Source organism: Pongo abelii, chromosome 19 (genome assembly GCF_028885655.2).
Source record: "Pongo abelii isolate AG06213 chromosome 19, NHGRI_mPonAbe1-v2.0_pri, whole genome shotgun sequence".
In the NCBI taxonomy this organism is placed as follows: domain Eukaryota; kingdom Metazoa; phylum Chordata; class Mammalia; order Primates; family Hominidae; genus Pongo; species Pongo abelii.
In genome coordinates this window covers 97,922,104-98,139,662 of record NC_072004.2, presented here as the reverse complement: position 1 = coordinate 98,139,662, position 217,559 = coordinate 97,922,104, and the positions used below count along the sequence as shown (strand labels likewise).

General features: G+C 50.8%; 3 protein-coding genes, 3 long non-coding RNA genes, 1 other non-coding gene and 1 pseudogene across 8 annotated transcripts; 4 read left to right on the top strand and 4 right to left on the bottom strand.

Annotated features, from left to right (window-relative positions):
- The first annotated feature begins 2,852 nt into the window (after nt 1–2,852).
- RAB40B (RAB40B, member RAS oncogene family) lies at nt 2,853–41,808 on the top strand. Its single transcript, XM_002827990.6, has 6 exons — nt 2,853–3,103; nt 34,574–34,634; nt 37,762–37,822; nt 39,213–39,290; nt 40,167–40,389; nt 40,744–41,808. Exons 1-6 carry the CDS (start codon nt 2,962–2,964, stop codon nt 41,013–41,015), a joined length of 837 nt encoding a protein of 278 aa, XP_002828036.2. The 5' UTR covers nt 2,853–2,961; the 3' UTR covers nt 41,016–41,808.
- Nucleotides 32,251–36,388, bottom strand: LOC129051445 (uncharacterized). The gene is made up of 3 exons (XR_008515727.2): nt 35,987–36,388; nt 33,969–35,062; nt 32,251–32,547 (listed from the first exon to the last, which is right to left on the bottom strand). It is a non-coding gene; the product is annotated as an uncharacterized LOC129051445 (long non-coding RNA).
- Nucleotides 41,446–50,104, bottom strand: LOC134760580 (uncharacterized). Of its 2 annotated transcripts, none has more exons than XR_010138357.1 (3): nt 48,446–50,104; nt 45,676–46,066; nt 41,446–43,685 (listed from the first exon to the last, which is right to left on the bottom strand). It is a non-coding gene; the product is annotated as an uncharacterized LOC134760580 (long non-coding RNA). The 2 variants fall into 2 exon arrangements; XR_010138356.1 differs by having other exon boundaries at nt 41,446–43,469; nt 48,446–50,097.
- A 576-nt stretch (nt 50,105–50,680) lies between these two features.
- On the top strand, nt 50,681–85,381 carry WDR45B (WD repeat domain 45B). The gene is given in 10 exon segments (NM_001134042.1): nt 50,681–50,830; nt 55,280–55,354; nt 68,776–68,877; nt 72,600–72,687; nt 74,398–74,492; nt 78,133–78,323; nt 80,790–80,875; nt 82,509–82,610; nt 83,296–83,417; nt 83,915–85,381. Coding segments are annotated over 10 exon segments (1,035 nt in total). The 5' UTR covers nt 50,681–50,763; the 3' UTR covers nt 84,022–85,381.
- Nucleotides 85,382–96,486: 11,105 nt separating this feature from the next.
- FOXK2 (forkhead box K2) lies at nt 96,487–187,655 on the bottom strand. Its single transcript, XM_024234562.3, has 9 exons — nt 187,077–187,655; nt 132,472–132,666; nt 127,822–127,969; nt 124,170–124,316; nt 115,875–116,068; nt 114,630–114,805; nt 112,627–112,923; nt 111,892–112,101; nt 96,487–98,348 (listed from the first exon to the last, which is right to left on the bottom strand). Exons 1-9 carry the CDS (start codon nt 187,496–187,498, stop codon nt 98,152–98,154), a joined length of 1,986 nt encoding a protein of 661 aa, XP_024090330.2. The 5' UTR covers nt 187,499–187,655; the 3' UTR covers nt 96,487–98,151.
- On the top strand, nt 116,023–117,311 carry LOC134760581 (uncharacterized). The gene is made up of 2 exons (XR_010138358.1): nt 116,023–116,362; nt 116,563–117,311. It is a non-coding gene; the product is annotated as an uncharacterized LOC134760581 (long non-coding RNA).
- LOC112129830 (small nucleolar RNA U13) lies at nt 116,210–116,305 on the bottom strand (annotated as a pseudogene).
- Nucleotides 187,656–213,420: 25,765 nt separating the features above from the next.
- TRNAM-CAU (transfer RNA methionine (anticodon CAU)) lies at nt 213,421–213,492 on the top strand. Its single transcript has one exon. It is a non-coding gene; the product is annotated as a tRNA-Met (tRNA).
- The last annotated feature ends 4,067 nt before the right edge of the window (nt 213,493–217,559 follow it).

Below are 217,559 nucleotides of genomic sequence, written 5' to 3'. Positions count from 1 at the left end.
CTGGAGTGCAGTGGTGTGACAGTGGCTCACTACAACCTCTGCTTCCTGGGTTCAAGTGATTCTCCTGCCTCAGCCTCCTGAGTAGCTGGGACTACAGGCTAGCGCCACCATGCTCAGCTAATTTTTGTATTTTTAGTAGAGATGGCGTTTTGCTACGTTGGCCAGGCTGGTCTCGAACTCCTGATCTCGAGTGATCCACCCACCTTGGCCTCCCAAAGTGCTGGGATTACAGGCATGAGCCACCACGCCCGGCCTCACCTCCACCTTCTGATGACATTTTACCCGTGGAGAAGCATCAGTAAATGTTCCTTTCATTCCTTCTGCCCACTGAGGCCTAGTCTCCAGAGCAGCTCCAGGCCATGGGTGGGTGGACGTTCAAGGAGATTTCAGCCTGGCCACAGGGAGGACTATTCCGATGATCCGAGATGGACAGGTCTGGAAGCCTGGCTCTGAGTTGGGCAGAAGGTGGGCTAGTGCTGTCCAGACACCTCCAGCCTCTGCCTGGACTTTACACATGTACTGAAACTGGGGAGGAGGGAGAGGTATCCCACCACAGGACTGTCCCTCAGGAAGCTGGGGGCCCTGGTGGGAGGAACACTTCTGCTTTGGCTTTAGAAATAAACATCTCCGTTTGGTGAAAGCAATGTTTGGGGCAAGAAGATGGATGCCATATCTGAATACAGCCCTCTTCTGATGTGGTTATTTTACCTGGCCCTCCAGGTGGGAGTGGCCATGTTCCAGCTCAGCCAAGGCCAGCTTGGAGGTGACAACTAGGAGGTGGTGAGGACCTTCTGTGGGGCAGGAGAAGAGCAGACAGGGGCTCCCCCATCACCTGTCCTCTTCAGGAAGTGGTCTGGCCACCCCTCTCCATGCCCCACTGTGAACACTGCTGGACTGCTGGGTGTGACCCCGAGGGTGGGCTGGGGGCCTCCTGACCCCTATTGTACAGTGAGTCTGGACGTGTAGGTGGGGAGCGAGCAAAAGAAGGTACCCTTTCCTTACTAGGTAATATCCATGTGACCCACAGCTGATTGGAACATGGAGACTGAGGGTTAGGGATGGGAAGCAAACTCCCCTGAATTCTTTTTGGCAGAGTGGTGGGGCTGGGGACTAAATGCCATCTTTCTCATAGTTTTCTAGCATCCATCTTCCATCCTCTTTTCTTCCTCTGACCTTCCTTCTAAAAAAAATAGTGCTGTAATCCCAGCATTTTGGGAGGCCGAAGTGGATCACTTGAGGTCAGGAGTTAAAGACCAACCAGCCTGGCCAACATGGCGAAATCCCATCTCTACTAAAAATGCAAAAATTAGCTGGGTGTGGTGGCACATGCCTGTAATCCTAGCTACTTGGGAGGCTTGAACCCAGGAGGTGGAAGTTGCAGTGAGCCAAGATTACGCCACTGCACTCCAGCCTGGGCAACAGAGCAAGACTCTGTCTCAAAAAAAAAAAAAAAAAGTGGCTGCATTAGTAACTAAAGCAACTAATCAACCAATGAACAACAGGTGTTGCAAACTAAATTGGCATTCCAAAGTAAACATTTTCTAGGTCCAAATGAATGCAAATGACAAATATAATAATCTTGACTTCAGTCTCTTTTGTAATTCTTCTTCCGCTCCCTCTTCTGTTCCTCCCCCACAAAAAAATTTCTAATGGGGTCTAGAGCAGTTCCCTACACAGCGCAGGGTGGAGGGGAGGAAGTAGTGCGGGCATTATCCTTCTTCTTGGACGGAGCTAGCCCTTTGCCTGCTGCCTGAATTCTGCACCAAATAAACCAATGTGCACCTGGTGAGACCCTCAGAGCGAAGGGCGGGACTCAGCCTGGCACCCCTTGCTCTCTAGAGCAGAGGAGAAGCGAAAAGGCTGGAGGGTCTCACCCAATGCTCTCCTTCAGCACTCACGCAAACACATGCGTGGATGCACAAACAGGCAAGTGCACGCACACATAGGAGCACATGCATAGACAGAAGCAGCACACGCAGACACACACATGCAAAGATGCCTGCAAAGGCACACATGCACACGCACATACATGTGCAGACACCTGCAGAGGCACACATGCATACGCAGACACACAGATGTGCAGACATCTGCAGAGGGACACATGCACACGCAGACACCTGCAAAGGCACACATACACACGCACATACATGTGCAAACACCTGCAGAGGCACACATGCACACGCAGACATGCACACACACGAACACATGCACACGTACACAGGCGCATGTGCACACACAGGCATTCAGGCACGCCGCGTAAATGGGGCAAGGACGAGGCCCTGGATGAACCGTCGGGAGAGACCGCGAGCCTGTATTCTACGGCGACAGGGACTCCTGCGGCGAGGCGGCCTGCGGGGGCCTTCCGGCCGCGTCCGCGAACTGGACCGACCCCGAGCCCCACCCGGCCCGGCGCCCGAGGTCTCCCTGGTGGGCAGGTGGGGAGGCCCCACGCTGGGACCCTGCACCGCCCCTCGCCCCTCCCGACTCGGGGCGTGCAGACCCGACGACCGTGGGAGCGAGTTGGTGGCGCTCACGGGCGCACGCGAGAGTGTAAACACCCGGCCCCACCCCCTGCTCGCCCCCACCCCGCCCCGCCATTGGCTGCGGAAGCAGAGTCCCCGCCTCCTGCTTGTTCTGGCTCCGCCCCTGCCCCGTCTCCGGGCCTCCATTGGCTGTGGCGACAGCGACCTTTCAGGAGGGGCGGGTGGGCGTCAGCCCGGAGGCGGTGACGAGAGTAAGATGGACGGACAACCACGCCAATGAAAGCGCGCAGCTGCCCTAGCAACTGCGGCCCACCAATGGCGGGGCCGGGCGGGGCTGCGCGCTGTCAGCGCTGGGCGGCGGGGCGGGGCCGGCGGCGAGCAAGGACTCGGGGCCCGCGCGGCGCCTCTCGGGGCCGGGCCGCCGCCTCTGCGCTCAGCCCCGCAGGCCGGGCATGGGTGGAGGCGCCGGGCCGGCACGATGAGCGCCCTGGGCAGCCCCGTCCGGGCCTACGACTTTCTGCTCAAGTTCTTGCTGGTGGGCGACAGCGACGTGGGCAAGGGCGAGATCCTGGCGAGCCTGCAGGACGGCGCGGCCGAGTCCCCGTACGGCCACCCGGCGGGTGAGCGCGGGCGGAGGGCGTGTCGGGGTGCGGACGCGGGGCCGGGGAGGGGCGCGGGGCTGGGGAGGGGGTGCGGATGGGGGTCCGGGTCCGGGGGCGCGAGACCGGGCGGGGGTCGGGAAGAGGCCGGGGCGCGTGGCCGGGGAGGGTAGGAGTCCGGGTCCGGGGGCGCGGGGCTGAGGCGGAGCGCGGTTCGCGGGCGGGCCTTTCTCCGCCCGGCCCTGGCCCTCGTGCGGCGGCGTCCCTGTTGCACCCCCGGTTCCGCTCGAGGCCCCCGCGGCGCAGTCTCCATCCTTCTCCGCAGTCTGCGCGCAGCGGGAGCCCGCGGCTGGGCCGGGCGCTGGGCTCCTCCCGACCTGGGGCCGCCGCTGTGGGGACCCGGGGAGGACTCGAGTCCGCACGTGCGCGTTCGGTCGCGGGAACAGGAGGGGCGGGAGGGGACGCGAGCTCCGGGGCGCCTGGGGCGGAGCGCGGCGAGCAGGTGCCCAGGGGCTGGGTCTGCGCGTGGGTCGGAGGGGAGGGGAGACCAGGGTCCGGTCCCGAGGCCAGGGGTCCCGCGTGTCCGGGGGAGAGGAAGGAACACAGGTGACTCGCGTGCGGAAGAGGGGACCCCCACGACAGCGGCCGGAGAGGGGGTTCCAGGGCGAGGGGAGGCCGGAGCGCCCAGAGCTCCCAGGCAGGCAGCCCGGGGATCCCCCAAGTTTGAGGCTTGAAAGCCGGCGCCCGGCGAGGGGGTGGACGGCTCCGGGGAAAGAAAGGCGGGGGCAGGAACCCAGGAGAAGGGGGAACGCGCAAAGGCGAACACCTCGGCTGGGAGTGAGGAGCAGGCGGGGCCTTCACCCACCCGCATCCCTGGAACAGCCTGGACAAGGCCGACCCTGAGGCTGTGGAAGGAGCCCCGCCTGTGCCCACCTTCCTGCCGCGCCTCGGGGCTGAACCCACACTTCCAACAGAGACCTGCTCTGGGTCCTGGGCGGAGGAGGGCAGCCGGGCGTGGAGATGGAGTCTTAGTGGGAAGGACCTGTCAGCTCTGGGGCCTGGGAAGGGTCTGGGAAGCCCCAGGTCCAGGGTCCTGCCAGAGATGAACTTTGCGGGAGAGGGTGGGAGGAAGCGGGATCTGAGGCTGCTCGGTAGAGGGTGCAGGCTATCCCCTAAGGGCAGCTCCAGGCAGGCGGCGTGGGCACTAAGGGAGTGTGGCACGGCTGGAGGGGGCGGCCTGAGACTGTGGAGCGTGGGGTGGGACTCAGGTGCCCGGCCACACCTCAGCTTAGGGGAGGGGGTGAGAAATGGGCAGAGTTTGGGGGAGCAGCTGAGATGGGCTTGGGCTCCCGACCAGCACCCGGAGGCCTCTTGAAACTGCAGCACGCGGGGGAGTCTCTGGCAGCCGGTGGGTGCAGAGTGTGCTCCGTGGGGCAGGAGGGGAGCCTGCGTCTCTACCTGTTCCCAGGCACTGCTGCCCCCGCATGTCCTACCCCCCTTCCCGCTTGGTGGCAGGTCTTTAGGACCGTGGTGTCCAGTAGGATGCCATGAGCCACGTGTGGCTGTGGAAGTGTAATTAGAAGGAAAGAGAACAAAAAGCTTCCATTAGTCACATTTCCAGATAGTTCGGATGTCGCTGTGGCAAAGTTCGCGGGCCAGCGCTGCCCTGGAGATTGAGCGCCTGGAGGACAGGGCTGGAGATTGAGCGCCTGGAGGACAGGGCTTTGTCCGCACGGTGCCCTCGGGGTCTGGGCTCAGTGAGGGATGAACCCTGCCAGAGCTACAGGAATAAAGCACCCAACAAAGTGTACTCCCAGACGAATGTGGCGCTTTAAGAGCTGTGCGTGTTTTGGGGGAGCAGACGGTTGACAGTGTTGAGTTTGATTGAAGGTGAGTGCCGTGGGGCGTGTCTGAGAAGGGCCACGCGCAGAATGTTTGTGAAACTTCCTTCTGGTTGGTTTGAACGGAGGCTCAGGGATGCTTCTGCTGCATGACTTTTGGTTGCTACATGCTGAACTGAGGACGACCCAAAACCATGGACCAATGCTTTGTAATAAAGGCTTTCCCTTGACACCGAGGGAGGATTTAGGCTAAAAATACACCTCGCACCCGGGCCGGGGGCAGTGGCTCACACCTGTAATCCCAACTTTGGGAGGCCAAGGCGGGCGGATCACCTGAGGTCAGGGGTTCGAGACCAGCCTAATCAACATGGAGAAACCCTGTCTCTACTATAAATACAAAATTAGCTGAGCGTGGTGTCACATGCCTGTAATCCCAGCTACTCGGGAGGCTGAGGCAGGAGAATTGCTTGAGCCCGGTAGGCGGAGGTTGCAGTGAGCCGAGATCGCACCATTGTACTCCAGCCTGGGCAATAAGAGCGAAACTCTGTCTTAAAAAAAAAAAAATCCTATCAAGAGCTTTGTTGTCTACTTGGCATGAGCTGCTGTAGAAAAAAACTGATATCATGGGTGAACCCTTGCAGGTTTTTGATTTACCAAATATTTGTTTTAGAGTTAAGAAAAGGTGTTCTGAAAAATAGTAAGAAGTTGAGATCATTATGTTTTGTTTTTGATTTTTTCAGAGACAGGGTCTTTTCTGTCGCCCAGGCTGGCGTGCAGTGGTGTGACTGCAGATCACTGCAGCCTTGACCCTCCTGGGTTCAAGCCATCCTCCTGTTTTGGCCTCCTCAAATGCTGAGATTATAGGCCTGAGCCACAGCACCTGGCCATGGTTTTTTTTTTTTTAATGACATGTTTCACTGAGAAACAGTACAGGTGCTTGTTATTGAAAAGTGAGGGCAGCCGGGCGCAGTGGCTCACAGCTGTAATCCCAGCACTTGGGGAGGCCGAGGTGGGCAGGTCATGAGGTCAGGAGTTTGAGACCAGCCTGGCCAACATGGCGAAACCCTATCTCTACTAAAAATACAAAAATTAGCTGGGCATGGTGCCACGTGCCTGTAATCCCAGCTACTCGGGAGACTGAGGCAGGAGAATCGCTGGAACCCAGGAAGTGGAGGGTGAAGTGAGCTGAGATCGCACCATTGCACTCCAGCCCAGCGACAGAGACTCCGTCTCAAAAAAAAAAAGAAAGAAAGAAAGATGAGGGCGTTCGTAACTCCACACTCCATTTGCCTCCACCCAATTCCTCCTGAGTTTTGTAGCCCAGGCTGTTATTTTTATATTGTCCAGGTTTATAGCCCTTGCTTCTGTATTGTGGCTGTAGTGCCCGCAAGAATTTAGTATCAATTCAACATTTAAATACAGTCAGTGCTCACCAAAGTCCTTTTACCATTTCTGTGTCTGTTCATTGTGCTGTCCCTCTTAATCAGCTAGATTTCATTATCAGTCATTTTTTCAGAAGGACTCGAGTATTTCCTGAGTGTTTTTTTTGTGTCTGAGAATGTCTGCCCGTGGTCTTTATCTTTGAACAATATAGAGATATCTTGGCTGGGTATAATACTCTTAGGTTTATTTTCTTCCCCAACACTTTGCAGCTGTCGTTCCACCATCCCCTGGCTCACATGTGCTGCGGGGAAGCCTGAGGTCGGCTGATTTTTCCCCTTGTGGAGGCGTGTCCTTCCCTTCATGAATTTCTGAGGAATTCTTTCTTTTTGTCTCATAGTTCTTCTGCTTAACCAGACCATGTCTCAGAGTTGAATGTTTTGTGTTAAACTTTTAGTGTGCATGTATTCTTTGAGTTTCCAGGTGTGTGTGTGTGTGTGTGTGTGTGTGTGTGTGTGTATATATATATATATATATTTTTTTTTTTTTTCTTAAATGTAGTCTCAATCTGTTGCCCAGGTTGGAGTGCAGTGGTGTGATCTCAGCTCACTGCAACCTCCACCTCCCAGGTTCAAGTGATTCTCCTGCTTCAACCTCCCAGGTAACTGGGATTACAGGTGCCTGCCACCACGCTGGGCTAATTTGTTTTTGTATTTTTAGTAGAGACGGAGTTTCACCATGTTGGCCAGGGTGGTCTCGAACTCCTAACCTCAGGTGATCTGCCCGGCTCAGCCTCCCAAAGTGCTGGGATTACAGGTGTGAGCCACAGTGCACGGCCTGAATTTTTCTGATTATCTTATGCCTTTCCTATTTGTTGGTAATTTTGATTTCAGTAAACTGTTCTAGCTGTTTCTAACTTATTGATTAGTTTAGTAAAGATATTATTTTCATCTCCTAATTTTCTCTTAGTTTTGGAGTTTTCCTTTTTTTTTTTTTTATTTTTGAGATGGAGTCTCGCTCTGTTGCCCAGGCTGGAATGCAGTGGTGCGATCTCAGCTCACTGCAACCTCTGCCTCCCAGGTTCAAGAAATTCTCCTGTCTCAGCCTCCCGAGTAGCTGGGACTACAGGTGTGTGCCACCATGCCTGGCTAATTTTTGTATTTTTAGTAGAGACGGGGTTTCACTTTGTTAGCCAGGATGGTCTGGAACTCCTGACCTCGGGTGATCCGCCTGCCTCGGCCTCCCAAAGTGCTGGGATTACAGGCGTGAGCCACCGCGCCTGGCCTATATGCACTTATGTGACTGTGTCTCTGGCCCCCGTTATGTGAATGAGACTCTCCCATGTTGTGTGAGTCTGTGGGGTGTTAATTCTCATGGTGTGTGACATCCCTTTTGTGACTCTACCATGATTTATTCTCCATCCTGCGGGTGACGGGCATTTGGGTGGTTTCAGTTTTCTGACTATTATGGCTTGTTCTGCCATGAACATTCCTGGTACATATCCTTTGCGTTTGTGTTGAAAGTTACCTATGCGTGTGAATCGCTGGGTATCAGGCATGCAAATGTCCGCACAGGTTTCCCTGTAGTAGATTCTCCCAAAGCATTTTTCACTTGGTGCTCCCACCAGCAAAGCCAGAGGCCCGGCTGTGTCACCTTCCCTCCCAGCACGGGGCTGTCTCTGTCCTTCTGTGGTGTGTAGTTTGCATTTCTCTGATGACTAATTGAGCACTTTGTCATACGTCTATGCAAAATTCCTCTTTTGAAAAATGCCCAAGTCGGCCTGGCCTGGTGGCTCACACCTGCAATCCCAGCACTTTCAGAGGCCGAGGCGAGTGGATCACCAGAGGTCAGGAGTTCGAGACCAGCCTGGCTAACTTGGTGAAACCCCGTCTCTACTAAAAATACAAAAAAAAATAGCCAGGTGTGGTGGCGGGCGCCTGTAGTCCCAGCTACTCGGGAGACTGAGGCAGGAGAAGCACTTGAACCCGGGAGGCGGAGGTTGCAGTGAGCTGAGATCACACACCAGCCTGGGCAACAGAGTGAGACTCTGTCTCCAAAAAAAAAAAAGAAAGAGAAAGAAGAAAAATGCCCATCTTGTGTCTGTTTTTTCATTTAGGTTGAATTTCTTTCAATGATTGCTAGGAGTGTTTAAAATATAGATTCTGGCTGTGAGTCCTTTGTCGGCTGTGTGATCCTGGATATCCACTCTCATCTGCACGTTACCTTTCCACTCCTTCAATAGTATTTTTGGATGAACAGAAGCTCTTAATTTTAACATAATCCAAATTATCAGTGTTTTGTGGTTAGGACTTTGGGTCCTGTTTAACAAAACTTTGCTGCTCCCAGATAAAAAAAAATGTTGTCTACAAGCATCGTTTTACCTTTGACATGAATGGCTGCCTCCAGCTGGGGTGAGGCCTGAGGCAGGGATCAAGACGCACTTTTTTCAGTTGGATGCCCCCCACCCCCACCCTGCATTGCACGGCCACCGTTGTCTCAGCCCGGAGCCCGCTTGTGGGTCTGGGTCTGCACCGTTGGCCCGCCTGTCTCTCGTGTGTGTGCCCCGGGGCAGACTCTGTCTTCTGTGGATGGACGTGCCCTGTGCTGGCCAGGGCAGTCAGGTGCATCTTGTCCTTGCTCAGGCAGCTGTGCCCAGGTGTTCCCTTTGCTCTGATACAGTCAGCGAGGCCTGGATTCTCCCTCCTGGGCATTTGTCTTCCTCTCAGTCTGTAGTTGGAGGGTGGAGTTCTTGGATCCTGGACCCTGTCGGCAACCTGAGTCCACGGACCGTGCGGACCCCACTGCTCTGCCTGTCACCTGAGTCCACAGACCGTGCGGACCCCACTGCTCTGCCTGTCACCTGAGTCCACAGACCGTGCGGACCCCCACTGCTCTGCCTGTCACCTGAGTCCACGGACCGTGCGGACCCCACTGCTCTGCCTGTCACCTGAGTCCACGGACCCTGCGGACCCCACTGCTCTGCCTGTCACCTGAGTCCACGGACCCTGCGGACCCCACTGCTCTGCCTGTCACCTGAGTCCACGGACCGTGCGGACCCCACTGCTCTGCCTGTCACCTGAGTCCACGGACCGTGCGGACCCCACTGCTCTGCCTGTCACCTGAGTCCACGGACCGTGCGGACCCCACTGCTCTGCCTGTTACCTGAGTCCACGGACCGTGTAGACCCCACTGCTCTGCCTGTCACCTGAGTTCACAGACCTTACAGACCCCACTGCTCTGCCTGTCACCTGAGTCCATGGACCATGCGGACCTCACTGCTCTGCCGGTTACCCAGGGAAATGTCTTCTGTTCTGCAGCACACTTCACACACGCTGGTACCCCTGTTTCCTGGTGGCCTGGACCCCGTTTCCGTCTGGCAGCTGGGTCCCCGGTTCAGGCTCTTTCCCCTTGGAAGTTCCATTTCTCTCCAGGCAGGGGTAGAAGGAAGGCGTCACCAGGCTGGCCCAGGATATGGTCGGGGCACAGCAGGGCCCTGCCTTTCTGCCATCCCAGCTGGTGTTTCCAACACCGGATTGTGTCCCTTCTCTGAGTGCTGAGTTTTCTGCCTTTTGCACATTTTTTTGTTTGTTTGTTTTTTGAGACAGAGTCTCACTCTGTCGCCCTGGCTGGAGTGCAATGTTGCCACATCGGCTCACTGCAATCTCTGCCTCCTGGGCTCAAGTGATTCTCCTGCCTCAGCCCCCCGAGTAGCTGGGATTACAGGTGTAATGTGCCCAGCTAATTTTTGTATTTTTAGTAGAGACAAGGGTTTCACCATGTTGGTCAGGCTGGTCTCAAACTCCTGACCTCAGGTGATCCGCCCGCCTTGGCCTCCCGAGTAGCTGGGATTACAGGCATGAGCCAGCATGCCCAGCCTTTTGCACATGTTTATTGGTGACAGGGAGGGGGGTGGATTAACTACACCAGATGCCACCAGCACATGTTTATTAGTGACAGGGAGGGAGGGGGATTAACTACACCAGATGCCACCACGTCTTGCCTCCCACCCTTTTCCCCAGCATGAGGCCCTCATTGTCTTCTCCAATCCTTTCTCCTGGCTGTTTCTTCAGTGTCCTTTTCCCAGCATGAAAGTCCCATTGTTCTTTCTTAGTTTCATTTTTGCTAAGAGCTAATAATAATAACCCTCACTTACTGAGAGGGGGAATCATCTTGAGAGAGGTTATGTTGTGAGGCCCAGAGAGGCTGAGCCACTCCCTCAAGACTACACAGTACGTGGACGCACCGGGGTGCAGGTGCAGGGCCTGGCCCTCCCCTCTGTTTCCAATGTTTAATGTTGGGAGAAGGCTCCACTGAGGGAGCTTTTCTTCCCGGAGAGGAGCATCAGAGCCTCCGTTACGGAAAGTGACACAGTTGCTGGGGTTTGCTCCTTCCTCTTTACCTTGGACAGATGTTCCCCTGGGACACGCGTGCCCACTCCATGCTCCTCTGGGGCACACGTGCATACTCCATCTCCCTCCGATTCTGCAGATCTTCCCCTGGACACACGTGCACACTCTGCTCCCCGGGAACACACGTGCACACTCCGTGCTTCCTCCAATTCTGCAGATCTTCCCCTGGACACACGTGCACACTCTCTGCTCCCCGGGGACACGTGTGCACACTCCGTGCTCCCTCCGATTCTGCAGGTCTTCCCCCGGGGACACATGTGCACACTCCATCTCCCTCCAATTCTGCAGATCTTCCCCTGGACACGTGTGCACACTCTCTGCTCCCCGGGAACATGTGTGCACACTCCATCTCCCTCCAATTCTGCAGATCTTCTGGATACATGTGCACACTCTCTGGTCCCCGGGGACACGTGTGCACACTCCGTGCTCCCTCCCATTCTGCAGATCTTCCCCTGGACACATGTGCACACTCTCTGCTCCCCTGGACACGCATGCACACTCCATGCTCCCTCTAATTCTGCAGACAGAGGTAGATATGCCGCTTGATACAGCTACTCTTCTGGTTTCCCTTGGCAACCACCTCGAGATTTAAAACACGGTTTTTAAAGTCATCACTTTCAAGTTTGAACTGAAAGTCAAATCATATTTTATCCTGCTTCTTTATAGTGCAATCCTTAAGGAGGAGATGGTTTTCTACTTCTTTTTTTTTTTTGAGATGAAGTTTTGCTCTGTCGCCCAGGCTGGAGTGCAGTGGCACGATCTCGGTTCACTGCAACCTCCACCTCCTGGGTTCAAGCGATTCTCCTGCCTCAGCCTCCTGAGTAGCTGGGATTACAGGCGCCCACCACCACATCCAGCTAGTTTTTTGTATTTTTAGTGGAGACGGGGTTTCACTGTCTTGCCCAGGCTGATCTTGAACTCCTGACCTCGTGATCCACCCGCCTTGGCCTCCAAAAGTGCTGGGATTACAGGTGTGAGCCACCGCATCCAGCCAGTTTTCTACTTCTTTATCTCCTGTGGTACCACTTGTGAGCAAATTAATTTTTAAAATACATTGCGTTTTAAAAATTGCGTCATAAATGTTTCTATGCGTTTGAAAATAACACCATTGCATTGTATCAAGTTTTCCCATTAGAAGCCCTCAATTCGGCCGCAACTCGCCTGTGTCCTGCAGGGTCCTCTCCCTGCCCTGATGACCCGTTACTTCTGGAACCCCAGCCCCAGGTGAACCTGATTTCCAGTGACGGGCTGGGAGAGGCTCAAAACAAGCCAGCCAGGTTTCTCCAGGCAGAGAGAGGGTCAGCTCTGGGGACTGGCAGCCTACCCATCGCCCCTGAGTCCCCTGTCACCAGGCTGTCCACCAGCCTGGCACCAGGCACCGCCGTGGTGCAGAGTGGACGCCGCTGGAGCAGGCAGACCCGCAGTCCTGCCTCATCCTGCCAGCCGCACCTGCTCACTGCTCCTCCTGCCCCAGGAGTGCAGGCTGCTCCGCGCTGGGTGCATTTGGAGTGAAGACAGCGGCAAGGGGCGTCAGAGGCAACAGTGGAATCAGCTGGTATGTGCTGGCTGTGGGTACTGTTCACATTCCGAGATGTTTTTAACCTTTATTTTAAACATTATTCCCAGGATTCTTCAGCTTAATTAGCTCTATACACACAAAACCTGAAAAGAGCAACAGCATCCAAAGGCCTTGGGCATAAAAATATTAGAGATCTAGACTTTATCAAACAAAACAATTTTTAAATTTTTTTTGAGACAGAGTCTCACTCTGTTGCTCAGGCTGGACTTGGCTCACTGCAACCTCTGCCTCCTGGGTTCAAGCAATTTTCCTGCCTCAGTGTCCTGAGTAGCTGGGATTACAGGCATGCACCACCATGCCCGGCTAATTTTTGTATTTTTAGTAAAGACGGGGTTTCACTATGTTGGCCAGGCTGGTCTCGAACTCCTGACCTCAGGTGATCCACCTGCCACGGCCTCCCAAAGTGCTGGGATTACAGGCGTGAGCCACCACACCCGGCCCAAACAAAACTGTTTGTTTATTTATTTATTTATTTTTGAGACGGAGTCTCGCTTTGTCACCCAGCTGGAGTGCTGTGGCGTGTTCTCAGCTCACTGCACCCTCCGCCTCCCAGCTTCAAGCACTTCTTCTGCCTCAGCCTCCTGAGTAGCTGGGATTACAGGCGCCTGCCACCATGCCTGGCTAATTTTTTGGTATTTTTAATGGAGATGGGGTTTCACCATGTTGGTCAGGCTGGTCTCGAACTCCTGACCTCGTGATCTACCCGCCTCGGCCTCCCAAAGTGCTGGGATCACAGGCGTGAGCCACCGCGCCCGGCCCAAAACAATTTTTAAAAGTGGTCATGAGGGCCAGGCATGGTGGCTCACGCCTATAATCCCAGCACTTTGGGATCGCTTGAGCTCAGGAGTTCAGACCAGCCTGGGAAACATAGGGAAACCTCATCTCTACAGAAAGTTTAAAAATTAGCTGGGCGTGATGGTGACTTAGTGTGTTTTGGGCCCCAGCTGGCAGAGAGAAGGATGGACTGATGGACGCTCAGCACCAGGAAACAAAAACTTTCAGGGATGTAAAGTCTTTTTTGAAAGCAGGTCTGGCTTATTGCCCAGGCTGGAGTGCAGTGGTGCGATCACAGCTTAATGGAGCTTTGACCTCCTGGGCTCAAGCAGTCCTCTCACCTCAGCCCCACAGTTGGCTGGGACTATAGGTGCATGCCACCATGCCCGGCTAATTATTTTATTTTTAGTAGAGAGAGGGTCTTGCTATGCCACCCAGGCTTGTCTTGAATTTCTGGGCTCAAGCGATCCTCCTGCCTTGGCTTCCCAAAGTGTTGAGATTACAGGCATGAGCCACCGCGCCTGGCTGGAGGCGTAAAGTCTTGAAGGCACCTGCCCTGCGTGATCGGCAGCCAGTCAGGAGAGCTGGTTATCCGGGAACCCTGTGCTTCACTTCTCAGTCTCTCCGAGGATGCCAGCACCTCTCACAGAAGCTGGCGGCCATGTCCTGGAGAGAGAGCCCCAGAAAGCTGTCAGTGGAGAACAACAAGGCCATTGTAACAGATCTTGGGGTTTTCTCAGCTAGGAATGAGCCTCAGGCTGTTTTTACTTTATGTGGGTTATGTATCCCGACCTCTTGCAGCTGATAATTAATTAATTACCCTCCCCGAAATGTGACTCAGCGAAGTTTGCTCATGAATTTGAATCAACTGGTGTGTTATTTATATTTGTGACTTGTGATAGAACTGGCATTTTGTTTGACTAAAAATAAAAGTAAAAACAAGTTTACAGAGGCGTAAATATACATATTAAACTCTAGTGACCCTAATACATAAGGCCAGAAGTTATTATCTTAATAAGAAAGAGTAAATAGATAAGTATGAAGAGTATGAAATTTTCTCTTAGATTAATAACATCCTTCTGGAAATAAAGTCTGTTTCTTCCAGCCCAGGATGCCATGTATGTTTGAGGAGAGAACGCTGTAGTACACTCGCGGGTTCAAATCCCGTCGTGTTGGTTTGACGTTGGAGAGACACAGAGGCCAGCATCATCAGATCTGGGCATCATTGGGGGTGTGGGAGGGGCCCACAAACAAGAGTCTTCCATGCCCTTGACCTCTGAGCACCCTTCCCCCCAGCACTGGACAGGAGAGTCTTCCACGCCCCTGAGCTCTGAGCATCCTTCCCCCCAGCACTGGACGGGAGGGTCTTCGACGCCCCTGAGCTCTGAGCATCCTTCCCCCCAGCACTGGACGGGAGGGTCTTCCACACCCCTGAGCTCTGAGCACCCTTCCCCCCGGCACTGGACGGGAGGGTCTTCCACGCCCCTGAGCTCTGAGCACCCTTCCCCCCAGCACTGGACGGGAGGAGCGTGGAGGAAGGTGGGGGGCTCCAGAGCTGCTGAGTGAAGTGGCTTTTGGATGGGCTGCTGTGACTAATGGAAAAGAGCTGCCGAGTGAAGGGGTTTTTGGACAAATTGAAACAGAGATTTACTCTCTCACAGTTCTAGAGACCAGAAGCCCAGAATGAAGGTGTTGCCTGGGCCATGCTCCCTCGGCAGGCTCTAAGCAGAGACCCTTCCTGACTCCCCCAACTTCTGGGGTGCTGCTGGCAGCCCTCAGCATTCCGTGGCAGCACCGTTGCAGTCCCTGCTGTCTGTCATCACAGAGCCTTCTCTCCTGGGTGTCTGTGTCCCCAAATCTCTCTGTGCTTATAAGAACACTAGCCATTGGATTTAGGGTCCACCTAACTCAGTATGACCTCATCTTAACTTGATTACATCTGAAAAGACCCTTGGCCAGGCACAGTGGCTCATGCCTATAATCCCATCACTTTCGGAGGCCGAGGCAGGTGGATCACTTGAGATCAGGAGTTCGAGACCAGCCTGGCCAACATGGTGAAATCCCATCTCTACTAAAAATACAAAAATTAGCTGGGTGTGATGGCAGGTGCCTGTAATCTCAGCTACTTAGGAGGCTGAGGCAGGAGAATCACTTGAACCCGGGAGGTGGAGGTTTCAGTGAGCTGAGATCGTGCCACTGCACTCCAGCCTCCAGCCTGGATGACAGAGTGAGACTTTGTCTCAAAAAACAAAAAAAAGAAGGCTGGGTGCGGTGGCTCATGCCTGTAATCCCAGCACTTTGGGAGTCTGAGGCAGGCAGATCACGAGGTTAGCAGTTCGAGACCAGCCTGGCCAACATGGTGAAACCCCGTCTCTACTAAAAATACAAAAATTGGCTGGGTGTGGTGGTGGGCGCCTGTAATCCCAGCTACTTGGGAGGCTGAGGTAGGAGAATCGTTTGAATCCAGGAGGCGGAGGTTGCAGTGAGCTGAGATTGCACCATCACACTCCAGCCTGGGTGACCGGGCGAGACTCCGTCTCAAAAAAAAAAAAGAGGAGAAGAGATCCTGTTTCCAAATCAGGTCACATTCTGAAGTTCTGGGTGAATGTGAGCCTTTGGGGGACACTTCAACCCAGTATAGATAGATGGTGAAACCTGAGAGGACAGTTTCATTCTCATGAAGGAAGAGCTGGGCACCCAGGGACCCTGTGGGTCCCCTCTTCTTGGAGTTTCAGCACTGGAGCCCCTGGCCCTGTTCGCTCCTGTTGGCTGGGGCCCTGGATGGGCCCCTAGGACCTGCCCCGGAGGCAGGCTGGGTGCCTGGGGCCCGCCCCATCTGAGTGTTTCACTGCTGGGCTGTCTCCGTGGGACCCTACGGGCTACATAGCTCATTCTGCCGGTCGTCCATGCTTGGCGTTGGAGCACTGAAGCTTTGTCCCTGTGTGCGGCGAAGGAGTTGGTGACTCTAAGGAGGCCCCAGGAATGTGCATTTAAGTGCACGGCCACATTTGAGAACCACTGCGTGTGCTGTCTCTTTCCACGGTGTTTCTCCTCCTCCTCCCTCCCCATCCTCCTTTTCCCTTCTGGCCCATTTCCCCCTCCCCCTCCCGCCCCCTCCCTCCTCCCGCCCCCCTCCCTCCCCCCTCCCCCTCCTTCCCCCTCCCTCCCCCTCCCTTCCCCTCCCTCCCCCTCCCTCCCCCTCCCTCCTCCCGCCCCCTCCCCATTCCTTTCCTCTCCCGCTTCCTCTCTGGTTTTATTGAGATATAGTTTGCTTACAGTAAAATTTCTGCCTTCTTGAGTTTTTTTTTTTTCCTTTTTTGAGACAGAGTTTCACTCTTGTCACCCAGGCTGGAGTGCAATGGCGTGATCTCGGCTCACTGCAACCCCTGCCTTTGGATTCAAGCAATTCTCCTGCCTCAGCCTCCTGAGTAGCTGGGATTATAGGTGCCCGCCACCACGCCCGGGTAATTTTTCTATTTTTAGTAGAGATGGGGTTTTGCCATATTGGCCAGGCTGGTCTCGAACTCCTGACCTCAGGTGATCCGCCCGCCTCGACCTCCCAGAGTTCTAGGATTACAGGCGTGGGCCACCATGCCTGGCCCCTTCTTGAGTTTTGACAAAGACAGTTGTGTGATCACCATCACAGTCAGGATGGAGAACACCTCCACCATGCAGAAGTTTCCGCAGCCTCTTTGTAGGCAACCCCTCCCCAGCCCCAGCTCCTCAGCCTCCGATGTGCCTGCATCCCAGAGGCCTTTGAGCCTGGCTCCCGTCACTCAGCAGCCCTGAGCCTCTGAGGCCATCTGACTTGTCAGGTGCGCCAAGAGCTCATTGCTTTTGATTGTGGGACAGTAGAGATGAACCACAGTCCGTCACCCACCCACCCTCTGAGGAGGGTTTGGGTGATTTCCAGCTTTTGGCGATCTATGAAGAAAGCCACTGTACACGTTTATGTACTCGTTTTTGTGCAAACTTGTTTTTATTTCACTTGGGTAAAATATCCAGGGGTGGAGTTGCTGGGTCATATGATAAATGAATGACTAACTTTACAAGAAACTGCCAAACCCTTTTCCACACTGACCACACCGTTTGCATCCCTGTCAGCAGTGTGTGAGTGTTTCAATTGTCAACATTCTTTGGTTTTGTTTTTTTAAATGTTAGCCACTCATAGGTGTGCAGTGGTATCTCATTGTAATTTTTTTTTTTTTTTTTTTTTTTTTTTGAGACAGAGTCTCTCTCTCTCACCCAGGCTAGAGTGCAAAGGCGCGATCTTGGCTCACTGCAACCCCTGCCTCCCGGGTTCAAGTGATTCTCCTGCCTCAGCCTCCCGAGTAGCTGGGATTACAGGTGCCTGCTACTACACCCAGCTAATTTTTGTATTTTTAGTAGAGACAGGGTTTCACCACGTTGGCCAGGGTGGTCTCGAACTCCTGACTTCAGGTGATCCACCTGCCTCGGCCTCCTAAAGTGCTGGGATTACAGGGGTTAGCTGCTGCGCCTGGCCAGTATTTTATTGTAATTTTAATTTGCATTTCCTGTGCTCATATACCATCCTCGTATTCTCTTTGGTGAAGTGTTTTTTTCAGATCTTTTGCCCAATTTTTCTTTTCTTTTCTTTTTTTTTGGAAACGGTGTCTTGCTCTGTTGCCCAGGCTGGAGTGCAGTGGTGCAGTCATAGCTCACTGCAGCCTCCACCTACTGGGCTCAAGTGATCCTCCCCCGTGTTTCCCCAGTAGCTGGACTCCAAGTGCACACCACCAGGCCTGGCTAATTGAACAAAGAAAAGTTTTGTAGAGATGAAGGTCTCACTATATTGTCCAGACTAGCCTTGAGAGATCCTCAAGAGATCCTGGGCTCAAGAGATCCTCCGACCTCGGCCTCCCAAAGTGGTGGGATTACAGTTGTGAGCCACTATGTCTGGCCTCTTTTGCTTATTTTGAAAAACCTGAATTGTTTATTTTTTTTATTGAATTTTGAGAATATTTAAATATGTTCTGGATGTAAGTCTTTACCCAGAAATGTGTTTTCAAGTATTTTCACCCAGTCTGTGCCTTTCCTTTCCATTTAGTATCTTTTAAAGAATAAGAGTTTTTACTTTTGAAGAAATCCAGTTGATCAATTTTTTTCTTTTATAGACCATCCTTTTAATGTCATATCTAAGAAATCTTTGCCTAAGCCAAAGTCACAAAGATTTTCTTCTAGAAATTTTATAATTTTAGATTTTACATTTATGACTATGGTCCAATTTGGGGTTTTTTTTGTTTTGTTTTTTGAGATGGAGTCTCACTCTAACCCAGGCTGGAGTGCAGTGGCACCATCTCGGCTCACTGCAAGCTCCACCTCCCAGATTCAAGCGATTCTCCTGCCTCAGCCTCCCGAGTACCTGGGATTACAGGCGTGTGCCACCACGCCCGGCTAATTTTTGTATTTTTAGTAGAGACGGGGTTTCACCTTGTTGGCCAGGATGGTCTTGATATCCTGACCTCGTGATCTGCCTGCCTCAGTCTCCCAAAGTGCTGGGATTACAGGCATGGGTCACCGTGCCCGGCCGGGTTCGTTTTTTAATATAGTGTGAGGTACAGATTGAGATTCGTTACTTTTGCACAGGGATGTCTAATTGTTCCAGCAGCATTTGTTGAAAAGACTATTCTTTATTGTATGGCCTTTGCACTTTGGTCAAACATCAATTGGCCATTTTTGTGTGGACCTATTTCTAGACTCAATTCTGTTCCATTTTTCTATTCATGTATTTTTTATACCAGTACCATACTGTGTTGATTAAATATATAGTAAGTCTTCAGTTTGAGGAGTCTGAGTCTTCCAGCTTTGCTCTTCTGACTTTCCTTTTAAATGTTGGCTTTGTTGATTTCTACCAAGAAAAGTCCTGCTAGGATTTTTGGTTGGGACTAAAACTATAGATCAATTGGGGAGACTTGTCATCTTAACAATACTGATTCTGTCAATCATGAACATGGTATGTCTCTCCATTTATTTAGGTCGTCTTTGATTCCTTTTATTAGTGGTTTGTAGCTTTTAATATATAGATCTTGCACTTTTTTTTAGATTTATACTCAAGTATTTCATGGTTTGGGGGCTACTGTACCTAGTGCTATTTAATTTCAATTTCTGATTGTTTACTGCTAGTATTTAAAAATACAACTGTTTTTTTCCATGTTGGCCTTGTATATTGTGATCTTACTAAATTCACTTATTAGTTCTAATAGCTTTCTTATTGGTTTTTGGAGAGGTGTATGTGCGTGCGTGCGTGCCTGTGTGTGCGTGCGTGCATGCGTGTGTGTGTGTACAGTAATGTCATCTGGTAATCGAGATGGTTTAATCTGCATGCCTTTTCTTTCTTTTTGTTGCCTTATTGCACTGGTTAGAACTTCCAAAATGACATTGAATTGGAGTGGTAAGAGTGGATATTTTCATGGGGAAAATATTTTCTCATTTTCATGGGGAAAGCGTTCTGTTTTTTACCATTAAGTAAAATGTTAGCTTTGAGGTTCTTTTTTTAAGATGGACTTTATCAGGTTAAGGGAGTTCTATTCCTAGTTTGCTGAGAGCTTTTATCATGAACAGGCGTTGGATTTTGTCAAATGCTGCCTCACTGAGATCACGTGGGTTTTTCTTTTTTGATTTATTGACGTGATAAATTGCACTGATAGATTTTCAAAGGTCGAACCAACTTTGCATTCCTACGATAACAGATTACTGAATTTCGTATATTTTTTATTGACGGATTCATCTCTTTTACTTTATATTTTTACTTTTAATTTATTGTATAGTAAGTTATTTTAATGATTGGAATCACAGTGCTAGAGAAATCCCCCATCTGAACCCAGTTCTGGTGGCTCCAAAGCCTCCACACAGAGCCTTGAGATGCTTTGCTGCAGGGTTGTTTGTCTCACACTCAGGGCCTGGGTCGCTGGGTGAGGCTGTGCTCATCCAAGCAGAGGGGCTTTTTTCCCTACACGGTGTCCGACTGCACTGGTTAACTACTGCTTCCTGTATTAGGAGACTTCTGCCACACGGCTGCTTCTAACTGTTCAGAGGTATTACTCTCGTTTGCCTTTTTGTCTAGAAATGTAATATTTCCTACCATAGGTAAGTTATGTTCCCTAGGAGAGCCAGCAATCTTTGAGTTATATAAATTGATTTTTAGCCAAATCTTCACTAAGGAGTTGGGGGTGGGGGAGCTCATTTACTGCTTACCTACCAAAAACTCATGTTTTTTGAGTTAATATATTATCACATGTAGTGTTTTGGCAACTGTGTTCAATGTATATGAAGCAGATATATTTGCCTTCATTTTTAGCTAATTTTCTCTCAAACATCATTTTCTTTTTTCTTTCTTTTTTTTTTTTTTTTGAGACAGAGTCTTGCTCTGTTGCCCAGGCTGGAGTGCAGTGGCACAATCTCAGCTCACTGCAGCCTCTGCCTCCCGGGTTGAAGTGATTCTCCTGCCTCAGCCTCCTGAGTAGCTGGGACTACAGGCACATGCCACCAAGCCCGGCTAATTTTTGTATTTTTAGTAGAGACGGGGTTTCACCATGTTGGCCAGGCTGGTCTCAAACCCCTGACCTTGTGATGTGCCTGCCTCGGCCTTCCAAAGTGCTGGGATTAAAGGCATGAGCCACCGTGCCTGGCCCAGAAATTATATTTTAGAATTAAAACATTTGTATCAATACTTCATATGAAAAATGTTAAAATTACATATATCATTGTATGTATTACTATTATGTAGAAAGAAAATCATATATATACATAAACAGTGAAATGAACTACACTGAAATATTAATTGTGGTTGTCCATGGGTGATAAGATTGTAGTGGTAAATATTTAGTGCCAAGCATGAATGACTTGATTTTAAATAAGCTTTTTCATATACAATATTTTTTTAACTTCAGAAGCAAAGAGTGTCAGGCAGCCTTGGTGGAGTGGCCTCCTGGAACCCTCCAGCCTCCAGCCAGGCCTTTGAGTTGAGAAGCTCACACATGTGGAGGAACTGCCATCCCATCCCCTGAGTGGCCCCGCCCAGAGCTCACACCCCTCTTTGGCAGGTGGTGGCCATGGCGGGTGGGGCTCCTGCCTGCGACCAAGGGCCAGGGCAAGACTGGATCCTATGGCCACTCCCCTGGGTGTATGGGAACTTAGGAGAGACCCAGGCCCTAGTGTGGGATCCAAGGCTGCATGAGACCTCCGTGAGAGAGGTCACCCCACCCTGAGAGCCCAGGCCTGCCTGAGTTGAGCCCTCGAACCCTGCCAGGCCTCCAGTCTGAGCAGGATGGGCCAGCCCGAGGACAGCTGCCCCCTTCTCAGGCCCTGGGAGTTATGGTCACAAGATGTCCAGCCCCACAACCATCCTCAGGGAATCCAGCACTCTGATGGGTTGTGAGGGGAGCTCTGGGATCTGGCCCCTCTGTCCCTCCCAGAGCCACTGTGGCTGCCTTGATCCCCCTTCCCCAAGACGATGTCCCTTTGTGAGCCTCCCACCACTGCGTTCACTCCGCAGCAGCTGCCACGCTCCAGGACACTGCTTCTGGGCCGTGTTCCTTCGTGTTTCCAGGTGTCCTGTGGTGGTGACAGCTCAATGGAGGCTGCCCCCTGCCCTGTGCTCAATGGAGGCTGCCCCCTGCCCTGTGCTCGGTGGAGGCTGCCCCCTGCCCTGTGCTCGGTGGAGGCTGCCCCCTGCCCTGTGCTTGGTGGAGGCTGGCCCATGCCCTGTGCTTGGTGGAGGCTGGCCCATGCCCTGTGCACTGTGACCTGCAGGTGCTTAGTGACCGGGTGGGGCAGTGGTGGCCGCACAGGGTTGGCGTGGCCTCTGCAGCACTTGTCCAGCCTGATGCTGGTCCCAGGCCTCACCTTTTGGGAGTTTAGTGTCCTAAGACAAAGGTGATTTAAAATAAATAAGGCTTGTGGCAGCCGGGCACGGTGGCTCACACCTGTAATCCCAGCACTTTGGGAGGCCAAGGCGGGCGGATCACGAGGTCAGGAGATCGAGACCATCCTGGCTAAGACGGTGAAACCCCGTCTCTACCAAAAATACAAAAAATTAGCCGGGCGTGGTGGCGGGCGCCTGTAGTCCCAGCTACTCCGGAGGCTGAGGCAGGAGAATGGCATGAACCCAGGAGGCGGAGCTTGCAGTGAGCCGAGATCGTGCCACTGCACTCCAGCCTGGGCGACAGAGTGAGACTCTGGCTCAAAACAAACAAACAAACCAAAAAACACAGAAAGGGAGCTGCTTTCACGAAAACCACACACGTAAAGTCAGATGTGAGCATTTTACAGTGCAGGTGTAAAGTGGCGTTTAATCACCACCACACTGCAGCATCAGCACCGGCCGCTTCCAGGAGCCCTGTGCTGTCCAGTGGCCATTTGCCCTGCCCCGCCCTCTGCGCCGGAGACCGCCAGTCTGCTTTCTGGCTTTCCGGTGTTACAGATTTCTCAAAAGCTGGGCTGAGAGATGAATACGTCTGTACATTGTATTGAATCAATATTTGCACCATCAACAGATCCTCGCTTGTGAAGGCAGAGTTATGCCACTTACTAAAATAGAATTAAGCAGGTGGTAGATGACTTAAAACGGATTCCTAAAATATTTACTCATTATGCAGCTACAAGTGTAGAGAATGGTGTGGCATTTGACTTCCCCCTTTTTTGTTCTTTTTTTTTAGAAGGTTAAAATTATCTTTTTGTCCCTGTTTTCTGACTCACTCAGTGAACATTCTGACGGGCTTTGTTCTAAAAGCTTTGTATATCTTTATTATATTTTGATGGACAGAGTACGTGGTAAGTTAATCAGCTAAGTGCAGTGAGCTTGAATTGTTTTATCCTAACGCTAACACTGCTGATGTCAAAAATGTTTGTTAGTTTCTTGTGGACCAAAATGTAAGGTAACACAGAGAAGGAGAAACGGTAAATAACGAAAGAGCAAACACACAGATGGGAGATAAGGTAAAAAAAAAAAAAAAAAAAGACACTGCAGAGAATGAAACAAAATGGCTCCATCAATGGGTTTATGAAAAGAAGAGTCTTCTCACAAATTGAATTTGAACATAGCTATGAAAGGATATGGTTTGAGGATTTCTCTAGGCAGACATGGCTGCGTTAGAGGGTTTATCTTTGGAACAGCATTGATTTTAGAGAAAAAAAGAGAGACTTGAAATGAGATTGGTCGTTGCTCGCTGGGCCCAGTGTCCAGACGTTGTGGGCCGTTGCTGAGGGGTGGAGAAGAGGCCCTGGGTCAGGTGCAGGGGTCGGGCAGGTGCCGCACCACAGCATCACTGACGCCCTCATCTGGGGTCAGAGGACCCCAAATCTGGGGGTTCCAGCAGACTTCAAGTGTCCTCCACAAAGAGGATGCGGGCTCTCTGTAGAGCCAGGCCACCTGTGCCTGGAAACCCCAAACGCTTGGGTGCTGGCCCTGGAGACGGGTGGTGGACGAGGATTGGAAGGTGGACACAGGAAGGCAGGTTCCCAGTGGGAAAGGCTGAGTCCACAGGGACAGAGACGCAGCATCAGGGCTGATGGAGAGCCACAACACGGGCCGCCTCTGGGCCTCGGACCTGTGGCAAGGGGGACGCATCAGGGAAGGGCCAGAGTGGGCTGAGCTGGCCACTGCAGAACGGGCCACCTCCTGGAAGCAGCTTGGCTTGTAATGCTTTCTGCCCTGTTGGGACAGGAGAAACCAGTCATTGGTTTTAGCTTTTTCTGTGGGGAATCTCATTGTAATTAGCTTTTACGACGGGCTGAGAACCTGGGACTTGGAAGAAATTCAACTTTTAGTTAAGGTATTAATTCAGAGATAGCTTGAACATTAATTGTTTAAATTAGTAGGCTGGCCGGGTGCGGTGGCTCACGCCTGTAATCCCAGCACTTTGGGAGGCCGAGGCGGGTGGATCACGAGGTCAGGGGTTCGAGACCAGCCTGACCAACATGGTGAAACCCCGTCTCTACTAAAAATACAAAAATTAGCTGGGCGTGCTGGCGGGCGCCTGTAGTCCCAGCTACTCGGGAGGCTGAGGCAGGAGAATTGCTTGAACCCGAGGAGGTGGAGCTTGCGGTGAGCCGAGATCACACCACTGCACTCCAGCCTGGGCGACAGAGTGAGACTCCATCTCAGAAAAAATAAAAAAATAAATAAATTAGTAGGCTGCCGGCCGGGCGCGGTAGCTCACGCCTGTAATCCCAGCACTTTGGGAGGCTGAGGCAGGTGGATCACCTGAGGTCAGGAGTTTGAGACCAGCCTGACCAATATGGTGAAATCTCATCTGTACTAAAATAAAAAATTATCCAGGTGTGATGGCAGGCACCTGTAATCCCAACTACTGGAGAGGCTGAGACAGGAGAATCGCTTGAATCCAGGAGGCAGAGGTTGCAATGAGTTGAGATCACGCCATTGCATTCCAGCCTGGGCGACAGAGCAAGACTCCATCTCGAAAAAGAAAAATCAGTAGGCCACTGAAGCAGAGATGTCAAACTGGCGGGGGTAAGCCTCAAAATAGGACCCAACCGAATGCAAAGGGAATGGTGCTTTGTGGGGGTGGCTGGGAAGAGCTGAGCGACTCGCCACGGAATTGGTGTGGGGTGGGGAGAGGCTGTTGAAGGTGAGGGGTGCTCTCACTGTGTGGGGGGGAGAAGCTGTTGAAGGTGAGGGGTGCCCTCACTGTGTGGGGGGGAGAGGCTGTTGAAGGTGAGGGGTGCCCTCACTGTGTGGGGGGGAGAGGCTGTTGAAGGTGAGGGGTGCCCTCACTGTGTGGGACCCCAGATGTTTGGGGAGGAGTTGGAGCCTTTGCTGAGCCGACGTGGACTGCTGGCAGCAGGTGCACAGACTTTGAGGAGCTGTGGTGAGTGCATCCCACGAGGCGGTCGGTTCCCCATTCGTAGCCAAGGAAACGGAGACCCAGGGGAGATGGAGGAAGACGCTGGTGTTGGGACTGGATTTTATCCCAGGCCTCAGGCTGCAGCGTCTGTGCTTTACCAGCCCTGTGGGGTCCTCACCGTCTCGTACCAGGAGACTCAGGGTACCAGGGGCTTCAGGTTGTCGCCGTTGCCGCCTCTCCCCGCCGGTGAGAAGGACCCACGTGTTTTCAAGGTTTTATCTCCCCACCTGTCTGCAAGAGAGTGAATGTTTGTGACCCCCCAAATTTGGGTGCTGAAACCTAATCCCAAGGTGATGGTGTTAGAAGATGGGGCTATTGGAAGGTGATTAGGTCACGTGGGGCTTTGTGGATGGGATGAGTGAAGCGTCTAAGAGCTCCCTCGCCCCTCCAGCTAGGGGAGGACATGGGGAAAAGACACCTCCATGAACCAGGAGCCCTCGTCAGACACTGGCTCTGCCTGGACCTTCATCTAGAACTTCCAGCCCCCAGAACTGTGATGACGAGTTTCTGTTGTTTAGGAGCTGCCTAGTTTATGGTATTTTCATTATGGCAACCCCACTGGCTAAGGCACTACCCCTGCCTTGCTCCACCCCCAGTTCTGAATTATGGGGTAAAGGGAGTGCCATCCGTGGGAGCAGAATAGATTCGGGAGAAGGGCCAAGTGCTGCTCTGATGGAAGCCAGCGCTTGGTGGAGACCACGTCAGACAGGCGGCTGTCATTGTCCTTTCAAAGCTGGTCACTTGCCAGGGCAGGTTGTGGGTGTGGGTTATGCATCCGGGCTGTGCTAATGGGAACTGCCAGCTGAAGAAGTCACTGAGTTCAGTTTTGGTCATGATGGTGAATAATGAAATCATTATCATTGAGTTCGATTTTATTTCCAGTTCTTGTTTATTGTTAGTGAAATTCCGGGATGTGGAGATCATTGTACTTTGCTTGGGGAAGATGTGAAAATGCATCCTTTGTAGCTTTTCCCAGTTTGGGGGGGTCAGATGTTCTCTGTCTCTCTCTCCAGTCATTGTGCTTTGTGGGTTTATCTATCAGACATTTTGGTGCAAACAAGAAAATGAACTCAAAATAGCTTAAGCACAGAGGAATGTGTTGCCTCACACAGCTGGCAGGTTGAGGGGCAGGTGTAGTTTCAGGCATGGCTGGATCCTGGTGCCTGAACGATGCCGTCAGGATTATCTCGTGTTGTTCTTTCTCCTCTGCCTACTCCCTGCACACACCCTGGCCCTGCTTTCTTCTGTGTTAGGTTCATTCTTGGGTTCGTTCTTCCCACCTGGGGAGGAAGCTGGCCGGCAGCAACTCCAAACTATACAACGTTGCCTGTGATGCCAGAGTGAGGCAGGTGACAAGGAGGCCCCCCCTCCCCCGTTCAGTCAGTCATTCCCCAAGTGTTTTAGGTTGTTGCTTTTTCTTTTCTTTTACTTTTTCTTTTTTTTTTTTTTTTTAAGACGAGTCTTGCTCTGTCGCCCAGGCTGGAGTGCAGTGGCGTGATCTCGGCTCACTGCAAGCTACGCCTCCTGGGTTCACGCCATTCTCCTGCCTCAGCCTCCCGAGTAGCTGGGACTACAGGCATCCGCCACCACACTCGGCTAATTATTTTTTTTTTTTTGTATTTTTAGTAGAGACGGGGTTTCACCGTGTTAGCCAGGATGGTCTCGATCTTCTGACCTCGTGATCCACCCGCCTTGGCCTCCCAAAGTGCTGGGGTTACAAGCATGAGCCACTGCACCCGGTCTTTTCTTCTGAGATGGAGTTTCGCTCTTTTTTGCCCAGGCTGGAGTGCAATGGTGTGATCTCGGCTCACTGCAACCTCTGCCTACTGGGTTCAAGCGATTTTTCTGCCTCAGCCTCCCAAGTAGCTGGGACTACAGGCACCCGCCACCACGCCTGTCTAGTTTTTGTATTTTTAGTAGAGGTGAGGTTTCACCATGTTGGTCAGGCTGGTCTCGAACTCCTGACCTCAGATGATCCACCTGCCTTGGCCTCCCAAAGTGCTGGGATTACCGGCATGAGCCACCACGCCTGGTACAATGAGGCAATTTTTAACTCCAGTAAAAACAAAAATTCGTACATGAAGGAAAAATAAACATTGTATACCATATCGTGGTTCAGCTGGGGATGGCGTCTACCTGGTGTCATTTTCTGTTGCTGTAACAGAATACCACAAACTGGGTAATTTATAAAGAAAATAAATGCATTTCTTACAGTTCTGGAGGCTGGGAAGTCCAAGGTTGAGGGGCTGCATCTGGGGAGGGCCTCCTGCTGCGTCATAACCTGGCAGAGGGCATTGCGCGAGCCCGTCAGGTCAGGTGTCTTCCTCTCCTTGTAACGCCACCAGTACCATCATCAGGGCCCCACCCCGCTGACCCTACCTAATCCTAATTACTTCGCAAAGGCCCCACCTCCAATCAACATACGAACTGGGGGTTTACGTTTCTAACGTGAAGTTTAGCGGACACATTCAAACCATAGCACCTGGTTATGACAGTGCAGAATTGAATACCCATCTAGCTTAAAAAGCAACAAAACTTTACAGGGAGTATGTGAGTGTGTGTGTGAGAGTTACAGGGGTGGGGTGTGTCAGTGAGTACCGGGATCGTGTGACTGTGTGTTGGAGTTACAGGGGTGGGGTGTGTCAGTGAGTACCGGGATCGTGTGACTGTGTGTTGGAGTTACAGGGGTGGGGTGTGTCAGTGAGTACCGGGATCGTGTGACTGTGTGTTGGAGTTACAGGGGTGGGGTGTGTCAGTGAGTACCGGGATCGTGTGACTGTGTGTGAGAGTTACAGGGGTGGGGTGTGTCAGTGAGTACCGGGATCGTGTGACTGTGTGTTGGAGTTACAGGGGTGGGGTGTGTCAGTGAGTACCGGGATCGTGTGACTGTGTGTTGGAGTTACAGGGGTGGGGTGTGTCAGTGAGTACCGGGATCGTGTGACTGTGTGTTGGAGTTACAGGGGTGCGGTGTGTCAGTGAGTACCGGGATCGTGTGACTGTGTGTTGGAGTTACAGGGGTGCGGTGTGTCAGTGAGTACCGGGATCGTGTGACTGTGTGTTGGAGTTACAGGGGTGCGGTGTGTCAGTGAGTACCGGGATCGTGTGACTGTGTGTTGGAGTTACAGGGGTGCGGTGTGTCAGTGACCGAGAGCTACATTTTCACCGTCTATAGTGGAAAGTCAGTGGATGCCTAAAACTGAAATGTCAGGAAGCAGGAATGTAAGTATGTTCTTTATCAATTTGGAGATGCATAGCAAAAGAAATTATTTTAAAGGATTAAAATGGGGAGGGGGAGACAGGGGTTCAGGTGGGCCTGGGTCCAACATCGTGGAGCGTGACAGCACTTCAGACTGTGAGCATCCATGACTCCATGAAAACAGAAACGAAAGATGGTTTTGAAACTCATAGGGCGCTTAAAAAGACCATCAGGAAGCCGGGGGCGGTACCTCACGCCTGTAATCCCAGCACTTTGGGAGGCCAAAGCGTGCAGATTACAAGGTCAGGAGTTCGAGACCAGCCTGGCCAATATGGTAAAACCCAGTCTCTACTAAAAATACAAAAATGAGCTGGGCGTGGTGGCGGGCGCCTATAATCCCAGCTACTCGGGAGGCTGAGACAGGAGAATCACTTGAACCCAGGAGGCGGAGGTTACAGTGAGCTGAGATCGCGCCACTGCACTCCAGCCTGGGCGACAGAGCAAGACTCCGCCTCAAAAAAAAAAAAAAAAAATCAGGAATTCTCTTACATTTATGAACACATTTTAAAGTTGTTTGGTCCTTGGCTGAGCGCGGCGGCTCATGCCTATAATCCTAGCACTTTGGGAGGCCAAGGCGGGTGGATCACCTGAGGTCAGGAGTTCGTGACCAACCTGGATAACATGGTGAAACCCCGTCTCTACTAAAAATACACAAATTAGCTGGGCTTGCTGGCATGTGCCTGTAATTCCAGCTACACGGGAGGCTGAGGCACGAGAATTGCTTAAACCCGGGAGGCGGACATTGCAGTGAGTGAGATCATGTCACTCACTCCAGCCTGAGCAAGAGAGCGAGACTCTCTCAAAAAAAAAAAAAAAAAAAAGATTGTTGGCCCTCAAGGACAGGACAAGAGGATACTACTTTCTGAGTCAGAGGACCCAGCCAAGCCCAGGCAGTGGATTAATCTCCGGAAGGACAAAAATGAGCCTCTCAGCCTGTGGGGGTGAGTGTCCCTTCGTCTGGAGACAGACATGTCAAGGCTGGAGTTATCTCCGCATTCAAAAATAGATTCCCAAGTGTATTCATTCATTGCCTCGTGCCTGCCAAGGGAAAATAAATATTTCCAAAATTCTCTTTGAGGATTGCTATTATGGAGCAAATATGTATGTTCTTTTTTAATTTATTGTGTGTATTTCACGCTCAGTGTGTTCAGTGCTGACGGCTGCAGGACTTGGCACGTGACGGTGCCTTCCGGAGAGCTTAGTAGGGTTTTAAAGGACTGTGGAGAGATTTTTGGTCGTCGCTCAAAGTGTAATTTCACAGGGCCTGAAGCTCCCGCGCTGGGGCTAGTAGAACTATCTATTTGGGAGGTTCCAGAAAAGTGTTTTTGTCTCTTTTATGTTTTTTTTTTTTTAGAGACAGATTCTCACTCTGTCACCCAGGCTGGAGCGCAGTGGCACGATCATAGTTGACTGTAGTCTCCGACTCCCGGGTTCAAGAGATCTTTCCACCTCAGCCTCCTGAGAAGCTGGAACGACAGGTGTGCACCACCATGATTGGCTAATTTTTTTATTTTTTATTTTTATTTTATTGAGACGGAGTTTCGCTCTTGTTGCCCAGGCTGGAGTGCAGTGGTGCGATCTCGGCTCACTGCAACCTCCGCCCCCTGGGTTCAAGCGATTCTCCTGCCTCAGCCTCCCGAGTAGCTGGGATTACAGGCACCCACCACCACGCCCAGCTAATTTTGTATTTGTAGTAGAGACAAGGTTTCTCCATGTTGGTCAGGCTGGTCTTGAACTCCTGACCTCAGGTGATCCACCCCGCTCGGCCTCCCAAAGTGCTGGGATTACAGGCGTCAGCCACCGCGCCCAGGCCCTAATTTTTAAATTTTTTGTAGAGATGAGGTCTCACCATGTTGCCCAGGCTGGTTTCGAATTCCTGGGCTCAAGCGATCCTCCCACCTTGCCCTCCTGGGATTACAGGCGGGAGCCACCGTGCCTGGCTGAGCATTTTCCTTTCTATAAAAGCACTATTTCCTGGACGCTCACTTGGTCACCTGGGAAAACGGCAGCAGTGTTGTTTTGGTCTGAGAGCAATGGAGGCTACACTGCGTACCCCACAGTGGTGAGGTAAAGCTCCTGGTGCCAGGATGCTGATGGTAGCAGTGGCCCATCTAGAGTGGCTGCTGCCAAGATGCCGGCTGCAGCGGGGAGGCATGGCTGGGCCTCGCACTCCATGGATCAGGCAGGAGCTCCGCCTTCCCTGTGTGCGGCCGCCCGCTGCCCTGGGGCAGCTCTAGATGCGGGCATCTCTGTGCTCTTGGAGGCCCGGGAAGGCCACCCCTGCCCCCTGCAGGCTTAGAAGTGCCTGCTCCAAATGCCTGGCCTCTCCTCACCCCCACGCCTGCTCCAGTCGTGGAGCACAGTTGGGGCTGAGCCCAGGTGCTGCTGCAGACCATCCGGGTGGGTCCACACTTGGGGCAGCACTGACACGCCAGCCCCCTGCCACCTCAGCCCCCTCGGGACTTTGGGCGCTGTTGAAGCTCGGGGGGGCTGAGGGTGGCTCCGTGCTGGCCTGCAGGCGCCCCTTGGCATGAACAAGCTGGTGCCATGAACAGCTGTGGGAGGCAGACAGGCTTCTGGGTGGAAGGGGGCAGGTCCCTGGTGAAGCCACACCTTGAAGCTTCAAGGGGGCCTGGGGCCCGGACTGCCAGTCCTGCGGACTGGAAGGAGGACTCATGGTGCTTTTGTGGGAGGGGGTTGTGCATGCTGGTTGGTGTGGGCTGCCTGTGGACCAGTCAGCATGCACTTCCCCACCCTGAAGACCACAGAAACCCCAGACTCAGAGCAACGCGGACGTCGGGATGACCAGCTGCGGAGAGCTACCCTGTCTGCTGAGAGCTGAACACTTGTCAGGACGACCTGCCTGCAGAGAGAAGCCACCCACTGTGGGTCTCCCCTGAGCTGTTCTAACACTCAGTAAAGCTCCTCCTCATCTCGCTCACCCTCCACTTGTCTGCATACCGGTTTCCAGCCAGTAGAGCAACATCCCAAAGGTCCCATAACAGTGCCCCATCAGTGCCCATGCCAAGGAGAGAGAGACAGATGGTGCACTCAGTGTGCCCACTGGGCTCGGTGGCAAACATTTGGCCAGCCCAGGAAAGCCTTGTACTGGGTGGGTCAGAGGCCTGCTTGGCCGCTCTGTGTGAGCCTCATCATGGGGCAAGTGGTGTCTGCAAAGCGGGTGCTTCAGGCGTTCTCAATGCTGCTGCATCTTTTGTCCTCTGAATCACTCTCCTCTGACGGGGGGAGTTTGCTCTGGTGTTGCTCGGTCTAATCTATCTGGTGGCGTGATGGGCAGTCTCTGTGGACAGAGTGTGCAGTTTAGCAGGAGACAGAGGAGGATGCGGGAAGCCTGGACTCCATGTCTCTGGGGCTCTGGTGGGGGCACGGCAGGAAGAGCCTCTGGAGTCCAGGAAGGGGGCAGGGCCCGGAGGAGGAAGCAGAGGGCAGGGGACAGGCTGGACACATCAGCTGCGGGAGGGAGGGGTGCTCGGGATCTCATGGAAGGCGCTGCACAGGTGTGCTCAGATCAGGCAGGTGTGCCATGCACGCGCTCACGGCTGCGTCAGTGGAAAGTGGAGGACAGAGGCCCAGAGCTGCTGCAACGCCCAGGCCTGCCTGAAGACGTGGGCGACCAGCTGTCCAAGCCGAGCGGGAGGCCACCGGCGGCACCGGCACCGCACACTTCGCTCTGCCCGACAGGAGACCAGGAACGTGGCACACTGCCTCCTGGGACGCGGGGGGCTTGTGGCCAAGTCGAAGGGTTCTAGACCCTTCGAGGGGGCAGAAGCTGCTTGAGAACCGTAGCCTGCGCAGCCTCACATTTTTAGAAGAGCCTGTTTCTGGGCGCTCACTGGCTACATCGCGGGCTTCTCTGGAAGGAGAGCTGCAGAGGCCGTGTGCTCCGCGATGGTCTCCAGGGCGAGGTCTGGTACGAGCCTCAGCGCTGCTTCTCCCCTGGGCCTCTCGGCAGCACGCTTCCCTTTAGAATTCTGATTCCCTATTCAGCCATCAGCCATACTTGTCAAAGCACTCAACGTCCAATCACAGCCAAGAGTGAGGCCGGGGCTTGTCTCTTCTAGGTTTAATGCTTTGAGAGATACTCTCAGGTAAATCCTATACATGAAATAAATCAAGCAAATTCCACAAAGGCTCGTCATGTCTTGTTACTAAGCAGTTTGGGCTCCTGTGATTGTACGTGTCATTGTACCTAGTTTTAGGAAGGCAGTGCTCCTACCCGGCCTTCTCCAGCCCCTTAACTCAAACCCCGTCTTTCCATGTTCTCAGTGACAGACCTTGCGCTCATCCAGAAGCACTAGAAGTGAACACAGGAGATGTTTCCTAAAGAAGCAAAACATTGGTGTCTGGGGGGACGGGGACAGAGAAACATATATTTCCCTTTTAAAAATATTTATTGGCCGGGCGCAGCGGCTCATGCCTGTAATCCCAGCACTTTAGGAGGCCGAGACAAGTGGATCGCCTGAAGTCAGGAGTTCAAGACCAGCCTGACCGATATGATGAAACCCCATCTCTACTAAAAATACAAAAATTAGCCGGGCATGGTGGTGTATGCCTGTAATTCCAGCTACTCAGGAGGCTGAGGCAGGAGAATTGCTTGAATTCAGGAGGCCGAGGTTGCAGTGAACCAAGATCGCGCCACTGCGTTCCAGCCTGGGCAACAAGAGCAAAATTCCATCTCAAAAAAAAAAATGTATTGTGGCCAGGCGTGGTGGCTCATGCCTGTAATCCCAGCACTTTGGGAGGCTGAAGTGGGAGGATCACTTGAATCCACGAGGTTGACCAGCCTGGGCAACACAGCAATGCCCTGTCAATTAGCCAGGTGTGGTGGCAGGTGCGGTGGCAGGTGCAGTGGCAGGTGTGGTGGCAGGTGCGGTGGCAGGTGTGGTGGCAGGTGCGGTGGCAGGTGTGGTGGTGTGCCTGTGAGCCCAGGAGGTAGAGACTGCAGTGAGCGGTGATCACGCTACTGTACTCCAGCCTGGGTGATGGGAGAGACCCTGTCTCAAAAAAAGATTTTTTTAAGGGTAGTTTTGTTTTGTTTTGATACAGAGTCTCACTCTGTCACCCAGGCTGAGTGCAGTGGCACAATCTCAGTTCACTGCAACCTCTACCTCCTGGGTTCAAGCAATTCTCTTGCCTCAGCCTCCCAAGTAGCTAGGATTACAGGAGCCCACCACCACACCCGGCTAATTTTTGAATTTTTAGTAGGGATGGGGTTTCATCATATTGGTCAGGCTGGTCTTGAACTCCTGACCTCAAGGGATCCACCTGCCTCGGCCTCCCAAAGTGCTGGGATGACAGGCGTGAGCCGCCACGTCTGGCCTTTAATTTTAGCTTTTTACTTTAGAAGAAGTGTTCCAGCATGGTGGCTCATGCCTGTCATGCCAGCACTTTGGGAGGCTGAGCTGGGCGGATTGTGTGAACTCAGGAGTTCGAGACCAGCCTGGGCAACATAGCGAAACCCCGTCTCTACAAAAAAATACAAAAATTTTCTGGCCATAGTGGCACACACCGGTAGTCCCGGCTACTCAGGGGGGCTGAGGTAGGAGGATCACTTGAGCCTGGGCTGTGGAGGCTGCAGTGAGCCTTGATGGCGCCACTGCACTCCAGCCGGGGCGACAGAGAGAAACCCTGTCTCAAAAAAAAAAAAAAAAAAAAAAAAGAAGAAGAAGAAACACATTCTCGTTTTTTGTTTTTTTTTTAACTTGAAAAAATAGAAATGTGGAAAGAAGGTTCCAGCCTACCTGTATGTAATCTGCGCCCCAGAGGTGGCTGGGATGGGCGTGCAGCCCCGTGTCCCTGCACATGCATAGTTCACATGCACACGTACACAGCTGAGAGCGGGCGTCCCACGCAGCGTCACGTCTGTCTTTACTGTACTTTCCTAGTGTGATACTGGGGGACGCAGTCTCAGCGTCTGCAGAGCCGCTGCCTTAGCCCCGTTCCCTTGGAAACAGCTGAGTCGGAGCTCTCAGGCCTGCAGGCTTGGGGAGGAGGTGGGGAGGAAAGGACCAGCCCAGACGGGGGCACACCCAGCGGCCACAGCCCCGCAGCAAACCACCGGCCTCCAGGTCACACGTGGGCCCTGCAGTGCCTGTCGGGGAGCCCCCTGGGCCAGGGCGATGCGAGCCTGACCCCCACAGAGGCCGAGGCGGCTGAGGACAGGAGGGGCCCGGGTGCGGGAGGCCGGGGCGGGAGCTCGGGCAGACACAGGGAGGGGGTCCCATCCGCCTGCCTTGTAAACCTGAAAGTTGCACTGATGAGAAACCCTTTTCTTCCCCAAACGTGAGACTTCCAGCGCCCTGTTAGCGGCAGCCTCAGGCCTAAGCCGTCTCTAACCTTTCCGCAGGCATCAACTACAAGACGACCACCATCCTGCTGGACGGGCGGCGGGTGAAGCTGCAGCTCTGGTGAGTCTGGAGGAGGTGCGAGCGTCCCGCACCCCCGGGGAGTAACCCCCCTGGCTGGCACAGCACCCCCTGTCAGCACAGCGCCCCGGGGAGCACCCCCAGCCCCACCACCGTCGGCACAGTGCCCCGGGGAGCAGCCCCAGCCCCAGCTGCACCGGGGCTCCTCTGAAGGAGGTGGTGGTCCGGTTGTCTGTGCCCTCGTCATCCAGAGTAGGGGACCCCAGAATGGACATAGCGCTGTGGCTGGGAATCGGCTTTTGGGGTCAGAACCTGTGGCCTGGTGTCTGCGGGAAGATGCCAAGAGGGGACCAATGCAGTGTGGTTGAGGCAGCCCGGGGCTCCTGGGTCCCCCACTGGGCTCAGTGATGCCACTGAGCGCCCAGCAGGGAGCTCAGAGCGTCTTGGTGCCAGCAGGGCTGTGGTCGGACCTGTGGGTGGAGGAGCCAGACGTGGGGAGGTGAGGACTTGCTGGCCAGCCTGGGGGTCCTGGCTCTGCTCTCTCAGCTGTGAGAATCCCAGCTCCTCACCTTGGGGCAAGCCCGGGGCACCTCTCCCTCCCCCAGCACCCCCACCTTGGGTCCAGCTTGGAACACCTCTCCCTCCACCAGCTCTTGGCTTGGGATGGGGGGCTCCTGCATTTCCAGCTCTGACGGGCAGTGGGGATGGGGGGCTCCTGCAGTTCCAGCTCTGTGGGGCAGTGGGGATGGGGGGCTCCTGCGGTTCCAGCTCTGGGGCGGTGGGGATGGGGGGCTCCTGCGGTGCCCCATCCTGGGGCTGCCTCCCTCTTGGGCATCCCTCCCACACTGCTGCCACTCCTGGGTGACCCTCGCCCGAGCCTCCTGGCCCTTCCTGCCTGCTGGGCCACTCCTGAGCCACGTGTGCCTCCAGCAACTGGAACCCCCTTCTCTTACCTGTCCCCTTCCTACCCCTGCCCCATCCAGTAGTGGCCAGTCCGGGGGAGCCTGTCTCCACAGTGTCCCCGAGCGCCCCGACCCTTCCTGCTGCACAGCTTCAGGCCTCCCGCCCGGTCTGCTCTCAGGTCCCCACTCCCCCGGGGCCATGCCCTCGCTAGGCTCGTGTTGCGGTTGCCGTCAGCCCCTATCCTGCTCCCCACCCTCCACCAGCTGGGCCTTTGCTGCCTCCTCCTGGCCCTGAGCCTTGCAGGTCCAGGGCCTTGTTCTCAAGTCTCTCCCTCCCTCCCCGAGACCACTCCTTCCTGAGGGGCCAAGACCACCCGAAGGCCGCACACGGCCCCACGCCTGCCCCTGAGCTCAGTGCCTTCCTAAAGATGTGCTTGGCATCAGGGCTGGCGCGTGCCCTCTCCCAGCTCCACCCCGGGTCTGGCTGCTCACCTTAGCGAACACCTCCCTGACTCCAGCTGCCCAGCGGGCCGAAGAGTCACCCTCACACTTTTCTCTCTCTCACCTCAGGAGTGAGATCCCAGGGGGCTTCTGCCAAGCTCAGAATCACCCCAGGCCCCAGCAGGACCCTGAGGCTGCTCGCATGTGGTGCCGGCGCCAGCTCTGTCCACGCTGTCGTCTGAGCAAGGTCACGCTCCCACCGTGGACCCCGGAGTGTGGACCCCAGAGTGTGGACCCCAGAATGTGGTCCTTTTTGGTGCCCACAGCTGGGTGTTCTGCCTGCCCCCACCTGCCCTCACCTCCCTCCCCACACCCACTGGGGCTGGGGTTGGGCTCTGCTCTGCTGCTTCAGAGTGGCGGCGGCCCAGGAGGCCGGCATGTTGTCCCACCTGAGGAGGGAGTGCTCCCACTTCACAATGGGGCACTCTGACAGCACGTGCTGGCCCTTTGGCCTCCCTGCGAAGCTGGCAGATAGACCTGGCCCGCTGCCTCCTCGACCATAGCTTTTGGGCAACTCCCACTGTGTGCAAAGCCTGAGCACCTGAGGTCCTGCTGAGGCTTGAATTCTAGATCAATTTGCTTCTCAGGAAATGAGGCACTCACTCCTAGGCTTTGGTAATGGCCAGTGTCTCTGGTCCCCTCTGGAGCCCCAGGCCCTTCTCTCTGGTGCTGAGGGTGGTCACCAACCACAGGTGCATGTAACACAAACAGCAAAACCATGCCATGTCCCACCGCTCATCCGTGAGGCTGTGTCTTGTGTGCGGGGCCAGCCCCCGGCCCACTGGGGAATCTCCCATTGATGTAGGTGTGTTAATTGCGCGTGCAGACTCCGGGAAACAGTGCTGGCTGTCCCAAGGCCGCCTCCTCTGGGAACTGATGCCTGGGGGGCACTCTTTCCACCCTCATTTGTTTCCTTTTTTTTTTTTTTGAGACAGAGTCTCACTCTGTTTCCCAGCCTGGAGTGAGGTGGCACGATATCAGCTCACTGCAACCTCCGCCTGCCGGGTTCAAACAATTCTCCTGCCTCAGCCTTCCGAGTAGCTGGGACTACAGGAGCACACCACCATGTCCAGCTAATCTTTGTATTTTTAGTAGAGACGGGGTTTCACCATGTTGGCCAGGCTGGTCTCCAACTCCTGACCTCGGGTGATCAGCCTGCCTTGGCCTCCCAAAGCGCTGGGATTACCGGCGTGAGCCGCCAAGCCCAGCCTTTCATTTGTTTCTTGGAGCTCCGTTCTGGTCTTTGTGGGTCCCAGTACCTGCTGTGTGTGCCATCATCTGAGAACTCAAGCCCTGCCTTCAGCTCACGCCACGCAGTTCCCTGTATCCCTCCCCTTCTAGGGGCACATTGGAAGGGCTGACTCCACATGAGCTCTTACAGTTGAACTGGAAGAGCGGGGATCCCACTGGCCTCTCTCCCCGGTGTAGACCCACACTCCTTACTGCATAGATTTATCTCCAGATTCAACAAGTTTTTTAAAGCCTACATTGAATGTATTTAAATATCTGAGAATTATGTTAAAACCGTCACTATTTTTTCTAATTTGAATTTTTAAATGACAGAGAAGAGCATGAGCCTGGGAGGACATCCCAACACCTGGATCCCGTCGGGGACATGGGACAGTTTTGTTGGGGTCTCATGCTGGCGGCGTGGTGGCCGCTGACTGGCGGGTGTGTGGTGCACTCGCTGTGGCTCTGAAGTCCCAGAACCTGTTGTCAGGAAGAAGCACTGGTTTCTTCTTAACGGTCTCCAACATCTTTTCCAGGGATACTTCGGGCCAGGGAAGATTTTGTACCATATTCCGCTCCTACTCCCGGGGTGCACAGGTAACACAGCATCCCCCGAGCTGGGAGATCAAACCGACTTGGAATAATAACATTTACAATGCCTAACTTACCATCCTTCAATGGGTGATTGGAGGACAAGGTGGTTAAGCTGACGTATAAATTGGTGCTGAGAGTCTAAAAACGTGCTGTAGAGTGGTTGGTTGTTTGAAAGACTTCATCAGTATTAGGGATGTAAGCATGCATTTACGGGAGTGTGTGTGCATGTACACATGTGTGCAGGTACGTGCACTGTGTATGCGTGCATCTGTGCATGAGTGCCTGTGCATGTGTGTGTGTGTGCACGTGTGTGCAGGTACGTGCACTGTGCATATGTCTGCATGAGTGCCTGTGTGTGTGTGTGTGTACACGTGTGCAGGTATGTGCAGCGTATGTGTGCATCTGTGCATGAGTGCCTGTGCGTGTGTGTACACGTGTGTAGGTACGTGCACTGTGTATGTGCATCTGTGCATGAGTGCCTGTGCATGTGTGTACATGTGTGTGCAGGTACGTGCACTGTGTATGCGTCTGTGCATGAGTGCCTGCACGTGCATGTGTACACATGTGTGCAGGTACTTGCACTGTGTATGCATCTGTGCGTGAGTGCCTGTGCATGTGTGTGTTTACACGTGAGTGAAGGTACATGCCCTGTGTATGCGTGCATCTGTGCATGAGTGCCTGTGCATGTGTGTGTACATGTGTGCAGGTATGTGCCGTGTATGAGTCTGTGCATGAGTGCCTGCTTGTGTGTAACGTGTACGTGTGTGCTTGCCTGTTTGTGCATGCATGTGCACACATGAACTGCGTGTGTGCACTGTGTGTGCGTGCATCTGTGCATGAGTGCCTACGTGTATGTGTATGCAACATGTGTGCAGGTATGCACTGTGTGCGTCTGTGCATGAGTACATGTGTGTACACTTGTGCAGGTATGTGCACTGTGTATGCGTCTGTGCATGAGTGCCTGCGTGTGTGTATGCAACGTGTGCAGGCACGTGCACTGTGTGTGCATGCATCTGTGCATGAGTGCCTGTGTGTGCGTGAGCTGTATGTGTATGTGCACGTGTATGCATGCAATCCATCCAGGTGAGTGGGCCACACTCCTCGAGAGGTGGCAATTACTGCAGTGCCCCTGCATCCTGTGTTCCTGGAGTGGCTCATGGGTGTGAGTTCTAGTCCCCAGCTCATCGTGACATTTGAGGGTTTATCATTGAGCTTATGAAATATCATTGGAAATGATCATAAAACTGCTACATTCAGTTGATAAATCAAAATTATGTACTTTGTGTTAAAATAAGGAAAGTGGTTATTGAGTTAGTTGTATGTCTCTGTGTGCATGGCCACAGCTGTGCCTGCATCTGTGTTCTGCGTGCTGAGCCTGTGACCTCTCCCCCAGGGTGTGATCCTGGTCTATGACATTGCGAACCGCTGGTCTTTCGACGGCATTGATCGATGGATTAAGGAGATCGATGAGGTATGTTGTAGAAATGCCACTGCCCAAGATCCCTGTGAGCTTGGGAGGACGTCAGGCCAGGAATTAGGGCCGGGCCCTCCAGGGCTCATGGGTACCCATGGATCACGGGCCAGGGCACTGGATGGGGCTCCGGCAGGAAGGAGGGTGCCTCACCTCGGCACAGCACTGGATAGGGCTGGGCTCACGAGTGTAGCTACAGAGAATCACCAAAGCTCAGGAAGCTGGTCCAGACGAAACGAGCGTCCACGGTGTACCTCGGCTGTGCGTGGGGTCAGGTTTGGCCTGCTTCACTCCCTGCTGTGGTCGGGCTGGGCTGACCAGCAGTGACCGGCACTTGTGCCTCCTGGCACGCAGACCAGCCCGCCTGGCAATGGCAACATGGCGTGGTCAACACTAAGCCCACTGTATGAGTGTCCCGGGGCTGCTAGAACCGACAACCACAACCTGGGCGTCCTGAACAACAGAAATGCATTCTCTCACAGTTCTGGAGGCCAGAGCCCAAAACCAAGGTGTTGGCAGGGCTGCTTCCCTACAGCCGCCTCTCCCAGCTCTCGGTGGTGCCGGAAACCCTGGGCCCCCCCTGCTTTGTGGCTGCACCGCTCCAGCCTCTGCCTTCACGTCATGTGGCCTCCTCCGAGTGTCTGTGTCTTCTCTTCTCCCAAGAACACCAGACATTAGATGAGGGCGCTAATTCAGCGCGGCCGCACCCTAAAGATTTACGTCTGCAAAGACTGTCTTTCCAAACGAGGTCCCGTGCTGAGGTTCTGGGTGGACATGAACTCGTGGGGTGTTCCTCGACCCAAAGCACCCACATTACGACGACAACAAAATCTCACTCAAGTAACCCATGCTCCTCGCCTTTCTCCTGCCCACTAGCATGCCCCCGGAGTCCCCAAGATCCTGGTGGGGAACCGCCTGCACCTGGCGTTCAAGCGGCAGGTGCCCACGGAGCAGGCCCAGGCCTACGCCGAGCGCCTGGGCGTGACCTTCTTTGAGGTCAGCCCTCTGTGCAATTTCAACATCACGGAGTCGTTCACGGAGCTGGCCAGGATCGTGCTGCTGCGGCATGGGATGGACCGGCTCTGGCGGCCGAGCAAGGGTAGGCCCAGGGGCTATTCCGGGCGCCACCTCTGCCCTCCGGATGCCGAGGTGGTTCAGCGGCCCCCTGGATAAGTGTCTGCCTCCCGGGACCCGTCTCAAGGCCACTGTGTCCGTTCTCAGAGCAAGGCATTTGAGAGAAGTAATTACTACAGCTTTGTCAGAAAGCTCATGAGGGAGCTCCTGGGATCTGTAGGGGCAGAGGGGACGTCGTGGCAGGGCTTGCTGCATGTACAAGCCAGGGCCACGGGTATCCAAGCCTTGGGAAGGCGGGAAAACAGGTGTGGGCACCACCCCTCATGGCCAGCCCAGGTGGGGACATCCACTAAGCATGGTTTATCTTTTCTCTCCCAAGTGCTGAGCTTGCAAGACCTCTGCTGCCGGGCGGTCGTGTCCTGCACGCCGGTGCACCTGGTGGACAAGCTCCCGCTCCCCATTGCCTTAAGAAGCCACCTCAAGTCCTTCTCGATGGCCAACGGCCTGAACGCCAGGATGATGCACGGCCGTTCCTACTCCCTCACCACCAGCTCCACCCACAAAAGGAGCAGCCTCCGTAAAGTGAAGCTCGTCCGCCCCCCCCAGAGCCCCCCCAAAAACTGCACCAGAAACAGCTGCAAAATTTCTTAAGGAAGGCACTGAAAGAAACAGGGTGGAATCTCTCCAGGAGAAACTCGGCGTTACCCCTGGCAGCTGGCGGATGCATCTCAGATTCCGGTTTCTCTCGGCGAATGCTGCTTGCAAATGTGTGCGACGCCTTCCGTGTGATGGAAACACACTACACCATCAGACTTCGAATTTCTACGTGGATGTGCATGAAGCTCTTGTTTTCGATGTGTTTATAAAGGGAAAATTAGTACTCTGCTCAACTCTTGGTAACATGAAATTCTGAATGTTACTTTATCATGATTGCACTGCAACTTTTTCCTTAAAATAACTGCTTTTGTAAGAACGGTGATATTGGAGTGATTAGTATAAATTCAGTGGAATTTGAGAAGCAATGGTAGTGGGATAATTTAGAGTCACTGATATTACGAGAGGGGTCTTTTTGTAAACCTCCTTTTTAATGTCAAAGCACCAATTTATAAAACGCTGCAGATGTAGAGGTTATGTGCAACTGATCTGTCCAGTTTGTGTATGAAATGGATTTGATAAAGTTTTTGCTAGTTATTTACTACACTTTGGGATTAATAAGTGATTTATATGCATATTTTTCTGTAAATCTACAGTTTTTTGTACAAGATATTCTACAAGTTATGAAGCTAAGGGAAGAAAATGCCAAAGATACCTCTAGTTATGTTGAACACAGACAACGCAGTTTTGACAGGTCAAGGAAGAGCTGTTTCAGTAAAGAATGAAGTGAAAACACTTACTAAGAAAATGTTTCTCAACAATAAAATGTATAGTTGTTTCTCTGTCGGTAGAGTTGGCGGCCGGTTCTTTCGAATTTTGTATTTATTTATTTTATTTATTTATTTTTGAGATAGAGTTTCGCTCTTGTTGCCCAGGGTGGAGTGCAATGGCACGATCTGGGCTCACCGCAACCTCTGCCTTCCGGGTTCAAGCGATTCTCCTGCCTCAGCCTCCCGAGTAGCTGGGATTACAGGGGTTTGCCACCACGCCCGGCTAATTTTTGTATTTTTAGTAGAGATGGGGTTTCACCATGTTGGTCAGGCTGGTCTTGAACTCCTAACCTCAGGTGATCCACCCACCTCGGCCTACCAAAATGCTGGGATTACAGGCATGAGCCACTGCGCCCGGCCAGATTGTGTGTATTTATTATAGCCCTTTACTTCACCGTGCCACTGCCTGGTGTAGACATCACATATCGGAGCTAATACACGACACTGGCAACAAGGCTGAATCCTTGAACTGTTGTCGCCTGTTGAGAAAGGATTCCTTTTCCGGAACAGAAGTGCAGAGGAGGAGAGAGCGAAGAGTTAAAAGCTGGCACCCAGGCATGTGCCTGTCTGAGAAATCAGAGCCGTGCTCCTGAGCCTCGGTAAGGAGCTCCGAGGGGCTGTTGGAGATTCCCCATGAAGATGCAGCCCCTGACACCGACTGCTTCAGAGCAGGGCTGACCCCAAAGACCTCCGGGGCCGCGCTCTTCCCTGGTCACGCTGTTGAACGTTTCTCTGTGGCTGGGGGTTGCAAATGAGGGACTAAACCAAAAAAACAAAGCGAGAAAATGCCCAGATGTTCCTAGTTCCTGCTGATGATCTGTAGATTCTTAGAAACTTAAGGGACCTGGCTGGGCGTGATGGCTCACACCTGTAATCCCAGCACTTCAGGAGGCCGAGGCGGCCGGATCAGAGGTCAGGAGTTCAAGACCAGCCTGGCCAACGTGATGCAACCCCGTCTCTAATAAAATTACAAAAATTGGCTTGGCATGGCAGCACACACCTGTAATGCCAGCTACTCAGGAGGCTGAAGCAGGAGAATCGCTTGAACCTGGGAGGCGGGGGTTGCAGTGAGCCGAGATCACACCACTGCACCCCAGCCCGGGCGACAAGTGAAACTCCGTCAAAAAAAAAAAAAAAAAAAAAAAGAAATTTAAGGGACCCTAGAATAGGGGCAAAGCCTGTATTCAGAGATGGTGGAACTGAGGCCCAGGCAGGAGAGAGGAGCACTGGTCCCTGCGGGTGGAGCCAGGCTGGGGGGTGTGTGGCCACCTGGGCACGGCAGCCACGGGGACAAAGTGCATGGGGAGGCAGGGGTGTGGTCTGTGAACAGAAGGTGAACCCTGAGGGGACAGTGTCTGGAGAGGGTGGCCAGCCTTGTGCAGACACACTGTGAAGACCTCTGCACCCTTCTCTCTGCTGTGCCACAGGTCGGGGTGAGGACGACAGGGCTGACCTCCCAGCTGCAAACACAAGGACACTGAGATGCAAAGAAAGGAGAGTCCACGTTGAAGAAACCCACGTTGAGGGGCCTCTTCTCCCTCTGTTCCCGGCTCGGTGATGGTGGAGGGTAAGGAAACGGATCCTCCCTTTGCAACATTAAACCAGGCCAAACCTGTATTTTTCTCTTCCTTCCTTTTTCTTGTTTTGTAATTGACGGCTCCTTAGGACTACCAAGAATGTCCTAGAAGGAATAAAATCAAGTTTCCCAAGGCTTTGTGACTCAGAGCCCTTTGGAGGTGTTCACGGAACACACGGGCCGCCCGGAGGCCTTGGCCCTCCAGGGAAACACCACCAGAAGTCCCCAGAAGCAGAACAGGCAGCAAGGAGGCTCCCCGAGATCTCCCAGAGGGAGCACAGCCCTGCCAAGGTATTGGTTTTGGACTTCCGGCTTCCAGAGCTACGAGAAAATAAGTATTTGTTATTTAAGCCATCAGGTTTGTGGCGATTGTTATGGCAGCCTCAGGAAACTCCTACAAGGAAGTGAGTTACGCTCACAGCAGAAAGTGCTACAGCAAACCAAGGCGGATCAAAAACAGAAGAAACCTAATACAGACCGGACTAAGTAGAAAACTGTGTGTTTGGGTGGTGAATATACACAAAACATAAATATAAATTAAATCTTAGAGAAACTTTGTCATTTTCTTGTCATGTTCAGAGGTGTGGCCTGTTGCTTTAGATCTACAGATTTTTACACACCTTTCTTCTCTTAAGAAAGGCTGGCACCTGCCTTTTGAAACCACTGTCCTGGCAGGGTGCGGTGCCTCATGTCTGTAATCCTAACACTTTGGGAGGCTGAGGTAGGTGGACTGCCTGAGCTTAGGAGTTCAAGACCAGCCTGGGCAACATGGCGAAACCCCGTCTCTACTAAAAATACAAAACACTAGCCGAGCATGGTGGTGCATGTCTATAGTCCCAGCTACTGAGGAGGCTGAGGCATGAAAATTGCTTGGACCTGGGAGGTGGAGGTTGCAGTGAGCTGAGATTGCACCACTGCACTCCAGCCTGAGTGACAGAGTGAGGCTCCATCTCAAATAAAAATAAAACCACTGTCCCTACCCTGCCGCAGTGCTGAACTCGAGCTGATACTGTTTCTTCTCCTCTACATTCCCATGAGGACAGCAAACCCTGCTGGAGCACAGGGGTCCCGAGCCACTGTGGAGAGGGATTCCAAACTCCACCTAGTCTCAAAGCAGTTCTGTTGCTCCAGCCTTCACCCTCTTCTAGGCGAGGTGACCGGCTGCTTCCCAGCAGCCCAGAGGTGCTGTCAAGGCTGTGAGCCAAAGGCCACCGTGAACGCCCCTGACTTGCTGTAGCACGGAGCCCCCGACCATCGAGAGGGTGCTGGGGAGTCGGGGAGGATGGGCGGGACTTGGGCAGCTTCATGGAGGTTTTGGGGAGCATTCACGGCAACTGCTACACCCTGTTTGAGGCTGTCAGGAAGCAGGGGTGACTCTGGGACTTACTATGTTAATAATTCTTATCTATAAGGTGAGAAAAGTGGAGCAAGGTGCAAGGTGTCATTGGTGAAAAGTGGCAGTCACTCACATCCAGCAGGATGGGGAGTGTTGGTCGTTGGGCAGGTGGGTACTGCTCCCACCTGTGTGCAGAGGGGACCCTGCTCTTGTCCTGCCTCCTCAGTCACAGGGCAGCCTTGTCCGCGGGGCCAGGTCCAACAGGAGCCTTCCAGGCCTCGCTGTGCCCAGGGGCTGCCTTGCTCTTCCTTGGTGCAGGCATACCGGTCTCCATGCCTTTGACCGGACAGACGCTGACCTTCCAATTCAGCTGGAGGAAGAATCCGTGTGTTGCTCAAAGCCAATCGCCACCATCTGCTGGTTTCTTGATTCCTTGCCTTGAATGTTTTTCTTTCTTTCTTTTAGAGACAGGGTCTCACTCTGTTGCTCAGGCTGGAGTGCAGCGGCGCAATCACAGTTTACTGCAGCCTTGAATCCTGGGCTCAGTGGTCCTCCCACCTCACCCTCCGGAGTAGCTGACTGCAGGTGTGCACCATTACACCAGGCCTTTTTTTTTTTTTTTTTTTTTTTTTTGGCGACAGGGTCTTCATAAGTTGCCCAGGCTGGTCTCAAATTCCTGGGCTCAAGTGATCCTCCCACCTCAGCCTCCCAAAGTGCTGAGATTACAGGCATGAGGATTAAAGGTTCCAGAGTGCCCAGGCTGAAATCTTAACATTGCTCCACATTCCACTACAGAAATGGGGATAAGGGAGATGGGTTTCTTAAAAGGTCCTCTAATGGTTCTATTTGTGAAATGGATCCTACATGTAACAGCTCATGTGTGTCTATCTGAATGAACAGTAGTACTGTTATGAATATCAACACCTGTGTGCCCAACACGCAGCAGCTGAAGCGGAAGGAGAAGTAGAGTCTTACCTGCCAAGCCCTCGGCGTGGGTTTCAAGGTCTGTTACTGTTGCTGTAATAAACTACCACAGCCCCGGGGGCCTGAAACAACAGAAGTGTGTTCCGTCACTGTTCTGGAGTCCAAGTCCAAAATCAGCATCACTGGGCTGAGATCAAGGCATGGCGCCCTCTGGAGGCTCTGGCAGGGTCCTTCCGGCCTCTTCCAGCTTCTGGGGGCCCTGGGCATTCCTGGGCTTGTGGCCACATCACTGCAGTCTCCACCTCCGTCCCCATGTGGTGTTTTCTGTTGGTCAATCCTTCCTCTGCCTGAAGAAGCATGTGATGGCACTTGGGGACGTCCAGACAATTCGGGACAGTCTTCCTGTCTCAGGGCTTCTCGCTTTATCACATCTGCAGAGACCCTTTTTCCAAAATAAGAGAATACCTTCTTTAAGTATTTATTTTATTAATTTTTTTTGAGACGGAGTCTCTCTCTTGCTGAGGCTGGAGTGCAATGGCCCGATCTCTGCTCACTGCAACCTCTGCCTTCCGGGTTCAAGCGATTCTCCTGCCTCAGCCTCCCAAGTAGCTGGGATTACAGGTGTCCGTCTGCCACCATGCCTGGCTAATTTTTGTATTTTTAGTAGACAGGTTTTTGCCATGTTGGTCAGGCTGGTCTTGAACTCCTGACCTCATGATCCACCCACCTCGGCCTCCCAAAGTGCTGGGATTACAGGTGTGAGTCACTGTGCCCAGCCAGGAATAACACATTTAAAGTTTCCAGAGATGACAACCTGGTATCTTTGAGGGCCATTCTTCAGTCTAATACAAACTATCACAAAGTAACACAAAGTTAGTGACTTAAAGGAACACACATTTATTCTCTTACAGTTCTGGAGGAATGGGCTAAAATAAAGGTATTCGTAGGGGTGGTTCCTTCTGGAATCTCCAGGAGGAGTCAATCTCTGGCCTCCTGAGCCTCTAGACAGCAGCATTCCTGGGCTCCTGGCTGCATCCCTCCAGTCTGCCTCTGTGGTCACACTACACCCCTCTCTCTCAACGACTCTCTTCCCTCTTTCCTGTAAGGACCCTCGTGATCCCACCTGGATCATCCAGGTTAACCTCCCCATCTCAAGGTCCTTGAGGTAGTCACATCTGCAAAGTCCCCGCTGCCATATACGGCAACACATGCACAAGCTCTGAGCACGGGGATGGGGTGTCGTTGGGGGCTGTTCTTCAGGGTCAACCACACGCCCTTCCCCTGTTGCAGATTCTTTTTTTGTTGTTGTTGAGACAGTCTCGCTCTTGTCACCCAGGCTGGAGTGCAGTGGTGCCATCTCAGCTCACAGCAGCCTCCGCCTCCTGGGTTCAAGCGATTCTCCTGGCTCAGCCTCCCAGGTAACTGAGACTGAGACTACAGAAGCCCGCCACCACACCCAGCTAATTTTTCTATTTTTAGTAGAGATGGGGTTTCACTGTGTTAGCCAGGCTGGTCTCAAACTGCTGACCTCAGGCAATCAGCCCGCCTTGGCCTCCCAAAGTGCTGGGATTACAGGAGTGAGCCGCCACGCCCGGCCGACTGTAGATTCTTCTCTTGCCCCGAGCAGTCACCACCATCTCCAATTCCGTGCAAACCATCCTCCTGGTTTTCTTTATATGTTTCTGTCCAAATATGTTGTATCTTTAAACACTACATCGTTAGGCCAGGTACAGCGGCTCACACCTGGAATCCCAGCACTTTGGGAGGCTGAGGCAGGCATATCCTTTGAGCCTAGGAGTTCAAGACCAGCCTGGGCAACATGATGAAACCCTGTCTCTACTAAAAATACAAAAATTAAGCTGGCATAGTGGTGTGGACCTGTAGTTCCAGCTACTCAGGAGGCTGAGGTGGGAGGATCACCTGAGCCCAGGAGATATATACATATATATATAAATACATATATATGTGTGTGTGTGTGTGTGTGTGTGTAATTTCTATTCTCTCCACCCCCAGAGGCGAGACTCTGCTTTCTGCCTGCCTTAGAGAAGGGTGGGCGAGATGAGCCGTGTCCCTCACTCTGAGTCGCACTTCAGGTCTTCCATGTGGAGACCTCTGAGCTATCAGTGGACGGCAGGATTCCTGGCGCTGCTGGAACAAAGCCCCACAGGCTGGTGGCTTGGACAACAGCCGGTGTTCCTTCCCAGGCTCGGAGGCTCTGGGGAAGAACCGTTCATGCCTCTCCTGGCTCCTGGTGGCCCCATGATTCCTGCACTTGCTGACTTAGGGCTGAGTACTCCAGTCCCACTGGCTGCCGCCGGTGGCCTTCCCCCTGTATCTCCTCCCTTCCTGTCTCTTCCAAGGGTGCCGGTCCTCAGCTTTAAGGCCCACCCCAAATCCAGGATGATCTTATCTCGAGATCCTTAATTACTTCTGCAATGAATCTTTACCTAAAGAAGCCCCTATTCTCAGGTTCTAGGTGGACCTATCTTTTTTTTTTTTTGAGACAGAGTCTCGCTGTGTTGCCCAGGCTGGAGTGTAGTGGCACAATCTCAGTTCAGTGCGGCCTCAGCCTCAACCTCCTGAGCTCAAGCCATCCTCCCTCCTCAGCCCCCCAGGACACATGTTTTGAGGCCACCATTTAACCCACTGTGGTGGGCAAGGCTGCTTTGAGTTTCCTGGTTAGGACACAACCAGCGCTGTGTGTGGATGTCCACACACGCCCCCGCCCCCGGCTGTACAGCCACTGGGAGACTGAGTAAAATGTGAACTGAGGGAGGCCCCAAGGGTGGCAAGCAGAAAAATGAAGGGAAATGTCCCTTACCCACGCCTCTCTCCTTCCCCCACGTGACACTTCTCACAGCAGGTACCGGTACGTGTGCAGAGAGGAGAACCCAGTGCCCTCCAGGGAAGACGGTGCTGAGCCCCTGGACCGCACTTAGGTCTCTCCCCAGCTCTGTGATTTGGACCCGGGCGGCCCAACTCGCTCCGCCATCGGAAGGCTCCTGGTCACTCTCAGGGAGGAGCCCCTCTTGTATGGGAATCGAGGTGTTCAATGCCCACGACGCAGGGACCGCCTGGCCCAAGTGGGCCAGTGATCTCAGCTTACAGTCCAGCTCCTTTCTCCCCATGGCTGAGAGGTCAGCACCAGCTCAGGCAAGTGGCGAGGGTGGAATGAGGATGACAGACAGGGGTGGAGGCAGGTGGCTGCGAGGGGACGGTGTCAGAACCTCCTAGGAGATCAGGTGTGCTGCAGGGAACAGGGAGAGCCCAGGAGGGGTCAGGAAAGTGAGGAGGGGGGGTGGAGAGGACTCCCTGGGCAGGAGACACGAAGGCCAGCACTCAGGCCTCCACAGCCATCCACTGCATGAGCCAAGCCCAGGGACAAAGCTCTGTGACCAAGATGCCCCCAGCAGCCTGACCCTAAGAGTGGAGGAGAACAGTGCCCTGTGAGCAACGTGACCTGAGGGGCCCGGAGTCCTGCGGGGGCTGTGCTGTGTGAGGGCCACCTTGTCCTTTAGGTGGGGTCCTAAGGGGCTGTGTGTCCTAGGGGGCCCCTATATCCGGGGGGGGGCCTTTATGACCTGGAGGGGGGCCTCTGTCCTGGGGGGAGGGGCACGTGTCCTCGGTGGTGCTTCTGTGTCCTGGAAGGCCACTGTGTCCTGGGGGTCTGTCTTGGGGGTGCGTGTCCTGGGGGTCCTGTGTCCTGGGAGGCCTCTGTGTCCTGGGGGTCTGCGTGTATTGGGGGGGGCTCTGTGTCCTGGGGAGGCTGCGTGTCTTGGGGGGGCTGTGTCTCATGGACAATGTGACCTGAGGACCCCGGAGTCCTGCGGGGACTGTGCTGTGTGAGGGCCACCTGTCCTTTAGGTGGGGTACTAAGGGGCTGTGTCCTCTATGGGCTGTGTGTCGTGGGGGGGCTGTGTCTTAGGGGGGGCCTCTGTGTCCTGAGGAGCTGTGTGTTCTCTGGGGGGCTATGTGTCCTGGAAAGGACTCTGTGTACTGGGGGAGGCTGTGTCCTGGGGGGGTTTCTGTGTCGCGGGGGGGCTGTGTGTCCTAGGAGTGCTGTGTCCTGGGGGACCTCTGTGTCCTGGGGGCACTGTGTGTCCTGGGGTGGGGGGCTCTGTGTCCTGGAGACTGTGTGTCTTGGGGGTCCTCTGTGTCCTGGGGGGTCTCTGTCCTGGGGACTGTGTGTCTTGGGCGCCCTCTGTGTCCTGCAGGAGCTGCGTGTCCTGGCGGGGGCTGAGTGACTTGGAGGGCCTCCGTGTCCTGGGGGGTCTCTGTCTCCTGAAGGGGGCAGTATTGTGGCGCTTCTGGGCTTGCCTCTCATGAGGGATGATGCACTGGGCCTCAGTTTTGGGTCAGCCTCCCTTACAGGCTCTCCCACCTTCCTCTGACCGTCAGGTATCCGTGCCAAGCCCTCAAGGAGCCATCCTCCTTCCCGCGGCGACCCCGTGCATGACAAAGCCAGGCCCTCCCGCGAACGTGCTCGGCGCTCCCGCCCCCCCCGCCCCCTCCCCGCCCCCCCGCCCCCTCCCCGCCCCCCCGCCCCCTCCCCGCCCCCCCGCCCCCTCCCCGCCCCCCCGCCCCCTCCCCGCCCCCCCGCCCCCTCCCCGCCCCCTCCCCGCCCCCCCCGCCCCCTCCCCGCCCCCCCTCCCCGCCCCCTCCCCGCCCCCCCGCCCCCTCCCCGCCCCCCCCGCCCCCTCCCCGCCCCTCCCCGCCCCCTCCCCGCCCCTCCGCGCCCCGCCCCGCCTCCGCCCCGCCTCCGCCCCGACCCTCCCCGCCTCGTCCCCACCCCCTCCCCGCCCCGCCTCGCTCCGCCTCGCCCCGCCTCATCCCGCCCCGCCCTCCCCGCCTCTCCCCGCCTTTCCTCGCCTCTCCCCGCCTTGCCTTGCCTCGCCCCGCCCTACCCTGCCTTGCCTCGCCTCGCTTCGGTTAGATGCGCTCGGCGCCCCATAGGCTCCCTGGTGGGGCGCGCGCGCACGCACGCACGGACGTCCAGCACGCACGCACGTCCAGCACGCACGCAGGTACGTCCGGCACTTCCGGCCGCGGCGGCCTCAGCGCCGGCCCGAAGGAACCAAACCGCAGGCCCCCGCGAGCGGCATGCAGCGCTGAGGAGCGGCGACCCAGCACGGCAGCGCCATGAACCTCCTGCCGTGTAACCCTCACGGCAACGGGCTGCTCTACGCCGGCTTCAACCAGGACCACGGTGAGGAGGCGCGAGGCGCGGCCCTGTCGCCCTGTTCGGCGGGGCCTTCCCGCAGCCCAGAGTCCCTGACTCTCAGGCCTCTCCTGGGCGCCCCTTTCCGGCCAGGCCTTCCACCCGGGACCCCAGCCCCGCCCGAGCTCCCCTCCGAAGCCCCCGGCCCCGGCCCTCGCCGCTGCTCCCAGCCCGAGCCGGGGTCCGGACCAGGCCCGAACCGGCTCCCACCCTCCCGGCCTTTCGCGCCCCCCCACCCCCCGGGTTGTGACCGCTCCCAGCCAGCGGTCCCGGGCCGAGGTCGAGGTCGGTGGGAGACGGCGCAGAACCCCAGCCTCCTGCGCGGCCGCCCCTCCCCGCGCGCCACGCCCACTCGGGTCCCCTGGCTCCTTGTGGGCTCCACGGTTATCGGATTTTCCTCGCAGCGTGATTGACGCCCTGCCCAGAACCCCGTTTTGCCCCCTATTCTTTTCAGGGTCTTTAGCAGGTAGCCCGTGGCTGAGCTGAATTCGTTTGGGTTCACTGGAGCCGCGGAGCCGGCGTCTCCGATGCCTCTGGTGGCGAGTGGCGCGGGTGGGGTGCGGGTCTCACCTTTCCCGTCGGTTTCCATCGGAAAATGTCACTCTTCCCACCCCCACTCCCCGGGATTTTTCTTCGTGTTTGGTGGAGTAAAGGACTTAAGGGAGGCCTTTGAGGGAAATCTTACTTCTTTTCCCACGTCGGAATCCAGGTGTAAGCACTGGATGATTTAAAGCGCCCAGGGAAGGTGACCTCCTTCCCCGCAGGTGCTTCAGAGCTGCCGGGGATGCGGCCGGGGCGGCGCGGTCGGATTCCCGCGGGAGGCGGGCGGGACCTGGATTCGGATAGTCGCCTCCTCACCTCCCGTTTGAAGGGCGCACTTGCCAAAAGTCATGATGGGGAAGAAAAGGAATGTTCGTTATTCCGAGACAGACTTCTGCGAGGCTTTACATGTTGGCTTTGGAAGTTTTGTTTTTGAAGAGAATCCAGGCAGGTGCTGTATGATCCCGTATTTGTGAAGACAATTTTATTTATTTATTTATTTCATTTTGAGACGGAGTCTCATTCTATCGCCCGGGCTATTGCGATCTCGACTCACTGCAACCTCCTCCTCCCGGGTTCAAGCCATTCTCCTGCCTCAGGCTCCCGAGTAGCTGGGATTACAGGTGCCTGCCTCCACGCCCGGCTACCATGCCCGGCTAATTTTTGTATTTTTAGTAGAGACGGGGTTTCACCATGTTGGCCAGGCTGGTCTCAATCTCCTGACCTCAGGTGATCCGCCCGCCTCGGCCTCCCAAAGTGCTGGGATTACAGGCGTGAGCCACTGTGCCCGGCCGGATTACACATATTTAAAAGAACTCCTTCTCAGTGATTCTGATGCCTGATGCCCTGGGGCCAGTCAGGCTTCCTGGGTGCTGCCAGCTTACCCAGGGTTGTGTGCTGGGGTTTCTCTGGAAGAAAGTTTTGCTGAGATGGTAAGGGAAATGCCTAGCCTTCTCAGAGGGTGGTTTCCAACCATCTGGTGTTTGTAATGCCTCCTTTTTAGTGAAGTGTGCTATACCTGTAGAAGGGTGGATATATCATAAGTGTTCAGGTGATGAATTTTCCAAACTGAACACACCTGTCACTAACAATTAAGAAATTGAATATACCTGGCCACCCTTGAGCCCAGTGAATGCTCCCTACTTGACTTGTGACGTCATAGATTAGTTTTGCCTACTTCTGTACTTTATTTTTGTACTTATTTTTGTTTCTAGCTTTTTTTTTTTTTTGAGACGGAGTTTCCCTCTTGTTGCCCAGGCTGGAGTGCAATGGCGCGTTATAGGCTCACTGCAAACTCTGCCTCTCAGGTTCAAGCAATTCTCCTGTTGCAGCCTCCCGAGTAGCTGGGATTACAGGCATGCACCACCATGCCTGGCTAATTTTGTATTTTTAGTAGAGACTGGGTTTCTCCATGTTGAGTCCGGTCTTGAACTCCTGACCTCAGGTGATCCGCCCACCTCGGCCTCCCAAAGTGCTGGGGTTACAGGCGTGAGCCACGACGCCAAGCTGTTTCTAGGTTTCTTACTCAACGTCATGTTTGTGATTTTTTTTCCGTATTGTTGAGTGTAGTTGTAGATCTTTTTTTTTTTTTTTTTCTTTTTCCGAGACGGAGTCTTGCTCTTGCCCAGGCTGGAGTGCTGTGGCAGGATCTCAGCTCACTGCAACCTCTGCGTCCTGGGTTCAAGCGATTCTCCTGCCTCAGGCTCCTGAGTAGCTGGGATTACAGGCGCCCGCCACCGCTCCCGGCTAAGTTTTGTATTTTAAGTAGAGACGGGGTTTCACCGTGTTAGCCAGGATGGTCTCGATCTCCTGACCCCGTGATCCGCCCACCTCGGCCACCCAAAATGCTGGGATTACAGGTGTGAGCCACCATGCCCGGCCAGATCATTCTTGATGTATAGTGTTCTTTTGTGCAGACATATAGCAACGCATATATCCATGCTGCCATGGTTGGGCATTTGGGCACGTTCCAGTTCTTGGCTACCATAAGCATAATATGAGTAATAAGAGTAATGCTTATGCTAGAAGATGTCTCTCAGTGACCGTATGTTCACATTTCCACAGGCATGTACTTCTGTATACCTAGGAGTAGAATTGAGAGTATGGTAGATAGTACCAATAGTGTTCCAAAGTGGTTGTACCACTTTGCCCTCAACTAGCAGGTCTGAGAGTTCCCGTGGCTCTACACCCAGCTCACATTTGATGTTTTCTCTTATTTTTGGTCATTTTGGTGGCTGTGTACATCTCTCTCTTGTTTATTTGCATTTTCCTGATTTTGTGTTTCTTGACTACTTGGATATCCTCTTGTGACATGTCTAAGTCTTTTGCCCATTTTTCTATTGAGGAGTTTGCCTTTTTCTTGTGGATTTCTAGGAGGTGGTTTGGGTATTTCTATTTTTATTTTTTATTTATTTATTTTTTTTTGAGAGGGAGTCTTGCTGTGTTGCCCAGGTTGGAGTGCAATGGCGTGATCTCAGCTCACTGCAGCCTCCCCCTACCGGGTTCAAGTGACTCTCCTGTCTCGGCCTCCTGAGTAGCTGGGATTACAGGTGCTCACCACCACGACTGGCTAATTTTTTGGTATTTCTAGTAGAGACGGGGTTTCATCATGTTGGTCAGGCTGGTCTCGAACTCCTGATCTCAGGTGATCCACCTGCCTTGGCCTCCCAGAGTGCTGGGATTACAGGCACACGCCACCATGCCTGGCTAATTTTTGTATTTTTAGTGGAGAGTAGGTTTCACCATGTTGGCCAGGGTGGTCTCGAACTTCTGACCTCAGGTGATCCGCCCACCTTGGCCTCCCAAAGTGCTGGGATTGCAGGCGTGAGCCGCCACCACGCCTTGCCTGTTTTGTCTTGTGTTTTGAACTGGGATTGCAGGCGTGAGCCACTGCTCCTGGCCTGTTTTGTCTTGTGTTTTGAGCTGGGTTTGCAGGCGTGAGCCGCTGCTCCTGGCCTGTTTTGTCTCGTGTTTTGTCTCGTGTTTGTCTCGTGTTTTGTCTCGTGTTTTGAGGCGTGAGCTGCTGCGCCCGGCCTCGAATGGGAGTTTTAGAGGCCTTTGTGCTGGGCTTTCACACCACTTGTGCAGTCATTGGAAGGATCCAGACTTGGCAACATTTCATGTGAAAAATAATTGGGTTTTTTTTTTTTTTTTTCTCTTTCCAGCCACAGCTTCATAGAGCCAACAGTTGGACATGGCATTTAAGGAGATGGATGTAGTCCTTGGGTCACACACAAGCATTAACACACTATCATCTGCGCACTTAAGTGCTTTGTTCAGTTTCTGACAGTGCTGTTTATTTGGACCATTAACAGCCTGCTGTGTGACTTGGTCACTGTCTAGTGACCAGGATGAGTGACCTGGGTAACTCATTGAGACTCTGACAGGGTTTTAAGGAGTTAGGATGATTTATAGGTGGGAGCAAAGTCACGGGAGACCACCCTGTAAATGGGAAAGAGCATCCTTTCCTCACCTTCCCGGTTCCGGGAGTCTAGGACTACCTCTTGTCTCCCCAGCACCCTGCCCTTCCCTTCACCTGGTGTCCACAGTGGGCGGGATGGCCTGCTTGGTGGCTTTCCTCTAGATGTGTCCTTCGCATTTGTTACTCATCGTCCTCCAAGCCTGGGCCACAGGGATGCCACAGAAGGACCCTGCAGTGGAGAAATTGCATGAACAACTCCAAGACTCCTTTGCTAAAGGACAAACAAAATGTCCCGCATGGATGTGCTTGTCACTTAGTAACATTTCTACAAGGACAGGAGTTGTGACTTAGCACCTGTCATGTCTGTGTGGTTTGAGCATCTGCAAGAGTTCTCAGTAGTTGTCATTTCTCCAGACCTCTTACTTTTACCTACTCCAGGCCTGGGGATTAATGTCTCTTTTACACTTCTGCTTTAGGATGCTTTGCGTGTGGGATGGAAAATGGATTCCGAGTCTATAACACTGATCCACTAAAAGAAAAAGAGAAACAAGGTAAGAATTAACGGACATTTCCTGGTTTCTCCCCTTTCCAACCCTCAGAGTCTAAATTTAACTTTGCAGGTGGAGCAGGGAGGGGATGGCTGTTTTCGAGAAGTAAGTAGGGTTCATGGCCCCTCATAAACTTGGAGGGAGCTGTCCTCTTTCTTTCGTTGAGCTTCTGCAGGTGCTGAGGGATACAGGAGTGTGTTGAGCAGGTTTGTTCACTGGCCTGATTTCTCTAGTGAATTATTGATCAGCATGAACTTCTTGTGCCTTTTCCCCCGTCACGTCAGGGATTTTTGGCAGCAGAAACCTCTTTTCAAGTAAAGTCTTACCTGTAACTCTGGGATGTAGAACAGTAAGTGGTGCTTTATGTCTGGGAGTTTATTTTGTAAGTCAGGGTGCATTTCCTCAGCCTGTGTCCATGCTGTGTACATTTGAGTCCTGGTTCTGCCCTTTACCAGGTTGCTGTGCGACCTTGGGCAAATTTCTCAGCCTCTTTGGGCCTCTATTTTTTTTTTTTTCTTCCGAGACGGAATCTTGCTCTGTCGCCCAGGCTGGAGTGCAATGGCCTGACCTCGGCTCATTGCAACCTCCGCCTCCCGGGTTCAAGCGGTTCTCCTGCCTCAGCCTCCCGAGTAGCTGGGATTACAGGCACCCACCACCACAACGGGCTAAATTTTGTATTTTTAGTAGAGACGGGGTTTCACCATTTTGGCCAGGCTGGTCTCGAACTCCTGACCTCATGATCCATGCGCCTCGGCCTTTCAAAGTGCTGGGATTACAGGCATGAGCCAACATGCCCGGCCACCTCACTTTCTTTATATGTGAAATAAGGTTGATAACAGTGCCTGCCTCAGAGTTATTGTAAAAATGAGTCAGGGTGCGTAAGACACGCAGATTAATGCCTGCACACACATTAGGTGCTGTGGAGTATATGATGCCACATACACTGTATGATGGGATTTATGCAGATAAATGTATGATGGGATAATGATGGGATTTATGCCGATAAGTAGTTGCAAAACATTTTAAAACAGCTGGACTTGCAAATCTCAGGATACTTTTTACTAAATTGACCCAGGAGCTTACAGAAGAGTTGTAGACTTTGGTGTCCAAGTTGAATCATTAGCAGCTGTGTGGGAAAAACCCCCCAACCATGTTTTCTCTCCACTCTTAACAGCACGACAGTCATCAGCACAGAAGACTTCTGTGACTGAATGTGGGGGATTTTTCCCCACACACCAAGCAGTGGACACCAGCTGGGTGTCCTTTCATTTCTGACGCCATCTACCTAGAGATAGAGTCAGATCCCACACGTTGAGGGCTCAGTCCCCAAGACTGCCCCAGTCCCCACCATGCATGAGTCTGGGCCTCCTAAACTTCAGACTGACTGGCTTCAAGTTGGGGTTCCCACAGCCCCCTCCTTGGATTCAATTAGTGTGCTGGAGCGGCTCCCAGAACTTGGGGAAGCACATTTACCAATTTATTATAAAGCAGCGGTCTGCAGCCTTTTTGGCACCGGGGACTGGTTTCATGGAAGACAGTTTTTTTCATGGGGGGGATAGTTTCCGGATGAAACTGTTCCCACTCAGATCATCAGGCATTAGAGTCTCAGGAGGAGCGTGCAGCCTCCATCCCTCGCGTGTGCTGTTCACAGTGGGGTTCATGCTTCTGTGAGAATCGTACGCTGCCGCTGATCTGACGGGGCAGAGCTCGGTGGGGAGCCTTGTTCGCCTGCTGCTTGCGTCCTGCTGTGCAGCCTGGTTCCCAACAGGCCACGGACCAGTACTGCCCCGGGGTTGCAGACCCATTGTAAAGGATATTGCCAAGAATATAGATGAGGGCAAGCACGGGACAAGGTGTAGGGGGATGGGCTGTGGAGTTTCCAAGCCCTCCCTGGGCTGCCACCCTCCAGGACCTTCCATGTGTTCAGCTGACCTCTTGGATTTTTATGTTTTTTATTTTTTTACTTCAAAATTCATTTTTCTTTTATTTTTTTCTCTTTTTTTCCACATGTGTTACAGAAAATACCTCTTGGAGATATATATATATAGATCTCTGACATTGTCTCTCTCTGTTGCCCAGGCTGGAGTGCAGTGGTATGATCTCGGCTCACTGCAAGCTCCGCCTCCCGGGTTCAGGCCTTTCTCCTGCTTCAGCCTCCCGAGTAGCTGGGACTACAGGTGCCTGCCGCCACGCTTGGCTAATTTTTTTTGTATTTTTGGTAGAGACGGGGTTTCACTGTGTTAGCCAGGATGGTCTTGATCTCCTGACCTCGTGATCCGCCCACCTCGGCCTCCCCAAAGTGCTGGGATTACAGGCATGAGCCACCGCGCCCCGGCCACCTCTTGGATTTTTAAGGAAGCTTCATAGTATCTGCATTGCTTCTCCCAGTGTGCAGGGTGGGACCGTCTCTATGGAGGGTCTTCAGACCCACAATCAGGTGGAGAAGATTTGAGTTCTTCCTTAGCAGGTGAAAGGAGGGCAGGAGAGAGATTCTGGTTCCTGAGGGCTAACACACCCAATATTATAACAAAAGATTGTAACAAGGTCTGGGAGTTACGAGCCAGGAACCGTGGGTGAAAACCTGTGTCTCTCTCATAACACCACAACAGCATATTAACAACTGCTTCCTAATTAATAAGGTGTTTACAGTAAATTCAACATTTCTTATAAAAATGAGTTTGACGGCCTGCACTGTGGCTCTCGCCTGTAATCCCAGCACTTTGGGAGGCTGAGGCGAGCAGATGGCCTGAGCTCAGAAGTTCGAGACCAGCCTGGGCAACATGGTGAAACCCCATCCCTACTACAAATACAAAAAGTTAGCCAGGCGTGGTGGCGCGTGCCTGTAATTCAAATTACTGGGGAGGTTGAGGCACGAGAATCACTTAAACCCGGGAGGCCAAGGTTGCAGTGAGCCGAGATTGCGCCACTGCACTCCATCCTGGGCAACAGAGCAAGACTCCGTCTCAAAAAAAAAAAAAAAAAAAAAGACGAGAAACATCTAAAACTTCTAAATTCCAGAAAAGTATACCATTGTCATGGTTTAGCGCATCACACACATACCCGGTCCTGTGCGTCTGCCAGCTCTGCAGTGTCTGGGGCAGGCTGTACCCGGTCCTGTGCGTCTGCCAGCTCGGCCGTGTCTGGGGCAGGCTGTCCCTGAGCTTAGCATGCAGTGAGTTCTCACATGTGCGTGTGTGGTGTGCTCCCGTTTCCAGCTTACGTGAGTAGATAGGCCCTAATGTGAAATGGGTACAGTAGGGCCACACTGTCTTTTTGATGGCACATTTAAACAGTTTGGCTCTGCACTTACAGACTCATCTGCTGCTCTGCGTCTGGCAGCTTACAGTTTAACAGTGAAGAGCAGGCCAGGCCTCTAATCCCAGCACTTTGGGAGGCCAAGGTGGGCAGACCACAAGGTCAGGAGATTGAGACCATCCTGGCCGGCATGGTGAAACCCCCTCTCTACTAAAAATACAAAAATTAGCTGGGCCTGGTGGTGCGTGCCTGTAATCCCAGCTACTCGGGAGGCTGAGGCAGGAGAATTGCTTGAACCAGGGAGTCGGAGGTTGCAGTGAGCCGAGATCTCGCCATTGCACTGCAGCCTGATGGCAGAGTGAGACTCTGTCTCAAAAAAAAAAAAAAAAGAAAAAAATCCCAGTGAAGAGCAGCAGCAGACTTGCCCTTGTTCTTTTTTAATTGTAGCAGTTTGCTTTCCTGAGTGATGGGGAAGGAAGCCTGCATTACAGTGTGTCCTGGATCTGGGCTTGTGGCATGGTTCTGTCCAGTGTGACTCTGGCATTGAATAAGGAGACTATGGGCTCTGAGCAGGCTGCCTCTTCCAGATACGCCTTCTGCCACTTGGCAGGAACAGGAAGCTGGTAGTTCAGGGAAGCCTTCTTGGGGATCCCTGCTCCTTCAGTCTTGGGGGCAGCGTTCTCCCACCCTGCTCCACGACATAGGTCCTGTATCCATTGTACACCCAGGTTTGTTCTTTCCACACACACAGCCCAGCAGCCCGCCCGACCCGACACACACACAGCCCAGCAGCCTCAGCACATCTGGCTTCACAACAGGTCTTGCAGGCTTGGTGCTGTGTGCTCATCTAGCGTGCCAGGTGAAGGTGCTAGAGAAATGGGAGGCCTGCAATGTGTAGGTAGCAGGTGGTCCCTGCAGGTGGGGAGGATACAGGGAGGATACAGAGGTGGTGGGTAGCTTTGGGAAGGAGGTGGAAAGGGGAAGTTTCGTAACCTGGTGGTAGAAGGTTAAATTGGTAGAGTCTTGTGGAGTAATTTGGCAAGCTGTGTTCATTATAGATGTACTGTTTGGTGCCGGCATACCAATATTACTTGCAACACTGTTTCCAAGAGTGGAAAATTGGAGAACCCGAATGACTGTCCTGAAGGGGTTGATTACTGTGGTTGTGGCACATCCTCAAAATGGTGCCTCATGCGGCAAGAATGCCGAGACCAATCTGAGTCCTCATGTGGAGAGATGGCCATTGCACTGTTAAAGGAAAAAGAACGTAGAGAATAGCATAGATGGTGTTATAGGAACAAGATATCTATGTGCAAAGTTTAGAACATACGTGGCCGGGCAGAGTGGCCCACGCCTGTAATCCCAGCACTTTGGGAGGCCGAGGCAGGTGGATCACGAGGTCAGGAGATCGAGACCATCCTGGCCAACGTGGTGAAACCCCATCTCTACTAAAAATACAAAAATTAGCCAGGCATGGTGGCGGGTGCCTGTAGTCCCAGCTACTTGGAAGGCTGAGGCAGGAGAATCACTTGAACCCGGGAGGCGGAAGTTACAGTGAGCCGAGATAGTGCCATTGCACTCCAGCCTGGGCAACAGAGCAAGACTCCGTCTCAAAAAAAGTACGTACATGATGTTGTTTCACAGTGTTTTCTACTTTATGCTTTTCTGTGTTGTTTTATAGAAATCATGCATAATTTTCATAATGGGAAATAAGGTTTTCTTTAAAAATAAAACTCCACAGAAATAGGAAGGAGAAACGGACTGCACGACAGGACAGAGGCAAAAATAAAAAGCTTATTAGCCTCAAGTGCTAGAATGGTTGATTTTCACTCATTTGTATAAAGTGATTCATTTTTCAGGCATCTCTTAATGGAATAGAAATTATGCCAGTATTCAGACATCCCCTTTCCCCATTTTCTTTTATTAGTTTCTTGTGTTTTGCAGCAGGCTCTGTTGGGAGAGTCTGGGCCTGTCAAGGTGTGGTGTAATTATATATTTTGGTTTTCACCCTGGCCAGTAACTCCCACAGACCTGGTTAGTCTTTTTGTTACAATATTGGCCCTCAGGGGAGGCCTCTGACCTCCTACCCCCCTTTCACCCTAACGTGTCCTGTCTCCCCACCGCCACCCCACCTTCCTTCCTTTTCTTTTTTCTTTCTTTTCCTCCTCCCCCCTCCCCTCCCCTCCCCTCCCCTCCCCTGCCCTGCCCTGTCCTGCCCTCCCCTCTTCTCCCTTCTTCTCCCCTCCCCTCTTCTTTGACAGAATCTCTCCCAGGCTGGAGTGCAGTGGCTCCATCTTGGCTCACTGCAACCTCCACCTCATGGATTCAAGCGATTCTCGTGCCTCAGCCTTCCAAGTAGCTGGGATTACAGGCGCATGCCACCACACCCGGCTACGTTTTTTTGTTTGTTTGTTTGTTTTGTATTTTTAGTAGAGATGGGGTTTCACCACGTTGGCCAGGCTGGTCTCGAACTCTTGGACTTCAAGTTATTTGTCTGCCTCGGCCTCCCAGAGTGCTGGGATTACAGACATTAACCACCACACCCCCACCCTTTCTAATTGTGGGTCTTAAGACCCTCCTCAGAGAAGGCCGCACCCTCTGCCCCTGGGGAAGGAATGCTGATGGTCATGAAGCTTCCCTAAAATCCCGAGGAGACAGGGTTCAGAGAGCTTCACAGAAGCTTTGCGTCCTTCCCCTAATGCCTTGCCCTATGCATCTTTTCATCTGTATCCTTTGTAATATTGTCTGTTATGAACTGGTAAACATAAGGAAGTGTTTCCCTGAGTTCAGTGAGCCGTGCCAGCAAATTGAACCCAAAGAAAGGGTCACGGGAACCCCAACTTGAAGCTGGTCAGTCAGAAGTTTTGAAGGTTCTCACTTGCGACTGGTGTGTGGTACGGTCAGTCTTGGGGACCGAGCCTTCAACCTGTGGGATCTGACACTGTCTCCAGGTAGATGGTGTCAGAACTGAGTTAGAGGAAGCCCAGCTGGGGTTTGCTGCGCGGTTTCTGCTTTAGTTACAGAAGTCTTCTGTGTTGGTGATTGTGTGAGTATAGAGACCATGATTCGAGGAGAGGGTTTTTCTCTGCACCACAGCAACTGGGGTGTACCTCAAGTTTTCCTCAGCTGATGTTTAGGAGGAGCCTGTTTTGTGTCCTACGCAACCTATTGCTGCAATTTTAGTTGCTGTTACAGACAAGTCCGACCGCCAGGGACCCTTAGAGATGTAGACGCTGACATCCTGGGCAGGCTTGGGCATTTCTTCTTTTTGTGGATATAAAATGTTCCAGGAATAAATGCTCGGTGCTGTGAAGTAAAACCAGCACTCAGGCGAAAGTTTAATTCTCTCAGTAAGGCAATTTACTTCTGCAGAAGGGTGCCACTCGTATCAGCCAAGGTGGCAAGAGCACAGAGAACAAGGGAGACCAGGGGGTTTTTGTCCTGAACGCAGTCCCTATCTCTGTGTCACTCCCCTATGGGCTGGGGTCGGACTGCACAATCTGAGCTGACCCAATTGGCTACTTGTACGAATTTTTCTAAATATAGAAGGGGAGGGGGACATGAGGTACAGAGGTGGAGCGTGTGAGATGTGCAGTTTCGGGGGAACAATGGGTACAGGTAACCAAGGGAACAGGTGTGAGTTATTGATTAGAGTTGACGGGAAGCGGGTAAGCTGTTTACAGTAACTAGGGGCAAGGAAGAACAAGAAAGTTGAGTTTGAGAACAAAGGATAAGGAAGTTAACAGGCTAAATAAACCCTTCGAAGAGAAACTCAGAAAGATGTATTGTGTCTTACATTTTTCTGTAACAAGGAATGTCCTTTGTAATATTTCAGTACCAGCCCTTGGGGTCTGGAACATAGAAGGCTCTGAATGTAACCCTGGTCTTTCTGTGGGGAGACCCTTTCCCCCTCTTCAGCTGCAGGAGGTGGGGGTCAGGTACTATGGGAGAATCTCTTTGGCGGGGTTTAGAAGTCCTCTCTAATTCCTGAAGTTTGGCTCTTATCTTTGATTACTTCTCATTCCAGGAAAGGCCTTAACTCTCCTTCTCTGCCTCTTCCCTTGATTCTGAAAAATCTGTTTTTCTTTTTTTTCTTTCCATGGTTAAAACCCAGAAACTGCATACCGCATAGCTAACTACTGTGCCTGTGAGTGACTGTGTTTGTCTTTTTTTTTTTTTTTTTTTTTTTTTGAGACGGAGTCTTGCTCTGTCACCCATGCTTGAGTGCAGTGGCGTGATCTCAGCTCACTGCAACCTCTGCCTGCCGGGTTCAAGTGATTCTCCTGCCTCAGCCTCCCAAGTAGCTGGGACTACACAGCTGGCTAATTTTTGTATTTTTATTTTTTATTTATGTATTTATTTGAGAGACGGAGTTTCACTCTTGTTGCCCAGGCTAGAGTGCAATGGCGTGATCTCGGCTCACCGCACCCTCTGCCTCCTGGGTTCAAGCGATTCTCCTGCCCCAACTTCTCGAGTAGCTGGGATAACAAGCATGCGCCACCACGCCTGGCAAATTTTGTATTTTTAGTAGAGACGGGGTTTTTCCATGTTGGTCACGCTGGTCTCGAACTCCCGACCTGAGGGATCCACCTGCCTCGGCCTGGCCTCCCAGAGTGCTGAGATTATAGGTATCAGCCCCTGCACCCAGCCAACATTTCTTTACTTAACCATTAGCTAGAATCACATCTTGCTAAGGGAATGACTTGTTGCTTTTAGAACTTGAAAAGATGGCTGCACACAGTGGTTAATGCCTGTGATCCCAGCACTTTGGGAGGCCAAGGTGGGTGGATCTCCTGAGGTCAGGAGTTCGAGACCAGCCTGGCCAACATGGTGAAACCCCATCTCTACTAAAAATACAAAAATTAGCTGGGTGTGATGGTGGGCACCTGTAATCCCAGCTACTTGGGAGGCTGAGGCAGGAGAATCACTTGAACCCAGGAGGTGGAGGTTGCAGTGAGCCGAGATCGCACCACTGCACTCCAGCCTGGGCGACAAGAGCAAAACTCCATCTCAAAAAAAAAAAAAAACCTGAAAAGACTTAAGACAGAACCAAGCATTAATAATTTTATTAATAAGGCAAGATCATGTAGTTTATAAAAGGGCTAAACATTGTCTCTCGGTTGAATAGTGTTTGAAGAATATGTTAGTGACCTTGATATAATTCTCAGGTCACTTAGATGTGTTTCTAAAACTTACTGAACCTACATTGAGGAAATAGTTACACTTCTAACACTTGGGGCAAAGAAGGTCTTCGGTGGCAGCATTTTTTTTTTTTTTTAATTATGGTAAAAAATTATGTAAAATAAAATTTACCATCTTAACCATTTTTAAGCGTATAGATCAGTAATGTTAAATATATTCACGTTGTTGTTAAACAGACCTCTAGAATTTCGTCTTGGGAAACCAAACTCTGCATCCATCAATTCTCTCTCCCCCGTTTCCTGGCAACCACCATTCCGCTTTTCTGTGTCCATGAACTTGACTGCTGCAGGGACTTCCTGTGAACGCCGTCATATGTGCCTGGCTGATTTCACTTAGCGTAGTGTCTTCTAGGTTGATCTCTGTTGTAGCCTGTGTCAGAGTTTCAGGCCGGGTACCGCAGCTCACCCCTGTAATCCCAGTGTTTTCAGAGTCTGAGGCAGGAGGATTGCTTGAGACCAGGAGTTTGAGACCAGTCTGGGCAGCATAGTGAGACCTTATCTTGAAAAAATAATAAATGAGAAATATTGTTTCTGTTTTAGGCTGAATAATAAATCATTGCACTTATGGAGCATGTGCTGTTTGTTTATTTCTCCATCTGTGGACACTCGGGTCCTTCTGCATCTTTGCTATTATGAATGATGCTGCTGTAAGCGTGGGTGTGCAGGTATCTCTTCCAGACCCTGTCTTGAGTTCTTTTGCTTATATGACTAGAAGTGGGATTGCTGGATCATATGGTAACTTTTTTTTTCTTTTTTCTTTTTTTTTTTTTTTGAGACAAAGTCTCGCTCTGTCGCCCAGGCTGGATGGAGTGCACTGGCGAGATCTCGGCTCACTGCAGCCTCCGCCTCCCGGGTTCAAGCAGTTCTCCTGCCTCAGCCTCCCGAGTAGCTGGGATTACAGATGTGCACTGCCACTCCTGGCTAAGTTTTGTATTTTTAGTAGAGACAGGGTTTCACCATGTTGGCCAGGATGGTCTTGATCTCCTGACCTCGTGATTCGCCTGCCTCGGCCTCCCAAGGTGCTGGGTTTATGGGTATGAGCCACTGCATCTGGTCATATGGTAACTTTTTTTTTTTTTAAAGTATTTATTGATCATCCTTGGGTGTTTCTCGGAGAGGGGGATATGGCAGGGTCATAGGATAATAGTGGAGAGAAAGTCAGCAGATAAACACATGAACAAAGGTCTCTGGTTTTCCTAGGCAGAGGTCCCTGCAGCCTGCAGTGTTTGTGTCCCTGGGTACTTGAGATTAGGGAGTGGTGATGACTCTTAGCGAGCATGCTGCCTTCAAGCATCTGTTTAACAAAGCACATCTTGCACCACCCTTAATCCATTTAACCCTGAGTTGACACAGCACATGTTTCAGAGAGCACGGGGCTGGGGGCAAGGCCATAGATCAACAGCATCCCAAGGCAGAAGAATTTCTCCTCCCAGACGGGACGGCCGGGCAGAGGCGCTCCTCACTTCCTCCCAGACAGGGCGGCCGGGCAGAGACGCTCCTCACTTTCTAGACGAGGCGGCCAGGCAGAGACGCTCCTCACTTCCCAGACGGGGCGGCCGGGCAGAGATGCTCCTCACCTCCCAGACGGGGGCAGCCCGGTAGACGCGCTCCTCACTTCCCAGACGGGGCGTCCACAGGGTGTCCGGGCAGAGGCGCTCCTCACTTCCTCCCAGACGGGGCAGCCAGGCAGAGGTGCTCCTCACCTCCCAGACGGGGGTAACTTTTTGATTTATAAAAATTAGGTGTTTTTTTTTTTTTTTTTTTTTTGAGATGGAGTCTCACTGTGTCACCCAGGCTGGAGTGCAGTGGCGCAATCTCGGCTCACTGCAACGTCCGCCTCCCGGGTTCAAGCAATTCTCCTGCCTCAGCCTCCCAAGTAGCTGGGATTACAGGCGCCTGCCACCACGCCTGGCTGATTTTTTTGAATTTTTAGTAGAGATGAGGTTTCACCATGTTGGCCAAGCTGATTTCAAACTCCTGACCTCAAGTGATCTACCTGCCTCGCCTCCCAAAGTGCTGGGATAACAGGCGTGAGCCACCACGCCTGGCCTTTTAATTATTTTTTAATTGAGGCAGCGTCTTACTGTGTTGCGCAGGCTGATCTTAAACTCTGGGCCTCAAGTCATCGTCCTGCCTTGGCCTCCTAGAGTGCTGGGATTATAGGTGTGAGTGAGCTGCTGTGCCCAGCCTCTTTTTAATTTTTTGAGGACCTGCCATACTTTTTTCCAGAACAGCTGCATCAGACAGTGCATGAGAGTTCCCATAGCTTCATATCTTGGCCAGAACTTGTTATTTCCTGGGTTAAAAAACAATATTAGCCATCCTCTGCAGTGAGCCCTGTTCCCATCACTGCACTTGCCTGAGCAACACTGTCTCAAAAAAAGAAAAAAAAATTAGTCATCCTGATGGGTATGAGGTGATGGGATCTCATTGTGGTTTTGGTTTGGATGTCTCTGATGCCTAATGATGTTGAGCATCTTTTCTTGTACTTGTTGGCCATTTGTAAATTATCTTTGGAGAAATACTACTCAAATCCTTTGCCAATTTTAAAATCAGATTATTAATTTTTTTATTGTTGAGTTGTAAAAGTCCTTCATATATTCTGGATATTATGCACTTATCAGATGTGTGGTTTGCAAATATGCTCTGCCGTTCCATAGGTTGTGTTTTCATTCTGTTGATTGTGTCCTTTGGTGCACAAAAGTTTGATGTCCCAAACGCACATTGCCCGTGCTGGGTTTTTTTTTTTTTTTTTTTTTGAGATGGAGTCTCCCTCCTTCGCCCAGGCTGGAGTGCAGTGGTGCAATCCCTGCTCACTGCAACCTCTGCCTCCCGGGCTCAAGTGATTCTCCTGCCACAGACTCCTATATAGCTGGGATTACAGGCGCCTGCCACCACAGCCGGCTAATTTTTATATTTTTAGTAGAGACGGGGTTTCACTATGTTGGCCAGGCTGGTCTTGAACTCCTGACCTCAAGTAATCCACCTGCCTCAGCCTCCCAAAGTGCTGAGATTACAGGCGTAAGCCACCGCGGCCGGCGAATTTTTTAATTTTTATTTTTGGTAGAGAAGAGAGCTCCTTATGTTGCCCAGGATGGCCTTGAACTCTTGGACTCAAGCAGTCCTCCCACCTCTGCCTGCCAAAGTGCTGGGATTACAGGTGTGAGCCACTGTGCCCGGCTGCCTTGAATTTTAAGTATCTCGAAGATCGAGCTGAGGCACTTTTGAGTCATTTTGTGCAGCTGTGACTGGAGAGGTAGCGCTCATGGTCATTGCAGACAGAGAAGTGGGTGGGTGGACGGTCCTCCTGAGTTACGTGAACCATACTGAACATGGGAGTCATTGCAGACAGAGAGCTGGGTGGACAGTCCTATGAACTGTCTGTACGTGAACCATACAGAACGTGGAAGTTTCTCATCAGTGTTCCCCTGTTGCTGCCCTCAGAGAGCATTGTTCATCCTTTTGTCATGGAAGACCTCTGAAAATCTGTGGACATTTTCCTCTTACATAATTCATGAACAGTTTGGAGCATTTCAGACTTTGGTGGCTCACACCTAGAATCCCAGCATTTTGGGAGGCTGAGATGGCAGGATTGTTTGAGACCAGGAGTTCAAGACCAGCCTGGGCAATACAGTATGACCTCGCCTCTACAAAAAGTTTTCTGAAAAAATTAACCAGGCGCGGTGACGTGCGCCTGTAGTCCCAGCTGCTCAGGAGGCTGAGGCAGGAGGAGTCCTTGAGCCCAAGAGTTTGAGGCTGTAGTGAGCTATGATCACTTCACTGCATTCCAGCCTGAGCAACACAGCAAGACCCTGTTTCTTTAAAAAAAAAAAAAAAAAAAAAAAGGAAATGATAAAAGTCACTCAGCTTTTGCATTAAAGTTTTTGGGGGTTTTTTTGTTTGTTTTTATTTATTTATTTTGAAATGGAGTCTCACTCTGTCGCCAGACTGGAGTGCAGTGGTGTGATCTCGGCTCGCTGCAACCTCAGCCGCCTGGGTTCAAGTGATTCTCCTGCCTCAGCTCCTGAGTAGCTGGGACTACAGGTGCCTGCCACCACACCGGCTGATTTTTGTATTTGTAGTAAAGACAGTGTTTCACCATGTTGGCCTGGATGGTCTCAACCTCTTGACCTCATCATCTGCCCGCCTCAGCCTCCCAAGCATTAAAGCTTTTAGTATACTTTCTTGGAGTTGACAGGTTTTGCCACCTCTTGAAATGTGAATTCAAGTATTTCATACATTTTGCTGAGTTAGCTTCCTAGGGTGTTGTGTGCTCAGCCTTTATGAAACAGTGAACATGATGACAGTAAACTGAGAGAAGTTGGAAACCGAGCACTCACTATTTTTTTAGCCAGTCACCTTTCTCATTTCTGATGACAGTTAGATATAAATTGCTGATTAAAAATGAGTCCCGTAGGCCGGGCACAGTGGCTTATGTCTGTAATCCCAGCATTTTGGGAGGCCGAGGCGGACTGATCGCTTGAGTTCAGGAGTTTGAGATCAGCCTGGCCAACATGGTGAAACCCCATCTCTACTAAAAATACAAAAATTAGCTGGGCATGGTGGCACATGCCTGTAGTCCCAGCTACCTGGGGAGGCTGAGGCAGTAGAGTGGCTTGAACCCAAGAGGTGGAGGTTGCAGTAAGCCGAGATCACGTGACTGCACTCTAGTCTGGGTGTCAGAGCAAGACTCCATCTCAAAAAAAAAAAAAAAGAGTCCTGTATTCCCAGCTACTTGGGAAGCTGAGGCAGGAGGATCATGTGAGCCCAGGAGTTCAAGGCTGCAGTGAGCTGTGATTGTACCTGTGAATAGCTACTGCACTCCAGCCTGGGCAACACAGTGAGATCTTGTCTCTTACAAAAAATAGAAAATTGCTGAGTTACCTGTCTTGACTTTCTCTTTTCTTTTTTATCGTAAAATATACATATTAACTTGTAACATTTGTCTTTTTAAAACTATCATTTCAGAATTTCTAGAAGGAGGAGTTGGCCATGTTGAAATGTTATTTCGCTGCAACTATTTAGCTTTAGTTGGTGGTGGAAAAAAGCCGAAATACCCTCCCAACAAAGGTACTGTAATTGTGTATTTAAGAATCATGCCTCACATGTCCCACCCAGTCTTTTTTTGAATGTGTTTGTTTGTGGCCATGTGTGATTTTCCCTGGTAGTTCTGTGAAATATCCAGGACTGGTCACTGGGGAGGAAGCAGGTGGAGAGGGCGCCAGGTCTCTGTCCCCATAAGGAGCACCTAAAGCGCATCACTTGCTTGCATTGTCATAGAACACGGGCTTTTCAGTCAGTAAACGGTTGACATTGTAAATGTCATGAATTCATTTTAAAGCAGGGTAGAAGGGTTTTTTTTCCTTACTGAGAGCCATTTACTTAAAGGAACGTTCGTTTCATCGCCACATAGAACAAAACACCAGTTTGGCTCTGGGTTTCGGGATATATTTGTCTGGGTGGGAGTACGTGCGTGTGGATGCAGATGACGCAGCATAAGAGCTCTGGCCCTTTTAAGTAGAGGGAGGAGTAGACAGCTTTCCTGACAGCCGTGTGCCTCGTGCCAGCTTAACCTCACTGTTGGTTGAGGAGAGAGGGCTCAAGGCGAAAGATCCAGGAATGGAGGGCAGAACACAGGGAAGAGGTGGGAGGCAGGAGGCTGGGGGCGGGAGGCGGGAGGTGGGAGGTGGGAGGTGGGAGGCAGGTCTGGGGGCGGGAGGCGGGAGGCAGGGCTGGGGGGGAGGCTTGAATGCCAGGTAACATGTGGCCAGGAAGGAGATGCCGTCGGATCTGCGTTTGGGGAAAGTTCTGGTCTAGACGCAGTGCATGAGGTGAGTGAAGAGACACCAGAGGATGAGGCAGGCGTGGGAAGCCCCCGTTTGTGGGGAGAGGCAGGAAAAATGGAGCAAGCATCCTCGTCTGAGCCCAGTGCCAGGCGGGAGGAGGCCTGAGAAAAGCTGTCTGGTTCTGGTGACATTGAAGGTGGCCGGTGGTCTCAGAGGGTGGCTGAGTAGGAGCCCAGTGGTGGGTGGGTAGGTGGGAGGAGGTGAGGAGGGAAGGAGAGGCTCAGTGAGGGAGGCAGTTCAGAATCAAGACCAGGATGGGGCTCTGGGGGTGCCGCATGCCAAGTGGGAAGTGAGTGGGTGAACTAGGATCTGGGTGAGATCACGTACGTACTTAGGAATAGAATAGCCCAGGCCAGATCAGGCACAAAGGGATTGTGTGGAAAGGCAGAAGGTTCTAGATGACTCGTGACAGGCTTTGGGGCCCAGCTCACAGTTCTCAGCAGAGCCCTGTGAACTGCATGAACATGAATGTGCGGAAGAGAGACCACACTCAGGTGAGGACTGGCCCTGCCTGATATTTATTTTTGTTTTGGAATTAGGAGCAGAGAAATGAAATGGGAAGAGATTATTGGTAGGAAAAAACAGTGGAAGACAGGGCTTGAGATCTTGGCCTTTGAGTGGTTCTGTAGTCTTACAAGGTTTGTCTGTGCCAGCTTTAAAGCAGAGTTGAGAGTGGCTGCTAGCACAGCCCAGAGGGTCAGAGGCCTGTGGCTTATGAGTCCTCTGGAGGAGCCCACCCAGAAGGGACAGCAGAGGTTCCACAGAGAGAGCAGGGCAGGCTTTGCAGGAGGATGACTTTGCCCTGGCTGATTGGGGATGGGCAGAAATCCTGCTGGTGAATTGGTCTGTGTCTTGTCATGGAGAACTTCATCGACCATTAAGGAGGAAAGGAAGCTTATAGATGGAAGTCAGGAGGCCTAGAGGGCCGCCTCCCTTGCCCTGCCTCTGGCACTGCTGGGGGACCCCAGGTGCTAACAAGGGAGCCATTTGTATGAGATAATCTCAGGTCTCATTCTCATTATAAAGTTTCTAGGAGGTGAAAAAGCCTTAGAAACTTCACAGACTTAGAAGAAAGCAGTATTCGGCAGGTTTTTGAGTAAATGTACTTTTTGTAGCGTCTAAAGGTACTTTTTTTTACTAGTAAACTTGATTTTTATTTATTTAGTTTTGAGACAGGGTCTCACTGTATTGTCCAGGCTGGAATGCAATTGTGCAATCCTGGCTCACTGCAGCTTCTACCTCCCCAGGCTCAGGTGATCCTTCCGCCTCAGCCTCCCAAGTAGCTGGGACTACAGGAGCACCCACCACACCCGGCTACTTTTTGTATTTTTAGTAGAGACAGTGTTTCGACATGTTGCCCATGCTGGTCTCAAACTCCTGAGCTCCATTGATCTGCCTGCCTCTGCCTCTCAAAGTGCTGGGATTACGGGTGTGAGCCATCACACCCAGCTGTGCTTTTTGTGTGTTTTTTTGAGACAGGGTCTCCCTCTGTTGCCCACATTGGAGTGCAGTGGGGTGATCATAGCTCACTGCAGCCTCAAACTCCTGGACTCAACCTGAGTGGCTGTGACTAATTTTTAATAACTTTTTTTTTTTCAGAAATGGGAGTCTCACTATGTTGCCCAGGCTGGTCTTGAACTCTTGGCCTCAAGCGATCTCACACCCCAGCCTCCCAAAGTGCTGGGATTACAGGCGTGAGCCACTGCACTCATCCCTCCTGTGGTTCTTCAGAAGCACGGTGCTGGTTGGCATTCTCATCCCTGAAGCTTGTCAGTACATTAGCCCTTAGAACACAAACTGCTAATTTATCCTAATAGAATGTTGCAATGTTAGCAGACAAACAAGACAGAAGAAATTTTAAACTTAAAAAGGAGTAGGGGCTGGGTGCAGTGGCTCACATGTGCAATCCTAGCACTTTGGGAAGTTGAGGTGGGCAGATCACTTCAGCCCAGAAGTTCGAGACCAGCCTGGGCAACATGGTAAAACCCCATCTCTACCAAAAATACAAAACTTAGCTGGGCATGGTAGTGCATGCCATTTGGGGAGCCCAGCCATTTGGGAAGCTGACGTGGGAGAATCTGTTGAGCCTGGGAGGTCAAGGCTGTAGTGAGCCAAGATTGCGCCACGGCACTCCAGTCTGGGCGAGAGAATAAGACCCTGTCTCAAAAAAACGAAAAAAGAGCAAAAACAACTCAGGATCTTCAGTGGAGTGAAGAACTCGTTGGCCCTGATTTGTGTCCCTCTGATTTCACTTTAAAACTGAAACCTCCCTTCCTGATGCGGGTTTATCTCCAGCACTTTTAACATCAGTACCTATGGTCAGGCTTGCCTGTGGTCAGGCTTGCCTATGGTCAGGCTTTGCCTGTGGTCAGGCTTGCCTATGGTCGGGCTTTGCCTATGGTCAGGCTTGCCTGTGGTCAGGCTTTGCCTGTGGTCAGGCTTGCCTATGGTCGGGCTTTGCCTATGGTCGGGCTTTGCCTGTGGTCGGGCTTTGCCTGTGGTCGGGCTTTGCCTGTGGGCTCAGTCGGGTGGAATCAAGGAAGGTCAGGGAGAGGAAGGTAACCAGGCAAGGGCAAGGGTTGGCAGAGAGAGATGAACGCGCTTAGCGTGCCTGTGTGCGAGGCCAGCGGGTCGCCTGAGACCGGGACCGGGCTGTGCACACTGAGAGAGGAACGGGCGGGGAGGGAGCAAGTGGGCAGCCAGCTACCAAGAAGGGGAGACGCTTTGAGTGGGGAAGGGGCCCGAGGGCGAATCCCCGGCACAGCTCACGGTTTGAGTTGGACCCCAAGGCCTCCTCCCAGGTGCGGGTGTGTGTCTGAGGCCTGAGGGTGGGTGCAGCTGTAACAGTGGAAAGAGAAAACACCTTAGGCGTCAAGCTGGCATCGCTGCATCCCAGCACCACGGCCTGTTTATGACTGCACTCATCTGTTCTTTCTGATATTTCAGTAATGATCTGGGATGACCTGAAGAAGAAGACTGTTATTGAAATAGAATTTTCTACAGAAGTCAAGGCAGTCAAACTGCGGCGAGATAGGTGGGTTTGGTGTCAGTAATTTTTTAAAGTGGTATTTCACTGTGTCTAAAGATGGCTGAAATACTTTCCTATTTTTGGCAGAAAAATGTTTAGGAAATGATGTATTAAAATGTTGGCCCTGGTTTTTATGACCATAAGGATATAAGGATTATTTATATTGCTGCAAGAAAGGCAGCGAATTGTATTTGTTTCCAGGGCTCCGCTGGAGGTAAGTAGGTGGTGGCGTGAATGACGTGCGCCACAGTGGACCAGCCAGTGGGTCTCACCATGGTGAGTTCTGTCCCATTCCGACATGTGCAGAGCTGAGGACATGAGTTTTGAGCCTTGAATTACCCTGGGCTTTTAGCCCATGCTTTGCCAAATGCTGCCTCTCAATAAAGGTTTTCGGTTTGAAAGTAAAGGAAAATTGAATTTTCTGTGTTGAAAGTAGCAGGTGGCTCTGTCAGCCATGGCCTCAGGGGCGTTTAGGGGGAATATGGAAGTTTGTCCTAGTACGTTGAGCAAGATAGCGCAGAGTTCGTTCATTTGGGTTTTTATTTAATACGATTTGCATATTTTACTCTAAGATTTCCATCTCTGTCAGCTGTGGGAGGACAGCAGTCGAGCAAGTTGGATGTAAACAGAGGTCATTTCACCTCCCTGCCTTTTTTTTGTTTTTGGAGATAGAGTCTTGCTCTGTTGCCAGACTGGAGTGCAGTGGCACAATCTCAGTTCACTGCAACCTCTGCCTCCCGGGTTCAAGCAATTCCTGCCTCAGCCTCCAGAGTAGCTGGGACTACAGGCGCATACCACCAAGCCCAGCTGATTTTTGTATCTTTAGTAGAGACAGAGTTTCACCATGTTGGCCAGAATGGTCTCCATCCCTTGACCTCATGATCCACCCGCCTCGGCCTCCCAAAGTGCTGGGATTACAGGTGTGAGCCACTGCGCCCGGCCAGCTTTCCTGCATTTTTGTGTGGGTTTGTCATTTTAATAACGTCAATATTTAAAGGCCCTTAGTAATGCAAATGCGGCCGGGCACTGTGGCTCATGCCTGTAATCCCAGCACTTTGGGAGGCCAAGGCAGGCGGATCACAAGGTCAGGAGTTAGAGACCAGCCTGGCCAACCTAGTGAAACCCCATCTCTACTAAAAATACAAAAATTAGCTGGGCATGGTGGTGCATGCCTGTAATGCCACCTACTCAGGAGGCTGAGGCAGGAGAATCGCTTGAACTCAAGAGGTGGAGGTTGCAGTGAGCCGAGGTTGTTCCACTGCACTCCAGCCTGAGCGACAGAGTGAGACTCCATCTATTAAAAAAAAAAAAAGTAATAATAATAATGCAAATGCTTGAGCCAGATCGAGGATCTTCTACTTTCAGACTTTTCTTATTTTTTCCAGACACAGTAGCATAAAAATATCACTTCTGTGTGTTTTGCTCGGTTCTGAACCTAGATGGAGTGTTTGATGATGTCTCTCTAAACCTCAGAGACGTCTCTTAGGCTGACCTTCACCCAGGCGAGAAACACTCCCTCGGCAGAGCCAGCGCACGTGCACTCGCCGAGCTCCAGGCCTGGCGCTGGCTACCTGCCTCCAGAGCTTTTTCTTCAGGAACGCTCCTTTTGTGTGTGGTATTTTCAGTGTTTCTCAGTTTCAGTATGATAAGAACAGGAGCATAAAATGTTTGGGTTTGACTTTTGAGGAAAGCAACTGATCATGTTTTTCTTTCCAGAATTGTGGTGGTTTTGGACTCCATGATTAAGGTGTTCACATTCACACACAATCCCCATCAGTTGCACGTCTTCGAAACCTGCTATAACCCCAAAGGTGAGAGATTGAGCAGATGGGTGGCGATGGGAAATGGGTCCACGTGGCGATGCCTGTCCTGGGCGCTCCCTTCTCTAGGCAGGTCTCTGTCTGAGCAGGGTGCCTTGGCGAGAGCAGTCCTGAGCACAGAGGGGCCTCCAGAGGAGATGCACCTTCCAGGACCCACAGCTCAGCATCCCAGGACCTTCCAGGACCCACAGCTCAGCATCCCAAAACTACCTTCTGACCAGAGTCACAGAGTGGGGCCCCTGTCCCCTCCCACCCAGTGATTGTGGCCTCTCAGAACCTCCACAGTGAACCAGGAACCTACGTTTTCACCACATTGGGAGCCACTGAGTTCTGGACTCAAGCATTTCCTTCCCTTGTCTTCTGAATTGGAGGATTGATTGTGTTTGACTTTGTCATTTATTGTACCATCTTCGTATCTTTTTAAATTTGGGGGTTTTGCTTCTGGCTTTGTTAGGGTAAAATTTACATAAAACTCACTCGTTTTAAGAATACCATTTGTGGCTGGGCGCGGTGGCTCACTCCTGTAATCCCAGCACTGTGGGAGGCCAAGGCGGGCGGATCACAAGGTCAAGAGATCGAGACCATCCTGGCTAACACGGTGAAACCCTGTCTCTACTAAAAATACAAAAAATTAGCCGGGCGTGGGGGCGGGCACCTGTAGTCCCAGCTACTAGGGAGGCTGAGGCAGGAGAATGGCATGAACCTGGGAGGTGGTGCTTGCAGTGGGCAGAGATCATGCCACTGCACTCCAGCCTGGGCGATAGAGCGAGACTCTGTCTCAAAAAAAAAAAAAAAAAAGAGAGAGAATACCATTTGTGGCCAGGCTTGGTGGCTCACGCCTGTAATCCCAGCACTTTGGGAGGCTGAGGCGGACGGATCACAAGGTCAGGAGTTTGAGACCAGCCTGGCCAACATAGTGAAACCCTGTCTTTACTAAAAATACAAAAAATTAGCCAGGGGTGGTGGCAGGTGCCTATAATCCTAGCTACTTGGGAGGCTGAGGCAGGAGAATCACTTGAACCCAGCAGGTGGAGGTTGCAGTGAGCCAAGATCACGCCATTGAACTCCAGCCTGGGCGATAGAGCAAGACTCTATCTCAAAAAAAAAAAAATTTGATAAATTTCAGTCATTGTAAACAGTTGTGTAACCACCGTCACAGTCAAGACAGAACAGTCGGCCGGGTGCGGTGGCTCACGCCTGTAATCCCAGCACTTTAGGAGGCCAAGGCGGGCGGATCACGAGGTCAGGAAATTGAGAGCATCCTGGTCAACATGGTGAAACCTCATTTCTACTAAACATACAAAACTTAGCTGGGTGTGGTGGTAGGTGCCCATAGTCCCAGCTACTTGGGAGGCTGAGGCAGGAGAATCGCTTGAACCCGGGAGGCGGAGCTTGCAGTGAGCCGAGATTGTGCCACTGCACTCCAGCCTGGGCGACAGAGTGAGACTCTAAAGAAAAAAAGAACAGTCTCATCTCCTGGAAAACTTTCTTGGGACAGTCCCCTCCCCACTCAACCCTCAGGTTGTTTTTTTTTTACATGTATTTGTCCTCTGTGTGTGTTTGTGTGTTACTTTGTTGGTCCCTTCGGCCATTTTTTGGCTATTATGAAGAAGGAGTGTCATGCATGTTCCCATAGCAGCCTTTGTGTGGGTAGTTTTATTTCTCTTGCATCGATACTGAGGGTTCGACTGCCCGGTCACAACCATGTTGTGGTTGTGTCTGACTCTATAAAATGCGGCCATTTATTTTCCAGAGTGACTGTGTCCTCTTGCGTCTCATCCATGATTTATGAGTGTTCCAGCATCGTCGGTCTTTCTAGCTGTAGCCGTTCCGTGCATGTGTGATGATATCTCACTGGTAACGGCATCTCCTTGTGGTTTTGGTTTGCATTTCTCTGAGGACTGGCAGTGGCGACATCTTTCCCTGTGGTTCTTCCCTTTCGAGATCTTTTGGGAAGTGCCCCAGATGTTTTGCCCATTTTTTAGCTGGTTGTTTATCTTAGAATGAGATGTAAGAATTCTTTTTTTTTTTTTTTTTTTATGAGACAGGGTCTTGCTCTGTTGCCCAGGCTGGAGTGCAGTGGCGTGATCTCGGCTCACTGTAGCCTCCGCCTCCCAGGTTCAAGCAATTCTCCCACCTCAGCCTCCTGAGTAGCTGGGACTACAGGCACCACCAGACCCGGCTAATTTTTCTATTTTTAGTAGAGACGGGGTTTCATTATGTTGGCCAGGCTGGTCTCAAACTCCTGACCTCAGGTGATCTGCCTTCCTTGGCCTCCCAAAGTGCTGGGATTACAGGCGTGAGCCACTGCGTCTGGCCGTAAGAATTCTTTATATGTTGCAGATTTAGCCTTTTCCCTGGCACGCTTTTGCAAGTATTGCTAAAAGATTTCTTTTATGTTTTCTTCTACACATTTAGTAGCTTTTCACCTAAAGTTAAGTCTTTGATCCATTTCAAGTACATTTTTGTATTCAGTGTGAGGCAGAAGCCTGGGTTCCTTTCTTTTCTATGTGGATATCTAAACTTGGTACCTTTGTTTTGATTAAATAAATACAAGGTTTTTTTCTGGACTTTCTGTTCTCTTCCATTGATCTGTGTTTCTATCTTTATCCCAGTACCTTCCTGCCTTGATGAGAGGTTTAAAGTAAATCTGAAATTAGGTAATATAAGTTTTGCAATCTTGTTCTTACTTTACAAAAAAAACCATATATATATCTGGTCACGCCTGTAATCTACCAGCACTTTGGGAGGCCGAGGCAGGTGGATCACAAGGTCAGGAGATTGAGACCATCCTGGCTAATACGGTGAAATCCCATCTCTACTAAAAATACAAAAAATTAGTTGGGCATGGTGGCAGGTGCCTGTAGTCCCAGCTACTTGGGAGGCTGAGGCAGGAGAATGGCGTGAACCCGGGAGGCGGAGCTTGCAGTGAGCGGAGATCGTGCCACTGCACTCCAGCCTGGGTGACAGAGCCAGACTCCGTCTCAAAAAAATAAAAAATTTGGGCTGTTCTAGTGCCTTTATTTTTCCTTATAATTCTTAGTATCAGCTTGTCTTTCTTCAAGAACCCTTTCTGAGAGGTTAGCTGTGATCACTGACTGTAGATGAGTTAGAGAGTAATAGCCAATCTTCCGGCCCACGATCACAGACCAGCTCTGTCTCAGATCTTCTGTGGTCTTCCTTTGCAAGATGTTATAGTCCATGGATAGGTCTTGTACATCTGTTAACTTATTCCTCAGTTTTTTAATATTTTTACGCTGTTGCTGATGGAGCTGCTTTTAAATTTTATAATTTTGCATTGCATTTTCGGTGGCGCGTACCCTGACGGACGGACAGTTGGTAAAGTCGTTAATTTTGCATTGTATTTTCGGTAGCGCGTACCTTGATGGATGGACAGTTGGTAAAGTTATTCAGCACATGTCTTGATTATGAGGAGGTCTCATGTGAGGTAGCTTTGCTTAGCCCTCTCATACTCTTTCTTTACAATGAAAAGTCTTTAAATTGAATTTGTGGTTCTCATATTTATAAATGATATACATCTATTTTTTCGGAGAACTTGGGGGCAGAAAGTGGACTTTGGCTGTGAGAAATCAAAGGTAGTTCTTGATTGGTGTCCTCTGTCTCCACGCAGGCCTCTGTGTCCTTTGTCCCAATAGTAACAACTCCCTCCTGGCCTTTCCGGGCACGCACACGGGCCATGTGCAGCTTGTGGACCTGGCCAGCACGGAGAAGCCACCCGTGGACATTCCTGCACACGAGGGTGTCCTGAGCTGCATTGCACTCAACCTGCAGGGAACAAGAATTGCAACTGCATCCGAGAAAGTAAGTGTGCCCCTCACCTTGTTGGCGTCGTGCCTCCTGGAGCAGCAGGTTCAGCAAAATGGCCATTCCCTGTATCAAGACTCAAAAGGCAGTGGGCCTGCCCCAACCTGGAGCCCCTCAGGGGCCTGTGGACCTGGCTGGTCATGTCACCAGAGAGGCTGAAGTCTTCACAGGTCGTCTTGTGCCCAGGGACTGGTTTTATTTCCAGTTATTTACAAAGCGGTGTCTTGTAAAATATGATAAGCCAAAGAAACAGGGCCAGGGGCAGTGGCTCAACCTGTAATCCCAGCAATTTGGGAGGCCAAGGCAGGCGGATCACTTGAGGTCAGGAGTTAGAAACCAGCCTGGCCAAGATGGTGAAACCCCGTCTCTACTAAAAATACAAAAATTAGCCAGGCATGGTGGTGTGTGCCTGTAATCCCAGCTACTCGGAAGGCTAAGGCAGGAGAATCACTTGAACCCAGGAGGTGGAGGTTTCAGTGAGCCGAGATCATGCCACTACACTCCAGCCCGGTGACAGAGTGAGACTCCGTCTCAAAAAAAAAAAACAAAAATACATACACACCCAAGTTTATTACAGTAATCAGATATGACAGCTTTGTCATATTGTCATAGATTTTGCAGAACCACTCAATTTCTGTGCTCCTGTCTTCACAGCCTGATAACAAACAGCTCAAAACCCTTTTTTACCTGCTTAGTTACATGTCTTCATTGAATTACCACCAGATTGTAACTGAAAATATTGACATATTGGACACATTGTCCTTTAATTTGCGAGGTCAGAAGAACTGTTAATTTTTTAAAATAATTTTAAATCTGGGGTTCTTTATACTTCCTTTTGCCTGAATTCAGATTTTTACAAAGAAAATTGGTATCTTTTACTATAGTTTTCATTGAAGACTGCAAACCCAGTGTTACTTTGTGGGAAATTATAAATTGTTAAGGAGGTGAGACCAGAAGCCAGTGATGGTATCCTTTTGTGGGCACAGTGCACTGAGGTTCAGTGCGGCGGCCCTGCTCCTGCCCTTTCACACGGTGCCAGTGCCAGGGTCACTCCTCAGCACGTGGGGACACGCGGCTTGGGGCGTGTCCTGCTCACTCCTGGGACTCAGGTGAGAACAGCTTTAGTTATTTCTAGGTAGTTTTTGTTTTGTTTTGGTTTTTGAGATTGAGTTTTGCTCTGTCACCCAGACTGGAGTGCAGTGGCGTGATCTCGGCTCACTGCCACCTCCGCCTCCTGGGTGCCAGCGATTCTCCTGCCTCCACCTCCCAAGTAGCTGGGTGACAGGCACCCACCGCCATGCCTGGCTAATTTTTGTATTTTTAGTAGAGACGAGGTTTCACCATGTTGGTCAGTCTGGTTTCGAACTCCTGACCTCAGGTGATCCGCCCGCCTCGGCCTCCCAGAGTGCTGGGATTACAGGCGTGAGCCACCGCACCCAGCCCTTTGGGTAGTATTTTTTAGAATGGTATTATATTAGCAACAAAACAGATATAATTTTGTATGAATTGGAAATATGGTTCTTCTGTATTTTTGGTACATTTTTTCTTATCCTTTTTATCTTCAGATTCTCCATCCCCACCTCCCTGCAACTTTTCTTCTTTAGATAGAATCCCCATTACGAATGTGGATGCTTCTCTGCTTCCCGCTTTCTTAGCTCAGCAGTGCCCTCCGGGTTAGCCAGGTAGATGGGATTACGCAGAGCCTTGCAACACCTGCGACCCATCCCGTGCTGTCGGCGGTCACCCCGTGAGGCTGCTCCTGCCTTGTCCCCCACAAGCTAGCTCCTTACTGCACCCCTAGGAGTAGGGGCTGCTGGGTTGAAGGATATAAAGATTTTTTGCTGGATGTTGTCAGAGTGTTTGACAAAAGATGCAGCAGTTCTCGTTTTCCCAGCTGTCAGAATCAGCTGAAGAGTCCTCCTCGTTCTGGAGGAGATGTTAAAAACTTCCCCTGGGGTCTTGGGCGCCTCTTTCTTGGGAAAGCCAGCATAGCTGACATGGATGGTTTTCAGTCCTTTCACTTTTTTTTTTTTTGCCTCACCTTTTTGATGGCCGGATTCCCGTGCTGCTTTTCCTAGCTGTCTGAGGGAGTTAGGGTTTGGACAATGCTTCTCAGATGAGCTCCCTGTGTAGCAGGAGCAGGGAGCCTGGGCCTGGGTGTTCCTCCTGGGTCTCAGCCAGGGATGCAGGCGTCCAGGGTCAGTCCACCCTGCCCGGTCAGGAGGTTGTCTCTGGAAGCCTCTCTTGTGCCCAGTGCCATGGGACCAGGAGCCACCAACCAAGTCGTTCTCAGGGGCACGGCTGTGTGCTGGCAGTTGGAGGAGAAAGTTAAGTATTAAATGATGTGGGTGAGTTTGAGAAAGGCTTGTGTGGACTAATAGATTTGTGAATGTAAATCATTTCAAAAAACTAACGAAAAAGTTTTGAATCTTTGATAATGAAACACTTCACTGTTTTTCAAAGGGGACCCTTATAAGAATATTTGATACTTCATCAGGGCATTTAATCCAGGAACTGCGAAGAGGATCTCAAGCAGCCAATATTTACTGGTAAGGGCACCTCCAACTTCACCGGAGAAGAGCTTTGGGCTGACGGCACGGAAGTGGGCCTTTGGGATTTGGGAGAGGGGGTAGGAGCAGCCACCCTCCTCCCCCCTGTAAGGCCAGAGGAGGGAGAGGTTGGGCTGCTAGGGAGTTGGGTTTCCACTTTTTAAATTGTGATTAATTTTAAGTTTTTATCGTGGGAAATTACACAGAAGTAGAAAGAATATCATAATTAACCCTGCTTCAGCATGTATCAGTATTTGATGGTTTTTGTTGTTGGTGGGTTTTTTTTGTTGTTTTTTGGGGATTTTTATTTTGAGGGACGGTCTTGCTCTGTCGCCCAGGCTGGAGTGCAGTGACGCTATCTCAGTTCGCTACAGCCTTAACCTCCTGGGCTCAAGCGATTCTCCTGCCTCAGCCTCCTGAGTAGCTGGGACCACAGTTGTGCACCACCACGCCCGGCTAATTGTTGTGTTTTTGTAGAGGGGTCTCGCTGCTGGCCCTGGCTGGCAGGCTTGGGTTCATCCCTGTTTATTTTTAGTCTTTCTGGTGTTTTTGCCAGTTTCATCTCGTCACCAGCGCTCTGGCGTGTGTTTAAGGCAATGCTGGAGACCATGTTGGTTTGTCTGATTCCAGCCTGTTATACAGTCTGAGAGGCCACACTGCCACCCCACAGTGGTGTCCCTACAGCCCCCAGGTGCCTAGTGCTGAAGCCCTACTTGGGTAGGATCTCATGCCCTGTGGCCAAGGCCAGGAGGCCTGGTGCCTCCTCCTTGGCTAGTGTTGAGCAGCATTTGGGTCTTTGAGGTGAAAATGTAATTAATATAGCCGGGCGCAGTGGCTCCTGCCTGTAATTCCAGCACTTTGGGAGGCTGAGGAGTTCGAGACCAGCCTGGCCAACATGGCGAAACCCCGTCTCTACTAAAAATACAAAAATTAGCTGGGCGTGGTGGCGCATGCCTGTAATCCCAGCTACTAGGGAGGGCTGAGGCAGGAGGATCGCTTGAACCCGGGAGGTGGAGGTTGCAGTGAGCCAAGGTCATGCTACTGCACTCCAGCCTGGGCAACAGAGCAAGACTCTATCTCAAAAAAAAAAAAAAAAAAAGAAAGAAAATGTAATTAATTTATAAATACGGCAGCTTTACCCGTGAGGTCCTGGGCCTTGTGGTGTGCATAGCACACCCCTGTCTGCTCCTAGAACAGACAGCACGCGGCCAATGGCTGCCACAGCCCAGCTGACCTCCAGAGGGGCAGCCTGCACCTCCTGAGGCCAGGATCGTTGGAGAGAATGTGTGTTTCTCACCCGAGTCTTGTGAGAGCAGCCCTGAGTGGCATGTAGGGGGTGGTCTGCAGGAAGCCCCTTCCCTCTCCCAGACACACAGCTCATCAGCTGCATTTGTGGTGCACCCGAGGAAGACTCTTGCCGTGATACACTGGATTGTGGCTGTGGCTTTGTGGCTTCAACCTGTGGTGCTGTGGGGATGGCTGTCAGCTTGTTAAAGAAAGGGCAGTATTCAGGATTGGCACCTCCAGAGTGGGAATGTTGAGGTCTTCCACAGTGTTGACAAGTGCTGTGGGTTAAGTCTCTGAACTTCTCCACATCCACACAAGGCCTGAGCTGTGCTGGTTTTCTCTGCAGCATTAACTTCAATCAGGATGCGTCCCTCATCTGCGTATCCAGCGACCACGGCACAGTGCATATTTTTGCAGCTGAAGATCCAAAAAGGAATAAACAGTCCAGGTAGGTGTTAGGATGCCTGCTGGGGAAAAGCTGAGGGATGAGAGGAGTCCCCAGTGTTTCAGTGTGGACAGGACAGACCCCCCACGCCAGCAGGGCGGTGTGGATGGACCCAGGACGGACCCCCCCATGCCATCAGGGCGGTGTGGACAGACCTCATATGCTATCAGTGCTGAAATCTTTTTCATTTAATTTGATATTTGTTGGGGTTTAAAAATCAGTGCAGGCTGGGCACAGTGGCTCATGCCTGTAATCCCAGCACTTTAGGAGGCCGAGGTGGGCAGATCACCTGAGGTCAGGAGTTCGAGACTATCCTGGCTAACATGGTGAAACCCCATCTCTACTAAAAATACAAAAACTGGCCAGGCGTGGTGGTGGGCGCCTGTAGTCCCAGCTACTCGGGAGGCTGAGGCAGGAGAATCGCTTGAACCTGGGAGGTGGAGGCTGCAGTGAGCTGAGATTGCACCACTGCACTCCATCCTGGGCTACAGAGTGAGACTCCGTCTCAAAAAAAAATAAAAAAATAAAATCGTACAAGAGGCTTTGTCATGCATGGCAAAAAAAAATTCATTAAAGCTCAAACCATATGAAGGAGCATTTTAGTATTTTCAGCAGCATATTCTGAGCTTACGCAGGTGATTTTTTTTTCCTGTAAACTTTGAACCACTTTCTTTTCTTGTCTTCACAGTTTGGCCTCAGCCAGTTTCCTTCCAAAATACTTCAGTTCCAAGTGGAGTTTCTCCAAGTTTCAGGTTCCCTCAGGCTCTCCGTGCATTTGTGCCTTTGGAACAGAGCCAAACGCCGTCATTGGTGAGTGGTCCTTCCTGGAGAGAACGTCCCCACCCACCCCACCTGGGCTCCATCCACTGAGCGTCGGACCCAACTTCCCATAGACGTCCCACCACCATGCTGTGGCACCGATGGCCGCCCAGTTCCCCGTATTTCTCCTGTGGACTCAGTGTGTCCCGCTTATGGTCTGCACGGCCATTTGGGATGTCTTCAGCCCCCATCCCTCCAGTTTCCCCCAGGAAATCACTGGGACAGGTCTTCCAGTGTTTGTATAGATGACCAAGAATGTTTCTTAACCCTGTAGCCAACACTGGGTGATTAGATGTTCACCCCAAGACAGTCAGGATTCCCGGCTACGGTGCCGACCGAGTGCACTCAGTGGGGACCTGGGGCCTTTCAGGGCTTTCAGAGCAGCTGCCTGGCTCCAAGAGGCCCTTTGCAGTTCAGCTCAGTGGGACTCATTGCTTTTAACTTGAGGGAAAGAAACACACAGGTAAAATGGTCTCCTTCTACCCTAGCAATTTGTGCAGACGGCAGCTACTACAAATTCCTGTTCAACCCCAAGGGGGAGTGCATCCGAGATGTCTACGCGCAGTTTCTAGAGATGACCGATGACAAGCTGTGACTCCAGCTGGGGGCGCCACAGCACCCACCACCTGCCGCCTTCAGGCTCTCGGGGCTGGTGCCAGTGCCCCAGGGGCCTCCTGGGCCACGGGCTGGAGGGGCTGCCCAGGGACCTTGGTCTCGAAGCCATACGTGGTTGTCTGCTTTCCTAAGGACTCCCATTTCCAGTATTAAAGAGAGAATCATCATCAAGGCACCGTAGGTACTCAGTGGCTGTGACCAGCTCGAGTGGCCACTGGCTGTTCCCTTGAGTTCAGCTGTGACGTTAGCTTCAGTGGCTCCACTGCATCTTCACACTGACGGGGGCTCCATACAGACCTGGGGACTGGGCTGACAGGGTGGACGAGTTCAAGTTTGTTTTTGCAACAGATTCCATCGTTCTTACTGAGTCTGCACCGGAGAAGTGAACAAGTGTGCAAATGTAAGTTCTTAACATGATAAGCAGATTTAATAGAACACCAGCAGCCTGCCTTAGAAAAGGAGAAAGGAATTCCTTCTCCCACCCGAACATGAAGAAAAACGACCTGACCCTGTAGAGAGAACAAAGCGTGAATGTTTCCCCTCGTGTGAGCCCAGCCTGTGGTCTTCTCCATACCCGCAACGTGGTCATCTGTGCCCATAACGTCACCTGTGCCCGTGCGTGGCGTCCCCATCTCTGTTGGGGCCATTAGAATGAGGCAGACACCAGGCCACTCTAGAAGCCGAGCCGTCACACCTCAGGCGTGTGCGGGACAGGGACGGGGGGTCTCCTGGTTACGTTCTGGGTTAAATCTGTTTCCCGGTTATGTGTAGGGAACAGCAGAGCGATGCACGAACTTTGAACATTCGTTATGGGGGAAAACATCCTTTAACTTCGGGGTCGTCTGCCAGAGCAGGGTCTGGGAGGGGCCATGCAGTTCCCGCTGGTGTGGAGGGAAATGCCTTGGTCTGGCCTCCAAGCCCCCAAGTGCACCGTCTCCCCTCCCCTCGCCTCATTTATAAGAATAGCTACACACTAACATTTTGGGAAGGAAAGGCACATAACTTTTTTTAACATTTGGTAACTAAAATAGGTTATGGGCTCTACATTGTCAGCTACTTGGGGTATATATTTAATTTTCTTAAATTCCCGTTAAAGAAACTCTATTTTATGGTTTTGATTTCAGATCGCAAACATATAAAACCTGCGTAGCAGCAAGTTCTTGGTTTTTCCGGTTCCTTCAGTTCCTTTACTGTCACTGTCATGTAATCAACTAACTTTGTATGTGGATTTTGATGTAAAGTATGCATGTTCCTTTTATGTGTATTTAATCATGTTTAATTTTGCACACTTATTTGTAATGTTTCTTTTAAATAAAAGTGACTGATTTTGTTGTACTCTGGACCTGTAATGGGAAGTAGAATTGTGTCTTATGAAGCCAAACACTCTTCCCCCCTTGTTGTGAGAATCTGGTTGGACTGTAGGCTTCAGAGCAGTCTGTGAGACTGAAGGGGGGCCGGCCTGTGACAGGACAAGGTGGAAGCCAGGGCCACTGGGTGCGGAGCCTGGAGCTTCACTCCCTGTGTCGGGGACGGGGCGGCCTGCCCTCCTCACTCCCTGTGCCCCAAGGGCACTTCTGGAGGAGGGAGGGAGGAAATGCATCTGTAGGAAGCCTGTGTGGCTCTGGGAGGTCTGAGGCTCCTGTTGGCCTGCAGAGGTGGAGAGTGGCTGTCAGCAGCAATGTCCCTGCATGTTGAAGTGGCAGCTTCAAGTGAGCCGGGGTCACCTTGGCTTGTCTAACACTTGAGATCTGACTCTGGGTGGGGGAGTAGGAGCGTAATTACCAGTTGATAAACGTGCCTGGCGGCACCGGCCCTCCCCGGGCATGTGCTTTTTAAAAATCACTGTAGAGCGGCAAGGACGCGGTGTCCCTAGCACCGGCGGACTGTCGGGAGCGCAGCTGCTTTTCAAATGGAACTGATGGGACGCGCAGTGTGTGGGAAACAAGGCCGGGCTGCTGCCTCCCCCACGAACCTCCTGCGCCCTGGACGTGGGTGTGAAGGGACTCCAGAGCGACTGCCTCAGACGGTGCCTACTCAGCAGCTTTCCTGTCTGATCTTACAGGTGCGTGGGCACGGATGACTCCGGCTGCGTTTCTGGTCTGCCTGCCCTCGCCCGTGGCCCTGGGATGTCTTGTGGGGACAGGCAGCTTGTGCCCTGTGGAACGCAGCCCTGACCCATACCCATACCCACCCTGTGTTTGGCGGTGATGCCTGTGTGAACCCCTGGCCCCCTCCCCCTCCCACCACTGTAGTCGGTGGCGCTGGCCATCTGCAGCCTTCTGTGATCAGAGTTTTATATTTGTGTTTTCTTTCTGCAACCAAACCAAGCCCCTGAATGCCAGAGCTCTTTCACGTGACTTAGTCCTCACCTGTCTTGTGTTGTGTCAGAGGCATTTGGTTGATGACATTGTTGAACTTGAACCAAAATTTTTATCTTCCAGATGGATCAGAGAATACAATGAAAAAAAATGTTCCTTGTAAAATAACATAATAGAAAAATATAAATTTGTAAGCAGAATTGCCCCATGTTTCCACCTCCAGAGAAGATCACTCCTGGATAACCCCACACCTGAATTAACATCTATTTTTATTTAAAAAATTGTTTTGGTAGAGACAGCGTTTCTCGTCCCCGCTGGGCTCAAGCGATCTTCCCACTTTGGCCTCCCAAAGTGCTGGATTGCAGCCGCCACACCTGGCCACTTTTATTTCAGATACATTTGTCAGTTCTGAAGTTGGTTTCTAATTCGTGGCTGATGACTTGTGTCTGCCCATTTGTACGCACTCTACGCTTTGAAATCCTCGTCTGCTGATTTTCCTTTATTCTGAGTGGGGACACACTTGCCTCACTGTCTACTAACTATGGGTTCTACAGGGAACACTGCAGATGGTATGTTGTCGATACGGATTCTGTACATCTGAGGAATATGGGCTTTTTGTTTTAGGCAGGTGCTGAGACTGAACTCTGCATTCCGAGTCTCCCCTGGGGCAGGGATGGGTGGGGCCGGGACTTGGGGGTGACCCTGCCTGCCTCTAGGAATGGCTGTTTAATTTTGTTAAGTGACTTTTCTGCATCTGTTGTGATGATCACACGTATCTTTTTCTCTGTTAACGTGGAGCATCACGTTGATTTTTGAATGTTCAGCCAACCTTGCTGTCCTGCGGGAAAGCCCACTTGGTCATAGTGTGTTATCCTTAAATACTGCTGAATTCGCCAGACGCAGTGGCCCACGCCTGTAATCCCAGCACGTTGGGAGGCTGAGGTGGGTGGATCACCTGAGGTCAGGAGCTCGAGGCCAGCCTGGCCAACGTGGCAAAACCCTGTCTCTAGTAAAAATACAAAAATTAACCAGGCGTGGTGGCGCGTGCCTGTAATCCCAGCTACTCGGGAGGGTGAGGCAGGAGAATCACTTGAACCGGGCAGATGGAGGCTGCAGTGAGCCGAGATTGCAGCACTGCACGCCCGCCTGGGTGACAGAAACTCTATCTCAGGAAAAAAAAAAAAAAAAAAGAATTCTACTAATACTTGGGGATTGTTTTTGGATGTATATGTATAGAGGATTTTTGGACGTATATGTATAGAGGATTCTTATTTCTAATTTTGCTTGTAATATTCTTGCCGCATTCTGGAATTTCGGATCAGGTTAGTGATTTTGTGGTTTTGGCATTAATTTTAAAATGATTTGTCTTACGCAACATCCACCAAAATGTAGACATACAATGGGTTTTAACAAAAGCAAATGTAGACTTGAGACTGAGGCGGCACCTAGTGAAATGTCATTTCTTTTATAGCTCTGTTCAAGAGAAACGCCACCATCTGTAGAGGCCGTGAATTCCCCGACATTTGCTCTGAGCCTCCCACAGACACCTGCGGCCCCATCTTGAGTTGTCCATGCTGGCTGCCAGCCAGAATCCTGTCATCTGTGTAAGATGTTTCAGATGGTGAGTCTGACGACGCTTCTGGGGCATGCGAGCTGAGGGCTAATTATCTCGTAGTCTCTCATGGGTATGTGGAAAAAAACAGGCAAGGATCTGGCCAGATACTGTGGAAAAGGGTCTTCCTGACCTTGATAGCAGAGTGTAACTCCAGAAAATCAGCATTTTTCTATCTCAGTTTCAGTATTTGCACAAGGGACTTGAACTTCATGTCTCACATTATTTTTACCATTATCAGCATATACGACAGTTGCCTATCCTTTTTTATTTTTTGAGACAGGTTCTCACTCCAGGCTGGAGTGCGGTGATGCGATCTCAGGTCACTGCACCCTCTGTCTCCTGGATTCAAGTGATCCTCCCACCTCAGCCTCCTGAGTAGCCGGGACTACAGGTGTGCACCACCACGCCCGGCTAATTTTTGTTACTGTTTTGTAGAGACGGTGTCTATGTTCTCCAGGCTGGTCTTGAACACCTGGCCTGAAGCAGTCCTCCCACCTCAGCCTCCCAAAGTATCGGGATTACAGGCGTGAGCCACCATGCCCAGCCATGCTTCTTTTTCTTTTTTGGCTCTGTCACCCAGGCTGGAGTGCCGGGGTGCAATCAAGGCTCACTGCAGCCTCGACCTCCTGGGCTCAAGTGATCCTTCTGCTTTAGTTTCCCAAATAGCTAGGACCATAGGCATGCACCACCATGCCTGGCTAATTTCTTTATGGTTTTTTTTGTTTGTTTTTGAATTGGAGTCTCACTTTGTCTCCCAGGCTGGAGTGCAGTGGCTCAACCTCGGCTCACTGCAACTTCTGCCTCCCGGGTTCAAGAAATTCTCCTGCCTCTGCCTCTCGAGTAGCTAGGATTACAGGTGTGCACCAGGCCTGGCTAATTTTTTGTATTTTTAGTAGAGATGGGGTTTCACCATGTTGGCCAGGCTGGTCTCAAACTCTTGACCTCAGGTGATCCGCCTGCCTCTGTCTTCCAAAGTGCTAGGATTACAGGTGTGGGCTACTGCACTCAGCCTACCTGGCTAATTCTTAATTTTATAATTTTGTTTTAGAGGTGGGGGTCACCCTATGTTGCCCAGCTTCGTCTCAAACTCCTGGGTGGGGCTGGGCGTGGTGGCTCACACCTGTAATCCCAGCACCGTGGGAGGCCGAGGTGGGCGGGTGACCTGAGGTCAGGAGTTCGGGACTAGCCTGACCGACATGGAGAAACCCCGTCTCTACTAAAAAAATACAAAATAAGCCGGGCGTGGTGGTGCATGACTGTAATCCCAGCTACTTGGGAGGCTGAGGCAGGAGAATCGCTTGAACCCAGGGGGCGGAGGTTGCAGTGAGCCGAGATCGCGCCACTGCACTCCAGCCTGGGCAACAAGAGCGAAACTCCGTCTCAAAAAAAAAAACAAAAACAAAAACACACACACACACAAAAACTCCTGGGCAGAAGCGATCCTCCTGCCTTGCCCTCCCAAACTGTTACAGGCGTGAGTCACCACGCCCGGCCTTAATTTCCTTTTTGATTGTTCATTGCTGGTGCATATAAATACAACTTATTTTTGTCTTGATCTCGTACACTACCACACTGCTGAATTCATGTGTCAGGCTCTAGTAGGTTGAGTGTGTGTATATTCTGTGCAAGTTTCTATACATAATCATTCCATCTGCAAGTAGCGTTTTCACCCCTTCCAATTTACATGCCTGCCTTTCTTGCTGAATGGCTCTGGCTAAGACTTCCAGTACAGTGCTGAGCAGCAGTAGTGAAGGCAGGTATTCTTGTTCCTGATCTGAAAGGAAAAGCTTTCAGTCTTTTACTGTTGAGTATGTATACAGTTAGCTCTGGGTCTCTTTGCATTTTTCCTGCTTGGATTTTGTTGAGCTTATTGGATGTGCAGATTCATGTCTTTATCAGATCAGGGAAGTTTTCATTGATTATTTCCTGAAGTGTTTCTTCTTCTCTTTCTCTACTTCTGGAATTTCATAATGCCTGTGTTGTTCTGCTCGATGGTATCCCATAGACCCCTTATTGTTCACTTTCCCTGCGTTTTTCTTCTCTGCTGCTTAGACTGGGTAATTTCACTGACCTGCCTTCAGGTTCACGGCTGCTTTCTGATGCCTGCTGAAATCCACATTCCTCTAGTGAATTTCTTATTTTAGCTATTTTACTTTTCAGGCCTAGACTTTCTTTTTAGTTAATTTCTATTTTCTGCTATTTCCACATTTTTCACACATCATTCATATTTCTTTCTTTTTGGGGCGGGGGGAGGGGCAGTGTCTGGCTCTGTTGTTCAGGCTGAACTGCAGTGGTGTGATCACGGTGTACCGAGGCCTTAACTTTCCAGGTTCAAGCAATCTTCCCACCTGAACCTTTGGAGTAGCTGGGACCTCAGACACATGCCACCATGCCTAGCTAATTTTTTTTTTTTTTTTTTTTTTTTTGGTAGAGACAGAGTCCCACTATGTTGCCCAGCCTGGTCTTGAGCTCTTCAGCTCAAGCTGTCTCCCCACTTTAGCCTCCCAAAGTGCTGAGACTATAGGCGTGAGCCACCACACCTGGCTTTATTCTTATTTTACTTCTTTGTCCCTGGTTCCCTTCAGCTCCTTGAGCATATTTAAGACAAAGGGTTTGTCTAGTAATTCCAATTTCCAGGCTTCTTCAAGGATGGTTTCTGTCACTATGTCCCCTGCCCCAACCTCATGAATGGCTCATTGTTCCTATTCCTTTGTGTGTTTCGTTTTGTTCTGTTTTGAGACAGGGTTTTGCTCTTATCACCCAGGCTGGAGTGCAATGGTGAGGTCTCAGCTCACTGCAACCTCTGCCTCCTGGCTTCAAAGCGGTTCTCCCGCCTCAGCCTCCTGAGTAGCTGGGATCACAGATGCGTGCCATCACACCTGGCTAGTTTTTGTATTTTTGGTAGAGATGGGGTTTCACCATCTTGGTCAGGCTGGTCTTCAACTCCTGACCTCAGGTGATCCACCCACCTTGGCCTCCCAAAGTGCTGGGATTTCAGGTGTGAGTCACCACACCCAGCCTGTTTTCTATTTTTTTTTTTTTTTTTAATTAGAACTGGCCAACCATGGTGGCTCATGCTTGTAATCCCAGTACTTTGGGAGGCCAAGGCAGGAGAATAGCTTGAGTCCAGGAGTTCGAGACCATCCTGGGCAACATAGCAAGACTCGTCTCTACAAATAAAAAAAAGTTTTATTTTTTCCCCTCAATTTTGATTTTTTTCAATTTGTTGCCTGCTTGCCTTACATTTACTTTGTTGTTGTTCTTTTTGAGACGGAGTCTCGCTCTGTCACCCAGGCTGGAGTGCAGTGGCGTGATCTCGGCTCACTTCAAGCTCCGCCTCCCAAGTTCACGCCATTCTCCTGCCTCAGCCTCCCGAGTAGCTGGGACTACAGGCGCCCGCCACCACACTAATTTTTTTGTATTTTTAGTAGAGACGGGGTTTCACCGTGTTAGCCAGGATGGTCTCGATCTCCTGACCTCGTGATTCGCCCACCTTGGCCTCCCCAAGTGCTGGGATTACAGGCGTGAGCCACTGTGCCCGGCCTCAGAATGCAATTTTTTTTTTATTTTTGAATATTTGCAATGTACTTTCCATTTCAGCATCCTTGTTTGTCTGTTTTTTGAGACAAGGTCTCACTCCTATTGCCCAAGCTGGAGTGTGGTGGTGCAGTCACGGCTCAGTCCAGTTTCAGCTTCCTGGGTTCAGGTGATCCTCCCACCTGGGCCTCCTGAGTAGCTGGGACTACAGGTGCACACCACCACACTTGGTTTATTTTTAGTAGAGACAGGATTTTGCCAAGTTGCCTAGGCTGGTCTCCAACTCCTGGGCTCAAGTGATCCTCCCACTTCGGCCCCCCAAACTGTTGGGATGGGACACCGTGCCCCGACCTGCATTCCTAATTCAAAAACTTGAAGTCCAAAATGCTCCAATGAATATTTCCTTTGAGCATCGTGTCAACACTCAGAAAGTTTTGCATTTTAGATTACTGAATTTTCAGATTAGGAATACTCAACCTGGATAAGTCAGTTTTCTTTGGCTGCTTTCCAGGTAAAAAAAAAAAATGTGTTTTCTTTAGTTTATTGCCTCAACATGGTTTTCCTTGAGATGATCTTACTGGAATTCACTGACCTTCATGAATCTTTAAAGTATTTATTTAAATATATATATATATATATATACACACATACATATATATACACACACACACACACAGGCCAGGCGCGGTGGCTCACGCCTGTAATCACAGCACTTTGGGAGGCCAAGACAGGCGGATCATGAGGTCAGGAGATCAAGACCATCCTGGCTAACACGGTGAAACCCCGTCTCTACTAAAAATACGAAAAATTAGCCGGGCGTGGTGGTGGGCGCCTGTAGTCCCAGCTACTCAGGAGGCTGAGGCAGGAGAATGGCGGGAACCCGGGAGGCAGAGCTTGCAGTGAGCCAAGATCGCGCCACTGTACTCCAGCCTGGGCGACAGAGCAAGACTCCCGTCTCAAAAAATAAATAAATTTAATTTAATTTAAAAAAATATATATATATGTAGTTTTTTTTTTTTAATGAGACAGTCTCTCTGTCGCCCAGGCTGGAGTGCAGTGGTGCAGTCTGGGCTCACTGCAACCTCCGCCTCCTGGGCTCAAGCGATTCTCCTGCCTCAGTCTCCCGAGTAGCTGGGATTACAGGTGCCCGCCACCACGCCCGGCTAATTTTTGTATTTTTAGTAGAGATGGGGTTTCACCATGTCGGCCGGGCTGGTTTTGATCTCCTGACCTCGTGATCCACCCGCCTTGGCCTCCCAAAGTGCTGGGATTAGTCATGAGCCACCACGCCCGCCCAGACTAAAATATTTCTTTAAAAAAAATTGTATAGGCTGTTTCTGTTTTCTAGGAATCTAGTGACATACACAGTAGACCCTTCAATCTTGTCCTACAAGTCCCAGTTCATTTTTGTTTCCAAATGTTTTTCTGTTCATTCACAGAATTTTTTCATTTCTTTGATTCAAGAGCATTTGCCCCTATTTCACAGAGCATGGTTATAATAACTGTTCTTTATCTGATATTTCCAATATTCGGGTCATGTGAGAGTTGGCATTCGGTCTTTTCATTTTAGGGCTGGGATTTTTCTGGCTCTTTTTACGTGTAGTAATCTTGTATTCTAGACATTTGGCATACCTTGAGACTCCAAGTCCATGAAAACCCTCTGCAGGATGCTGAGTTTTGTCTCAGCAGGCAAGTAACCCAGCTATGTTCTGACTGCATGTACCAACCTGCCTCCTGGAGCTGTGACTCTGGTGTCAGGCTAGTTTTCCAAGTCTGTGTTGTGCTGTTCACCCAGGGGCCAGTGTACACAGGAGTTGAGCTCACACAGCCTTTGCTGTTTTCCCCACATCAGTGCCAGTCATGTGGAGCTTTAGAGGGTCTCTAACTCCTCTGCTGTGTCCTTTGATTTAAAAGCCCAGGTTTTAGCCTCTCTGTGCTGTTCCCATTCCTATGACTAGGTCCAGCTTGGGGCCAAAGTGGAGCAGGGATTTCCCTCATGCTCTTTGGACTACAGGGGCCTGTTTTCCAATTCCTCTCGTCAGAGTGAAGGGTTCTGTCGGAGTCGCCAGAGTGAAGGGTTCTGTGGGAGTCGCCAGTGTCTGCAGGGCTGCTGCTTGCAGGAGTTTCCCATGACCATCTCTGCCCAGGATGAGAGGGAAGGGGGCTTCTCTTGGAGATTTTAATGTTCATCCCTAATGTGCGGTTCGGATAGACTGCCCCTGACTAGGCCCAGCAATGGGAGGGGAAAACCCAGGAAAAACCCATCACACCGGTCCTTGTTCTGGCTCTAGTCTGCCTGGTGTTCTGTATTATATACGACTGACTTTCCGTAGGACTGAGATAGTTGCTCTGTTTGTTAGGTCCACAGTTATAACCCCTAGGAGACCCAGGGTGGGGGAGCCCACTGGGACCTCTGTAGCCAGTTCAGTCATCAGAGGTCACTTGAGACCCACTTTGAATTCTAATTTTGTGTTGCTGTGGACATAGCTCAGAAAGGGGGCAACAAACAGTGACAATTTCCCAGCACCCATCAACGCAGCCCGGGTGCACTGCAGGCGCAGACCTGGCGGAAACAAATTACAAATGACGGCTTCACTTTGCTGGAAGAGGCAGTCTCGCAGGGTGTGATAAACGGTTCTTTTATCCCAATATGAACTGTTTTAAATTAGGGAATCAGTGTAAGGAACAAAACACTCCATTATGAACTCTCTGTCCGTGAACATCATTTAGCTCCCAAAGACCTATGTGTCATTTTCAGCACGATTTCCTCCCTCTGCTACCCTGGGGTGAGCACTGATAATGTTGTCACGATTCCAGACATTAGCAATCCACACCAGGTTTTCAGGGGCTTAAAGATCAGTGTTTCTGTGTGGGAACTTAAATACCCAAGCACCTCTTCAGAAGAGCTGCTTTTTCTTTTTTTCTGAGATGTAGTCTCGCTCTGTCGCCCAGGCTGGAGTGCAGTGGCGCAATCTCGGCTCACTACAAGCTCCACCTCCCAGGTTCACGCCATTCTCCTGCCTCAGCCTCCCGAGTAGCTGGGACCACAGGCACCGCCACCACACCCGGCTAATTTTTTTTGTATTTTTAGTAGAGATGGGTTTTCACCGTGTTAGCCAGGATGGTCTCGATCTCCCAACCTCATGATCTGCCCGTCTCGGCCTCCCAAAGTGCTGGGATTACAGGCGTGAGCACCGCCGGCCAAGAGCTGCTTTTTCATTTCCTGAGAAAATGTACCTCAAGGTGCTTTGCAGTGATCTTCATCCTCAGGTTGGAGAGGAATTCCGCAGAAGAAACAGTGGCAGCCACAATCTCCAAGTAACTTTAAAACTCCGACATCATAGATAAATCAAGACCCTGTCACCACTGCCTGTGACACGGCACCTTTTCTGCCTGCACGCTCAACCCGCTGTCCCGCTGGTAGGGCCTACAGTGCTGGTCCTCAGTGCAGCTCCCTGGTAAGTTCTTGCCAATGCGCTAGGCCTCCGGTGTGCTCAGAAGAGAGCATGAAGTTAAAAAGTCTATCACCATGAAAATGATACTCTGCATTCCATTAAAATTAATAAAAATATTTTATTGAATTTCAGGAACTTGGTACTTTTTTAAAATTTCAAATCTTTGCACACAAATCACCACTATACTTTCTAGAATAGTGGAAGTTAGGACTTCAAGATTGTCACTTATCTCCTTGTGTCACACAGCACAGAAACCCCAAGTCCTCACACTGCCCCCACCCCCCTTCTGGCCATGACTACCGACTACTTGTTATTCTAGCGGAGGACAATGACGGAAGTGGGCAGACGGCTGAAGGAATCAGCTGTCCACCGCGTACTCTACTAAAGTGAGAGGAGGAGCAACTGAGGATCATGCCGCACACACTCCGAGTGCACCACGTGACGTGGGTCATACGGGAGTTCCCTTTTGTTTTCTTGTTTGGTTCTGGGCAAAGCTACTGAAATTGTTTCTAGTCCCTGAGGAGCTCAGAAGCTGGGCAAAGGTCACAGCAGAGACTTCCTGAAAATCAGACACTGAGGAACACAGTGGAGAGCGGGAGTTCACAGCGACGCAGCTGAGGATGACGCAGGACCTCTCCCAAAGGTGCTGCAGCTCCAGCACCAGGGGCCAGGGCTGCGGCGATAGCAGCTCAGCAACCCTTGCTGTGCTCAAGTTCTTGGGGATTCAGAGCTAAGTAAGTTCAAAATTCAGAAACAGTGCCTGAAAGACTGGCAAGAAAACCCGGGGTGTGGGGGTCTGCTCATCTATGGTTTGTTACTGCTCTCGCTTCAATATTCTTAAATTCCTAGGTACCAATGAAGAAGCCAAGTAAACGTGGCAGAGTGAGGAGGAGACAGGAGCGTGTGCACCTTCCATCCGTGAGAGGCACACTTCAGCCTGGGTTCAAGATGCAGAATGGTGCCTACAGCAAAAACAAAAAACAAAACAAAAAACCCTCCTCCCTTCTTTACCATTTGAATGGGCATTTTCCTTACCTGTGATCCCAACAGAAACAGATCCAGACGTATCATGTAAAGCCCACGTTCCAGGATCAGAAGTAACCAGTTTATGGACTGAGCTTACACGGGAAGGTCTACCCCGACTCCTTCTGGATAGTAACATACACAGCTGCATAAAAACGTCTCCAAGGGGACATACGATGCATGTGCTTGGTGTCCAAGCCAAGCTCCCCACCGGTGACCTCGCTGTTCCTTCACTCAGAGCTCGAGAGCTCATCTCCTATCAGAGAACCCCATCAGCTGTGACCAACAGAGCTGGAGCCCTCTGTGGAGGGAGCTGACCCCACACACAGGACACAGCAGAATCCTGATTATTTTACAAACTGCAAACCTTCTGAGTAAGAAGACAAAAATATACATTCCAAGGTATCTGTAAAGTGCTTGGAAGATGCAGACAGCTGCACCGAGGGGCTCTGATCCAGCCACACGCTGCGATTTCCTGCGGCCACACACACGGTCAGTCACATGATGGTTTCGCTTTTATTTCTTAAATGGCTGTTATAATCCAGCTAGTGTGCAGTGATTTCATACCTTCCAGCGTGCGCCACCGCAGTGACGCTGCCCCAGCCCCATGCTGAGGGCCGACACAATTCACGGAACAGATTCATCATATTTGGTCTTTACGTAAATATTAAATGTTTTAAAATTGCCTAAATATACCATTCTGAGCCATTTCATCCCACCAGGAAAATACAGGTTTTTTCCTCTCTAAAAAAAAATTAAATACCAAAATAACTACATTTAAATAAATAATGTTATGATGTTGACATTAAAAAGCTCAGCATCAGGCTGATGCCCTCTCCACGTGCACTGCCCGTGGCCCTCGGCTGGCACACTCGGGAAGGGCGAGCGGTTTTCTTCCTGAGGAGCCGGGCAAGGAGGTGCGGGGACCTCCCACTCTCATTCCCTCACCCCCGTCCTGTCCTCATTTTCCGTAGAGGAGTCAGCCTCAGGATTGGGTTCGGTTCTGAAAGGTCAGGGACATTTCCTACCACAAAACAGGAACTGCCCAGACGTCCCCTGCAGGACGTGGCTCGGACCCCGCTCCACCACGGCGGCCGCCCACCGAAGGCGGGGAGTAGACAGCGGGTCAGAGGCCGCCCAGAGCCGGAGGGACACCCCAAATACAAACATACCACGGAGAGACCTGGGATCTGAGTTTCAAAAGGGCCTGTGATAAAAGACTGAATCTTTTTTTCCAAATGAAGTAGAAATGGTTCTGTTGTTTTTAAACATACACAATACTTAGGAGACTTGTTTTACTCAGAGTGGAAAATTTTGCCAGGGACAAAGTCAACACAAAGAAACAACAAAAAATAGCCAGAAAGAGAACAGTTAAGTGCAGCTCGGTGAGTCCCGGCAGTTCCTTCCTGGCACCGGCTCCTCCCTGGGTTCTCAAGGTTCCATGCGGCCACAGTGTCCGTCCACCTGTCCACGCGAGCCACACGCTGAAATGGAGGTGGATAAAATTCATCAGGCAGCTGCTGTAACACGGAAATGTGCAGATGCCAGAGTAGCTTCATCTGAACTTTAACAAGACAGACGAAATCATTCCATAGGCTGAAAACAAAAACAAAACTACGTTGTTTCTTGTCCCCAGATGAAATCCACGGAAAGGGCCTGTGTGATTCCGAAAGTCTGAGTAGAAATGGAGTGATGTGAAATGCCCAAGACCCCATTATTTTGTAAAGAAAGGACACCTCAAAATACTCTAATTCCACGTCTCCGCTGCCTGGTGGGTCCTGTGAGGGCGGCGGGGACGGCTCCCCCCGCGTCCTGAGGCCTAGTCCTGGGAGACCCACTCACGGCAGGCGCTGGCTGTGCCGTCCTCACACAGCGATGCCTGGTCCTCGCGGGAGGACAGTTTCACGTGTAGGTAAAAGCTCAGCCCAGCAGGTGCTCAGTGGAGACACTGTCTCCCAAATCAGGTTTTGTTGTGTGTGGGTTTTGTTCAAGTGTGACTTCTGTCTTTAAACTAAGGAGTGTTAAGGCCACCTGGGTTTTCTGTTTTCAGTGCTGAGAGGTGAAGTCCAACCACAGGGCCCTGCACCCCCGAGTGCTGGCGGGAGGCCACGTCTCCTTTTGGCACCACAGTTGATATTGTTAAAGAAAAGCTCTCCCAGTCGCTAGTTCTGGACACCCTTTTCCCTTACGGCTGCCGGTGGCGTGTCCACACTCAGGGCAATGACAATGCTCTCGCCGTCTTCTGTCTTGATCCGCTTCAGCTCCGGCTGCTCCGGCTGGTCACCATTGTGGCGCTTTGTGGGCAGGGAGGCCGATGCGGACGCGTGTGTTGCCAACATGTGCAAAGGACTCGCCGCAGCTGAAATGACACGAGGGAGTCAGAACCCCACGCTCTCACATGAACCCTCGCCCTCTAAGGGTCCTGCCACTCCCGGGCCCGCGGAGGCTCCCACAAGACCCCAGGGACTGGCCCACAGTGGCCAAGGGCACAGGAGCCTGGGCTGATTAGCAGACATTTTTATTAACAGCTGGCATCATCTTTGTTATGTCCTATAAATAGGCTATTTTGATGTCACTGCTGGGGGAGAAAGGCTGAGTCCAGTAATGGTTGAGGCAGACAGGAGATGGCCCTGCTGGCTCCTCGAAGGATTGGCTGCTGCTCGCTGCTCTCCCTCATGCGGAGGCCCTGCCCTCGCCCCCCCACCCACACAAGATGCTCCTGGACCATTTCCACACAGAAGGGAGCAGGGCTCCACCTGTCCCATAGGAGAGAAGCACCGCAGTTTCCCATGGATGCTGCTCACCTGTGTCCTGGGTCAGTCCACAGAGGTGTGTGGGCAGAACAGAGACTGCTGGCTGCTAATGGGTGACCAGGCTGAGTTAATTCCAAAGGCCAAGCTTCCAACTAACATGCGATGGGTAATGTTATGTGCCAGCCTGGCTGAGCCACAGTGCCCAGATTTTGGTCAACCATTACTCTGGATGTTTCTGTATAGTTACTTCTTTAGATGAGATTAACATTTAAATCAGTCAGCTCTGAGTAAATCAGTTGATCGCCATGAGTGGGTGGGCCTCATCCAATCAGGTGAAGGACTAAGAAAAGACTGAGGTCCTCTGAGGGGAGCACTCTGCCCTGGATGGCCTCTGGACTCTTGAGAATCCAGCACTGACTCTTTCCCTGGGGCTCGGTCCACCCTGCAGATGCTGAGCTTGGCAGGCCCCACAACAGAGTGGGCAGATTCCACAGAATCTCTCCAGGCTGCCGCCTTGGCTCTGTTTCTCTGGGGCACCCTCACCCCCCAGGTGCCAATCGAACCCCACCATCTCCAGCTTCCGGCACAGGCCAGTCCTCTTTGTGGGCGGCGGCATTTCTGGAAGACGCCGTTACCTCCCCAGGGGGCACTTCTTGGTGGGCCCCGTGATGCTCTGAGAAGCAGGCCCTAGGCCCCTAGGCTGCGCACACACCAGCCACTGCACTTCTCTAACCTCAGACCAACTCAGAGCACCCCAGGGCGGAAGCAGGCACACACCCCCAGGGAGGCCCCAACCCAGCTGTGCAGCAACCCCTTCAGGCTGTCCCGGGAGGCTCAGAGCAGACACGCCTACAGGACAGTACCTGAACCCAACCACAAACACAGCACACATGGTACGCTCCGCCCTGGTGCCTAGAGATGTGGGAGGGGGACTTGCTCACCTGTCCGTCAAGGGCCCTCTCAGACCACAGGCCCTGGCGTGGGCAATACCCGCCTCCTACTCGCAGTCCCCTCAGGGACGCTGGCTGGTCAGGGACCGACCTCCGCCCCCAGCTCTTCCCCAGGGGAGCAGATGTGAGTTCGGCCAGATGCGTGGTCAACTCCTCATGGCCAGATAGCTGGGGCAGCCACGAAGAGTGGGAGCCAACACTGGGCTCCGAAGAGACTCAAGCAGCAAACAGGGACCCAGTGACATCGGGTCGGCCGTGAGAGCCCCGTTTTGGAATTCAGGACACGGCCCTGAGGCCACAGAGGTGTGTTCCCTGGAAGCCAAACCCCTGTCAACAGTGTGGATGTGTGACTTCATCGTGTTCCCTTCTCCTTTCCACCTCTGAGCAACAGAAATAGCAGAGGATGAATTTACACATAAAACATGAACAAGAGGCCAGGTGCGGTGGCTCACGCCTGTAATCCCAGCACTTTGGAAGGCTGAGGCGGGAGGATCACCTCAGGTTACGAGTTCAAGACCAGCCTCGAACTGGCCAGCATGGTGAAACACCATCTCTACTAAAAATACAAAAACATTAGCCGGGCGAGGTGGTGGGGGCCTACAGTCCCAACTACTCGGGAGGCTGAGGCAGGAGAATCACTTGAACCCAGGAGGCGGAGGTTGCAGTGAACTGAGATCGTGGGTGACAAAGAAACTCCGTCTCAAAAAAAAAAAAAAAAGAAGCTGCTCAGCTTCCAGAAAGCACAGCTGCCACAAAGCAGGAAGCTGGGCTGAGGAAGAGGCTTGGAGCCCAACGAGAGGGCAGGGGAGACTCCAGGCCTAGGGGAGGCACAGGAGGCCGCTGAGCCCACCCACGTGACCCGGAGGAGCTGTGTTAGGTCGGCACCCTCTCAGGGAGACCCCCACGTTCCCTGATGTCGGTTTCCTGGCACCTGACGGCAGGGTGGCCCCCACAGAGAGAGGCACCCAGACGCGAGTCACAGCCAATGTCTGACAAGCACCATACCCTGAAGGAGACGAGGTCGCTGCTGCGGTGTGGACACTGGTCTCTTGAAATGCTGAAACTCACTTGCCACGCAGCCTAATGAAGAGGTGGCATCTTCAGAAGGTGACCTGACCATGAAGGCTTTGCCCTCACTAATAGCTTAATGCTGTCACCAAGGGACAGGTTCATGATTCCAGGAGTGAGTTCATTATAAAAGGGTGAATATGCCTTCGCCCCATCACCACATGAGCACACGGGAAGAAGGCCCTTGCCAGCCTCCGGAACTGCAAGCCAATCCGTTTCTGTTCATGATAAAGTACTCCATCTTGGGTGTTCTGTTACGGCAGCACAACATGGCTGAGTCACCCAACAGAAGAGCCTCACCCTCACCAGGACTCAAGTTGACCAGATGACCCAGAGAATACAAGTGGTGTAGGCCAGGCACAGTGGCCCACGCCTGCAATCCCAAGGGAGGCTGAGGCAGGTGGGTCCCTTGAGGCCAGGAGGCTGAGACCAGCCTGGACAACATAGCAAGACCCCGTCTCTATAAAAAATAAATAATTTTTAAAAAGACATAAAACTAGAAACGACAACTAGACAGGAGGAACAAGTTCAGTGTTCTGCAGCACTGCAAGATGATGACAGTCAATGATACGGTTTCAAACAGCCAGAAGGTCCCACACTTAGAAATGGTGAATGAGACGACAGATGTGCCCATCACAAGCCACATGCTTCCCACATCACTGTGCGCCCCACACACATGCACAATTATTCTGTGTCAATTAGAGAACAGCAGTGAGAAGCCTGGAGTGAAAAGAAACTGGGAGGCCAGGCACGGTGGCTCACACCTGTAATCCCAGCACTTTGGGAGGCCGAGGTGGGCAGATCACCTGAGGTCAGGAGTTTGAGACCAGCCTGGCCAACGTGGTGCAACCCTGTCTCTACTAAAAATACAAAATTAAGCCAGGTGTGGTGGCAGGTGCCTGTAATCTTAGCTACTCAGGAGGCTGAGGCAGGAGAATTGCTTGAACCCAGGAGGCAGAGGTTGCGGTGAGCCAAGGTCATGCCACTGCATTCCAGCCTGGGCAACAAAAGCAAAACTCTGTCTCAAAAAAAAAAAAAAAAAGAAAAAGAAATGGTGACACTTAAATACTCTCATCCATCCAGCCCTGCCCTCACAGAGCCTCTGTCGCGAGGCACCCCACCACGTGGAGACCCCACATGGACCCCTGTAACAGCAGAGGGGCTGTGCTAACACGCCCGGCCCTGAAGACAGAGGTCTCAGCAGAGGCGCTGAGGGAGGTGGAGAGCACACAAGGAAGGCTAAAGGCAGCAGAGCCCTGGAGGCGCCAGAGCTGGGGAGGGAGCAGCCATCAGCCCTGCAGCCCCGGGGTGGGCCACAAGAGAGGGCGACCCCTCTGCTCCAGGGCAGAGAAGGAACACGCACACGAGTTGGGCAGATGCTCCCAATGAGGCCCACATGTGCTCTCTTGGGAAGGCACTGAGCTCTGTTAATCTAAAAATGCTAAATAACGCAGAAGGGTCCATCCAGCGAGCACTGCAAACTCTGGTTTGCGCTGAGGACCACATGGTGCCAGGAAGGACCATCCTGGACAAGGAGTGTGATGTATGAGCACCTCGGGCCCACGTGAGCTGCGTGGACACGGGCGTGGCACAGGGAGTCACGGCTTAGCGCATGGGGCCTGGAGGCGACCCTGCCTCTGAGCACACGCAGAAGCGCAGCCGTCTTCACCAGCCCCTGCACCTCACCGGCTGAACTCGTAGACAGGCTTGCTCTGTGTTCTGCTGGGACTACAGGTGCCGCCACCACAGCCACTTTTGTGATTTTTTGTGATTTTTTGTAGACACAGAGATTCACCATGTTGCCCAGGCTGGTCTTGAACTCCTGGGCACAAGCAATCCGCCCACCCTGGTCTCCCAAAGTGCTGGGATTACAGGCGTGAGCCACAGTGCCCAACTGTTTCTATTCCTTTAGGGGAAGAACTAAGTTCCTCTGCAAGTCTATCTACAGAGACGTTCAGGATTTGTGGCAAAGCAGCCAGCGGGCTCAGCTGCTGCCTACTCCAATCTCCAGATGCTCACAAGGGGACGTTCCCCACCCTGAGGGTCCTCACTGATTCAGAGGGTGGCTTTTGGAAAGAAGATTGCGGAGATGCATTCACATTTTTGGCCTTCCATGCACACGAATCCTCCCCACATAAATTCCAATATTTTCAAACTGAAGTGTCCGGAGCATTTTTTTTTTTCTTTTTTTTTTTTTTTTGAGACAGTCTCACTCTGTCGCCCAGGCTGGAGTGCAGTGGCGAGATCTCAGTTCACTGCAAGCTCCGCCTCCCGGGTTCACACCATTCTCCTGCCTCAGCCTCCTGAGTAGCTGGGACTACAGGCGCCCGCCACCACGCCTAGCTAATTTTTTGTATTTTTAGTGAGACGGGGTTTCACCATGTTAGCCAGGATGGTCTCGATCTCCTGACCTCATGACCCACCTCGGCCTCCCAAAGTCCTGGGATTATAGGCATGAGCCACTGTGCCCGGCCTGTCTAGAGCATTTCTTAGCAGCCAACTTTTACCCCACAGGCAGCCTATGTCATAACACTTGACAACACCTCAGTTGTGGGCTGTGTGGATACTACAGGTAGCAAGCCCCTCCAAGACCTCCAGGAAGCATCAGAAGACCCTATACTGTGGACAGAGACGCCGAAGCAGCTCAGACACGAGGGCAGCTGCTCCACTGCCACCGCCACGGTGATGATGGGTGTGGCTCCCGCAGAACACAGGCCCTGACCCGAGGCCTCGCACCTCCTCGTCCTCATGGCCTGATCCCGCTGCTCTGGGGCTGTCAATCCAGTGGCGGCAGCTGCTGCTCTGCCTGGAAAGGCTCCGCTTTGAGACTGGGTGTGAAAGACGTCCAGGGACCCTCAGACGTCACTGCTGTTTTACATGCTCACAACGCAACACCCATCGTCACTGTGGGACCAGCTAGGGATACCCACATCATCAAATCTTCACCCCAAATCTGGCTGCCAGATCCCCACCGAGGCACGTGTGAGCACCTGGCGGCCACAAAGGACCCGCAGCCTCAGCCCGGCTCCCCTGTGTCCTGCTCTGTGCCGATGCACTGCTCCCACTGCAAGGGTCCTTGTGAGGGACACGGGACCGTAATTCCTCTGTGGGGCCGGGAGCCAGAAGGCTCTGAAGGCCCACACTCTCCCAGGTACGTGGCCTGCAGGTGTGGGGCCATAGCCGTCCAGCCAGCTGATCCTGGCACAGGCACCCACACAGCACGCGGTGACCAGGGCTGGGCTCTGGGGAGCGCGGGGCTTCATCTACCTTCCTCTGTGCCTATCGCTCTCCTTTCCTTCCTTCCTCTTTCCCTCCCTCCCTCCTTCATTCCTTCCTTCCAGAAACTGCTGCATACCCTTTCAGAATAAGAGCCTGTGCCTGGCACAGGGAGACCTTCACGGGGTCTGCCTCTGCCAGCGCGAACTGGGCATTTCACTCTCACTGCAAAGTGTGCGCCCTCACACCAGGGGCCACCGCTGAGATGCAGACAACCCCGGCCAGCTTGAGGAGATGCCCCAGGGAACACTGGAGTCAACAAATGATATTTGAGGACCACGTAACTGCTACACAACGAAGAAGAGCAGAGTTAGGCAGGAGGGAGCAAACGATCAAGGCGGGAACAATGTTAACCAAAGAAGCGAAAGGCAAGGCCTGAGGAGAACGTCGCAGGGTGAAGCAGCAGCAGCCGGGCTGGTCAGGCAGGCCTGGCCAGACAGGGAGTGGCCCCGTGAAGGGCCTCATGAGGTTCCTCCACTGTGTGAGGCTTGAGCTGTGGCAACACCTTCCACTGACAGTGATCTGTGAACCCTTAAGAAGGTGACAGAAAGAAAACAAGAGGACACACATGTGAGCCCCACGAAGGACCAGGACGGTAGAGAGGCCGGAGGAGTCAATGTGTGAGCCAAGACATGCTCCAGAACCGCAGCTCAGCCCAGGCCACACTGAGCAGGCGAGGCCCCGGCCAAACACAAACACAGCTCAGCCCAGGACCACACTGAGCAGGCGAGGCCCTGGCCAAACACAGTTCAGCCCTGAACTCCCAAATCAAAACGACAACACTGGCCGGGCATGGTGGCTCGCGCCTGTAATCCCAGCACTTTGGGAGGCCAAGGCTAGAGGATCACCGGAGTCCAGGAGTTTGAAACCAGCCTGGGCAACATAGTGAGACCCCCGTCTCTACAAAAAATTAGCTGGATGTGGTGTTGCACACCTGTAGTCCCAGCTACTTGGGAGGCTGAGGCAGGAGGATAGCTCGAGACCAGTAGGTCGGGGCTGCAGTGAGTTGAGATCTCGGCACTGCCCTCCAGCCTGGGTGACAGAGCAAGACAATATCTCAAAACAGCAGCAGCAAAGATGAAGTCATTAACAAAAACACAACCACAGTTGTGCCAGTAAACCAGAAACAGCGCCTGCAGCCCAGAGACAGGAGGTGAGCCTTGGAAACAAGAAGCAGAAGGGCCTGTGGTGTGGACAGTGGCACCGCAGCCCTGAGGCAGGGGTCCCCCAAAGCGAGCTCTGAGGGTGCTTGTACGCAGCACATGTGATGGGAGGAAGTGAATATGCATGAGCTTGGGTGCCTGGACTCTTCCCACATCTCCCTGCCAGGGTGACTTGGGAGCGTTTCCAGAAAATGCCAGGCTTTCCTTTCCATGTACTCAAAAAGGGGAGGCCTCAAGCCCTCCCCACACTCTGGAACAAGCTTGGAGCAGTTTCTGGGTGCCAGGCACATTTCTGGGGCTTCCCTTCCTGTTAGTAAGAGGAAGCCTCCCGGCTTCCATCTTCTCCAGGCCTTCTCCATGGGGCGGCAGCATGATGCACCCCAGCTCTGCACAGGGTTTGAGGCCCTGGAGCAGAGCAGGGGACACCAGAGCACTGGCAGGTGGGCAGGGTGTGGACGACGGTGACAACGGGACCAGGGGCCGCCCTGGTGAACCTGACAGGCCAGGGATGGGCTCGCCTGTGTTTGAATGAGGCCTCCGTGGAGACCCCTATGGAAGCAGGAATGAGGGCACACTCCAGCTGGAGCGACAACCCCAGAGTCACCTTCCAGGAAGACACTGGCAGCTCATGCCCTGCGCCTGCCCACGGAACTCACCTATCATCCCACCAAGTCACCTGCTGTCCTGCAAGGCCAGGGCTACAGTGCATAGCCGGAACATCCTGACCCCTCGTCCTGTCAGCCCCACCTCCCATCTGTCAGCACTGTCTTCACGACATACGCAGAGGCCAAGTCCTGAGCCCCGGGTCCCATAGCAGCTGGTGGCAGAGGCAGAACCGGGCCAGGGTGAGGACGGAACCCCCTTAGGGCAGGCAGCCCAGCCTCGGCCTCTCTGCCCGTGGTGCTGAGCCCTCTGGTGCCCCTGGGGGAGTCTCAGGCAGCCTGTGCAGTCCCTCCCTGCACACAACATTCTAACCCCATGCTTGGGCCAGAAAACTCGGCCACATCCACATAATTCCTCAGTAAAAATACTAAATTTACCTTGGGGTAATATACTACACTACAATATAGTATAAACATAATTGCTTAATATAGTAGGAACCCAAAAATTTCATGTGACTGGCAGCTCTACTGCAATATTCATTTTTTTGCAGTGGTCTGGAACCAACGCTGCAATGTCTCTGAGGTACACCTACATGTCTGAAAAGGCCTGAAATCTCTACATATGAATAAAGAACTACAAATTTCACAACAAAAAGACAACCCAATTAAATGATGGGCAAAGGACTTAAAAAAATTTTCTTCAAACAAGATATACAAATAACTATAAAGTACACGAAAAGACGTGCTGGCCAGAGGCAGTGGCTCATCCTGTAATCTCAGCGCTTTGGGAGGCTGAGGTGGGCAGACTGCTTGAGCCCCGGAGCTTGAGCCCAGCATGGGCAACATGGTGAGACACTACCTCTTAAAAAAAAAAAAAAAAAAAAGACTGCAAGAGGCCAAAGTTATGAGCACCTGTGCAGTGGTTCTCATCCTAGGTGTTCAGCATCCAGGCTGTAGCCGACACTGTTTTAAGGAAAATCATTTCCAGAATCTCCTCTTGGTCCTGAAGTCTTTCTTAAAGCCCATCTGCCACCTCCTCTCTCTCAACAGCCTCTCTCATCTGCTCAATTGGGCACTGGCTTTGGGGATGAAAACTATGGGATGGAGCATGAAAGCAATAATAGAAAATACTGGTGCTGACAAGACTTTTTTTTTTTTTTTTTTTTTTTGAGATGGAGTCTCGCTCTGTTGCCCAGGCTGGAGTGCGGTGGTGTGACCTCGGCTCACTGCAACCTTCATCTCCCAGGTTCAAGCGATTCTCCTGCCTCAGCTTCCAGAGTAGCAGGGATTACAGGAATGCGCCACCACACCTGGCTAATCTTTGTAGTTTTAGTAGAGACAGAGTTTCACCATGTTGGCCAGGCTGGTCTCCAACTCCTGATCTCAAGTGATCCTCCCGCCTCAGCCTCCCAAAGTGCTGGGATTACAGGCGTGAGCCACCACACCCAGCCAAGATGACTGACAGACTTTCAGGTTCATCTGGAAACAGGCCCTCAGCGCTGACACTGCCCTCTTCTTCCTGAGTGGAAACAGGCCCTCAGTGCTGACACTGTCCTCTCCCTTCCTGAGTGGAAGCAGGTCCTCAGTGCTGACACTGTCCTCTCCTTCCTGAGTGGAAGCAGGTCCTCAGTGCTGACACTGTCCTCTCCTTCCTGAGTGGAAGCAGGTCCTCAGTGCTGACACTGTCCTCTCCTTCCTGAGTGGAAGCAGGTCCTCAGTGCTGACACTGTCCTCTCCTTCCTGAGTGGAAACAGGCCCTCAGTGCTGACACTGTCCTCTCCTTCCTGAGTGGAAGCAGGTCCTCAGTGCTGACACTGTCCTCTCCTTCCTGAGTGGAAGCAGGTCCTCAGTGCTGACACTGTCCTCTCCTTCCTGAGTGGAAGCAGGTCCTCAGTGCTGACACTGTCCTCTCCTTCCTGAGTGGAAGCAGGTCCTCAGTGCTGACACTGTCCTCTCCCTTCCTGAGTGGAAGCAGGTCCTCAGTGCTGATACTGTCCTCTCCTTCCTGAGTGGAAGCAGGTCCTCAGTGCTGACACTGTCCTCTCCTTCCTGAGTGGAAGCAGGTCCTCAGTGCTGACACTGTCCTCTCCCTTCCTGAGTGGAAGCAGGTCCTCAGTGCTGACACTGTCCTCTCCTTCCTGAGTGGAAGCAGGTCCTCAGTGCTGACACTGTCCTCTCCTTCCTGAATGGAAACAGGCCCTCAGTGCTGACACTGTCCTCTCCCTTCCTGAGTGGAAACAGGCCCTCAGTGCTGACACTGTCCTCTCCTTCCTGAGTGGAAGCAGGTCCTCAGTGCTGACACTGTCCTCTCCTTCCTGAGTGGAAACAGGCCCTCAGTGCTGACACTGTCCTCTCCTTCCTGAGTGGAAACAGGTCCTCAGTGCTGACACTGTCCTCTCCCTTCCTGAGTGGAAACAGGTCCTCAGTGCTGACACTGTCCTCTCCCTTCCTGAGTGGAAGCAGGTCCTCAGTGCTGACACTGTCCTCTCCTTCCTGAGTGGAAGCAGGTCCTCAGTGCTGACACTGTCCTCTCCTTCCTGAGTGGAAGCAGGTCCTCAGTGCTGACACTGTCCTCTCCTTCCTGAGTGGAAGCAGGTCCTCAGTGCTGACACTGTCCTCTCCTTCCTGAGTGGAAGCAGGTCCTCAGTGCTGACACTGTCCTCTTCTTCCTGAGTGGAAGCAGGTCCTCAGTGCTGACACTGTCCTCTCCTTCCTGAGTGGAAGCAGGTCCTCAGTGCTGACACTGTCCTCTCCTTCCTGAGTGGAAGCAGGTCCTCAGTGCTGACACTGTCCTCTCCTTCCTGAGTGGAAGCAGGTCCTCAGTGCTGACACTGTCCTCTCCTTCCTGAGTGGAAGCAGGTCCTCAGTGCTGACACTGTCCTCTCCTTCCTGAGTGGAAGCAGGTCCTCAGTGCTGACACTGTCCTCTCCTTCCTGAGTGGAAGCAGGCCCTCAGTGCTGACACTGTCCTCTCCTTCCTGAGTGGAAGCAGGTCCTCAGTGCTGACACTGTCCTCTCCTTCCTGAGTGGAAGCAGGTCCTCAGTGCTGACACTGTCCTCTCCTTCCTGAGTGGAAGCAGGTCCTCAGTGCTGACACTGTCCTCTCCCTTCCTGAGTGGAAGCAGGTCCTCAGTGCTGACACTGTCCTCTCCTTCCTGAGTGGAAGCAGGTCCTCAGTGCTGACACTGTCCTCTCCTTCCTGAGTGGAAGCAGGTCCTCAGTGCTGACACTGTCCTCTCCTTCCTGAGTGGAAGCAGGTCCTCAGTGCTGACACTGTCCTCTCCTTCCTGAGTGGAAGCAGGTCCTCAGTGCTGACACTGTCCTCTCCTTCCTGAGTGGAAGCAGGTCCTCAGTGCTGACACTGTCCTCTCCTTCCTGAGTGGAAGCAGGTCCTCAGTGCTGACACTGTCCTCTCCTTCCTGAGTGGAAGCAGGTCCTCAGTGCTGACACTGTCCTCTCCTTCCTGAATGGAAACAGGTCCTCAGTGCTGACACTGTCCTCTCCTTCCTGAGTGGAAACAGGCCCTCAGTGCTGACACTGTCCTCTCCTTCCTGAGTGGAAACAGGCCCTCAGTGCTGACACTGTCCTCTCCTTCCTGAGTGGAAGCAGGTCCTCAGTGCTGACACTGTCCTCTCCTTCCTGAGTGGAAGCAGGTCCTCAGTGCTGACACTGTCCTCTCCTTCCTGAATGGAAACAGGTCCTCAGTGCTGACACTGTCCTCTCCTTCCTGAGTGGAAACAGGCCCTCAGTGCTGACACTGTCCTCTCCTTCCTGAGTGGAAACAGGCCCTCAGTGCTGACACTGTCCTCTCCTTCCTGAGTGGAAGCAGGTCCTCAGTGCTGACACTGTCCTCTCCTTCCTGAGTGGAAGCAGGTCCTCAGTGCTGACACTAGGACTGTGCAACCATCAGTGAATACAGAACGAATCAGGTGGTTTCCTTTAAAGCTAAATACACTAAGAAAGGCATCTTCAGTAATATTTTAATTTTTGGTTTTATAAGAATTTGTTATATTTTTGGGTTTTATCAATTTTGTTATTCATAGACAAATTAAACTTTAATATTTATATCTATATTTTATTGCTGCAGAGAAAAGATATGACTAATAAATGACATTTAAGCCTAAAGTATGTGACTCATACAAAACCTGTTGGGGAATGTGAGATGGAAAGACGAGGGAGGATCTGGGCCACTCCTGCCTGTGTGTCCACACGTGGGCAAGTGGACATCTCATGATGTCAGTATTTGGAGTCCAGCAGTACACTGAAAATAATCCCGTAAAAGCTTTATTTTAAAACATCAATATTTTCAATAGTGAAAAATTAAAACACTAGCTTAAATTTATAACGAAAAATTCCAGATAACTTAAATACATAAAAAGGATACAGTTTTTCTTTTTTTGTTGAGACGGAGTCTCGCACGGTCGGCCAGGCTGGAGGGCAGTGGCGTGATCTCGTCTCACCGGAACCTCCACCCTTGGGTTCAAGCGATTCTCCTGCCTCAGCCTCCCGAGAAGCTACAACTACAGGCAACCGCCACCACACCCGGCTAATTTGTATTTTTTTTTTAGTAGAGATGGTGTTTCACCATGTTGGCCAGGCTGGTCTTGAACTCCTGACCTCGTGATCCGCCTACCTCGACCTCCCAAAGTGCTGGGATTACAGGCGTGAGCCACTATACCAGGCCGGGATACGGTTTTTCAAACTGCTTCTAAGAGAGGTGGATCCAGAAAGCCTCTGACCTGCACCGGTGGCTCTTGGCAGATCTGGAATGTTTCAGAAATGCATTCTTGGGCACCACACCAGACATGCCTAGTCAGGAACTCTGGGGAACGCAGCACTCTGGCCTCTAACAGCCAAGCCTTCTGGGTGATTCTGACACATATCGAGTCTGGGAATCACTAGGCCTCCACCCTGTCTTCAGACCGGGAATGACTAAGACCAGAAAGCCAACCGCCTGCCCTCCAACCACCGGCCCTCCCGGCTTCCATCTCCTCCCAGCTACCTGCAGTGCCACCAGGTTTATCACCTTAGAGCATCCAGAGCCACAGTTACCCAGAGAGAAGAGAAGGAGGAGACACAGGGCTTGGGGACGAAGGCATTCAAACAGGTAACTGATGACTGCAAACTCTGCGATCTATCTACAGGCAGCACATGTTGCTATTACTCAAAAACCAAAAAACCCTCAGGTAGTTAGTCTTCCCTAGAAAAGGTTCCAGACCTTGTTCTTCCATAAATTTGGGGAGAGGCAGGGTGGTGCTGAGTCAGAGTAGGAGGTACCTGCAGGTTTCAAGGTCTCTGTTCGTAGCGTTCGGTAAGGATTCAAGCGTCGTGATCAAGCCTTCTGACCTGGACCCTCTTTCAAAGAAAGCGTGTGGTTGGCACAGAGACGGTTTTAGTTGGTAGCTTCGGATCTGCCTGCTTGAGATCCTGCAAGCGCCAGGATCAGCCACGCGGCCTCCAACAGCCCGCACGGACCCAACCCAGAGCAGCGGGAGCCCACACCTGAGCCAGGCCCCAACAGCAGCGTTGACTCGGCAGCCGGCAGGGACTCCCACCCGTTCCACACTCCCCAGGGCAGGGCGAAGGCAGATAACCTGGTGTCGGCGTGGAGGTTCTGGTGTCTCCGCTTGTCAATGTCAGAACATCCGTGCGGTTTTCTGTGCACGGCCTCCGACGGACTTCGAGAGCAAAGCGCACATAAAAGCAGCCCCTCTCCCACCCTCAGCGCACGGCACCGCCACAGGGCGCGCGACCCAAGTGAAAAGACAGGTGGCGGCTCCACAGCGGAGCTCGGCGGGCTCGGCCTACAGCCATTTCAGGCCCACCCAGGCAATCTACAGGAGGCGAGAGTATTTTTCTCTCTCAACGTATTAGAAACTCTCATCTCTTTTCAGGCAGGTCTCCAACGGGAATCCCCTGACGGCCGCTACACGACCATTCCTACAGCATTACTAGATTTCCTGCAGCTTCGAAATGCAAACATTTCCTCAGACGAAAGTTAAAATCGTCACTCAGAACCAAACCCCGAGTGAGAAGGGTCTCTGCTCCCAGTGCCCACACCCGCGGGGAGCCACCGACCCGCACGACTTACCATTGTTCACCTGGCCGTGGACCGCGGTGGGGACTGATGCCACGTGAGTGCCGTTTTGTGTTACAGTTTTTATTGGTAGCTGGTGTTGACCTAGAGGTGCCTGTTGTACTATGGTCACCGTCTGGACCGGGGTAGTCTGTGCCGTCTGAATGATCCGGCTGGCAGTGCCGAGCGTGGCGTGGCCAATGGCGGGAATAGGCTCTACTTTCACTGAAATTAAAAGGAAAAGAAACGACATTAGTATTACTGGAAAGCAAATAAAAATCTTGCCAGTTTAAAACATAATAACCAGATGGCTATCACACCTGCTAGAAAACGCCTCTAAAACAAACAGCAAATTAGAAAAAGAGGAGCAAATCTTTTTTTGTTTTTTTTTGAGACGGAGTTTTGCTCTTGTTACCCAAGCTGGAGTCCAATGGCGCAATCTCAGCTCACTGCAACCTCCACCTTCTGGGTTCAAGTGATTCTCCTGCCTCAGCCTCCGGAGTAGCTGGGATTTACAGGCACCCGCCACCATGCCCAGCTGATTCTGTATTTTTAGTAGAGACGAGGTTTCTCCATGTTGGTCAGGCTGGTCTCAAACTCCTGACCTCAGGTGATCCCACCGTTGCAGCCCCCCAAAGTGCTGGGATTACAGGTGTGAGCCACCGCACCTGGCCAAGGATGAGCAAATCTTACGGACTTCCAAGAGTGTGAGGCTGATAGGGCAGCCTCTCCTCCTTTCCCCCCACCTACCTCTGACCTCCCTGTGTTCTCCGTTCTCCTGGAGCTCTGCCTTAGGGGGGGCCGGCACGGCTGCCGGGGTGACCACAGCTTGTCCAGAGACAGTGCACGTGTTCGCTGGGGCCAGTCCGGCCACACTGCTGACCGACACCGCTGGGATCTGGTGGACGACGTGAACCGTCTGCACGACAGGTGGCTGGGCGGTCGAGGCAGTCACTGGGGTGGCCACAGTGTAGGTGACAGGCTTGATGGCCTGTGGTAGCTGCCGCTGGACGGTGATTAAGACTGGCTGGCTGGACAGAGGTGACCCTGGTGAAAGACACAGCAGGACTGACACTCACAGATCCTGACTTCTACAAAGGTTCTCACACTCAGCACTGACAAGCAACATACAAACTTTAATTTAAAATACAGGATATGGCCCTATTTCACCTCACAATAGTAAAGTTACTAATAATGAGGGAGGTGTAGTATTTTAATAGGGGTATTTAATTCCTATCTCTAACTGCTAAAAATGCAATTTTGGCTCTATTTAGATATCTGGTAACCCCTCTTCCCACAGTTCTTTCTTTATAAAAAAGAAAATGTCAATACTCAATATAAGAGGAAACTGGGCCGGGCACAGTGGCTCACGCCTGTAATCCCAGCACTTTGGGAGGCTGAGGTGGGAGGAGTTTGAGATCAGCCTGGGCATAGGGAGACCCTGCCTCTACGACAAGTATTAACTGGGCATGTTAGTGTGCGCCTGCAGCCCCAGCTATTTGGGAGACTGAGGAGGGAGGATTGCTTGAGCCTGGAAGGTGGAGACTGCACTGAGCCAAGAACACGTCACTGTACTCCAGCATGAGTGACAGAGCAAGACCTTGTCTCAAGACAAACGAACAAAAAAAAAAATAAAAAAGAAGAAGAAACTGCCCCTGTAGGCCAGAAAGACGAGGGCCACACTCACCTAGGATCAACATCTTCCTCCTATAACGAGTGGAAGGGAAGCAGAAAGTTCAAAAACAGAGTGGGGCTGTCATAGAGCCTCTGGCACTCACCCTTTGTGGTTTGGGGGCTTAGAGCAGAGGGAGAGACATGGCTGTCAGGGGCCTCTGCCATGGTTTGGGGGCTTAGAGCAAAGAGAGGGAGACATGGCTGTCAGGGGCCACCGCCAGTGGGCAGGGGAGGGCTGTTCTCTGGCCCAGGAGGGCCAGGAATCCTAATTGATCCAATTCACTGTCTGTCAACTGTAACAGACTTAGTTTGGACACATTTCCACACTATGTTTGTTTAATTCCCCAGGGCACACATTTTTACTCCACATTATGACTTTCTAAGTAAACTGCAAACTGTTTTGCCTATTCCTTAAAATGGACATGTTAGGCTGGGCGTGGTGGCTCATGCCTGTAATCCCAGCACTTTGGGAGGCCAAGGCGGGTGGATCACGAGGTCACGAGGTCAAGAGATCGAGACCATCCTGGCCATCATGGTGAAACCCTGTCTCTACTAAAAATACAAAAATTAGCTGAGCGTGGTGGTGTGTGCCTGTAGTCCCAGCTACTCGAGAAGCTGAGGCAGGAGAATTCTTTGAACCTGGAAGGCAGAGGTTGCAACGAGCCAAGATCACGCCACTGCATTCCAGCCTGGTGACAAAGTGAGACTCTGTCTCAAAAAAAAAAAAAAGGACATGTTTTTGCCTCCAGTGTCTAGTTTGTCTACTTCGTGTTTTTTTGTTTGTTTGTTTTTTTGCAGGGGGTGTTTCATGGATTTTTGAATGACAAACTAAGAAACAGGTTAATTCTAAGTTATTTCAGGCATCTACTCACAGTGTCGTTTAAAGAACGTTCATTGATTTTTAAAAAACACTCCCAGTGCTATTAGTTTTCCAAGGCCTATAAAATCACACTCAGGTACTAGTATAAGGTACAGAGGGACAGGCAGGCCTCCAGTCCGGCTATTTCTTCTCTGTGGAGCCCAGGCGTCCGCGTCTGGCTCACGCTGTCTGGCCCTCGCTTCCTCTCCCGCTGTCTCACCTGGGGCGCTCTGGGCAAACCGGGCTTCCTGGATGACAGCGAGTTTGGGCTGTGCGGCGCCAGGCTCAGGCTCCAGGGGGGCTGGCGAACCTTCCCTCGACAGGCTCTCAGGGGTCTGGGCGCCACTAGAGTGAGCAGACAGCACTCCAGCGTGATTGGGAGAGGCTGGGGCACTCCTGTGTCACCGAGAAGAAGACATTGCATTTTTACAGGTGACGCACTCAGAAAGCACTTGCTGTTTTAATAAGTGCACTTTGCAAAGGGGGTGTAATTTGTCTCCTGACAACCAAGTACTGTTGTGTAAGTTCTACTTCTCTGTACGCCTGTGAACTGAGCGGGACACTCGGGGAGACAGGCTGAGCCTGTGTGTGACAGGGCGATCACGGGCCCCTCGCCCACATACACGGCATGGCTGCGGGGCAGAGCTGGCTGCCCTCTCTAAGCAGCTTCTGTGCACAGACAGGAGGAGCCAGCAGCGGGCAAGTCCGTGGGCATTTAAGACTTACATTACGCTCATTTTTTTTTGGTTAAAAACAGTATTTGTGAAGCTAAAAATAAGTATTTAAACTCAGGCAAATTAACACTGTATAAGTCAACTCGAGCTTAAGCAGCTAAAAAGTAGTGTGTTTTTGTTTTGAGACGGAGTTTCGCTGTTTTGCCCAGGCTAGAATGAAGTGGCGTGATCTCGGCTCACTGCAATCTCTGCCTTCCCGGGTTCAAGCGATTCTCCTGCCTCAGGCTCCCGAGTAGCTGGGATTACAGGCGCGCGCCACAGCGCCCGGCTAATTTTTTTTTATTTTTAGTAGAGACGGGGTTTGACCATATTGGCCAGGCCGATCTCGACCTCCTGACCTCAGGTGATCCGCCCGCCTCGGCCTCCCAAAGTGCTGGGATTACAGGCGTGAGCCACCGCGCCCGGCCTAAAAAGTAGTTTTAAGAACTTTTCCTGTGCCAAAGGAAAGGACACACGTCGACGTGGCACTGGTATGAATAACATGCAATGAGCCCCATGAAGCAACAATCACTGCATCGAGTGCAGTTTAAACTTTGCAAATCGTCTCAAATGTTTCAACCACTAGAACCAGAAACACCTGGGCAGCACCCAACACTTTTGCTCAAATCCCCATCCCAACATTTAATCATAATGCATTTGGTAGTTCCTTCATTTTCAAAAGGAAATTCTCCCAATACACTGAAGGTAAGTTAAGTTAGCATGAAGTGAGGCCTTTTGTTCTTTTTCCTTACCTAGAAGAGAGCGGTCCCAGAGGGGTTCTAAAGCAGGGCACGCCCCTAGGCCGTCGTTTCCTAAAAGCCTGTTCTATTAATTTGCTTTCAGAGGCTGGGTCTATCCTCCAGAATGAGCCTTTGCCTGGTTCTTCCTGGGAACGCGGCACTTTGATGAAATAACGATTCAGAGAGAGATTGTGGCGAATTGAATTCTATGAAACATAAAAAAAATACGTAGAATTCATATATTTATTTGCTGAGAAATAAAAATGTGTCCTCGTTTTAGTGCCCTGCAAAGCAGAAACCTGCAGGTTAGGCCTGGCAGACCGCAAGAATGAATATTTTTTCTTTTGCGTCACACAAGTAATGTGCTGACAACATAACAAGGTCTGAGGAAGGCCCATCCTATGGAGGAGCGTGAAAACCCAGTCATCATGCTTACAAACGATGACAGAGAGTGACGTTTACGGGCTGTGCTGTGTGGAAGGAGCAGCCCTCCCGCCTTGGTGAGCAATTCTCAAGGGAAGTAGCAGCCTGGGGTTTGAGCCCTTCAGCCCAAGACTGCTATGGGCTTCCAAAGAGGAAGGGACACCGCACTCTGTGGCAGAACGGGCCCCGGGAGGCAGGGTGGGGAGCTGGGAACAGGAGGGATGGGCAATCCGCACAGCGCGGACAGAGGCCATTTCTGACTCCATCTCCTTTCAAGGTGGGAAACCCAGGACTGCAACAGTCAGCACAGAGCATTCCAGGTGGAGGCAATGACTTAGCTGCCAACCTCTCCCTGCTTGGAGACAAACAGAGCTGATGTGAGCCATTCTGTTAAAATACTTTTTTGCACAGAATTAGCTTACAGAATCTGTCATGCCATTAAAAGTAAATTAATCCAGTATAAAGTATTTGGCAAACCCGCAAAAAAGAAAAACGAGCAGGAGGCTGAAAATCAGGATGGACACCATCTTCCAGGAAGAGAGGACTTGGCAAAGTGCCTCTGTTTTTTTATTTGATCTTTGAAATAATTTCGTAAGGTACACAGGAAAGATTTCCCTCCCACCTCCTCATCAGTGCATCATTCTTTCTATTACAAAAAGCCAGACGGGCGCGAGGGCTCAGTTGAGGTCAGGAGTTTGAGACCAGCCTGGCCAACATGGTGAAACCCCATCTCTACTGAACATATAAAAATCGGCCGGGCACGGTGGCTCACGCCTGTAATCCCAGCACTTTGGGAGGCCGAGGCGGGCGGATCACAAGGTCAGGAGATCCAGACCATCCTGGCCAACACGGAGAAACCCCGTCTCTACTAAAAATACAAAAAAAATTAACCGGGCGTGGTGGCAGGCGCCTGTAGTCCCAGCTACTCAGTAGGCTGAGGCAGGAGAATGGCATGAACCCGGGAGGCGGAGCTTGCAGTGAGCTGAGATTGTGGCATTGCGCTCCAGCCTGGGTGACAGAGTGAGACTCTGTCTCAAAAACAAACAAAAAAACCGTACAAAAATCATCCGGGCACAGTGGCCCACACCTGTAGTCCCAGCTACTCAGGATGCTGAAGCTGAAGAATCGCTTGAACCCAAGAGGAGGAGGTTGCAGTGAGCCCAGATCGCACCACTGCACTCCAGCCTGGGCAATAGAAGCAAGACTCCATCTCAAAAAAAAGCCCAGCTAAGGGTTTACAGACAACCTGAAGAAAGCCCCCGCTGTGACCTGATTCAGGCTGCACCATCACAGCCAAAGCCGGACGAAAGTCATGGGTTCACAGAAACATTTCGTGAATTTACATTAATGTGTAGATTTAAAATTAAGCTATTAAAGTGTTAAAATGGTGATCACTCAAAACAAAATCTGGAGCTATCCAAAAAATCATTTCTAAATTCCCCAATTAACCTTATTAGAATTGCAAGCCTCAGCCTGAATTTCCAAATTGTCAAAGGTGACTAAGAAATCCAACATATAAAATAACACTTTATAACCAATCTCGGGGGCTGTTCAAGTGCCATCCTAACGCCTTTGGGCCCTGTGGATGTGAGCTACTTCATGGGCGACATGGAGAGGTGGGCTAGGCCGTGTGTGGGATTTGTGAAACTGTTTACAGGTAAGGGCATCAGATGAGATTTCAAGTATTCTAATAACTACAGATACCTGCTATAATGTTTTATTTGGCTTTAGCTGATGCCCAATCTTTCTATCAATTCCTCCAGAAAATCAAACGTGACTGTTATTGGTGCCCCGACAAAGACAGAGAAGGCAAAGCTTTGCCAACTGCTCTCAGAATTTTAAGTGTGAAGTAGAAGGTAGATTCTGAGACTATGGCTGAAGAAAAGCAAACCCAGACGATGGTAATATAAAACCCTCAAGCAGTGCAAACGGCAATCCCAGCCACTGCCTGAGAAGGACAACTTCCCCTCTCGCTGTTCTACCAGGACCAGTCCTCCTAAGTGGGGACTCAGAAAGAGCTGCCCCACACAGCGTCCGAGGCTGAAGAGCAGACAACAGTCAACAAGCCCGGAAGTGAAGGCTGTGGCTGTACTGACTGATGTGGAGTCATTTAATTTGCATGCTGTTAGGAGAAAAGGTTAGCACAGTGGGAATCTGGAAGCAGAAAAGGTGACTTCGGGGCCAGACTCCAGCCATGTGAGCAGAAGAACGCGACACGGGCCAGAAGCCCTGCCCCTGCGTCACCACCACCACTTACGAGACGCAAAGTAAGTCTGTGGAATTGGGGAGCTGCTATTTTCTGTCCCGAAAACGTAAAAGAACCCAGTCCGCAGCATCAGAATAGATTCTAACCTATTTTATTCTCCAATCCATCTCCCTGACAACAACTCCAAGGGCAAATGAGGAAAGATTACTTGTGATTTGCCAGCCAACAAGACTCCAGAAAATATGAGGAATTAATGAGACATTTAATGTAGACACAAATGGAATAAAGTAACTATGTTTCTAAGGTAATTTAAGGCCGTTGTAATTTGATCAAACCCAGGATGGATGTTCCTTCATTCTGTTGCTACATGTATTAAAACCACATTGACTGGACTCTAATGATTCAGAAATTTTAAAGCTTTCAGAGAAAACGTGGGCTGTTATTCTTTAATGCTAAACATGAAGAAAAGGATTTGCAATTTTGGGCAAATTATCTTTCCCTCAAAGGTTTTCCAAATTGAGCATCTGCTGAAAATCAGCCCTCCCTGAGCACTAGGTCCCTCCCTTCCAGGGCTCCCCTCTGTGCCTTCCTGCAGCCTTCCTAAGCAGACCTCACGTTTCTCAAGGACAGTTTGTCTGTTTAACCTCACCCAGCCCTGAGTGCCCTCCAGTGTGCATTCTGCACAGTAAGGACGTGTACAGAAACTGAGGAGAAGGAACAGGCCAAGTTCCTTTCAGAGGATGGGTCTAATGTCCAGGAACGCTTCCAAAAGTGCAAGGGTGAGGGTGAGTCCAGAGCACAGTCCTCCCTTTAAAAGAGATCAAGTGATGGGCGCAGTGGCTCATACCTATAATCCCAGCACTTTGGGAGGCCGAGGCGGGTGGATCACTTGAGGTCAGGAGTTCCAGACCAGCCTGGCCAACATGGCAAAATCCCATCTCTAGTAAAAACACAAAAATTAGCCGGGCATGGTGGCATGCACCTGTAGTCCCAGCTACTCAGGAGGTTGAGGATGGAGAATCACTTGAACCCAGGAGGCAAAGGTTGCAGTGAGCTGAGATCGCGCCACTGCACTCCAGCCTGGGTGACAGAGTAAGACTCTGTCCCAAAAAAATAAAATAAAAATAAATAAAAGGAACCAGCTCTAGTCCCTTTGGAAGCTGAGAGACCCGTCCTTTCAAACTTTTCATAGTCACAACAATTATCTCAATTCTGGGTTAAGTAAAATTATAAAACCATAAAAAATCATTTTGCAATCACCGAGGCCTTGACCCGCGGTGTCAGCGGAACGCACAGAGGGCCCGGCGGGCCCCTAACCCAGGGCTGGGCCTGGCACGCAGGTGCTGCCTTGGCTTCGAGACCTTAACCTGGCCGCCCGCCGCGCCGAGCATGCAGGTCAGGCCGCAGACAGGGCAGGAGCCTATTCGGGGCTGCAGTGACGGACACCTTAGAAGAAGAGAGCTTTGTGCTGTCTTTCTCCTCCACCTCTGATGAATTTGCTGTTGTGGTTGGATATTTAGAGGACATTATCATGGATAACGAGTTCCAGTTATTACAGAGAAATTTCATGGACAAGTACTACCTGGAGTTTGAAGACATGGAAGAGAATAAACTCACCTATACACCTATTTTTAATGAATACATTTCTTTTTTTCTTTTTCTTTTTTTTTGAGACGGAGTTTTGCTCTTGTTGCCCAGGCTGGAGTGCAATGACGCGATATCAGCTCACCGCAATCTCTGCCACGTGGGTTCAAACCATTCTCCTGCTTCAGCCTCCTGAGTAACTGGGATTACAGGCACGCCACCACCATGCCCCGCTAATAATATTGTATTTTTAGTAGAGATGTGGTTTCTCCATGTTGGTCATCTGGTCTCGAACCCCCGACCACAGGTGATCCGCCGGCCACAGCCTCCCAAAGTGCTGGGATTACAGGCGTGAGCCACCGCGCCCAGCCTGAATACATTTTTTTGGTACAAAAATATATTGAAGAACAGCTGCTGGAGCGGATTTCTGGATTCAACATGGCAGTTTTCACCACCACATTACAGCACCAAAAAAATGAAGCAACTGGTGACATATTCAACATGCTGCTACCTTCACAGTTTTGGACTACAGAGCAGAAAAAGAAGGCCAAGGACTAGACTTAAGCAGTGGCTTAGTGGTGACTTCGTTGTGTCAACCAACTTCTGTGCCAGCTTCCCAGAACAATCTGCAGCACTGGGTCCTCCCTCCAGCCAATGAATTGGAACATTCTGGATGTCACCAGCCCAACAGGCTCAGCTCACGATGACAGAATACATCTTGGAAAAAGACTGACTCTTGTTTTGTAATTCTTCATTTATGTTAAGTATTGACAGGTCAAAACCAAAATGACCTAACCCTCCTAGACCTATTTCTCCTGTGAGAAACACCTTCTTGTATTCATTAACCGTAGTACTCCTCCCCTCCTCAAGGAGACACTTCTCTCAGGAGCTTCTGCGTCAGACGCCTCTGGAGCGAGCCCATGTCCAGCACTCCACTTGGGGGGTCCTTCCCCGAGCACACATGCTGGTGTGTACGTGTGGACGAACCCGCCACTGCCACCCCAGCACACACCAGCCTGACCAACATGGAGAAACCCCGTCTCTACTAAAAATACAAAATCAGCCAGGCGTGGTGGCTCAAGCCTGTAGTCCCAGCTACTCATGAGGCTGAGGCAGGAGAATCGCTTGAACCTGGGAGGTGGAGGTTGCAGTGAGCCGAGATCAGGCCATTGCACTCCAGCCTGGGCAACAAAAGCAAAACTCCGTCTCAAAAAAAAAGAGAGAGTACATGTCCATGAACTAGGGGGAATCTGGAGAAACTAATCCCTCTCCCGCTTAATTAGCTGGAGCCACGAGGCGTGAAATGACACAGGAGCAGCCTTACTGGGGAAACAGATGCAGCTGTAGACTTACAGACCTTGATCTAGGATCTAGACAGGAAAGAAAATGTTTCAACAAAACAAGTTTAATAGCAGTTCAGCAGAGAAGGGTGCCTGACGTGTGCTCGTCTGTCATTCCCTGCCGACACAGCTGTGCAGGCACCTGCAACAGACAACAGAAAGCAGTGCCTGCATGAGGGGTCCCGTGGGGTCCTCGCCACTTCACCACTGTGGTCCAGGAGAGTCTTGCTCCAAGGGCTCTGCTCCCCAAAAGGCCTGTCCTGACTTGGGCCCCCCCAAAACTGAGGCCAGGCCTTTATCCACCACCCTCTTTAGCAAGAAAGCCTTGTCCTGCTCATAGGTAGTTCTCAAATAAACGGATGTTAGAAAAAACACACAGAAATACCACTTAAGAGAAACACATTAAAGTCTAATAAAGCTTCTTAGAAACACACTCATAAAGCCCCAGGTAAGTGGTATCTCAAACCATCAGAATAAGCTGTCAACTCTGAGGGACCCTCACACACTCCCACAGAGCAAGCTGGACCCCATGTGGAGTTTCTCTCCTTGACAAAGCCATAGAGCCACGGTCACTGGAACATGGGTACAAGTTATTGTGTGTGTGTGTGTGTGTGTGTGTGTGTGTGTGTGTGTGTGTGTGTGTGTGTGTGTGTGTGTGTGTGTGTGTGTGTGTGTGTGTGTGTGTGTGTGTGTGTGTGTGTGTGTGTGTGTGTGTGTGTGTGTGTGTGTGTGTGTGTGTGTGTGTGTGTGTGTGTGTGTGTGTGTGTGTGTGTGTGTGTGTAGATAGTTTGAAGCACAGCCTCAGTTTTATAGAGTAAATACGGCCAGAATTTAGCATGCAGTATGTTAAGAGACCCTGACGTGTAACTGAATATGGAACTACTCTCCAAATCCAGCATTTTCCTAATGGTCAATTAAGAAGTGCCCCCTTGCTGTAAACAGGCAGGCAGGACAGGGTGTAGACACTCCAGGTATGGGGGGTTGGCACAAGGTGAGCCAGAGGGGAGGCTGGGTCTCATTCTGTACCTTCCGTGATTAAAGACCCCCAAGCCCCTCCACAAAGGAAATATGGAAGACGTGGCTGGTAGGCTTTTTTTTTCTTTTTGAGACGGGGTCTTGCTCTGTTGCCCAGGCTGGAGTGCAGTGGTGTGATTACAGCTATCTGGAACCTCTGCTTCCTGGGCTCAGGTGATCCTCCCACCTCAGCCTCTGGAGTAGCTGGGACTACAAGCGTGAGCCACCACACTCAGCTAATTTTTTTTTATTTTTTGTAGAGACAGGGTCTCACCATGTTGCCCAGGCTGCTCTCGAAATCCTAGAGTCACGCAATCCACCTGCCTCAGCTCTCAAAGTGCTAGAATTATAGGTATGAGTTACTGTGCCCGGCCGGTAGGCTATTTTTTAATACAACATGTTTATACATCTGCGGGTAAAAGAAAAAAGGTTTTTTCCCTTCAATAGATAGAAAACGGTTGCCCCTGCACCACCCTCACCACTAAGCCATGTAATTTAGAGGTTTTTTTTTTTTTTTTTTTTGAGACGGAGTCTTGCTCTGTCGCCCAGGCTGGAGTGCAGTGGCGCTATCTTGGCTCACTGCAAGCTCCGCCTCCCGGGTTCACGCCATTCTCCTGCCTCAGCCTCCCGAGTAGCTGGGACTACAAGCGCCCGCCACTGCGCCCGGCTAATTTTTTGTATTTTTAGTAGAGACGGGGTTTCACCATGTTAGCCAGGATGGTCTGCATCTCCTGACCTCGTGACCCGCCCGCCTCGGCCTCCGAAAGTGCTGGGATTACAGGCGTGAGCCACCGCGCCTGGCAGTTTAGATGTTTTTTTAAGGATCATTTACTCATTAAATGAAAGCCTCAAAGAAATTCTATAGATGTTCCTGGTTACTTAATGAATTAAAAACCTATAAGCATACATACATTTCTTCTCTTGCTATGTTTTTAATATTCTATATTTCAAACCTACCCAGTGCCAAATTATTTCAAATAGCAAGATTCTCGTATACATCCAGTAAACAGCCAACACAACACAGATACACAGAGAAAAAACCTACATAGTCTAAAGGGTTAAAATTACTGGTATAACAGAGCGAGACTCTGACTCAAAAAAAAAAAAAAAAAAAAAATTATTGGTGTGTGACCTGACCAAAGGGAATATTTTGCAGATTTCAAAGTGTCTTTTGGGGGTAGCCCCGGGGTTCCACGACCAGGTGGGCTCCCCGGCTGAGACAGGGCACACCACGTTCATCTGTTTTTTACCCCGGCCAACTGGTTAAGATGTCTTCTAGGTGTTCCTTGGTAAAACGTGGTTTGAAAACTGTCTCTGCAAACTTCAAAACTTCTGTCCATTAGCAGGACTAGATGAAGAAGACAGGAAAATGCCAAAGGGAAGGATAGGCTGGGTTTTAAATTTCTCCTACATTTCAAATATGAACTGCATTGGTCAAAGGGAAATATCTCAAACAATCCACACTTCACGAATCCTATGAAGACACATGAATTTCCACAACAGTAAAGCACGCAGGCCTAGACGCTCTTCCAGAACCGTGCTTCCTTCTGCTCCACACGAAGAAGGTGAGGCAGAGCATGGCAGCACCGGCCCCCAACTCCTCCTCCTCTCAGCACGGGAGGCTCCAACCCCACCCCCTTCTACCTTCCTAACCTGTGCCTGCGTTAAATACAGCAGCCGCTCCACTTTCTTCTCGGTATCCATCAGCCTCTATTTAACAACAAACTGAAAGGCATTTACCTGCCAGCCCTTGTCCGCAGTCCTATAGTAGGGATAATTTTTAGTGATGTGTGTATAAATTCCGTTCAGGGTGAGCTGTTTGTCAGGAGCCATTGTAATTGCTTGGACTATCAGTTGTGCATAGGAGTAAGGTGGCTTTGAATCATCCTGTATTTAAAAAAACAAAAAAAAAAGAGTATTGAAGTTACCATATTTTGTATTAAATTTACTAGATTTAAAGATTCTCAGTGCTTTTAAGTGCTCCTCTGATACCTCATTTTTCTTTTTTTTTGAGACAGAGTCTCACTGTGTCGCCCAGGCTGGAGTGCAGTGGCACGATCTTGGCTCACTGCAATCTCCGCCCTCTGAGTTCAAGCGGTTCTCCTGCCTCAGCCTCCCAAATAGCTGGGATTACAGGCGCCCACCATCACACCCAGCTAATTTTTGTGGTTTTAGTAGAGATGGAGTTTCACCATGTTGGCCAGGCTGGTCTCAAACTCCTGACCTCAGGTGATCCGCCTGTCTCGGCCTCCCAAAGTGCTGGGATTACAGGTGTGAGCCACCGTGCCCAGCCTGATACCTCATTTTTCTTACTATAAAAGTAATACAATTCGAAAACATGGAGGAAACAAATGGAAAACTATAAAGAATATTAAAAATTACATAACGAAAAAATCCAAATGTCAAAAATGAAGAAATAAAGGCTGCTTGACCTCAGTGGGGTCCAAGGCAAAGCACCTCAACCATGACCAGATCCTGTCAGCTACCCCAGGGGTACAGGCGAGGGGTGGGTAAGGCTGGCTGAGGGCTCAGAGCCAGCAGCACCCCTCCCCAGGCATAAGCACCAGGGGTGGCCAGGGTTGCTCAGAGCCCCTGGACTCACCAAATACCCATCCACAAGGAGCGCCTGCTGCCCACGAGGAGGAGCCCCCTGGCCCACGAAGAGCCCCATGGAGGCTTCACCTTGGGGTCGGAGACATCCTGGCTGCCGTGTACCCCGCTGACAGGCCGGCATCCCTGGTCCTGGCTCTTTCAAGGCCACTGGTGGCTCCCTGTCATAGTGACAACTTGAAACCCACACTTATAGGCACAAGCCCACTGGGAAAGGGAATCACCCCTGGTTGTGAACTTCTGGGCAACACACTTGTCAACATGGATGAAGAGCAACAGATAATGTTGGATGAAAAAATCCATTCAAGATGATACTATATACATGGAGTTTTACAATGAACAATTACAGATACTGTTCAAGGATAAACACAAATGGAATGGGAAACAGGCAGGCTGACAGACAGGAGGCAAGGACATCAGATGCACCCAGATGCCGCGTTCAGCGCTGACAGCTCAGAGTGGGCAGAGGGACGTTTGTCTTTTCTTTCTTTTTTGGGGACAGGGTCTCACTCTGTCACCCAGGCCAGAGTGCAGTGGTGTGATCACGGCTCACTGAAGCCTGAACTCCCAGGGTTCAGGTGATCCTCCCACCTCAGCCTCCCCAGCAGCTGGGACTCCAAGCGCATGCCACTATGCCTGGCTAATTTTTGGTATTTTTGTAGAGACAGGATCTTGCTTTTTTGTCCAATCTGATCTCAAACTCCTGAGCTCAAGTGATATGCCCACTTTGGCCTCCCAAAGTCAAGTTTGTCTTTTTTTTTTTTTTTTTTTTTTTGAGACAGAGTCTCGCTCTATCACCCAGGCTGGAGTGCAGTGGCGCGATTTCAGCTCACTGCAAGCTCCACCTCCCGGGTTCATGCCATTCTCCTGCCTCAGCCTCCCGAGTAGCTGGGACTACAGGCGCCTGCCAACACACCCGGCTAATTTTTATATTTTTAGTAGAGACGGAATTTCACCGTGTTAGCCTGGATGGTCTCGATCTCCTGACCTCGTGATCCGCCCACCTCAGTCTCCCAATTACAAGCGTGAGCCACTGCGCCCAGCCTATCGCTTTTTTTTCTAAACAGAAAAATGTAATCACAAGAAGACCCTCCACATACCTAGTGCTTTCTTTTTAGACAGGGTCTTGCTATGTTGCCCAGGCTAGAGTACAGAGGCTATTCAAGGATTGATCATAGCTTACCACAGCTTTGAACTCAAGTGATTCTCCTGCCTCGGCCTCCCGAGCAGCTGTGACTACAAGTGCATGCCACACTGCCCGCTATGTCTCTTCCTTTAAACAGCTAACAAAGCCTTCGTCACTGTGCCTGTGCTGTTGTTGTACTTCCCTGTGATCTTTTTTCTATGTTTCTAAAAACTTTTTAAATTGAAAAACATAAAAAACAGACAGAAAAGCTCATGATACATTTATGTCAGCTGAACAAATTTTTGCAAAGTGAACATGAGTATACTAGGTCAAGAGACAGGGCACCACCAGCATCCCCAACATGCTCGTATGGGCCCTCTCAGCCCACTACCTCTACTTCTCAAAGAGGCCACCATTACTACTGACTTCTTAGAGTGAACACAATTTTGCTGGGATTTACTAAGTTTTACCACTTGGCTGCATCCTTAAACAATACAACTTAGATTTGTCCGATTTTAAGCCTGACAGAAATGGCACCACACACGATGCGCCCTCCTTGCCTAGCACCGTGTTAGATGCCGCAGTCGGCCGCAGGTGGGGGATGCATGGCTGTGGCTTATTCTCATGGCTGTGCTGCGTTCCGCTGGGAGAGATCACATTGCCTCGATATGTCAGTAACACCACGCATGGTTCTTACTCTCTTTCTTCCACTCAGCATTACATCCGGAATACTTCCATATCAGCAAATACTTTGCATGCTATTCCCTAAGTGGAACCACAATATCCTAATCACCATTCCCTAGGGACACTGAGGTTGCGTTTTTATTTTTTATTTTATTTTTTTGAAACAGGAGCTCACTCTCTCACCCAGGCTGGAGTTCAATGGCGTGATCTCAGCTCACTGCAACCTCCGCCTCCCGGGGTTCAAGTGATTCTCCCGCCTCAGCCTCCAGAGCAGCTGAGATTACAGCTGCGTGCCACCACGCCTGGCTTTTTGTATTTTTTTGGTAGAAGCAGGGTTTAACCATGTTGACCAGGCTGGTCTCCAACTCCTGACCTCAAGTGATCCCCCCGCCTCGGCCTCCCAAAGTGCTGGGATTACAGGCATGGGCCACCGCACCCAGCCGCATTCCATTGTTTTATACAAACTTTCATCCATTTCCTTTGGTCAAACTCCTAAAAGGAAAATTACTGGGTCAAAGAATACAAACGTGCCGGGTCATAGTGTGACTCTCAACAACTGCTGTCCAAACAAGGGACAAACGTGCCCTATACAAACATGAGTGGCAGGGTGTGCGTTTGCATAACCTTCAGAGTTTGGGACAAGGGGCTAAACTCCGGCACAAACGCACATGAGCTCCACAAAGACCAAAGCACTCCTCTATCTTCCGCTGTCTGCCCAGCCCTCAGCACCTGGGCCTACAGCTGCTATTAGGGAGACCCTACGATGTGTGTTGAATGACTAAACGAGTACACTTGCAAAGCCCCAATACCAAGAACACAGTCAGCAGCAACACCAGAATCAAGCCCACATCCCCACCAACGCCCTGGCACGGCTGTCACTGGACAGGCAGGTGAGTGACAGACAGGTGACACTGCGGGCCCTGTGGCTACACACTGCCCCCGGGGGCTGCTTCAAGGCTACAAAGCCTTTACCTTCGGGCTGTCTCCACCTGAAGCTTCCTTTTCATTTTCAGGCTGTGAGTTGTCAGCCATTAAATTGAGGTCAGATGGCATCACTCGGCCCACCTTGTACCCTGAAGACCCCGCTCCCCGGGGGCTGGAGGGGCAGGAGTTTGCAGCGCTGTGGAAGAGAAAAGTTTGTTCCTATTAGTCTATCACAGTGCACACATCCTACTGTGCTTCAGCAACTGGCTCTAATTACAGGGAAAACAAATACAGAAATGCTAAAACAAAAAAAAAAGGAAGATATCAGCATTTCCTATGGAAACACAGATTCTTATAAATTATCTGTGAAATTTAAGATCGTCCCAAGAAGCAATGTGGAAATAGGGTATTTGCTTCTATAAACGTCAGCTCAGGAAATGTGAAACAAGCTCTCAGGGGAGGCAGTGGCCCACTCATTTCACCAGTGAGGAAACTGAGGCTCCGGATGGTTCCAGAACTTATTAAAGACACAAAGTGACACAAGACAGGCACAGAGGTCCTCACTGAGGAGCTGTGACAGGGGGCACAGAAAAGACAGGGAAAGTCGGGGCAGTGGGGGAGGGGAGGGGTCTGCCAGCCAAGGCCCCTGGAGCTGAAGTGGAGCAAGCGGTTCCACTGAAGATGAAGCCGTGGACACGGACACCTGCTGAAGGCACAGCAGCAGGTCAGCTAGGGGCGCCCGGGACGCAGCAGCAGGTCAGCTAGGGGCGCCCGGGACGCAGCAGCAGGTCAGCTAGGGGCGCCCGGGACGCAGAATCAGGCCCGTTTTCAAACAGGCACTTTTTCCCACCGGGATGGACTGGGGCACAGGGAGTGTTCTGATTCTTGATCTCTGTGCCGATTAAAGGGCACGTGCATTTCTGGTAAGTCAAGGAGCTGCAGATTCTCTCGATGCCTAATTTTCTGCACTTCAATAAAAAGAACGAGCCATTGAAATGCAACAATATCAAGATAAGATTATTTTATAAGTTATAGAGGTGTTTTGGGGGAAAAACATTGCAAATGCATAGAAAAGGTCTAGAAAAAATAACCAAGAAACCTAAAGGCATGACCTCTGAGAAACAATTCAAAAGGAGGGCCAGGGAGATGGAGAAGTGGGGAGGAGGAGGGAAAGGGCAACACACCAGTGGCCTTGTACCCTCCGCAGTGCTTCTTAGACTTTCCGCCATAAATATGAACCACTGGTATACTCACTCACCCATTCAACAAGTATTTACTCAATGCCAGCAACCATCCTTAAAGCACTGGAGAAAAAGCAGGAATGACAAAGACTCATGGCATCTACAATTTATGAGTTTAAAGAGCCAACTTTTAACAAGTGGAGGATGCAGCCAGTGTGGCCTGAGGAAGGCAAGTGACCTGCTGGCTGGATGGCAGGTTTGGAAAGTCAGGTCGCTCAGGCTCGCTCCACCTGGAGGCCCCGGGGACCTGGGTTCCCCCGGACAAAGGTCTGTGCAGGTGTGGGGAGGGGCAGGCAAGGAAACACAGAATGAAGAGAAAGCAGCAGGTGGGAGGAGAGGCAGAGTCGGGAGCTGACTCAACCTCAGGGCTGCAGCTGCGACCCTTCCCCTGCGCCCACCGCTGCTGTCAGTCACACTTGGGAGTGGGGTCTTCAAGGCTGCTGCTCGGTGGTGAGCTGTATGTGACTCAGGTAAACTCGGGCGCATTCTACTCCAGTGAATTCTGTGTCCTTTTTATGTAGTGCTTAATAAGCACCGGGTGGCAGGACTTGACTTCTGCCTACCCACTCGTACATTTACTATTTGGCCCACTCAGTTATGTTCAGCCAAATTCAACCAAAGTGGGAAAGAGAGAGGGCAGCCTCTCGGCAAAAGAGGAATGGGAGAGAGGGCAGCGACGAGAAGGCCCTGATGCCAGCCGGGGCGACTCTCGGACAGCACCAGGCACAGGATGGTGGTCAGAGTCCACTGGCCACGCCTCTATTTCACAAACACATTCACAACAGATGCTTTTCCAGGGGGCCTATTTTTTTTTTCCTTTTGTGGTAAAATACACACAACATAAAATTTACCATTTTAACCATTTTAAACTGCACACTTCAGCAGCATGAAGCACATTCACACAGAGGTGCAGCCATCACACCATCCCGCTCCAGAATGTTCTCATTTCCCAAACTGAAGCTCTGTCCCCAAGAAACACCGGCTCCCCCTCCCCGCCCCCAGCCCCTGGCCACCTCTCCATTCTGCCTGCTGTCTCTGCGAATGTGATACTCTAGGAATCTCAATGACTGGCTTATTTCACTGAGCATAACGTCCTCAGGGTTAATTCATGTTTCAGCATATGTCAGGATTTCCTTCCTTTTTAAGGCTGAATAATATTCCATTGTATCTTCTATTCTCTGGAAATTATGCATAAGGCTGCTATGAAAACGGGCATACAAATATTTCTTCAAGACCCTGCCTTCAGGGGTTGCTGGATCACATGGTAATTCTATTTTTAGTTTTTTGAGGAACTGCTAGTCTGTTTCCACAGCAGCTGCACGGTTTGGCATTCCTTGCAACAGCACACAATAGTTCCAATTTCTCCACATCCTCACGAACACTATTTTCTGGGTTTTTTGTTTTTAATAGCAGCCAATCCAATGGGTGTGAGGTGGGATCTCACTGTGTTTTGATTGGCATTTCCCTAATAACTACTGATGCTGAATATCTTTTCATGTCCTTATTGGCCATTTCTATATCTTCTTTGAAACAATGTCTTCCACGTTTTTGAACTGGGTCTTTTGTTTCTTTGTTGTTGAGTTTTAGGAGTTCTCTCTATAATCTGGATATTAATCCCTTGTCAGATGTATGATTTGCAAATACTTACTCCCATTCTGTAGAACACCTTTTTACTACTGATGTTGTCTTTTGATGCAGAAATTTTTTAAATTTTCAAGAAGTTCAATTTGTCTTTTTCTTTTGTTGCCTGTGCCTTTGGTATCAAATCCAAGAAATCAATACCAAATCCAATGTCATAGGTTTTGCCTGTGTTTTCTTCTAAGAATTTCAGTTTCAGGCCTTACATTTAGGTCTTTGATCCATTTTCAGTTAATTTTTGCACATGGTATAAGGGCCCAAATTCATTATTTTCCATGTGGACATACTGTTTACCTAGTACCACTTGTTGGGAAGTCTGAATGAATGGTGTGGGCACCCTCGTCAAAAACCATTTGATGAGGCCAGGGCACGGTGGCTCACACGTGTAATCCCAGCACTTTGGGAGGCCGAGGCAGGCGGATCACCTGAGGTTGGGATTTCAAGACTACCCTGACCAACATGGTGAAACCCCGTCTCTACTAAAAATACAAAATTAGCCAGGCGTGGTGGCGCATGCCTATAGCTCCAGCTACTCAGGAGACTGAGGCAGGAGAATCACTTGAACCGGGAGGCGGAGGGTGCAGTGAGCCGAGACCGCGCATTGCACTCCAGCCTGGGCAAAAAGGGTGAAACTCCGTCTCAAAAAAAAAAAAAAAAAAAAGCCATTTGACTATATTATGTGAGGGTTTATTTCTGGGCTCTCTACTCTTCTTTAAAAAAAAAAAAAAGAAAAAATGTTTAATTGGCTCATGGTTCCTCAGGCTGTGGGCTCTCTAAAAAAATTCAAAATTCAAAATAAAATCTATCTCAGACTTTAGACCACTGTCTGCCCTTTCATTTATACTCCAATAAAAAGAATACAGGACAGGCACAGTGGAGCACGTCTGTTGTCCTAGCTACTCAGGAGGTCAAGGCGGGAGGATCACTTAAGCCCAGGAGTTTGAGTTCATCCTGGGCAACACAGCCAGAATCCATCTCTTAAAAACAAAAAACAAACAAACAAAAACAGCCAGCTGTGGTAGCTCATGCCTGTAATCCCAGCACTTTGGGAGGAGGATCACGAGGTCAGGAGTTTGAGACAGTGAAATCCCGTCTCTACTAAAAGTACAAAAAATTAGCTGAGTATGGTGGCACATGTCTGTAGCCCCAGCTACTCAGGAGGCTGAGGCAGGAGAATCACTTGAACCTGGGAAGCAGAGGTTGCAGTGAACCGAGATCACACCACTGCACTCCAGCCTGGGCAACAGGGCAAAACTCCATCTCAAAAAAAAAAAAAAAAAAAAAAACAACACTTTAAAAACATCTTTTAGTAAACAGGCCAGGCGCAGTGGCCCAGCCTGTAATCCCAACACTTGGAGAGGCTGAGGTGGGCGGATCACTTGAGGTCAGGAGTTCGAGACCAGCCTGACCAATATGGTGAAACCCTGTCTCTACTAAAAATGCAAAAATTAGCTGGGCGTGGTGGTGGGCGCCTGTAGTCCCAGTTACTCAGGAGGCTAAGGCAGGAGAGTCGCTTGAACCTGGGAGGCGGAGGTTGCAGTGAGCCAAGATAGCGCCATTGCACTCCAGCCTGGGCAACAGACAGAGACGCCTTCTCAAAAAAAAAAAAAAAAAAAGGAATGAGTAAATAAAAAAAACCAGGAACCTTTGGGAACTGCATTTCATAATGCAGGAAATTCAGAGCAGAAATCCAATGATGTTTTAAACACCACCTCACATCTCTCTCTCCACATAAGTCAGCACTAGGGAAGGAGAAGGCGTTACTTGGGGCTGCCACTGTGACTAAGGATGCTCCCGTCTCCCATCCCCGTGGCCGCACCTGATGGTTCCCGTGGGGGAGGGCAGAGGGCTGATGAGGTGGGCCATGGTGTCTGGAATGTTGATGGTCAGGGGCGAGATGTGTGGCTGTACGGCCTTCACCGGAGACTCAGACGCCTCCTGCTTCTCTCTCTTCTCGCTGGACAGGGCAGTGAACGTTATCTTGATGTTTGTGCTCGGGAACCTGAACGTGCACCTGGAAAAGAAAAGCCCACCATCAGCACCTTTTGCTGTCCCAGCCGGGACAGGGCAGAGTCCCCACGTGTCCCCCACAACACTGGAGCAGCTGAGGACATGGATGCAACACTTCCAAGCTCAGCTCACCGTGATATTACAAGTCGCCTAATAAACAAAACCACAACTAAGGTACTTCATGACTTTAAAAACACCAGTAAGAAAACGCCACTTAGACCAGCCATACAGGAAAATTAAAAGCACAGACAAGGTCAGGTATCGTAGCTCATGCTTGTAATCCCAGCACTTTGGGAGGCTGAGGCAGGCAGATCACTTGGGTCCAGCAGGTCAAGACCAGCCTGGGCAACACAGTGAGACCCCATCTCTACAAAAACTACAAAAAATTAGCCAGGCGTGATGGTGCATGCCTGTGGTCCCAGATACTCAGGAGGCTGAGGCAGGAGGATTGCTTGAGCCCAGAAGGTCGAGGCTGCAGTGAGCTATGATAGCGCCACTGCACTTCAGTCGTAGCAAGAGACCCTGTCTCCCCTGACCAAAAAAAAAAAAAAAAAAAGCATAGACTCAAAAAGACTCAAATACTACTTAGTCTACATGACTCCTTTTAAACTAAGTACCTGAATATGTTTTGGGTCTTATAGTAGACTTAAAACAAAACTCAAATACCACCCAGTGTCTATTTTTCCTTTCAAAATAAACATACAAATGTATCTGGGTCACAAAGCAATAACTTTGTGGTAGTTTTCTTATTTAAGAAAAATAGGCCGGGCACGGTGGCTCACGCCTGTAATCCCAGCACTTTGGGAGGCCGAGACGGGCGGATCACGAGGTCAGGAGATCGAGACCATCCTGGCTAACACGGTGAAACCCCGTCTCTACTAAAAATACAAAAAATTAGCTGGGCGTGGTGGCGGGCGCCTGTAGTCCCAGCTACTAGGGAGGCTGAGGCAGGAGAATGGCGTGAACCTGGGAGGCGGAGTTTGCAGTGAGCCGAGATCGTGCCACTGCAGTCCAGCCTGGGCAACAGTGTGAGACTCCGTCTCAAAAAAAAAAAAAAAAAAAAAAGAAAAAAAAGAAAAATAATTCCTTTCCTTTTTTTTTTAGAAATGGAGTTTTGTTCTTGTCACCCAGAATGGAGTGCAATGGCGCTATCTCTGCTCACTGCAACCTCCACCTTCCAGGTTCAAGCGATTCTCCTGCCTCAGCCTCCCGCGTAGCTGGCAGATTACAGGCATGCACTACCACGCCTGGCTAATTTCGTATTTTCAGCAGAGACAGGGTTTCTCCATGTTGGTCAGGCTGGTCTCGAACTCCCAACCTCACGTGATCCGCCCACCTCGGCTTCCCAAAGTGCTGGGATTACAGGCGTGAGCCATGGCGCCTGGCCTCCTCTTCTTTAAATAAAAAATCCTATCACTCTTTTCACTGTTGGCTCTGGCAAACAAAGAGCCAGGGACATTAAGCTACAGGGGAGAAGGTTTGCAGTGAACACTCTGGTTCACATTTCACGTAGCTTCCTTGACATGACTCAAGCAAAACATAACCAAAGATCATGCAATCCAAATACCTTCAAAGAATAAAATTTAAAAATAGTCCATAGACTCTGAGAGTCTCTAAGTCCCCACCACGAACCCAGTTCAACAACAGCCTATTTGTCTGTCTACAAACAACGCAAACAAGTGGCCGGCCACACTCAGCCCGGCTCACATCTGCACACCCGGCGCAGGACTCAGCCCGGCTCACATCTGTGCGCCCAGTGCGGGCACCCCCCCTACAGAGAAAGGCTCCGTCCACCACCCTGCCCTAGGGGCACCTCCAGCCTGTGGAGGTCGGACGCTACGCCATGGCCCTCCGGCTTCAGGCACCTGCCCAAGAAGGGTCCAGCCTGTGGAAGTCGGAAGCTACGCCATGGCCCTCCCACTTCAGGGACGTCTCCGAGGAGACACTTCCCAACCCTCTAGCTGGGGTTGGGAAGGGCAGCACCCAAGGGTTTCCACACTCGCTTCTTTGCCGCGCTGCCACTGCCTCCCCTGCCCTTCTCCTTTCCCTGTGAGGCACACGCAGGATGGCCAGTCCTCCCCACGGTCTTGGTGGACAAAGCAGAACCTCACAGAGTGACCACCTCCTGGGTGTCCAGGACACCAGACTCTCTGGTTCCCGCTTTGCAGCACTCCTTTTCAATCCCTTACCGGAGCCTCCTCCCTTTACCGCCCGATGTTCAATGTTCAATGCTCCACTCCAGTTTCTCCCTCTATCCTCACTCCTGGCTCATCCAGGCCTCAGACCTTAAACTACACATACCCACATGGCTCCAAAATCCCCACTTCCAGCTCCAGGGCCTCCCTACACTCTGGCCCCTCATATGAGTCAACACTGAGGGTCTCAAACAAGACTCCCAGCCCACGCTCCTCTCCCAGGACTCCCCTCAGCAGTGACAGGCAGCACTCAGGTGCTGCCGCCAGAAATACAGGAGTCCATCCACCAGTGCCATCAGCTCTGGCCTTCGAAACACGCCCATCATGAAAACTGAAAAAGCTTCTCTGCCAAAACCCCTGTTAAGACACTGAAAAAGTAAGCCACCTTCTTTTCTTGTTCACCTTCAGGAGGAAACGTTTGAAGGCTGGGCAGAGTGACTCACATCTGTAATCCTAGCACTTTGGGAGGCTGGGGAGGGAGGATTGCTTGAGTGCAGGAATTTGAGACTAGCCTGGCCAACAAAGACCCCTATGACCCAGGCTGGAGAGCAGTGGCACGATCACTGACCCACTGCAGCCTTGAACTCGCAGGCTCAAGCAATCCTCCGCATCAACTTCCTGAGTAGCTGGGACTAGAGGCACATGCCACCATGCCAGGCTGTTTCCCAGGCTGGTCTCAAACTCCTGGGCTCAAGTGATCCGCCCACCTCAGTCTCCCAAAGTGCTGAAATTACAGGTGTGAACCACCGTGCCTGACCTCATCTATAAATGATATATTTAAGACAACGATCTTTTGGTCTATAAACCTCTATTTTGTTTTACATCCTTGCAAATTATTAACTGAATCAACTAAGACCAAGAGAGAAACAGACCACTGGTATCAAAACCAAAGGAAACAAAGGAAAAAGAAAAGAATCAGTAAAACAAAAGATAGTAAAATGCTTCCAGCTGCATCACAAAGCCAGGGGTGGAATCGCTTGAGCCCAGAAGCTCAAAGCCAGCCTGTGCCACACAGTGAGACCGCTTCCCTTAAATAACGGGGAGAAAGGCCAGGCATGGTGGCTCACTCCTGTAATCCTAGCACTTTGGGAAGCCAAAACAGGAGGACAGTTTGAGACCAGCCTGGGCAACACAGTGAGACCGCTTCCCTTAAATAACAGCGAGAAGGGCCGGGCATGGTGGCTCACTCCTGTAATCCTAGCACTTTGGGAAGCCAAAACAGGAGGATAGTTTGAGACCAGCCTGGGCCACACAGTGAGACCGCTTCCCTTAAATAACAGGGAGAAGGGCCGGGCACGGTGGCTCACTCCTGTAATCCTAGCACTTTGGGAAGCCAAAACAGGAGGATAGTTTGAGACCAGCCTGGGCAACATAGTGAGACCACTTCCCTTAAATAACAGCGAGAAGGGCCGGGCGCAGTGGTTCATGCCTGTAATTCCAGGACTTTGGGAGGCCGAGGCAGGCAGATCATGAGGTCAGGAGATTGAGACCATCCTGGCTAACACACTGAAACCCCATCTCTACAAAAAATACAAAAAAATTAGCCAGGCATGGTGGCACACACGTGTAATCCCAGCTACTCAGGAGGCTGAGGCAGGAGAATCTCCTGAACCCGGGAGGCAGAGGCTGCAGCGAGCCGAGATCCCACCACTGCACTCCAGCCAGGGTGACAGAGCGAGACTCCATTAAAAAAAAAAAAAAAAAAAAAAAAAAAGTCTACCTAGAGCAAAGATCTGCAACACTTCACATTTAGTGGCATTCACTGCTGGCATTAGACTTTCCAAATTCAAACACCTGTTTATCACTACATTTTAAAAGAAAACTGGCACTTAATCTCTCAAGTCACCCGCTTGGCCCTCTTCCAGGTGTACTTTACCTCTTCTCCTTCCTGCTCTAAAGCTTTTTAATAAGCTTTCAGTACTGCTCTAAATAAATACATAATAAATAATAAAACTGATCACCTGCCATGTATCTGAGATCCGACCGAGCTCAGCTCTCTTTACACAGACATTACTTCTAGATTCTGCAAACAAGGGTGGGTGGGTGGGTGGGTGGGGGGTGGTGTGTGTGTATAGCTGTCACCTCTGAGGACAACAAGGAAGACCAGCCTGGCACGTGGTTCCAGCAGGATCCGAAAGCCACCCTAGACTCCCATCCACCATCTCCTGAGTCCTCCTCACTGCTAATGAGCAGCCCATCCCACGTAGGGGCGTGTTCCCAGGACCAGCCACCCTCTCATACCAGCCTAACAGCTTACAACCCAGGCAGAACCACGAGGACACAAACAGGGCAAGGTGCTTGGATGCCAAGCGGCTCCGCTATCCCTGCTGGGCTCCACACACGACGCTGGCTCTGAGCTGAGTGCAGCTGTGGACTCCACACGGTCGCCAGCCAGTAGTGGAGATGGGAAGAACAGTGAGCACCAACCGCGCAACCTGACTGAGGCTCAGTGGAAAACCTCACTCCACACCCATATACAGACACTCAGGACACCAAATCAAACACTGTACTACTAGGCCAGGCTCAGTAGCTCACTCCTGTCATCCCAGCACTTTGGGAGGCCGACACAGGAGGATCACCTGAGGTCAGGAGTTCGAGACCAGCCTGACCAACATGGTGAAACCCCATTGCTATGAAAAACATAAAAATTAGCTGGCGTGGGCCAGGCACAGTGGCTCACACCTGTAATCCCAGCACTTTGGGAGACCGAGGTGGGCGGATCACGAGGTCAGGAGATCGAGACCATTCTGGCTAACACGGTGAAACCCCGTCTCTACTAAAAAAAATACAAAAAACTAGCCAGGCGTGGTGGCGGGCACCTGTAGTCCTAGCTACTATGGAGGCTGAGGCAGGAGAATGGCGTGAACCTGGGAGGCAGAGCTTGCAGTGAGCCAAGATCGCGCCACTGCACTCCAGCCGGGCGACAGAGCGAGACTCCGTCTCAAAAAAAAAAAAAAAAAAAAAAAAAAAGATGTAAAGATGTGAACAGTGACTTCTTCCCACAGACGCATCTGGTGTCCACTGTGCTATATTTATTCCATGTCCACCCTGAACTTCTGCAGAAGGCCCAGCCTTGACCAGCAGAACAGACTCCCTGCCAGTCCTCCCAGGACAGGGCTCCAGCAGTGTGCACAGTTCCGACAGGGAAAGAGGCGAGCTCTTCCTCCCCTGTGGGGGCAGTAGCCCTGGAACGATGGGGAACCCAATGTCCTGTCCTCTTAGTGTTTTGTTTGCTTTTCACGCAACAGAACCACACTTCTCCCAGAGTCATGCACAGCTCGTCCAGGCCTGGCTGAGTGCTCTCCGCGGACAGGGCACTGCCACACTGAGCCATCCTTCCTTTGCATCCGGCTCCTGAGTGCTCTCTGCGGACAGGGCACTGCCACACCGAGCCATCCTTCCCTTGCATCGGTTCTGTTTCCTTTTTGTTTTGAGGCAAGGTCTCGCTCTGTAGCCCAGGTTGGAGTGCAGCGACGCAATCACAGCTCACTGCAGCCTTAACTTCCCAGGCTCAAGGGATCCTCCTGTCTCAGCCTCGAGTAGCTAGGACTACAGGCACACGCCACCATGTTCACTTAATTTTTATTATTATCATTTTTTGTAGACACAAGGTCTCCCAATGTCACCCAGGCTGGTCACAAACTCCTGGGCTCAAGTGATCCTCCTGTCTTGGCCTCCCAAAGTACTGGGAGCACAGGCATGGGCCACTGTACCCAACCCCAATGTTTCCAATTAAAGACAACAGACAATCAGTGCTGTGACGACATTCCACTGCAGAGGATCCTCAGGAGCACAGGGCATTTAAAATGAGGAAAGGGGCCAGGCGCGGTGGCTCACACCTGTAATCCCAGCATTTAGGGAGGCCGAAGCAGGAAGATCACTTGAGCCCAGGAATTCAAGACCAGCATCAGGAACATAGCAAGACCCCTACATATCTACAAAAAATGTTTAAAAACTTACCCAGGATGGTGGTGCATACCTGTAATTCCAGTGACTCAGAGGCTGAGGCAGGAGGATTGCTTGAGCCTGGGAGTTTGAGGCTGCAGTGAGCTGTGATCATACCACTGCACTCTAGCCTGGGCAACAGAGCAAGATCCCATTTCTGGTTTTTTAAAAAAAGGCAGAGGCCGGGCATGGTGGCTCACACCTGTAACCCTCAGCACTTTTGGAGGCCAAGGCAGGTGGATCACCTGAGGTCAGGAGTTCAAGACCAGCCTGGCCAACATGGTGCAACACCATGTCTACTAAAAATACAAAAATTAGCCAGGCATGTTGGCATGCGCATGTAATCTCAGCTACTTGGGAGGCTGAGGCACGAGAATCGCTTGAACCTGGGAGGCAGAGGTTGCAGTGAACTGAGATTGTGCCACTGCACTCCAGCCTGGGCGACAGTGTGAGACTCTGTCTCAAAAATATATAAAAAAAATAAAAATAGGCTGGGCGTGGTGGCTCACGCCCGTAATCCCAGCACTTTGGGAGGCTGAGGCGGGAGGATCACTTGAGGTCAGGAGTTTGAGACCAGCCTGACCAACATGGAGAAACCCCATCTCTACTAAAAATACAAAATTAGCTGGACGTGGTGGTACATGCCTGTAATCCCAGCTACTTGGGAGACTGAGGCAGGAGAATCGCTTGAACCTGGGAGGTGGAGGTTGCAGTGAGCTGAGATCATCACGCCATTGCACTCCAGCCTGGGCAACAAGAGCAAAACTCTGTCTCAAAAAATAAATAAATAATAAAAAATAATAATAATAAAATAAAAATAAAAGAGAGGCCGGACACACAGGCTCACGCCTGTCATCCCAGCACTTTGGGAGGCCGAAGCAGGTGGATCACCTGAGGTCAGGAGTTCAAGACTAGCCTGGCCAACATGGTGAGACCCTGACTCTACTAAAAATACAAAAATTAGCCAGGTGTGGTGACACGTGCCTGTAATCCCAATTACTCAGGAGGCTGAGGCTGAAGAATCGCTTGAACCCGCGAGGTGGAGGCTGCAGTGAACCAAGATCCTGCCACTGCACTCTAGCCTGGGTGACAAAGAAAGACTCCATCTCAAAAAAAATAAAAATAAATAAAAGAGAGAGACAGGAAGGTGCTGCTGGCTATCTGCTCACAGCCTTTGACCAAAAGCATGGGGATGTGCTGTTCGTCCTCCATCCTGGCCGCCACAGAACAAGCCCAGCCCCAGCCCCAGCCCCAGCAAGGTAAGGGAGGTGCTCTGTGTTTTAATCTAAGTGTGAGCCTCTCCACGTTGATGAGCCATGAAATACATTTAAAAGCTATCCAGATGTCCTGGTAACTTGCTTTTTTTTTTAGACGGAGTCTCACTCTGTTGCCCAGGCTGGAGTACAATGGTGCAATGTTGGCTCACTGCAACCTTCGACTCGCTGGTTCAAGCAATCCTCCTGCCTCAGTCTCCTGAGTAGCTGGGATTACAGGTACCCACCACCACGCCCTGCTAATTTTTGTATTTTTAGTAGAGACGGGGTTTCACCATGTTGGCCAGGATGGTCTCAATCTCCTGACCTCATGATCCACCCACCTAGGCCTCCCAAAGTGCTGGGATTATAGGCGTGAGCCACCGCACCCAGCCAACTTGCTTTTTCTTAATCTAGATTCTGACTGCATGGGTGAGAGTTCCTGTCTGTAAAAATTCATCAGTTGCATACGCATGATACACACACTCTTCTGTATAGACGGTATACTTCAACAGTTTAAAAAAAAAAAAAAAAAAAAGCCGTCCATGCAGATGGATGTAGAAATGAGCAAAACATGGATCATATGACAGGTGTGGGGGGTTCACTGTGCCATTTTCTACGCTTTTGTGCTGACAATGACCTATTTCTTTTCTTTTTTTTTTTTTTGAGACAGAGTCTTGCTCTCACCCAGGCTGGAGTGCAGTGGCGCAATCTCGGCTCACTTCAAGCTCCGCCTCTCGGGTTCACCCCATTCTCCTGCCTCAGCCTCCCGAGTAGCTGGGAATACAGGTGCCCGCCACCACGCCCAGCTAATTTTTTTTTTGTATTTTTAGTAGAGACGGGGTTTCACCATGTTAGCCAGGATGGTCTCGATCTCCTGACCTTGTGATCCGCCCGCCTCGTCCTCCCAAAGTGCAGGGATTACAGGCGTGAGCCGCCGCGTCCAGTGACAGTGACCTATTTCTTTTACCTGGGTTGTGACTGCATGGATACCCACACTATAATTATAATTTATTTGAATGTAGGTTACATTCGAAACAAGATACATTAAAACTGTTTTCAGGTTCTCTATGGAGTTCAGTTACCTTGGAAATCCTTGTTCCCCTTTTCAAAACTAGAAATTAAAAACTGTGGAATAATTTTGGATGAGTTGCCTCATGACACTAAAAAGAGCAGTAAAATATCACAACAGAACGGAGGTGGGGGCGAAACCAGATGCCGGGGGTTAGATCCTCCTGGGACCTGTGTCTTCCCCACATGGCTGCAGGGCAGTGAGCTCAGTGCAGGTCCACATGCAGCTGGTGTCTTGGCTAGAAGGGCCCCTGGCTTCCCCAAGGCCTGAGGTGCCTCTTCCCTGGCCCTGCAACTTTCCTCCAGAGAAGCACTTGGGGTCAATGACAGAGTTTAAGTGTCTGGAAGACACTAGGCTGATGAGGCGGCTGTCTCACACAGTCAGCCCATCCCAATTCCTGGCACTGTGTGTTCCTAAAAGTACTTTATTTGGGGCTGGGAGCGGTGGCTCACGCCTGTAAATCCCAGCACTTTGGGAGGCCGAGGCGGGCAGATCACCTGAGGTCAGGAGTTCGAAACCAGCCTGGCCAATATGGTGAAACACTGCCTCTACTAAAAATAAAAAAAAATTAGCTGGGCATGGTGGCCCACACCTGTAATCCCAGCTACTCGGGAGGCTGAGGCAGGAAGAATTGCTTGACCCCGGGAGGCAGAGGTTGCAGTGAGCCCAGATTGAGCCACTGCACTCCAGCCTGGGCGACAGAGTGAGACTCTGTCTTGGCAAAAAAGAAAAAAAAAAAACCTTACTGGATTCTGCAAGATTTGTAATAAAGCTCAGTATAGACTAGGAATCTGTTTACAAGCCTGAGACGTCTGACCAAAAATGGAAGGAAGGGACAGGTTAAGAGATGCACTACATGAAAGGAACGCCAGGTGGCAGAAAGCAGAATGGCAAATCCCTAAGTAAAAACTGACCAGAAACGTCAATCCCCGAAGAGGACACAGAGCACCTAGGAGGGGGTGTGCACCTCAAACCACAAATCAGAACTGACCTGGAAGCAACGCAGCAGCTGACAGTTTCAAACCTATTCGGAGGGCCCTGATAAAAATTCAATTTCCTTCACTTGAACAAACCAACAACTTAAACTGGATTCAGTGTTGCAAACATCCTTCTCCCAGCCTGGCTCGCTCATTCTCCTGTTCCAGTTTCTTGTGGGAATGGAAATTATTACAAATGCAACGTGTATGCCAATGGTCTGGAGTTTATGAATTAACAGACTCATGAAGAAGCTCTACGGACTCCAAAGACGAGTTCCTTAGGAACAAAGCCAGACTTTGTTGCAAGACTGCAGTATTATCCAACATCATATAGCCCCACAGAAACGAATCAGATTTAAATAAGTCTCCAACTTTAAGGAGAGTTAAATTTAGTGATGTCTCTTTATGCAAAGCAAGTTCAACCAACTAGCCGATTTGTCAAACTATTCCCTACAACCAGTTTCAAAAAAGTACTCGAGGCCACGTCCAGTGGCTCACGCCTGTAATCCCAGCACTTTGGGAGGCCGAGGCAGGCGGATCATGAGGTCAGGAGTTCGAGACCATCCTGGCTAACATGGTGAAACCCTATCTCTACTAAAAATACAAAAATTAGCCAGGCGTGGTGGTGCGCGCCTGTAGTCTCAAATACTCGGGAGGCTGAGGCAGGAGAATGGCAGGAACCCAGGAGGCGGAGATTGCAGTGAGCCGAGATCACACCACTGCCCTCTAGCCTGGCAACAGAGCGAGACTCCGTCTCGGGAAATAAAAAAAAAAAGTACTTGAAAGCAGCCCCACAGCCCATCCACCATCTGCGTCACAGCAACGGGACAAACGTCCCTCTGGGACAATCTCCACAACAGGCACAACTGCTGTGTCCCTGGACCTTAGCTGATTCCAATGGTGTTTCATGTCTTAAGGGCTCATCACACATCCCAAGGTCTAGGGGCCTCTTCGCAGCCACACCTGTGAATGTGGATCTCATGAACACAGACCCAGAGTCAGACCCCTCCAGAAACATCCAAAGTCCCCGAAAACCATGTTTGTGCTTCTGTGGAGTGACAGCATGGCTGGGAACCTGCATAACAAAAGCCCCTGCCGTTCGAGCAGGCCATGCGTCCTTGACGTGCAGAGGAGATAAGGCCAGGGCCAACACAGCTCAGGAGCAGCAGGTCTGGTCCCAGGCAGTCCCACTCTGAGAGACAAGCACAGAAGAGCTGCCTTTGGCCTTGGCACCTGCCTGGGCTGTGGCCTCCAGGATGGCCCTGCTTCCCCCAGACTCCTGACGTCCTTTTCTGCCGTGACACAGATAACTCAGACCACTCAGAAAAAATGCTCCATGGGTGAGCTCCTTTCTGCCTATTTGAAAAACAAGTCTGGCTGGGCACAGTGGCTCACTCCTGTAATCCCAGCACTTTGGGAGGCCATGGCGGGCAGATCACCTGAGGTCAGGAGTTCGAGATCAGTCTGGCCAACATGGTGAAACCCCATCTCTACTGAAAATACAAAAATTAGCCAGGTGTGGTGGCGCGTGACTGTAATCCCAGCTACTTGGGAGGCTGAGGCAGGAGAATCGCTTGAACTCAGGAGGCAGAGGTTGCAGTGAGCCGAGATCATGCCACTGCACTGCAGCCTCGGCAACAGAGAGAGACTGTCTCCAAAAATCAAAAAGAAAGAAAATTTAACAAACTCTTTCCAATTTGTGATTTTACAAAACGGGGTGACCCACAGAGCACCTGTCAGGTTTGGAGCCTTGCAGAGCACGCAGAGACGCTTGACCAGAGTGGCTGCAGAGGTCACTCTGCACTCCAGAGCCCTGTTCGGGATGCTGCTCTTCAACCACCTCAGCCAAGCGCTCACAGCCAGCATCACTGTCCACGGCACAAAATGACACCAGGGTGACACGGCCGTGGTGCCCTGAGAGGACACAACTTCACCTCTAGAGTTCCTGCCAAAGGTAACTAACCTAGATCTAATCAAGAGGAAACATCCAACAAATCCTAATTGAGGGACATTCAACGAAATCACTAATGCTGTGCTCTTCAAAAACATCAATGTCACAGAAGACAAAGGCTGAGGATGGCCACACACAGAAGGGGATTAGAGCGACGGGAGGGTTCAGCGTGACACAGGGCCTATCAGTGAAGGGCAGGAGCGATGGTGGGTGAAGCCTGGAGAAGGTCGGCCGTTAGGTAGCAGTGCTCACCGGGGCTGGCACAGAAGAGGATGCCTGCAGGAAAAGCGTCACCTTTGCAACTGCCCCTCGAATGTTTCAGGAGAGGGAGAGAGACTGAACACGCGGGTTTGGTGAAACAGTAACAGAGTGGGAATCTGGGAAAATTGAAGTTCTCTGTACTATTTTTGCAATTTTGCTTTAATTCTCAAGTAATTTCAAAAGAAAAAGAAAAACATTTGTAAGCCTTCAAAATGTCCAACGCAAACCTCAACGCTAGTCTAGGCCTGTGGCCAGGCTGGGAGCGTGTGCCTTGGTCCACCGCGAGGGGAGTGCGGACATGGAGAGTGTTTGGAAGCCACTTCATTTTTTGAATCGTTTTACGGTGCCTCACACCCTGAGGACTCCGCAAGGGGGAGCCCAGGGCCCAAGGCTGCCACCACCCAGAGTGCAGCGGGTGCTTCCCCACAGTCCAAGGACTCGCCCCAGAAAGGGGTGTGCAGGAGGTGGAGCACCGTGCCAGGCCCAGGAATGGGCTCCCCTTCCCCTCCTTGGAGGAGGTCTGAGTGGCAAGTGTCATCTTAAAGCACAAAAATTACAAATAGACAGCTTGACAAAGCTGAAGACCGTTTAAGACAATGAGAAGTACACTAGAAACCCTAAACAGCCCATACTTTGTCATCAGCAATAAACCTCAAGCAGCAACTATCACCTCAGCCTCAAATATTTTTTTTTTTTAGATAGACTCACTCTGTTGCCCAGGCTGGAGTGCAGCGGCGTGATCTCAGCTCATTGCAACCTCCATCTCTCAAGTTCAAGCGAGTCTCCTGCCTCAGTTTCCCAAGTAGCTAAGACTACAAGCACATGTCCCCACACCTGGCTAATTTTTTGTAATTTTTTTTAGTACAGACAGGGTTTCACCATGATGGCCAGGCTGGTCTCAAACTCCTGACCTCAAGTGATCCACCCGCCTTGACCTCCCAAAGTGCTGGGATTGCAGGCGTGAGCCACCGTGCCCGGCCAGCTTTAACTTCTTATCCTTCAAAACTCACGACATGCCATCATGTTTATTTTTATTTTTTATTATTTTTTTTGAGATGGAGTCTTGCTCTATCGCCCAGGCTGGAGTGCAGAGGTGCAATCTAAGCTCACTGCAAGCTCCACCTCCTGGGTTCACGCCATTCTCCTGCCTCAGCCTCCCGAGCAGCTGGGACTACAGGCACCCGCCACCACACCCAGCTAATTTTTTGTGTTTTTAGTAGAGATGGGGTTTCACCGTGTTAGCCAGGATGGTCTCAATCTCCTGAGCTCGTGATCCGCCCTCATCAGCCTCCCAAAGTGCTGGGATTACAGGCGTGAACCGCTGCGTCCAGCCTTTCAGCACAAATCTTCTAACCTAAGCCTCCGAAGCTTAAAACAGGCTTTGACACCTAACGACCCAGCTCAGTACTGGCTGGCAAGTGTAATCTTTCAGTGAAGCACACTTTCTGCATGCAATGCTTCAAAGTGACTTAGAAACCACCTAGTTTTGACACAAAACTTTTCCATACAGACAAGGCCAGCTTCAGGCTTGTGTGGCCAGCACAGCTGCACAAAACCCGCCTCAGGGCCGGGCGCGGTGGCTCACACCTGTAATCCCAGCACTTTGGGAGGCCGATGAGGGTGGATCACGAGCTCAGGAGATCGAGACCATCCTGGCTAACATGGTGAAACCCTGTCTCTATTAAAAAATACAACAAAAATTAGCCGGGGTAGCCGGGCGTGGTGGCAGGCGCCTGTAGTCTCAGCTACTCGGGAGGCTGAGGCAGGAGAATGGCGTGAACCCAGGAGGGGAAGCTTGTAGTGAACAGAGATTGCACCAATGCGCTCCAGTCTGGGGGACAGAGCAAGACTCCGTCTCAAAAAAAAAAAAAAAAAAAAAAAGGCCCGCCTCAGAAGGGCCAGGCATGGAGTTTAATGCCTTACTGCCAACATCTTGAAATTCCTAATCATTTATCTTTAAATTGGTGTTCTGTAGTGAAAGTTCAATGGGACACAGCCCATCTTGCCCCTGCACCCCCTTCTTCCCCCACAACTGTCCAATGTCCCTGGTGGGGTGTGAACAGGGGTGCCTTGCTTCAGACACGTATTCCTGGGAAAGCTTGAAGTCAAGTGGCAAATTAAAAACACTATGGCAGGCCAGGAGTCCACGGAAGACATGAAGAAGCTCTTTTCTTGTTTTTTTTTTTGTGTGTTTGTTTGTTTAGAGACAAAGTCTTGCTCTGTCGCCCGGGCTGGAAGGCAGTGGTGCAATCATGGTTCACTGCAAGCCCAGGCTGAAGTGATCCTCCCGCCTCAGCCTCCTGAATAGCTGGGACTACAGGCACGTACCACCACACCTGGCTGTTTTGTTTTTGTAGAGATGGGGGTCTCACTATATTTCTGAAACTGGTCTCAAATTCCTGGGCTCAAGTGATGCACCCACCTCCATTTCCCGAAGTGCTAGGATTACAGGCATGAGCCACTGGGCCTGGCCTTTTCCTGCTTTCTCAACTACAGGTCCCACGTTTTCATTCTGCACTGGACCCCACATGTTATGAAGATGGCCCTATATTCTAAGGTATAAATATTAGGAAATGGTGCATGTCCTCAGGCAGATCCGCTTCTGTAGGCACATATCAGGGAGCGTCGATTCCAGAAACATTCATAACCAGGAGGTTGGTGTTGGGTGTTCCAACAACGCATGTGATGAGCAGCTCTGTAAGTGGCTGTCGAGCACTCCAGAGTTTTTCTTTGGCTTGGAGAGTAATTTGGGGGATCTTGCCCCCCATCTCCCATTTGCTGCACTGTAACTGTAATAAGGAGAATAATTTTGGGGGTTTTGGCCCCCTCTCCCGTTTGCTACACTGTACCTGTAATAAGGAGAATGATTTTGGGGGTTTTGGCCCCCCTCTCCCATTTGCTGCACTGTACCTGTAATAAGGAGAATAATTTTGGGGGTTTTGACCCCCCTCTTCCATTTGCTGCACTGTAACTGTGATAAGGAAGGTGCTGGAAAGGGCTGCCAGGTCTGCAGTTCGGTGTGGCAACTTGCTGTTGGGGTAAAGGCTGGCTCAGCAGCACACACCCACTTAAGATCCTCACACTCAGAGCTACAGGCAAGGGCCACACCCAGAAGAGGAGGGAGGTTGACTTCAAGTGGCCTTGTAAAACAGAGACACATTCTCCTACAATGTTCAGTCATTCGGGATGTGTTTTACACTAAGGAAGATTTCCACTCCAGGTCCTGCCAGAGGCTGCTGTGAGAAACTATCACGCTGGTCCTCTCATCTGGATCACCAGACAACAGCTGGGGATCTTGGTGTGGATGGCGGGGTCAGGCTCTCTGGAGGTCTCGCGGGTGGTGGCAGTGGAAGGTGCACCGAGCACACAACAGCACAGCCCTCCTGTGCTGATGCATCGAGACGCAGCCACACCTCGGAGGTGAGACGCTCTTGAGATCATTCTACCCCACAACTGCCCAAGTGACATCCACGTAAAACCAAAAAGGGGGCCCACCGAGCGCCCACGCCCCCCCCGAGCGCCCACGCCCCCCCCGAGCGCCCACGCCCCCCCCGAGCGCCCACGCCCCCCCCGAGCGCCCACGCCCCCCCCGAGCGCCCACTCCCCCCCCGAGCGCCCACGCCCCCCCCGAGCGCCCACGCCCCCCCCCCGAGCGCCCACGCCTCCCCCAGGGCGAGGCCACGGACACCCCCCCCAGGGCGAGGCCACGGACGCCCCCCCCAGGGCGAGGCCACGGACACCCCCCCCAGGGCGAGGCCACGGACACCCCCCCAGGGCGAGGCCACGGACACCCCCCCCCAGGGCGAGGCCACGGACACCCCCCCCAGGGCGAGGCCACGGGAGAGGCTGTGGGACAGCGCCTGGGTCCTTTCCTTCCTCTATTCAGTCCACAGCAATTCCTTCTGTTAATTCAGCCGAGCAGTAGCCTCCAAATGGTTTTGACTGTACATCTCCAAGTGAAAAATTAAGTAGAAATCAATATTTGAATATATGAAATACAGTATCAAGAAACAGGGCAAAGGATGGAATGGGAGAAAATATTCACAATACACCTATCTCACAAAGGACTTCTGTTCAGGGTATATAAACAAAGCTTAATATTCAGTGAGAAGGTAAACAACCCATTAAAAATGGTCATTCACTACAGATGACATAGAAATGGCCAAAAGCACATGCAGAGATGCTCAACACCACTGATCATCAGTAAAAGGCAAATTAAACCACAGTTGATGTAAATGATCCAAAGTATTAACAACAACAACAAAAAAACACATACCAACATACCACTACACACCCAGAGAATGGCTAATATAAGAAGACTGACAAAACCAAGTGCTGACAAGGATATGGAGCAACTAGCTGTCACATACTGCCAGCAAGAATACAAACTGATCCAACTGCTCTGGAAAAGTGGGTCAGCTTTTCTGTCAAATAAATGCACACTGACCACCTGGCCCCACCACTCTACTTGTAGTTATCTGCCAAGAGAAGTGAGAGCACCAGCTCACACAAATGTGACTCCTACACAGACGTGCACAGCAGCACGATGCACAGCAGCCCAGACTGGACACTGTCTAGACAGTCAGCTGTAGGTGAATGGATTCACAAATGGGGGTACATCCATAGAAGAGAATCCACTCAGCTGCCACCCAGCAATCGCAAAGGAAAACTGCCCACACAAGTCACATGGATGAACCTCAAATATACCATGTGAATAAAAGCGAGCCAAACACCAGTATATTCTACATGATTCCATGTCTATGAAACCCTGGAAGAAAACACTTCTACAGGAGGAGAGGCACAGAGGTGACTGTCTGGGACTCTCCAGGGGGATGAGGCTGACTGCCAAGGGGCAAGAGGAAGGTTTGGGGTGAGGGGTAATATCTGGATCTATTATTTTGATAGGGATTTCGGTTACATGGATGTATACAGCTGTCAAAACTCTTTGAAAGGTACCCTTAAGTTTGTTTTATGTGAAATATTCCTCAAAAAAAAGTTTAAAGTAAAAATAAGCTGGCAACAATGTATTAATATATGTATAAATTGTATTACAGTATTGCACACTGTAAAACAGAAAAACAGCAACTAAGCAGAATAAAAAAATAACCAGAAGTATTATTTTTCTTCCTAAACTCTTAAAACAAGCTTGTCCAACCCATGGCCCATGGGCTGCATGCAGCTCAGGATGGCTTTGAATGTGGCCCAATACAAATTCATAAACTTTCTTAAAACATTATGATTTTTGTGATTTTTTTCAGCTCACCAGCTCGTTAGCGTAGACAATACTTTTTCCAATGTGGCCCAGGAAAGCCAAAAGACTGGACACCCTGAGTGTAAAGTATCACCTTGATCACTTCCGGGGAACCACAATGGAGACTAATACTACACCCTGAATATTCTAAACACAGGGAGTATGATGCTTAAGGTTGTACCTTTAAAATCAGTAGTAATAGACAGTATGCAGTATAAGAGAGATCAGTGTATTCTTTCTTTCTTTCTCCTTCCTTTTTTTTTTTTTTTTTTGACGGAGTTTTTGCTCTTGTCGCCCAGGTTGGAGTACAGTGGCGCTATCTTGGCTCACTGTAACCTCTGCCTCCTGGGTTCAAGTGATTCTCCCGCCTCAGCCTCCAGAGTAGCTGGGATTTCAAGGCACCCACCACCACGCCCGGCTAATTTTTGTATTTTTAGTAGAGACGGGGTTTCACCATGTTGGGCGGGATGGTCTCGATCCCCTGACCTCAGGTGATCCATCTGCCTCGGCCTCCCAAAGTTCTGGGATTACAGGTGTGAGCCACCGCGCCCGGCCTGAGTTCTTTATTTAAAAGTGAGTTTTAGGTTGGGCTCAGTGGCTTACACCTATTATCCCTGAACTTGAGAGTCTGAGGTGGGAGGAACACTTGAGCCCAGGAGTTCAAGACCAGCCTGGGCAACATGGTGAGACCCCCGTCACTGTTTAAAAAAAAGGAAAAGAAAATCGAGCTGTTACCTCTGTTTGACACTGGGACGCAGCACTTCACCCTTGGGGCACTCTACAGATTACCTCTCCCTCCACTCGGGACCTGCAGCAAAGAGCTCCTGCATGTGCACTCAGACTCCTAGCTTCCCCACCACACTCACAAGGCGAGCTGCACCGAGAGGTGAACATTTGCTAATGTGCAGGAAAGTATTTTTAATAAACCACGCTGGCCGGGTGCAGTGGCTCACGCCTGCAATCCCAGCACTCTGGGAGGCTGAGGCAGGTGGATCACCTGAGGTCAGGAGTTTGAGACCAGCCTGGCCAACATGGCGAAATTCCGTCTCTACTAAAAATACAAAAATTAGGCGGGAGTGGTGGCAGGCACCTGTAATCCCAGCTCCTCAAGAGGCTGAGGCAGGAGAATCGCTTGAACCCAGGAGGCAGAGGTTGCTGTGAGCCAAGATGGCACCACCGCACTCCAGCATGGGCGACCAAGCGAGACTCCATCTCAAAAAAAAAAAAAAAAAAAAAAAAAAAACCAGGCTTGGTAGCAAATAAGCACATGGAAGGATCTTCAACATCATTAGTCACTAGGGAAATGCAAATTAAAACCACAATACCTGCTAAAATACCTAAAATTTAAAAAAAAGAGAAAATGTCAAAAGTTGAGGCAGCTGTGAGGCACCCTGAACTGGATCTCACACAATGTAAATGGCTATAAACTGCACAAAGCACTTTTCAACATGTTGGTAAGAAAGCTGAACACATCGGTCAGGCGCGGTGGCTCACGCCTGTAATCCCAACACTTTGGGAGGCCGAGGCAAGTGGATCACCTGAGGTCAGGAGTTCCAGACCAGCCTGGCCAACATGGTGAAACCCTGTCTCTACTAAAAGTACAGAAATTATCCAGGCATGCTGGTGCACACCTATAATCCCAGCTACTCAGGAGACTGAGGTAGGAGAATCGCTTGAACCCAGGAGGCAGAGGTTGCACTGAGCAGAGATCGTGCCACTGTACTACAGCCTGGGAGACAGAGCAAGACTCTGTCTCAAAAAAAAAAAAAAAGCCTTCCAGCATCAAAAAAAAAAACTATAAGAATATTCACAGCAGCATTATTCATAATAGCCCCAAATAAAATTACTTTAAATGTCCACGTATAGCAGAATATTGAATCGTCATATATCCACGTTACTACTTTCCAGTAATGAGAATGGCCAATAGCTACGTGCAAAAATATGGACTAACCTCAGAAACACAGTATTCAATAAAAAACAAACACCGTCTCCTACAAAGGACTCTGTACAATTTCAGGTATATGAAGTTCAAAAGCAAATAAAACTAATTTATGGTTTAGAATTCAGGATAGGGATTCCAAGCTGAGGAGTGGGAGGCCCTGGCTGGCAGAGGTGGATGCTGATGACGTCACGTCTTCACTAGAACAGACCATGCCAGTGGTTCTTACTGAGCTGTACTTAGAATCTGTGCACTTTTCTGTGTCTGGATGATACTTTTACAAAGTGGAGAGTAATGGAGACCAACTAAGAAACCACTCCAGAAGTCCAAGTGAGAAACCACCAGGTCAACAGCGATGGGCAAGAAGGAAGAGCAGGTGACAGATCTGAGAAATGCTCAAGTAGGACAGACGGGGCAGATCAACAATTCTTTTTTTTTTTTTTTAATTCTTTTTTTTCCATCTCTGTAAACGCAGAGCAGCAGAGCACACCACGGAGAGGGTGCGCCCCCGGGACCTGGGTGGGCAGCACTGGCTCCCAAGAGGAAAGGAGGACAGACAGTAGCACTGCAGACACAGAGCTGGATGGAAGCCAGGTCCCAAAGCCACTGAGGACGGCCACCCGCCAGCACTTCACTCCACACACCCCTCCCACAGCGACTTGCCTGGAGTAGCTCTATGCCCCATAAAGGTCCACAATCCCTTTTCCACAATTCCAAAAAGCAAAAAGCTCCAAAAAATCTGACCTGAAATCATCTGGCAGCCAATTCTGACCTAAACTGAGAAAGAGCTAATTATACCCTTCAATTAGCCCACTTAGAATATTCATGAGTTCAGCAACAGAAATGCTCACATGTTGGATGACGCAGTGCTGGGAATAAGAAATCATACCCAGTACACACACTGCGCTACTGTTGTAAAATCCAGTCTGCTCTGATTCCAAAGCGTCTCTGGGCCCACGGTTTTGGGTGGCGTGTGTGTGTGTACTGTACCAGCACAGTGCCATTTCCCTAGGACTTTATCCACAAATATTCTAATTTAAGGGGAAAACTAGGTGGCCTACATAAAAAAAAGAATAAATCCATTTAACTACTGTCCAGAGAAGACGATCAATTAGTATTTTTGTCACTAATAGATGATAAATGCACACGGCATAAAATGTAAAAGCAAAAGAATTTTCAAAGTAAAAGCTTGGCCAGGCGCAGCGGCTCACGCCTGTAATCCCAGAACTTTGGAAAGCCGAAGTGGGAGGATTGACTGAGCCCAGGAGTTCGAGACCAGCTTGTGCAACATAGTGAGACCTCATCTCTATAAAAAAAACAAAAAGTTTGGCCGGGCATGGTGGCTCACGCTTGTAATCCCAGCACTTTGGGAGGCCGAGGCGGGTGAATCACGAGGTCAGGAGATCGAGACCATCCTGGCTAACATGGTGAAACCCCGTCTCTACTAAAAATACAAAAAATTAGCCAGGCGTGGTGGCGGGTGCCTGTAGTCCCAGTTACTCGGGAGGCTGAGGCAGGAGAATGGCGTGAACCCGGGAGGCGGAGCTTGCAATGAGCCAAGATTGCGCCACTGCACTCCAGCCTGGGCGACAGAGCAAGACTCCGTCTCAAACAAAAAAAAAAGCTAAGCATGGTGGCGTGTAGTCCCAGATACTTAGGAGGCTGCAGCAGGAGGATCACTTGAGGCCAGGAGTTCAAGGCTGCAGTGAGCCATGATCACGCCACTGCACTCTAACAAGACCCTGTCTCACTAAAAAATAAAAATGAAAGACTCTTCCCTATCATGACCTTCCTGCTGCCTGCTGCTCCTGTTTCTCACGACCATTCTCCGAGCAGAGCCCAGAACTACTCAAACAAGCAAAGAGAAGCTGCCAGAAGAGGCACAAGCTCTGGGCTCCAAGTGGGCAGCTGTGGTGGGCCTCTGCTCAGCTCCTGGGTGTGGCACCCCCACAGCAGGTGCTCACACAGCACTGAGCGATCAGTCTGCCCGTTAAAAGAAGTCTTCATTTAGATGCCAAAAGTTCTCACCTATGGCCTCCCGGATAACATGAGCCCGGGAGTTCCAGGCTGCAGTGAGCTATGACTGCACCACTGTCACTTCCAGCCTGGGTACCAGAGCAAGACGCTATGCTATCTCTAAAACAACAAAACACAACAAAAAAGGTATCTCAAAATATTATTCTGATAGCACATCCGGTTTTATTTACTAAGCATTTACAAATAGTTGTGAAGTGGATTTAGAAAACAGTTTTAAGACAAAAATCACAGTATCCAACGAAACCCCCACGTGGGAAATGTCCTCTGCTGGGGACCCACTGGCCACTCTGGCAACAGCACTCAAGAAGTTTAAACTTATTCTACTTTTCCTTTCCAGGTAAATAACCTGTTAAGTGCCAGGGACCATTCATTCGTTTATTCATTTATACAGGGTTTCACTCTGCAATCGCGGCTTGCTGCAGCCTCAACCTCCTGGGCTCAAGCGACTCTCCCCCATCAGCCTCCTGAGTACCTGGGACTACAGGTGCACACCACCACACCCAGCTAATTTTTTTTATTTTTTGTACAGACAGGGTCCTACTATGTTCCTTAGACTGGTCTCGAACTCCTGTCCTCAACTGATCCTCCTGCCTCAGTCTCCCAAAGTACTGGGCATGAGCCACTGCACCCGGCCCAGAGACCACTTTTAAAGCTGACCAAGCCCTTGGTAATACTGCTCTGGCCGCACTCTGCACCTGTCCTCTCCTGCCAGCAGGGTCCTTTGCCGTTTCTCCTATCAACATCAAAACTGCCCTTCTGCAGGGTGTGGCAGCTCACACCTGTAATCCCAATAATTCAAGGTTGGGAGGCCAAGGCAGGAAGATTGCTTGAGCCCAGGAGTACTACACCAACCTGAGCAGGACGGTGAGACCCTGTCTGTATAAAATAAAATAAAATAAAAAATTGGGGAAGGGCATGGTGGCTCACACCTGTAATCCCAGCACTTTGGGAGGCCAGAGATGGGCAGGTCACCTGAGTTCAGGAGTTCGAGACCAGCCTGGCCAACATGGTGAAATCCCGTCTCTACTAACAATACAAAAAGAATTAGCTGGGCCTGGTAGTGCACACCTGTAATCCCAGCTACTCGGGAGGCTGAAGCAGGAGAATTGCCTGAACCCAGGAGGCGGAGGTTGCAGTGAGCCGAGATCGCACCATTGCACTCCAGCCTGGGTGACAAGAACGAAACTGTCTCAAAAAAAAAAAAAAAGAAAGAAGAAAAAAAAAATTGGGGAGGGAGGCCGAGGCAAGTGGATCATTTGAGGCCAGGAGTTCAAGACCACACTGGCCAACGTGGCGAAACCCTGTCTCTACCAAAAAATACAAACATAGCCAGGCGTAGTGGCCCACACCTGTAATCCCAGCTACTACGGTGGCTGAGGCAAGAGAATCACTTGAACCGGGAAGGTGGAGGTTGCAGTGAGCTGAGATTGTGTCACTGCACTCCAGCCTGGGCAACCGAATGAGACTCCATCTCAAAAAAAAAAAAAAAAAAAAAAAAAAAAAATTTAATTAGCTGGATGCAGTGATTTGTGCCTCTAGTCCCTACTACTCAGGAGGCTGAGGTAAAGAGGATCCCTTGAGCCCAGAAATTCGAGGCAGCAGTGAGCCATGATCGCACCACTGCACTGCAGCCTGGGCAACAAAATAAGATTCCATCTATTAAAAAAAAAAAAAAATCACTCTTCCTACCTCTTGAAACAGGTACAATGCAGTTCATAGTGTGTTAAATATGAAAAAAACATTTATCAGTTTTCCTTTGAGTGTCATATCTGATTGTCACACAAGTAGCAATTTGTAATACACAGATACAAGTTAATACATTTAAAAATTTGGCCAGGCGTGGTGACTCACACCTGTAATCCCAGCACTTTGGGAGGCTGAGGCGGGAGGTCAGGAGTTTGAGACCAGCCTTGGCCAACATGGTTAAACCCCGTCTCTACTAAAAATACAAAAGTTAGCCAGGCGTGATGGCGGGTGCCTGTAATCCCAGCTACTTGGGAGGCTGAGGCACAAGAATCACTTGAACCCGGGAGACGGAGGTTACAGTGAGCCAAGATCGTGCCACTGCACTCCAGCCTGGGTGATATGGCGCGACTCTGTCTCAAAAAAAAAAAAAAAAGTAAAGCATTAGTTATTTAGAATCTATAACTATTTTAAAATTCTAACTCCAAAAACCTGTCTATTTCAGGCCTACTTGTGCTGATACCACACCCTTTATCCCTGGTCCCTGCACGCCCCTGAGGTGGGCCCACTGACACCTATGCTAAAAATTGAATCCATCAGCAGAACCAGAGAAGAGGGAGCTGCCCACACAGTAATGTGCTTGGTCTCAAGCACCCTCCAACGCTGGGAGGGCCTACTTCAAGGACAACGAAGAAGAAGCCACACACCACACACACCCACTGTGGACCCCTCTGTCTGAGAAAGATCACACTCCAAGCTATGCCACTGTCAGCCCCTGAAGGTGCCACTCCATTTCAAGCCAACACAGTATTAACACATAAAAAGGCTGTTCTGTTCAACAAGCCCAGGTGTGAAGCGCTGGGAAAAAAAAAAAAATGCTCACTTACTGATATGGGACCTCAGCTCAAGCCCAGGTGTGAAGCGCTGGGGAAAAAAAAAATGCTCACTTACTGATATGGGACCTCAGCTCAAGCCCAGGTGTGAAGCGCTGGGGAAAAAAAAAATGCTCACTTACTGATATGGGACCTCAGCTCAAGCCCAGGTGTGAAGCGCTGGGGAAAAAAAATGCTCACTTACTGATATGGGACCTCAGCTCAAGCCCAGGTGTGAAGCGCTGGGGAAAAAAAATGCTCACTTACTGATATGGGACCTCAGCTCAAGCCCAGGTGTGAAGCGCTGGGGAAAAAAAATGCTCACTTACTGATATGGGACCTCAGCTCAAGCCCAGGTGTGAAGCGCTGGGGAAAAAAAATGCTCACTTACTGATATGGGACCTCAGCTCAAGCCCAGGTGTGAAGCGCTGGGGAAAAAAAATGCTCACTTACTGATATGGGACCTCAGCTCAAGCCCAGGTGTGAAGCGCTGGGAAAAAAAAAATGCTCACTTACTGATATGGGACCTCAGCTCAAGCCCAGGTGTGAAGCGCTGGGGAAAAAAAATGCTCACTTACTGATATGGGACCTCAGCTCAAGCCCAGGTGTGAAGCGCTGGGGAAAAAAAATGCTCACTTACTGATATGGGACCTCAGCTCAAGCCCAGGTGTGAAGCGCTGGGGAAAAAAAATGCTCACTTACTGATATGGGACCTCAGCTCAAGCCCAGGTGTGAAGCGCTGGGGAAAAAAAATGCTCACTTACTGATATGGGACCTCAGCTCAAGCCCAGGTGTGAAGCGCTGGGGAAAAAAAATGCTCACTTACTGATATGGGACCTCAGCTCAAGCCCAGGTGTGAAGCGCTGGGGAAAAAAAATGCTCACTTACTGATATGGGACCTCAGCTCAAGCCCAGGTGTGAAGCGCTGGGGAAAAAAAATGCTCACTTACTGATATGGGACCTCAGCTCAAGCCCAGGTGTGAAGCGCTGGGGAAAAAAAATGCTCACTTACTGATATGGGACCTCAGCTCAAGCCCAGGTGTGAAGCGCTGGGGAAAAAAAATGCTCACTTACTGATATGGGACCTCAGCTCAAGCCCAGGTGTGAAGCGCTGGGGAAAAAAAATGCTCACTTACTGATATGGGACCTCAGCTCAAGCCCAGGTGTGAAGCGCTGGGGAAAAAAAATGCTCACTTACTGATATGGGACCTCAGCTCAAGCCCAGGTGTGAAGCGCTGGGGAAAAAAAATGCTCACTTACTGATATGGGACCTCAGCTCAAGCCCAGGTGTGAAGCGCTGGGGAAAAAAAATGCTCACTTACTGATATGGGACCTCAGCTCAAGCCCAGGTGTGAAGCGCTGGGGAAAAAAAATGCTCACTTACTGATATGGGACCTCAGCTCAAGCCCAGGTGTGAAGCGCTGGGGAAAAAAAATGCTCACTTACTGATATGGGACCTCAGCTCAAGCCCAGGTGTGAAGCGCTGGGGAAAAAAAATACTCACTTACTGATATGGGACCTCAGCTCAAGCCCAGGTGTGAAGCGCTGGGGAAAAAAAATGCTCACTTACTGATATGGGACCTCAGCTCAAGCCCAGGTGTGAAGCGCTGGGGAAAAAAAATGCTCACTTACTGATATGGGACCTCAGCTCAAGCCCAGGTGTGAAGCGCTGGGGAAAAAAAATGCTCACTTACTGATATGGGACCTCAGCTCAAGCCCAGGTGTGAAGCGCTGGGGAAAAAAAATGCTCACTTACTGATATGGGACCTCAGCTCAAGCCCAGGTGTGAAGCGCTGGGGAAAAAAAATGCTCACTTACTGATATGGGACCTCAGCTCAAGCCCAGGTGTGAAGCGCTGGGAAAAAAAATGCTCACTTACTGATATGGGACCTCAGCTCAAGCCCAGGTGTGAAGCGCTGGGGAAAAAAAATGCTCACTTACTGATATGGGACCTCAGCTCAAGCCCAGGTGTGAAGCGCTGGGGAAAAAAAATGCTCACTTACTGATATGGGACCTCAGCTCAAGCCCAGGTGTGAAGCGCTGGGGAAAAAAAATGCTCACTTACTGATATGGGACCTCAGCTCAAGCCCAGGTGTGAAGCGCTGGGAAAAAAAATGCTCACTTACTGATATGGGACCTCAGCTCAAGCCCAGGTGTGAAGCGCTGGGGAAAAAAAATGCTCACTTACTGATATGGGACCTCAGCTCAAGCCCAGGTGTGAAGCGCTGGGGAAAAAAAATGCTCACTTACTGATATGGGACCTCAGCTCAAGCCCAGGTGTGAAGCGCTGGGGAAAAAAAATGCTCACTTACTGATATGGGACCTCAGCTCAAGCCCAGGTGTGAAGCGCTGGGGAAAAAAAATGCTCACTTACTGATATGGGACCTCAGCTCAAGCCCAGGTGTGAAGCGCTGGGGAAAAAAAATGCTCACTTACTGATATGGGACCTCAGCTCAAGCCCAGGTGTGAAGCGCTGGGAAAAAAAATGCTCACTTACTGATATGGGACCTCAGCTCAAGCCCAGGTGTGAAGCGCTGGGAAAAAAAAATGCTCACTTACTGATATGGGACCTCAGCTCAAGCCCAGGTGTGAAGCGCTGGGAAAAAAAAAATGCTCACTTACTGATATGGGACCTCAGCTCAAGCCCAGGTGTGAAGCGCTGGGGAAAAAAAAATGCTCACTTACTGATATGGGACCTCAGCTCAAGCCCAGGTGTGAAGCGCTGGGGAAAAAAAATGCTCACTTACTGATATGGGACCTCAGCTCAAGCCCAGGTGTGAAGCGCTGGGGAAAAAAAATGCTCACTTACTGATATGGGACCTCAGCTCAAGCCCAGGTGTGAAGCGCTGGGGAAAAAAAATGCTCACTTACTGATATGGGACCTCAGCTCAAGCCCAGGTGTGAAGCGCTGGGGAAAAAAAATGCTCACTTACTGATATGGGACCTCAGCTCAAGCCCAGGTGTGAAGCGCTGGGAAAAAAAATGCTCACTTACTGATATGGGACCTCAGCTCAAGCCCAGGTGTGAAGCGCTGGGAAAAAAAAATGCTCACTTACTGATATGGGACCTCAGCTCAAGCCCAGGTGTGAAGCGCTGGGGAAAAAAAAATGCTCACTTACTGATATGGGACCTCAGCTCAAGCCCAGGTGTGAAGCGCTGGGGAAAAAAAAATGCTCACTTACTGATATGGGACCTCAGCTCAAGCCCAGGTGTGAAGCGCTGGGGAAAAAAAATGCTCACTTACTGATATGGGACCTCAGCTCAAGCCCAGGTGTGAAGCGCTGGGGAAAAAAAATGCTCACTTACTGATATGGGACCTCAGCTCAAGCCCAGGTGTGAAGCGCTGGGGAAAAAAAATGCTCACTTACTGATATGGGACCTCAGCTCAAGCCCAGGTGTGAAGCGCTGGGGAAAAAAAATGCTCACTTACTGATATGGGACCTCAGCTCAAGCCCAGGTGTGAAGCGCTGGGAAAAAAAATGCTCACTTACTGATATAGGACCTCAGCTCAAGCCCAGGTGTGAAGCGCTGGGAAAAAAAAATGCTCACTTACTGATATGGGACCTCAGCTCAAGCCCAGGTGTGAAGCGCTGGGGAAAAAAAAATGCTCACTTACTGATATGGGACCTCAGCTCAAGCCCAGGTGTGAAGCGCTGGGGAAAAAAAAATGCTCACTTACTGATATGGGACCTCAGCTCAAGCCCAGGTGTGAAGCGCTGGGAAAAAAAAATGCTCACTTACTGATATGGGACCTCAGCTCAAGCCCAGGTGTGAAGCGCTGGGAAAAAAAAATGCTCACTTACTGATATGGGACCTCAGCTCAAGCCCAGGTGTGAAGCGCTGGGGAAAAAAAATGCTCACTTACTGATATGGGACCTCAGCTCAAGCCCAGGTGTGAAGCGCTGGGAAAAAAAATGCTCACTTACTGATATGGGACCTCAGCTCAAGCCCAGGTGTGAAGCGCTGGGGAAAAAAAATGCTCACTTACTGATATGGGACCTCAGCTCAAGCCCAGGTGTGAAGCGCTGGGGAAAAAAAATGCTCACTTACTGATATGGGACCTCAGCTCAAGCCCAGGTGTGAAGCGCTGGGGAAAAAAAATGCTCACTTACTGATATGGGACCTCAGCTCAAGCCCAGGTGTGAAGCGCTGGGGAAAAAAAATGCTCACTTACTGATATAGGACCTCAGCTCAAGCCCAGGTGTGAAGCGCTGGGGAAAAAAAATGCTCACTTACTGATATGGGACCTCAGCTCAAGCCCAGGTGTGAAGCGCTGGGAAAAAAAATGCTCACTTACTGATATAGGACCTCAGCTCAAGCCCAGGTGTGAAGCGCTGGGAAAAAAAAATGCTCACTTACTGATATGGGACCTCAGCTCAAGCCCAGGTGTGAAGCGCTGGGAAAAAAAAATGCTCACTTACTGATATGGGACCTCAGCTCAAGCCCAGGTGTGAAGCGCTGGGGAAAAAAAAATGCTCACTTACTGATATGGGACCTCAGCTCAAGCCCAGGTGTGAAGCGCTGGGGAAAAAAAATGCTCACTTACTGATATGGGACCTCAGCTCAAGCCCAGGTGTGAAGCGCTGGGGAAAAAAAATGCTCACTTACTGATATAGGACCTCAGCTCAAGCCCAGGTGTGAAGCGCTGGGGAAAAAAAATGCTCACTTACTGATATGGGACCTCAGCTCAAGCCCAGGTGTGAAGCGCTGGGAAAAAAAAATGCTCACTTACTGATATGGGACCTCAGCTCAAGCCCAGGTGTGAAGCGCTGGGGAAAAAAAATGCTCACTTACTGATATGGGACCTCAGCTCAAGCCCAGGTGTGAAGCGCTGGGAAAAAAAAATGCTCACTTACTGATATGGGACCTCAGCTCAAGCCCAGGTGTGAAGCGCTGGGAAAAAAAAATGCTCACTTACTGATATGGGACCTCAGCTCAAGCCCAGGTGTGAAGCGCTGGGAAAAAAAAAATGCTCACTTACTGATATGGGACCTCAGCTGAAGCCCAGGTGTGAAGCGCTGGGGAAAAAAAAATGCTCACTTACTGATATGGGACCTCAGCTCAAGCCCAGGTGTGAAGCGCTGGGAAAAAAAATGCTCACTTACTGATATGGGACCTCAGCTCAAGCCCAGGTGTGAAGCGCTGGGAAAAAAAAATGCTCACTTACTGATATGGGACCTCAGCTCAAGCCCAGGTGTGAAGCGCTGGGGAAAAAAAATGCTCACTTACTGATATGGGACCTCAGCTCAAGCCCAGGTGTGAAGCGCTGGGAAAAAAAAATGCTCACTTACTGATATGGGACCTCAGCTCAAGCCCAGGTGTGAAGCGCTGGGGAAAAAAAAAATGCTCACTTACTGATATGGGACCTCAGCTCAAGCCCAGGTGTGAAGCGCTGGGGAAAAAAATGCTCACTTACTGATATGGGACCTCAGCTCAAGCCCAGGTGTGAAGCGCTGGGGAAAAAAAATGCTCACTTACTGATATAGGACCTCAGCTCAAGCCCAGGTGTGAAGCGCTGGGGAAAAAAAATGCTCACTTACTGATATGGGACCTCAGCTCAAGCCCAGGTGTGAAGCGCTGGGAAAAAAAAATGCTCACTTACTGATATGGGACCTCAGCTCAAGCCCAGGTGTGAAGCGCTGGGGAAAAAAAATGCTCACTTACTGATATGGGACCTCAGCTCAAGCCCAGGTGTGAAGCGCTGGGAAAAAAAAAATGCTCACTTACTGATATGGGACCTCAGCTCAAGCCCAGGTGTGAAGCGCTGGGAAAAAAAAATGCTCACTTACTGATATGGGACCTCAGCTCAAGCCCAGGTGTGAAGCGCTGGGAAAAAAAAAATGCTCACTTACTGATATGGGACCTCAGCTCAAGCCCAGGTGTGAAGCGCTGGGGAAAAAAAAATGCTCACTTACTGATATGGGACCTCAGCTCAAGCCCAGGTGTGAAGCGCTGGGAAAAAAAATGCTCACTTACTGATATGGGACCTCAGCTCAAGCCCAGGTGTGAAGCGCTGGGAAAAAAAAATGCTCACTTACTGATATGGGACCTCAGCTCAAGCCCAGGTGTGAAGCGCTGGGGAAAAAAAATGCTCACTTACTGATATGGGACCTCAGCTCAAGCCCAGGTGTGAAGCGCTGGGAAAAAAAAAATGCTCACTTACTGATATGGGACCTCAGCTCAAGCCCAGGTGTGAAGCGCTGGGGAAAAAAAAAATGCTCACTTACTGATATGGGACCTCAGCTCAAGCCCAGGTGTGAAGCGCTGGGGAAAAAAATGCTCACTTACTGATATGGGACCTCAGCTCAAGCCCAGGTGTGAAGCGCTGGGAAAAAAAATGCTCACTTACTGATATGGGACCTCAGCTCAAGCCCAGGTGTGAAGCGCTGGGAAAAAAAAATGCTCACTTACTGATATGGGACCTCAGCTCAAGCCCAGGTGTGAAGCGCTGGGGAAAAAAAATGCTCACTTACTGATATGGGACCTCAGCTCAAGCCCAGGTGTGAAGCGCTGGGAAAAAAAAAATGCTCACTTACTGATATGGGACCTCAGCTCAAGCCCAGGTGTGAAGCGCTGGGGAAAAAAAAAATGCTCACTTACTGATATGGGACCTCAGCTCAAGCCCAGGTGTGAAGCGCTGGGAAAAAAAAAATGCTCACTTACTGATATGGGACCTCAGCTCAAGCCCAGGTGTGAAGCGCTGGGGAAAAAAATGCTCACTTACTGATATGGGACCTCAGCTCAAGCCCAGGTGTGAAGCGCTGGGAAAAAAAAAATGCTCACTTACTGATATGGGACCTCAGCTCAAGCCCAGGTGTGAAGCGCTGGGGAAAAAAATGCTCACTTACTGATATGGGACCTCAGCTCAAGCCCAGGTGTGAAGCGCTGGGAAAAAAAAATGCTCACTTACTGATATGGGACCTCAGCTCAAGCCCAGGTGTGAAGCGCTGGGAAAAAAAAAATGCTCACTTACTGATATGGGACCTCAGCTCAAGCCCAGGTGTGAAGCGCTGGGGAAAAAAAAATGCTCACTTACTGATATGGGACCTCAGCTCAAGCCCAGGTGTGAAGCGCTGGGAAAAAAAATGCTCACTTACTGATATGGGACCTCAGCTCAAGCCCAGGTGTGAAGCGCTGGGAAAAAAAAATGCTCACTTACTGATATGGGACCTCAGCTCAAGCCCAGGTGTGAAGCGCTGGGGAAAAAAAATGCTCACTTACTGATATGGGACCTCAGCTCAAGCCCAGGTGTGAAGCGCTGGGAAAAAAAAAATGCTCACTTACTGATATGGGACCTCAGCTCAAGCCCAGGTGTGAAGCGCTGGGGAAAAAAAAAATGCTCACTTACTGATATGGGACCTCAGCTCAAGCCCAGGTGTGAAGCGCTGGGGAAAAAAATGCTCACTTACTGATACGGGACCTCAGCTCAAGCCCAGGTGTGAAGCGCTGGGAAAAAAAATGCTCACTTACTGATATGGGACCTCAGCTCAAGCCCAGGTGTGAAGCGCTGGGGAAAAAAAATGCTCACTTACTGATATGGGACCTCAGCTCAAGCCCAGGTGTGAAGCGCTGGGGAAAAAAAATGCTCACTTACTGATATGGGACCTCAGCTCAAGCCCAGGTGTGAAGCGCTGGGAAAAAAAATGCTCACTTACTGATATGGGACCTCAGCTCAAGCCCAGGTGTGAAGCGCTGGGGAAAAAAAATGCTCACTTACTGATATGGGACCTCAGCTCAAGCCCAGGTGTGAAGCGCTGGGAAAAAAAAATGCTCACTTACTGATATGGGACCTCAGCTCAAGCCCAGGTGTGAAGCGCTGGGAAAAAAAAAATGCTCACTTACTGATATGGGACCTCAGCTCAAGCCCAGGTGTGAAGCGCTGGGGAAAAAAAATGCTCACTTACTGATATGGGACCTCAGCTCAAGCCCAGGTGTGAAGCGCTGGGAAAAAAAAAATGCTCACTTACTGATATGGGACCTCAGCTCAAGCCCAGGTGTGAAGCGCTGGGGAAAAAAATGCTCACTTACTGATATGGGACCTCAGCTCAAGCCCAGGTGTGAAGCGCTGGGGAAAAAAAATGCTCACTTACTGATATGGGACCTCAGCTCAAGCCCAGGTGTGAAGCGCTGGGGAAAAAAAATGCTCACTTACTGATATGGGACCTCAGCTCAAGCCCAGGTGTGAAGCGCTGGGGAAAAAAAAAATGCTCACTTACTGATATGGGACCTCAGCTCAAGCCCAGGTGTGAAGCGCTGGGAAAAAAAAAATGCTCACTTACTGATATGGGACCTCAGCTCAAGCCCAGGTGTGAAGCGCTGGGGAAAAAAATGCTCACTTACTGATATGGGACCTCAGCTCAAGCCCAGGTGTGAAGCGCTGGGGAAAAAAAATGCTCACTTACTGATATGGGACCTCAGCTCAAGCCCAGGTGTGAAGCGCTGGGGAAAAAAAAAATGCTCACTTACTGATATGGGACCTCAGCTCAAGCCCAGGTGTGAAGCGCTGGGAAAAAAAAAATGCTCACTTACTGATATGGGACCTCAGCTCAAGCCCAGGTGTGAAGCGCTGGGGAAAAAAATGCTCACTTACTGATATGGGACCTCAGCTCAAGCCCAGGTGTGAAGCGCTGGGGAAAAAAAATGCTCACTTACTGATATGGGACCTCAGCTCAAGCCCAGGTGTGAAGCGCTGGGGAAAAAAAATGCTCACTTACTGATATGGGACCTCAGCTCAAGCCCAGGTGTGAAGCGCTGGGAAAAAAAAATGCTCACTTACTGATATGGGACCTCAGCTCAAGCCCAGGTGTGAAGCGCTGGGAAAAAAAAAATGCTCACTTACTGATATGGGACCTCAGCTCAAGCCCAGGTGTGAAGCGCTGGGAAAAAAAAAATGCTCACTTACTGATATGGGACCTCAGCTCAAGCCCAGGTGTGAAGCGCTGGGGAAAAAAATGCTCACTTACTGATATGGGACCTCAGCTCAAGCCCAGGTGTGAAGCGCTGGGGAAAAAAAATGCTCACTTACTGATATGGGACCTCAGCTCAAGCCCAGGTGTGAAGCGCTGGGGAAAAAAATGCTCACTTACTGATATGGGACCTCAGCTCAAGCCCAGGTGTGAAGCGCTGGGAAAAAAAATGCTCACTTACTGATATGGGACCTCAGCTCAAGCCCAGGTGTGAAGCGCTGGGGAAAAAAAATGCTCACTTACTGATATGGGACCTCAGCTCAAGCCCAGGTGTGAAGCGCTGGGGAAAAAAAATGCTCACTTACTGATATGGGACCTCAGCTCAAGCCCAGGTGTGAAGCGCTGGGGAAAAAAAATGCTCACTTACTGATATGGGACCTCAGCTCAAGCCCAGGTGTGAAGCGCTGGGAAAAAAAAATGCTCACTTACTGATATGGGACCTCAGCTCAAGCCCAGGTGTGAAGCGCTGGGAAAAAAAAAATGCTCACTTACTGATATGGGACCTCAGCTCAAGCCCAGGTGTGAAGCGCTGGGAAAAAAAAAATGCTCACTTACTGATATGGGACCTCAGCTCAAGCCCAGGTGTGAAGCGCTGGGGAAAAAAATGCTCACTTACTGATATGGGACCTCAGCTCAAGCCCAGGTGTGAAGCGCTGGGGAAAAAAAATGCTCACTTACTGATATGGGACCTCAGCTCAAGCCCAGGTGTGAAGCGCTGGGGAAAAAAATGCTCACTTACTGATATGGGACCTCAGCTCAAGCCCAGGTGTGAAGCGCTGGGAAAAAAAATGCTCACTTACTGATATGGGACCTCAGCTCAAGCCCAGGTGTGAAGCGCTGGGGAAAAAAAATGCTCACTTACTGATATGGGACCTCAGCTCAAGCCCAGGTGTGAAGCGCTGGGGAAAAAAAATGCTCACTTACTGATATGGGACCTCAGCTCAAGCCCAGGTGTGAAGCGCTGGGGAAAAAAAATGCTCACTTACTGATATGGGACCTCAGCTCAAGCCCAGGTGTGAAGCGCTGGGGAAAAAATGCTCACTTACTGATATGGGACCTCAGCTCAAGCCCAGGTGTGAAGCGCTGGGGAAAAAATGCTCACTTACTGATATGGGACCTCAGCTCAAGCCCAGGTGTGAAGCGCTGGGGAAAAAATGCTCACTTACTGATATGGGACCTCAGCTGTCAACCTTGTTAGTAGGCATAAAACAATTAGAGAATTCAAGACAGAATAAAGTGCTAACTTGATAACTATCTGCTCCCTCCCTAGATGGCACTGAGAGACAGACAAAGGGAAACGATCTGAGCAGGAACCTTCACGGCTGGTCTTACAGGAGAGGCAGCTGCAGAGCAGCATCCGGTGGGCAGGCGTGTGGGAGGAAGGAAAGGGTTACGCCCGAGGGTGGGTGCTGGACTAGAGTGTGCCAACTCCAGGAGAAAAGACAGGGGTGTGAGCAGACAAACCATCCCCACGCATCCAGGCCAATGGGATGGCTACACTGGGGAAAGGGGGTATAGACATGGGATCACTGGAAAGGTTTCAAACAGATTACGTGCAGAAGGACACATACCCACAAACAACAATCGTGCAGAAAGAATGGACATAAGACAGGGAAGTTAAAGTCATTAACACCAAAATCTCTTACCTCCAATTCTCCAGATCATTCAAGCGGTTGAGCCCATTCTGAAAGGTAACTTTTTCTTTCTTTTTTTTTTTGAGACAGAGTTTCGCTCTTATTGCCCAGGCTGGACTGCAATGGTACGATCTCGGCTCACCACAACCTCCACCTCCCAGGTTCAAGCAATTCTCCTGCCTCAGCCTCCAAGTAGCCGGGATTACAGGCATCCGCCACCACACTCGGCTAATTTTTGTATTTTTAGTAGACAGGTTTTCACCATATTGGCCAGGCTGGTCTTGAACTCCCGACCTCAAGTGATCTGCCTGCCTCGGCCTCCCAAAGGGCTGAGATTACAGGCGTTAGCCACCACGTCCAACAAGCTCTTTCAATTATCGATATATTTTTTTTTTTTAGATGGAGTCTTGCTGTGTCACCCAGGCTGGAGTGCAGTGGCATGATCCCAGCTCACTGCAACCTCCACCTCCCAGGTTTAAGAGATTCTCCTGCCTCTGCCTCTTGAGTAGCTGGGATTACAGGTGCCTGCCACCATGCCCAGCTAATTTTTTGTATTTTTAACGGTGACAGGGTTTCACCATGTTGGCCACCCTGGTCTCGAACTCCTGACCTCAGGTGATCCAGTCACCTCAGCCTCCCAAAGTGTTGAGATTACAGGCATGAGCCACCATGCCCAGCCCATTTACATATATTTTTTAATTAATTTTTTTTTTTTAAACAAGGTCTCACTCTGTTACCCAGACTGGAGTGCAGTGGTATGATCATGGCTCACTACAGCCTTGACCTCCTGGGTTCAAGCAATCCTCCCACCTCAGCCTCCAAAGTAGCTGGAATCACAGGGATGTGCCACCATACAGAGCTAATTGTTTCATTTTTTTTTGGTAGAGACAGGGTCCATCTATGTTGTCCAGGCTGGTCTCAAACTCCTGTCCTCAACTGATGCTCCCGCATCAGCTTCCCAAAGTGTTGAGACTACAAACCTGAGCCACCACGCCCGGCCACCTTACAGTGCTGAGATTACAGGCCTGAGCCACCAAGCCCGGCCACCTTACAGTGCTGAGATTACGGGCCTGAACCACCACGCCCGGCCACCTTACAGTGCTGAGATTACGGGCCTGAACCACCACGCCCGGCCACCTTACAGTGCTGAGATTACGGGCCTGAACCACCACGCCCGGCCACCTTACAGTGCTGAGATTACGGGCCTGAACCACCACGCCCGGCCACCTTACAGTGCTGAGATTATGGGCCTGAACCACCACGCCCGGCCACCTTACAGTGCTGAGATTACGGGCCTGAACCACCACGCCCGGCCACCTTACAGTTTTAAAAGCTTCAATACTTTTCTATTTCTCCCTCCCATTCTCATACCACATTTTCTACCTCAAAAAGAAATCCCATCACCTCTCAGTCTTAAACATTCCAAAAGTGTTTTCTCTTTCCACCAGAAGATAAACCAGGAGAGGAAGAAGAATCAAAATTCTGAAGGACTCTTCATCATTACTCTTCTAACTGCTTTGGAAGGAGATCTGGCTGGGGCAACCCACACTGGACTGAGTGGCTGTGAGCTGTGGGTATGGTGTGGGGTACAAGTCCCTTCCCTGGGCTGGGCCTCAGTGTTGTCCAAGGGGTGAGCCCCAGGCCTGCCCCGGGGCCAGAGGTGACAGTGAGGGGCTTGAGAAGAAGGGTCCAGCTGGAAAGATGCATCCTAAATTTGGTGGGGTTCTTTTTCACTCCCTATAAAACACAGTGCAGAGTATTTTGCTCTTCTACACCATACATGATACACAGAAAAACCCCATGCGGCTCCTGTGGGGACTGTGTCCACCAGCAGAGGACAAGGGCATTCTTCTGTCTGCAACAACGAAGGCAACTGCGAGGATGTAATTTTTCCTTTGACAAAATGAGCTTAATGTTGTTTTAATTGGAGACAGGATCTTGGTCTGTCACCCAGGTTGGAGCGCAGCGGCACGAGCATGGCTCACTACGGCCTCAACTTCCCAGGCTCAAGTGATCCTCCCATCTTAGCCTCCCAAGTGGCTAGGACTGGAGGAATGCACGACCACACCTAATTTTTAAATTTTTTGTAGAGACAGAGGTCTCACTTGTTGGCCAGGCTGGTCTCGACCTCCTGGCCTCCAGCAATTCTCTCACCTCCCACCGGGCCTACGTCTTTTTTTTCTTTTTTCAGACGGAGTCTCGCTCAGTCGCCCAGGCTGCAGTGCAATGGCGTGATCTCGGCTCACTGCAACCTCTGCCTCCTGGGTTCAAACGATTCTCCTGTCTCAGTCTCCCAAGTAGCTGGGATTACAGGCACCGACCATCATGCCCAGCTAATTTTTCTATTTTTGTAGAGACAGGATTTCACCATGTTGGCCGAGCTAGTCTCAAACTCCTGACCTCAAGCAATCCACCTGCCTCAGCCTCCAGAAGTGCTGAGATTACAGGCGAGAGCCACCATGCCCGGCCACGGATAATCTTTTTTTTTTTTTTTTTGAGACAGAGTCTCCATCACCAGGCTGGACTGCAGTGGTGCAATCTCAGCTCACTACAACCTCCATCTCCCAGGTTCAAGGGGTTCTCTTGCCTCAGCCTCCAGAGTAGCTGGGATTACAGACGTGTGCCACCACGCCTGGCTAATTTTTTTATTTTCAGTAGAGATGGGGTTTCACCATGTTGGCCAGGATGGTCTCAATCTCTTGACCTCGTGACCTGCCCGCCTCAGCCTCCGAAAGTGTTGGCAAACAGGCATCAGCCACCGTGTGCCCGGCCTGTTTTTTTTTTTTTTTTCTTTGAGACGGAGTCTCACTCTTGTTGCCCAGGCCAGAGTGCAGTGGAATGATCTCAGCTCACTGCAACTTCCACTTCCCAGGTTCAGGCAATTCTCCTGCCTTAGCCTCCTGAATAGCTGCTTACAGGCACACACCACCATGCCCGGTTAATTTTTTGTATGCTGGCCAGGCTGGTCTCGAACTCCTGACCTCATGATCCGCCCGCCTCGGCCTCCCAAAGTGCTGTGATTTCAGGCGTGAGCCACCGTGCCCGCCCAGCAATAGATAATTTTTCACATCCACTTTTATGGTCTAAATGTTCTACAAGAAGTATTATTTCACAATATTTTTAAATTTAATAATATGTTTAAGTAAACTTTAATCATTTAAGACAGACTATAAGCATCATACCAATTCAGTCAACAAGTATCTGAATTTCTCAGGAATAACTTTCCTAACATAATACCAGCAGCTCCAGACCAGCGTGCCACTCACTGGTCAGCTGGAAGCTGGCCCCCACCAACTGCCCAGTAGCTGAGTGGATCCAGCAGCAAGAACCTTCTACAACCAACCGCTAAGCTCTATATTCCATTCTTTTCCTAAACAATGTTTTCGAACCTTAAGTGCCTACCAGAAGCTGCTGGAGACCTCCTTCAAAATTTATTGTGTGTGTCTGTTCTAACCTGTCTGGAGTTTGACTGACACAAGGCACTCCTCTTCTGTTTTGCCTAAGTCAGACCCAAGGCCAAAAAAAGCTTAAAAATATTTCAAACCCATTTAACTCTCAGATGCCTGGGGCAAAAGATTACAGTCCCAACATACAACAGACTGCCTAAGGCAAAAATCTGGGTGTGTTTCTGGGAAATCAGGACATTCAGAGGCCTCAGTGTGTGCTGGAAAATTCAGAAAGCTACACACATGCCCAGGGCAAAATGCCCACTCTGCGAAGATCTCCTTGGGCCTCGAGCTTGCTTTCACTCTGGGCTGATCCCTAGGCCAAGGGCAAGCCGATGAAGAGTTCAAGGAGGGCTCAGGCACAGAGCCAGTTTGTAAAGACTGGAAGAGTTCCTGGCATTCAAGGAAATCTTTGTCAAAACACCAACTCAACACAAGCTGAGGAACAAGGACTTCAGTGACTACATAACGAAGGAAGATAGTCTGCAATAATAATAGCTTGGAAAAGTCGTTAAATAAAAGGGCTCCCATATCCTTCGGCAAGCAAAAAACCCCACCAAATCCAAGGAAAGAAGAATCTGATTTCCAGAGCTACTGCGTTCTAATCATCACAGGTCCAGTTTGCAACAACAACAAAAATCACAAGGCACACAAAGAAACAGGAAAGTATGACTCAGTCAAAGAAATAAAAACTGACAAACTATTCTGGGGAAGGCCAGATGCTGGATTTACTAGACAAACACTTTGAAACAACTGCCTTAAATATGCTCAAAAACTTAAATAAAAACACAGGCCGGGCACCGTAGCTCACACCTGTAATCCCAGCACTTGGGGAGGCCGAGATGGGCAGATCACCTGAGGTTAGGAGTTTGAGACCAGCCTGGCCAACATGGTGAAACCCCATCTCTACTAAAAATACAAAAAAATTCCAGGCACAGTGGTTCACACCTATAATCCCAGCACTTTGGGAGGCTGAGACGGGCGATCACCTGAGGTTGGGAGTTCGAGACCCGCCTGACCAACATGGAGAAACCCCGTCTCCACTAAAAATACAAAATTACCTGGGCATGGTGGTGCATGCCTGTAATCCCAGCTACTCGGGAGGCTGAGGCAGGAGAATCACTTGAACCAGCAGAGGTTTCAGTGAGCCCAGATCGCACCACTGCACTCCAGCCTGGGCAACAACAGTGAAACTCCATCTCAAAAAAAAAAAACAAAAACACACAACTAAAAGAAATAAGGAAAACAACATGTGTGTGAACCAAACAGGACTATCAACAGAGACAGCATAAAAAGGAACAACACAGAAATCCTGGAGCTTGTAAAAGGTACAATGACAAACGTGAAAAGCTCATGCTAGCAGTTCAATAGCACATCTGGGCAGGCACAAGAACGAATCAGGAAACTTGAAGATGGGAAGACTGAGATTCTGCTCCAGCAAGTCTCCTCAGAAAGGAGAAAGAACAAGAAGACGAGCAGAGACTAAAGGACCTGTGAGATGTCAGCTCACCAACCAACACACACAGTATGGGAGTTTGAAATGGGCAGAAAAGAATGTCTGAAAAAATAATGGCCAAAACATTTTCGAGTTTAATGAAAGACAAGAATTTTACAAATCCAAGAAGCTCAACAAACTCCAAGTAGGATAAACTCACAGGACCCAAAATAAACACATTTTCATCAAAGTGTTGAAAGACAAAAGACAAAAAAGAGAGAATCTTGACGGCAACAAGAGATAAGCGACTGGATAACTGCTAACAGCTGACTTCTCATCAGAAATCACGAAAGCCAAGGCCGGGCACAGTGGCTCACGCCTGTAATCCCAGCACTTTAGGAGGCTGAGGCGGGTGGATAAGCTGACGTCAGGAGTTCGAGACCAGCCTAACCAACATGTGGAAACCCTATCTGTACAAAAAATACAAAAATCAGCCAGGTGTGGTGGCAGGCACGCCTGTAATCCCAGCTACTCCGAAGGCTGAGGCAGGAGAATTGCTTAAACCTGGGAGGTGGAGGTTGCAGTGAGCCAAGATGGTGCCACTGCCCTCCAGCTGGGCGATAGAGCAAGAATCTGCCTCAAAAAAATGTGTGTTTTTCAGCACTCAATAATTAACAGGTAGATTTGTGTCAACAAGAAAATGCATAGCCTGAAAAACAGCTTTTAAGAGAGAACAAGATAAAAGATCCATGGAAAATAAAATATTACTTTTGGGGACATGTTTCAACGAGTTTGTTACCATCTGTAAGAGGAGACAGGAACAGGAGTGAATGCTGAGCCACCCAGTCACTAAAGTCAAATCTGGATGGGCTGAAGTGTGTGGTGAGAAGGATTAGAGCTAGAGACCATCTCATCTGCGATAAGGATGTGCTCCAGGAGCGCAATCCCAGGAGGGTCTCCTCCAGAGCTCTGCTGAAGTTCTCAGCAAGAAGGCGCCCGGCCCCTCCTCTAGCCCCAGGCATGAAGACCCAAGAGCCAGGTCTGTGCACATGCTCTACAGGAGAAGCAGAAGAGCAGCACCCGGTGCAAAGACTCGGGAGCAACAAGCCACCAACTTCATGGTCTGACTTGTTCCTATATTAGAGCCGCAACAATTACCAAGCAGTATGACAAGTCATGTGCCCTGACACACATTATTAGAACATTTTTATTCAATTACAAGAAATTTTGTCCATGTGCAGCCAGGCTTCCACAGGTTACCCCTCTACCTATCAGCCATCTTTTCTTTTTTTTCAAGACGAGGTTTTGCTCTGCTGCCCAGACTCGAGTGTAATAGTGCAATCACAGTTCACAGCAGCCTCAACCTCCGAGGGTCAAGCGATCCTCCTACCTCGGCCTCCCAAGTAGCTAGGACTAGAGGCCCTCGCCACAACATCTGGCTATTTTTCTTTTTCTTTTTTTTTTTTTTTGAGACAGGGTCTTACTCAGTTGGGACTACAAGTGTGTGCCACCATGCCCGGCTATCTTATCTACCTATCCACCTGAGACAGGGTCTCCCCTTCTGTTGCCTGGGCTGGAGTGCACTGGTGTGATCTCGGCTCCCTGTAGCCTCCACCTCTTGGGCGCAAGTGATCCTCCAACCTCAGTGTCCCGAATAGCTGGGATTACAGCTGCGCACCACCACACCCAGCTAACCTACAGCTGCGCCAGGCCCAGCTAACCTACAGCTGCGCGCCACCATGCCCGGCTAACAAAATTCATGTCGTTTCAAGTCAATGATGGGCCGCATATATGAGGGTCCCGTTAAGATTATGATGGAGCTGAAAAATTCCTATTCCTAGCCATCGTGATGTCATAGTGCAATGAATTACTCATGAGTCTGGGGTGATGCTGGTGTCAACGAACCTACTACGCGAACAGCTGTATGAAAGTACAGCACATACGATCACGTACAATATGTAATACTTGATAATAATAAATGACTGTTACTGGTTATGTATTTACTGCACTATACTTTTTTTTTGAGACAAAGTCTCACTCCATCACCCAGGCTGGAGCACAGTGGCGCGGTCTCGGCTCACTACAACCTCTGCCTCCCGGGTTCAAGCGATTATCCTGCCTCAGCCTCCCCAGTAGCTGGGATTACAGGAGTGTGCTACCACGCCTGGCTAATTTTTTGCATTTTTAGTAGAGACGGGGTTTCACCATGTTGGTCAGGCTGGTCTCGAACTCCTGACCTCAGGTGATCCACCCGCCTCGGCCTCCCAAAGTGCTGGGATTACAGGCGTGAGCCACCACGCCCGGCAGCACTATACTTTTTATTGTTAATTTAGAGTATACTGCTTCTACTTATTTTTAAAAAGTTAACTATACAATAGCCCCAGGTAGGTCCTTCAGGAAGTATCCAGAAGAAGGCGTTATTATCACCGGAGGTGACAGCTCCATGCACGTTACTGCCCCTAAGAACTTTGGAGTGGGACAAGATGTGGAGGTAGAAGACAGTGATACTGCTGGTCCTGATCCTATGTAGGGCTAGGCTAGTGTGTGTTTCAGTCTTAGTTTTTAAACAAAAAAAGTTTAAAAAGAAAAAAAATAATCTTACAAACAGAAAAAAGCTTATCAAATAAGCATATAAAAATAGTTTTGTGGTCAGGCGTGGTGGCTCACACCTGTAATCCCAGCACTTTGGGAGGCCAAAGCAGGCGGATCACCTGAGGTCAGGAGTTCGAGACCAGCCTGGTCAACATGGCAAAACCCCATCTCTACTAAAAATACAAAAATTAGCCAGGCGAGGTGGCTACTTGGGAGGCTGATGCAGGAGAATCACTCGAACCCGGGAGGCAGAGGTTGCAGTGAGCCGCAATCACACCACTGCACTCCAGCTTGGGCCACACAGTGAGATGCGGTCTCAGAAAAAAGCAAAAAATATTTTTTATGTCTGTACAATATGTGTTTTAAACTAAGTATTAGTTTATAAAGTAAAAAAAGTTATAGTATGTGAAGGCTAATAAATTATTTAAAATTTTTTTCTTTTACCTGACAAGAAAACTCTTTTTAAATATATTTAGGAGAGGCGCAGTGGCTCACACCTGTAATTTCAGCACTTTGGGAGGCCAAGGCGGACGGATCACCTGAGGTCAGGAGTTCAAGACCAGCCTAGCCAACATGGTGAAATCCCGTCTCTACTAAAAATGCAAAAATTAGCTGGGCATGGTCTCGGGTGCTGGTAATCCCAGCTACTCGGAAAGCTGAGGCAGAAGAATTGCTTGAACCCAGGAGGCAGAGGCTGCAGTGAGCCAAGATCGTGCCATTGCTCTGCAGCCTAGGCGACAAGAGCGAAACTCCATCTCAAAAAATAAATAAGCCGGGCGCAGTGGCTCACGCCTATAATCCCAGCACGTAGGGAGGCCAAGGCAGGCATTTGCCTGAGCTCAGGAGTTCGAGACCAGCCTGGACAACATGGTGAAACCCCATCTCTATTAAAATAAAATAAAATTAAATTAAATTAAAATAAATAAAATAAAATAAAATAACATAACATAACATAAAATAAAATAAACAAAACAAAACAAAATAATTAGCCAGGCGTGGCAGCGTGCGCCTGTAATCCCAGCTACTCGGGAAGCTGAGGCAGGAGAACTGCTTGGACCTGGGAGGCAGAGGTTGTGGTGAGCCAAGATCACGCCATTGCACTGCAGCCTGGGCAACAAGAGCGAAGCTCCTTCTCAAATAAAGTATAGCCTAAACGTCCAGTGTTTATGAAGTTGACAGTGGTGTACAGTCATGTCCCAGACCTTCACATTCACTCACCATTTACTCACTGACTCACCCAGTCCCGCAAGCTCTGCTGACACTAAGTGCTCTAGACTGTACCTTTATCTTTTGTACCTTATTTTTACTGTGCCTTTTCTGTTTTAATATGTTTAGATACACAAACACCATGTTACAGCATTCAGTACAGTCACATGTTGCTTAAGTTTGTGCAGCACGTGGCTGTAGGAGCAACGGGATATACATACAGCCTGGGTGTGTAGCAGGCTGTGTCATCTAGGTTTGTACAAGTATGCTCTATGATGTTCGCACAACAATGAAATCACCTAACAATGCATTTCTCAGAATGATTTCCACCGTTAAGTGATGCATGAACTGTACAAGGCCAAAAAAGTCACTTTAGGGAGTCTACCATCAACAAAAACAAAAAAAGGTGGGAGCAACTGTAGAATCAGAAGTGAATTTAATCTGACTTACATTTATAACTGTTTTACATGGTTTCCTATGGTACAGTATTCACCCAATCCAAACTCAGAAGCCCATATCCAACCAATTCAGCAATAAACATTTGAGTCCTATTGAGTACCCAGAATTCCTGGAGGAGGTCACCCAGGGGTCAAAGGCTACAACCCCAGGAAGTGTACAGCGTAAAGATGAATCAGCCCAACCCACAGAACACTTACATGCAGTTCACGCAAGTGTACAGGATTTGAGTTGTGTTAATTACGTGTGGACTAGTCCAGGGGGAAGCTTGGCAAACTGGGAACAGGTCCTCAAGGAGGACCCAGAACAGACAGTTTATATTTAAACCACATCTTCTTCCACCCAGCTCAAATAGCTATAAAAATGATGTTCATTATCCTAACATCCTCCAACAGCTCAGAAATGGCAAAAACACAGAATTTTTAAAACATTCTCTATACACTCAAAATGCTATTGCATTCTGAAAAATACAAGACCAAAAAAGCCACTTTGAAAACACAACAGTAGACCGGGCACAGTGACTCACGCCTGTGATCCCAGCACTCTGGGAGGCCGAAGCAGGCGTATCGCCTGAGGTCAGGAGTTCGAGACCAGCCTGGCCCACGTGGTGAAACCCCGTCTCTACTAAAAATACAAAAATTAGCAGGGCGTGGTGGTGGGCGCCTGTAATCCCAGCTACTTGGGAGACTGAGGCAGGAGAATTGCTTGAACCCGGGAGGAGGAGGTTGCAGTGAGCTGAGATGGCGCCATTGCACTCCAGCCTGGGTGACAGAGTGAGACTCCATCTCAAAAAAAAAAAAAAAAAAAAAAACACAACAGTAGTTTTAAATTTCCTTATTTCGGCTTTTCTCTTTTTTTTTTTTGAGATGGAGTTTTGCTCTTGTTGCCCAGGCTGGAGTTCAAGTGATTCTCCTGCCTTAGCCTCCCGAGTAGCTGGGATTACAGGCACGCGCCACCACACCCGGCTAATTTTGTATTTTTAGTAGACATGGGGTTTCTCCATGTTGGTCAGGCTGGCCTCGAACTCCCAACCTCAGGAGATCCGCCTGCCTTGGCCACCCAAAGTGCTGGGATGACAGGCATGACCCAACATGCCTGACCTATTTCACGTTTTCTATATTCCATCTGTTCAAATAAAAGTCAAAAGATGAGTTTTCTTACTGCCGATTATTAACGACTGAACACCATTAAAAACAGCACCTTAAGAGCCGTCTTTCCCAGCGTGGCTGTGCTAACAATGACGTCACATCATCAGTTCATTCCCCAGTGGAACCAGCAACACAAAAAACTGGAACAATTCAGCTACAGCTCATTGTCTTTTTTCCCACTAAAGATAAATGTTCTCAGAATATCTGTATCAATGTAACCAAGGTATTCCTAGTTCTCAGAATATTTGTATCAGCCTAATTAAGTCAATAAATACGACTAAAAGAATACATTACAAACGTTAACAATGTTAGGCTACTACTGCCTTAAGGGACCTAGTTGGATCTTCTTACAACAAGGGATAGCAAGACAGAACTGCATTCCGAGAGTGTCCTTTCAAAGCTGCAAAGGGAGGAGTTATCTAGTGACTCTGCAACGAGTCTCAACCCCCAGGCTCTGTTTTAGAAAAGGCACTTTCAGGTGGGGCGCCATGGCTCACGCCTGTAATCCCAGCACTTTGGGAGGCCGAGGCGAGCGGATCACCTGAGGTCAGAAGTTCGAGATCAGCCTGGCCAACATGGTGAAACCCTGTCTACTAAAAATACAAAAATTAGCCGGGCGTGGTGACACGCGCCTGTAATCCCAGGTACTCAGGAGGCTAAGGCAGGAGAATCACTTGAACCTGGGAGGCGGACGTTGCAGTGAGCCGAGATCGTGCCACTGCATTCCAGCCTGGATGACAGAGCAGGACTCCATCTTCAAAAACAAACAAACAAAAAATTAGCCGGCGTGGTGGCACGTGCCTGTAATTCCAGCTACTCAGGAGGCTGAGGCAGGAGAATCGCTTGAACCCGGGAGGTGGACACTGCAATGAGCCGAGATCACACCACTGCACTTCAGCCTGGGCAACAGAGCAAGACCCTGTTTCAAAAAAAAAAAAAAAGGCGCTTTCAAGTATAATTTGAACAGATGCTTTGGTAGCATAAAGGTTTTAAGCAGGAATCATCTGTAAAAAAAATTATCAAAACTTACCACCAGTAGGACCAAGAGTCATAATCAACTTTTATTATATTATCAACTGATAGGTTGCTATGCAACAGGCGGCTCTCCCCTCCTGTGTCCTGTGCATTGTAAGATTTTTTAGCGGCATCCCTGGCCTCTGTCCACTAGATGCCAGTAGCACCAGTCCTCCCAGTCTATGCCAATCAAATGTGTCTCCAGACACTGTCATACGTCCCAGGGAGGGGAAGGAGGCAGACTCACCCTGGTGTCGTGCTCCAATGCCCTTCACAGGACAAAGAACACAAGCATTCCATCTCAAATGACAAACTGCAGCAAAAACCAAATACTGTCTAGAAATCTATGGAATTCTCAGCAGAGCACTTTCTCTGTTCCTAACAAATCAGCAGAGATGTTTGAAGCCCAACGTGCCCTCTAAACTGATGTGCATGAGGAAAGCAGGGCCGCAGGGGCTGTGGCTCTGGCACGAGGTACTTCCTGGTCTCCCTGCCACCACTTCCTAGGTGCAGCTGTAACATCTTGTTCCGTGCTCAAAGCCCGCTTCACATTGTAGAGATGGTAATGTGTGCCTTAAACATGCCCTCCTGTACTGCATTTTAGCAGCAAATTCAAGAATTCCTCATGAAAAAGTGTGGAGGTTGATTTACTATGACTGTCATTATTCAAGATATTATAAATTGCTCCAAAAACCAAACATAAAAGAAAACAAGAGCCCCACAAAAATGTTAAACAGATAAGACTACCCAAATGCCAACTGCTTTCATTAAAAGCTTCCTTAATTTAGAAACCCTCTTTTCTTCATTTTCCAAAAAAACCTTTCTCTTCAACAAAGCAAGAATAGTTACATTTTCACAATGGAAAAATCTGCTGTTACTATAACAGCCTCATCTCCTGGAATATTTCCACCAATCATGCATGGAGCTGTGCTGTACTTCTGCAACCGCAGGTCTAAATGGGACCTGCCAGTAAATGGGGGAGCCACGCCTGACTACAATCACCTCACTATTAATAAATGATCAGCACTTGAAAACATGTATAAGCCAGGTGGGATGGCTCACGCCTGCAATCCCAGCACTTTGGCAGACTGAGGTGGGGGGACCGCTTGAGGACAGGAATTTGCGACCAGCCTGGGCAACACAGCGAGACCCCAGGTCCAAAAAAAATAAATTAGCCCTGAATGGCCATGCAGGCCTGTACTCTCAGCTACACGGGAGACTGAGGTGGGAGGATCGCTTGAGTCCAGGAGCTCAAGGCTGCAGTGAGCTATGATGGCGCCACTGTACTCCAGCCTGGGTAACAGAGTGAGACTCTAAATAATAAAATAAAAGGAACACAGAGTTTTACCACTGGAAGAAGTACTAAACACTAGGTGAGACAGAAGTAAGTTGGTTACTGGGTTTTTAACTTAAAGTAACAATTATGCTAAAATAGCTGCACTGTGTTCTGTGCCTACAAATCAGTGATAACAATGTATCTCAATTTGCCAAATGAATATTTTGGGTTTTGAGACACAGTCTTGCTATGTCACCCAAGCTGGAATACAGTGGCGCCATCTCGGCTCACCACAACCTTCACCCTATGGGTTCAAGTGATTATCCTGCCCCAGCCTCCTGAGTTGCTGGGATTACAGGCACCCGCCACCACGCCCAGTTAATTTTTATATTTTTAGTAGAGTCGGAGTTTCACCATGTTGGCCAGGCTGATCTCGAACTCCTGACCTCAGGAGATCCACCTGTCTTGGCTTCCCAAAGTGCTGGGATTACAGGCAAGAGCCACCGGGCCCAGCCAAAATTTCTTTAAAAGCTATCTCTACTAAAAATACAAAAATTAGCTGGCATAGTGGTGCACGCCTGTAATCCCAGATCCTCGGGAGGCTGAGGCAGGAGAATCGCTTGAACCCGGGAGGAGGAGCTTAAATACACAGTAGTTATTAAAGGCAACTGATTTGTACACTGAACACTTTCCAAAGTGCAAAGCGGCATTTGCCCTCTGCTATGAACCTCCCTTTATTTATGCCAACACATGCCAACTCCTGTGTCCCAGGCTCAGCTCCACTTACAAGCTTGTCAGGAGTGTCAGGTCGCAAAACGAAGGCATTTCAGCCACCCTTGCAGCCCTTCAATACGGAAACACACCAGACTTTCCTAGTAGCTCTGTTCCGACCTGCTCTGCTCAGCTCTTCAAACAAGACAATCTCGTTTTCTTTCCCACTGGGAGCTGTCCTCCTTCACACATCGTCTGCTGTCTACTCTGCCAAAGAGCTGACCAGGCCTCAAATCCATTTCTTTCTTTCTTTTTTTTTTTTTTTTTTTTTGTTTGAGACGGAGTCTCGCTCTGTCGCCCAGGCTGGAGTGCAGTGGCGCGATCTCGGCTCACTGCAAGCTCCACCTCCCGGGTTCCCGCCATTCTCCTGCCTCAGCCTCCCGAGTAGCTGGGACTACAGGCACCCGCCACCACACCTGGCTAATTTTTTAATTTATTGTATTTTTAGTAGAGATGAGGTTTCACCGTGTTAACCAGGATGGTCTCAATCTCCCGACCTCATTGTCCGCCCGCCTCGGCCTCCCAAAGTGCTGGGATCACAGGCGGGAGCCACCGCGCCTGGCCTCAACTCCAATTTCTTGGTGGTTCCTTCAGCCACTTCACCTTAGTGATGAGGTTTCCACTCTTCCTAACCCTAATCTCAACTCTGCTCTCCTTGCAAGGCCCCCACTTTACATGCACTCCTTCTGCCTCCACTCCCTCCTCACTCTCCAGCCCTATGTCCAGCCTCCTTCCTTATCCTGGAGACAACAGCCCTCTCAAAGGCTGCCCAAGACTTCCTGATTGCCAAGCCATGTCCCTTGGCCATCTCCTTCCCAGGACGCCCTCCTTCTTACTTCTTCTTTCTGGTACTGGGATTCTCTGGGAAGCTCAGTTCTGCCCATCCACATTCTGAGTAGGACAGAATCACTGTGAGTTCCCTCAATTCATTTATTGGAGTCTCCACCTGGAAAGCTCCAGAAGCCACTGACTGTCGGCTCACCTCTCTCCAGTCTTCACCTTGGAAGATACCGTCTCTGATTTAATGAGCAAGTCTTCAAATGTGACATTACCAAACACCATCTGCCACATAAGGAAGTGTGGAATTCATGCCACATAAAGTGTGGGATTCATGCCACGTAAGAAAGAAAAAGTATGGGATTCATGCCACATAAGAAAGTGTGGAATTTATGCCACATAAGAAAGAAAGTGCGGGATTCATGCCACATAAGAAAGAAAGTGCGGGATTCATGCCACGTAAGAAAGAAAGTGCGGGATTCATGCCACATAAGAAAGTGCGGGATTCATGCCACATAAGAAAGTGCGGGATTCATGCCACGTAAGAAAGTAAGTGCGGGATTCATGCCACATAAGAAAGAAAGTGCGGGATTCATGCCACATAAGAAAGAAAGTGCGGGATTCATGCCACATAAGAAAGAAAGTGTGGGATTCATGCCATGTAAAAAAGAAAGTGTGGGATTCATGCCACGTAAGAAAGAAAGTGTGGAATTCATGCCACATAAGAAAGAAAGTGTGGAACTACCACTAGGTAGAACTGATAGAGTTTATTTGGCATAGGACAGGGGTCACTTTTCTAAATAAACAGAGTTTTAGTTTAGCACGTTAAATAGCTGTAGGCAATAGTAAATTCAACTTGTTCTATTTATATTTGACTATTAGATATTCTGGGATCTTAATATTCTGGGATCTTACTGATCAGAATGTGTCAAATTCATTTGACATTTTCAAAGTATAAACAACTGTTAAAGAGTTGCCTATTTTTATTCATAAATTATACTTAGTTTGTTACCATGGCAACAAAAATAGCAACAACAAACCCAAACTGTCCTGTCCAATTGATCTTCCTAAAAAACACTTTACTAATCATAGGCTCCAGACCAGGCCCTTGGACAAATAAGAACCTTGTCCTCGACCGGGCGCAGTAGCTCACACCTGTAATCCCAGCACTTTGGGAGGCCGAGGCGGGCAGATGACCTGAGGTCAGGAGTTCTGACCAGCCTGGCCAACATGGTGAAACCCCGTCTCTACTAAAAATACAAAAAAAATTAGCCGGGCGTGGTGGCACGTACCTGTAGTCTCAGCTACTTGGGAGGCTGAGACACAAGAATTGCTTGAATCCAAGAGGCGGAGGCTGCAGTGAGCCAAGATTGCGCCACTGCACTCCCTCCTGGGCAACAAAGCGAGATTCCGTCTCAAAAAATAGATAAATAAATAAATAAAATACAAATACAAAAATTAGCTGGGGTAGTGGCGGGCATCTATAATCCCAGCTACTCGGGAGGCTGAGCCAGGATAATCACTTGAACCCAGGAGGCGGAGGTTGCAGTGAGCCGAGATCGTGCCACTGCACCCCAGCCTAGGTGACAGAGCAAGACTGATAAAAAAAAAAAAAAAAGTCACCTTGTCCTCAAAGAGGGCATTTCAGTCTATCACTGGCAAAGTAAAAACACTCCCCACCAGACCCAGGCAGACCTCACGCTCCAGCTGCTCCAAAGTCTCTTCCAGCCTGAATTGCAGGTTCTCCAGAGCCAGGCTACAGGGCCAGCCACACGTGGGAGGCAACCTCCACCGGCTCACCGCCAAGAGCCCTGCCAGGTGGGGCCCAGACACCCCCATGGAGCCCACCCTCCAGTCTCCCAGGAACACCTGTGCCTCCAGTCAGTCAAAGGCTCTGAGAGAGGAAAACGCTGCCTTTCTTTACACACAGCCCTGCGTCCTGTGTATCCAAAAATCAAGGACTTGAAGAAGCCATTTGTTTTCCGGAAAACCACACACTCTGACAATCTTGTACACACTGAGCCCCCACCCAACCACACCGGGCTCGAGGCTCCCCAGCCACTGTGGAAACAGTACTTGGATCCACATCTTAGTCAAATTATTAAAATACAGCAGACAAGAACAGGATCATAGTCCTCATCTTTCTCTCTTCCCCCACATTAATACATTATTTAGTATTTCAATGAAATGAGCCAAATTTTAAACCTAAACTACTTATGTACTCTTGCAAATTTTCTGATAATTTTTTATATAAATTCAAAACACAAATTCATTTTGAAGTTGGAATTGGAATAAAATCATTGTGGTTCAAATAAGAGACCAACGACGCGTTGTTACATTATTTTCTAACTCTACAGTGATGTTGAATTTAGTAGACAAATCTGAAATCAGCATTAATAATATTTCAGCCTTAGGATGGGCGCAGTGGCTCACGCCTGCAATCCCAGCACTTTGGGAGGCGGAGGAGGGATGGATCACCTGAGCTCAGGAGTTTGAGACCAGCCTGGCCAACACGGTGAAATCCTGTTGCTACAAAAAACACAAAGCCAGGCACGGTGGTGGGCTCCTGTAATCCCAGTTACTCGGGAGGCTGAGGCAGGAGAATGGCTTGAATCCAAGAGGCCAAGGTTGCAGTGAGCCAAGATCACGCCACTGCACTCCAGCCTGGGCAACAGAGTGAGACTGGTAATAATACTTTGGCCTTTACATAATTACGCTAAGTTACGTGTGCTTTTAAGCTTATACATTTAATTTTATTTTTAAACTTAAAAAGAACTTGTATCATCAACCTGAACACTGAGTTTAAATTCAGAAAAAAAGATTTTAGGGCCAGGTGTGGTGGCTCACATCTGTAATCCCAGCACTTTGGGAGGCAGAGGCGAGCAGATCACCTGAGGTCAGGAGTTCAAGCCCAGCCTGACCAACATGGATTAACCCTGTCTCTACTAAAAATACAAAATTAACTGGGTGTGGTGGTGTAGTGCACACCTGTAATCCCAGGTACTCAGGAGGCTGAAGCAGGAGACTCGCTGGAGCCCAGGAGGCGGAGGTCGCAGTGAGCCGAGATCATACCATTGCACTCCAGCCTGGGCAACAAGAGCGAAAAACTGTCTTAAAAAAAAAAAAAAGATTTTAAACAATTTATCTGCATTTCACTGGTACCAATTCCTTATGATTTATTCCATTAACCTGTGTCACTGCCCTACACCACAAATTTGGAAATGATCCCTTACAAAAAAGGAAGTGCTGAAATATCCTCTAGGTTAATAACTTAATCCACACTGTACAAATGCTGAACTCCCCTCTGTGAGAAAAGCCCCTCATCCCCTTGTGTGCTCAGTACCGGGAGAGGTTCCCAGGCCCAGGAGAAGTCCAGGATACATGTTCGCCTCGGTGGCCACAAGACTCTTCCCTGAGCACAAGTGGGAGGCCCAGCCTCCATCTCACTGCCCTTCTTACTCATCTCTACTGCAAGACTCATTCCTACTGTTCAAAAGGTCCGAATTTGGCCAGGCATGGTGGCTCACAGCTGTAATCCCCGCACTTTGGAAGGCCGAGGCAGGTGGATCACGAGGTCAGGAGATCAAGACCATCCTGGCCAACACGGTAAAACCCCGTCTCTACTAAAAATACAAAAATTAGCTGGGTGTGGTGGCATGTGCCTGTAATCCCAGCTACTCGGGAGGCGGAGGTTGCAGCAAGCCAAGATCGCGCCATTGTACTCCAGCCTGGCAACAGAGCAAGACTCCGTCTCACAAAAACAAGGTCTGAATTCTGGCTCTCACTGAAAGGTCAACTTATCTCCATGTTTATCATGTTAGCATGTGCAGAATTCAATTCAATACAAATGGTTCTGGCTGAATGGTGAGGAGAATTTTCTTTAAAAACTCAAAATCGGGCCAGGCGCGGTGGCTCACGCCTGTAATCCCAGCACTTTGGGAGGCCGAGGCGGGCAGATCATGAGGTCAGGAGATGGAGACCATCCTGGCTAGCATGCTGAAACCCCGTCTTTACTAAAAATACAAAAAAAAATTAGCTAGTAGTAGTGGCAGGCGCCTGTAGTCCCAGCTACTCGGGAGGCTGAGGCAGGAGAATGGTGTGAACCCTGGAGGCATAGCTTACAGTGAGCCGAGATTGCGCCACTGCACTCCAGCCTGGGGGACAGAGCAAGACTCCGTCTCCGGGGAAAAAAAAAAAAAAAAAAATTCCAAAAAACTCAAAATCTTGGCCAGGTGTCTGGGAGTGGTGAGATCATAGCTCACACCTGTAATCCCAGCCTGGAATGCAGTGGTGCAATCATAGCTCACAGCAACTTCAAAATCCTGAGCACTGGGGCAGGAGGATCGCTTGTGCCCGGGAGTTTGAGGCTGCAGTGAGCTGTCATCATACCAGTACACTCCAGGCTAGGTAACAGACACCGTGTCTCAAAATCAAAAACAAACAAAAACTGAAGATCCCCACAGTAGACGCATAACTTCCTTTGTTGTGACACAGTATTTTGTAAAAAAAAAAATGTCAGATTAAAGCGTAGCCATTAGGACCCTACCATTGATTTCATACCGTCTACAGTATAAACACACATAAATAGCATTTTCACTTGAAAATTTCTTTTTTTTTTTTTTTTTTTGAGACGGAGTCTTCCTCTGTCCCCCAGGCTGGAGTGCAGTGGTGCGATCTCGGCTGGCTGCAAGCTCCACCTCCAGGGTTCACATTCTCCTGCCTCAGCCTCCCGAGTAGCTGGGACTACAGGCGCCTGCCACCACGCCGGGCTATTTTTTTTTTTTTTTTTTTTTTGTATTTTTAGTAGAGACGGGGTTTCACCGTGTTAGCCAGAATGGTCTCAACCTCCTGACCTCGTGATCCGCCCGCCTCGGCCTCCCAAAGTGCTGGGATTACAGGCGTGAGCCACCGTGCCCGGCCTGAAAATAACATTCTTTAAAATGCTACTACCAAAGTTTAAGGAATATGCTGGTGCACCTTTCCATGCTAAGAAACACAACAGCGCATGCGCACACACACAACACGCAAGTCAAGAAGAAAAGCAACAGCTCTTACCAGCATCTCCAACAACTGAAAGCGTTAAAAATTCCAATTTGTAGGCCAGGCGCGGTGGCTCACGCCTGTAATCCCAGCACTTTGGGAGGCCGAGGCGGGTGGATCACGAGGTCAGGAGTTCCATACCAGCCTGGCCAAGATGGTGAAACCCCGTCTCTACTAAAAATACAAAAAATTAGCCGGGCGCGGTGGCAGGCGCCTGTAATCCCAGCTACTCGGGAGGCTGAGGCAGGAGAACCGCTTGAACTCAGAGGGCGGAGATTGCAGTGAGCCGAGATCGCGCCACTGCACTCCGGCCTGAGCGACAGAGTGAGACTCCGTCTCAAAAAACAAAAAAATTCCAGTTTGTGTGGACAAAGGCTGTACTTGCAATGATCTAGAAGCGAGCCCCTGAGGAATAATTAGCATTTCCTAGACAGCAAGTTTGTGTTTCAAGCAGAGTAAATGATAACTTCATAAAACCACAGGACCAAGCTAAATTGTTTTGTAGCAGGATAGACAGTTCCCTATGAGGCTGACTTAACACTTTACATGACCTTATAATAATTCCTAATCAACTGTCTTTTTGTAGAAGTTATGTGAAAAGCATCTAGTTTTCCCTAAATTTTAAGGTTGAGAGCACAGATTGAAAATCCATCATGCTTGAAGCGTCTTCCAATTTGGGCTACTGAAAACACGGCAGGGAAAAAGGAGTCCTTCCTGCTTAAAACACGGCACTCTTGAAACAGCTCACTACTGAAAACGAGTGAACAACAACAACAAAAAAAGACAACAGACAACCCTTCATCGGTTAAGAGACACAGATTTCAGTTCGCGGCAGTTCCTCCCACCGCACACCGTTTTAACATTTCTGTTCAGCGCGACCTCGCTGCGGGTTAGGGACAGCACGCGCGAATTCCCCGCACGCACAGAACCCAGAAACCTTGACCCGCGCGCGCAGCCGCCCGCAGCCCCGGCTCCAGGAAGGGGGAAAGACGGGGGGCTGCACCTGCCAGGAGGGGGACCGGGAGGACGGGGGTCGGGGCCAGGGACCGTCGAGGGTTGGGATCCAGCCGGGGCCTGGGTCCCACTGGTGGTCCCGGCCGCGGGACGGAGTCGGGCCCCCGCTCGTGGGTGGTCCCGGGCCTGGGCGCGGGTCCCGTCCCGTCCTGCCGGGCGCTGCAGGCCGCAGATCCCGCCCGCCCCGCCCCGAGGCCACTCACACGCGCGGCAGCTGCAGCGGCGGCGCCCCGCGCCTCTGGAACACGCCGTCCACGAATACGCCGTTCTTGCCCAGGCAGCGCAGGTAGAAATCGCCGCCGGCGTCGGGCCTGGGCTGCGCGGGCGGCAGCTCCGGAGCGGCCCCGCCATGGCCGCCGCCGCCGCCCGGGGGCGTGAAGATCTCGAGGTGGCGCCGGGAGATGAAGCTCGAGTGGCCCATGCTCACGTCCACCGAGCCCTGCGACGAGTTGCGGCCGATGGTCACCGAGCGCTTCTTCATCAGATACTCGAACTCGCGGCCCTCCAGGCGCGCCACGGCCCAGCCGCCCGGCGGGGACCCGCCGCCCCCGGCCCCGCCGCCCCCGGCCCCGCCGCCCGCGGGTGGCGTGCCCGCGCCCGAGAGCGCCGCCGCGGCCGCCGCCATGGGCCTGCGTGAGGGCCCCCGGGCCGCTCCGCGCGGGCGCCGGTGGCGCGGGCCGAGGCCCAGGCCGCGCGGATCGTCGGCCGCCGCGCACCGGAGCTGAGGGAGGGGGCCGAGCCGAGGCCGCCGGCCGGCGAGCGAGCGAGCGGCGGCGAGGGGCGGGAGCACGCGCGGCCGCGCCACCGAGCCGGCACGCCGGGCCCGCCCCTCGCTGACGGACGGCTACGCCGGCCAATGGGGGCGGCGCACGGCAGTGGGGCTACCGAGGCAGGCCAATGGCAAGACACGTCGCACCAAGCTGCCGGCACGTCAGGCGGCGACGCCCGACGCAGTCCCGACTCCGGGCGCCGCGGAAAACCCGGGGCGGACGACCGGGAGCCCGCGCGGGATCGGGGCTGGCGCGGGGTCGGCGCGGGCGCGGGAGCTCGGGGGTCTGAGCCCGGCCTGGTAGTGCCTTAGACGCGGCGGGCGGGACCAGGCCCAAGGTCACAGCGGGCGCCAGGCACGCGGCGGCCCCCAACCCGGCGTGAACGCCTGGGTGCGGATAGGCGGCCGCCCGTGCGCCCAGGCCCGGCCGCCAAGCGGCCTTTTCCCCGCAAGGTGCGGGAACATCGCGGAGGGGCCGCAGGCCGCGTGGCCTCAGACCCAGGGGACCCGGTGACACGTTCGTTTTTAACCAGCAGCTCCAGGACTGGATGTCGTTATCATTCCTGGCTAGCGGGTCATGTCAATGTGTCAAAACTGTCCTGCAAAATACGCAGAAGTTCTGAATCACATTTACTTAACTGTCGTCAGCACACAGTTTAAAAATATACACGAGGCCAGGCGCGGTGGCTCACGCCTGTAATCCCAGCGCTTTGGGAGGCCGAGGCGAGCGGATCACCTGAGGTCAGGAATTCGAGACCAGCCTAGCCCAACATGGTGAAATCCCAGCTCTACTAAAAATAAAAAATAAAAAATAAAAAATAGCCGGGCGTGGTGGTGCACACCTGCAGTCCTAGCTACTCAGGAGGCTGAGGCAGGAGAATTGCTTAAACCTGGGAGGCGGAGGCAGGAGAATTGCTTCAACCTGGGAGGTGGAGGTTGCAGTGAGCCGAGATCACGTCACTGCACTTCAGTCTGGGCAACAAGAGTGAAACTACGTCTCATATGTACATATATGAACTATATATATATATATATATATATATATATATATGAACTCTCATGAACGAATAGTTAATATCTTAACCAATCTGATACTAAGTTTTTAAAACAGAATTTCGCCACCGTTTAAAAAATTACAAGATCTCATCTAAATCAAGATGTTTACTAACCAATGAAACTCCTTCCATTAAAAAGACAAAATCCTGTGGCCGGGCGCGGTGGCTCATACCTGTAATCCCAGCGCTTTGGGAAGCCGAGGCGGGTGGATCACAAGGTCAGGAGTTCAAGACCATCCTGACCAACATAGTAAAAGCCCGTCTCTACTAAAAATACAAAAATTAGCCAGGCATGGTGGGGCATGCCTGCAGTCCCACCTACTTGGGAGGCTGAGGCAGGAGAATCGCTTGAACCCGGGAGGCGGAGGTTGTGGTGAGCAGACATCACGCCACTGCACTCCAGCCTGGGTGACAGAGGAGACTCCGTCTCAAAAAAAAAAAAAAAATAGGGAAAAGAAAGAAAAAATCCTGTAAATGTATCTCACGGGTACTTAACCAGTTGTGGAGACGTTCAAGGTTCAGGATCCTGAAAAGTCTACAACCTCTTAAAGAGGAAGAATTCCGTGGGAAGTCAGTGTCAGCCCTAGAAACCATGGCTTAGGCTCCAAGCGTACAGCTTCTCAAAACTGAAATAGCAACAAATGTTACCAATTTAGTCTCTGCTGGGGAGGGACTGCCCCCTGAATTGTCTTACTTCTTTCAGCATGGTGGTTCCTGCAGGGTGTGTGAGGAGATCCTGTTATAGCCTATATATACAGGTTATAGCAAACACCCCAGGGTTCCTCTATTTGCTGCTTGTTAAATAGCAAAGAACAATTAGAAGAGACAAATGATACAATGTAGGTACAGAGGCCTGGCACGGTGGCTCATGCCTGAATCCCAACACTTTGGGAGGCCGAGGTGGTCGGATCACTTGAGGTTAGAAGTTCGAGACCAGCCTGGCCAACATGGTGAATCCACATATCTACTAAAAATACAAATATTAGCTGGGTGTGGTGGCGCGTGCCTATAATCCCAGCTACTTGAGAGGCTGAGGCAGGAGAATCGCTTAAACGCGGGAGACAGAAGTTGCAGTAAGCAAGCGGAGATTGCACCACTGCATTCCAGCCTGGGTGACAAAGCCAGACTCTGTCTTGAAAATAATAATAATCATCATAATGTAGGTACAAAAGGAGTTTAGTGTGAGTAGAAAGACTTGAGACTGGACTTAAACGGAGCAGGATAAAGTGGAGATCCTGAACAGGAACCACCAAGTGGGGGCCCCAGGTAGGAGACATTAGGGTCAGTTCATGCATTTTTACTCATTCAGTGTGTAAAAACTTTTTCTAAAAGAAATGGAAATTAATTTGTCCCTCTGAATGTAACATTTACATGTCTTTTTTTTTTTTTTTGAGTGGAGTTTTGCCCTTGTTGCCCAGGCTGGAGTGCAATGGCGCAACCTCGGCACACGGCAACCTCCACCTCCCGGGTTCAAGTGATTCTCCTGCCTCAGCCTCCCAAGTAGCTGGGATTACAGGCGCTCACCACCACGCCTGGCTAATTTTGTATTTTTAGTAGACGAGGTTTCACCATGTTGGCCAGGATTGTCTCAATCTATTGACCTCGTGATCTGCTCGCCTGGGCCTCACAAAGTGCTGGGATTACAAGCGTGAGCCACCATGCCCGGCCTACATTTACCTGTCTTAAATTGCCATATATGTGTTTGTAATTATAGTACAACTTCCTACAGGTGCAAAGTGTTCTGGCAGGATTTCCTAGACAGAAAAAAAAATTGCTTCATTAAATATTCACTTATATATTAGAGGGATTTTTTTTTTCCTTTTTTTTTTTTTTTTTTGAGGCAGTCTCACCCTGTTGCCCAGGCTGGAGTGCAGTGGCCCAATCTCTGCTCACTGTAACCTCCGCCTCCTGGGTTCAAGCGATTCTCCTGCCTCAGCCTCCCGAGTAGCTGGGATTACAGGCGTGTGCCACCACACCCAGCTAATTTTTATATTTTTAGTAGAGACCGGTTTTCACCATATTGGCCAGGCTGGCCTCGAACTCCTGACCTCCAGTGATCCGCCCGCCTCGGCCTCCCAAAGTGCGGGGATTACAGGTGTGAGCCACCGCGCCCGGCCATATGAGAGGGATTTTAGGGGACATTGAGATAACTATGGAAATGATAAATAGGAAGCGTATCATTTAACAACAACAACAAAAAAACACAGGCCGGGTGTGGTGGCTCACACATGTAATCCCAGCACTTTGGGAGGCCAAGGCAGGCGGATCACTAAAGGTCAGGAGTTCAAGACCAGCCTGGCCAACATGGTGAAACCCTGTCTCTACTAAAAATACAAAAAATTTTAGCTGGGTGTGGTGGCGCATGCTTATAATCCCAGCTACTCAGGAGGCCGAGGCAGGAGAATTGCTTTAACCTAGGAGGCGGTGGTTGTTGTGAGCCGAGATCGTGCCACCGCACTCCAGCCTGGGTGACAGAGCGAGACTTTGTCTCAAAAAAAAAGAAAAGAAGAAAAGAACAACAAAAAAAGATGGGCAGGCCAGGCACGGTGGCTCACACCTGTAATCCCAGCACTGTGGGAGGCCCAGGTGGGCAGATCACAAGGTCAATAGATGGAGACCATCCTGGCCAATATGGTGAAACCCCATCTCCACTAAAAATACAAAAATTGGCCAGGCACAGTGGTTCACGCCTGTAATTCCAGCACTTTGGGAGGCCAAGGAGGGCGGATCATGAGGTCAGGAGATCGAGGCCATCCTGGCTAACACGGTGAAACTCCGTCTCTTTTAAAAATACAAAAAATTAGCCGGGCATGGTGGTGGGCGCCTGTAGTCCCAGCCACTTGGGAGGCTGAGGCAGGAGAATGGCGTGAACCTGGGCGGCGGAGCTTGCAGTGAGCTGAGATCTCACCACTGCACTCCAGCCTGGGCAACAGAGCAAGACTCTGTCTCAAACAAAAACAAAAACAAAAATTAGGGCCCGGTGAGGTGGCTCACGCCTATAATTCCAGCACTTTGGGAGGCCGAGGTGGGCGGATCACCTGAGGTTGGGAGTTCGAGACCAGCCTGACCAACACAGAGAAACCCTGTCTCTACTAAAAATACACCGGGCGTGGTGGTGGGATTACAGGTGTGCACCACTACGCCCGGCTAATTTTTGAATTTTTTCAGAGACAGGGTTTTGCAATATTGCCTATGCTGGTCTCGAAGTCCTGAGCTCAGGCGATCCGTCCGCCTCAGCCTCCTCAAGTGCTGGGATAACGGGGGTGAGCCACCGTGCCCAGGCTGTAAATTTTTATTAAGACCAAAAAATTGAATTACATTGGAGATATAGCTTTCAATAACATGTCTGGGGCTTTCCCCCCTGACAATTCACTCACGTATCCACTGATGAAAAGTGCTTATTGCTATAATGAGGCAGGTGTATATAAATATTATCCCTGTTATTTCATTAATGTATACATAGAAATAAATAGAATGAGAGGAAGTTTTATTACAACAACCTAACTCTGATTTTTGAACCTCTTTTGATTGCTGGTGTTACAAGGGAGCTGAAAAGCGATCGCAGAGGACTCAGGACTGGGAGACATGGCAGCAAAAAAGCATCTTGGTCCAACCTGGGCACTCAGTTGAGACCCCAGAAAGGGAACACCTTAGGAGTAAGGGCTTTAGGATTAGGGGTGTGTAAACTTTACTAGTGTTAAGTTCACCAGTATAAAGAAAAAGCTAAAATATATGAAATGGAGAATTTATTGAATTATCTAAACACCAAACTGGAAACAGCTGAAGACAAGATTTTTCAACTCAAAGTTACATCAGTTGAAATAATCTGAATCAAAATTCCAAGATTAAAAAAAAAGAAGGAAAATGAGAAAAAAAGAAAACAGAAATGAATATTAGAGACCTGTGGGACAAGATCAAATGGTTGAATAAATGTAAAATTTGACTGCCAAGAGATAGGGAGAAAGAAAATAGAGCAGAGGAAATATTTAAAGAGATAATATGTAAGAAGTTTATAAATTGGTGAAAATATACCAACCCACGGATCCAAACAGCTCAGCAAACTCCCAAAAAGATACAGTCAAAGAAAAATACATAAAAGCATATCATAGTCCAACTGCTGAAAACCAATGATAACGAGAAAAGTCCTAAAAAGAGGCAGACTTTAAAAGGTACGTTATATTTGGCCAGGCGCAGTGGCTCACGCCTGTAATCCCAGCACTTTGGGAGGCTGAGGCGGGCGGATCACCTGAGGTCAGGAGTTCAAGACCAGCCTGACCAACATGGAAAAACCCCGTCTCTACTAAAAATACAAAATTAGCCGGGCCTGGTGGCGGGTACCTGTAATCCCAGCTACTCGGGAGGCTGAGGCAGGAGAATCGCTTGAACCTGGGAGGCAGAGGCTGTGGTGAGCCAAGATCACGCCATTGCACTCCAGTCTGGGCAAAAAGAGCAAAACTCCGTCTGAAAAAAAAAAAAAGGTACATTGCATTCATGGAGGCATCAATAAGAATGACAGCTGACTTCTCATCGAAAACCATGGTAGCCAGAAAACAAAGAAATGACATCCGTAAAATGCTAAGAGTAAAGCAGTCATTGAGATCAGAATTGAATATCTAACAAAAATGTCCTTCAAAAATTGGCTGGGCGCGGCCGGGCACGGTGGTCACACCTGTAATCCCAGTACTTTGGAAGGCCGAGGCGGGTGGATCAGGAGGTCAGGAGATAGAGACCATCCTGGCTAACACAGTGAAACCCCATCTCTACTAAAAATAAAAAAATTAGCCGAGCGTGGTGGTGGGTGCTTGTAGTCCCAGCTACTTGGGAGGCTGAGGCAGGAGAATGGTGTGAACCCAGGAGGCGGAGCTTGCAGTGGGCTGAGATTGTGCCACTGCACTCCAGCCTGGGTGACAGAGCAAGACTCTGTCTCAAAAAAAAAAAAAAAAAAAAAAAAAAAATTGGCTAGGCCCAGTGGCCTTTAATCCCAGCACTTTGGGAGGCCGAGGTGGGTGGATCACCTGAGGTCAGGAGTTCAAGACCAGCTTGCCCAACATGGTGAAACTCCGTCTCTACTAAAAATACAAAAATTAGCCAGGCATGGTGGCACACACCTGTAATCCCAGCTATTTGGGAGGCTGAGGCAGGAGAATCACTTGAACCTGGGAGGCGGAGGTTGCAATGAGCAGAGATTATGCCACTGCACTCCAGTCTGGGTGACAAGAGCAAAACTCTGCCTCAACAAAAATAAAAATTAAGGAAAGGTGGCCAGGTGCAGTGGCTCACTCCTGTAATCCTAGCAGTTTGGGAGGCTGAGGTGGGAGGATCACCTAAGCTCAGGAGTTGGAGACCAGCCTGGGCAACATAGTGAGACCCCGTCTCTATTAAAAAGAAAAAAGAAAAAAACTAAGGAACGGTAATGAAAGAAATTTTCAGATCAACAAAAGCTGAAAATTATCACCAGAAGACTCAGCCTTCAAAAAAATACTAACAGAAATTATTACATATTTCATTCCTTTTTTTTTTTTTAATTTATTTTTTGTGACGGAGTCTCGCTCTTGTCACCCAGGCTGGAGTGCAATGGCATGATCTCGACTCACTGCAACCTCTGCTCCCCAGGTTCAAGCGATTCTCCTGCCTCAGCCTCCTGAGTAGCTGGGATTACAGGCACCTGCCACCACGTCCGGCTAATTTTTGTGTTTTTAGTAGAGACAGGGTTTCACCGTGTTGGTCAGGCTGGTCTCAAACTCCTGACCCCGTGATCTGCCCACCTCGGCCTCCCAAAGTGCTGGGAGTACAGGCATGAGCCACCGTACCTAGACTTTTTATTTTTTTTGACACAAGAGTCTCGCTCTGTTGCCCAGGCTGGAATGCAGTGGCTCACTCGGCTCACTGCGAGCTCTGCCTCCTGGGTTCATGCCATTCTCCTGCCTCAGCCTCCCAAGTAGCTGGGACTACAGGCGCCTGCCACCACGCCCGGCTTATTTTTTTTTGTATTTTTAGTAGAGACAGGGTTTCACCGTGTTAGCCAGGATGGTCTCGATCTCCTGACCTTGTGATCCGCCCGCCTCGGCCTCCCAAAGTGCTGGGATTACAGACGTGAGCCACCGCACTCGGCCTATTTTTTATTTTTTATAGGGATGAAGTCTCACTATGTTGCCCAAGCTGGCCTAGAGTGATCCTCCCACCTTAGCCTCCCAAAGTGCTGAGATTACAGGCATGAGCCACCATGGCCAGCCAACTATCAGAAATGCTTCAGACCATAGGAAAATGATCTCCAGTGGAATCCCAGTTCTGCACCAAGAAATAAAGAACGCCTGGGAAAGTGGCTATGTGGGTAACTATAAAAGAGTTTTGTTGTTGTTATTGTTGTTTTTGAGATGGCGTCTCACTCTGTTGCCCAGGCTGGAGTGCAGTGGTGCGATCTCAGCTCACTGCAACCTCTGCCTCCCGAGTTCAAGCAATTCTCCTGCCTCAGCCTCCCGAGTAGCTGGGACCGCAGGCGCACGCCACTGTGCCTAGGTAATTTTTGTATTTTTAGTAGAGACGGGGTTTCACCATGTTGTCCAGGATGGTCTGGATCTCTTGACCTTGTGATCTGCCCACCTTGGCCTCCCAAAGCGCTGGGATTACAGGTGTGAGCCACCGTGACTGGCCAAAAGACATTTTATTTTATTATTTATTTATTTATTTTTATTATTATTATTTTTTTTGAGACGGAGTCTCGCTCTGTCGCCCAGGCTGGAGTGCAGTGGTGTGATCTCAGCTCACTGCAAGCTCCACCTCCCGGGTTCATGCCATTCTCCTGCCTCAGCCTCCCGAGTAGCTGGGACTACAGGCACCCGCCACCACACCCGGCTAATTTTTGTATTTTTAGTAGAGACAGGGTTTCACTGTGTTAGCCAGGAAGGTCTCGATCTCCTGACCTCATGATCCACCTGCCTCGGCCTCCCAAAGTGCTGGGATTACAGGCGTGAGCCACCGCGCCCAGCCTGACATTTTAAATAATTTATTTAGACCAGGCACAGTGGCTCATGCCTATAATCTTGGCACTTTGGTAGGCCGAGGCGGGAGGATTGCTTGAGCCCAGGACTTTGAGACCAGCCTGGGCAACATAGTGAGATCCCATTTCTAAAAGAATAGAAAGCCAGGTGTGGTGGCATGTGCCTATGAGGCAGGAGAATAGGGTACGGAGGCAGGCAACCTAAGGCTGATTCATGCTGACTTTCTAGAACTAAATCAAAAGGAAAACCTCAACTTCCCTCACCTGAATAACAAAAGGACCGGAGGCTACTCCCTTTGCAAACCCTTCCCCGCTTTCTGCGTGGCAGATGGAAAATTGAAAGTCCTTCTGATTCGCTGCTTTCCGAAACAGATCAACCTGATCACAGGCTGCTACTTCATTTGCATGGAGTGTACACCAAGTGGCCAATGGAGAACCTCTAAGGGGTACTGGACCCCAGAAGATTCTGTAACCACAGCCCTTGAGCTGCTGCTTGGGCACCCCCACCCTGTGGAGTGTACTTTCATTTTCAATCAATGTCTGCTTCATTCTTTCCTTGCTTTGCTGTGTGTTTTGTCCAATTCTTTGTTCAAAACACCAAGAACCTGGACAACTACAGGTAACACCTGTAATCCCAGCTACTCAGGAGGCTGAGGCAGGAGGATCACTTGAGCCTGAGAGGTGGAGACTGCAGTGAACAGTGATCACACCACTGCACTCTAGCCTGGGTGACAAAGCAACACTGTCTCAAATAATAATAATAATAATAGGCTGGGCACAGTGGCTCACACCTGTAATCCCAGCACTTTGGGAGGCCAAGGCAGGTGGGTCATTTGAGGTCAGGAGTTCAAGACCAGCCTGCCCAACGTGGTGAAACCCCACCTCTACTAAAAATACAAACATTAGCTGGGTGTGATGGCGGGCACTGTAATCCCAGCTACTCGGGAGGCTCAGGCAGGAGAATCACTTGAACCTCAGAGGCGGAGGCTGCAGTGAACCCAGTTCGTGCCACTGCACTCCAGCCTGGGTGACAGAGTGAGACTCCATCTCAAAAATAATAATAATAATAATTGGCCATATGGCGCCCCATGCCTGTAATCTCAGTACTTTGGGAGGCCAAGGTGGGTGGATTGCTTGAGTTTAGGAGTTTGAGACCAGCCTGGGTAGCATGGCAAAATGCCATCTCTACTAAAAAAAAAAAATTGCTGGGCATGGTGGCAGCGCCTGCGGTCCCAGCTACTTGGGAGGCTGAGGTGGGAGGATTGCTGGAATGTGGGAAGTGAAGGCTGCACTGAGCTGAGATCTCACCACTACACTCCAGCCTGGTCACAGAGCAAGATCTTGTCTCAAAAAATAAAAAATAAAATAAAAATAATTATTTTAAAGACTACTGAATGAATGCTTCAAGCAAAAAACAAAACTTTTTTTTTGAGACAGAGTCTCACTCTGTTGCCCAGGCTGGAGCACAGTGGCACGACCTGGGCTCACTGCAACCTCTGCCTCCTAGGTTCAAGTGATTCTCCTGCCTCAGCGTCCTGAGTAGCTGGGACTACAGGCGCGCGCCACCACACCCAGCTAATTTTTTTGTATTTTTAGTAAAGACGGGGTTTCACCCAGTTAGCCAGAATGATCTCAATCTCCTGACCTCATGATCCGCCCACCTTGGCCTCCCAAAGTGCTGGGATTACAGGCGCGAGCCACCGCGCCCGGCCCATTATTATTATTATTTTAGATAGAGTCTCACTCTGTCATCCAGGCTGGAGTGCAATGGTGCAATCATGGCTCACTGCAGCCTGCACGTCCTGGGCTCGAGTGATCCTCCTACCTCAGCTTCCTGAATAGCTGGACTATAGGAGCACACCACCATACCCAGCTAATTTTTGTATTTTTTTTTTGTAGAGACAGGATCTTGCCATGTTGCCCAGGCTGGTCTTGAACTCCTAGGCTCAAGTGATCTACCTGCTTCAGCCTCCCAAAGTGCCAGGATTATAGGCATAAGCCATGGTGCCTGGCCTTATTATTATTTTTTAGCAGTAGGGTCTCTCTGTCTTACCAAGGCTGGAATGCAGTGGCATGATAATAGCTCACCGTATCCTAGAACTCCTGGGCTCAAGCCTGCCGAGTAGCTGGGACCACAAGTGCCCACCACCATATGCCCAGCTGTTTTTAAAATTTTTTGTAGAGGCCAGCAACGGCAGCCCACGCCTGTAATCCCAGCACTTTGGGAGGCCAAGGCGGGAAGATCACGAGGTCAGGAGATTGAGACCATCCTGGCTAACACGGTGAAACCTCGTGTCTACTAAAAAATACAAAAATATTAGCTGGGTGTGGTGGCGGGTGCCTGTAGTCCCAGCTACTCGGGAGGCTGAGGCAGGAGAATGGCGTGAACCTGGGAGGCAGAGCTTGCAGTGAGCCGAGATCACGCCACTGCACTCCAGTCTGGGTGACAGAGCCAGACTTCCTCTCAAAAAAAAAAAAAAAAAAAAAAAAAAAAAAAAATTGGTAGAGATGAGGTCTCACTGTATTGCCCAGGCTGGTCTTGAACTCCTGTGCTCAAGCAATCCTCCCGCCTCAGTCTCCCAAAGTAATGCTGGGATTACAGGTATGAGCCACCACACCTGGCCTTTTTTTTTTTTTTTTTTAAATTGAGACAGAGTCTCGCTCTGTCACCCAGGCTAGAGTGCAGTGGCACAAAATCGGCTCACTGCAAGCTCCGCCTCCCGGGTTCACGCCATTCTCCTGCCTCATCCTCCCGAGCAGCTGGGACTACAGGTGCCCTCCACCATGCCCAGCTAATTTTTTTTATTTTTAGTAGAGACGGGGTTTCACCATGTTAGCCAGGATGGTCTCGATCTCCTGACCTCATGATCCACTCACCTCGGCCTCCCAAAGTGCTGAGATTACAGGCGTGAGCCACCGCGCCCAGCCATTTTTTTGTATTTTTAGTAGAGATGGAGTTTCACCGTATTAGCCAGGATGGTCTTGATCTCCTGACCTTGTGATCCCCCCGCCTCAGTCTCCCAAAGTACAGCACCCAATTTTAAGAGTTAATGTAAAGCTATAGTAATTAAAATTGTGGAATACTGGTATAAGAATGGTATAATACTGGTATAAGAACTAGCTCAGTGAGGCCAGGCACAGGGGCTCATGCCTGTAATCCCAGCACTTTGGTAGGCTGAGGCAGGTGGATCACAAGGTCAGGAGTTCAAGACCAGCCTGACGAACATGGTGAAACCCCGTCTCTACTAAAAATACAAAAATTAGCCAGGCGTGGTGGCGCACGCTGGTAATCCCAGCTACTGAGGTGGCTGAAACAGGAGAATTGCTTGAACCTGGAAGGGGGAGGTCGCAGTGAGCCGAGATTGCACCATTGCACTCTAGCCTGGGCGACAGAGTGGGACTCTGTCTCAAAAAAAAAAAAAAAAAAAGAAAAGAAAAAAGAACTAGATCAGTGGAACAGCATGAAAAATCCAGAAATAGACCCCCACATACAGAGTCAATTGATTTTTGACAATAGTGCCAAGGTTGTTCAATAGGGAAAGCAAAGTCTGTTGAATAAACAGTACAGGGTATCTGATTAACAATGTTGCCCAATTGCAGGGGTTCGGCCAAGTCCAGTTGCTCACCAGATGGAAAGCCAATCACTGAGACAACGAGTATTGCCAGGAAAGAAGGCTTTATTGCAAGTGATGTCGTGATGTCAGCAGGTGACAGGAGACCAGTCTTAAATCTACTTCCCCAACCCACTGAAGTTAGGGTTTTAGATAGCAGGGAAGGAAGGTAACTATGGGTGGGAAATTAGGAAGTAGGGAGGGGTAAGGAAGAGGAGGTGGTCAACAGGCAGCTGGGAGTGGTTGGATTTAGTGTTCTGGAAAGTTTCAACTCCCTGATACTATCTGGAAGGCCTGAGGATTGGATTCCTAAAAAAGGAACTCAGATAAAACAAATGTTAATTTTCTCAAGCTTCAAGACCAGGAGGGTCAATGTCTATGCTTAGCCAAACAAAACAAAACAAAACACTGTAAACAGTTCTATGGGAAAATTGGGCTTGTTTTAACAATAATAATAACAACAAAAGCACTAATCCCTGCCTTATGCCATACATAAAAATAAAATTCAGATGGACCTATATGCAAAGGCTAAAATTATCAAGCTCCCAAAAATAAAACATAGGCGACTGTTGGTTGGGCATGGTGGCTCACACCTGTAATCCCAGCACTTTGGGGAGGCCAAGGTGGGCGGATCACCTGAGGTCAAGAATTCAAGACCAGCCTGGCCAACATGGTGAAACCTCATCTCTATAAAAATATAAAAATTAGCTGGGCATGATGGCGGGTGCCTGTAATTCCAGCTACTTGGGAGGCTGAGGCAGGAGATCGCTTGAACCTGGGAGGTGAAGTTAGCAGTGAGCTGAAATCACGCCATTGCAATCCAGCTTGGGTGACAGGGAGAGACTCCATCTCTAAAAAAGTAAAAAGTTTTTTAAAAATTAAAAAAAAACATAGGAGACTGTCTTTGTTCCTTTGGGATAGGAAAAATTTTCTTAAGACCTAAAAAGTGATAACTATAAAAGAAAAAAAATGATTAATTTTATAAGAAAAAATACATTTTGCTCATCAAAACAATGAAAAATATGAAAACATGAGCCACACATTGAGAAAATATTCACAGTACATGTATCTGACGAAAGTATCTAAGCAGAATTTTTAAAAACTCCTGTAACTCCGTAATAAAAAGACAACCTAATTTTCAAAATAGGCAAGAGACTTACTTGAAAAGCTACCTCACAAGAGAATATATATAAATAGCCAATAAACACATGAGAAGATGTTCAATGTCATTAGTCATCAGGCAAATGCAAATTAAAACCACAGGAAGGCCAGGTGCAGTGGAGCCAGTCAGTAGTTCCAACTACTCAGGAGGATGAGGTGGGAAGATCACTGAGGCCAGTTCAAGCCTGCAGTGAGCTATGATTGTGCCTCTGCACTCTAGCCTGGGCAGCAGAGTGAGACCTTGTCTCTTAGAAAGCAAAACAAACAATAAGATAGGCCGGGAACGGTGGCTCACATATGTAATCCCAGCACTTTGGGAGGCCAAGGTGGGTGGATCACGAAGTCAGGAGTTTGAAACCAGCCTGACCAACACAGTGAAACCCTGTCTCTACTAAAAATACAAAAATTAGCTGGTCGTGGTGGTGCGTGCCTGTAGTCCCAGCTACTCAGGAGGCTGAGGGAGAAGAATTGCTTGAACCCGGGAGGTGGAGGTTGTGGTAAGCTGAGATCGTGCCACTGCACTCCAGCCTGGGCGACAGAGCAAGACTCTATCTCAAAAAAAAATAATAATAATAATAATAGGGCCAGGCGCAGTAGCTCACGCCTGTAATCCCAACACTTTGGGAGGCCGAGGCAGGCGGATCCTGAGGTCAGGAGATTGAGACCCTCTTGGCTAATACGGTGAAACCCCATCGCTACTAAAAATACAAAAAATTAGCTGGCTGTGTTGTCACACGCCTGTAGTCCCAGCTACCCCAGAGGCTGAGGCAGGAGAATCGCTTGAACCTGGGAGGCGGAGTTTGCAGTAAGCCGAGATGGCACCACTGCACTCCAGCCTGGGCGACAGAGTGAGACTCTGTCTCAAAATAATAATAATAAATAATAAATTAAATAAAATATAAAATAGGCTGGGCATGGTGGTTCATGCCTGTAATTCCAGCACTTTGGGAGGCCGAGGTGGGTGGATCATGAGGTCAGGAGATCGAGACCATGCTGGCTAATATGGTGAAACCCCATCTCTACTAAAAATACAAAAAATTAGCCGGGCGTGGTGGCAGGCACCTGTAGTCCCAGCTACTTGGGAGGCTGAGGCAGGAGAATGGCATGAACCCAGGAGGCGGAGCTTGTGGTGAGCTGAGATCGCGCCACTGCACTCCAGCCTGGGTGACAGAGCGAGACTCCATCTCAAAAATAAATAAATAAGTAAAATGTGATCCCAAACTCATGTTAAAATTTGATCTCCCAAAGTGTTGTAAGGATTGCTTAGCCCAGGAGTTGAAGACCAACCAGGGCAACGTAGGGAGACCCTGCCTCTATAAAAAACAGAAAAAAAACTGATCCCCGGTGTGGTGGTGCTGGGAGGTGGGATTTAGTGGTGTTCGTTTAAGCCATGGGGGTGGATCCGTCATGAATGGCTTGGTGCCATTCTTTTTTTTTTTTTAGATGGAGTCTCACTCTGTCACCCAGGCTGGAGTGCAATGGTGCGATCTCGACTCACTGCAACCTCCTTCTCTTGGGTTCAAGCGATTCTCTGGCCTCAGCCTCCCAAGGAGCAGGGATTACAGGTGTGCATCACCACACCCGGCTAATTTTTTTGTATTTTTAGTAGAGATGGGGTTTTGCTGGTTCTGCACCTGGCTTGGTGCCATTCTTATGGTGGTGAGTGAGTTCTCAGTCTCAAGAGCCTGGATTAGTTCTCCCAGGAGTGGATCCGTTCCTGGGAGGTTGGGTTGTTACAAGGATAGGACATCCCTGAGGTCCCTTCTCTGTCAGTATGACCACTTCCGCTTTGACCACTCTTACCATGTCGTGATGCAGCATGAAAGCCTTCGCCAGAGGCCGGGCGCAGTGGCTCACGCCTGTAATCCCAGCACTTTGGGAGGCCGAGGCGGGTCAAACTCCTGAGGTCAGGAGTTTAAGACCAGCCTACCCAACATGGCAAAACCTCATCTCTACTAAAAATACAAAAATGAACCGGGCATGGTGGCAGGCACCTGTAATCCCAGTTACTTGGGAGGCCAAGGCAAGAGAATCACTTGAACCCGGGAGGCAGGGGTTGCAGTGAGTCGAGATCGCACCACTGCACTCCAGCCTGGGTGGTGACAGAGCAAGACATCGTCCAAAAAAAAAAAAAGAACAAAAAGCCCTCACCAGAAACCAGGGCCATGCCTTGAACTTCCCAGCCTGCAGAACCATGAGTTACATCAACCTATTTTCTTTATAAACTACCCAGTCTCCAGTATTGTTATAGCAACACAAAATGGACTGAGTCAGCCATCCATCTCAAAAAAATAAATAAAAATTAAAAAGTTAAAAATTGGTAAATGTTTTATTTTTATTTATTTATTTGAGATGGAGTTTTGCTCTTGTTGCCCTGGCTGGAGTGCAAGGACATGACCTTGGCTCACTGCAACCTCCGCTTCCCAGGATCAAGCGACTCTCCTGCCTCAGCCTCCGATTACAGGTGCCGCCACCACAGCCAGCTAATTTTTTTTTTGTATTTTTAGTAGAGACAGGGTTTTACCATGTTGGCCAGGCTGCTCTCAAACTCCTGAGCTAAAATGATCCTCCTGCCTTGGCCTCCCAAAGTGCTGGGATTACAGGCGTGAGCCACCACAACTGGCCAGTGAAATCTTTTAAATCTCACCAGATTTCAGGAACAAGTGAGATTTATAGATGAATAACACATATATTTCTTTTTCTTTTTCTTTTTTGAGACAGAGTCTCGCTCTGTCACCCAGGCTGGAGTGCAGTGGTACTATCTCGGCTCACTGCAAGCTCCGCCACCCGGGTTCACGCCATTCTCCTGCCTCGGCCTCCCGAGTAGCTGGGACTATACAGGTGCCCGCCACTGTGCCTGGCTAATTTTTTGTATCTTTAGTAGAGACGGGGTTTCACCATGTTAGCCAGGGTGGTCTCAATCTTCTGACCTCGTGATCCACCCGCCTCAGCCTCCCAAAGTGCTCGGATTACAGGCGTGAGCCACCGCGCCCAGCCGAATAATACATATATTTGTAGTTGAATTTCACTTTAAACAAATGAGAGATTCAGCGATAAATCTCATAATACCTATTTTTAAAAGAACATACTAAGACAATGTTGTTTATTTTTATTATTTGTAGAGATGCGTTCTCACTGTGTTGCATAGGCTAGACTTGAACTCCTGGGCTGAAGTGATCTGCTTGCCTCAGCCTCCCAAAGTGCTGGGATTACAGGCATTAGGCATCTTGCGTGGAAAAGAAAATGTTTAAATTTATTGGCATTAACTGGACCTGAAAGGAACTATGGTTCTGAGGCCTCCTGCACCTGAACTTCTCCGCAGACCTTCAGGAGCTCCTGGAGCTGGAGAGCCTGTTCGTAACGTGTGCCCTCCAAGGGACCAGGAGGAGGCCGACCCCAGTGTCCCAATTTTAGCTGTGTCCTAGGAGGCACACAGATGAACTCCAGTCATATTCAGGTTACACAAATTGACCTTCTAAGTGAATGCACCGTGTCTGGAAGAGCCTCCTCAGGATGTGTCCTGGAGTGCAGGCAGGCCCAGCAGGAGCTCCCCTGCAACCTCTGTGTTCTGAGCCACGTGCATCTGAGTGTGCAAAGAGCCTCAAGGACAGCCGGGGAGGGGAGCTGAAGCTTCACGGGGGCACGAGGCTCGGGGCCTCCCTCGCAGCGCCAGGCGTCCCTGGTGACCATCTACAGAGTTCTCTAGCTGCTTCAGCCTGGTGGTCTGGGCTGCCCTTCTGAATCTCTGTGCTGAAACTGGTGTTCCCCAAAGCTCACACGGAAAAACAGATCCACATGCAGCGCACAGACAGTCGGACAGACTCTAGCTTGACAGCGAAAGGCTGTCTTTAAACGGAGCGGCCCGTGTCACCTCAGCTCGGGGCCTCCGCTCCCCAGAACCTGCACCCCTGGGTGCTCCCGTGGATGCTTCGCGTCTGTGGTGGCGTCCCTGTTCCTCCCACCTCCTAGGCTGCCATGTACTCGTTTGCTCGTCCAGGACACTTCCCTCCTCCATTCTCATGCTGGGCACTGGGCCGGATTCCAGGGCCCACTTGAGCAGAGGGGCACAGACCCCACCTTCATGAGGCCAGGGGGGAAGCAGCCGTGACTTGGGTCATGATCACCCGGGACCTGCCCCCAAATTCCTCCCACACTGCCAGCCCCATTCCCCAGGCCCCCGGCCCACCTGTGCGCCCCAGCTCGTGACCCCGCTCACCAGCCTGCAAGACCTGCTCCCACAGCCCCTCCGTCAGCCACCCGCCCACCTACTACTGCATAGTGAGGGTTACTGCTTCTCCTGAGTGGCTGCCCTGCCTAGCGTCACCTCTACAGCTCAGAGTCTGGGACAGTCATTTATTTACACACACGTTCTCCCCAACAGACTCTGAGCCCTGAGTGGGGCTTGGGATCAGGGTCAGCACTTGTCACATGCAGAATCAGGCTGGAGAAATTTCACAAAAAATTAACGTTCCAAGCAGTTACTATTTACTGACTCGTGCAAAAACCTATTCTGAGCTTCTGTGAAGCACAGAGAATCGATAATCCCTCTGCCGGGCGCGGTGGCTCACGCCTGTAATCCCAGCACTTTGAGAGGCCGAGGTGGAGGATCACTTCAGCCCAGGAGTTTGAGACCAGCCGACAAAGTAAGACGCTGTCTTTTTTTTTTTTTTTGAGATGGCGTCTCGCTCTGTCGCCCAGGCTGGAGTGCAGTGGCGCGATCTCAGCTCACTGCATGCTCCGCCTCCCGGGTTCACGCCATTCTCCTGCCTCAGCCTCCCGAGTAGCCGGGACTACAGATGCCCGACACCACGCCCGGCTAATTTTTTGTATTTTTAGTAGAGATAGGGTTTCACCGTGTTAGCCAGGATGGTCTCCATCTCCTGACCTCATGATCCACCCACCTTGGCCTCCCAAAGTGCTGGGATTACAGGTGTGAGCCACCACCCCCGGCCAGACACTGTCTTTACCAAAAAAGTTTGTTTTAAATTAGCCGAGCATGGTGGCACGTGCCTGTAGTCTCAGCTACTTGGGAGGCTGAGGGAGGAGCTCACTTGAGCCCAGGAGTTTGAGGCTGCAGTGAGCTGAGGTCACACCACTGTAGCCTGGCCTGGGTGACAAAATGAGATCCTGTCTCTAAAAAAAAAGAAAAAGAAAGAAACCAAACAGTCCTAGACATACCTGCGTACACGGGCCAAGTGCACACACGTTTCCTGGCTCAGTCCCCAGATGCCGAGAAATGATGACATTCCAGTAGCAACGTGCACGGCCAGTGCCCAGATGTTGATTCCTAACACCATTCTTCACCGAAATCGCCAGTGCTCCTTGGACAAATGTTAAGAAACTGCGAAACCTTTCCAAAGTGACTGCCCCATTCTATACCCCGCCAGCCGTGTAGCAGGGTCCCACTTGCTCTTCCCAACTCTTGGCATGACCACACTTCCTTTTTTTTTTTGAGATGGAGTTTCACTCTTGTTGCCCAGGCTGCAGTGCGGTGGTGCGATCTCAGCTCACTGCAACCTCTGCCTCCTGAGTTCAAGTGATTCTCCTGCCTCAACCTCCCGAGTAGCTGGGATTACAGGCGCCCACTACCAAGCCCAGCTAATTTTTGTATTTTTAATAGAAACGGGGTTTCACCATGTTGCCAGACTGGTCTCGAACTCCTGACCTCAGGTGATCCGCCCGCCTCAGCCTCCCAAAGTGCTGGGATTACAGGGGTGAGCCACTGTGCCCGGCCATGACCACCCTTTTCTTTCATCACAGTCACTCCAGTGGGTACGTGGTAGCATCTCATTGTGGTGTTATGCTGGGTATGTTTTTTTTTTTTTGGAGACAGGGTCTTACTCTGTCACCCAGGTTGGAGTGTAGTAGTGGTACGATCTCAGCTTACTGCAGCCTCAACCTCCCAGGTTCAAGCAGTCCTCCCACCTCAGCCTCCCAAGTAGCTGGGACTACAGGTGTGCACCACCAGGCTTGGCTAATTTTTGTATTTTTTGTACAGATGCGGTTTTGCCATGCTGCCCAGTCTGGTCTCAAACTCCTGGCCTGAAGTGATCCGCCAGCCTTGGCCTCCCGAAGTCCTGGGGTTGCAGGCAAGAGCCACCGTGCCCGGCCTGTGCATCTTTTCATGGGTTGACTAACCATGATCACAGCACAAGTTTTTTAGTCCCCGCTGTCTACAGAATCAGAGAATGTGAGTGTCCGGGCTAGGGGACTTGGTAGAGGGAAGAAAGCTGGAGGCTGAGAGTCAAGGTTTTTGCCTCCACTGGGGGTGAAGGTAGAGGGTGGGGAGGCAGGACCTGGGACCTAGGTCTCCAGTGGCTATTGCCGACACTGCGTGATCAAGTCTACACCTCTTGCTCCTGCTACCAGTGACTCCACACCTCCACAGCCATAATTTTAGAAAAATCTTTTGGCTGGGCACAGTGGCTTATGCCTGTAATCCTAGCACTTTGGGAGGCCGAGGAGGGTGGATCATTTGAGGTCAGGAGTTTGAGACCAGCCTGGCCAACACGGTGAAACCTCGTCTCTACTAAAAACACAAAAATTAGCCGGGCATGGTGGTGAGCACCTGTAATCCCAGCTACTCGGGAGGCTGAGGCAGGAGAATCGCTTGAACCTGGGAGGTGGAACTTGCAGTGAGCCGAGATCACACCACTGCACTCCAGCTTGGGCGACAGAGTAAGACTCCCTCTCAAAAAAAAAAAAAATTTTTTTTTTTTTTGGCTGGGCACAGCGGCTCATGCCTGTAGTCCTAGCTACTCACGAGGCTGAGGTGCAAAGATCCCTGGAGTCCAGGAGTTTGAGTTCACCTGGCCAAAGAGGCTGGCTGGGAAGATCTGAGGCCCAGTCATAGGGCCCCAGGTAGGGCAGTGTCCACCCTGCCTCCTGGGGAAGCAGTGGAGGAGGCATGGGGGGTGTGCTGAGCTCTGAAGTCCCTTCGACCCAGCTATACTATGGCCAGCTGCCAGGTGCTCACCTGGCCAGAAATTGACCCACGGGGCTCCTGACCCCTAGCCCCAGGCAAGAGGAGCACACAAGGCTCAGGGAGATCAAGCTTTGAAATACTTCCCAGCACACAGTCTGGAACATTCTCCGAACATCTGACTCCCATAGTGTGAGCAGAGAACCTACCGTTGAATGCTGGTCAGGATGGGAAATCCCTCCTGGAGGGCAGATTCTATGGAGCTGGTCTCTGCCCTGCAGCAGAAATTTTGCTACAGTGAACCATTTCTTGGAATGCCTGTGCTTGCAGGGCACACGCCTGTAGCAGCACCAACTGTGATCCCTGGAGTGTGAAGTCACATCAAGGCTTTGCACATCTGAAACATATGCAGTTGTCCTGACAAATTCTGGAAGTTCCAGAAGAAATAACACTCAAATTGCTAATAACATAGCAAAAGTAGCTGAAGAGATGTGTGTTCTCAGGACAGAACCCCCTCACACACTCGCAAGTCAGTATGTGTGGTGTATTGTTATTTTGTTTATTTATTGATGGAGTCTCAGTCTGTCGCCCAGGCTGGAGTGCAGTGACATGATCTCTGCCCACTGCAACCTCCGCCTCCCGGGTTCATGCCATTCTCCTGCCTCAGCCTCCCGAGTAGCTGGAACTACAGGCGCCCGCCACCACGCCTGGCTAATTTTTTGCATTTTTAGTAGAGATGGGGTTTCACCGTGTTAGCCAGGATGGTCTCGATCTCCTGACCTCGTGATCCGCCCGCCTCGGCCTCCCAAAGTGCTGGGATTACAGGCGTGAGCCACCGCGCCCGGTGAATTTTTTGTATTTTTAGTAGAGATGGGGTTTCACCGCATTAGCCAGGATGGTCTCAATCTCCTGACCTCGTGATCTGCCCACCTCAGCCTCCCAAAGTGCTGGGATTACAGACGTGAGCCACTGCGCCCGGCCAGTGTATTGTTATTTTATTCCACAATTGTGGAGCTCAAGAGAAAGTACTGTGTATCACAGCAGAAATTAAAAACACTAATGGTCAAAACCATGAAGGAAAAGAATTGTCGTAACTAAAAAAATACGGAGAATGAAAATGACGATACAGACGTTATGAGAGAACACACCAAACAGAAAGCAAAGACGCGGAAGGAAGCTGAAGTTCACAGACAGGAAGACAACAGCTGGTCCAGTCAGCAGGACACACACTGGGCTGGCCGCAGACACATCCACGAATTGGTTGATTTCAGTACCACGCTGTCTCATTACACCTGTTATGACGAGTAGTAATTCCACCCAACACTTTTTAGTGGAAGATTGATTGTTCAAGATTCCGATCCCGCAACTTCTACTTAATCAACTAAAACACATCAGCCAAAACAGACGCTTCTCAAAACATTTTGAAACATTTTTTTTTTTGGAGACAGAGTCTCGCTCTGTCGCCCAGGCTGGAGTGCAATGGCACCATCTCAGCTCACTGAAGCTCCGCCTCCCGGTTCAAGCGATTCTCCTGCCTCAGCCTCCTGAATAGCTGGGATTACAGGCGCCACCACGCCGGGCTAATTTTTTGTATTTTAGTAGAGACGGGGTTTCACCATGTTGTCCAGGCTGGTCTTGAACTCCTGAGCTCAGGCGATCCGTCCGTGTAGGCCTCTCAAAGTGCTAGGATTACAGGGGTGAAACACCACTCCCGGCCAAAATAAGTTTTTTTAAACAGAAAAACTGCTACCTGCTATTGGTTAGTCTTTCCTAAGACTAAACATTGCCTATGTTGGTTGTTTGTATAGGTTTTTAAACCAGACCGACATTACCTACATCAGGCAGTCTTTCACATCAATGAACACCGGTTTTTTTGTTTTGTTTTGTTTTTTTTTTTTGAGACAGAGTCTCACTGTCACTCAGGCTGGAGGGCAGTGGCACGATCTCGGCTCACTGTAACCTCCGCCTCCCAGGTTCAAGTGATTCTCCTGCCTCAGCCTCCCGATAGCTGGGATTACAGGCGCCACCACCACGCCCGGCTAATTTTTGTATTTTTAGTAGAGACGGGTTCAACCATGTTGGCCAGGATGGTCTCGATCTCTTGACCTTGTGATCCACCCGCCTCAGCCTCCCAAAGTGCTGGGATTACAGGCGTGGGCTATCGCGCCCGGCCCCATCAGTATCTTGAGAACCCTCAAAATCACAAAGGCTCCACAGAGCACACGAAGCATTTGTTGACTTGAGTCACACAGAAATCACGAACAGAATGTACGTGGTGGCATTAGTGAAGAAGAGTGGATAGTAAACATGGAAGTTAGCCTGCGTTTCTCCTGAAATCACAACGATGGGAAGCTAGTATTAAGCCGCTCTGGGCCGGGCGGGATTGCTCACACCTGCACTCCCAGCGCGTAGGAGGCCGAGGCGGGAGGATCCACTGAGCTGAGGGGTTCGAGACCAGCGTGAGCAAGAGTGTGAGACACCCCCCCCACCCCCAATCCTCTACCAAAAACAAAGGAAAAACGCCACGGGGAAGACGCGCGGAATTCCGGGCCAGTCCCTGCGCGGGGCACTAGAAATGCCTGAAATCCTTCCCATCAGACAGGAGAGGTTGGGCCAGATCTGAGAGCAACCCTCAAAATGTCTAGAGCGTTGCTAAAGAGAATACACGGTGAACAGAAGCTTTTCTAAATGCCCCATAATAACAAGCACATTTTCATCCACCCGGGGAAAGGAAAGAAGGCCCTTTCTATCCTCTCCTAAGAGCAGTACCTTCAATCATTGCCGCGTCAAGCGGCAGAGCCTGCAGCCCGCACTTTAGCACTTTAGGGCACCGCGTTCGTTTCAGGCGGGACTGGGGAGTTCTCCGAGCGCCGGGGGTGTGGGCGCCGCCCGTTCCCCGCCGACCACATTCGAATACCCAGCGTCTCACTGGGTTTCCTAAGGAGAGGCGCGGGCTGCTCAGCCCTCGCGTGCTCGGACCCGGCCCCAGCGTCCCGAGCCTGTCCCGAGCGCCAAGGGAGGGCGGCTGGGGCCGGGGTGGGAGGGAGGCCGGCGGGGGTCGGGGGTGGGAGGGAGGCCGGCGGGGGTCGGGGGTGGGAGGGAGGCCGGCGGGGGTCGGGGGTGGGAGGGAGGGCGGGGTCTGGGGTGGGAGGGAGGCCGGCGGGGGTCGGGGGTGGGAGGGAGGCCGGCGGGGGTCGGGGGTGGGAGGGAGGCCGGCGGGGGTCGGGGGTGGGAGGGAGGCCGGCGGGGGTCGGGGGTGGGAGGGAGGGAGGCCGGCGGGGGTGGGAGGGAGGGCGGGGTCGGGGGTGGGAGGGAGGGCGGGGTCGGGGGTGGGAGGGAGGCCGGCGGGGGTGGGAGGGAGGGCGGGGTCTGGGGTGGGAGGGAGGCCGGCGGGATCGGGGGTGGAGGGAGGTCTCCCGCCCCACCGCCCTGTGGAGGACAACTCGCGCCTCCTGCTGCGCATGCTCGGACTGCGCGCCCCCGTGAGGGCCCGGGCTGCGCGCGAAGGCGTCTCCGAGCACTTGACAGGCCGCCCACGTGACCGCCCACGTGACCTCCCACGTGACGGCCGGCGGCCCCCGCGGAGGGGCAACTGCGGTCAAGGAGCGGGGCCCTCGCCTCCGCCTTCAGAGGCGCCAGCCAGCTCCGTCCGCAAACCCGGGGGGAAGCGGGCGGGGGCCTGAGGCGGCGCCTGCGATGCCGCAGCTTCGTAGTCGGGCTTCCGCGCCGGGGATCGGCACGAGTAAACGCTTCCGGCGCGCGCGGCTGGCGCTGTCCCGACTGACGCTCGGGCATCCCGGGTAGAAGCCGTGGGCGCATCTGCCAGGAGCCTGGGAAAGATGCCGGTGCCGACCTCCCCCTCTAAGGCTGTGCGGAGGAGGACGCCCGATGCCCCTCTTTTGGGCCAGCTGCCTCCGGAGGGCGAGCAGCTGAGAGGAAAATCGGTTTCCCACCTGCACGGGCCCATCACCTGTTGCTGCCACCGTGGGCGGGCGGGCGTCGTGCAGGGGCAGCGACAGTGGGTTCCTGCAGGGACGCAGATCCGACCAGGTCCAGCCTGAGGGTCTTTTCCAGCCTGGCTCCTGCGCCTTCCAGAGGAGAAGGATGAGTGAGGCCACCTGTCACCAGGTGTGGGCTGCCCCACCCCACTAGTATTGCGATGTGTGGTTGGTCGCTAAAACATTTTAGCAGGAGCCCTTGCCCGGGCAGGCTTGACGAAGAAAGAAGCCTGGGCGTGCCCTCCTTCCGTGTTCTCATGACCATTTTGGTCCGAGGCCATAAAACAAGCATCACTAAGGTGGCTGGAGAGAGTCTGGCCGGCATGTTTAGATGGCCTCGTACACCCAGAAGAGTGGGGACCATCTCTTGTTCCAAGAAGTCCATCCACATACCTCATCAGCAAGCCTTTGACACCAACCCTCCAATCTGGTTTTGAGCCTAGCAGCTTGGCCAAGCCCTGGGACAGTTCTGAGCTGCTCAGAAGGTTCCCTCTGTCTTCTCCCAGTCGACACCTTTTCACCTCTGTGCCTGTACCCGTGTGCTTGGGTTTGTAAGACTCACACAACACCCATTAGACTGTGGACGTGAAGGTTTGCAGTACAGGCCTGTGGGTGCAGCACAAGGAGCCTCACCCCATTGGCAGCCCCCAGTCTGGAGGTTCTGGGCCCCGGGCTGCACCCTGTGCCCTGCCGGGTGCCAGCAACATCACGGAGCTCCCTGGCTGCAGGCTCTGCCTCAGCCTCCCCTCCCTCCAGTGCTCTTGGCAACGTGGCCATACATGTAGGGCCACAGCTGCTTCCTGTAGTGCTTTGGGATGTGTCCTCTAGGCCCACCTCCGCCTTTCTTACCTGAGGCCGCCTAGAAGGCAGAGGGCAAGACAGCTAAGCGGCTGCAGCCAATGGTAGGCACTGGCAAGGAGATTGGAGGGTGGAGGAAAGAGAGGCTTGGGTATTCCCCAGCTCTTTCTCTGCCTGGCCAAGGGTCGATGGCTCCTCTCAGGAGAGCCATGCCTCCTGTTTGGTGGCCCATCCCATTAGCTCCAGCTCTCACAGGGTCCGGGCTCCTGGGAAGGATGCACCCTGCCCTTAGGGTTCAGGCCTCGGTGCGGACCGTGGCTTGTGTCGAGATGCTCCTCACAGACAGTTCATTAGACTAGCTGCAGCTGTCTCCTTTGAGTGTCCCGGCTCATACTTTCAGCTGGATCCCAGGAGTTTCAGTCTTTTTGTTTTGATTTTTGAGACCGGGGCCTGGCTCTGTCGCCCAGGCTGGAGCGCAGTGGCACGATCTTTGCTCTCTGCTTCCTAGGCTCAAGCGATCCTCCCACCTCAGCCTCCTGAGTAGCTGGGACTACAGGCGTTGGCTGCCAACCCCTGGCTATTTTTTTTTTTTTTTGTATTTTTTTATAGAGGCCAGGGGGGTCTCCCTGTGTTGCCCAGGCTGGTCTCAAACTCCTGAGCTCAAGTGATCCTCCTGCCTCAGCCTCCCAGAGTGCTGGGATTACAGCGTGAGCCACCATGCCCAGCCAACTTTTTTTTTTTTTTTTTTTTTTGAGACAGAGTTTCACTCTTGTCGCCCAGGCTGGAGTGCAGTGGCGCGATCTCGGCTCACCGCAACCTCCACTTCCTGGGTTCAAGCAATTCTGCCTCAGCCTCCCGAGTAGCTGGGATTACAGGCATGCGCCACCACGCCCGGCTAATTTTGTATTTTTAGTAGAGACAGGGTTTCTCCATGTTGGTCAGGCTGGTCTCGAACTCCCAACCTCAGGTGATCTGCCTGCCTTGGCCTCCCGAAGTGCTGGGATTACAGGCGTGAGCCACCGTGCCCGGCCTCCAGCCAATGTTTTAACAGCAGAAAAGGACATGAATTCAGAGTTTTTATCTATAAGAAGTTGAAAGAGAAGGAGTAGGCTTATAATTGAGCATGTGCTTTGCCCAGCCAGTCCTCTGTTGGCCCCTCTTGGCCAGTAGAGGTCGCTGCCTGCAGGGAGATGACTCGTGTGGTCATGGTCTGACTCAGGCTCCCCTTTTACAGCCAGCAGAGTGGCGCAGCGGAAGCGTGCTGGGCCCATAACCCAGAGGTCGATGGATCGAAACCATCCTCTGCTATGGACTAGCTTTTCTTTCCTGACTGGGCAGCTTGTGGCCCCTAATTCTTCTCCAGGCCCCAATAACGTCCCTGTTTGTGTCAAGGCACGGAGGACGGGCAACAGCAGCAATCTGAGTTCAAATCTTGATGTGAGCCTACCTTGCCTCATAGCTTGGTCCCAGAAAGGGTGGCAGTTGTGGACTCATTGCCCTCTGCATGCCCTGACTTGGGCAAAATGCCTCCCTGGGAGCAGGGGAGGGGTTTTGCGCTCCTCAGTCCTCTTCTCTGTGTGTCCACCTGGCCCGGGACCCCCCATCAATACCTGCTCGTGGCTTAGAGAACAGGGTCTGGCACAGGACATGCATCCTTTGTCTGCAGCATTTTTGAGGCTTTGAAACCTCCCTGGCCACACTTACGTCTGCTCCTCCACGTGGCCGAAGGTGCCTGCAGAGGCTGGCATTCTTCTCCCTGTCTGGCTGCCAGGGAGCCTCCTGCCATCAACCGAATCACCAGAGACCCCTCCAGGTAAGGAACCCAGCAAGTGTTTCCTGCCAAAAGGGTGTTTTCCTGCCAAAAGGGTCTGGCTGGATCCCCATCCTCTCTTCCTTTCCTCTCCTGAGGGAGTGGGCTTAGGGGTTCCTGCCTTTTCTTTCCCTTTTAACATTTCTCTCTCTTTCTCTCTCTCTCTCTCTCTCTCTCTCGTTTTAGCTAGAAGATCAAGGCCAGGTGCAGTGGCTCACACCTGTAACCCCAGCACTTTGGGAGGCCGAGGCAGGTGGATCGCTTGAGGTCAGGAGTTGGAGACCAGCCTGGGCAACACAGTGAAACCCCATCTCTACGAAAATATACAAAAGTATTAGCCGGGCGTGGTGGCGGGCGCCTGAAGTCCCAGCTACTCAGAGTGTGGAAGGATCTCTTGGGCCTGGTAGGTCGAAGCTGCAGTGAGCTGAGATTGCACCACTGCACTCCAGCCTGGGTGACAGAATGAGAACCTGTCTCAAAAAAAAAAAAGGGCTGGGGTGTCACGGCCCTCTGGGTTGGCATTCTCGCTCCACTGACATCAGAAGCCGGAGGTGAGAACCTCCCTCCAACAGGAGAGAAATGCAGCTGCAGTACTCACTCCCTGTACATCCCAGCACCAGGCCCTGGCATCCCACGTGGACACACAGTGCCCATGAGGATGCACTGACATCCCAAAGTGCCAGTGCTGCTGCCTGGCTGTGTCCAGACTGGCTCAGGGACAGAATCCTCAGGTACCACAGCCCAGGACACCGGGCCTGGAGTGGGGAAGGAGTGGCAGCTGCTACATGGTCTTTCCGTAACAGGGCAAAAACGAGTGGGGAAATCGCAGGACACACACCCTGGTGGTGGCTAAAGCCAAAGACAGAGGAACAGGAGGATTCTGCCAAGATCGATGTGAGACAAAGGCTTAGGGGCAACAGAGAGGAGGTGAAGTGTTACTTAACTTACCAGGACACCCAGTTGGTGCAGAGGCAGACCCAGCACACACCTCAGATGAGGGCCACATTGCTGCTCAGACCATGGCATCCGACAGCAGTCCTACGTCCTGGCTTGATGCAAGGTCTCCCGATTCCAACTAGGATATTGGGCAGCAAATGCAGCCAGGCCTGCACTTCTCTGCCCCTCTCTGAGGCCCTCCGTGTGGCTGGGCACAGTTAGGATGAGATGCTCAGAGTTAGTAAAACAGACGCTGACGCCTTTGTGCCACCCAGAGCAGAAGGTTAACCTGCCACAAAGAGCTGGCAGAGTTATGAAAAGTAAGGTTGGAGGTTTTTTTAACTGTAACTTTTACATGTTAAGAAAGCGTGCAAGGCTATGATTAACATAAATCAAAGGACAGTAATCCTATGAGTCACTATATTTGTAATACGTCCAAGCAGTCGGGGTGGGAGTGTCTGGAATCTGGTGATGGGCTCGCCAGGTCAGGCCCATGGTTGGCAGCCACTGCTCCCACTCCAGTCCCCCCTCTCAATTCCACTGCCACTCATCCACACTCACCCACACTCACCATGCAGACACCATGTCTGTCACTCTGCCTTGCCAGGTTTTCTTTCTTATTCTAATCAAATTTCAAATCAGGCTGGGTGTGGTGGCTCACGCCTGTAATCCCAGCACTTTGGGAGGCTGAGGGGAGAGGATCACTTGAGCCCAGGAGCTCGAGACCAGCCTGGGCAACATGGCAAAACCCTGTGTCCACAGAAAGTACAAAAAATTAGCTGGGAGTAGTGGCGCATGCCTGCAGTCCCAGCTACTCAGGAGGCTGAAGTGGGAGGATTGATTGAGTCTGAGAGGTTGAGTCTGCAGTAAGCCATGATGGTGCCACTGTACTCCAACCTGGGTGACAGGGCCAGACCCTGTCTCGAAAAACAAACAAAAAAAAGTCCATGTCAGGACATAAACATCGATTTTATACTTTAACCACTCCTAGAACCCCCCAGGATGTCCTCACATTTGCCCCGATGGGCTTTTAGTTTGGTGTTGTAGCTTGTTTACACCAATGCAGACATAGAACAGACATCCTCCAGGTCCTGCGCACTGGGCATCTGTGAGGTGGACTGCTCCAGGGAAAGTTCCTAACAGCTAAACTATACGACTTTTATCAAGTTGGGGCGTTACTGCCAAACTGCACTCCAGCCAGCAGCCGTGAGCACCCCCTCTTCTTACTCAGCTGAACACCTGATAAAAATCTGTGCCTATTGGACAATTTGCATTTCAACTTTGAAGTGTCCAGCCCTGGCACCTGCTCTCCTTGATTTCAGAACACAAGGCTCATCCTCAGAAAGTAGATCCGGCCTCTACCCAAAACCCACAAGGCTCATCCTCAGAATGCAGAGCCGGCCTCTACCCAAAACCGACAAGGCTCATCCTCAGAACGCAGAGCCGGCCTCTACCCAAAACCGACAGCTCGCCCCCTGCAGCGGCAGACTGAGGGCTCCTAACCACGAGTTGAGGGTTGATCTGCTTTAGACAGATGCTCTGTTTGAAGTGGAAACATAAAGACCGGGCCCCATCTGGAGGCCAAGTGGCCTTGGGCAAGTCAGCCCCTGCCTGGGCTGCAGTTCCCTCCTCTGACATCTCTGGCCTAGACTCGGCGTGAAGGTCACACGACCGTGGCAGGCCACGTGTCCAGACGCCTCAGTTGCTCAGCTCTGGGCCCACAGATGAGGCCATGGGACACCCTCAAAACCGGCACACACCCAAGGGTTCACCCTAGATCCACATCCCAGGCAAGCAGCAAACCAACAGGCAGGCACAGTGGATGAGCCCATTTGCAACTCCAGCAACACTAAGGAAGGACCAGCGTGGACAGTCTACACTGGCTGCGACGAGTGCAAGCTCTCGGGCCAGGTGGAAATGGAATTGAGAAACCTGGGCACTGCCCATCAGACCACAGGCACCGAAGAGCAGATCTATTCACTGGGACGGCAACACGTTTATCAGATCAGACGTGTTCGGGTCCCCTGCAGTACATGGCAGCACCAGAGCACACAGGGCCATGTCCCTACATGGTGGTGCCAGCACAGGATGCCACCCAGGGCTCATCTCCTCCTCCTCCTCCTACCAGGACCAGCCTGGCTCACTAGTGGGCATGGGCCAGGCACACCATCCCCCCAGACCAGCCTGGATCACCAGCGGGCATGGGCCAGGCACACCATCCCCCCAGACCAGCCTGGATCACCAGCGGGCATGGGCCGGGCACACCATCCCCCCAGACCAGCCTGGATCACCAGCGGGCATGGGCCGGGCACACCGCCCCCCCAGACCAGCCTGGATCACCAGCGGGCATGGGCCGGGCACACCGTCCCCCCAGACCAGCCTGGATCACCAGCGGGCATGGGCCGGGCACACCGTCCCCCCAGACCAGCCTGGATCACCAGCGGGCATGGGCCGGGCACACCGTCCCCCCAGACCAGCCTGGATCACCAGCGGGCATGGGCCGGGCACACCGTCCCCCCAGACCAGCCTGGATCACCAGCGGGCATGGGCCGGGCACACCGTCCCCCCAGACCAGCCTGGATCACCAGCGGGCATGGGCCGGGCACACCATTCCCCCAACCAGCGTGCC

What these genes read in the sequence shown, in the direction of transcription:
- FOXK2 (XM_024234562.3), bottom strand. Translation starts at nt 187,498, where the DNA reads ATGGCGGCGGCCGCGGCGGCGCTCTCGGGCGCGGGCACGCCACCCGCG. An exon ending in GTTTGCCCAGAGCGCCCCAG is followed by an intron (nt 112,924 to 114,629) that starts GTGAGACAGCGG and finishes GTCTTTCACCAG; the next exon opens with GGTCACCTCTGTCCAGCCAG. An exon ending in AGAACACAGGGAGGTCAGAG is followed by an intron (nt 112,102 to 112,626) that starts GTAGGTGGGGGG and finishes TTTTAATTTCAG; the next exon opens with TGAAAGTAGAGCCTATTCCC.
- RAB40B (XM_002827990.6), top strand. Translation starts at nt 2,962, where the DNA reads ATGAGCGCCCTGGGCAGCCCCGTCCGGGCCTACGACTTTCTGCTCAAG. An exon ending in CGGGTGAAGCTGCAGCTCTG is followed by an intron (nt 34,635 to 37,761) that starts GTGAGTCTGGAG and finishes CATCTTTTCCAG; the next exon opens with GGATACTTCGGGCCAGGGAA. An exon ending in CCTACTCCCGGGGTGCACAG is followed by an intron (nt 37,823 to 39,212) that starts GTAACACAGCAT and finishes CCTCTCCCCCAG; the next exon opens with GGTGTGATCCTGGTCTATGA.